Raw genomic sequence first — 226,058 nt, 5'->3', positions numbered from 1 at the left:
GATACTCCCAAAATCAAAGTGGGGGGGGGGGGGGGGGGAATAAAAAAAAAAAAAAATAGATGTGGCAGGCTAGTCCATTTTGCCAAAATTTTATTCACTCCTGATTGGTTAAGGACCTTCTACAGCCCTGTCCAGCTCTCAGAGTAACTGTCTGTCTCCTGGGATCTCCTCCGTTCTCTTGAGACTGCGCTAGGAGACATTCTAACCTTCTAGCAATGGTACGTTTTGATATGCAATCCCCATCCCATGCCATGGTAGGGTCCAGGTATCGCCTCATGCTACCTGTAGTGACCCAAGTCAAATGAAAAAACAAAACTAGTGAAAAACAACAACAAGCAGAACAGATGAGGGGAAAAATGTCAGTGGCCTCTACCTGTAAAACAGTGCCTATTTAAGAGGGTGTCTCATTGTTGCCCCTCTGCTGCACCTGCTGATAATTTCATTAACACCAAAGCAGCCGAAACCAATTAACAACCCCCCTCTGCTACTTAAATGTCCAGATCAATCTCCCACAGGTTCTACTGACATGATGCTATACTCTGATTAGCAGTGTACTTGGATTCATCACATAAAAATCCACAAGAAATGGCACAAGAAAAGTCTTGATTATGGGAGTTCCACAAGGTTCTGTGGTAGAACCCATAATTTTCACATTATACACACACACACACACACACACACACACACAAAATACGGACCACTATTTATAAACCATTACTGGACATTGGTAACCTTTCCCCCACCCTGTAGTTCGACATCTCTTCTTGCCTTGCACTGTTGTCAAAGTGCTTCCTCAAAGGTTACAATATTGGCGATGAATTTCAATATTAAACCTATAAAACTAAATAATATTGACCTTTGAATATAAAGTATCTTTTGATGTTTTTATTAGCTAATAAAAAAACAAAAAGAAAACGAGACCACATCACAATTTCAACAGTATCAGGAAATTTTATTCAATTGTATGTATATAACGTGTTTTTGTTAATCGTTTAATTCATAATACCCATAGAATATACAGACTATAACCCTCAACAACTCATATCTCTTTGACAGTCTACTTATATGTTCTTTTAAAATAATTCCTTATAAGATCTTGTAAGGGAAAAAAAAAAAAAAAAAAAAAAAAAAAAAAAAAAAAAACAAACAAAACAAACCAAACCAAGTTTCCTGACTGAAAACACTGTCAATAATAATCACGCCCATAAAAGAAATAAGAAAAATACAAATTAAAAACATACTAATTAAAAAACAAACAAACAAAAAAAAAAAACAAAAGAAAAAAAAACAACAACACCCAACTATAACTCCCTTTTATGTTAAAAAGAACAAAACAAAACAAACAAAAAAAAAAAAAAAAAAAACCTACCCCAAACAATATCTCACCAATATAACAACAATAGCAATAATAAGACGACCCATTTAAAATCAATATCTGGAAACAGGCCCTGTGACAGATGGGCCTTTAAACTTGTGTGAATGTAGATGGTGTGTTTAAGTGCAACTTTTCATAAACACACAGATACACCCCCTAAGATAGAGAGTGAGGGGGAGTGTCTGTGTGTGTCAGGAGGATAGCAAAACATGGACCTCTTGGGTTGTTCTCATGATTAACCAGTGAGATGTTTGATTTGATGGCTGAACCACAAAAAAAAGAAAAACAAAGCAACAACAACAAAACCAAAAAACAAAATAAAATAAGAGGGGCAGCCCAAATGTACATATGAAACAAAACATCTGCATGACAGTCATCTCAAAGATCTGAAACTACAGGTAACTGCAGGGAGACGGCCCAGGCGGCAAAGAAACAAGTTCCATCTCTCACACACGCACATGACGAGAGGAGTCTTGGCTTTACGTTACTGATGAGCAAATACACAAACACTTGTACATAGACGAATCACCGCAGACCATCCATGAGTCTGAAAACACGCAACACTTTAAACTTAAAGCTCAACAAGCAGGATGCTAGACAGGGCGGGGAAGGGAAAACAAAACGGGGGCAAGGCTGGAGAGACAAAGTGCAGACGTGCTGATTGAGTCGCGTGATTGGAGCGAGTTTCTCCCTCGTCCATGATGTGGGTGAGACGGACACATGGCTACCAGAGAAGGGAGGCGGAAAGCGGCAGCGGTGGCGCGCAGTGTTCACCAATTCAGCTGTGGGTAAGCAGAAAAGAGGCGGGTACATTTACAAAAAAAAAAAAAAGCAAGGAGTGGAAGGCAGCCCTTTGAGAAAAGCACGGTGAGAGTCGGGTGGCTGAACAACCAGAATGAGCATTACCACATGCACCAAAAAGCCTCACACTGATCCCAGAGTGCTGGCTATGGCTTCAGAGAGCGACACAAATCTGATGTTTGCTGCAAAAAACAAAAAAAAACAAAGCACAAAACACGAGGCGCAGGTGCATCTGTTAGCATCACTGCTCTGCATGAGAGGGATGACCCAGTGCATGGGTTGGTCTGTTTCTGGAGGGGGAGGGACATCCTATACTGTTCTCAGGTATGTGATCTACCAAACAACGGTTAATACAGTCACATCCAGAGCAAAGACAGGAGGGAGCAGACACCAAACAGATGCAAGGACATAGCTAAGGGAAAACACTCTGGAGAAACCAGAAAAGGAAGCTGGGAAAATTACACACAGGCCCCCCCAAAAAACACACACAAAAAACAACCCAGTAAGGAGTAACTGGAAATATAATATATACAGCACAACCATAGAGCGATGATGGGTGCTTGGCTGTGCGCTGAGCCGACAATTGGTTTCAACAGGAGTCGTAAAAAACAGAAACCCAAAAACAGGTAGTCATTGCCACGTGCAATCAGCTCTCACATTAACCAAAAGCAGGTTTTACTAGTTTCCTAGTAGGAATTTTAATGAGCTTGCTCTCGTCTCCCCGGTGGCTTAAGGTGAGGAGATCCCACTCTGTATTAACGGGTGGCTAGATTTGAGTCTTCGCTCGCAGTTAGGCCTCAATGACAGGCACCCCGGGTCAAACAAAACCAGACCCCATTTTCTAGGATGCATGTTCACCAAAATGGTTACAGAAAATAAGACTGAGAGCGTGTTCAGCGACCCCACCGTTTTACATTTAATAAAGGAAAACGTTTCAACTCAGTTAGGCTGATGGTTTACGTGCAGTTCTCCTAGAGTGGCGATAATTTGGGCGTTTTTGACCCAGCACAAAGCACCATGGGCGTTAGTATGAACGCTATGACTGCACAAACACATAATAAGAGAAACTATTTTTATGCTTTTAGCCCAAGTCATGCACGGCCTCCTGGATACAACCGACTGTCCACATATAAGAAGGAGGGAAAAGTCTGCCTGCTCTTTTATTATTCCCATGTTGCTCGCCAGCCAAGTCCCTTGCATGTCTCAGCCACTTTGGTAAGTTTTCAGGAATGCATGCATTCATATGAACATCATACACTTTTATAAGAAAAAGACCGATAACAAATGAAATCCTGCCAACATGCCAGTAAAAACATCGGTTTGTTTCAAAATCAAGTGTTCAGAAAAAAGAAAAAAAAACAACCCTTAAACAATGTTGTACAAACAAAAACTGCAACAAGCACAATTAAAAAAAGAAAAGAAAAAACAAGTTTTTTTTGTATGTACATACACACCCGATTTAACATACCCCGTTCTTTTAGCCCTCAGTTTTACAAGGTCGTAATTTACATGGATCATGACAAGAAAGTTATGGTGTTGGTTAATACAGTAGTACGTGTGTATACATGAGAGGAGGCTACACAAAGAGGAGAAACAGGAGAAGCTCAGACAGGTTAGCGACATGAAAGAAAAGGTTTGATGAGGAGGAAAGGGACAGCGTGTTGCTGTAGATGAGGCATAAAAATGGAGAAAGAAAGAAAAAAAGAACTAAAACAGTACGACAGACCCTACCATCCCACCCAAGCACAGAAATCAAATTTAAACTTAGCTCTCTCTTTGCAGTAGAAATGGAAAGATTAGCAATTTAATGCTTGTATTTCTTGGTTTTATCTTTTTGTTGGTTTCTTGATGATGCGTTTTTCTTTTATTTTTAGCAAGTTGTTCCGAGCCTCTGCGCTTCTTTGTCACTCCTCAGGACTAAAGAAAAAAAAGAAAAAGAAACAGAAGACTTTAATAATGACATCATTTAATCCTATTATTAGAATCCTGCCAAGTAACATTTGACCACCGATTCCATGCAGGACGTAGTGCAGCTGAAACCAAATGTGACCTAATATGTAGAATAAAACGGTCAAGGAAAGACGTTTTTCAGTGGACACTTGCACTCACCGGCCACTTTGTTGTTAGGTACATCTGCTTATTAACACAAATATCTACCCATCAAATCACATGACAGCAGGTAAGGGCTGAGCTACTGGGATTTTCCCACAAAACAATCTCTAAAGTTTACAGAGAATGGTCTGAAAGAGAGAAAATGTCTAATGAGCGGCAGTTTTCTGGGTGAATATCCCTTATTGATGTCGGAGGAGAATAGCCAGACTGCTTCAAATTGATTGGAAGGCAACAGTAACTCAAGTAACCACGCCTTACAAGACGGATATGCAGAAGAGCGTCTCTTTAATTTCCTGGTAAGAAGAGGAACCTGAGGCTTAAAAAACAAAAAAACAACAACAGTTTTCAGTTCAGCTGTGACATTTGGTAGGGTAAGAATTTAAGGTAAACTACATGAAAGCACAGATCCTTCTTGCCTCATATCATAGTTGAGGCTTGTGGTGATACTGTAACGCACAATGTCAAAAACCTCAAACTGTACTCAAAGTTAAATCTTCATCAAACGGGAGATTCACATCATGGATGTGCAGCCGACAAATCAGCAACTACTTTGTGAGGTCCTGTCAATGTATACCAAAATTCCCCAATCTGGAAGCAAACTGCTTCTGTACATTTACTGTAGTTTTTTAGATCTGTAACAAGTTTGCACTCTAGGCTGTGGCTTGTCTAAGTGTCTGCATGAGCAGCACTTGACTCCACTGACATCTAGTGGATGCACACCACAACTAAATCTATCCAGAGCTCTTACAGCTTGTTGACTAGATCTGAAAAATCTCACTTTCCTGATTTTCTTTGGCTTATCTCAGCCTGATCTGAAAGGATTTCTCAATGCAAGGCATGTTTGTAATCATCACTAAGATGGTGCGAGATTAGCTCAAGCAATACCAAAACCCCCACTGATTTTAGCCTCAAATAATGCAGAAAAGACTTCAAACTAGAAAGACTAGCTCAAGCTGTAGCTGTGTAGTCCAATGAGGTGAGGAAGAAAGATTTCCAAAAGAACTTAATGTAGAGGTGTTATGAAAAAGTACTAAATCTAGCTAATGTGGGGAAAAGTGTGTGTCTTCTTCCATAATATACTTTGTGTTTTTAACCTTGTGTTGCTGCTTTGAGTTTGGGTGCAAAGAAAGCAGCCTTTTTTGTGTACCTGTGTCTCAAGAGCGAACCGGCGGCTGGTAGTTGTCCTGGAAACGGGCCGTTTCCTCAAAGATCAGCTCCTTCAGCCTCTCTTTGGGAAGGTCGTCCAGTTCCATGGTGAAAGTGAAGGGCTCCTCTGCGACAGGCTGCACGTTTCACACACACGCACGCACAGACAGCAGCAGAATGTTACGAGTCATTTCGTGAAAACGCTGCTCTGCATTTGCAAAGTGAGAAGCGCAGTGTGGTGGTGGCTTGCATGAGTTTCACACTGTTGCGACACCACACACCATAACCACGATTATTACACTTACACAAAGCAGCAGTAATCTCACAGGTAAAATAAAGTCTACAGTACAATGAACATGTGTTTACTGCACTGAATCTCTTATAGTTACACAACCTGAGAGGAAACTTAATACTTAATCCAAACACTGCTAAGAGGCTTCACAGCACAGTCCAATATAGCTGCAAATCAAATCAAATCTTAGCTTACGGTAGAAAAATGGCTAAACCCAGCTTCCTTATGTAGCTTGTATGTTGTGTAAAACTCTTTACCACACAAATTTAACACTTTGTGCATTTTGCACATAACAAAGATTGTATTTTACCTCATCTGAAGGATCGTAGTACTGCTCCAGGTAAGGGTGAGCCAGGGCCTCCTCGACGGTGATGCGCTTGATGGGGTTAAAGGTCAACATGCGGCCCAGCAGATCGAGAGCTGCATTAAAGTCACAAGGAGCTTAGTTAGTTCACTCGCCAGGTTATGCAAAAATATAACCTACAGCTTTTCTTTAATTTTCACCCGATAACTGATGACCCGAGCAAACATCACGTGAAACATTTCCAGAAGTTTGATGCGTTTCAGTTTCCAACAGTTTCTTAAATCCTGCCACTCACTCAGAACACACAAACACACAAAATGAGCCATTTTTTAAATATTAGTTGAGACAAATGCATTATAATAATATGGCAATTTCTCTATCCAATATATCACAGCTTATTTAAAGGCGTTGGTGCAGGTTTTTATCATGTGAATCATTTCCTGATGCTGCTGTTTGCTAATTGGTCGCTAACAGGAAATCTCTGTTGCTCACAGCAATCCTGATTTACAGCTGATCTCATTTACATAGACATCTGTTGAAGTGAGGTCACACCCCTGTGCCCTAATAAAGTGTGTACCTTAGAGGCAACTTTCTCCTGACTGGCTGCAAACAATTAACTATTTTAGTGTTTTATGAGCATTAATATAGGATCCTAAAACAGAACACCTGTTTGTATTTGTATACGCCAAGACTGCAAATAAACCACATCAATCGCGTTGGAGTCTGCCTTGTTTTCGGACACTTAAACGTGACAGAATGTGCAGCTGAAACGATAATAACAAACAAAACCTTATTTTAAACATTAATTTATTTGTCGTGTCTTCAACCTCTTTTCCTATGGAACAGTTTTATCTCGGTTTGTAAAAATTCAGCACCACCCTCTTCATCTGAAGGTGCATGGAAAACTCCGGGGTTAACTTGGATACGCATGTCGGTTGAAACTGAAATTTTAGTTCAGTGGCGGCAGCAAGTTGGCAGTTCGCTGGTAGTGCGTGGGCTGCCCATCTACCTGTAGAGAACATCTGCTGTCAGTGGAGGCAGCATACAAAATATGTGGTAGAACAGGCCTGAGGGTTATTCTTACTGGTGCTGCTGGTACAACAGCCAGCCAAGGGGAAGAGAGAAGTTCTAACCCACAAAAAACTGAAGTGAAACAGTGTTACAAACAATGAAATGTTTCCACTGCACAGTGCTTTCCATGCTGCATTTTATGATTTTTGATGATTTCTCTACGCTTATCCCATGCCTCGACAACCCTCTTGTCAAACAATCAGCATTCGACTAACACATAGGTCTTCCCCGACCAGCTACGTGCAGCTGGGATGTTGGAGCACATTTATGGTGGGTGCAAACCCCCCCCCCCCCCTCCCCCCTCTCTCTCTCTCAATCCATACGCAAACAAAACAGTTTGCGCAAGATCATAAATTAGGCATCGACCTAGTAGCAGACATAAGTTAATCAGATAATAGAAAGACAACCTGGCTATGCTGAACTTGATTTGAAGTACAGGGCTCAGGAAATAGTCTGCCCTAGATGCACTCGCACCAATGAAAACACAGTTAGGTGAGGAAGCTGCCTGAGGCGGCATAAAAAACAACTGATTACTAGTTCAAGATTTTTTTTCTAGATCAGTAAAAACTGTGGGGAACCTTAGCTCATTTGATAATCAAAACTATATCCAGAGAAGAAAACTCAGCAGCTGTGAAATCATGGGGAAATTACCAGTTATATTCTCACATGGGCCTAATCGAGCATGACTTAGTGTCATAAAGAAAGTACGCTTTCTTGTACATTTCTGTTGGGTAACGTCTTGATAAAGTCAGTGAAACACTGCATCTTTAGCAATGCTGAAGTATATAAATGTCCACTCCTTGCTAGTATTCAGGACTGCAAATAAACCATGCCACAGTACCTTTAGGGTCTGCCTTGTAGAACAGCTTTTCCCACGGGATCTTGGGTTTTTCAGGCAGGGACTGCAAGTAGTTCCTCGCCTTCAAGTTAATGATGCAGTTCAGATCTTCTTGAGATGGAGAGCCAAGAATGCCTGTAAAAAACACAAGGAGACTCAAGACGGCTGCTCATTAACATCACTGATCTCTAATGTGGAAATAAGAGAGAAGTATGTCTCACCCAGTATGTGGTTGAGTTGGTCCAAGTAGTGTTTCCCAGGGAAGATGGGTTTGTTGGACAACATCTCAGCCAGGATGCAGCCCACCGACCAGATGTCAATGGACTTTGAGTAGCCCTGAGACACAAACACACGCACTTAGCCCAACTGTGATTTTTATCTTTTATTTATCGAAAACTAAATAAATTAAAAAGGAAAAAAAAAAACCCCTCATCAGTTACCCACAGTCTTACCTTGGAGTTGAGCATGATTTCTGGAGCCCTGTACCAACGAGTAGCCACATACTCAGTCAAAAAACCAGTGTGGTCGTGCTCTGGGTCGGCTATCCGCGCCAGGCCAAAGTCACAGATCTGACAACAACACAGAGGGTCAGAGGTCAAAAACAGCAGTCTGCCAGCTGGCCCAGAACAAAACTCCAGAGTGTCTGAAAGTAGTGAAGCATGTTCAGAAAGTTATTTTAGATTTAGATGTAGTTTTCTTCTCTGTTTAATATGCATGCAACACAGTTATTTTAAATGATTTTGGTCTTGTTATATGGAAACGTACAGTAAGTAACATTGTTGGGAAACAGATCCAGTATATAGCTGCAGGAACATTCGTTTAGATGCATTTATTCCTCTGGAAGGGAAGGCTTCAGAAAACCACAGCAACACGAGCTGCCTTTGTTCCTTACTCCTCCCACATGATCCAACTAATCCAGGGATTGATGGCTGAAGGTTCATAGTTCACCCGGACTACTCTAAGGCTGTGCAACATTGAAACAAATGGCTCAAAATAACAACAACAACAGAAAAAAAAGATTGGAGATGAGATTTTGTTTGCCTTGTATTCAAGTTTTACTGTTTTTTTAAAAAAATTATTTTTCATCACTTTTTATGCACTTTCTTACAAAATCTTTATGATTCCTTAAAAGATAAGATATTCCTATCATTTATCTGTAATTCCCAATACACTCGCAGAAACACCGTTTACACTGTGTGGTTGCATCCTTACTTTAGACACCATGAGAGGTGTTTTTAGGATCGTTTTCAGGATCGTTTTCTGTCATAAAATAAGAAGCATGAGCTAGAGAGCCTAGTCATTTCATACTAAAATTCATTGAAAGTGCAAAATTTGACTGAAGCCAGCTGAGGTGAACACTTGTCATTCTCATCAGATGTGCTGCGGTGCGTTTCAGAAGCTTCCAGGTAGATGTTCTCTGCTTAGTAGAGCTGGGCGATATGAGATTTTTTCATATCACGATATGTTTTTTTCATTTCAGGCGATAACGATATCTATCACGATATAAGCCAAATAACTATATTTGTAAGATTTAAATGTGCCGTTGCTCACAAGTAAAATGTGAAATAATCAGCAGCTTGTTTTTATTTAAATATTTATTTCCCATAATAAGTTCAACAGGGTAGATGTACTTAAGGAACATGAGACTTTTTCAGATAAATAAAGGCAAATATTGCAAACTACACAAAAGGCAGCCGCTAAAGCGTTTAAGTTTCAAAATAGAACAAACGAAACAGACTAAATTGTCAATTCCACTTAGAAACAAAATATTAATTCTAAAAATAAATCTTAGTTTGTTTTACAGAAGAACAGACAAAACTGACTAACTTTTGTCAGTATCAAATAAACTGAGAACTAAAAGGAAATTCTCAATCTCTCCTTGTTGTATAGCTGAGCTTTTCAAACAGTTACTTTAGTCTGACAAAAGCCGAATGACGAATTAGCGCTTCCAGTCAGAGACTGAGGCTACGTCCACACGTACACGGGTATTTTTGAAAACGGAGATTTTCCGTTTTCGTTTTAAAAAAAGAATCCCGTCCACACATAAAGGCAGAAATGAAGGAAAACGCTGCTATGAACATGCCAAAGCAGCAGGTGGCGCTAGATTCCTAACCGTGCAGAAATGTTGGCCAATCAGAAGTCTAGAAGCCTCGGTGGGAAAAAGTAAACAAAGCTGGGGCATAGAAGCAGAACCGAGTCGTCTGTGTGGAGGGACAGTAACTGTGTGTATATGTAAGCATTTAAACACTGCAGAGAGTAGAATTAACAGTATTGTAGAAATTCATTTCACCGAAACAATAACGTGGCGCACAGTGTGACGCATGCACCAGTTTATTGTATTTCCAGACTTGCTTTCGGCACAATTTACAGTGCACGCTACTCTGTTTTTTGTCAGACTTGAAATAGCCGAAATACCTTCACACTACAGAACTTCTTTGGCTCTTCTGTTCGACAATCTCTCCGGCATTGGAACCATCATCTGTTTTCTCTTCGGTCACGCTCGGTTGATTTTTCTACTCGGCACACTCATTTCCTCCATTACGCGCTGGCTCCATTACCCGCTGGCTGCTTCCCAAACAAACACACGTGCGGCTTGGCACTTGTGCTGTACGTAACAAGTCACGCGACGTGACGCTGCGGCTGTGATTGGTTCGGCTCTGCGCTACCTAATTTGGATTGGCTGACCTTTTTTTTTTTTTTTTTTGAGGACAAGAGCGGCGAGGTCTATCGCGATAGCTTAATTTCTCTATCGAGTAAAAGTTATATCGCGATACATATCGTTATCGTTCTATCGCCCAGCTCTACTGCTTAGCTAAAAATATGTGCCCGGTCTATTTCTGACAAGCGCCGCATCACACCGCACAGAGCCGATTGAGCAGGAAGGAAAGTAAGAGAGAAGAATGGCCTTGGGCATCTGGTCAGTTTTCAAAATAAAACACCCGGATGTGGTCCGAAGCCGTGGCCAGGATGGACCAAAACCACACTGCAGCTGGGAAGCGACACAGCCGTCAATTAAGCTCTAAATACAGCATACATTACAAGGCCCAAAGACTGTATCATTAAAACAGTAGCAACCTGGTTTTCCTGGCAGAGCCTTCAAACATTCCTTCGAAGTTTTTTTTTTAATCTTCTTGAGAGCTGGCTGATGTAACCGCTGTTGCCCACAATGCTACTTTTATGTTTAATTACATGGAAATAAATGGCCTAAATGCCACATAACACTGACTTTGCAGCACATAAATGTCAAATGACCAGATTTACACTCAGAGCCTTCATATGCTGTATCAAGTATGTAAAATCCACTATCCCACACCAAGGGGAGGGAAAAAATAAAATAAAAAATTGTTGTCGTTTTAAATGGTGATTGCGGCATGCACATGTGAGCTAACCTTGAGGTCGCAGGTGGTGTTGATGAGCAGGTTGGAGGGCTTGAGATCCCGGTGCAGCACGTTGGCGGAGTGAATGTACTTGAGGCCTCGCAGGATCTGGTAGAGGAAGTAGCAGACGTGGTCGTTGCTTAGCCTTTGGCTCTTCAGTAGCTTGTACAGGTCGGTCTCCATCAGGGTCTGCACAATGTAGCTAGAAGGATGCACGGGTCAAGGAGGACAACAACAGCTAGTATCTACTGATGCTGGAGGATAGGAACACTTCGTGGATGCTTTCTGCAGCTAAATATGGTTCAAATCCAGTGAAAATCGGCTGAAGCCTTTTTCGTAAACCTTTCAGGTCAGGAGTCATTTTGTTGTGCAAATCAAACAACAGAAAACCTAAATGACTACAGACTCTAGCAGGAGTGTACATAGCCCAAAAGAGCCTACAGGTGGCTTTACCAAATTTAGAATATCCATTATACTTCGGTATCCTTTTGCAGCACTGCATAAATACATATTTCAATCATTCAACTGTTCTAGATCCAGATCAGCAAGTATTGCAAGTATTAACAGTAGGTTTATAGAGGAAAGTCTGACAGGTAGATGTGCGCACAGTCCTGGTTGATTTAAAAAACGCTCCTAAATGATCACAACTGTTACAGTTTGTGATAAAGACAAAAATTGTTTTGGAAAGAAAAGAAGACGAGTTTTACAGCAATATTCGCTGCATCATTGTGACACAAACCATTTGCTATCTGAACACAGACAGAAAAATAGTTCAAACTAGATTTTTATGACAAGTGCTTAATATTACTGTGACTACATGACCATTTTAGAGAACATTTAAATGGTTCCTGAGTCCAAAATAAGTCCACTTAGGCTGAATGACACTTGTTAAAGGGTTAAGAGGCCCACAGTGCACGGTGCACTAACCAGCTGAGCTACACACAGAAAGTAACTAAATGATGATGCCATCAGCGGACAGATTTGATTATCCTTAGCAAACTCAGTCAAGTTTTCACGAGTTCATATAAACACTACGTGACTAAGTAAAGCAAACCAAGCAGATAAAACAACAGGATACACAAAAAATGCGACTCATGCATTTCCTTTCCGTTTCTCAGAAGACAATGCAACTGTTCTCAGTCAGTGCCGAGTTCCGAGGATGCTCGCTACTGCCCAATGTGGCTGAATAACAGAGATCTTAGCAATGATTCAGCAGCTCAAGCCGTTTGAGTAAAGTGGTCAAATGACTGACTCTCGAGGCCATTTGATGAAAATGTTTCGCTCTGTGAAGCAAATCTGATATTATAGATTTGATTGATCTCTACCAGCCACAGCATTAATGTTTCCAGGTTTCCTTTCTTAACCCATCCTACTGACTTTAACTCTATGCACACACAGAGCAAGTAAAAGATGGATTAATAATTTGTGTTTGCTCGTCTGGTCTAAATTCACCACAAGCCACACAATTTTAATAACTGTGCAGTCACAGCTGACTTATCCGAGCCACAAGCTTAGAGAGAAAAACCAGAGGTGGTTGAAGTTCTGCGAGAGTCACAAATGTTACAGGTGAGGGCTAAACCTGTACTTGAGCCCCACCCCCCAAAAACATCTGTAATCAAACAGCCCTACTTTGTCTTTTTAAACACACAAACCTGCAGTTGACTTCAGCATCTGTACCATCATGATGCTGCATGACTTCTTCATTGGCTAAATCCAGTAAAGAATAGTGTGCTACAGTGCGTTTGCATAATAAACTCGCAAATTTCATATTAGTCATTGTTCTCAGCATCTTAAAGATGGCTCACTTCCTTCACAGTAAAAATTTGATCTCACATATTCCCTGAAACAACAACAACCTCGCAGAACTTGCTTCAGGTATTAAACTCTGTTTAGAGTTTATGGACTCTTGAGACAGTTTTAATGTAACCATGTTCTTGTCTCTCCTTTAGTAACATCTCAATCTCAGTGTGACTGCCTGCTTGATTTTTTTAACCATAAATTAACACGTATGGAAAAAGCAGGATACACATCCTTCATGTTGTCGAGCTGCTGTGCCCTGATGATGTCGTTGATGCCGATGATGTTCTCATGGTGGAAACGCAGCAGGATCTTGATTTCCCTCAGCGTGCGCTGGCAGTACGTCTGGTGCTCGAATGGGCTGATTTTCTTGATGGCTACGCGCTGGTTTGTCAAGTTGTCCAGAGCAGAGCTGGGAAGAGGCACAGGACAGGGGTCAGATTACACACTGCATAGATACGGTATTACAAACTGGGCTGACACTGAGCTCCATAAGGGTGCTTCAAACTGTCACTACTAACAACAAGCAATGGGGCTTTTTTTTGGCTGTAATATGTTGAGAAGCACTGTAGCTGTAGGCCGGAGTGTGGGCGCAGTGTCAGCACGATGGAGATGTAGGATGCATGAGGAGCAGGCAGGGCTGGAAAAAAAGGTGAGGATGGTTTCTTTCTTGTGGTGAGTTTTGCATTAAAAAAAGACACTCATCTTTATCAGGAACACTAAGTGAAAGATCATTCTTGGGTTGCACAACACACTGAAATATTGCGAGGATGTATGTAAGTTTTGGAGCTTTCGCATGTTTAACAGACACTCCAAGACCACTTGGATCGCTGTCAGTGTGCCAAACAGTTATTGCTGTCAATGTTTACAAACAGGGAAAGCAGCAGCAGCAAAGTCACGTGACCACGATGGCACAAACAATATAGCACTATGCTATCAGAGCTGGCAGAGAGCCGCACGGTGTGTGCGCCCTGCTGAGGTGGGATGTGTGGGCCCAACATCCATCTCGCTGCTGTGCCATCTGATTGTTCATGAGGCCGAGCTGTGAACGCAGCGACATGACACTGATAATCAAACGCATCTAACATGGTTGGACACGTCCACACGAAAAGGTGCAGCTCTCATACGTCGATAACACGAGGGAGAGGCCTCGGCAAGGCTCACAAATGTCACTCGCATCCTCCGCAGCAGCTCTGTCAGAATTAAAACAGAGATCGGAGCGATTTTGAGGCTGGTTCCGGACGTGGCTACAGCGATAACCAACTTTCCTCTGCGGTCAAACGCCGCCTGCAGAAGAAGATCTGATTGCAGTAGCAAACTACGTCCTGCGCAAACACTCCCCAAATCTTGTTTCCTGTAAAGCTCATAGCCACGCCTGTGGCTGTTCGGCTAACCCGAGTCACCGTAAAGCTAGGCTGCTCAAGAGGTTCAACAGTGTCTTAAGTGCCAATCATCGTGACTGAACACACATTAACTCGACCCCGCTTGTAGAATACAGCCGCTAAAGCGAGCTGGCTCACAGTGTTTGCTAATAAACACATTATGTTAGCTAGCGCGTTCGCTTCGCGCTACGGTAGCCCGACAAGAGATGACAAGCGCTACTACTCACCACACCATTCCGTAAGCACCCTCCCCGATGTACGACAGGTTCGTGTAGCGGGGGCCCACGTCAAAAATCTGTCCTTTCACGGACTCGGCTGGAGTCCTGGGCACCGGAGCTACGGGCGGTGCATCGGGCGCAACAGGCGCAGCAGCAGCGACAGCAGCGCTGTCGGAGGCTTCGGCCGCGACCGCCGCAGTGCTGCTTGTATCCGCCATTCTTCCTCTCCAAACCGCTCCGAGACTGTCAGGGAGTGTCACTAGGCCCCGCCGCCGCTTTCAGCTGCTCTTTAACGGCCGTCTGAGGCTTTAATCGTGCGGACTGTGTGACTGACGGGGCGCAGCAACTGGGCCCTCTCTACTACTGGAGCGTAAATGGATTTCGTGCGCGAGCGGGGATTTGGTCTCAGCAGTCAGCGTAAATGCGCGTGCAAGAGTTGCGTTAGATTTAACTAAAAGGATGGTTCCGTTGGGCGGCAGCGTGTCATTTGGCTCCAAACGACAGGCACAGCCTACTCCGCTGCTGTAGTGAGACAAAACAAGCGGCCATACAAGAATTAAACTTGCAGCAGCCGCGAGTGGGCGTGCCGAAATATGTTGCATGCTGGCTGTTATGGAAAACAAATTAAATAGTTTCTGATGAATTTGAACTTTGGCTTGTTTTGTTTTTTTGTATATTAAATATTTTAGAACAATAAAAATAGTTTTAAATGGTGGTTTGAACACGCCGTGGCAGGATAATGTCACAGGAGAGGCTTTTTTGTTTACATGTACACAGACTTTATTGTATGTCAGGTTTATTACATAAGGCATCACATTATTATTTATACATTACAACAGCAATAATACTACCAGTATATAGCTGGCAACTACTGTTGGTAAATATCAAACATCATTTAAACATATACAAGTGTTAGTGTCAGGATGTTTCTTCTTCCATATACACCAGAATAATAATAATAATAATAATAATAATAATAATAATAATAATAATAATAATAATAATAATAAAATACAGCATAAAATAATCTATCTATCTATCTATCTATCTATCTATCTATCTATCTATCTATCTATCTATCTATCTATCTATCTATCTATCTATCTATCATAAACATATGTCTCTTTCAAGTACTGTTGCTGCAGTGAGAGTACTAACTGAGATGGGGAAAAGAGATCATATTTCTCCCATGGAGTTGCTGCTCTTCATTGGCCCCCGGTTAAATCCAGAATTGAATTTAAAACTCGTCTACTCACATACAACCACTTATATAGTCAGGCCCCATCATATCGTGCATAGGACCACATTATCCTAACAGAGCACTTTGCTTGCAGACTCTAGGCTTAATTGTGGTTCCAAGAGTATTTACAAGTAGAATAGGAGGCAGAGCCCCAGGATTCTCTCTTCTGTGGAACCAGGACCCAATTTGGATTTGGGAGACAGACACCATATCTACTTCCAAAATTAGACCTAAAAGCCTTCCTTTTTGTTAAAACTTATAGAGCTGGATCACGTGACCCTGAACCACCCCTTAGTTGCGCTAAGCTGCATTGTGCTATTGAATTTACTCATCAGTGATTATTAAACCTTGGCTGTGTTGGTTCTCTTCTCTTTCCCTTCACCACCCGGTCGATCTGGTCCTCCCCGAGCCTGACTCTACAGGTTTCTTTCTGTTGAAAGCGAATTTTCCCTACTCACTGTCACCAAGTGCTCACCCAGAGAAGGTCATCAGGTTGTTGTTTGGTCAAACTGACTCCCTTCTCTAATTTTTCTCTTTCCGCGTTTTTAACAATTTACCGACACTTACACGGAAATGTTTTCTAAAAGCTTACAAACGTTCGCACATTATGCAGATATCGATCAAAACATTAAAAAACAACAACACTATTTTCATTTATTTTTTTATGTTGCACTAAGCTATACATGTCAAATACAGGACATTCATTTACCTGTCGGTCATCTTTTTTTTTAAATCAACTTTAAACGGCCGATCACTATGGAAACGAGCACCACCGTCGTAGGCGCACCCCTTTGCGGACGTCACCTTGCAGGGCGTTGCACTTCCTGGTTTCCGTTGTGTTGTACTTTCTAGGCTACTGATTGATTGGAGGAATGATACATTTACCCCTGCGGCGACACTTGGTCGGACCGATTCGTTTAGCGTTTACTCTTCTCGGACTCCCGCATACCATCTGGACCTCCGGAGTAAGGTATGGACGGGAACATTACTTATAAGCCTTTACCTTGAAGCTATCAAGCTAATAAGCATAGGGAAATATAAAGTCTGACTGAATAGTGCTCACCAGGTAATTTTAGTACTGTACAGTGGCTTGGGTTATATGCACAATCCAATTTATTCACAATGGATATCAAAATAGATGTTAATATGCACGAGATTATAGACATGACCACTGAAGATCAGCTATACAGAATGATCACTGTACAGATTTCAACACGGCAGAAGCAGCTGTGTAACAGCAGCTGTAATCCCGCTGCCCTGCACTGATTAACGGCCTACTCCTTTAATCTATGTGCGTGTGACAGAAGATATTTCTTGTCATCATTGAGGGGCAATGGCATTTTCATAATTTGGAGAGAAAGGAGTGCATGTGGAGTACTTACATTATCTTCTCTCTCCTTTAGGCCTGCTATTTCCTGCCCTTCTTCTTACCCCTTCCCAACCAGTAAAACCATCAGCGCTGACAACACTAGTTACTGCCGCCGGCACTCGACCATGCCATCTTCAGTAGGGCCTCATGTAAAGTCCAGATGCCCACAGTATCCAGGGTCCAATATCAAGCGCTTGTCTGTGCCTGATGACAAGGTGGACTGGACTCAGAAGTGGCCCGAGTATAATCCAGTCAGCTACACGGCCCCTTCAGTTTTAAATAACCCAGCCTGGGCGGATCCTGATATTGGGTGAGCAACAAATAGCACCTTTAATGCTTATCAAGTACATTCTGGTAGCGCCATGCGAGTAATGTAATCTGATCTATGAAGCATTATAGATTTTTTTTCTACACTTGTTTTGTAGCTCCTCTCCAAAGTTTAACACTGTGGATGGTGCTGTGGACAGGACGAGCTTTGAGGGAAGCTATAAAGTGGAAAATGGAAAACCGCTGTAAGTTATACCTCTAAGATGGTTTTTCCGATATTTAATAAAACATCCAGTTTAGTAGAATTTGCCCTGGTAACTGCAGTGTTAGCAAACCTTTCACACTGCAGAGCTGTTTCATTAGCTGTTATTGTTAAAGGCATTGCTTACAAGTCTCAAAACTCCATATAAAAATTTTTACTCCCATAGAAATCCTTGTGGACGCACAGGGTTGGCAGGCAGAGGGTTGCTAGGACGATGGGGACCCAACCATGCAGCAGATCCAATAGTCACCAGGTACCTATTCTTTTGCTTTACACAGTGCAATTATCCACACTCACATACCGCGCATGAATAATTTAAAAGTGGAAATCTCAGTGCACATTAGTGCCAAGTAATTTGATATCCATCTGAAAGCTGACTTCAACTGAAACAGTTTCATATCATAGCTAAAAGTCGATGAATTCAAAGACAACCGGTTGCATTTATGCACATTTCACCATCTGACAGATGGAAGGTAGATGTCAAAGGGGCAAAGATTCACCACTCAGTCTCCCAAAAGCCTGTTCTGCAGTTTGTGTCTATCAAGAGGAAGGACTGTGGGGAGTGGGCCATTCCTGGGGTAAGTGTTTTTTATGTTTCTTCTGTCTATACAGGGGCGTCCCGCCATTCTTGCTTGCCATATGGTGTCTACAAAAATGCTGTAGGGCAGCAAAAACAAGATTTCATTGTCGTGGAAGGGAGGGGTTTGGAGATATGTAAGAAGTTATAGTCCTGTTGTTGTTTTTGCAGGGCATGGTAGATCCAGGCGAGCAGGTTTCTCTCACACTGCAGCGGGAGTTCTCAGAAGAAGCATTGAACTCGCTCTCGAGTTCCCCAGCAGAGAGAGCGGAAATCCATCAGCGCATCACCAATCTCTTCAAATCGTCAGGATTTATGGTTCGTAAAGTGGCTTATGTGTTTGCTGCCATATTTGAATCACCAGGTGGGTCTGTCAGGTCAACTATCAGGCTTTTTCTCTGAGGGCTGACAGCTTGTGATCTTTCTCCTTCAGGTCTATAAGGGCTATGTCGATGATCCCAGAAACACTGACAATTCCTGGATGGAGACGGTTGCTGTCAACTTTCACGATGACTTAGGTATCATTAATTATGAGGAATGCTATTCCTTCTTTTTTCTTTCACCTCTGCTTGTCAGCATTTTTCTAGCGTTTTAAAAAAGTTGATGAATGTATATGAATATAAAACACTGGACCGTAATACTGTATATAAAAGATGAATGTGGCCACTTTTAATGTCACACATTGGTTCGTTAAGTCGTGTTTTGAAGATTCATCCTCAAGATTTTGGCGGTCACTGTCTTGGTTTCCTGACCCTCACACACTGCATATTCAAAAAGTATCAACCTGTCAGTCACAATGTGGCGCAAAGACCTAAAACAACCTAAAACGTCTTTTTGAGTCGCCCCCTGCTGTATATTAGAAAAAAAGAAATGGAGGTTTTAAAGCACTTCCAGATTGGATTTAAGACTTGGTAGTTGGTGGCGCCCAGTGTTGGGTGTAATATGTTACTTAAAACTACAATGACATTAGATTTTTCAGTAATACAACAATTAAAGAACGTGTTACTCCATTAAATTCAGTAATTATATTTAATTTTCAATTATTATTACTCACATTATTTGAGGAGTGAAGTTATGGAGATTAGTTTTGTTTTTATTGCACAAAAGGACAAGAGGATGTTGGTAAAGTTGCAAGAATCTGCACATACATCATGCTGATGCTAAGCTAGTGAAAAAGCCAGAGTTATGTTAAAATTGAGTGAATGCTGACCCCAGCCCAGCAGTCAGACAGTCAGACCCTGAACTTCAACAGTGATGATCAGTCAGCACTGTAGCCTCCATTTCTATCTGTACATGTTTGTAAAGTAGGATCGCTGAAGTCTTCTTGAGGTGGTTTCCATCTTCGTTGTGTGTTACCAGCTTTGTGTTCATATGTAAACACAAGAAAAGATCATACCAAACAAATCTCTTTGTTTTTACATCAGGTAACAGCGTGAGCGAGCTGCCACTGGAAGCTGGTGATGACGCCGGACAGGTCCAGTGGGTTGACCTTGACTCATCTTTCCCCCTTTATGCGAACCACTCCCATTTCCTGGAGATTGTTGCCAAAGAGAGGAAAGCGCACTGGTAGCCAAAAACGAATGAATGCTTTAAGAGAGAAGGAAACTTAAAAGCCTTACAGCCCCTTGGTGTGGTGAGAGGGCTCATCAACTGAAGTAGCATGGCATTTTATGTGAGCCTACTTACACTGATTGATGTACAAAACCCTAACACATATTAATTTATATTAAAACTCCCAAAGATGTACTCTGCAGTTTAAAAGAGATAGCCTGCTAAGCATGCTGTTTGATATACTAAAAGAGAACTATTGTACATTTAGATTAAACCCTTTGACTGACTGCTTCCAAGATAGTAAAAATAAGCCTGTAAGAACAAGAGGAAGCACAGATTATGCTAATGTATTCAATGCTAACAAGTATCACATTAACCAAACACAATGATCTCCCGAACATAACAGTACTACTAAATTAATGGAAGGGGAGAAATCAGAATAAAGAAGTGGAATCTGGCTTTGATCTTTACATGTGAAAAGGATATGATGATGGTGATGCGCAGGAGCAGACATGGTTTCGAGTGGCAACAGACGGTGGATGTAAAACAGCATTTTGCAATCAGCAGGCTGCCTTTCCAAATGTACACATCAAAACGTGTCATCTCACAGGTCGGGATACTTATCAGGGAGGCAGTGATGAATTATGCATGAAAGATCTTGAAATCTGTGTGAGACAAACACTAACACCTCTGTTATTTAAAGGTACTGCAGAATGGAGGGTCCCAAAATGAATCGAATAAATACATAATTAATTATGTCAATAATGGGTTCAAATTGGAAATGCGTTAATTGTTTTTATTACGTTTTAAATGAAACTCTATTTTGAATGATTATTTTGTAATAAGTTTATTATTTTCAATTTCAAATAATTAATGACAAATGTCAATAATTATTTATTCATCTATTTAGCTCATTCTTTTTGGCACTCATGTCCTCTATTCTCAACAACCAAAAATAATTATTTATAAAATCCCGTTAGGAGTGGCAGCTGCTTTGTCTTCAGATTGATTTTCCAGATAAGATAAGATAAGATAAGACTTTATTGATCCCACAACGGGGAAATTTTTGCGTTACCTCAGCTCAGGTACAGATATATGAAGGAAATACAAAAATACAATTAAGTACAATCAATGAAAAAAAGTAAGATAATACACTATATACAATGGTAGCATACACAGTATGTGATTATGGATATAGTTGGAAATATGGAAGACATAAACTATATAGCTTGGAAGGTCATGGAAGGTCCATTATGCATGAAGTGGTGACCGTGGATGTTCACAGTGTCCAGTGACTTATGACATCGTGATTGAGGAGTTATAGAGTCTAACTGCTGTTGGGATGAATGATCTGCGAAAGCGCTCCTCCCTTATTTTACAAGGTATTGTCAGGCCTGACCGTGACTAAACTGGTGAGGACATCAGTTGGGCTTATCAAGCATTAACCTTAATCAAATTAGGGCCCCAAGAGTTCCAGGAGGCACCACAAATCCTATAAAACTTTTATTTGCTCTCCGACCACAATGTCACCCATGTAAGGGCCAATTCTGCTGTTTAAATTTCACTTCAGTAAGCATATGATGCACTATAGCCCTAAAATTATGGGCTGGATGACAGCTTTTTGGCAGTAAAATTCTGCACAAACACTTTAATTATTGGTATCATTAATTGCTCGTCTTAAAGCTTTACAGGTTCTGTAAAGTATTTTTTTAATATAAGGTGTAATGTGAAAATTAACAGGGGTTTACTTATGAAACTTGCACTGATTAAAATTATTATTATTTTTCAAATGTTTGTCTGCATAACTTAAAAATGTACATTGTTGTGAAATCGTGAGTTCAATTGTATGGGTTTCCTCATTAAATATGCACCATTATAAAGTAGTTACTGTGTGAGCAACGTCAGCTGGTTTCAGCTCACACAGTCACACCAGAAACAGTTTCCTTATATGTTTTTGTTTGTGCCATTGAGAGCTACACCAATGTTTCATGTGTACTTTGCATTCTATTCATGTGAAAATAAATTCCCACATATATTAAACAAGTTAAATGTGTTTGCCTCACACTGTGTTGCTGTGTGCACTCTATGTTGTATGCGCAGTGATCCCTTTTTCCACCAGCATAGTAGTGCAGGCCCTCACAGCTTCTAGTGGTTAGTACAAACTGATGTTCCAACCATTTTATTAAGCACGTATCCAATTCAGGGGTGGAGCTAGAGCTTAAACCTATAGCCAAATAATGACTCCAATTCTAAAAAACATGGGATGCTGTATAAAATGTAAATAATAACAGAATGCAATGATTTGCAAATCTTATAAACCTGTATTTCATTCACTGTAGAACAGAGAAAACATATCAACGCATCATTTTATTGTTTCATGTAAAATATTGGCTCATTTTGAATTTGATGGCAGCAACATGCCTCTAAAGAAGATAGGGCAACAAAAAGACTGGAAAAGTAAGAGGAACTAAAAAGAAGCAACTGGAGGAACATTTTGCATTTAGGTTGAGTGACAACAGGTTGTGATTGGATATAAAAAGACTGTATTAAGAAAAACATCTTAAAGTTTCACCAATCTATATAAAAACTGCATCTACAAAATTAAGGAGTAATTTAAGAAAAAATGTTCTTCAATGTAAAATTGTGCATTCTTTAATACTGTATCATTGACAGTACATGATATCATCGGAAGATTTTGAAAATCTGGAGAAATCTCTGTGTGCAAGGGACAAGGCCAAAAATCAATATTGGTTGCCTGTGATTTTCAGGCCCTCAGTGCACTAGATTTAAAACAGATATAATTCTTGAATAATTCTTGAATGAAACGGGCTCAGGAACTCGTTCAGAAAGAAATCATCGTCTGTGAACACGGTTCACCAGACTATCCAAAAATTTAGGTTAAAGCTAAAAAGAAGCCATATATGAACATGATCCAGAAATACTGCCTTTTTCTTTGGGCCAATTCTCACTTAAAATGGACTGGGCCAAAGTGGAAAACGTCTTCTGTGTTCGGACTAATTACAGTTTAAAATTCACTTTGAAAACATGGAAACTACATCATTTGGACTAAAAGTAGTAGCTGTACCATCTGGCTTGTAAACAGCACTCAGTTCAAGAGTATATAATTGCTTATGAAACTGACAGCTTTCACACTGGAAAGGTCGCATACAGTTTTTTAGAGTAACATGTACTCCCACTCCCACTCAGATGATATCCTTTTCAGAGAAGACCTTGCATAGTTCAGCAAGACAATGCTTTGATTTAATCCAAGGAACTTCTTGGTGTGAGTCGACAGTGTTTTTAAAAATCCAACCAAAATGTCTGGACCACAAATACACTAACATGTCTGCATTAATTTGCACAGAGCCCCACAAAATAGGGATCAGGTATCCTTAAAAGTCTTTTTCTGCTATTACTAACATGATGCTTACAAATTATTTTTACATTCAAGGTGCAGCATGTGTGAACGTAAATGTCCTTGGCTTTGAAATACTCGTTTACTTATGTTTTTAAAATTGCAGATATAACTTGCTGTGATTTTAAACACAAGGGAATCTAGTTTAATTATTAAAGTTTCCCTAATGAAATGTTGTGTTTATTAAAAAACAGCTCTACATATCCAATATGTCTGTCTAACCAGGAAATGTTTGGCGCTTCCCCTCAGACATATTCCAAACTTCATTACCCATAATCCCGTGCAACAAAAGCCGCCCAAGCTGACGACGTGGCCAAGGCACAGACCGGGGCGATTCAAACGAGGCAGACAGGCTTTGTTTGCAGCTAGCTCATTGAGGTGGAATTCATATGCTTGCTGAAGTTTGTGTGAATCTTTTAATTCATCACTGAGTGTAACGATGTCCGGGAAAATCAAGAGCCGAAGTGCTGCAAACTCAGACTCGATAACCGGCGGTGTGTCCTGCGATGAGCGCATCTTGCGGGATTGTCATGAACTGTACACGGATCCTGACAGCGGTGAGTTGGCTGACGTACAACTCGTGGAACTGACAGCATCTCACCTGACGCCTGCACCTTTCACCTGTTTGATATTAAAGTTGATAAAACAAACTCTTTGCTGCACCGCGGGGTAGCTAGCTAACTTTGTACATAACGTTAGCCTTTCCCAAAGCACGGGGAGCTAACCGTTAGCTGAGTTAGCTAGTGAGGATTTTATATTTGCTGACGATGCGACTGTCAACATTAATGCTGGTTAAATCAGTCACCCACTGATGTGACACTCTGTTTGTTATTAATAAGTCAGTTGCATAGTTGTAATGTAACTTCTAATATAGGTTTACAAGGCACACTTCTGGATCTGGATCTATCTCCAGTATTGGCAGCACAGGGTTATCCTGTATATTGAGAACGTGTGCAACATTTCAGCACCAGATCTGCCAGTTGACTCATACATCTCGCTGATATATCTCAAAGATAATGACGAGACAAAATGCCAAGTGAAAAAATGGGAATGATGAGAGAAAGAAGACTATCACCTAGCGAAATGGCTTCCTTTGAGTAGTTGAGAACTTTGATATTGTCCTTTACATGCCAAATGTCACTTATCATTTAGATCTGCTCATCCCAACACAGCACCATGATTTTTCTCCTTTCCTACAGAAGCTAATAAACCATCTGTGTCCTACTCTCTGTTATATTCAGGGTTGATCACAGTGGCCGAATCGGTTAGTGTGAAGTTGCTGCCGCCCAGAAAAAAGATCACAGTGCTGCTGATGGGGAACCACTCTGCTGGGAAAAGCTCCTTCATCAACTGGTAAATATATACTATGGATAAATATTTGCACAAGTGCAAATAGGTGGCAGATTATTAACCACTTATCCAACTGACAAAGTAATGGAAATCTGGTGTCTGGGATGAGGAGACTTCTGTGTTAAATCTATGCCGTAGGTACGCGTAACCGGAAAATCCTTCCGCAACCCTACACCTTCAGGACTCATAGATGTTAGCAATTTCCTGGAAGGAGATTGTCCCAACCATTAAAATAGATATTAGGGAATGTGAAAAAATGGAGGAACTTGACGGGCAAATATGTTTAAAACTGAAAATTGGAAGTAGGACTCAGGAGGGACAAAGTCTCAGGTGTTTCTGTTGTGGCATCCACTGCATATAAAACACCGGGACACAACCGCATAACCTAATATAAAGCATTGCAATCATTACCAATTGTAATGACAGCAATGGATTGCAGAAGTTTTAATCAGCTGTTAGAGGGAACCTGGTGTTCATCCTATTTCTTTCCTGATGGGGATGTTGTGCTTCATGATAACCATGTGCCCATGTACAGGGAATCGGTGCACAACTCAGAGTAAACTCAGTGCCAAGGAACAGGCACTGGAGGCCCTCATCAGACTAAAACCTGACCAAGGTGCCTGTTGGCTTTCCTTTAATTTGTTGCCCAGTTGCACAGCAGTCAGACTGAATAAAGCGCATGTGTGTATCCTCTGAAATTACCAGTATTTAAAGAGTTACAATTACTTCTAAATGTTCTCGGATCTTCATTTGACTCACGTCTGAATCTGAGTTGACTAAATTATCCTGTCCATCTTTATCAGTGTCTTTAGCATTCAGTTGCGCCCATCATTCTGGTTTTTATACACTATTCAGATTAGCAATAATCAAGATCTTTCTGTTCTTATTGTTCAGGTACGTGGAAGAGCACATCCAGCGCACTGGAGTAGCAATTGAGACCCAAGGCTTTAGCTTTGTTACAAGTGGACGCAAGAGAGAGTCTCTCACAGTAAGTGCTGCAGTCCATTTTCTGTTTTTGAGACAGGGCTATGGGTGTTTTCAAAAGGCACGTCTCATTCCCACCGTGAGCCATTGCATCTTTAAAATGTCAGCTGTCTGCTCCTCGTAACAGTGATTTATTACTGTGGACTAAAATGAGTTCGTCTTTTGTGGTTTCAATGTTCTTTGAGTACCTGATGTCCTTTTTTGCAAACTATCTGTGACAGATCTACTTCTGCTTTATTTATTTATTTATTTTAGGGAAACGCCACCCTTCATCTGTATCCACACTTCAAACCTCTGCAGGAGTTTAAAGGTGAGAGATTTAATATGCCCAGAGATTTGCTATGGACAGTGTTTTGGCAGTTTGCCGTTTTATTGGAATTCATTTAAAATGATTTGTATGTACCAACAAACAAACAAAAAATGATTAAAGCGCCCAGTTGAATAGGAAGAGAAAACCTTTTAGAGTAGTAGTTCTTATTAATGCTAGGCACTCACTGTAACTGTGTTTCTGAATTCTTCCCCAGGTGTCTCAGAGTACTTGAGCACAGAGATCTGCACGTCTCGACAGAAACGGTTCAGCTTGGTGACGTTTGTTGATTCGCCAGGCTTGGTGGACGGCGATATGAAGTATCCGTTTGACGTGGACGAGGTCATCCTGTGGCTGGGTGGGTTTCTGCTGTTGTCTTGTGGTAGTTTTAAGCAATCTTCTTTTGGTAATGCAGAAGGAAAGCGGTAGCTCTGTGAAACCAAAGATACCTGAAACAAACAAAACTAAAAGCACACTCAATTTGGAGTCATTTAGATGCTTGTGGGCCTCTCCATTATAATGAATGATCAGTCAAGTTTTTATCTCTTCATTAGTACTTTTAATTTACCCTAGTGAGCTTTGTGAGTCAGCTTTGCGTGCTTCGACACATCTTTAAGCAGTTTAAGTTCTTAGTTTGACTAAATAACAGGGAAATAGAAAGAAATTCCACACTTGTTGGGATTACGACCCAGTTTATAATGCGATGAGAATAAATCCACAGGGTTTCCTCAGTAGTAAATAATGCCCCTTTTCACTGTCGCTCTCAGGTGATCTTTGTGACCTAATTCTGGTCTTCTTTGACCCCATGGGTCAGGCTCTGTGCAAGCGCACCCTCAACATTGTGGAGAGCCTGAATGAAAAGCATGGAGACCGGCTGCGGTTTTACCTGAGCAAGGCTGACGAGGCCGGAGGAGAGTCGGACAGACAGGTACGTATACTAGCAGCAGCTTCTGTAGGAGAGTCAACGCTTTGAACAAACAAAGTTACATCATTCTCTTTGTATTAGATAATTCCTTCCCACACTCTGCAGTGCAGTTTCTAAGTATGCTGACCCGGTGTGTTTTGCCAGTCTAGTGAATAAAAAAAACAACAACAAAAAACCCCCAAAACCTGCACTGGGTATGGAAAAATGATTGAGTGATGCTTTTGCTCATTAATCTTGCATTGAAGAACACCCCTCTGATTACTTTCAGGTTATTTTCTGTGTCACAAAGGTGGCTCCCTGTTCTGGAGCCTGGTTTAAAACTGTCTGAAGTGCCACATTTTCTTTCACCAAGGGATTTCTGTGAGTGCGACACAGATTCCCTGCCAAAGGGAACTGTTGTATATACGCAGCCTGTTGAGCCGTATCTTACCAAAGTTTGTTAATATCCATCAATACATTCATCCATCCACAGAAAAGGAAACTGATAAATGTTTTTGTGGTTGATCCTCATATGCTGCAAAGTCTGTTTTACGCTGATGAAATTGTAGCTAATAGAGCACAGATTTCAGACTTGATGAGTATATTTGTAATTTCTAATTTCATTTCGATCTGTCCATAAACTAAAGGGATTTCCTAATTTGCAGTAAGATAATACTTGTTTAAACACGACATTGTGCAGTCACAGTATTCATGAGTAAGTGAATGGTGCATTTCTAACTTTGTTTGCATGACTAAATAACAGAAAAGCACCACATACAGTCGATAATCTCCCTATCAGTAGCAGAAAAATTGCATCTTTGTTCTGTCTCCTCCTGACTCCTGTGTCTTTTGTTACTGCTCTCTCAGAGGGTGATGATGCAGATTGTCCAGGAGCTCTGCAAGCGGCCCGGACTCAACAAGTGTGGGTTTGACATGCCCACCATCTACATTCCTAATCCAAATAAGGTAAAAGTGATTCTTTCATCTCATCTTTCTGCCTTCCTTACTCTTTCTACACACACACAATTCACCAGTTGTTATAGACTACTGTTTAGAAGAAAAACAATCCTCCTGTTTGTCTTCCTGCTGTCAGCCAAGCCGCTGCGTCAACCAGATTGAGGAGGTTTGTCGCACCATCGAGAAAACTATCAACCAGACGGTCCAAAACACGCTCAACTCTCTGGAGAGGGACTGTGAGCTCATTGTTGAGGCTATCGCAGACAAGCTCAGTAACGACAGGTAACACAGAGGAGACACTCACTTTGTAATTCACACTGCACTGACCACCTCCTCTGAAAGGCTACTTTCACCTGCTCCCTTATTCACAAGGTATTGCCACAGCAGGAGGTTCCTGACACTGTTTTTCTTGCACACGGTGCCCTTTTGGCCAATAATTTTAACATCGATTTAAGAGTTTGTGCGTTCACGCCTTTTAATAGCCATACATTGACCTTGAATTAAAGTGTAACCATAAAGATTGACGGGAATCCTTCAGTAGGAGTGCTCAGAGGAACGTGTGAGTCATATTTTTGTTTGGAATTGCCTTCGGAGAATAACCTGACCATCTGTTCACGCAGGCAGACCACTGTTGAGAACCGACGCGCACGCTGCAAGAGCTGCTTCCTGACTCTGCTGGGTTTCAGCGTCCCTCTGGCTCTGATGGCGTTTCTGCTGCTGGGCGCTCTGTCCCAGGACCTGCTGGAGGCGGCTCTGGGCCGAGAGGGTACAGAGGCGCTCTCCCTCTACCTGGTCAGTGGCCAAGCACGCTCGTCATTCATAGTTGAAACTGTTGCATATGGTCTTCACATAAGGCTGCTCTTGTGTCGTGCAGACGCCCGCGGTGAAAGTATTTGACTCCCTGTCTGTGGAGCAGCGGCTTTATGGCTGCGCTGGGCTGGTGCTTCTGTCCTTCCTCCTGCTCATTATTGCACGCTTCATCTTCAGGTAGGAAGTTTCGCAGTGTCATCACAGCCTTTTAGACGTTTTCATCCATCAGTACCCGAGGCACTTGCATGTCCTCATGTTATTTGTTCACTGCGAACCTCATCACACTTCTCCCTTTGATTCTTTGCAGAACTCAACCCACTCTATCGACCAAACAGAAAAGGCAGCTGCAGGAGAAGCTGGAGTACGTGCAGGAGGTGGTCAAGACCAAAAAGGTAGTGTGTATGTGTGCGGATAGGGATGCACTGATCAGATATCAGTTTGCTGACCGCTCCAACCACACTAAGCCTAAGCAAAGAAATCTGTATGGGTGCCAGAACTGAAAAAAGTTGGATCTTTGCATCCCTGTATGAGTGTGACTGCTTCTGCTGGCATGAAGTGGATTATTTTGGGATTTTAATGGTTGATTCTCTTCCTGTAGAAAAAGCTGTATGAAGACTACCTACGCCAGAGCGTCAGCGATCACGACATGGGCTTGTAGAGACGCATGCATGCAGATATCCCCACTGTCACGAAGGACTAGACGATCACTTTTCCAAGATTCCACACCAGCCGCCGTGCTCTGCAGACCTCTTGGTGGTGAACCATCCAAGTTCTGGTGCTGTGAACTGTAAAGCCACTTTACCCATTTAGATGATGTTATCTCTGTTATATTAAAAAAAGCTGTTAAACCACACACTACCTGCAGATGAAATGAGCTTTTGTTACTGATGACTTCTTTGTAAACATTTTATATACACATATCGGTGCCTCTTCTCTGAAATGATTTCAGGCTTATACCACTTTAAGATATTTAAACATTTCCAAACTATTTATAATATTTCTGTATGAGACCTAAAGCGCTGTTTTGTGTGAGTCACTTTCTATGAGCTACTGTTTCTGAGGACCTTTACCAGAGTTTTTTACAGTGCTTGTGACTCGTTAATGAATCCATTTCCCATCATGAATGTCTGCAGGTTGTGTAGGTTGGCTCATATGTAGAATATCCAGATGTCTGCACGCATCTTGATGCTGCAGTAAGAAGTGTTACCTGTGACCAATCAAACCTTTTGTATTTTCTTTCTACATTGTGAACATGTTTTAAACTTGAATAAATAAAAAAGCAATGTTCAATACATTAATGGATGATACTTTTTTTTTACTTTACTTTTCTTCTTAAGCGTAAGGTTTAAGGATTTTATGTAATATTGTGACATGTTAGTGTTTTAAAGCTTTTTTCCTTGTGAACTTGAAGTTTGGACACAGATGATCTCTGTTTACAGTCCCAGTTTCTATTGAATGGAAGTCAGGATATGATGTCGTGTCTCGGTTTTGAATGTTTTGTTTTTGTAAGAACCTGTGAACAACAGTGCCAGTTATAAAACATCATCGCAACAAAACCACATCAGGATTCCAGATAAATACACCATAGACTTGTGTGGTATCAGCATTTTAAGTGGTTTCCAGCTTGTTTTTCTAGTATTTCTTTTTTTTTTTTTTTTATTTGTTTTTTTTTTTTTTTTTTTTTTAATAAAAGCAAAAACAGGAAACTACCACGGGATATTTCCTGTTCAGTTATGCTTTTGGTACCCAAAGGAAACAGGTGCTAGGAGACCAGAGTGCAAAGTTTTGCTCAGAAAATGTAATTTCCTCTTTTTAAAAGGTTAACCATTGGTTTGACCTGTGAATGCCACTTCGTCAGTGTAAAATAGTTTCTTGCAATCGTATGAATGCCTCATGATCTAACGGTGAATATGTTTCTGTTGCTTCCTGACATAATGTATGTCAATAAGTACATTGTAAGCCTTTCAAAAGAAGTCTAGTGTTACCATTTTGGGTCGTAGTCTTATTCTTTCGGTTGTTCCCTTTAGGCCTGCCTCCTCATCCTACCCCTAGTATCTTCCTCCTCAGTTACGCCAACCCCCTGCATATTGCTTCTTTCCTTCTGTCAAAAATCACCCTGACACATCTCCACCCACTCCACCCTGGCTGCACTTCTTCACTTCTCTCCTGTACTGTCAGCTGCTTTGGATGGTTGACCCCACGTATTAAAAATCATCCACCATCACTACAGTATCTCTGCTCCTCACCGCTTCATCGCTACACCACGTTAAAAAAGTATTTGCTCCCCTTTCTGATTTTTTTCTTCATATTTGTGACATTTAAAGGTTTCAGATCATTAAAATCAGATCAATCAGAAAATAAAACAGCTGAGGAAGAAAATCGTTGATATCTGTCAGTCTGGAAAGACCCAAAGACTTCTGGGAAAATATTCTGTGGACTAACGAGTTGAAAGTTGAACTTTTCTAGGTTTGAGTCCTGATGGATTTGTGTAAAACTGACAGAGTATTTCATCGAAGCTGTGGCGTATTTGGTTATGGAGCAGGACTACAGTGTATTTACCAATACAGGTGTAAACCAAACGTATTCGATTTTTTTTTAATTCGCCTACAAAGATCAGCAATCACCTGTTTATTTTCATTTCACTCATTTGAGTCTTTTCTGTAAGCACACCTGGTTTTTTGGTTTGACTTTGGTTAACTAACATTACCAGTATCCCTCCAGCAGAGGGTATACTTATTTTGTATAAACTCTGATTCATGTTTACAGTCACACTTACTTTGTATTCTTTCCTATTTCTACATAAAATGAATCAGATACTCCCACGGTGGCTTTTGCAGCTAAAAAAATACATTTTTGTGAGATTAAAAGGAGCATTTAATCACCTCCAAATAAAGTTGTCTAAGTCAGTTTGTTAAGACAATAAAGAGATAATAATCTTAATTAATATAATAAGTAATCTGTGTTTGATGATATTCTTGCATATGGACTGAAATGTGGATCAAGCTATGGTTCACTGATCTCCAGGGTCATAAGCCCGGGCATATCAGGATGTACAGTAAAATCTCCAGGGAGGAAGCAGCAGTAATAAAACTCAAACCTGAGCACCACGACATCTTGATATTAATGCGCATTTAAAAAAACCATCCGAACTAACAGACTAAACACTGGAGGCAAACAGGGACAGGCATCTATGCACAGGAAGGAGGTTGACGTGTTTTCCGCAGGCTTAGACCGGGGAAAGTTGTTTCCTGAAGTTGACGCTGTGCTTATCATTTCCACACTCAAGTCCTGCTGCTTGCACAAAAATGATCAAGACGGATTTACCACTGTTTTGATTAGCTTTTCTTCCCCCCCTCCCCTGACATCCCTTCCTCTTCTGATGATGGAGCTGCCAGACGAGAAGATGAGCTCCAAGAATGAAGACACAGGTAATTAAAAAACAAACAAAACTTTAATTTGCTTCACAGCTAGCTACTATCACCACATTCACCATCAGGGTAAGCTACGAGGCGACACTGGCCGCTTTTCCGCTTTAAACGTAGTTAAGTATTCATTTTAACTTGTTGCTTGTCTTCAGCCGGAACCTGCTGTTGTTGAAGGGGCGCTGGGGAACGTAGCCGGGAGACGGCCTGTTAGCATTACTGCCCATAGAAATGAACGGACGATGCTAACCGCTGGCTAGCTCTGTATTAACGTTTACTTTTCTCCTCGAAAAAAGAGGGAAAGTGGGTTTTAATGTTGTTTAGTTGCCACTTCAATCATACACATTGGTGTTATTGCAGCATTAGGGCTAAAACCACTAGGTAATTTATGACAAATGGTAAATATAACAATGATTATAGCACTGAAAATGTAACTGAAAGTAAAAGAAGCCTTCATTAGCTGGCATTTTGTTAAAGTAGTCGTATTATCCAGTGCACACAATGTCACTGAAATATTATTACTTGCATTAAAGCATGAGTTTACCTTTCAGGTGATTTAATAAATAGTAGGAGGCAGCAGTGCACAGGCTGTTTTGCATTACAAAGTCACATAGATGTGGTGATGAACAGCGTGCGTGCCCTTGGAAAGGGCGTCGTGCGGAATGAAGTTCACATGAATGTACACCCATCTCCTGGTGTCCTTGAATGCAGCATTTGAGTAAGTTTACAAATCACCTTGTAGGTGTAGGGTAAGTAGTAAAGGTCAGTGCAACAAGTGCTTGCTGTAAATTTCTCAAGCAGCACAGGTGTCCTACAAATAACTGTAACCTGTATGAGATTGTCTAAAAGTAGCAAAGTATAAAGTTTCACTCGTCCCTTTTCCAATGGTGCTGTAAGTTACTGCAAATTTCGGTATCGATCCCAATACCAAGTAAGTACAGGGCCAGGAGTGATACTTTTAATTTATAAAGGAAGCTAATGTAGAGGGGAGGAATGTGTTGAGGTATATTTTTTTCATCCTCCCTCCTTTCAAATAAAAAATATACTGTAAACTGAAGCTGTCTTAGAGATTGTAGAGAAATGCTGCTCATTTTTTTTTAAAGTTATTAAATAAATACTTTTTAGGTTTGAGTTCCTGTGTGTGAAAGTGAGCAAGTTGTAGAAAGCAATTTAATACAAATAAAAGAATAAATGGTTAGACTGAAAGCTAAACTAATCAGTGATGTGGTCCAAGCCAGCCCCTTGGTCAAATCAGATGTTTTGTTGTTGATTTTATGTAAAAAGCCTGCAGCAAGACACTTTAAACATGTGTCTTCCTTCAGATGTTAATGCAAATATTTCATGAACTTAAATATACTGGTGTTTAGTACTGGAGTTTAGGTCTTTTACTGAGTACAACCACTTTGATTTCACAGATTTTACAGGTTACAGAAGGAGCCAAGTCCTGTAATTTTCAGACAATTTCAAGTTCTGAGATATTTTTAGGCTCAAACTATAGATTTCCAATAATGTGTAAGTCAGATATCTCTGCTGACTAGTTACTGTGGCCAGTTGGTTTTCACTTTCAGTTCCCTGATGGACTGAATGATTCGAATTCCAAATCTGTGCAGTGTTTCCTGTGTACTTCCACCCTATGCTGAACAGTTGTCAAAATACCCTTTTCATAAAATGCTTCTGCTTTTTTTTTTTTTGTTTGTTTCTTCAGACATTTGACCAAAGAGATAAGGTTTAACCCAATAGGTCCGGAGCAGCTGTGTCCAAATGACTCCAGCTTATGGAGATTTTTTGCATACTTCGGACATTGGCTTTTGTGACCGCGTCATAGATAAGGCTTCCTTTCCTCTTCCAGACCATGTTTTTCAGCTCTGTGTAGCAACAGTACAGCATAACCCACCCCTGTGTCAGCGAAACTTTCCTGGAAGTCATTATAGTCACGTCGAAGCTTTTCCTAATTAATAATAGTTGTCTGCATGAGATCGATCATCATTTACAGTTTTTTAAAATTTACAACAGCCAAAAAATGTCCATAAAATAACTAAGTGAAAACAAAGAATAGAACTTATTAGGGCTGTTGGCATTAACGCGTTAACGGTGACAGCGCTAGATCTTATCGATCAAATGATTGATTTTTGTGTGCTCGAGCTTTAGCTTATTACACCTGCGTTCATATAGCATTTTCTAAATGCCCATGCTTTTAGGACTAGATTCCAGAAAAACCAGAGAAACAAAAATAATTGAATAAATTCATAATTAAATTATGAAATTAAAAGATAAACAGCAGACCAAACAAATAGTGCATGAGCACACTCAGTTTTTGATTTGTTTACAACCTGATTTGTTTACAACAAGCAATCCTATTTGAGCTTTTGACCTAAATCAATTGAGCATGGATCAAGACATTATGAAACATGTAGTTTAAATGAATAGTCCATCAGCCGTTTCCTAACAAGGTTATTGTAGTTAATAAAGCTGAACAGAATACTCAAACTAGGAGGGGGAAAGCATTTTAGTCACTATAGATACGGAAATGTGGTCACATTTGTCTACACAAGCAAACTTGAAGGGTTAGGTACAGGGATGTTTATATTGTATGACTGTTTGTTTTGTGTGTGTATCCTCATGCACCTAGTAGCCCATGTTTGTTGAGTGTTAACACAAAGGTTAGAGCACACTTTATCAGTTCCTAATGACGCTACTTGACTTATTTTAATCTGTGGTGACTCAGCTGAAGGTTAATGAGCTCATGATTATCTGATATTATGTTAAAAAGCTGGTGTCTAAACTTTTGCACATCCTGTAAATTCTGCTTATTTTTCAGGATAATAAAAAAATGACTGAGTTAAGTTTATTATTTGCTAGCTGAAAGAGAAATATTCATTTCATTTCATTATTTTTTTTTTAACCTCAGGTTTTGATTCAGAAAAATCAAAATTTCTAACTTATCTCAAATCTTTGCGTAAAGGTGTATCTCCAAATTTGAGATTTGAGCCCTGACATCCAACTGCTAAAACAGATTTTCTTCTGTTCAGAAAAGCGAAAGTATATAACTGTAATTTGACATGTTGATAAAAAATAATTGTTTTTAAATTTTTGTGAAACGGTAAGCTTGAAATTATGATTGATAACAACAATAATTATACTTTCAGTTAAAAGCTCAAACATATAATCCATTTCATTGGACTAACCGTTACAGAAACATAAACTGTTTTAGGGCAGCTGTTGCACAGACCTTTCATTGGCTTAGCTCTAACTTAATAAAGGAAAAGCACAAAAATGTGATGTCCTGTCATTTTCAGAGACGAGCCTGCAGGCCCAGCTAGCAGACTACAGAGCACAGGTCGAACACTGGCAGGGTGTGGCGACGATCTGTGAGCTGAGCAAACAGGAGGAACTGGCAGAGCTGCAAAAACAATGCGATCAAGAGATCCAGTCACTGCAGGAGGCTCTCAGAGGTCAGTGATTGTTGTGCGTTGGCCTGGCCTGGATTTCTTTGTGTGCACGGTGCAAAATATTGCATAAGCACAAAAGCCCAGTTTTTCCTTCGTCTTTTTTTAATCAAATCTCCAAAAAACTAAAACTGGACATCGTGGGTTTCCCATATAAATTTTTGAACAAGTTTAAATGTAGTTTCTGGCACTAATATTTATTCAGTAATTTGCTCCAAGGTAGAGCCAATAGCTTTAAGAAATATTGGACAAAAGTAGCGCAAATGGATGTATTTTTATGAATTTCTTTTTTTGAGTGTGATGAAAAACAGATTTTGTAATCGTGTTAATGTCCCAATAGATGAAAGCTGAACTCGCAGATTATCATTATGTGTTGTCACTTGTGTTTTCAGAGACAGCAGCTCAGTACGAGGCCAGGATAGCTGTTCTGCAGTCTCAACCTGTAGAGTGGAAGAGATCCAGTGGACCCCACATGGTCAGTGTGTGCCCGTGTTGCTTTTCCTCCAGGTGTCTTGGGCTCCCTTCATGTGATTTTTATACTTGTTAGATCAGTGGAAGGAAGGGAAGGGTGGATGCCGAACACGCGTCAGTCGTCAACAGTCTGACTGAGGACGAATCGGCGCCATCGACGCACAGCCATCCACCAGAGCTGGAGGCGGTGCCGGAGGGAGAAGGTGCTGCACTTACAACAGAAGGATATTTTTCACTAAGGAACTGTGACTCAGCCTCGTTGTCCTCTTTCTCCTTGGACACGCCGTCGCTGCCCAGAAAACACCACGCTCAGGACGACACTGACTCGCTGGTCTCCACGGGTACTTTGGTGCCTGAAGCCATTTACCTGCCACCAGCTGGCCACCGGCTGGTCACACACAGTGACTGGGATGCGCTCAATGCTCAGGTTTGGATTTAACCGTTTTTTAAATTATTCTGCATATTTGTTGCGCTACTTCTTCAAAAAGCCCCCTAAAATGCTGTGTAACAGCTCCAATGTGAGCAGATTTAATGTCTAAGTAGCTTCCAGTCAGCACCTGTGGTCTAATGACTTTGCATTGTGGCTTTTTCGGTCAGTTGTCAGAGCTGCGAGGGGAAGTGAGTCGCCTGCAGGCAGAGAAGGAGGAGCTGGAGAGAGAACTGGATACCCAGAGCAACCACACGCACAAACAGGTACAGGAACACGCTCTGACTGTGTGTGTCTGTATGTATGTACATATCTATATGCAGTGTTGGGACTAACGCGTTATTAAGTAACGCGTTACAGTAACTACGTTATTATTGTGGTAACGAGCACGGTAACTAGTTATTATGCCAAAATCAGGAACGCGTTAGTCGTTACTGGGATTTAGATAGGCTTGTTACTTCGTGTGGTGGCTATCGCGGAGCTTCCACAGATTCAGTAACATTAGCAAGTGGTGGAAGCCAGCAGGTGGATGAAGGAAAGGGGAGGCAGAAGGAAAAGAGACCCGAGGCGGCCGCCGGTCCAAGTGTGAACTGAACTTCAGGTAAGAAGTTATGACCTGCAGTCTATCTGGGTCAGATATAAACCAAGTTTAGGTGGAGTTTATTTGTTGTGCTGACTTTTTCCGTACTGCGTGCTAGCTAGCATGACGGAGTTTCTATACAGCTGGGTGGTGCTATGAAGTTAATGATGTTGAACTTTATTTTGTTCATAAGTTATTAGAGTTGCCAACCGTCCCGTCTGGTATTCAGAGAAAATATTACGTGTTTCTTATTGAGGTGAAAAGGAACAGTGTGTCCCGTAATTCAGCTACAATGAAAAAGGCACAAAGCTGGAGTTATTCTGTGTTTACGCTGCACAGCTGCCTCTTCTTCTCTCATCCTCTGCCCCCTCCCTCTCCTGTTTCTACTTCAATCATGAAAACTGATCAGTGATCAGCTGATCGGCTCTCTTGTTTGTTTATCGCTCACTTTGCGCCGAAAGAGGAAACCAGCGGATGTCGCGCTAAACAACAGCAGCACTTTTAAGCTTGATCAGCTGTTGTTAGAATTTATTTAATATTAATTTCTAGTATCAGCTGATGTTTGCTGGAGCCACAGCTGTAAAAGCTGCTGGTCATGATATGGTTTGGTTATGTGATGAGAGGGAAACATGAAGATGAAACCAGGAGATGTCCTTACTGAATCATCAGAGCTGAACAGGTGACATGAATGAGTTGAAGGGAAGTTATGAACTGTTTCTGAGAGACAAATAACCCCAGGATCCTTTTTTAGGTAGCTGACAGCTGGTAACTGTGCAGGGGCGGGTCTAGCAAAGTGTTGCCAGGGGGACATGTAGGGCATTAACAGGGAAAGGGGGGCACAAAGAAATACTTTTCTTTCTTATTCTCATTTAAAATGTCTAGCTTTTAAAAAATAATTATCTGAATCTTACAACAAACGATTGATAGATTGATGCATATATACCATCAAAACAGTGTACATCACTGTCACAACAGCGTTTGTTTTCATTCAAAGGCTTTATGATTTTTCCTATAATGGTGGGCCGGTCTCTAGTCAAAATACCCGGGACGATTTTCTGTCCCAGTCCAGCTCTGTATGCAGCTCATCTGCAGTCTGGTGTTACCTACATCTTCCTATTCAGAAGGCAGAATTTCCGAGTTCTGAGTACAATCGAAAGCACCACGACTGCAGTTTTTGTGTTGGATGTAAAAGACGCACATGACGCTGTGACGTAGGCTAGAATCATGGCAGCAGTCAATGACGGTCCAGGCGTGGGATTTCTCTCGTGGAAATATGCACATTATCTTTTCCTTTCTATTGGTAGGTGGCACAGTGCACTTGTGGCAAGTAAGCAAGCTAGAAGACTGGCAAAGTTATGGAAGAAACACATTAACAAGAGAATTCTGAGTCAAACCAAAGTTACTTTCCCTAGTAACTAGTTACTTTGAAAGTAACGAGTAACTTGAAGTAACTGAGTTACTTTTGAGAGAAGTAACTAGTAATGTAACTAAGTTACTATTTTAAAGTAACTTACCCAACACTGTCTATATGTGCATTAACGAGTGTATGTATATGTGTGATCTTAGGTATCAACGCTCCAGTCTCAGGTCCAGGCTTCAGAGTCTCTCCTCCAGGATTTGCAGAAATCTTTCAGCCAGTCACAGAATGCAGTCCAGAGCCGGCTGGTGAGTAACATGAAACACTCAAACAACATATAGTGAGCTGTAGATTTGCTGTTAGGTTGGTTTGGTCAACTTTTAACAGACCCAGGCGAGTTTTTTCCCTTTGTTTACAGTATTACACACTCAGCTACATATTTACTAAACAGAAATTAACTGGCAGCGTTCATTTCCATAAACAACTCAAGTGTACGATGACTCAATCATCCATCACACTCTAGACTCCAGTGCTTGTTTGTACCATTATCCATGAAGCGATGTGAATGTTATTAGGATGGCAGGTTCCAACTTACATTTGTTTGTTTGCTTTGCTTTTGGTCCAGGCGGAGTTGTCCCTTTCTCAGAGGAAGATGTGCAATGAGCTTTCCAGACTGAAAGGAGAAGAGGTTGAGGAGGATGTACCAGACACTGGCTCATCCTTCTCAGCAGCACTACATGTACAGTCTTTGAGTTTTTATTGCTTAGTTTGCTGCAGCAAGCAACACTTGAAACTCGATGATGTTTTTATTTTTAAACGTGAAATTCAGCACAGACAGTGAAATATTTTTAGGACGTTTATGGCATTTTACACACTCTCGAGAAGCTTGTCTGTCTGTTTGGAGTTCCTCTTTGTGAAGTAGTGGCTTTCCTTATTTAGAGTAGTTGTGGCAGATCAGTGGAAATATTTCAGACCTCTCACTTTCACTTCCGGCATTTTAAGATTGTAGAGAGAAGTTTAATTTTCTGGCAGAATAATAACTGTGTTTTTTAATGTGTATAATTAGCAGAGGTGGTGGTCAGGTTGTATGTGTGCTAGCCCGTATGCATTAAGACGTTTAATGTTTGCTTTTTGATGGCGTCAGTGTGACTTCATTTTTTAAAACTCTAACCTGCAGGGGGCGCACTGTGAAGAGCGCCTTCGCATTGAGATCGTCAACCTGAGGGAGCAGCTGGACACACGGACAGAGGAGAGCGGTCTGTGGATTATTTTATTACCTGTTGAATCTGCTGTGTTGCCTTTCTTGTACTTAAAGTTTTTTTTCCATTCTCCATCTGCTTCCTTCTACTTGAAACTGATGTCATCAGAAGTTTTAGAGGGTGAGTGACCAGCTTATAGCTTTAGATTAGTAGGTATTTGTATTTGTATTTTATTATACGTATTTTTTTTAATGTGCAGTGCAGTTTTCCAGTCTGAAGACCGAGACAGAGAAGATCCACGCTCAGAGGGAGCAGTTGCAGGCTGAGCTGCTGGCGTGCCGCACTGAACTGGAAGCCCTCCGGGTGGCGCTCTCTCATGTGCAAAGCACCAACAAGATCCTCAGCAGTGAGAAAGTAATTGCAGCCTGCTTTTAGATCTATAAGCTTTGTTGTTCTTTTGGTGGTTTGTTTTCATTTTCAGCATTCACCATTAGGAGCTTCCTTTTTTTTTTTTAAGTTGAGAAATATTAAAGTCAAACAAACAGGGATTTCATGTAACTGTTATTTCTGTGTTTGTCAGGCAACTCTGAACCAGCAGTGTCTGGAACTGCGGAGCCAGGTGATCAGCCTGCGCTCTCAGGTCGACACCAGCCAGGCTGTGCAGCGAGACTTCGTTGAGCTCTCCCAGTCACTGCAGGTAAGAAACAACCATCAGTGGTCAGCTTAATCTGCCAGGATCAGTTGGGGAGGGAGACGGGACAAAAAAACCACACTGTGGCGGAGAACCAGAGATGAATAATGACTAATGATTACATGCAGAGATGTGTATAAACGGAGCGTGAAAAAGGTGAGTGAAGAAGAAACACTGTGCACAGTGCATCATGGGAAGCCCCCAGCAGCCTAGAAATTTTGCAGCAAAACTAAAAGAATGCTGAGAGTCACCTGATCCAGCCCTAACTGTATGTGGAGATGATTTAAAATCAATTCTGGATTTAACAGTGAGCCAATGAAGAGAAGCCAGTTTGGGCGAAGGACTCCCTTTCTAGTTCCTTTCAGTACTTTTGCTGCAGTGTTTTGGATCAGTCATAGCCTTTTCAGGATGTTTTTAAAGGACATCCTGATAATAATGAATTACAGTAGTCCAGCCTTGAAGTAATAAATGCATAAACTAGTTTTTCAGCGTCACTCTGGGACAAGATGTTTCTAGTTTTAGAGATATTGTACAGATGCACGAAAGCAGTGTTACATATTTGTTTAATAAGCGCACTGAAGGACATCCTGGTCAAAAAGTGCTTCGTCACAGTGTAACCGGAGGCTGATGAATTATCTGGTTAGACACCATGTTTCTGTGGTGATCTGTCTTATCTAAGAATAACAGGAAAACTGTTTACATCAGGATGCTGCACATCATCGACTTGCTGATTTTTATCTGCCTACTTATCTCCCCTTTAAGGTGAAGCTGGAGTTAATTCGGCAGGCAGAGAGTCTGGAGCAAGTCAAGGAAATCCTGGAAGAGGGACATGGTGAAGATAACTCCCCACCTGTGGATACCCCTTGAAATGCATTGGAACCAAAGAGATGAAACATCCCAAGAGTGACCAAGAAAGCTAACCATGGCTACATGAAACACAGAAGATCTGATGGAGTGACTGCTGGAACGATGCTGCTAGCACTCATGCTGCGACACTGGAAATACTCCTAAACGGAAACATTAGGTCTCGGGGAGGTTGGATTGGTGTCAATGAAGGAAAGTGGTGCTTAATGACCAAAGCAAAGTCTTCTCACACTCGCTCATGGTTTTTCTTTTTTTCCTTATGCCTAGTAACACATTTATTCCTGTACAAAGACATTTGTAAATATTCTGTGTTTGTATATCTGACACGACTCCAGTAAAACACTCAGGGGTCCAACACTATCAGTAATTAATATGCAACTTATCAATATTTTTGCATCTCTGTGAATAAGGACCTCTCTTGGCAGTGGATCGGGTGCAATAATGAACTGACGCCACTAAATCTGCAGCATTTAGATGTGACTTTTAATACTTATAAGGATGAATTTGCTCAGCGTTAACATTCCTGTTTTCACTAAAACCATATTAGCTTTTAGACTCAACATTCTGGGTTTTATGATTAGGAGAGTGTCAGTAAAGAAATATTAACGTGTAACTTTGACCATTTTATTTGGTGCGACTGCACATTAGAAACTGATGGCAGGTTGTCACATCTTTTACATTTAAGTTTATAATTAAATCATGTGGTTGAGTTTCTTAACCCTTGGCTTCAGAGCAAGTTTACTGGAAACTGAATGATGCATATCAGCTTGTTACACAGTGTAACTGCACACAATGCAGTAGGTTAGGATTTAAAATGTGATTTAATGTATTTGGAAGTTGTTGCTGCTCTTGAAATTGAAGCTAAACCTTCATCTCTACAGGAAAATCCCAGATACTCCAACAAAGATCAGATAATACTGTGACTTGTTTTATTGTATTAATGACAGCACAGCCAGAGTCACAGCCCAGTCTCTATCCTACACTTACACTTAATCAGATAACTATGTAAACCATCTGTGTATTTTAAAACTGTGGAGTATTACCTGACAATGATTACACTTCCTTGAACTGGATATTTGGTTACTCGAACATCCTGGCTGTGCCGGAAGCCCTTTGCTCCTAAATGTTAAGTCAGCAGGTTTCCCAGATTGATGCCACCCTGTTGTCTTTTAAACACTGACCACATTATTATTTCTGTTGTGCTTTATAACAACCTGTGCAAAAAATAAATGTCGCCACTGGGAAGCGAGGCATGTCCTAAAGCTACCAGAGTGCTTGGCTGTCTGTACCTTTTACATCGCGGGCCACATACAGCCCACTTAGATCTTACTGCAAGTGTGCCGGACCAGTGTGAAGACTTTTAACTACACATTTATTCCCTGAGATATCTTAAGATTCTTTTCAATTCTATTTTATTTATATAGCACTGAGTCACGACAACGTATTAAGTAAAGTGCAATTTTAAGAAATGCTGCTGTAGTCAAACAGATCTCTGAGCTTAGATTTTTAGAAATAAAAGTACAAAATTACAAGAAAACATTGATAGCTCATTGCTCAGACTGTCCTGTAATTATAAATCCGAAATCCATCCATCTTATTCTACTTATTCCGAACTGGGTCGTAGGAACGGCAGCCTAAGCAGAGAAGGCCAGACCTCCCTCTTCCCAGTGACCTCCAGGCTCATCCATTCATTCAGTCCCTATGAAGGGAACCAAATCGAGGACATCAATGTAGCCAGCCCAACATAGGGTTACCGGAGACCATTCTGAAGTGTACTTTGACGGTGGGAGGTCTTTACCAGCAGGAGAAGCTGTAAAACTTGTGAAAATACAGTTAAAAATCCAGAATTCACACCGTCTTTCACCTTCTCCAAAGCTGTGCTCTAGGCTGGATTGGAGTCATGTGGAACCTGAATTCTGCATATTTTGCAGGGGAATGAAGTGGCAGATCTCAGTAAATAATATAGAGGGAGTATTTTTGTAATGATCCAAAGTCTGCTCAAAATGGGTGAAATAGCCCTTTAAAGCCATAATCTTGTGTTGCTCGTCTACTAAGAGTAATATTTCAAAAAAGATGGTATTCAGAAAACTGACGGTTACTTTAATACACATCTTTATTCTTTAAGAATAAAATCAACACAATAGTTTTAATAATTCTTTCACTATATATTATTTTCAGTACATACACAGACAAAAATAGTTTTCAGCTTTTTTTCGGTGTATCATCAGATGGCTTATATGTTTGTATTCGTGCCACTCGGGGTTTTTGATCAAGTGACATGTTGCACGCTCTCATTCAGTTGGAGCGCTCAGCCTTTCTCTCCATCCTCTGTGTCTCGGTGCCTCTCTGCTTCAGCCACTCTCCGCTTCTCTTCACCTCTAGACTTTGCCTGGAGGGACCAAACAAAGGCTTGTTTGGTATAATGTAAAGGCATCGGGGATAAATGGGTGTATTTAAAGTTTTTAAAAAAAGGCCAATGGTTGAAGCTAGCTCGAGGTCAAAAGTTGGACATTGTGAGAAATAAGGCAATTTGCTTTGTTTCCTGGAGTAAACTAAAATCCAGCAGTTAACTCTTGCACATATATTCTGTGGATTAATGGAGACTGTTTACTGGTTTTAAAGGAAAGCTTGTAGCGGGGTCTTTTCTGCTTAAGGGCAAGAAAATTGCTGTCGTAGTTATGTTTAAGTTTGAGTGTAGATGAAATAGGATTGAGCCAGAATTGCTGTTTCTCACGCAAACCGTCTGCCTGTGATCTCTGATGCTGCACATATGTGCACTTAATTTTCTCACAGTGCATTGCTTTATTCCTCAAATATCCAACTTGCTTTTTAGCTTGTGTGTAAGCAATAGCCAAAAACTAACCTTTCTTTTTAAAAATCACAACAACGAGGACTGATCTGAGAAGTATTCAGTATAATGCTTTAATGTTCGCATTATGCTTTACCTTTTTAGCATAAATGCAAAAAACTCTGATTGCAGGAGAATGCACGGTCAGAGCATGCCACATGTGCTAATCTGAATTTTACTATTTTTTTTTTGTGTTAATCTAAAAACTACTTAAAGCCATACGTTTAGCTTGCAGCGACAGCTTCCAGCTGTAAACACAAATCATGCATTAAAATTTGATTTCATTGCAAATGCAGCTTCACTCTGGGTCCACAGACATTAGTCCAGAAAGTCTTTTAAGTCTTGCAAGATGCAGCGTGCTTAAACCTTTAGCTGGAGTCAGAGGGGAGTACCTTGTTTTGTTACAGGGGTATGGAGGAGGAGGGGGGAAGAGGTTTAGGCTGGATTGTCAGAAAGGGAACAGTGAAGAAGGGCATCCAAGGAGAAGAAGATTAGGTAAAAGTCATCAGAGGAAATAGAGATTAGAGGGAAAAGGGTGGGAGACATCGCCATGGATTAAAAAAAAAAAAAAAAAAGAGGGAACAGGTTAAATGTTAAAATACATTTAATTGGGAGGAAAATTATTCTGCAACCATCACTCCTAATTTCACTTTTGTTCATTAAAAAGGGAAAATACAGGAGAATGTAGCTATTCCCAGTTTCTGGCTACAGTGTGTTGCAGCATCATGTTTATGTTTCATTCATAGATTTAATCTGATCTGCAGTAATTAATGTGCAACATGATCATTTTTAAATTACAAACAGCTGTCCCGTGAGACTAATACTGGGCATTTCCTGGATCATGAATCATGAATATTTCCAAATATTTGTTACCCTGCGTGTAAAGGAGGCAGAAAAATGGAACAGCGTTTGTCAAGCAGGTCTTACCGTCCAGATATGTGCGAGCCACAAATTTAAGAAGCTCATCGAGAAGGATGACTGGGATGGAAAGCTTCAGCACGATCATCCACTGCTCCACGTTCAAGTGAGTGAGCTTGAAGATCATCTGTGAATCAGCAGTGGCATGTTAAAACTACTGAACGCCACTAAGCTGGAGCTTATTTATCTGTCAAACCTGAAATACATGTGTTTCTTCTTCAGTGCTGTAGTTTCTCTCAGTTATATGTGCAACTAGCATTTAAGGAATGAAACTGGGAGAGAGGAAATGTGTGTGTAGAGATATAAATGGAGATGTGTGCTGTGTTGCATGAGGCCAGACTCACGGGCAGGGGGTCGATGTAGATGATCATGAAGTGAAGGGACATGGAGAGGCTCATGGCAGCCACCAACCAGACGTTGCTCCAGGGGGGCATGCGCACCAGAGACTGGTTCTCAGACAAGCTGGTGTAGAGGGAGCAGGGACGTGGGGGAGGATAGGAGGAAGGCAGAGCGGATGGGGTACGTTAATGCAGACTGAAAATGTAAAAGGGCATGAAAAAGTGTATGTGTGGAGGCGACTGCATAGTAATGTGTTTGCAAAGTGCTTCATTGTCTCCTTATTATAACTATGGGAGCTACGACACAGCTTTCATGTTTGGAAAAGGTCAAAATGAATGAAGCCTTTATTTGTCACTTGCAGTTGCCTGCAGCGAAATTGGACCTTTTCCAAAATGAAAACGTCAGCTTCTATTTTTCCTTTTTAAAGTGGACCTCATTTGAATTTTACCTCTGTTCGTGACAGTTTAGTCAGTGCTCAATCCTTTAAGAGTAGCTGATGGAAATATTTTTATATACACTAAAAATGGAAAAGAGTTGACTGAAGATTTAATTTGACCTCACTGTCTTTTTTAAAATATTTGTTACAGTTACATGTTTCAGATCATCAAACAAATTTTAATATTATACAAAGATAACCTGAATAAATACTGCAGGACTCCCTTTCCCGCAGTTCTTTAGATGTTGTTCTGGGTCATTATTTCACTCTTGCAGTAATTTTAGTAGGCTGGTCACTCCGGAAAAGGTTCATAATAAATTTTCTTTATTTGTAGATAATGGCACTCACTACTACTCAGCTACCATAAATTATCGTAACTTATTCGGATAGCCACACTGTTTTTATCATTTGGATCAATTTGCACATAATCTGTGCACCACCACAGTGGGTTTAAGCCCAAACAAACAATCCTGACATTTAAAATGATGGTAGTTTGTCAGTTTAATTTTGAGCATCTGTAAATAGGAGATTATATATAATTCAAGAAGAAGAAGAAACTTTTAAGCGCCTTTATTTCCAAGGGGGTTGCCACAGCAGATAACTTATAGCTTATTTGATCAGTCAGATTTTTACGTCGGATACCCTCTGAGGGATTTGTATCTTCTCCTGGGATTGAACCGGGGATCTTTTGCTTGTTGGATGAATGAATAATTAATGCCACATTTTTGTGCTTGAATGAAAACTGAACATCTTCACTTCAATAACATCCAAACTATTTGGTTTGGAATCCACTGTTATGGTTACAAAGGCAAAACTACAAAATGTCCAAACATTTAATGAACTGGTGGCACATTTGACTACATTATAGTTTTCAGGTGGATGCACCCACAATGCCTTTTGGGTTCACAGTGTAGTCAAACCTGTTCAGAGCGTTGCACATCTCAATGGTGACCAGTACAGACAGAGCCATGGTCATTGGTGGAGCAGACTCAAATACCTCACAGTGGACACCATCAAAGTCTTCGTTGTCCTCACTGCACTGCATGAAGTGAGACTGATGGAGAGAAACAAACATAAATTGCCTTTTTTTAAATTTATTTCAGCAGCGCTTTTGAAAGAGGCTGAGATGGTTCTTTATGTTTGAAAAGTTTGAAATTTTACACAAGGAGTCCCAGGAGTATTTTAGAAGAAAAGTTCTCAAATAAGATGATTTGATACTAACCAGCTGGTGGAAGGTGACCATTGGACCATCATCACTGTACAAGAACCACCAGGCAGCTGCTGCCACTGTTGCAGCTCCAACATAGCCTGGAAGAAGTATTACAAAACATATGCCCATGAAAACTATGAGTCTACATTTAAAGTCTTGAAGATGATTGGTGTGTTATGCCATGTTGCGATAAATCCTTGAAAAACTCTACTGAAGGAAGCTGCTGGTCGTGTCTGCAGTATCAGTATGTACCTCCAATGGCCAGATATCTAAAGAAGAGCCAGCCAGAGATGAGGGGCTCTTTGGGGGAGCGGGGGGGTTTGCCCATGATGTCCAGGTCAGGCGGGTTGAAGCCCAGTGCGGTGGCAGGCAGACCGTCAGTCACGAGGTTGACCCAAAGAAGCTGGACGGGGATCAGAGCCTCAGGAAGACCGAGTGCAGCAGTCAGGAAGATACTGAAGAGGTGAAAAAAACAGAAGTCAATCTTTCGCCTAGTTTTAAGTTCTTTCTTATGCAGGACAAGAACTCACGTTGAACTTAAGTGTCAGTTAAGTGAAGCGTAATGTGCTCACCAGACGACCTCGCCCACATTCGAGGAGATGAGGTAGCGGATGAACTGCTTCATGTTGTTGTAAATGGCTCTGCCCTCCTCAACAGCAGACACAATGGAAGAGAAGTTGTCGTCAGCCAGGACCATCTCAGAGGCAGACTTGGCAACGGCAGTGCCAGAGCCCATGGCGATGCCAATCTCCGCCTTCTTCAAGGCGGGGGCATCGTTCACTCCATCACCAGTCTGGGTGATGGGTCGAGGTGAAATGGGAGGAACAGCATATTTAACCTGTCACATCAAGCACAATAAACTCATCAAAGGTTCATTTCTTTTCTCCTCACCATGGCTGTAATCTCATCAAAGCCTTGTAGGAACTCCACAATCTTAGACTTGTGTGCTGGTTCAACTCTGGCGAAGCAGCAAGCCTTTCGAACGGCCTTCTTCTGGTCATATGGAGCGAGGTCATCAAACTCACGGCCGGTGAAGGCCTTGCCTGTGACATCCTCATCCTCAGTGAAGATGCCAATGCGGCGGCAGATGGCCACAGCCGTACCTTTGTTGTCACCTGGAGTGGTCGGGTTGGGGGACAGAAAAGGTCAATCTTTGCTCGATTTCTTTTAAAATTAGACTGCTGATCTGCATCTGATATGTATACTGACCAGTGATCATGATGACACGGATACCGGCGGCCCTGCACAACTCAATGGAGCTCATGACTTCTTTCCGAGGAGGGTCAAGCATACCAACGCAGCCAACAAAGGTCAGGTCCGTCTGGGGATAAGAAAGAAAGGTTTGAGCTATGTCTGAGCTACAGCTGAGCAAGAAATGAAATGCTCAAGTCTTCCATTAGGGACTACAGTGACTTCATGTTTTTGTTTTCACTCTCCAACCTCGTAGTCTGCAAACTTTGTTGAGTCCTCCAAGTTCATCTCCTCCTTCCTCAGAGGTGTGTCACATGTGGCCAGGGCCAAACAGCGGAGGGTGTCGCGTCCGGTGCCCCATTCCTTGATGACTGACATGATGTGGTCTTTCACCGGGCCAGTCAGCGGTACACGGTTAGTACCCACACGAACATAAGTGCAGCGGTCAATAACTCCCTCTGGAGCACCCTGAAGACAGGAAATGCAATCATTCGTTTGTGATTCTTAAACATCAAATTGTCTCTTTTGGAGCTTTTTCAGAACAACTTTTTCAAGTATTATTTTCATCTTTGGCTGATGTTCCACGCTCACTTTGACAAACATCTTGTTTCCCACAGGTGCTTTGGCCGACTTAGCAGGACAGCAGTAGACTGACATAGACTTTCTGTCTCTGGAGAACTCCAGGGTGAACTCCTTTCTCATCAGATGCTTGATAACCTGTCAGAAAGTGAAGGGAGGAAGGTGAACTGGAGAAACCTCAAACCAGGCCCTGCATATTACACATAAACATTTTAAATATTGCACCTGCCATACAGTTGTTGCTTTTTTTCTTGGCTATCTGGGAGCTTTTATGTATCAGAATATAATAAAAAGTTAACTGGTCCCAATCCTAAAATGATTTAAGCTCAAAGTCAGATGAAAAACGACACAGCGCTTAGTGTCATTATCTGTGTCACTTTTACGTAGTGTCATTATAATAAAACCTAAGCCAAAAATAACTGTGGGTACTCTTTCATCCTTTCTGAGGTCTGGACTTCGAATAGATAACTGTAACACCTTGATTCTGTTCTCTTTAAGTCTTTCTCTTGTTGATTTGCTGCAGTGCTTGAGGTCATTGTCCCGTTGCACATCCCAGTCAATCTTTAGCTGTGACATTTGACTTTAGAATACTTTGGTACACAGAAAGTTCATGGTCAACTCAGTGACTACGAGGTGCCCAGGTGCTATGCCTGCAAAATGAGCCAAAATCATAACTCCTCCACCATGGTGCTGACAGTTGGTTTGAGGTCTTTGAGCTGATATGCTGTGTTTAGTTTTCAGCAGATGTGATGCTGTGAATTACAGCCAGACTTCTCCACAGTGGTCTCATATGTTCAGAGGACATTGTTCCAGAAGTCCAAATCCACTATTCTCAAGATCATTGCCGATGTGTTTCCTACTTGAAAATTTGTAAAGACACGCCTCAATGCTCCAAAACTGCCAAAACTGCTGCTTTTAAAGAGGTGCTCACATTTCCTGATGATCAGTTAATCAGGTGCATTTGATTAGCAGCACCTGGCTGTCCCTGACCATCTTGATTCCTATGGAAGCAGTAAGGGTATGCTTAGTTATTCACATACTGCTTCTGCATTTTGGCTGAATTTTTATTATCCTGCTAAGGCCCAGACATCATCATACTTTAAGTTGATATGGGAAACTTGTTAGCTCATTTATGTGTTCATATTTCATGCTGCAACATGGCAAACCAATATATTTAATTTCAATATTGACTCACTTTTTTTTTACTTTTAAAGCAAATGTCATGTAGGTTAGTAGGCTGACTCTATAAAGAGTAACTTGCTACATACTGTATCAGATATTTGACAGACTTACGGAACAGCAAGCGTTTGCCCTCTCCACCTTGGACAGGCTGCGCACTTCAGTGTTGAACACATTCATCTTCTCCACCAAACAGCACAGGGCCGTCTCAGTGGCCTCACCCACCTTCTCATAAATGCCCTTGGACTGCATCAACGAGACAAGGGGTTCATTAAAAATTGCTAAGTGCATTTTAATAAGGCTGTTAAGCGGAAGCATAAACTCCTCCTCCACAGACCTCGTTGTAGTCCAGAGAAGAATCATTGCACAGTGCGCAAATAGTTGCCAGCTCAACCAATCCGTCATACTGTCCGCACTTCACAAACGCACCATTCTTCGTTCTGGTCAAAAGAGACACAACTCGTTAGTTTTGTTTGGTTTTTAGGCCGTTTATGGCAGTCGCGTGCTGATTCTGTCTCTTACACTTCTCCCTCTGGGGTGTACTTTGAGCCCGAAATGTCAAACTGACAGAGGGAAACGCTGTCGCCTTCAACTTTATCGATGACGAACATCTGCGTGGAAACATGGCAAAAAACGACATTTTATCAGATCTCCTTTTATTTGAATGCAAACGTGCGAAGGCTTATTTGTGTGTACCCACCTTGGTCACACACATCTGGTTGGTGGTGAGGGTGCCGGTCTTATCGGAGCAGATGACCGAGGTGCAGCCCAGGGTCTCCACAGAAGGCAGGCTTCTGACGATGGCATTCTTCTTGGCCATACGACGTGTCCCCAGCGCGAGGCAAGTGGTGATGACAGCAGGCAGGCCTGTGACGAGAAGTGGGAGAGCTTAATCAGAGAAGCCCTGAACAAATTGAGCTGCTTTAAAACAAGAACGAGTTGAATGCTGGACAAAACTTGATTGAACTTTAGAGATGAGGACAAATGTTGGATTAAAAAACAGCTGGACTTCAGGGATTCTGCCACTTGGCAGGGTGACAACAGTGGGGGTCCCTGCACAGCCCTTAACACATCAGCTGGACCGCATCCAGAATACTGTGCTCTCCAATGCTACTCCTAAGGGAAGGGCTGGTATGAGTCATTCAGCACTCCGGCACATGGAGGGTGATCTGTGTTCACATTCTTGGCAAAAACAATGGTGTGGTCAAGGTCTGGAGATTGTCCAGTTTAGTGACATTATCGCAGCATCTATGTGTGCATATTATGTTGTTCTTTTGGCATCATCAGGTTGTGCTCTCCAGTTAACTTTGGCACAATTTACAGCTGACTGATGGGGAGAATGTCCCCATCATCAAAATGAGAATGTTCTTGCCTCACAAAGAAGATGGTATATGAAAGTTCAAATGTTTTACTAAGAGCTGAATTCAAGGAGGTTTTGTCTACACAAACTTTAATCTCACATTTTTATTTGCAGTTTAATAAAACTAGTGTGCAAATCAGAGATGTACTGGTCATCAGCTGCTTTCTGAGGAATACACCTGTTTCTGTCAGTTCTAATCTGGTCCTTAACTTTGAAAACTCAGCTTAAGAGGCTCATGGAGAGTCTCCAAAGCCTTCTGCACTGTCTGCTGGATAGGGAGTGGCAAGAACCGGCAATAGCCAAGGCAGCTTTATTTGGAAGGTTGTTAGTGTCTGATTCAGGGTCCTATTTCCAACCATTAAGATTGAACAACGCACTGGACTTTAAAGGGTTGGTAATTTGGAAATTTCCATACAATAAAAACTGAACTGAAATGAGCAAACTTGCTCTGAAAACTAATACATACTGATACATACATACGTTACGACGTCTTAATAAGAAGAACATGAATGAAGGTGTCTTATTTATTCCTTTTCACATGCAAAAAAGATTACTTAACAAAAACACTTTTGAACAGACTGGAAGCAGCATCGCAGATGAGCTACAGGACGTGAATGTTTCATGTGGTTGAGCAATCAAATAGAAGTTAATCCCGGGGGCTTACCTTCAGGAATAGCAGCCACAGCCAAAGCCACAGCAATCTTGAAATAATAGATAGCGCCGCGGATCCAGGAGCCTCCATGGACGGGGTCATTGAAATGACCGATGTTGATTATCCACACGGCCACACAAATCAGGGAGATGACCTGCAGGACAAGCAGCAATAGGGGGACGTGTATGACATTAGTTGTAATTTTCAGTCTCAAGCCAGCAATATTAAAATGTTTAAGACATGACATGAAATTAACTGTTGCAGACACTGCCCGTCTCACCCACCTTTGAGAGCTGCTCTCCAAACTCGTCCAGTTTCTGCTGCAGAGGGGTCTTCTCCTGCTCGGTGGCAGCCATCTGGTCGCGAATCTTGCCGATCTCGGTAGAGACACCAGTCGCAACAGCAATGCCAATGGCTTTACCGGCAGCAATGTTGGTGCCCTGAACAGAGATTCGAAAGAGAGTGACATGACTACTGGAAAGATGGATGGAAAATCTGGACCTGAAATACACAACTATGAGGCTGCCAGTGAACTCAGAAGTGATGACTGAAGGGTTAAACATAATGAGTGTGGTAACATTTTGTTTTGACACTACTCATCCTCATCATGAGGTCAAATATTTATTCTTTATTATAATTTGGTTTATTAATAACTTCAAAAGTGCAAATGATTTTTTTAACAACCTAAAATGAATTTTGTGTAGTGTTAATTACAAAGGGTACTTATCTTAACACAATCAGTTGGTGAATATATAAACAATACCATATAATTGCTAATGCTAATGCTAATGCAGAAATGCCTTAAACCTAGGGGGACTACTATGAGAAAACGGCGCTGCTGCTCACTTGATTGGTGACCTTTGTTAACATTTTCTTGATGAGTTAATGGTCTCAATCTGCGGGTTGCTTGTTCAGTATAATGTAGCAAAGAAAAGTACGGTCCCATTCATAATAAAATAGACAACTACGCAGGCTATGTTCTTTGTTCCCCACTCAATAACCCTTTGTTATTCTGCATTTAGTTTACCAGATATTCAGCAGAGTGTCCAGCTTTTCTGGTAACTAAATTTACTTTTACTTTTATTTTTATTTTTGCGGGGGTTTTTTTTCAGTTTGTAAAACTAGCATCCAAATAATTCTGAAAATGATTACCATATCCATGTTGCTAAACAAGCTAGCAGTACACCAGGGGTGGGCAATTCCAGGCCTCAAGGTCCGGTGTCCTGCAGGTTTTAGATCTCACCTTGAGTCAACACACCTGAATCACATGATTAGTTCGTTACCAGGCCTCTGGAGAACTTCAGGACATGTTGAGGAGCTAATTTAGCCATTTAAATCAGCTGTGTTGGTTCAAGGACACGTCTAAAACCTGCAGGGACACCGGCCCTCGAGGCCTGGAGTTGCCCACCCCTGCAGTACACTGTAGCAATGTGTATTTATTGGTTCTACAGTCTCTTATAGATGAGAGTACATCCAATATCGGTAGATAGATATCTATAGAAGCTTCATGACAGCAATTAACAAACCTGCACATGTTTTTTGATTGATGTTCTACATATAATTTTTGATACAACCACTGGCTATGAAGGAAAAATATGTATTTCCCCAGTGATTGCTAGGATTATGGTTGCGAGCAGATTGCAGTGATTACTTGTAGTTTGCATGGAAGACACCAACTTGTCTGCAAACACTTGCTAACTAGCTGAACGGTAGTGAAACTTGAGAAACTGCAATGCAAATCGGACTATCTGCATTCAAAGTAAATGTTGTACCTCAGTGCTGCAGCCAACATTTTTTGAAAAGGCGCAACTTTTACACTGAAAGCAAATGGTCTCCACTTCTAATTTGTGTTACACTTTTCAGTTTCACTGCCGCTCAGAGTAAAGTCAGTGCAAACTATGAGCCTCTGTAGAAATCTGCTAGTGACCAAGAAGGGAAGGAAGTTACAAGGAAGTTTTGTATGGAGTATTCTCTGACCAGTTTTCACCAATGGGTTTTTGTGACTTTTCTATACTTTTTCCCCATCAAAAAATCAAAATACATTGCACAATACCTTTCAAAGTAACAAAATGCAAACAATATGTTTTGATGTAGCAAATATTACGCAAATTAACCTCCTAGGACCTGGCGTCCGCATATGTGGACATCACATTTTGGGTTATTTAGACTAAAATACTTAATTTTGTTCTACATGGGCCTGATATCCACTTACGAGGACATTATACTGCTACTGTTCTATCAAAATTTGAAATGATATCCTCATATGTAGCTCTTATTATTCTTAAAAACAAAAATAAGGTAAAAAAAAAAAGGGATAATTCTTTGTTATTACATTCGTCAGGCCCCAATATGCCCAAATATCAAAGAGAAATTAAAAATGCATGTCGTGGAAGAGTTTGGGTCTTAGGAGGTTAAAATTAATATATACAAATTAATATTGCATTTAAAAAAATTGCCACAAAGTTAAATAAACACTCAGTTGTGCTGGAAATTTGAATTTTCTGACAATTATTTCAGGGTTCAGGCTTTAAAGGATTAACAATCAATTTCAAGGCAACTGGCCTCAACCTACACATTTTCCTTAGCGGCCAGGAGTTGCTCAGTTTCTAGAGTGGACTCAAGTGACTATGTCCATTTTTTATATATAGCCAGCATGCTACCAGACTGATATTAGCTTGGTATTTTCTACAATGGCTGTATTTGAACAATTGTTAAATATAGTCTCTGGTAAAGTGTGTTAGCTAAAGTATAGCAGTGTATCAGTTTCTGTCACTTATAGTCATGAACCATGTTAGTGAATAAAGGATCTAATGCTACTGTAGTGATGTAATAAAATAACATCTTTACAAAAAGAAAATCTAAAGAAAATGTTTATCTTCCATTTATGATAGAGCAATAGACAGTGATTGGAAATTACCTTAAGTTTGGGACAGTTTTTGATGCAGACTCAGTATCAAGACCCCTGCAGGTGTTGAATTAACTGAATCAGCAATTAATTTAATTACGTAGGTTCTTTTTTTTATTCTGAAATGTCAGAACTGGCTCACTAAGTAAGAGTTAATTGCTTAATACTTTTAAGCAGCACAGATCACGAAGTCAGCATGACGGTGATAATGAAGTGCCACCTGTGCTGACATCCAAAATGACGTCCAAAATTTCTCATCATTACACCTATGGTTTTCCCAACAATGACATGCAAAATGTCTGCTGTAATGGTTATTTTCATGGAATAATGAGGTCGAATTGGAAGTTAAATCAGTCAGCAGGTGGGTTTTGAGACGCCCGATGGAAATATAAAGGTCAAGGAGAGGAGAAAGCAGGAAAAAGACTCACAGAGAACAACATGTTCTTCTTGTCCTGGTTGACGGCTCGGGGGTCTGGAACTGGATCTGTGTGCTTGATCACGCTGACAGACTCACCTGCAGAGATGAGCGGTCAGGGAAGGCGACGGAAATTAGAAAAATTAATTAATTCATTTATTTATTCTTTGTCTGCGACAAAACACATACCAGTAAGAATGGACTGGTCCACACGCAGGGTTGTAGATTTGATGGAGATGATCCTGATATCAGCTGGCACTTTGTCACCAACTAGTGTTCACGTAACAAACACATACACAAAAGCAGGCCCTTCATTAACATTCGTTTCTTTAGTGATTTATTGGTTTGGCAGTATTACAGTGCAAAGACAATCTGACTGCAGTGTTACAGCTGGCTGGAGGAGGTGGGGAGGAAGGGGGGCTGGTTTTAGCACTCTGGATGGATAGTGTTGTTGTTGAAAACCGATACCACAGTAAGAGTCAGAGGGAGAGGGAGACCTTGGGGAGATCATGAAATGAAAAGAACAGGTGTACAGCAAACAGAGGGGAGAGACAGAGGAGTGAGTGCTTATACTCAAGCTTATTCCTTCACTCACCCCCCAACTCCTTTTTCTCTGTCACTGCCTTATAAGGGGCCATGTTGATTTTGAAGGACAGTCTTGTATTCACACACTTGCAAAGTTGAGAAGTTCAGATTTCAAACACTTGAATTTAAATGACACATTACAGACAAGGTTTTGGAATTCGACTAGAACAAGCTTATGTGTAGACTGCTTTGGGGAGTTAATCTCATCTTAATTCTGATCACATTTATGGATTTTCAGTGGCTAGATGGGCTTTGAATAAATGCAGCAGATAAAGCTTACCAGAGACCTCCACTACATCACCAGGAACGATCTCCCTGGCCTTGATTCTCTGCACGCTCTTCCTGTCTGCCCTATAAACTTTCCCCATTTCAGGCTCGTACTCCTTCAGGGCCTCGATGGCGCTCTCTGCATTGCGCTCCTGTTTCAAACGTGCACACAGAGCAAACACATAATCATTCCGGCTCCTTGATGTTCGAGTCCTTTGCATGATAGTTGTCACATGTGACATGTTAAAGGTCAGTTTTTAGATAGATAAAAAGGCTTTAATCAAAAGATCATTATTTTAAAAAGATGCTCAGTACATTTTTTTAAATGACCTGAATAGAAATGTATTTAAATATAATATATTTTGATAGGATAACAAAAAAAAGCTTAACAAAGTCTTCAGGCAAAGTGTCCTTGGCAAGTTGCCCCAATGCATGAATGAAACAGGGTAAGTGTTTGGGTGTGCGTTAGATAATGTGTCCAGAATGGGAAATTGTGGAGTTATTTAGTCAAAGAAGAGCTTGGTGTGCATGTGTCCACATCACCTTGTTGGTACAAAAATACTATTTTATGCCATTGAAACTGCGTTATCATATTTTTTACAGATAAAACTTAAGAAACGGGACCGTATGATGTGTGATGTGTCGGGCTGCTAGTAACAAAGTGACAGTTAAAAATTGGTTCACCTCTTGAGGTAGGTGCATAACAAAATAAAAAAAAATCATCCCTGAAAATGGTCACGTACAAGGACAGGACTGAAAATTATTGTAAAAGCAAAATAAATTTCAAAGAAAAAAACTTAAAAGACCTTCGAAAGCACAGAGAACTGTTGCTTTAAAACATTTTAAGAAAGTCTGGCATCTTAGAAGCAAAATATAAATGAGAGGTAGCTCTAAAGTTGGGTAAAAATAAGTGAATGAATTAAAAAAATATCCTGTATTTTCTGTATGTGTTTGATTTTATGTACATTCCTAAAGCAAAAGTTGTCTTTGTTGCCTTTGTTGTAGTCCCACATTTTCAGCCCTGGTTTTCCTGTTTCCTGTGCCTGTTATTAAAAGAAACTCACACAGGCGTCAGTGAATTCAAATCCCAAAACCTTTTGGTATGAGGTTACAGTGCTAACTACTGCACCACTGAGCCATAATAAATATTAATGAATGTCACTATATGTTGTAATGTTTGAGGGCAGAATGCACAGATTTTGTTTTATTCTAGGACAACATACTAATAAAAACAAGCGCTTTTAGCCTTTTTTTCATAGTTTTTTTGAGCACCCAAAGTTGCTGTGGCAGATAATCATCAGGCACTGGCATTAGTAATGAGGGATAAGGTTGCTGATACCAGTGACTGATTGATGGTTGAAGGCATTGTTGTCCATTATCATGAGGTTTTCCTGATGTTTGTATTTTATTAAAGTCCATCAGCTTAAATAATCAAATTTAAAGAGAGGTTGTGCAACCATAATTTTGCAGGACTTGTGCTGCAGCAGGTTGAAGTCCTTAAATTCAACATGACGAACAAGAAACGACTGTGAGCTTTTCGAAGTCGTTTCTTGTTCGTCATGTTGAATTATTTCCCAGTAAAAGCAGACGGCGCAGAGAAGTCAGACAGCCTGATGTCAGGCTGTGGTTTCTTCCAAGGTTGCCCCCGACTGCCTCAAAGTGTAAAGCCCAACTTATGCCAGCTGCCCTCCCTCTCTCCATTCTCCTCCTCATCCCCCATGTGTGAATCCTTGTGCATAGTTTCCAAATGACTGCTGCAGGGTTGATATGAACCTCTCAACCACACACGCACAAAACGCAAGCCTGCGGTAACGTGATCGTCCCTCTGTATTTTTACTGAGGATTGCAAAGTGTGGATTGTAACGCAGCAGTTTGGCCCTTCGAAGCAGGAACGGGACCCGGTCCGTGGCCTCCCTCCACGCGCCCTGTTGGCTTAACCTTTCACCTTTTCACCTCCTGTTTACGTCATGCCTCTCTTTCTGGCTTTGCTTGATCTTTGAGATCTAAGGAGTGTGTGTGCTCTCTGTAAAGGACACAAGGCCTGAGCAGGCCGCCGATGTGCGTGATTTATCGGGCGTGACTGTTTCTAAGTATAAGAGTCTATTTAGGTGTGTGTATGTGGGCAAAAGACAGTATTCAGGAGCAGGTATGTGGCCTTGGGATTGCAGTTGTTTCTGAATATGTGTGTGTGTGTGTGTGTGTGTGTGTGTGTGTGTGTGTGTGTGTGTGTGTGTGTGTGTGTGTGTGTGTGTGTGTGTGTGTGTGTGTGTGTGTGTGTATTTATGCGCGCTCACTGACCTGCCACACTCCAACAACAGCATTCGCGATGAGGATGAGGAGGATGACAAAGGGCTCGACAAAAGCAGTCACAGTTTCTTCTCCTTCCTCAAACCAAGCCAGCACCTGAGACAGTCACACACAGACAGAGTCCAAAGTTGAAGGAGTTGTTGTTTAAAATTAGATGATGAGACACTGAAGTTGTCAAAATGAAACCCTTAAAATTCTAATTATGATGAAACTTTATTTCTAAAAAAACAAAAAATCCCTAAAATTTCCTTGAGGAACAGTTGACTAGCAGATCTTACGCTCAAAATCCAGGGATCACAATGGCAGAATAGTAAACTCTCATAATTGACCCTTAAATTACAACAAATATTTAGCATTTGTACTTAATAAATTAGTTAATTGAATCTATTTTTTTTCTTTCTCAATCACTGTTCAAACATAAATTTTAAAGGAGTGTACAGTGAAGAAGTATCTCCCTTTTTTGCAAAATACATGGGACAATTAACCTACTTCATTATATGGCCCACGCCACAACAAATACAGTGTACTTACAATGTAAGATGGGGAAGTGAATTAATTCCAAAAAACAGTATAATTTCTCCCCACAACGTAGGTACTACTAAAAATTACTTATACATGACTTAAAGTTACTATCACCATAATAATTTGCAATAACCTGACTTTTTAACCCCCATTTTTAGTGTGCCTCTCATTTGTAGGTCAGTATAATTATACTGCAATTTCTAAGAAAATATTTAATTACAAGGGAATTACATGCTTAATCATTGGCCACATTATAATGTGTTACCAAAAATATACAATATCTGTAAAAAACAAACAAACTCTAAGACAGTTTTCTTTTTCTTTTACAGAGGTGCCCGTTCATCACGCCGACACTTTCCTCTCGAGTTAAAATGATACATTGTTACTATCGCTAAGCCCGTGATACAGAAGTGTCTTTACGTTTGTTGTGCACCTGTCGCTCAGGGTGAGAGTATTATCTTTTACTGCTGAGTAGCATAAACATAAACATATATTTGTCACGGCTCGGAGCTATTTCTGCACCGCTGTAGGATCAAATGACATTATTCTTTGTCACTGTTGCGCCGTACGCTATCCTATGTGTGAAGTTCTCCACATGTGACTCTTCTAAACCTATATTCGCGCACGTGTGCGCCCCTGTGAGCGGGAGCTACACGTTACTGATGCTGGTGTGTTTCGGAAAGGCCTCGTGTTGACACTGACACAGATTAGTTGCAGGCCACCGGAGCACGGACCCAAGCGGAGAGAAAAGAGTAAAGCCCTCCCATCCTTCCTTTGTAGCATTTAGCATTTAGCTCAGCATCACAGTCTTCCTTGTTTTCCATTCGCCTGCTTTTCAGCTCACATGTTTTCTCACCCCCCCCCCCCCCCCCTTTTTTTTAAAGTAGGCTTGATTGCTTGCTCTCTCCAGTCTGTCTTCACTGTGCTTCTCTTCAAAGACACAATCGATCTCCAGACTGAGCGTCAGGGCCTGTCAACACCTTGCAGTGGTCAAGCATTCCTGTGTGTATGAATAGGATGACCATGTATTTGCAGTATTTAGTGTTCTCTCTTTTAGAAACCATATATGACTCTGAATCTATTGCGCTCATTTGTCATTGTAACAGACAATGCCATTGTGCAATCCAATCCCCAGCCCCCCGCCCTCGTCTCTGTCTCTCACTCTCTCCTGCTCCAAGCAATCCCTCGTTCCTTCCATCCCTGACCTTTGTCTAAGGATATAGTTTCTCGTCCTGGCTTGAGACTTTCTTAAAATAAAGGTCCTGCCATGCACATGCACTGCCACTCTCTTTTCGTCTTTCTCTTGTTCTCTCGCTATTTCACACGCAGCATGTCAGGCCTTCTAAGGCTATAGTGACAGCTGTAGAGGGAGCCCTGAGGGGAGCAATCGAAGATTAAAACAATGTGAAGAACCTAGTCGCCTTCATAAAGCTGCACTGGCGAGAGCAACAAGGAGGGGAGAGGGATTCTTCGTGTCAGTGAGAATGGCACTAAAGGTAATCTAATAACGTGATGATACGAATGATGTTTTGTCAGCTGAAGTGTGTGTGTGTGTTTGGTAAAGAGTCAAAAGACATGCAGCCCCAGATCCCAGACAAGCCCCCAATTATGTAAGAACGACGTTCATAAACAGTAACATAAAATTAAGACCTGAAAGGCAACAAAACAGGGGTGTTTGACTTCAGTTGCCACATATTCTTAAGTTTAAATTAGAGGTGGAGTCATCCACATGAGCATGGTTAGCTCTAGCTGCAAAAAAATGTTAACATCTTGACATAACTCTGGGATATATTCAGCACTGGTAAACGAGAGAAAATGTACCCTAAGGATTGCTATACTGCTACACTCTGTTTCTCACAGTGTAAAGGAAATACGCCCACAAATCTGGCAGAGTTCAAGAATGTTTCAGGCCTTCTCAGGTGTGAGCACCAAACGGACACTCTTGGACTTTTAGTGTTCGGCTTCTGGGAACTGCAGAGCGTTGTAACACAACTCAACACTGACTACTGCTGCTGTAGGACAACGAATGCTAACTAGACTTTCTAACTGCTCAACCTCAGCTTAATGCTAAATAACCCATCAAACACGTGATCTGCCAGATATCTAAAACTTGAATTCCTGGGAGAAAATTTTCATATTTTGAGGCAAATTGGAAAATTATGCAAAAGAGTGAAAAGAAAACTAATTAAACACATGGTGTCTGAAGTATAGGAAGAGATTAGAGAATCTACTACATGTGGTGTCCATCACTGAAATTACAAACACAACTTTTACAAGTACTGCTGAGAATATATCCTGTTCATTAATTCATTGTGTTAGCTAGTCTTCCTCTGCTTTGTCCATTTCCTTTTGAATGGATCTGGTGTTAGTAAATGTAAGACAGGGATGGAAGGGGCACCTCTGCACAAATAGAAAAATACATCTTTTCACTACAAGATAATAAAGAATGATTTTTGAACTTGTGCAAGCTCCTTGCATTGAACACTTCATGAATATTACATAAGTAGGTGCTTTGCATTGGATGAATGGATGGTCGCACAGGGGGTTGCATCATGAAACTCACAAAAGAGATGCAGGCTGCCAGTAGAAGGATTCTGACCAACAGGTCCTCGAACTGCTCCACCACCAACTCCCAGATACTTTTGCCTGATAAACACATTCAAATAAATAGACATAGCCCATCTATTAAATCAAATTCAATGTTGATACAGTGTTAAGAATTCCTGTTATTATACATGTAAGTCTGATAAACAAACCGGATTAAATGGAAAAGGCAGTGACTGTGATTTAGGTGAAAACACATTTGATTAATGATGGCTGACTCTTTGTTTTAATATCCTCCCACCACTTTGGGCTGCTCCAAACCCAGCAGCAAAGACTGTTGCTGCTTTAGTTTGAGTTCATTGCACAACAGATGTGGATACAATCCATTAGTTTCTGTGGTGTATATACATCATTGCTAGACTGGAGTCAGTAACAAGTGATAAACACACACACAAGGGAGCAGTCATGACAGGAAGTGAAAGGAACAGCTGGGATGTTAAAGGAAGCATGCAGGTGTGTAATGTTTCGGGTTGGCTCACCTTCCTCTGCTGGCAGCTCTGTTGGTGATGAGAGACAGAGAACATTAGTAAAGCACAACACTTACTACATTCGTTCTGATATTTGCAGAGTGAAACATGCAGCCAGGTCAATCGATTTGACCATAAAACCATCAAGTACAAAATACACAGTATAAAGGAAGCATTACATTGCACAATTTACACTTTCTTCACCAAACTGAGGCCCTGCTCCAACAAACAATAACACTTTACTCCAAAATGCATTCTCAAAAAACATGATTCCTCTTCATTTTACTGAATGTAGGACTTTTCCCCCCCAGTGAATTAAATGTGAAGCAGAGGTAGGAATATTCATGATTTTCCAGTTCCTGTTATTTGAACCCTTAAGCCAAGCAGTAATGTGGGTACAGTTACATTCATGCCTATGCTTTCCCTGCTGTGATAAGCAAGAAAAAAAGGCCTCTGATGCTTTCTTTATAAAGCTCAATGAGACTGTAAAAACTCAGCGAACTCCATCTGCTGAGACAAAAGTAAATATCTTGACTTTGAGTCAAAAAGGGACTTTCGTGCGCTCAGTTTCAAAATACAAACAAATTACCCTCAATCTAAACTAAAACCAGTAGCAGTTGTCAGGAACTTGACACCCTGAGGCACCTGCTCCACAAACATAACTCCTGCTTTGTGTCAGTCGGATAGTTTCCCTTAATTAGACCAGCATCACAAAGTCACACACAGCTTTGAAACCGACACTGCCACTACTTGTCCTCCTTCACCTTCCCCTCCCATTTCCCTCAGTGTCTCTACTCCTGCCATTTTATCTTGTTAACCTCCAAGGTACTCCGTATGTATGCCGCCTCTCATTCAAGCTAAATCTGATGCATGTGCTCCTGGACCTTCCCATCATGTCATTCACCATCATTTTCTACTGCTCTTTATTTCCACTCTGTATCAAAGGCTTCATCTAAGTGCTCCATCCATCCATCCATCAAGCCACCCATCCATCTTTTTGTTTCCCTCACCGTTGTAGCCATACTTTTCCAGGCTCTTCTTAACCTGCTCAGGTGACAGCCCGGTGTCCTCAGTGACGCCAAAGTAGGCCAGAACGTCTTCCGACTCTTTGGTGTGTGCGTTCTCCATCCTCACTTAAACGGAGAGGCTTCGAGACAAAAGGGATAGAAAAAAAATGGAGAGAAATTACAGCTGGCCAAACACTGAAACGTAAAACAAATGATGCGGAATTCTACCCACCACTTTCTTGAAGAGTGGGATTAGGATTAAAAACTGGCAACCCCCTGTGCGTTCACACTTTCTCTCTCTTTGCCCCCTCTCTCTCTCTCTCTCTCTCTGGGCTGTTGCTCTCCTCTAGGAGCCCTGGACCGACAGAAAGTGCAACCCTGCAAACTGTCCTCAAAAGTTTTATAGCGATGAAAAAGTTGCCCCATTGGTGCTTGTCCACCATGCACCCCCCTCTCATTGGATGAGAACGTCACAAATAGGTGGGCATGGATGGCCCCCGTGGTAAAGAATAGGCAGGGGGGGAGGGGGGGAGGTGGAGGGGGTAGAGGGCAGCAACTGCAGAGGGGTCCCAGCATGCTGGAAATAAGATGTGCATAAGAGAACATGCATGGTTAGCATGGAGAGGCAACATAAAGACTGTCTGAATGGACACTGGTGGGCACGTGTATGTCCACATGTCTGTAGACACAGGTGGACACTTGTTCACTCAGTGAATGAACAAAGAAACGTAAAAGACACTGAGAGATGTCGACTGTTCAGCAGTGGAAACATATTTTGAGTACCTGATTTTTAAGCAGTTCCCAACTTTCAGATTTGGACTGCTTGGAGGCCCCTTGACTTGTTTCATTTGTGTTGAAAATTTTCATCTTCTTAAACTTCTCAGCTGAGAAATTATTAAGTGGAGGAGATGAGACTGAAAACTAAAACTGAATGGTCATGCATCCCACCCTTCAAATAAAGCTCACAGTGTGATCCAGGCATGTGTACGTCTTCTACCATCACGAGATCACCTAAAGCAAACTGATGCAAAGCGGTAAAATATCCAGTGGTTTGATGAATCAGAATCTTAGGTTGCTGATGGATATTTCAGAGTTCATGTTCTGTGTTAATACAGAGGCGCACCTGTTGATACATTTAATTAATTATTTAATCAATTGTGGCTTTTCAATATGCCTGCTCTGCACTATTTTAAATATAGGTTTCTACAGTTTGGTAATCAATATATTTTTATTGTCATTTTACACAGCCAACATTTTTTTTTAACTGGGCTAGATAATAAAGTTAAACCCATGTGTTTATGGAGAGTGTCACCTTTTCTTTTACTTTTACCTCTGTAAGGTAATCTAGGTGTGATTGAAGTGAAAACCTTCAACTTTAATTCAAGGGTTTTAACAAAATACGACATTTACTTAGGAGTTATGGCCACTTTGGTACACAGTACACAGTTTACTATTATCAGAGGCTCAAAGGAAACTGCTGCTGTACTGCTGTTACATGTAACATTTTAATGAATTAAAATGTTTTACATGAAATGAATTGATATTTTATTAACTGTGTATATATTTAACTATTATTTCCATTTGTAATTAACTGATGATATATTTAATTAATTATTTAATCAGATGTTTATTTCATTTCGCTGTTGTAATAATATGAATTTTAAAAATGTGGGACTAATGAAGGTTATCTTGTCTTGTCTTGAGCAGTTATGACAACTCAAGTGGAGCAATTTGAAGAAACACTCCTTGAATGCAGTGAAGATTAATTCTTTTTTAATAAAACAAATGTACTTGTGGACTGACTCAGAAAGCAGAGGAATGACTTTTATAGTTTTATGATGAATTTCCATCCATCCATCCATCCATCCATCCCTCCATCCCTCCATCCCTCCCTCCCTCCATCCATCCATCCATCCATCCATCCATTCCTCCATCCCTCCCTCCATCCATCCCTCCCTCCCTCCCTCCCTCCCTCCATCCATCCATCCATCCATCCATCCATCCATGCATCCATCCATGCATCCATCCATCCATCCCTCCTTCCCTCCCTCCCTCCCTCCCTCCATCCATCCATCCATCCATCCATCCATCCATCCCTCCATCCCTCCCTCCACCCATCCATCCATCCATCCATCCATCCATCCATCCCTCCCTCCATCCATCCATCCATCCATCCATCCATCCATCCATCCCTCCCTCCCTCCCTCCATCCATCCATCCATCCATCCATCCCTCCCTCCATCCCTCCCTCCCTCCCTCCATCCATGCATCCATCCATGCATCCATCCATCCATCCATGCATCCATCCATCCATCCATCCATCCATCCATCCATCCATCCATCCCTCCCTCCATCCATCCATCCATCCATCCATCCATCCCTCCCTCCATCCATCCATCCATCCATCCATGCATCCATCCATCCATGCATCCATGCATCCATCCATCCATCCATCCATCCATCCATCCATCCATCCATCCATCCATCCCTCCCTCCCTCCATCCATCCCTCCCTCCCTCCCTCCATCCATCCATCCATCCATCCATCCATCCCTCCATCCAGTGCTTTTCCAATTCAGAGTTGCAGTGGGTGCTGGAGCCTATCCCAGCTGTTATAGGGCGAGAGCTGGGATACACCCTAGGCAGCACGGCAGTCTATTACAGGTGACTCCACTTTATATTTTTAAATCTATTGTAATGTTTCACTATGAATCACCCCATTCTCCACCTTCCCTCCTGTCGTATTACAGCACTCCGAACCACAGAGCACGACACAGGGGCTTGTTTTTGGTTTATGTGTGAGGTCAGAAATGGTCATTCTAGGGGGGGCAGGTGCCATATTTGAGTCCAGTGCTCAGTTCTTATAATACATCCACGGTCCCAACTGGTCTGGTCTCGGTTACCTTGTCGTCACATATATCACATGACAAAGCAACAGGTGTGAAAATGCATGTGCATGCCCATGCTGAAAACATAATGCACGGCCAAGTGTAAACAGACGGGAACCCTGCTGGGACCTGTTATCAGCTGCAAATTGACTTACAAGTCTTTAAAACCAGCAATGGCAAAAAAAAAAATGTTTTGGCAATTAGAGGCTGCAGAAATAACCTGTTAACACACCACGGGCTTCATGTTTCTTTTTAGGCCGATACGACCAGGCTTTTAACAAAAAGGTTGCTTCTGTGTTTCAAGACACCTGATATGGTAGAAAATTCCTTAGATCCTGTACTATTACATATTATTACACCGCCTGCACATGAGTAATAAACACTTCATGAATGTCAGACTGAAAGATGCTCCGTGTTTGGTCTCAACCACCTGTAAAGGGAAAATTTTTTTCTCTTTCTTTGATAAATATGAATATTTGGCCCTATTTACGGCCTTGTGTTTGCATAAAGAAAAAGAACTACCAAACACAAACAAACACAGTGGGGATACATCAGTGTATAAGCTATGTTTCAGTGTGCTATGAATCCCATTTGTCCATTATGGTCTCCTGCACCGGCCGTATTCGCAGCTCTGTAAGAAAGAGCACTCCGTTTTCTAAGAAACATTTGTCCTCTGGTTCTTAGGCTGAAGGTCAATAACATCCATAGTTAAATAGAGGCACACTAGATTCAGTTTAGCTTTAATTCACAGTGTTTTTTATTTATTTATTTATTTATTTATTTTACTTTGGTAATGTTATATCATTTTGATTTTTTATTGCTGTGCAGCACTTTGGTTAATGTCTGCAGTGTTTAAATGTGCTATAGAAATAAACTGACTGGACCAAATTTGATCTATTTGGGCTCTTTGATGTTTTTAGGGGAGAATAACTGACCGATGCTTCTGAAAATGAAAGTGTACAGTTAAGTTGAACAGCTAAACAGTTCAACAATAAGATGAATGGTCATTTTTCCATTTTAAAGTCCAACATTCATAATTATGAAAATCCAAGAACTAAATAAAAATATCATTTAGGCTTAAGTTTTCAGATCATACTTTCATCTGAGTAGCAAGAGATGGTTTCGACATACGCAGAGGAGAGAGAGATGCTGAAGATGGAGCTGCCAAGCAGGAGGAAAAGAGGAAGATCACAGAGAAGATACACAGATGTAGTGAAGGAGGACAGGCAGAGAGTTGGTGTGCCTGAGGAGGATGCTAGGGATAGGGTGAGCTGGAGGCAGCGAAGGAACCCTTAAAGGAAGCAGCCAGAAGAAGAAGCAGAAGACATTCAGCGGACTATAATGAAATTACCTGCTTGTAATTTATATGGTCAGAAATGAAGGATTCACACATTAATGCTGTTTTAAACACTCTTGTAAAATGTTTCACAGGTTCTAAAAACATGTAGATACTTGTTGTTGTATAATAACTTCTTTGTAGTCTTAAGATAACAAAGGTCATTATTGTGAACTCAGATGTGGCCACCTACTCTCATAAGTCATACTTATGCAATACTCCCCTACTTCCTCTTAACTCCCATCTCTCTAATCTTTACCATCTTTTTTCTCTTTCTAACCCTACATTTACAATCAGTCTTGCATCTGTCTATTTCCATCTCCCCTGCAGGCTGCGGTCTGTGTTGGAAACCCTCCTTTGTGTGCTACACTTGTAACCCTCGATGCTGTTGTGGGCCCGGCTGTAGCAGTGCAAAGCTCAAGGTGGCTCACTGACATTTAGCTCAATCTCCCCCAGGGATCAGATTACTGCGCCTCGATCTAAACACTGTGCTCTAATACTAATAAAACACAGCGGTGATAATGCTGCACCGCCTGCGGAGAGGCACACACGCACACACTTGTGTGTGCTTGAACAATGAGAATGGGATTTCTAGAAGACACGTTTAAGATCATTACGTGGAAAGAATGATTAGGCGTGTTTCATGCGTGTAAAATCTTTTTACCCGGCTGTGTTTGTGATGAGATTTTAATTAGAAAGAACATTTTTACTGCAGAGACAGATTACGCAATTTGTTGAGCTATTTTTGGATAACGACTCAACTTGATTACACAAGCACAACTCAGTGGTGTAAATGTAAAATGCAAGCTTTTCTTCCTATTATTTTTTTAAAATAAGATTGAACAATAAGATTTACTTTGGTTGAGTTCACGCTTTCAAGGTGCAAGCACCTACGGGGTTTGAGTGGCACGACTGTTGACTTAAGGATATTTAAGTCCTGCAGCATCACGGACAAACAGGAGGGGCACAGTTCTTCTAAAACAGAATGTCCTTCACTGTCGACCCTTCAGTGCTCCATAGTCTGTTAAAAATCTCACCCCGAGACCTCTGCTGTTATCTCATTTAGCTAAAACAACATTTTAAATATGAAGGTAGTCAAAATGTAAGAGTATAATGATAAAATCAACATTGTATTCATTTAGCAAAAGTTTGCAAATCATGTTACGAGTGTCTGTGATAAAGAAATATAATCAAATCCTCGTGTTTGATGCGCTAGATGCAGTAAATTTGATTTGAGTGCTGTACACCCTGGTGCTAAAGTCATTGTTCAGTGATTCGCAGGTCATACAATATCACGAATATACTGCATTAATACACACTTTGATGCAGAAAACTTCAGAGTGGCTCAAATACCAATTGGTGGGTTGATGGTTCACCCCCCATCTCCTCGGGTCAGCATGTTAAAGTATCCTTGGGCAATATACAGTTGCCCCTGATTGTGTGTGTGTGAATGTTAGATAAGATGCTTTGGTATTGAAAATACTTGTATGAATGTGTGTGTGATTGAGTGTTTGAGGGCTTTGATAAAAAGTGCTTTGAATCCTCTTTAAAAAATTTCATTTTCCTCTCTTAAACATCTGTTTTATTAGCTTGTTTGTTTGTCCTTTCACCTGAAACAGTTACGTGCTTAATGATTTGTAGCTGGAACCGGTACAGTTTAGGTCGTGATGTAACAAGTGTGTGTGAGAGCTCGTTGGCAGGCGGCTCGGTGTGGGAGATGGGCACGTCAGGGCTGCCTGCCTGCATGTGGCTGCTCATCACCATGATACATACAGGAAGCACCAGGGAGGGAGGATGATGAGGGCCAAAAGTAGCAGCAGCAGCAGCAGCAGCAGAGTGTTGTACGTTTGTGTGTGTAGGTACTGCATCGTATTATTAGCTGAGGAAGGGCAGCTGTGGTTTGAAGTGCCTCACTGTAACTGTACCTATAGCAGCAGTTGTGCTGCTCTGGTATAAATAGTGCAGTGGGCATGTGGGCAGGCGGCTGTGACACAATGGCAGAAATTCGGTGTTCTTTCGAAGAGATTTGAGAATGTGACATCTTGCAAGCGAAAATCCCCCGCTCTAGATACTACACTGGAGCTTGAAGGTTGACTCAAGGTGGAGATGAGCGTGAAGCACTTTTTTATGCATTATGTTATTAAATTAATCTGGTAATATTCACTCTTACACCTGTGTAGAAATGGAGATGATGCGGAAAGAAACCAAGCAAATCAAATATTGCAGTGCTGCCTAAAGAACACAAAACGTAGCACCTTTTATAGCGCAGTAATTTGGGATTTTAATAGTTTTTCTTTACGCGTTACACACATAACGCGTCGTTCTCACACAGCTATGGAAGCTTTTTTCCACCACTGAAAAAAATCACCACATCCAATTTTGGGTTATTGTCTCAAAATTTGAAATTGCTAACAAAAACATCCGACAAAGAACCCAAATCTGAAATTGTGAGACATTAAGGAGAAATTTCGATATAATAACCAATAACATCTAAAATCAATTTTTACAACATTTTCAGCTCGTCGATCTCCAACGTTTGAACTTTAGCTTTATATATCAAATACTTTCCACACCTTGAAATCTGAGGCTGTTTGTTTCAAAATGACTCTCCCAAAAACTATTAAAGATAAAAGCCTAAAAAAATTAACTGGTCTTCCTTTACCATCAAAGTGAATCAGACTCTGTCACTTTCAGGCCTTTTGGTCACACAATGAGATCTGAGGCAATGTCTGTTTTGTATGTATCTGCCCCAAATGACAGACACTTGAAAACATCAGATAGTGTATATCAAACACTTTTGATATAGCTTCACATATCAAAGTGTTTGATATATGAAGCTATAATAACAGAAACCAGCCCACTGAGTGAACAATGGGCTGTGAGGTCAGTTCCTTGATCATTAATATGCCAATTGTCATGACCATTGAGCATGCATCAAGACACATGAAGTAAAAATTCCACAGCATTCATGATATATGTCTAAACTTTATCATTTTGGACCAAATTCTTATGTAAATTGGAAATGTTTGAGCAGGTACTTCATGCTGATTCGATTTTTTCTCCAGTGGCAGAAACAAGCATCCATGCACAGGATTTTAGGACTTTAACCCAACTTTCCCAGGTGTAAGGCCCTCTGTAATTCATTGCACTATTCCAAGTCTCAATTTTTGTATTTTCACTCATTTTACTTTTTTCTGCATGTGGAGCGAAGTGACCTGTAAGTGCGGGAGCCCTGTTTGCTTTATGATAAGAGTAACACTTTACGATCTCTGGACTGAGGCACAAAACTAGAGACATACCAATGCTATTGTAAAATTAAAATAAAGACAACAACAGACACAATGTTGATTTATTTTTTTAAGCTGCTTCAGCTAAATAAATCAATAACTTGCCCTTCCAAGGCATCGCTAATTTGGCCTAAAATGATAGTTTTTTAATAATTTTTTGGGCCAAACAGTAATCCCGGAGCAGCTGGTCAACGCTTTGTCCAAATTCAAACCAAACAGTGATATCACGTAGAAGACCGACCGCTGTATCCCAGTTCATGATTGTGAATTTGCTTCAAACTCCTGCCATCTCAATAATCTCCAGTCTGTGATTCCTTCCCTCTCCTGCATCCACTTCCTAACTCCTCTGCCACGTGCCCCGAAACCTGTCCCTGGAAGTAACTCAGCGTCAGGCGCTCTCTTAACTGAGTGTGTCCCTGAGAACGTAAAGTGTGGACGCTCTCCAGGCTCTCGTGTTGCTCTCTTATGTCACCAAATCTCCGAGTGAGCCCCTCGTCCTCCCACCTCTTTAGTCCAGGGAGAGAAGGAGCCACTTCCTTCTCAGAAGATCTGTTTGGACTTTGCAGTGAAGCCACATAAACACACACAACCAGACACACTCTCCACTGTGCCTCCAAGATCTGGTTGTGATTTGTTTACAGAGGCCACTCCACTCTTGCATTAGATTTATGGCATCAATTAATAGCTCGGTAGCAGCTACTGCTCTGCTTGTATTACACTTTCAAATCTCCATGACTTATGATTTGATACATCTTCTTACAGCTTGTTTACAACAAATGTAAATTTGATTAAGTCAGAACGGGCAGTGATGCTCTCAGATAACTACAGGATAGTCCATCAGCTCCTCAATCACACAGGGTGAGGCCTTCACTTTGAAGAGAAGCGCTGTTCACACTTACAGTCGTATTTTAAAATGTAATCAAGATGCCTGGGATTTTCAGCGTAACGCGGCTGTAACACTGAGGTGGCGTTTTTATTAAGCAGTTTTCCTTGTGAAAGTAAGAAAGTGCACTTTCCCCCCATGAAGATGACCTCTGTGATTTTAGTGGCCATTTTTGACGACTTTTAGCTGATTTAACCACAATTTGAATAGTTTCTGGGTTTTTCCAAGGGTGGCTGCATAGGCAGAGGCCGCCCTCACTAACCTGGCCTAAAATAAGACAAAAACCAATAAGAAAAGAGCTGAAAGGGCTATCCCCGAATGATCAATAGTATCTGAAAAGTGCATAATCAATTAATTACATCGTGATTTTGCCTTCATGTTAAAAAAAAAAAAGGAAAATATTATAATGAATAAGTGCAGTGAAGCAAAAACGTGGGGAAAAATAAATAAATAAATAATCTATAGAACTGCTTTCTACTTCTCAGTTAATAACAAAGAAATGTTTATCAAATTACTGCTGTTATTATTTTCTTTAATGAGTATGAAGACTTTAAATATTATATCTTAATTTGTGTTTTTTCTACCAGAAGAAGAGAAGAATTTTCTGAATGGGCCTCGGAGCTGTGACTTCAGCTCACGCTGCAACAAACAGAAAATGCTTATGCTAATGAGACAATGAGCACATGTGCCCATTGTGTGCCCCCGTGCTCGGCGGTGCATCACCCCGTTGGAGCAGTCTGACATTCTTGGAGCTTGGGAGTATATTTAACCCTGTGGCTCCCCGGCCAGGATGGCCCCTCCATATACGGCCCTGAGTGCGGGCAGGCCGAGAATGTCTGTGTGCAAAGGGTTGGAGGAACGGCGGCGGTGACAGGGTGACGGATGAGATTTGAGCAAAGATGGAGGGAGCCCGCTGTGAAGGAGCCGAGAAGGAGAGCGAGGACAACAGAGCACGGCGATGTACAGAGTTTAACACTCTCTGCTCATTTTTTATTGAATACCTGTGGCAGACTAATTGTTTCTGCAGAAACAGGGAGAAAGCCACTACGCTGAAGAGTCCTACTGTTTTTTTATTTAATAAAAAATAATAGAATGCACAGACCGCACATTACATGCACTCCCTTAACTATGAAACAAAGACAATCCTGAAAAATGTGTGAAAGAAGCTGTTTGAAGGATGGATGCAGACTGTGATACACATAATACCCCCCAAATGAAACAACAGGCGTGTGAGAGAAGGTATAAATGTGACCTTGCAGACACAAGTGTCAACTTTTCTGAGCATGTCACAGTATGTTCAAGTGTGAGTGAGGCAGGCAGGCAGACAGACAGACAGACAGACAGAGTGTATGGTATGCACTGGACAAGTGTGCGCACCAAGATGCAATTGCGAGTGCACAAACAAGCGTGTGTGTGTGACAGGTGTTTAGCTGGAATGGTGCTAAGCTTTAAGTACTCTCCCAACCCAAGCCCTATTCCTGGTGTACACAGACACACAGCCACAAAGACACAGGCACAGACACACACACTCTAATAAACTATTCATCAGTTGCACATTATTTTAACTATCCCTGGAAAACAGTCCAGTATGTATAGTATTTTTGTTGAGCTTTGTCTTGTTTATAATCCAACTAACACGATGAAGCTGATCTCTCTCAATCATCCAAGTGAGCTAACACAAATGGGACAATTTCAGTTTCAATATTTCTTGAATGTCTCACAGAAATTCTTTGAATTTGGCATAAAGGATGAACTTCTTAAGTCACCATCGTCTTATCAATCAGGTTTCGGAGATATTTCAATAATTCATACAGTAACAGTAATTACGAAAAAAGATCAGAGATGTGAAAAATTAAGAGCACCCTTACTGTTTCCATGGGAATTAAGAGGGTCAGGGACAGCCAGGTGCTGCTAATCAAATGCACCTGATTAACTGATCATCAGGAAACGCAAGCACCTCTATAAAAGCAGCAGTTTTGGAGAATTCAGGTGTGTTTTAACAAAATTTCAAGGAGGAAAAACATCAGCAATGATCTTGAGAACAGCAGATTTGGCTGCACGTTAATCTGGGATGATTATAAAGCCACTTGTAAATAAACTGAACAACAGTACAATTAGAAAAACACTGAACGAGTATGGCTTGTTAGGAAGCGTTGACAGAAGAAAGCCTCTTCTCTCTAAAAGGAACATAGGGGCTCAGTTTAGGTTAGGATTTGGGTTTGTTGTTTAGCCACAGGATCTTGCAGTCTTTGAGTCAACCGTGAACTTCTCTGTATCCCAAAGTATCCTAGAATCAAATGTGAGGATATCTGTCCGACAGCTAAACTTACTTGTTTATGCCTCACACCCCTCTTGGGATATAAGCAGTCGACAGAAGTCCTCCAAAGTGCTCAGTCTTGAGCCACGACCTTAATCTGAGGCCAAGTGTATCCCAATTTCTCGGTATCCTTTTGGTGGTCTCTCCACTGTGTATGCTTTGGCCTGCCTCCATGGCCTGCTTCCATGTCAGGGTTTGTCTGGTAATCTTGTTGCCTCATTCCTCAGCTTATGTCCTATCCTTTGCCATCTACTTCTTTCTATCTCATCCACCACAGGTACTTGTTTTGGTTTTCCCAGAGGTAGTGATTGCAGATCTTGTACATTTTTCTTAGGCAGCTATTGATGATCTTAGAGATTCTGCACCACAGAGCAACACTGATTTCACACTGGAGCTGAAGATGATCCTCTCGGTGTGTTGCCGACAGCTAAAGCTTGACTAAAATTGTGTTGCGCATCAGGACAATGACCCAAAGCACAGCAGCAAATTTATGGCAGAATGGCTGAAAAATAAAAGAATCAGGCTGTTGCAATGACCCGTCAAACTGACTGAAATGCTGCGGTACGACAATTAAAACCATTGACTGCAAACCTCACTGATATAAAGTAATGCTGTGAAGCAGAGTGGACCAACATTCCTCCACAATGATGTGAGAATTTATGCATGGGTTGGTGCTTTTCCACTTTTCTTTACTCTATTTGAGCTCTCAAAGCACTTCCTTGCTACAAGCTTCACTCACACACACATTTATACAAGAGCCTTTTTCTATGCCTAAGCACTTTTAACTTAACATTCACACGTGTGCATTGGTAACAAGGGGTTATGTATCTTCTCCAAGAAGAGGAGCTAGAGACTGAACCAGATTGGTAGATGACCTGCTCTACCTCCTGAGCTACATCCACATAGAAAAGTTTACCTCAAGGCAGTTCTTTTCTGTGATAGTCATCCCAGTTTCAGGAGGATACAGCGTCAAACATTAAAAGTAATCTGGACGTGGGCTTTTAAGCCTATCTGCATGTCACTTGTCTACTGCTCTCATACACCTCAAAGAAATTAAAAGACAGACGACAAATTAAATCAGAACTTTCTCACACGTGGTTTCTTGTCAGCGGTGAACTGCGGCTTATTTACTGTACATGCAGTCAGCACCGGGGAATAGCTGAATGCGGGATCACTGGATGTCGGTGCCGAGGCCTCTAAATCACCTGCAGTATGCGTGGAGCTCAATTACCGCACTGGTGATTGAATCAAAAGAGCCCAGTGATGAAAGATGAGCCAAGTAAATAATATGAGCGTCCCTCTGGAACAGCTCACGATGATGAACAAAATCATAATAATAATAAAACACGTGCCATATTTAAGCATTTTGCAAAATAACTTTTGTTTTTAAAAAAGTGAAACAGGTTATAGGGTCGTTAATAATCTGCATTATTAAGGATGTAATTGACAGTGCAAGGGGTCACCACTACAAAGGACTGCAAAAATAGTTAGCTGAACAGCAGGTCCCATTTCTCCAGAGCCAGTTGACAACACTTCCTATTAATAGTGAGGATTGTCCTTGGGTATTTTTATAAAAGGAGTGTGAGTGTGCGTGCATGAGGAAAGTAAGGCAGAAGGGGATGAGGCTTTCTCGGAGAAGACAGATAGGAAAAAGCTCGTATTACAGCAGCCTTACGCACCGCTCTGCTAATGCGTCAGACTTCGCTCATCCCAAAACCTCCTCCTCCTCCATCTTCCTCCACACAGCTAATGTCACTTATTCCATGTAGCTTACTTTTTATCTGTAATTTTCTCCACTGTACTCTCTCTTACACACACACTAAATCCGAGTCTATTTTTAGTGTGCTGTGGGGTTTGAAGGTAGAGTTGTGTTGACCCCTTGTCTCACCCCAGCTCCAGGCCTTACAAGGACCCTCTGGAGGACACGGTTGTCTAGCAACCAGCCTGTGTTTGCACCTAAGCTGTGAAGGTCCACCGCTCAACCCACACCTGCCCTTCATCATCTTAATTATCGCCACCCCCCATTCGTCTTCATATCATCGTCGTTATCTTTATCGCGGTGTGCTAATACAGGAAGAGCGGCGTAAAAGATGTGCTATTATTTCACCGGTTGTTGTGCGGAAATCGGAGAGTTTACAGCTGGCAGCTGGCTTGTAATGATCGCCCGAGGCGCTTGAACGTTTTATGCGCCAGCTGTAAAGATGCATGTAGTGCTCTCTAGTGAAATTAAAATGTGCATCTGGCTGTGAAAAAGGCAGCATCACGAGAAGAAGATAAATTCTTCCAAACACTCTGCTCAGCTCACACTCTGCCTGCAGTACTGCACAATAAACCTCCATGCTTGCATCAGATGTAAGATGCTGCAAATTTTCGTATTGACAAATATTGTCGATACTTTAACTTACAAAGGTTGCTAATGTAAAGGAGAGCAGTGCGTCATGATTTATGAGATGAATCATCATCACTTTGCAGTTTCTGAACACAATTAACCACTAAGTCAAGGTGCTTTTTATTTTCCATAATAATTTGTTAACACAATAAAACACACCTCTCAGCTTTTTTTTGGGAGGGATTTGTGAACTTTGCTTCTGTTGTTTAAATGTACTGTACAGTATAAATAAAATGGACCTGACAGTCAACACAAAAAGCTTCAGACATTTTTTATTGCATGTCTGAAGTATATTTTTTTCATTTCCACAAAAAACAACAAAAAACCCATAATTAACACAACTCACCGGGCAACATACTGAACTATGGGGACAGAAAAAAGTATCAATCCTGTTGCACAAGTACTGATCTGATACCAGGCTTGATATCAATACTATTGATATCTGGATCTATCCGCCCACCTCTAATGCCTGCACTAACCTCAAGACAACATGAACACCAACAGGTTACGCAGCCTTCAGATGCTGGCTTGTAAAATATAAAACATGGATTATAGGAGTGCGGTACACTCAGTTCTTTCCTAGTCCTCGGACTCAACCAGAAGTAACAAAAGACAAGTTATTTATCCGACTCTGCTATTTAGGAACTGAGCGTCTGCGTTTCAGTGCTTCTGGTGCATCTTTGGACAGAGGTGGCAAAACTACACACGGGTGTCAATTAGGTACAAATACAGATACTCTAGAAAGGGTGTCTGTACATTGATTCAGTACTCTATCAAATAAAGGTGAAATTCCTTTAAACAAATATCGTAGCAAAAGTTGAAGTCAAGATTTGACCTTCTTACTCAAGTAAAAATGAAAAAGTAAAACCTCTGAAATGTACTCAGAGTAAAAAGTAGCCGATTGGAGGAGATTCTTACCAGCTATTTTGTACAAAGCTCACTGAAACTCACTGTTAATGTAAATATAAAATGATACTAAAAGAATAGAAAATTTTTTTAAGTTCCATTCTGATTCTAATGAAAACACTCAGCTTCCAACATGGTTATTTAGAATACCAGCAGAGGAAAACAAAGGCAGCTAAAAAACAACAAAACAAATTAAAAACAGCTCTATTTGCTGTTGCATACATTATAGATGGGTGACTTACACTGGGTTTTTTCAGGTGGGGGTCCCACAGCAGCATTAACAGTCCTGAATGTTCATTTCGACTACAGCAGAAAGTTTCTGGTGCCAAAAATCCGTTTTATAACTATTATAAACTTAGCATTAGTAAGAAAAATCCACTGTTTTTGTTGAGAGTGCTATAAAAGATTTGTTTTAAGGTAAACTAGAAACTGCTTACACGTGTATCTGCTTACTGTTTAATATATTATCCTTTGTTTGTTTAATTGACACATACACCAGTCTACGTGCTAATGCTAAGTTAAGCACCTGCTGGCTGCAGTTTCATACAGCGCTATAACTGTCCTCCACTCTCAACACTCACAAATAAAGCGCTCTCTTATTACGATTAGTGTAAACTTTAGCATCAGAGTGGATATCAGATGTCCTTAAATTTAAATTCCTAATTTTTGTTTGCACAATAAAGCTATTTAGTTGCCCCCAAAGGTGAAAGAGTTCTTTAATAGAAAGTTTCACAAACATTATGTGGGTACTCAAAGTATTTCTAGTTAATACGAGCAGAATTCATACTGTCGCTGTAACAATCACCCTTCTGTTTAATCTTAATAGGCAATTATAACAAACATCATCATTATTATTATGTATCTTTACCGAGTCATCATTTTACCTAATTTCACCCTCCATCAGTGTCATGAAGTCCAATTAGGTTAATTGAACCCTAGAGACAGAAAGTGTACAGCTCGGGGTGTGACAGTGAGATGTGATAATGATGGTGGGGTTATAAAGGAAGAGCAGAAAGGTCGAGGCCATTAGTAAGAGACAGCTGCTGGAGACACAGTGACATGATGGAGGGTAGACGAGTGGCTCGGACACCACTCTGCTGTCCCGACTTGTAGGCTATAAAAATCTCAGAAAACTTTATCTGAGGAAATGAGGACACTGAAAGCGTCACACGTATATTTAAAATTGTGTTGTATTTTATTTATGTATTTTTAAAATAGGAGTCTTTCTGATTAAATGCCAAAGGCTTGTTTATTCACATTGTACACATGCAATTTTATCTCTACCAGAGTGTACATGTTTATTCAGATGACACTATTTTATATGTTGCTGACTCCTCCATTGATCTAGCTGCTGGGGTTTCAGTATTATATAAACAGTTTACCAGTTATAGATATTTTACACACAATTTTACAAACACTCTCTGGTTCCTAGAGTATTTAAAAATGGTATGCGAGGAACCAGCTTCCAGTTTGGATTCAGGAGACAGACGCTAGCTCTACTTTTAAGATTAGGCTTCAAACTTTTCTTGTTGCTAAAACATCTAGTTAGGGCTGGATCAGGTGACCCTGAATCCTCCCTTAGTAATGCTGCAATAGGTTCAGGCTGCGGGGGGATTCCCATGATGCATTGAGTGTTTCTTCTTCAGTCACCTTTCTCACTCACTATGTGTTAATAGACCCTCTGCACTGAATCATACTTGTTATTAAACGCTGTCTCTCTTCCACAGCATGTCTGTTGTCCTGTCTTCCTTCTCTTATCCCAAATGGTTTGCGGCAGATGGTCCCGCCCCTCCCTGAGCCTGGTTCTACTGGAGGTTTCTTCCTGTTAAAAGGGAGTTTTTCCTTCTCACCATCGCCAAAGTGCTTGCTCATAGGGTGTCATATGATTGTAGGGTTTACCTTACAATATAAAGTGCCTTGAGGTGACTGTTGTTGTTCATTCAAAGTGTTGAATTTGTTGAAATTCAACGCTCCTACTGATGAAGTAAGACTTCATCATTAGACTGAAACCCCCCCAAAATGAACCCTTAAATCAAGGAGAGAAAATTCTTTCAGCAAATGAAAACGAAACCAAGATGATCTTTTACCAGACGATGTGGAGGGGGAAGTAGGAGAGAAACGGCTGATTCAAAGTATACCATAACATGGTGGCGGCATCGTTGTGGCCTGCTGGAGGTCGAGGTCCCAGTCACCGGCGTTTATTCACTCACACACTCTCTCACACACACACAGTGTATAGTACTTTTATTTATTCTCAAAGACCAGGATAACGCTGAGATGATCGACGCATTACAGAATAGAAATCTCTTACTGCTTACACAAACTACAAAAACTCTTCATATAATTCAGTCATTAAAATGATAGCCTTTATCAATACTGGACAAATGCATATAGTTTAAAAGACACGCAGCCACTCCCCTCTTATGAACATCATCCAAATCCTACACAATTATAGCTCTTTACACAGAAATAAGTAAAAAAACAAAACAAAACAAAAAACCTCACAATTTCTAATTTCCAATAAAAATATTCAGTATGCTAAAAATGTGAACTGTGTGAGCAGCCATTCACAGTAACAATAATGGTTATACGGGCGGTATAAGTTACACTAATAATATGCTGCAGTTCACATTTTATAAAAGATAACGCGGGTATCGTTGAGTGGCAGGACGACACTGTAGCAAAGGGTTAAAGTTGAGTTCGTTACAGTGTGGATTTAAGTCATATGCGTAAAAAATATACATGATATATGATGTATGTACATATATTATAATAGAACACACTTCAAAATACAGCGATTTCCAGTTTTAAAAGGCATCAGTAAGCATTTCCCAAAATGTAAGAAATAATTAGAGAAGAAAGAGCTCTATGGTGATATCCGCTAAAAGAAAAGAAATCCAGTGAAATTAAGGACATGAAAAGCAGTTCAACTCTGTCTACTGCCAGAGGTTTGCTCCCGAAAACAGAGAGAAATGTATTGATTGTCGCGCTGTTTTATCAGAAGACACTTCAGTGTTTTAAACATTAGTATAAACTTTTAAAAGGCGGATAAGGAATCTTAGCGCTCCTTCTTGGATCCACACAAGCTCAGAAAAACCTACGCCCGCATACACACATGGCCATGGTTGCACATGCAGTTCTCTCTCATTGGCATATGCACTTTTCTTGGTAGTAGGACATTTTATAGCATAATATCTGGGTTATAATAGCATGAAGAGCATAATAAAAGGAATAATTTACCCAAAGGCTGGAACTTTTCTTTAAGATAATAATAATAATTTTTAAAAAATCTGTCTGATTGCTTTGTGTGTGTGTGTGTGTGTGTGTGTCTCAGGTGAGGCCCTATAGGTTGCTGAAGAGTTCGTTTTTCTTGGTCCAGTCCATGGGCGGGGCTCTCTTGTTGGAGCGTTTCTGGTGGGCGAGCTCTTTGACCTGCTGCAGCGTCAGGTTCAGAGCCGGGATGGTGTCTGTGATTGCTCCCTGTTGAAAGAAAAGCAAGCGAGTAAGAAAACCAGGGAAACTCTAACAAGAGTGAGTGCTGCACTCTGTGTTGTCTTGTGTGGCGTTACCTCAGGCGGGGTGTTCGCGGGCGGGGTTGTGAGCGAGGCGTTAGACGAGGCATTGGACGGGGAGGGGCTGACGGACACCTTCGAATCCCTCGTTGCTTCTTTCGCCACGTTGCCGTTCACCTGCAAACACAAATGCCAGTGAGCATCACTGATGAAGATTTGTAAAATTCCAACTTTTTCCCAACATTCCTGTCAATACCAAACCTCTCCACCAGGAGGCAGCATTGGATTAGTTATTTTTTCCCTTATTAAGAAAAAAGGTACTTTCCGCCTATGAATGACAAACAGGTTGCAGGTTTTTCCAAGACGATTTTCACACATCAAAAATGTTTCATAAAAACAACTAAATACACTTCACAGCTCTGAGGTCCCTTCTTACTGTTAAATGTGTTCAATTTAGTGACACACACACAAGATGCTTTTAATACTTCTGGAAATATCTGAGGGCAAAAAGTGTTATCTAATCAGTAAAATCTCAAAGTTAATCTTTGTTTTGATAAGAGTGGTGACAGGTGAAATCTGAGAAATTCTTCCTGGTTAAAGCTTTCAACGCTCCCTCATTTTTCCAGCAGCGTGCAGGAGTTTAAACCCTAACCTTTCCTGCAGTGTAACAGGAAGAATCAGCACTAAGCCTGTAAATCCTGACTGCATTTAGGTTTTTTAGGCCACTAAAAATATCTTTCACCTCCGTGACGATTTCTCTCTGACCTCTTGCTCCCACGCCCCCCCCTCCCTCTCAGCTCTTCGACCTTTTGTTACGCAACAATACGTGGAACATGCAACTTCACCGCAGCACATGTAGATCCTGACTGGCGGGAAGTCCGGGGTCAGGCTTCACTTTGAGCATTTTTGGACAAAGGCCCAAAGTGAAAGGCTGCCGCTTTTAAACACAGTAGCTTCTTTCAGTTTGTGCTCTTCATCCGAACCCGGCCATTATCTCAAGTCATCGCCTGATTTACATAAAAGTCTAAGGTATTCACACGGGAACGAAAGACTCGGTTACTTGAGAGGCCCTCAGAAAGCATTCCTGTGACGCAGCCCCCCCCCCACACACACACACACAAATTTGCTGGAATACTGAAACCACTCATTTATACAGCGGCAAGATCTTTTCTCCGTATTATTGTAGGATCTTTACCTTACAATGAGAAGCCCAACAATCAGACAACCCTTTGAGCAAACACCTGGCAACAGTAGGGAGGAAGAACTCCCTTTCTAAACAGGAAGAAACCAGAACCAGGCTCAGTGAGGGGCAGCCATCTGCCACGACCAGGTGGGGCAGATGGGATGTTTACATGACAAAAGAAATGATGTGAAAAGGAGCCAGAGATAGTAGTTCAGTAAAGCAAGTTGCTGATTAGCTTAGCTTAGCGTAAACACTGAAATCGGGGAAAAAACACCTATCCTGATCTACAGCTGGCAGATCTGGTTTCCTTTTGAGAAAGTCAGGTTAAATGTCTCAACCCAGCAGCAATAAAGCTAATGCCAGAGGTTGAAGCTGGTGCCACCACCCGCTGTAGCGTTTGCCCAGAGAGGTTTTCTATAAAGTGAGAGTAGTTGGTCTGTTTTCAGTGGCTGGAGCAGAAAGACTGGCTCCAAAGAGAATGATGATGCATCTCCAACAGGGTTTTTTAAGATTTTGCAGAGCTGGCTTGCAAAACCAGTCTTCATAGCGCATGCTCACTCAGATGACACGATGCCCAGCTATCTATGTTTAATAACGTCTTTAATTTCTGAACTTTTGAATATATATAAATATATATAGAATATTTAATATAACATATATACGTATATGTACACACACACACAGTATAAATGGCATTTAAGGTGTCTTGATTGCTTCTCATAACATGAAATGCCACAATCCACCTTAACAGTTGGTACCTGCTAGCTATGTTCAATGGCACCGTGACTTCAAATTTCCTTTATTATTCGTCACAACAGGATTTGAAATTTTTAAACAATAAAAGTTAAAAGACTAAGAACAATGTTCATATTTCCTGCTTCCCATTTCTTATTCCTTGTGGTGGCGCTTAATTACTTTTGATCCGAGGCCGCTCTGTTAAAGATACCATTTATAAAAGACTCAACATTTCCTGTTTCCACTTCAAATTAAAAGCTCTCCAGTGTTTCAGTGGACAGAAACTGTGCGCCTGTGAGGAGTTTGAAAGTTCTTCCTCCTCCTGTGTCATATGTGGGTGGTGTAGATGTTAGATAAATATAAGGCAGGTACAACAAAGAGCTGTGTGAGTAAGCAAACGTGGCTTTCGGTGTAAAGCATAACGTTTTTTCCTGCGGTAACAAAGTGAGTAACGGATTTCTCGTCTAACTGGGAGTGTGTTCGCTCGCCTCCTGCTGTAAACGTCGACTGTTGTGTCTCAGCGGCATTACACCCAAATCCTCCGGCGGGATTTGCAGGAAGCTGCGACATTCTCCACGCCTCAGCCCAAAGTGCGTAGGGAAAAATCCTATTGTCGGATTTTTCTTTTTTACATTACTCTGTCAAACTTTTGCAAATAATTTCAAGTTAATGGCTGACTGGGTGGAGTTTTCTACAGGAACTACACACACAATTACAGGAAAATGCGATTAATAACTCATTTCAGCAGCCTATCGATTCTCTCGTGTGGCGGAGCACTCCAAAACAAAAGCTGAATGCTGCTTTCCTTGCCTGGCCTTGGCCCGCTGGGTTAAGCAGCACATGAAGAGCAACAGAGCATTTAAAGCAGGAGCACTTCTTGTTTTTGAGTCTGAAAAAAAGACCTTTCCCTGCTAAAGCAAACCTCTAAGTGCTTCTGGTGGGTCTTACCTTCTCCTCCATCCCTCCGTTAACGATGGGCTCTGGCAGCGGACCTGTCAAAAACAAAATGAAGCAACTATTAGTCATCAGCATCAGCTCTCAGGCTCCCTGCCGTGGCACTGTCATGATACCTTCTGTCCTTCAGAGCTCCACTTTCCTAGATCAAGAGTTCCTCTTAAGCTCAACTTTCATCTCGCCAGCACCTGCTCTAGATCATCTATAATTCACCAGTGGGCCATCTCTTCGATGAGATGGTCCTCCTCCGATCAGCTATCTTTCAAAAAGCTCAAGTCAAAAATTTTCCCCATGTTTATTTATTTTTCCCACAAACAAACAAACACATTCCCATCTCTCACCGTTACCTTCCATCCCTCCCTCGGTTTCTCTGCACAGCCAAGAATTGCCTTTTTGTTATTGTAGCTTCTATCAGCTGCTCCTTCAGAGCTAATCTGAGATTTGAGCCCTCAGGTCTTTGCTGTGTGTGAGCGTGTTTGCACCCCTGAGTCTGAATGGAGCCTCTCCAAGTCCTAATACAGATCCAGCTCCAGGCTGAGAGGCCACTTGGAGCTGGCACCTTGGAAACCAAACAAAAGGTGCTGGCCAGCAGGGCTGCAGAGTGTGTGTGTGTGTGTGTGTGTGTGTGTGCGTGTGAGAAAGAGTGTGAGAGAGTGTGTGAGCGCTGACACGGAGAGTCGGTGTAGGCAGGTGCCCTCTGAGTGGGCAGCATGTGAAGAGAAGTGCAGGCAGTTACCTGGGAAACACCTCACTGGAATGTTTCTCCTGTAGAGCGCTATTATTTTAATCCTGCACTAGGTCTGACTGCAATAAACCAACTACGATTATTTAAGCATTGTGCTAATGTACAAATTTGCCCCTTTATGCTTTTACTCAAGTTCATTTTACAAAGAAACTCAAATAATCATGAGACGTTTAATACAAACATCAAGTACAAAATATATTTAAGTAATAAAATAATCATTTAGGTCATTTTTAGCATAAATATCAAAGACTTGTTTTGGTTTCTCCCTCTTAAATTAAAGTTTTCCTTTTTTGCTGTGATGCACGAAAGTAATCCGAGTATCGTTTGGATTTTGAATCTAGTCAGACTAAACAGAATCTGAAACAAGCTTTGCTTCTACTAAACTAGATGATGTACATTAATCTATAGCAGGTTTGTTGTATATACCAGCAGCTCAGGACCTGGCAACTCAGGACCTTGGCCCTGACAGCTGACCCCCTCCCCACTGAGCGTGCCCAGGCTTTTGCCATGCCAACAGCTGGTGGCATCATGTTAATATGGGGGGGAACTCCTGTGGCAGAGTGGCACTCAGACGCTGCACCACAGCCAGCCACACACCCACACAGAGGACCAGCTGTTGCACCATGGAGGGACCCCGAGTCACAGGCTATGCTAGTGCTCCCCCTGGGGGCTGTGGTGGGTACACCCAGTCCTGAGAAAAGTTAGAAAGTCTTCGAGCAAGGAATTAGAGGCATCTCTCGTGCCTGTAATTATATTTAAATATTATTGCTATTACTCCTCTGATTAAAGACAAAATGTGCTGACTTTTTTTTGGGTGGGGAGGGTCAAACTATCCACTTGTGGTTTATTTAAGTTGCTGTGTAATAATAAACTTTAGAAGAGAGACTTCAGCATTAAAGCCTTCAGTTTTTTTAGATAAGGGTGATGTTTTCAGATCAAAAACATGGGGGGGAGATATCAAGAAGTGGCTTAGCATCTCTGTCTCTCTGTGATCCTTGGCAAAAGAATAAAGACAGAAAGAAACGAGCGAAGAGAGGAAAAAAAAAAAGCGGGGTTTTAATGTGCTGCTTGTTTGGGAAGACGGAAGGAGAAGGCTTGTGTCCATAACATGTCTGATAAAGCAGCTAAATGCACTCATTTGCTCCACCCCTTCTGCACAACTTGTAAAGCCTCACAATGAGCATGAAATTGTGCTCTCACCAGTCAGGTGCTCAGAGGTGGGGGTGACCCGGCACCTCTTGAAGAAGGCGTCTGTTTCGGGGTCCACCACCAGCAGCCGGGTCTCGTGCCCGCCGGCTTTAATGGCAGCAACAACATCTGAATGCGTCTTACCCTCCACCGACATACTGTTCACCTGAAGAAGACAAAAAGAGGAAAAAAGACAGAGAGAGACATTAGACATGAATGAGATATTTAAACTTTGCAAAACCGTCTGCAAACCCTTCAAAACATGACCAAAAAAAGTCCTCATTGTTGCTTTTCGTGGTTGTCCATCTTCATTCCCACACAGAAGTGAACAAACTTCATCACTGTCAGGAATTTTTTTTTTTCCTGTATATTATCAGTTTGTTTGCCAAAGGCTCCAGGGCAGGAAATCCTGTGTGTCCACACACAATTGCACACGCACAGACTTAACAAAGAATCCTGAAACTTTCCATTATCTCTCATATATATGTCTGTATACATTTATAAACTCTGTTTCCTACGTCACTGTGACAGTTGCCCTTTAAGTCTGGTATAAGTGTCACGTGTCTCCCAGAAGACCAGCTGACTCCTCTGGTGTAAAATCTCTATGGGAGAGCATGTGAAATATGAAGGGTGTGTGTGTGTGTTTAGGTCACAGGGTGGATCTGCACGTCAAAGCCAGTCCTACAGAGGAAGCCGGACAATAGCTGCTCAGCCAGTAACAGCAGTAACAATGGCTGTCGGCTCCTCACAAAGCCCCGGACCTCAGTGGGTGGTGTGGCTGTCTGGGGCACCTCTCAGGGACTGGAAGCCCCTCTAAAGACTCCCAGCAGACCCTGTAGTCCTTTGAATCCTTCTCTCCTTTATAAATTCTATTCACTTTCAAAGGGAGAGGAGGCGTCCTTCACGTCAGAAGACGATTCTTTGCTCTGATTACGTTTTTAAGTACTGCACAGAAAGAGTCCGTTCACTCGGACCAGATGTTTGTTTGTTTTTCCTGCTTGTCATCAATTTTTTTTTATATATATATATATATATATATATATATATATATATATATATATATATATATATATATATATATATATATATATATATATATATATGGGGTGCAACGATACACAAAATTCATGGTTCGGTTCGATACTTTGGTGTCACGGTTCGATATTTTTTCGATACAAAAAAATGTTCATGCATTTTTAATTTGTCATTTATTAAAATTATAAATATATATTTTAACTCAAAAGTACAGTTTTTAAATTTAACCCTAACCCTTGTGCGCGTTTTTTATTTTGACAGCGAATGCGCACCTGCGGACCACTTATGTGCAGCCCTGGTTATATAGCTCATCATATTGCAGCCACAGAAATTCTTTTGTCCATGAAACCATAAAGCTGCACTTTCTTTTTGCCTTATAGTCTGATTTGTCATAACTTCTCCGTTTTGTGGTAAGCTTTTCTTTGGCTGTCACTTCTTCACCCTGACCTGTCTTATTTGGCTCAGCAGAACTGAAATATAAATCCTGCTGCTTTTACACACGCACTCACATAAGCTCAGCGATTCTCTGCGCGATCAACCTCTCACATGTGTAAGCTGCGGGAGATTTCACTTGTCATGTTTGCATAGTAAGCTAACGATTGATAAGACGATGTCAGAGGAATTGGTGCACAAATTATCATCACTCACAGATCAGTGCTGTCGCTCTCTATACACAGTTCGCACGATTGCAAAGTGAAAGCAAAAAAACAAGCGCAAATTCAAACGCGACTTCAATATGTCACATATTGACAGTGGCTCACCGATGCCAATGACATAATTACCCAGCTACATTTCTGAAAGAATGCAAAAGCATTGACATATATTTTTCCTACAATAGCCCAACGGGCAGGGAAGAGATAGATTTTGGTAGCCCGACTGAAAAAATCGCTAGCTCCAGGACGTCGGGCTAGCGATATTGCAAGCCCTGTATCTGATTGAGGAATCACTCATCTTTGGAAAAGAGAGTTTATTACAGAGAAATGTCTCTTTCCAAAATAAAAGCTATACTATCCGCTTCTTCTGGGCTATATTCTCAGCAGCCTAAGGAGAATCATGTGCTAACAGCTGTCTAAATGACTCGGCTAAAGTTAGTAGCATGCTTGTTGTTTTTGTCTTTGCACTAGGATGATGTCGGCGTAAATGTGCAGTCATATTCGTTGTGTTCCCACTAGTGCTTTCAGGTTAATCTCGTTGAAATAACCTTAACGCCACAACACGGCAAATCTCCGTTAACGAGCTACCCTATACAGAGGGGCTAGACGGCCAACACGTTAACGAGCTAACTGCGCTAACACACTAGCTCCCACCCATGTAATTGAGCATTGCATGGCACATCCAACATACTGTTTTACTTTAGTCCATGACTCGCTTACCTTCAGGGTCATACGTCACATGAAAACCAAAATAATTCCAAACGCCAGATCTGAATGAGGGTCAATTTGCCTGTTGCAAGGAGAGCTTAACTTCTGTCTTGCTAGCTTGCCCTGCGCTCTTCCTTCTGACTATGCTGTCTGTGTGGAGCGCTCAGTGGATCTGCGCTCGACAGTGCAGCCTAGGCGGAGTAGTCGAACACAGATTCACTGAGCGCTCCACACAGACAGCATCGTCAGAAGGAAAATTGATAAAATAAATTACAAATGTTGTATTGTTCGATACATATGCGTACCGAACCGAAAGCACTGTATCGAACGGTTCAATATCGATACGAATATCGTTGCACCCCTAATAAATAAATAAATAAATAAATAAATATATATATATATATATATATATATATATATATATATATATATATATATATATATATATATATATATATATATATATATATATATATGCGCGCTGTAGGCAATTCGTTTGTGAAATTTCTTCCCTCCTAGATATTTCGCGATAAGCTGTAAGTGGTAATACTGCATAGTGGATGTGTTTAGAAACCACAGCAGTGAGTAAAGGTCACATAGGCTCTGGTGGCTCAATAATTGCATAGTTTAAACCCTCCTGACATTAACATCAGCACAAAAAACTGTACTGGGAGCTTCATGGCAAGGGTTTCCACAGCTGAGCAGGCAAAGAGGAAAATGATACTTACAAAGATTGCAACACATATGACAAACATCTTAAATATAAATGAGATAACTTGAATTATTGAATGTGAACAAAGGTCTCCATCTCCAACCAGGCTTTAGGTGAGGCCTGATTACAAGCTACACAATTATTCTCTATTTTTATCCAACTACAAAGAAAAACAGTGGAGGCTGTATAGAGCGGAAGTATGGCAGACTAACCAGGATACAATGCAGGGATATTTTTAGGGAGCTTGAAAGGCTCATAATAAGCTGCTTCTCATGAATAATGAAGCACTTTGTAACTATTTGGCACCTCTTTCAAAAATTTTAAACTTTTCAAACTAGTCAGATAATGTTTTTTGTTCCTAGTAGATAAAAATGTTTTAGGTTACTGAGATCCAGCCCGCACGCTCTCACTTTACCTCTACGATCCTGTCTTTGGGCAGCAGGCCTGCCCTTTCTGCTGGAGAGTCTTCATCCACAGCTCTGATGTACTGTCCCGGCCGCGCCCGCTCACTGTGCAGGTTGAAGCCATATCCGCTGGTGCCTCGCTGGATCACGCAGAGACGTGGCCGCAGTTCAGCGCGCACCTCTTGCTCCTGCAGGGAGAGACATCGGATGTAAACAACATGTATGTGACATGCACAGGGTATAGCAACATGTTTATAAAAATACCTCCACCGTGGGTGTCTGTTCAGCAAGAACAAGAGGCACAAAGATCACAGAGAGCTCCAGTGAGTCGTTAACCATGAATATAGAGCCCAGGTTGAACATGCAGCTGCCTGCTGCATGCTGCTTTGTTGTCCGCTGTGTTTTTGATAATCGAGAGTAAACTACAGCCGCTGTTTCAGCCCACGTGACTCTGTTTGCTCAACAGGAAGGAAAAGGGTCTCGGAGGCATGTGATTGGAGGTCTGCTGGGAAGGTTTTTCGAGAAAAACCGAGAGAGGCAGGGGGGTGGCTCTAAGGAAGGGACCGGTTCCGGTCCACAACCTAACTCATTTCGGGGTCTGCAGGACAATGGAAGCTGGGTGTTGACCTCTGACCGCCTCCCCTCTCTCCCATGTCCTGTCCTGTTTCTGGGATGGCAGGAAGAGTTAGAGCCATATTGTCATTCAGGGGAAAAAAACAAAAACCTGGAGCTCGGTCCCAGAACCTCCCTTCCGCTGTATGGATGAAGCAGTTTCTTTATTTAGCAAAAAGAGAACTTTAAAGGCTTTGTCATCAAAGAGGTCAAAACAGCAACATACAGGAGCACTGGTCAGGGTAATCTTTGTCACCGTGACCAAATCTGACCCGACACTCCCTCCACATCAGAGCGGCTGTGCTGTGCTCCCCTGCCCTTGATCAACTGTACACTGGAAGACAATGAACCAGCTCCATAAATAAAAATCAGGTATGAATGACTCGCTTTTCTGCAGGAAGTTCTTGCAGAGGCCTTATTGATTAAAATCCCTTTTAAACATCGCTGAACAGTGGACATGATAATAACCGAGGCAGTCTGACTCAACAGTTCCTGTCGTAATAAAACTCCACAACAGAACCGAATGACTTCACTGCATTATATAAACCAATCCTCCGCCACCCCGGCATAAAGCGCCTGAAAAAAGATAAAATCGATTTTCCAGGTGGGAAACATGTTTCATGTCAAGAGACACATGTTTCCTATTAAAACCTAAAGGGAAAAAAAAAAAAAAAAAAGGAACTGAATGCATGTAAATTATATACAAAATAGAGGAATTAAAAAGGAAACTATGAACACTGGTGGCTCCAAAACAAGGAACTTCCACATCCTAGAAATCACGTGATCCGACAGCAAACCTCCTGCACCGCACTCGTGTTCATCAGCACAGGACCTTTGCCCACTTCAGGGAAACAGGCGACGAGTACAACAAAGACTTAATGCATCGTCTGAAAAATGAGTTTCATTTGAGGGGGGAGTAATGCATAAAGATGCTCTGCCTCCTGCGAGCTGTTTGTGTACTGAAGCAGAAAAAGGTTCATTTCTGCAGAATTATACCATTTATATTACAGCGCCACGTCTGCCTTGAAAGCACAGCTTAAACTATTAGGGGGAAATGTTCCCTTTTTATTTCCATCATAACATTAGATGAGAAGATTAAGAGAATCTTGTATGCATGTGAGCTGTAAGAGTTTACGATCATAAATAGAAACAACAATTGGAGCTCAAACTCAATATTTACCACCGGCGTTCCACGTTAAACTAATAGTCTGGCAGTTAGACCCAAACATACATATTTATCATTTCCTTTCCACTCCATTAGTAATCGTTTTGTATACACGTTAAAGGATAATGTTCACTTGAATAATGCAAGAAACTGTCCTCCACAGGATGTGTCTACACTGAGCAACCAAGATACAAGATAGTGCAACAAAAACAGGATACGTCACACCACGCACAGAGTTGCAGATACAGAACGATGTCTTGATTGTGAAGGCACTTCTGTAAACTGCGCTGTCTGTTCTCATCAGTGATGCAGACCGGCCATCTTTGTCTCTTTCGAGAGCCCCATCGTGCAGCAGAACGTGCACGCTACCGATCAAATGTGCTCCCGATAAGAGCAACAGTTTCATCACGCTGCGAACCAATTGCACAAAAAAATTTTCGCGCATTGCTTAACCTTTATCTTCTGGAGTTACACCCAAGCTAAAAGGAAAAGGGAGCCCTCCCTTGCAAGTCCTATAAATTTAACAGAGGCTTTTAAAAGTAGAGACTAAAGGGAAAATTGGAGACCGTGTCTGAATTGGTGGCTCGGCGTTTCTTATTACTGACCTTCCCTCATTCTGAAATCCTGAATAAGAACTCTATGCACTGTTCTTCTGTGCGGTGGTAGAGAGAGGCTTTATCTGTATAAAAAGGCTGGCTCTCACCACAAATGTGATTACAAGTTATCATCTACTGGATGTAAGAGCTCTGAGTCTGTGTGATCCACAGTCACTCAGTTCACCATGTGCCATTTAAAAGAAAAAACAAACAAACCCAAAAGTGGGTGAAAATATCGAGTGTCATTCAGACACATCGAAGCGTCAGATGGGCCTGAATCTCATCATCTGGTGCTCTGGCTGACATTAGCAGTTCCTGCTTAGGGAAGAGAGGGTGAGAGAGTCTCTGGCAGGAACAACAAGGGAGGATTTGTATCAGAGAGGAGTGGAGGGCCGAGGAATCTCCACGCGGGTCTGAAATCTGTGGAATCTGCTGAACACACACGAGCCAGGAGGACAACTGAAGATGCCAAGTGTGTGTGTGTGTGTGTGTGTGATTATGCTGCTGCTACGCTTTACTCATATTACTTGTTATCAGTTTCACTACTGATAAAAATCTGATGATCGGTTACAAAATGAGGTGCAGATACGTTGGGCCCACAGGACTTAACATTCATGGCATGTTGTGTAAACTCCCTCACTCTCTCATACCGCTGCTCTTCCTGGTATAACCAACTGAAACTCGTGGTTAAATCAGAGTGATATGCTGAACTGTGAAGTTGTGTCTTCCCCTTCCGGCAGACTCGCTCTTGGCCTGAGCTCAGCTTAGATTAGGAACATCTGTGTAAAACTTTACTCGGATTAGGGCACTTCCCAGTCCAAGCGCATAATATGTGGTAGGAAAAATAAATTAATCCAATCAAAGAGGTGTCAGACATAAAGCCTGCTGGCCAGAATTGGCCCTGTAAAGACTCCAATCTGGCCCACTGCACGGCTTTAGAAAAATGTGAAAGCCGGGATTAATTGAGGACTTTTAACTGTATTTTCACAACTTTAACAGCTTTGCCTACTGTTACAGACCTCCTCCATGACCATTCATACTAAACCAAAGTAAATAAGTAATAGATAAAGAATTAGATGACAGAGAAATTACTGTTTTCTTTTTTACCGTCTACTAGAAAAAGCTTCCAGTAGATGGTGGCATTTCTGTGAATTAACAAACAATTTGTGTTATACCGTAATTACAGGACAGTCTAGCTTTCAGATCTTTCTCTGTAATTTTACATTTGTTTCTTATAACTGAGCCCAAAGTGCTGTAAATGATAGTAGTAAGTGATTACTTTCATTTACTACAGCAGTTTTTCTTTATGAAGTACAGTTTCAAAGGTTCTGAGATGTACTGTTGAAATTGCATTTTTTCCTTATATCAAGATATCTCAGGTTCAAGTTCTTTACACTAAAGGAATGGAGAGTTTCACTATTACAGCCCATTTAAGTAACCTCCATGACAGGAAAATAATGCCTAAGTAAAACAGTCGCTCCAAAAACAAGTCAATCCCAATATACTGGAATGTTAAAACACCCAGTTTCACAGAAAAATCCTCATTTTCAGCTCAAGTGAATAAAAAAAGCAAAACAAAAAGCAAAAGTACTCAGCCTCCTAGTTTTCACAGCTGATGTCCCTGTCGTGACTTTTAAACCTGTTTACACTGAAGTATTAATGGGAGTGTGACAGGTTCATGTCCAGGGTTTGGTTGCACCATCACACAGTGGATGGTGTTTTCTTGTTCAGCATTTGATTAAATCTTTTTCACCTGTTACTTTACAGTCAAGTTTTTCTGTTGTGTAAACAACTTCTTTGGATAAAAAAAAAAAAAAGAAGAAAAAGTTTGTCTCAAGATGAACACACACTCTCCAAGTGACACACACTTTCCCTTCAAGGAGAGAAGTGCCGAACAGGAAATGTTGACACATCTTTCCTCAGTATGCTTCCCCCTGTGCTGCCTTTACTTCTCAGAATGAAACAGAAATGCTACCAGGATGTGCCGCCGTATGCTAATAAATGAAACCGCTTTCATTAAAATGCCCAGAAGAGCCAGTCTGACCTCGTGCTATCTGTGTAGAAGCAACTGGCTGCAGATCCAAACTCTTCAGTCTGCAGTCACGTGTTCCTATGTTCATGTATGATGGCTATGTGGCAATGCAGGCAACTGTGCTTATCCACTGCATCAGTTTGTCACCTGCAGTGTGCACACAGCATAGAAATCAGGAATCATGGAAAAGCTGCACACATATAGGAAGGCTGTGGAAACCATTTCAATAAAAGCCTAATTTTTCTTGTTTGTTTGTCTTTTACTTTATACTTTTACCTGTGCTGAAAAAAGAAGGAAGAAAGGAGGGCAAATAGGAAAACCTGACAAACATGCTAAGTTTGTACAACACAGAGGTGGGACTGATAAATCCCATGATACCAGGGTTATTCACAGCAGCTGTGACGTCGTATTGTGATTTCCAGCAATAAAACACTGACATAATTTCTGATAAGCGACCGAACTGACCATAAGCTGACTTTTAAACGTGATAAAATAACACGTTACTTCACAGAATCTAGTAGTTATTAAACCACTTGTAGCCGCTGTTACTGAAGCAGCATCAACACTCGGTTAAGTAACACTGGGCAGTCCGCACAAAGCCAAACCATTTTTTGTTAGTAGGAAGGTAGTTGAGTAATATTTGTTTGCATCTAGAGAAATCTCTATTGAAAAAAAAAGAAAAAAAAAGAAAAAAAGAAAGAAAAAATAAAACCTGCTTCCCAGCTGCTGCCGGCTGGTTTTCACTCTCACACACCTTCTTCCGGGCGACTCGTGTGTGCGAGTGAGCAGCTTCTATCTTGCTTTGAATACCAATAACTCCGAGACAATACGAGGTCCCATTTTAATATTCCAAAACCACACTTCTGAGTCACACGGCTGCCTCACAACGCAGCAGCTTTTAGAGGTTTCTTATTGAGCTTTTTTAACAGATCCCCCAACCCAGATTTGTGTGGCCCTGTTTAAGACTTGTTTCTGTCTTTCCTCAGGAAGCTGTGATAACCATGAGATAAGGCATGATGGCAAAGTTCAACTCACAGGCCTCTGAGTGAACAACAGGCAGCACTTAAAAAAAAAAAACCAACAAAAAAAAAAAAAGAAAATCACATGGGGAGGAGATGATGCTGAAAATGAAGCTCTCTTATCTATAAGTTTTATTTAGATATGAAGGAAACTTAAACTGGCACACGAGACAAGGGATGAAACTGCAAACTACCGCAGCAATCTTATGGTTTCGTGCTCATATTTCTGTAGAAGCAAACGTTATATTCGATGTTAGCTGACGTTAAGTAGGCAATAGTTACGTACTCAAGCAGCTTAAAAAAAAAAAAAAAAAAGACACAAACTGCAGTTCCTTTAATGGCCACTTAAATCCGGCTTAAAACCCCAAAGTTTAAGGTAGAAATAAAAAAAGTTTATAGCCACTGTTTTGCTATCTGAAAGTAATTTTTCACCATAATAATAAAAAAAAGTATATGAAAAGCGCACTTCACTCATATAAAATTAACTCTTTAAAGGTCACTCGCTGGAGCAGTGTGTTATTGGAGGACATTATAAGACTTTTGTTGGTCTTGTACAAACTCCTTGTTATGATTCAAATCGAGCCCTATAATGGGTTTAGGTAAGGGATGACTCACAGGATGACATATACAGTATCACTTTTTGCTGTAATTCTAGTCAGTGTGACAGTAGTGGCTTTAGAGCCCTTTCAATGCTACTATCTTACAAATATTATTGATTGTTGTGACGTTAATAGAGTGCTCACGAGAAGTGTGTGTGTTTTTATGAATGAGGTTTTCATGTTATATTATGCCCCAGTCACACAGGCCGACTAGTTAGTGCCTGGTAACCTTCAATCACTAGGAAAAAAAATTAGTATTCCCTGTCTGGCGTTTGCTAGAGTTTAGGTGAAACTTGTTGGAAAGGGGGTGCTGCACCACAAGATGATGATTGCTTATGGTCACCCGTAGCTTGCACGGATGTTGCCGACACTCAGCTAGCCACTGAGCGGTAGTCAAACTTGAAAAAGTGAAATGGAAACGGCACTTTTTCAAGCCAAGTTAGTATCTTCCATGGAAACTACAGGTGACCGCAGCATCCTGCTAGTGATCAAGCCAATCACGCTTACCAAGAGGCACTTTATACCTCTTCGCAACCAATTTCATGCCATGACTGCCAGCAACTTTCAGCAGCCACTCAACTAGTCAGGGAATAAATATTATTCCTTAGTAACCATTGGTTGCCAAGTAGTTGCCAATCAGTTTCTAGGACTGTCTAAGCAATGCACTCCTACAGTTCGTGGATGTTCCTTGCTAACCAAGCTTCTTAGCATTAGCCGACACCTTAGCATTCCACCCTCCAGTCCAAATATGGTCGACCTCTTGCTTCAAAACAACAAACAAATAAAAAAAAGCCTGTGAAGCTATAAATCTGCGGTTTGCCTCTGCTACGGTCAGCATATTGTAAAGATGAGTGCGATGGGAACGACATTAGTTTTACAGTGCGTAGCCATAAAAACAAAGCACTGGACAAACAGGAATGTTTACCTGATGATGACATTGGAATAAAAGTCAGGGGATCGTCAGAGTCATAACGATTCAACTACTCTTCTTTTTTTGTTTCACATACCCAGGACAACAAAAAAAAAACAAAAAACAAAAAAAAACAAAAAAAGAAACCCTTCATGTTGAAATTTCCTATTACATAAACTGTTCTCCTACCCAAGCAGCTGCTGTCGACTGCTGACGACATCCAATAAAACTCAAGTCCTGCAAATCATCAACTGCAACCTGTCACACTCAGATGGGCTCTGAATGCAGATGTCATTTAAAGCGGTCACTCTTTCATCTTTTTGCCGATTGCTTCATACCCCCTGTCGTTTTACTAAGAGTGGGGGAAGCTCTCCCATGAGTTTGGCCTCTTTGATCAGCATAACTAATAAGCACTAAAATGACACGCTGCCAGGCATCGTGGTTACACAGTGACGCGACAAACTGCTGACCTCCCGGCTCCTTGTGATTGCCATGTGTAGTTTCTAACAGATTAACAGCCTCAAGGGCAGACTTAATTAATGTTTGATGCAAACCTGGTTCCTTTTTAACCACGGCACAAGTTTTGCCCTCTTGAGTGTATGGAGCGCACCACTCTCTCAGGCGGGATAGGGGTGTTGGGTTTCAAGCTGGATCATTAAACCAGCTGGGAGGCAAGCGGAGAGCTGAACAAAGCACCCTACTGTCCCCCCCACTTCCATTTGAGGATGGGACAAACTAGCTGTACAAAAGATAGCAAAGAAAGGTTTTACAGAGGGTTCCCGTTACGATGAACTCTTTGGGGGAAGTCCTGAACACAGAACGGTAATGTCAGTCAACACAGCAGGGGTACACGCACTGATAAGATACCAGAGGGGCCTAGACTTCACTTCAGCGTCTTTGAAAATGTTAAAGTGAAGGTTCTGGCTTTGCTCGAGAGGTTTTTGTTGTTCGTCCACCCTTCAGTCCTCAGTTTTAAACTCACAGTTGCATCAAAACAGCCAGATGGTTTGTTCCATCGCAAATCAACACGGTTTTATCTCCTCAGCCAGTCTTCCTGTCCTTGACCCTCCACCCCTGCGGACCTGAGTGCCGCACGAGCCCAACAAACCAAGTCTGACCTCTCACGTACAAATACGCACACATACACAGCAGTTGATGTGGTTATAAGAAAATGCACCAAGAGGAAGGGAGGAGTAAATATAGAACATGAAAAAGGTGTCAGAGGGCTTTGCTTTTAAATTTGGCTCTCACAAAGCAGAACATGCAGATGTGAGTCGAAGCCATACGATGATGAAATCACCTTATATGGTACATATTGACGACAGCCTGCTAGGGAAAATATTTTGAACTTCATTCTCTCATCTCGTGTATTCAGTGTGTTGTACTTTTGCACACTACTATACAGTCTCACATACATAAGTCTCAAACCACCACTAATCTCTTTTTATTTTGCTGTAGGAAAATGGGAAATAGGTCCAGTGATTTATTGAAACATGCGCAAACACAACGAGTTTGAAGGTCAACATTTGGCATGACCACCTCTGTTCTCCAACACAAACTCTCTCGTGCAGTTTTGTCATTTTTTAAGCAGTCGTCAGAAATATTTCTCCAAGCTTTTTGAAGAACATTCAAGAAACAGGACATTTTTCCTTTTTCTTAAAGACATGACTTTTAGATGATGTTCTAGGTCTGCCAATTCTTTTTGTTTTGTTGTGTCCTTCTCCAGTGTCCACTTTCCTCAGATTTTTCAAGCACACAATGCACACCCTGCTGAGATATGCCAGGTTTGCAGCTAGGAGCTCTCTTGGAATCACCTCATTGGTGCTAAAATGCTATTTTAAGCCCGTGAAAGTGTGTTATCTTTGATATACATATCAATCGTAGATTGAGCTAAAGAAATGGGAACAAATGATGTGTTTGTGTTACACTTGAATAATGCACAGGTTGTTGTTAAGTGGCTTAATAAATAAATGAATAAATACAACAAAAAAAAAATAAAAAATATATATACACACACACACACACACACACACACACACACACATATATACACACATACATATACATATATATACACATACACATACACACACACACACACACACACTCATTAGTCTGAAAATGGTCAGGTACAAGGACTGGACTGAAAATGAGTGAAAAAGCATCCAATGTATGAAAAACAAAACAAAACAACAAAACCTTTGAAAGACCTTCAGAAAGCCTGCAGAGCTACTGCTCAAGGCCACATAAAAAAGTAAAGAAGAAATTCTGGCTCATTGTTATCACTCAAAACATGCCAAGGGGCTGCGTCACATTATTAAAGCCACACTTAGTTAAGAAAAGCAATCTTCTAAATGCATTTCTCTCCCCTCTTGTCTCTCCCTGACAAGTAAATGTAAGCAAACTTTAAAATTAGCCCAGGAAGGGCTGTCTCTCGTCAGAGCTGCACAGGAAAGGTCTATTGTATTTTTGTCATGTGTGCTAGCCACAGAAACACTATCACCATCATCATCACAAGTAACCAAAATTGACTTTGAGCCTAAAATGTGAAAAACGGTTCAGAAAATTGGAGCCAACTTCTTAAGATGACCTCACCAACAAGATATATTTAGGATTTTATTAATGAAAAAGACAGCGTGAGATTGTTTATATGGATATTTGTGCTGCTTAAGTGTATTAACGCTCTCTGAGGGTGGCGAGGGTGGAGAGGACCTTGTGCTTTGGGAAGGGGGGTTATTTCAGGGTGCACAACGAGTCATTTCCCCCCCGCCCCCGGCAGGGCGCGGCGCCTCGGCTCATTGTCCGGCCGGGGTGGTGAACCTTCGGCAGAATGGAGAGCGAAATGGAATGTGACATTGTAGAGTCTCCATCCAGTATCCCACGGGACCCAATCGCCAGGCAGCGACCAAACCACCCACACACCCGCGCAGTAAGGGTTCAGGTTCCACCCCTGACCTGGGCCACAGTGGCCTTGGCTGTCGGGGACAGTGGCGTCGTTGTTTGGCTGGTGTCACAAAGGTTTCAGTGAAACAGAGCGCCGTTAATTGCGTGATACACTGACGCCACTGATTATTTATTACCTCCACGATCAATACAACAGTGTGCTGCTGATCCAACTTGACTGCAGACGCTTACACCGGAGTGCTGCCTGACAGTTTTTTCCTTTTACCAGTTCATGATTATCTGACATTTAAACAATGGGGTATATGAACATGTGCTGGCATTAAGAAAGCTAATGCTCATTTACCCTGATGGCCTGTGCGTTAAAAAAACGAAACCGTGGCAATTTCCCAGGTTGAGGAGTACCGACGGGGCCTTTGTTGCACGCCCTCCAATCGCTGCTCTCTACCATCATTTCCTTTCCTTGGGCTGCTGTTTGCTTTCCTCGCCTCACTCTTAAACAGATATTGCAACAAACTGCAATGTGACTGCCTTGCAAAACATTCCTGATACTCTCGTCATCTTGGGCAGCATTATGTGATAAAATACTTTCGAGTTTAATACGATTCCCACCCTTAAATTACACAAAAACAGCGTCTCAAATGAAAGCTTCCTGATAATAGATGAGTGGGTAAAGTGTGCTCAGTGGTAGCGCCCAGCAGCGGTTACTAAAACACTAAATGGATCCATATTGCCATTTTTGGTTATTTGCTTTAACAGTTTTACTTAACATTATAGAGGCAATTAACCAAGATATTAATACTAGAGTGCAGAAATCTGCAGTTCCTTGAATGACCACTGGAGCTCAGCTGCGAAATAAGAGTCGGAAAACATAGAAAGTATGTTTGGTTTTTTTTGCTGTCTGTCTTAAATAAAAAGCTTAAAACGATCAGTTACTCAACTCCCTTAGTTATGCGCTGCAATAGGCTTAAACTGCTGGCGGCTTTCTTTTTAACTCCCTATGTGTTTATAAAGGACTCTGCATTTAATCATTACAGTGGAACCCTGACTTACGAAATTAATTCGTTCCCGAGCAGCAATCGCGCCTTTTGAGTGAATGATAGGCTATGGGCTAGTTGCTAACTGCAACAACAATACGTCGTTCAAGTGGAACAGCGAAGCGCAAGTACGAAAGCCAAGGGGGTTGTCACATGATTCGGAAGGCATTGTGGGTATTGTGGGCTCAGCCAATCAGAACCAGCGGATTTCGTTACGCGGGCATTTTGCCGTAACAGGGGCAGAAATATTGCCGTTAAGTGCCTTCGTAATTTGAATTTTTCGTTAAATGGGGTATTCGTAAGTTGGGGTTCCACTGTAGTTATTTCTATTAATTATTTATTATTACTGGCTCTCTTCCACAGTGTGTCTTTTTTCCTTTCTTCCTCCCATCACCTCAGATGGCCCCGCCCCTCCCTTAGCCTGGTTCTGCTGGAGGGTTCTTCCTGTTAAAAGGGAGTTTTTCCTTCCCACTGTCGCCAAAGTGCTTGGTCACAGGTGTTTATTGTTGGTGTTTTATCTGTATTATTCCAAGGTCTTTACCTTACAATATAAAGCAATATGAGGCGACTGTTGTTATGATTTGGAGCCATACAAATACAACTGAAGTGAACTGGATTGACTAGATTTGACTCAATGGCTCCTTGGCAACTGCCTGATACAATTCTGTGGAGTGTGGGTCATTTATCTTTATGTAGCTGCTACAGACGACCATAACAGGTCATGAATGTTTCTGCTGCTGTGTCCACATTATTAATGATTTGTTGATATTGCACTTCTAGTTTCGCATAAACAAACACGCAGCGGGAAAGTCGTTAGGCTCACAAATACAGAGATCTCCGAGATGAAACATGATGAAGCGCATGACATCCTCCGCCCCACATATCTAGCAAACAAAAGGGCAGAGAAGGGTGACTCCCGAACTTTCTCACACATGGGCGTGAAAAACCAGCTTGCGCACACACATGAAAGCACCCACACAGAACAAATAGAAACGCAAAGACATGCCCGGGCGCATGAGCAAACGTCAGTCGGTCAGAATGAATCACGGAGAATATCTGATCCTGTCAGACAAACACAATGACGCGCAATTCATTGGCCAAACACAGCCTTGAACAATACCTGGCTTTGTCACAATGATAATCAGACTGACTAACATACAACTTATCAGCTGGACGCACTGTTTACTTAGAACCACAACTCAGTGTCCACCCCTGGGAGATCCCTATTCATCTGGGCTGCATTAGCACTCGTAATGTTGCATGCATTTGCCCTTTTCACTGCCGAGCAATGGTGAGATTGCTTCCCCAGCATTTAGACCACAGTTTACTCTGCACTAAGCTGCTAAGAGTCTTCTTGCTGCCCACGAGGAGGGGGGGGGTTTGGGTGGACAGAGGATCACGATGACGAGGTGGTAGAATCTCTCACCAACAACAATGACAGGAAACCAGCACAAACTTCCCAGGAACTGAGCACAGGCCAAGACTCCACTAGACGCCCGCAAGCAGCCAGAATCACAGCCCTAACTACGCTGGCTCAAAGAGCCAGTGTAGGTGTGGCCGTTTCAGCCTCAACTGCATGACAAACGATCACAGCAAGCTGACTACTGATCTATTAAGAGGAAGTTAAATTTACCCAGCATCTGCCTCTGAAGGCGTTACATCACATGTCAGCGAATGAAAGACAAATCACGTCTTTTAAATGAGTATATACAAATCAAAAAACCCTTAGTGGAAGTTCTGCTGCTGAGGGCGGAAGCGAGAGTTTCGTGTCTTTGCTGAAAAAAATCTATTAAAAAAAAGAGCTATGCAAATCCAGCACTGCAGGCCACACAGATTAAGTCCTCCCACACAACATGTTATCCTGAGAACTGTGCTTTCTATGTACGGACTGCATTAAAAAACAACACGTATGTTCACGAAAGGTCTTTAATGAGCAGGTTTTATATGAAAGTTCAGATTAGAGGAGAGAGAAGTGACAAACAGCCAGCACATCAATAGACGAGTCCCTCAATTTAGGCTCCTGCAGTCTGCGTGGTTTCTGTCGGCTGTACTTACACACACACACACACACTTTCCTCTGTATACAATCTCAACTAGGTTCAGTCAATTACATCCGACACTAGCGGTCCTGCCTCTCCCTCTAATTAGTGTTTAAAGTCGGGCTTAAGCAAAGCAGCAAGCAGTCAAGTCCTCAAAATATCCCACTCCCGCGCTCTCTCTCCCTGCAGTCCACGTTAGATAAACGTCATCTTAAAACACATTCTTAAAAAAGAAAATCTCATTTTCCCACAGCTCATGATTGTATTCCAGTGAGTAGGAAAAATGACTAAGAACATCAAATTGTCAAAAATACAGCAGGTGCTAATAAATCTTTGTGTTGACTGAGCAAATAACTGGCTGATAGTTTCAGCTCCAGTTTTGATGGCATGTTATACAAACACCTCAATCGCTCAAACTCCGCCAGAAAAAATACACTCATCCCCACAAGTCTTGCAGCAAAAGCTCAGAGAAGAGCGTATCGGGCACACTTCACTGACCTCCACAATAGCAGGGTAAAAGTTTTACTGCCCGGTAAACAAAACGACGACCTTTGGAACGGCTGATGTGTTTTGCTCTCCCCCCCCCCCCCCCGTGTGTTTTGTTCGCCGCTGACGACAGCGGCAGAGCTGATCACTTCGACCTTCATCTCTGCTCATCCAGTTTTTCACACCTCGCTTTCTCACTCTCGCCTACCTCCATCCTCGCACATATATATACACACGCACCAACTTCACACAAACTGCACACAAGCACCATCAGTGTAACCATGGAAACCAGGGCTCCTCAGCTTCCGGGGAGGGCGTTGTTCTTCGAACCCTCTTTTGTGTCGCTTCAAAGATGAAGCCAGACAGGCGGAGTGTCCGTGTGGCCGCTAAACCAACACTGTGTTTTTCAAGGCTGTGTGTGTGTGTGTGTGTTTTATTGGCTTGGCAACGGGATTCGAGACAGGAATGCCGGACAGGATGTAGGAAGAAAATTCCAGAAACAGTAAAGTCAATGCCAAAAACACCCTGAGGGTGCCTGTGAATGCAACGTAGAAGCAAGCAGACTTTAAACAGCATCCCTCAAGTCCAATTTACACTCGCATACTCTCTACTGTGTCCCCAAGTTACTTCCTCAACCTGTGGTTTGTGCCTTTACACAAAAACAGAAATTCCCAGCTAGGCTCCCTACTCACTCCAGATCCTCCGTATGTTAAACTCTGGGAGACAGCTGGAATAAAAGAGCCGAGTGGTGAGAATGAATTTGTTAGGAGTGCTGTCGTTTGTTTCCCGCTGGTTTGCGTGCCAGCGTGCACCGCACTGCCACAGCTCCATTAGGCCATCTGTGGAGACTATCGAGAGTAAACACAGGAACAATCGCTGTATATTCCTAGGACAAACAACATAACTGAGCAGTGCTCGAGTGCTGTGCACAAGCGTAGGCTGTTGCTATTTTCATGTGAGGGAAAAAAAAAAAAAAGAAGCTTAAATAAATACCAGAAACATGTTTCCAGAAAAGTCCTGCATGCTCTGGGTATGTGAATGCTGTCATTATACTGCGGGTACAAGAGAAAAAGTTTATATACATACACATGCATTATGATAAATGCAACACTGTGTCAAATGAGCATGAGCGTCAGATTTTTGAGAACAGATGACTAATTTCACTGATTTCATCTAGACAACCGATCGCTTTATGCTCCACTTGGTTTTGTTGCTGCATCTCTTCGGGTTTACTAAGCAGTGTAACTGGACGGCTCTTCTCGTGAAGGCATTTTTACTCATTTACAGAAAAACATGAGCCATCTATAATCAAAATAACATGGTTACCAGATCAGGTTACATATTTTTCCTCTGGTTTTGAGTGCTGTTAATCAGTAAAACAGGTTTTTTTTTTTTTAATCACGTAAAAGAAGAAATCTGGCCTTGACGCAAAAGTTATCTTTTATAGCAAAACCTTTCCCGAAGACTAACAGTGCTCCATTCTCATAGCGCTTGAATTAAGTGTGGCATTTGATATAGCAGGCCATAAAGTTTGGTTTGTGAGGCTGCAGCATTGGGATGCAGTGATTTAGCTCATATCTGACCAACTGAATTGGTTTTTTGTTTACACTGGTGACTCTGGAGTCCTTACGGGTCTATTATAGGGCCCATCCTTCTTTCATCCCTTCATTACGTTGATGACAAACCGCTCTATCAACCAATCAAGTCCACAGACTCAACAAACCTCTCTGAACTGAACAACTGTCTAATAAACACCAAGAAATGGACATGAATGCAAATATTATTGACTTTCAACTCAGATAACAGAAATTCTTACTGTTGGTCCAGACAAGTTGTATCCAAGCATCACCATACTACATCAGGTTTAATGGCTCCACTTTAATTTTTGCATTTTAAGTTTATTCCAATTTATTCTTTACTCGAGATTCTTTGTTGAATTTTTCGTTTGTTTATTATGTGTTTTTTAGAAACTGTTTATCACTGGTTCTGATAAGTATTATACAAATAAAGTTTATCATCATCATAATCTACCAACAAAAGACGGGTGGAGCTAGCTAAACTTGCAGTCCACATGGAGTTGGCATCTTCTCACACTGTCACAGCTTCGTCCCTCTGCAGGGCAATATGGTTGGCAAGTGAAGTTTGTTAGCAAGAAACTAGTTCCTACATGAAACTGCTGACAACAGAGTCTGGATTTTTTGCTTTTTTGTTTTGTTTTTGAGTAACCAGGTCATGATTCCTGAAAACAAGCATTTTTGGTTAGTTTCTGAATTTGTTTTTGGTTCCATAAGGTGGAAAAAGAGGCAGACATCGGTACAGCTGTGGCCAACTCACAGCAAAACAACCTAATTTCAGTTTGCAGCGTCATCGCCTGTTTGTTTTATCTTTTAACACCTGTGAAGGAAAAAGAAAGAAGCCGTCTCGCAATTAAGTGTTAATGGAAACATCTTCCAATTAATCAGCACTTAACACTTCACCCGCAGAAGATGATGATTATTATATTAAGGAAAAAATGAAAGCTTAGCCGGTCCCTCTCTGTCTCTTTGCGACGGCTGCTGGCTATTATGACCCTTCTTTCCACCCACAGTTAAGTACGGAGGATGAGCACCGCACACAGACGCAAACAGCCTCAGGGATAAACATCCGAGACGCTGCAGCGAGGGACACAGATGTTCCAGACTGCAGGGACCCTCGTCCTCTTGAGTGCTTACACTCGGGAAACAACAAGTGGCTGACGCAGATTGAGAACATGTCCCTAATTTTTAAAAGAGAAAAAGATCAAAGGGTGAAAAAAAGGCACTTAGTGGGCTTCATTTTGTTTCATTTTTTTTTTTTTTAAAGGGGAGTGGGAACTAAACTATTTCCTGGTGATTGTTGTGGATGGCTCACAAATGTAAGTCATTTGTTTTTTGTGGTTTTCTACATTGAGGGTACATTTTTTCCTTTTTTTTAAACTGCTCAGCTTCAATGTGTCACTGTCCTCACATTTTCAAGTAAATTCTCTTTAACTCCAGAAAACAAAAAGATGATCAGATTGGTACGAATATCGATCGTTGGTATTGGTATCGTAGCAAAGCTGAAAGGTTTGTTTTTTTGTGTTAGATAACACAACAAAATGAATTGTAGAAAGTAAACATCACAGTGATTTAGTGGTCATGAAATGTCTTCAGACTGATGATGATTCATCTCATGACACACTGCTCTCCCCTACATAAGCTGCCTTTATAGCTTAAAAATATTGGCATTGGCAATATAAGTCCTGTATCTCTCAGCACTGTGAAAAACATTAGGAAATCAGTTATTTGGGAGAAGAAAGGCACAGTTTGAGGCCCTGTTTTCGTGATCTCAAGCCTTTCACCCACAGCAAATGCCCTGCCAGCAAAGCCTGCCCACAACCTGGCAACACGTGGATGCAGCTGACACAGAGCACCTATTATCTGCATGAAACAGTACCTGGGTAAAAGCAGGGAGCTTTGATGCAGTTATCAGCACTTATATCTAAGTGCCATCATTGGCATAGGCATAGATTGTGGGTGGGGATGCTTGGAATAAAACCACAGAAAGAGGGGCTTTTATTTTGAAAAGTTATGGGGGAAAGTTTTGATCTGTGGGAAACCTGGTGCCTGATTTTATAGTGAAACATTTGCACAACGCAGAAATGGCAAAACTTGGTGCACGAAAATTCTCGTGAAATGCGGGAATTTACCAGTTTCATGTGTCTCACCTTCTCAGAGCTGATGCTCAGCTTCTTCTCCACGTGTCCGTGGATTTGCCCGTTAGTCTCTGGGATCGGCGTGGACTCTCTGGGCGTCTCTTCAGGTGTCTCCTCTGGTGTCGTCTCCTCAGGCGTCTCCTCCTGCTTCACCTCCTCCACCACCTCTTCTTCTCGCGGCTCATCTCCGTTTTCTGTCCCGTTCACTTCTCCATCCTCCTGCTTCTCCTCCACCACTACCTCGTCCTCCTCAGTCTTCTCCTCCTCCTCCTCCTTTTCCACCACTACCACCTCCTCCACTTCTTCCTCCTCGAAGGGTAGGGGGACCCCGTCGGTGACAAAAGCTTTCAGGCACTTCAAGTTGTGCTTCTTCAGCAGCTGCTCCGTGTCCGGGTCCACCACTATGAGCTCCAGCCAGCCCACGGTGGCTCGTATCCGGGACACGACCTGCTGGTGGCTCTCGTTCTCCACGTCCTCCCCGTTCACGTACACCAGCCGGTCGCCGGCACGGAGCCCGGAGGTCTCTGCCGGGCTGTCGGGCTCCACTAACCGGATGAACTGGCCCGTCTTACCTTTCTCCCCGTGGAGGTGAAAACCGTAGCCGTTGTCCCCCTTCTCCAGCGTGCACAGCCGGGGGCGCAGATACTGGCTTTTGCTCGGCATGTTCGGCTTCACTCGCATTCACGCTGCTGCTGCTGCTGCTGCTGCTCAACCTGTTGCTGGTTCACTGTGGAAATAACTAGAAAGCCTCCTCAGGATGCTGCCGAGGAAGATTATGTGTGAATGAGAGGAACCCTCTTAAAAAATTAAAAAAACACCCACCCCCCGCCCTGCTGTGGAGACCAGTCCGTGAGAAACGCTGCTGCTTTGCTTCTTTCTAATGTGCTCTTTGCAGCGGAGGTGGTCTAAATCCTGAGCGAAGCCCCTGCTCCTGTGCGCACTGAAGGTCCTGACCCGGGGACTGGGCTGAGGCCGATTAAACTCAATCAGCAGACGCTCCCTTTCAGTGTTGCTGCACAAAACAAGTGGAAAAGCCACTCAGGAAGAGGGAGGTGCGTTCACTGAACGGCCCAGCTGGCAGCTTCATGCAAACTAGGGGCCAGTGGAGGAGCAAATACAAATCGAAGCGCGATGATTTCCGAAAAACAAGAAGAAGAAGAATTTGAGGAAAACAATACATATAAAAAACACACACAGAGTAATCCTGGGGATTTTAAAATCTGAATCAATTAATTCTTAGTTTTAGCTTTTACCTTTCTGAAGTCACAGGTAAAACATTTGTTTGTCATTAGCATATTCACTCCACACGCTGCTGTAGAAACAGTCATTCCACTAAGGTAGGGGTGGAGCCCATAAATTATGAACTTTTAACTGGATTTTCTTCAGTTTTACAGCTTTTGCTAAATTCATACTACATCAAAGTAATTAAGTAATAGAGGAACAATTAAATCACTGAAAAGTTCCTGTAGAAATTTGTTTGGTCATTGAGCAACTAAATTAATTTTTTCAACTTATTTTCTTTATTTTTTCCAAAGAATCATGCTGACACATTTAATTATTTTTAAATTTGCTTTTAAGTATTTCTATTTTTAATTATTTCTTTATTGTGTAGACAAATCAATACATACTGTTGAAATCACTTTTTTTTTTCTTATATTAGGATATTTCAGGTATTGAATGTTCAGTTAAACTTCTTTACATTGAAGTAGAGGGAGTTTTACTGGTCTGACCCACTTAACATCACATGGGCTGTGTGTGGCCCACACTGAGATGAGTTTGATGTCCCTGCAGGATACCGTATACTGTTTTTAATGAGAGTGTTTGGGGGGTTGATAAAGACTTGCGACCTCAAATTAGTAACCAGACAAGACCTAGTTATGACTTTCTGACTCACCAGATCGGACTTAAGGGGACTTTCCTTTGGCAGACTCAAATAATGAAGTCTGCATATGTGCAGATAGTCCTAGAGAGCAAAGATTGCTCTAAATGCTCAGCTTCAAATATTTTGTTTCCTGCTTTTGTCTCTGTATGACGTCAAAGAGAGTGAATGTACTCCGTATGGTCATCTCATGCACACTGCTCTGTCTGTGAGCACAGATGCCCCACCCACCTGCTGTTTGCGAGGGGCAACCAATCCAAAGAAAGTTAAGTCATGCTAAAGTACCCGAGTGGAATCCAGTAAAAACAGGTGAAGCTGGAGATGACCGTGATTTAAATGATCAATGTGAACAAACTGGGCATTTTAGGAGCCCTGCATCGACTTTCAAGTACTCCTAAAGTCCAACTTCTGGCTATGCGATCGTCTGTCAACAATAATCAGCATCAGTTTTCAACTCCACTGTCACCCCAAACTCATCTCAGAGATATAAGTGACATGGCAGTGAAAATAAATCCTGACAGGAAGCTGCTCAGCTAAAACCTCGGGCAGGATTTGACTTCTTAGCTGAGAATGCTGCCAGCCCTGATAAGAGGACAGACGCAGAAGCTCTCAGCAGTATGCTGACCACGTGCAGCAGTGGGTTCAAGTTGGTGATGGAAAGTCGCTCAAATAATGCACTTTTATTTCCACAAGAAAGGACCGAAAGCCTCAGTGGGTCTGCTAAGTGAGTCATACTGTAGATGGATGTGAGCCGCCTTCAGGTGTACAGTGAATCACGACTGTGTTCTTAAGTATTTCATGTCTTCTCGCATCACCCCAGTGCACTAGTCCATCTAACCTGTGCAACCACACAGATCCTGAGCATCCTTTCGCAAAAAGCTTGCCTACATACAGTAACATCATAAAACACACTCACAAATCCACAGTTATTAACATGTGTACAGTTATCTACCTGATTGATAAAACACTTTATTTTCTCTAGCTGTGCATGTTGGAGAATAAACAGGGCAGCTGCTGCCACACAGTGGCTCATTAACTGCAGCACATCTTGCCGTTTGTCAGCGACTCCCACTCAAGCACTCAAGCACACACACACACACACACACACACACACACACACACACACACACACACACAGACACAGAAACGCAGACGAGCCAGACTTCAATAAAGCAGCAGCACGTACATTACAAAATATATATATATTTTTATAGATCGCATGACAACAAAGCACTTTTTCATGGCACTTTGTGATCACCGTGACAACCTCTCAAGAGAGGACAAATGTGACACAGAGCAAGTCTGACGAGCAAACGTTCATAATGAGCAAAGAACAGCGTACAAAGAAAAGTGATGCACAAATACAGCTTCGCTACAGGCTACACACACCGACATCCACCACCGAAGGGGACACGACAATAGTTGTGTGAGGGGGAGTGCTGTTGCTGTGTGTGAGTGGTGCATGTGGAGGGAACAGTGGAAATAATCCCACTGTCTATAGTTACACATACAGTACTCGGGATGGCGTGTCACTGGCCCTGAATTGAATGTACAGACAGACACAGAGTGGGTAAACGCCCTCCAAACGTTGGCTTTATTCTATCTAACAGCAGTACAGATGTGAACAGATGGGATCATTTTAGCTACAATCTCATCGTGAGACTCAGACTCACTTAAAGATTTAAAAGACTGTAAGGCCAAAAAAGGATTCTGTTCACAGCCTGATATAACTGGGATTAAACAAGCTCAGAGTTGTGCAGCAATGAAATGCTATATCCACGCTGGCAATCGCCGGCACCAGCGGTTGTTTAACCTGTTCATTCGTCCCATCCCTGCAGATGGATATAGCGTTTCAGTCCGCAACTTCTGACTGGTAGCTTTGATACAACTGTCACCACAAAAAAACCCACAAATATCTCTACACGTGACATAAAAGGTAGAAATTCACATTTCAAATAGGGGATGGCAACCAATCCAGATTCACTTTCATTCAGCCGAAAGCTCGGTGGAGCGAAGACGAGGACGTCTGCTTCTCAGGTTTTGGTGCAGGGATTGGCTTTCATAAGAGAGACCAGCCTTTTTTTTTCTTTTCTTTTTTTTAAACTTTCCCTCCCTCCACATTTCTTTATCTGTATGTGTCTCTCGCTGCCAGATTATCAGCATCAGCTACGGGCCACAACAGCCAGTCTTGTGCTTCTGAGACTCGATGTAGTCGTGTATCTGGAACTTGGGCTCATTTGGCTGCTGCGTCGCTCTGTGCTTCAGCTCCCTGATAGAGAAAGAGAGAGATGCAGGAAGTTAGATGCAGAGGTGGCGGATGTGTGGGATGGAGCACAGACAGGCTGAGCAAATAAAGAATATGAGAAACGAAGAGAAACGTATCAGGATCTCCGTGTTCTGAGATTTTATCAGAATGCCTCAGGCGTGCTATCATTTAATCTGACATCCACTTAAGACTGCCATCACATCAGCATTACAAATCACTGGCATTAGTTTCATTTGCAGGTCTGGAAGCACACGTTATAAGCCGTCATTGCAGACTTCATGTGAACCTTTTGTAGATTTGCTTCCAGTCAGTAACTCATTAAAATACAGCAATCACACACTTATTATTTAGAGTCCAGAGGAAGCCTGACATGCAAAAAGTCTCATACTAATAATAATTATAGACAACAGGAGCAAACAACAAACTAAACAAAAACCAGTGGTTTGCAGTAGTTGAAGAGGAAGGCTTGATTGCATCAATTTAAAGTCTGAGACAGAGAAGAAAAAAACAACAACCACATAACCGAGAGGAGAACATCAGAGTAAACAACAGAGGTCAGGCGTATGCATGGAGCGGATAACAACCCTCACGTGAAATCTCACCGTTCATTATTCCACAAGCATGACCCGAGCTGAAGAGAATTCATTAGTTTGTTACCTTTGTGGACCGAGCACAAAAACATGCAGAATTTAGTGCAATTTATATTCAGTTCGTACTGCAAAGGGTTCTGTCTTTAAAAGGAGAATAGCTTTTGAAGTCTAACATACGAGATGTCATCAGCGATGATTTACCCTGCGACTTCATTTTTTATTCAGAAAAGAGAAGTAAGCCAAATGTTGATTGTGTTTGCAAGGCCAGCATTGGTCGTCCAGCTTTCATGGCCACTAATGATCCTCAACATCAAATCTGGGCCTGTTTTCTTTGTTTTCTTCTCTTTTCTTAGTTTTTGCAAGTTTGAGGTCGGTGGTGAAATTGACAAATAGGCTACTTCCAGGCAAGTGGTGGAAGTGGTGCAGAGGCACACAAGAAGGGGTATAGTTGCAAAATTTAAAGGTATGGTGTGTAAAATCTCACCACTAGATTTCAGTAAGTTCCAGATTGCAGTCAATTGAAGTCTGTTTTCTTACCCCTTCCAATTAAGTGCATATTCCTAGCTACGGTGGCCCCTGTGGGACAAACACCTCTGGCTGGTGTTTATCTGTAGTGAGTGTGTTTACCTCAGGTGTCAATATGCTGGGTGTCCACGTGCATTTACTCTGGTAGCTGTAAAACTTTGTGAAAGGGGTCTGATGCAAGCGAGTGAGTCACTAAAGCTCACTGCTGTCTGATGACAGCAAAACTGAGGTGAGTTTTTGAGGATATCCTGAACTTTTCTGTCTGTAGGCGTTTCTGTTAGCTGCTGTTAGCGAAACAGTCTTCGAAGTGGATCTAACAGTGTCGGCTTTGGACACCCTGACAGACGTTACACATTAATCAGTGTATATTTATGAATACAACATTCTCTTTGTTCCATTAAATAAGCTAAAAAATGACTCATTTTTTTATTTAGGTAATCAAAAGTGTTATCTACAGACTCCCCACATGGCAAAATGAATGAAACAGCTATGAGACCCAGAAATAAAATGTATGACTGATAAACTATAGCTACAAAAGTAAAAACTTTACAATAACTAGATCTACCTTTTTTGCTGATATGTATATTCTGTGCAGTGTCTTTTTAGTTTACTTTTTAGACTGAGTACAAGGTCGTTTTTTAAATAAACCTTTAGTCCATTCTGAGATCAGAATACAACACTAAATACACTAGAAGGCTAAAAGTGTATTGATGCTCAGATATCCTACCCATATGTGGCCATTAAAGATGTTATTCTAAAACTATGGACATTAATAAGCTATTACATGAGCATAGACTCTTCTGGGAATCGATCCCATTAGAGTTTATAAACTGGCTCAAAGGATTCAAATTCAGCCACAAATACCACTGTAGTCTATGATCCAGTTTATCCCAAAGCTACTGGATGAGGTTATGGTTAAACTCACCCCACAACGGCAGCATATTGTTTAAAAAATTAAATGTTGTGGGATTTCTTTTTCCCATATTGCAAATACCCTGTTCCAAAAAAGACAAAGAGCAGCAGACCAAAAGTATTCAAAACATGCATCTCATGCTCATAACTGCAACAGAACTCTGACTTGGTATGTCCAAAACTCCCCATCACCCATTTAATTTATTTGTTGGCTTTGCATTATTTTCTTCTTGGGTTAGGGTTAGTGATCAGTGATTATTTTAGTCAGATTATATTTTTCTTTTAACTGGAAATTAGGTGGAGTTTAGGCTTTTTTACGCATAGTGGGGGAAAATAAAACACAATTATAATATTAACATTAGCATTCGATCATACATCTCTTAAACCTGCATTATTTGCTCCTTTTAAGACTTGAGGATAGCCCAAAAAATTTAAAAAAGAATAACATAATTACCCTACTATGCTACCATGGCAACAAAACTGCCTGTTATCACATTAGGCAGACATATTGGTGCTTTACCTGGTAAGATGATGCTATGTGCATGCTGACAGCCAACTAAATCTTCAAAGCCACATTCTATAAAACCAAAAATTATCAGCTGACCTACACCGAAGTGGGTTCTTCGCTTCGGTCAACTAATTTCCATTACATAATGTAATCTCATCCATTGTGTACACATAGGTATTGATTACAGGAGGTTTAAAACTTACTTTCCTATAGCTTGAAAAGCCAGGTCCACATTGACTCCGGTCTTGGCACTGGTCTCCATGAATGGTACTCCATATTCCTGAGATGGAAAAAACATTAGAAGAGTAAAGACTCTCCTCTGCTGTGGAGAACATAACCACTTGAAAATGTCACGCATTACCTTGGCCAGCTTCTCCCCGTCCTCCGTCTTCACGACCCTCTCTGCAGCCATGTCTGACTGTAAGACAGCAAACGGAAAAACAAGTCATCACAGTGTAGGTGACGGGTCACAGATTCACCATGCCATCCGCTACATCTCGTCAGCCGGCACGTCCTGTCTCTTATCTGGCAGCCGGGCCGCCAGCTGGTGAGCCAGATCTCCTTCAGACTGGTGAAATGTCAGAATCTCCACCTCCAGCAGAAGACCGATGCCACCAGTCCCGCTGCTTTCACAGCAAACAATCTGAGCTGCTGCTACGTGACATCTAAGACCCTTGAGACGAGTGAGTTTTCTCTGAGCCACCAGAGGGAGCTTTTAGATATATTAGCAATGACTGCTGTTGCAGTGAGACAGGAAAATGTCTCTTTTCATCACCAGAAGCGCTTTGCAGGAAATATTCAATGCATCGGCCGCTTGAAGCAAAGCAACAGCAGTTTAGTGAGGCACTGTTTTTGGATGAATGTATCCTTAATAGTCATGATGATGGAATAACACCGGATGATGGATGAAAGCGACAAATTTGAAAACAGGCCGTCTCTGTGTGCACAGGTGTGCACATTAAAAGCACACAAATCAGAGGAGACACACAGCAACACGATCAGGACATCAATTTGTGCGCTTGTAAACGTTATGTTAAGAGATTAAGAGTTTGCATTCGTGCATGTGTGACAAAATGTGACAACGGCGTGTTAAAATTGTGCAAAGGACTTGTTATGCTCCTAATCTTTTATGTAACACTAAACGGAAGCTATGCTCACCTTGTTGCCGAGCAACATGATGACCACATCCTTCTGGGCATGCTCGTGTATTTCAGTCAGCCAAGCCTTCAAAAGTAGAAAAGATAGACAGTCAGAGGAGGAGGAGGATATTGGTCAATTAAAAAAAAAAAAGAAGCAAACACCACCAGATGAAGCAAGCGCTCTGCTGTTCCTCCTGAGCAGTGCGTTATTACCACCCTCCAATCAATCATGGCGTCACTGAGTCACTCTTGTCCTTGAATGTTTTTATTGCTTTTCATTATTGAAACTGTGTAACCAAGCAAATGATAACATCTTGTCATTCTAAAGAGAGAAGACGCTACGGGCCCCCGCAGTACTTTGCATGTAAATAGAGTTTAACGTTCAGCTTGAGGGGGCTTGGGAGCAGGAAGTGAAAATAAACACAGAGCAGAGAGGAGCAATGAGAGGCAGAGGCAGCGAAAGCACTAGGGGGAAAGTAATCTGAGAAAGTCTTACCCTGATGTTGTCAAATGATGGCTTGCTGGTGATATCATAAAGCAGGAGTAACGCTGTGAGAAAGGAAACATTTAAAAAAGGGCTACTCTTTCATAGGTGAACACACACACTGCTTTGCTTCATTACCTACTCTAGACCTTCCCCCACACGGAGAGCATGAGGAAGTAAAATACATAAAAATGCAAAGGTTACCTTGGGCATCTCTGTAGTAGGCGTGCGTTACACTGCGGAATCTCTCTTGGCCGGCTGTATCCCAGATCTGGGTAACAAAGCACACAGATACATGGTATGCAAACACTGGTGTGCATCCTGATCCACCCTCACGAAATACAAGACAGCTTGTTGTCAGCAGCACGCACTGCGAGCGATAATACCTCTCCACAAAGCTCTAACGCAGTAAAGCGTGAAGATTTGATTCAAATCCAGAATCTGAGTAGTTGAAGTTAGAAGTTAAAGCTTGCTGATAAAGCTAAACTTTGTATTTTTGTAGCTTTTTGCTCACTGGTCACTTCATTAGGTACACCTTGCTATTACCGGATTGGACCCTCAGATCTGCCTCAATTCATGAAGGTGCTGCAAATATTCCTCAGAAGTTTGGATTCATGTTGACATGATAGCATCACACAGTTGCTGCAGATTTGTCGGCTGCATGTCATTGATGTGAGTCTCCCCTTCCACCACATCCCAAAGGTGCTCGGTTGGATTGAGATCTGGTGATTGTGGAGGCCGCTGCACTACAGTCCAGCCCATCTGGCACCAACAAACATACCACGTTCAAAGTCACTTTTAAGCATCTATCTTCCACATTCTGATGCTCGATTTGAGCATGTCGCCCTAACCAACTCTACATGCCTAAATGTTGCTGCCATGTGATTGGATGATTACATATTTGCGTTACAAGAGCAGCTGAACAGGTGTACCTAATGAAGCGGCCCGGGAATATAATTATAATAAATGACCAGCTTGGCCATTTAGCTCATTGTCTTGCAAAATTACTGGCTCTAGTAGAGAAACTGCTAAATTAGTTGGCCTAGTGTAGCAGCTGTTTTCTTGAATACATCCTTAAATAAATCCTGCATTTTTACTATATTTGACTATATTCTAGGCATTTCTCAGCATTTAGTTCAATATCAAATGAAATTAATTTAGTTGTTTGTATATAGACGTGGTGTTTCTGTTAATTCAGCATGTTGGCAGGTTGTAGGGCTGCTTCTGAACTTCCTGAGCTACTATGTAGGTTAAAATATAATATTAAGCTATATGCTTTTTTTAAAAACCCCAGTGTTTCCAAAACACAAATCAAAGAGCGAAGCAAGTCACAAATGATTTGTAATGTCAAATAAATGGTATGAGGAAATGTTGAATACATCCTATCCACCTGCTGCAATTCATCCAGCCCCTTTGAAGTCTCTGAACCTTTCTGAGACTTTAGATTTTCTGCTGTAACTCATTACGTCTATTTTGGGATTAATCACAGGATTTTTTTCCCCTAATGTATAATGCTTGCAAAAGAAGAGAGGCTAAGATAGCAGAGGCGTCTAAATCTGTTGCCTCCCACTCAGTGTTGAATGAACAGGTCATAATGATAGACTGCCATGTTTTGGGGGACTGTGTGCCAACAGCATGCTGCCGGAATAAAACCCCAAATCCCTTTTTACTAACACAATATCTTTAACTGGATATCTTTAACAGTGGTTAAAATCACAGATTTCATTTAAATGGAGAAATCACTTTTTCTTTTCCAGGTAATTTTGGATTCTCTATCATCTCCCACCCTGGATGAACTGAGGTGAACCTAAAGCTGAGGCCATTAAAGCTGCTTGAGGGATGAAAGAGGAGCTGTCATGCGATGAGGTGAAATGCAGGCAGACATCGACAAGGTGCAACGCTCTCACCTGTAGCTTGACTTTCAGGTTGTCGACATCCACCACTTTATTCTAAGAAAACAAGGAGAGTCTGCGTGAGACAAGTCACCATATGTTTAGAGACTGGAGTGCTGCGGAAATGGCACAGAAATGAATGACGAACATCACAGCGGACCAAAAAAGCTCATGGACTCAGCGTGTGACAAAAAGAAACAAGGCGACTAAAAGTGGATTTGAATGCTGGCAGGGAAAGTAATTTGCAACACCCACACAACAGCGAGGTCTTTGGGATAAGAGACTTAATTACACAACAGTGAGAAAGAGGACTGGCAGCAGAACAACGGACTCCCCCGTTAATTTCCTGCCACCCTGTAGGGGTGCCCTCTGATTTCCTGTTTTTAAAAAAAGAAAAGAAAAGATCTGTCTAAAATAGTTTAGGCGACCCGGCTAAAAAAAATAGTGCTGTGATTAAGATGCTGCAAATTTTGGTACTGATCCGATAACGAGTAAATACAGGGCCATTATTGCAGATACCAGTTCCAGTATCGATACTTTTAACCCATAAAGACAGGAGGTGAGAGCAGCGTGTCATGATTTATGACATCAGTCTGGGAACACATTTTAATGAACGCTAATGAGTTTTGTTTTCCACAATAATAGATTGATACAACAAAACACACATTTTACACTTTCATCTATGTGAAATCTGTGAATATAGTGCATGCTTGAAGTTGGAGGTTTGTGTATATATATATATATATATATATATATATATATATATATATATATATATATATATATATATATATATATATTAATTAATTATTTAAATAAAATTCAGAGGTTTTAATACTGAACTGAGGCTAGAAACAAAATATGGATATATCGATCCTGTTGCACTAGTATCGATCCAATACCAGTACCAACATTCGTATCGATACTATCGATGTTTGGATGATCTGGCCACCTTCGCTAAAACAAACAACAACAAAAAAAGACTACAGATTTTTGAAATCTGTAGAAAATCTGTTGAAAACAGATTTTTGGGAAGGGTGCAAAAGAGGAGCAAACAACAAGAGTTCTGCAGTGCGTTGCATCATGGGGGTAAAGGGAGAGTTTGAGGGGGGTTTTCATGCCACCGTGACCTGCAGGACGAAACCAGGTCATATGCATATTTCAAGCATGTACTGCAAAAACCACCACGACACAAAGGAAGTATGACTCGCGAGTGCACTTCCTTAATCAGTCTGAAACTTCATATCAGTGACAGGTCATCTCAAACGCTCCCTGCCTTTCCTGCAAAAGCACGGAAGTACGCACGTCAAAAAGAAAAAGAAAAAAGACAGAAAAACATAACACAAACGCCGCACAGAAACACAAATAACGAAACCTCTATGACGTGTGCAAGGCTGTCACTGGCAGCAACGAGCTGCCACCTGCTGAATCGTCTGCTTTTGGCGGAATGGACATGGTTCAACCCCTGCATTAGTTGCCATGGGTTTCCATTTTCTCCCCCCCACAAAATTATGACGTGAGAGGAGCCCGCATGCTGAGTAACTGCTACAAGGAAGCATGCCGAAAATAGACCGGCCATGTTACAAGCTACAACAACACACTGCCTGTCTGCCTGTGCATGCGTATGAGACAACCTTTTCACCTTTCTCCCAAATGTGACAGCAAAAGGTGACTCTCTGCCAGGCCCTCAGTCTGACACTACAAACGAATGCAAGTGTTGATCGGTGTTGATGCATTTTATGAATTGGCTGCAGCACTTGTTGCTGAGCGAGGGGAGGCAGAGTGAGAGATGCTGATGCGTCGTGTACCTGTCAGACATCCATTACGCTCCTTCGTGTCTGCACCTCCATCCAGAGAAGACAATACATCACTTTGGCTAATGCAGCACAATTTCCTCCTCGAACCACCCCCACCCACCTACCCATCCAACCCCCTACTTGACTTGCCATTAATGAGAGTGCTTTGCTCTGATTGGAGGATAACTCGGATGCTGAGGGTGAGCCTGTCCACTCGGTCCGAGCAGCACATTTGCCCGTTTGGATCAAATCCAGCACTGTGTGGGTTGTGTGTGTGTGCGCGCACACGAGGTGTGTGTGAATAAGAGCTCGTCTGTCAGCATGGTGACTCCTCCAGGACTGAGCTGAGCTGCAGCCAATCTTTCCAGGAGACAGGGACGTGGGCAGGCATCTGCCAAGACATTTATGAAGCAGTCCGCAGCCTAACAGCACAAGTGGTCTGTGAACTCCACTGATATTTTTTTGTACATTTGGTGCTATCAACGCAGAATGACGAAGTGTTCCTCGCAGAAACTGCAGGGTGATAATTGGGTCGATGTCGCTCGTTAACAGACAGATTACTGTTGTTTTTGTTGCTTTGCGGATAGTATTAGGTTGTTTTTGCACACGTAAGTTATTGCTTCATATGATTAACAAGAATACTGACACACACACACACACACACACCCACACACACACACACGGAAAGGCTCATAGAGAAATTGAGCATCATTATGGTTTATTGGGTGACTTCTACAGAATCTCTCTCACCCTAAAGTCTATTCCAACGGTGGCTATAAAGTTGCCTCCCAGAAATGCCCCATCTTTGAAGCGCACCAAGAGGCATGTCTTCCCCACGGCCGAATCTCCCAGCAACATCACCTAGAGCAAACCCACCACCAAAGAAGAAGAGGGGACAACAGGTTACAGCTGATCAAAACAAACAAACAAAACAAAAACCCATTGACACAAAAATAAACCGACAGATGTGCGTTGCATTAAACACACTGCATGAACATTTCACAGCTGGAATCATACAGTTTGACACCCACGACCACGCTGTGCAGTATATCATGTATCAAGCCACAGTACACTACAGTGTTGACTTAGCCGCCACCAGGATGTGACACTTTGCAAGTACTGGGGGGGGTTAAGATGTGATCAGCCAACTCTGTAATTTTACTCTCGTCATTTTTTTTTTCATTTTCTTTCCAGCAGGCACCCCTTTCCAATCAATATAATTACAACAACGGGGGTGCGTAATTGTACAATCAATCCAGCAGCATGAAGGTGAAAATATTACGCATTGCTTACACCGAGTCATGGCTGCTTCAATAAAAGAAAAAGCACGCCATGCAAATGCGCACGGGCTAACAGAGTTGCACTTGAATGCAAGTTTTGCTGCCGTCTCTGTGAGTTGATGGAACAGTGTGAAAAACCTGGGCGGCTCTCATTCAGCAGAAGCTGTGAGGAGCAACAAGTACACCCTCTGCAAACATCTGGGCGGACGAGGATTTAGAGCCTCCTCAAAGAAAGGCTTATTCAGCACCAAACCGGGTGGATGACTTGTCTGCTATGCTGTCATTATGCAAACTGTAAAAAAAATAATGGCCTGCTAAAAGGCAGAGCCTTCAGATTGCATTTCTTTTCTCTCTCTCGCTTGTGATCACCAGTGAGCGCTGCACATGTGAAAAGTCAATAGTCGTGTCGCTGCTGCTGAAGGTACACCCAGCTGTCACAGTGCAATAAATGTACACACCTGTTCCAACTGTAGCACCACAAAAAAGGCAAAACAAGCCCCCCCGAACACAGACACAACAAGACGGAAATACACACCTTGAAGGCAATATCGTAATACTCGTTAATAGACGCGCATCTCTCCAAGACATATTTTGATGTGCCGTTTTTTGCCTGCTTCTCCGTCAACGATGCCTTTCTCGTGGACATCGCAGTGCCAAGGGAAAGAGCGCAGGCTAAAGAGCCTTCCCCCCTTCCAAAATTAAAAATTAAAAACCCCAAACAGTTCCGATCTCCGAAGGTGTCCAAGAAAACAAAACAAAAACAAAAAACAGGAAGAAAGACGCGCAAAGAGCCTCCAGCGAGATCTCCGCCAACTCAGTCCCAGTGTCCGCCAACCTCCACCTCTGCTCGCATACTGCGTGTGGCCACGAAAGGATCACCTTCCCAAGTGAAGAAAGGAGGAGAAAAAAATCACACCTCAACTCGCGCACTGTGAGAAGACGCGGAAGAAGACGGTCAAAACTTAAACATCAGCTGCAGCGGCGCCATCCAGCAGTCAAGGAGAAGGCAGTGATGACAAGCAGGCGGAAACATTAGTGTGATTGTTCAGAGCAGAGCGGTGCATCGTGGCGTGGGCAGATCATTAACTGAGCAGCTATGCGAGGACGTCGACGGCGGCTCCGCGGACGATGGTGTGTCTTTCACGCTGACATTGGAGCCGCGGGGGTCAGACGCGCTGACGGCTGACTCATCTGCCACAGGTGGTGGTGCTCGATCGAGAGGATCACCCCCCCCCCCCCCCGCCACACCCCACTCCATCCACACGCACACGCACAGGTGAGAGGTGGACGGACTACTAGTTTAAAGATCCACAAATCATACTTGGCTGTTCATTTACACCACCATCAACATCCCTGCGCACACACCAAAACCTAATATGTTCCCAATTTTTACAAACATCTTTTTTTGTTATCCTGGGACATTCTATCGAGTCTTGTTAAACTGGTTTGAGTCTTTTGTTATTCTTGCGCCTTCTTGATCGACCAGTTGTCCTCCCAGTTTCCAGCTACAGCAGCAGACAGTGTTTGTCTCCACCTGCCGTTCGGAGAGGAGACTCTCCGCGCTCAGACGGGACTAAAGGCGGCACGGTCACAGATCATTTATGTTACGTAACTGACATGCGATCTGCCGCTCACACATATGAGCTCATGAGTCCCCGTCAGCGGCAGCAGCGTCTCCCCCTCTTGCATTAACATAATGAGAAAACATGGAGCTGGGCATGTCGTGGTTTTGTGGTTGGCATCCTAGCCGTCTGTGTCCGCATTTGTTTCCTGTTTTACTTCCGAGTTTCTTTTTAAAATGGAGATTTAATTCATTTTTTGGGGGGGAAAGCGACCCCAATCTTCGTGGCTGCGTGTGATCCTTTGTTAAATCATGAGTTAACTGTGGTTAACCACATTGTTTTTTCTTGGAGAGCTGAAAGCCACACCCAGGCCTGATTACTGCCAGACATGTTGGATAAAGAAATCAATGAAACAGAAGCTGTCTGACAAACTGAAGCAGGCTAAAAGATTTCAAAACGCAATATGTCTGTCTGGTTTGTCAGTCATCCAGGTCACAGGACTCTAAGGAGCTTGGAAAGAAAAGCAAAAAGTCCAGTCACTTTCCTTTCCAGGCTCCTTAGATGATGCAACAGATTTCTAAAAGGAACAGCTGAAAAACAAAGTCACTGACATGTATCAGTCTGTAAAGGGTTACAAAGATATTTCTAAGGCTTTGGGACTCCAGTGAACCACAAAGGGGGAAAACTTATATTGAATCTTCCCATAAATTTCTTGCCAACAAAAACGGACTGCAGGAGCGCATCAGCGATTCATTCAGGTCACAAAGAACCCAGAACAACATCTAAAGAACTGCAGGCCTCATTTGCCTCAGTTAAATTCAGAGTTCATGATTCAACAATACAAAAGCGACTGGGATCTATGGAGAGAACCACTGCTGACCAAAAAAACACAAAGTTAAACAACTTGTTGCAAATGTTGGAACAATGAATTCTGCTCTCTACTAGAAAATCCTGAAGGATATTTTCTGACCATGAGTTTGTCCCCTGAAGCTGAAAGGCCCTTGAGTTCTGGAGCAAGACAATGATGTCTTAAATGTCTTAAAATGTCTTAAAAACATCAAAATTAAGCTTTTGGATTGGCCTAGTCAAAGTCATGATCTTAAATAGGCTGTTCGTGCTTGAAAACCCTCCAGTGTGGCTGAATTAAAACAAATCTGGGCCAAAATTCCTTCTATTGTGTGAAAGATTCACTGTCAGTTATCACAAACACTTGATTGCAGTTCTTGCTACTAAGAGTGGCACAGCCAGTTATTAGGTTTAGAGGGCAATTACTTTTTCACACAAGGCCAGGTAAGTTTGGATAACTTTTTTTTCCCCTCCACCAATTAAATCACCATTAAAAAAAAAACTTGTTTGATGATCTGAAACATTTAAGTTTGGCAAATGTACAAAAAAAGCTAAGAAATCAGGTAGGTGGCAAATACTTTCACAGCTCTGTGCAAGTCTTCTTTTTTTTTTTTTTTTACCTCGTGCCACTTTTGTCGTGTTGCTTTATTTGCTCAGTTATAGTAATTTAAATCAAACCTGCACAGTTCTCATCAAAGAACTCGCATCTCTCACTCTCAACAAATTACTCCACGTGGAAAAAACACTCACTAACTGACATGACGGAGCCGTGTCAGAGCAGCACGTTGGAGGTGCAGCTGAGGAAAATGAGTCAATTTAACATTTCAGATCGTATCAGATAAACTGTCAGTTACCAGTTCCTGCGTGCCCGTTTTTCCCCCCGGTTCACTGCTTTACGGCTTATGAAGAGAAGACATGTCTAAAATATCTGAACGCAGAGACTGAAAAAGCTTTAAATCCCAATTTGTTCCGGCCAGCTCAGCACAACTGCCTGAATTTCCACCTTGCTGATCATCTCAGCCAGGTCCTTTCAAAGTGTCGCCTGCAGACACCCAATGAAAGGCACTTTTTGCACACCCTGTCTCACCCCTGACTTTAATCCAGCACACTTACGCTTCCAGGAGATTTATTTATTTATCTATTTATTTTTGTAGTGCATCTTTCTGCAGGGCGTTTGAACCTTAGATCATACATTTCTGCAAACTTATGCAAATGTGCAATGCCAAAGCCAGTTTTCTACTTTCCCGCAGATTTTCCCCCTCCTTTGCGCTGCACTAATGGCAATGACACAAAGCCAAAGTTATCATCAGTGTGGCAACAAGGGGGAAAAAATCCACCAGACTAAGCCATGCATGCCTCCTGTTTGTCTCTTTTGGCCTTCACTTGTCACCCAGCCTGACCCTCAGCCACAAAAAAAAAAAAAAAAAAAAAAAAAAATGTCACAAAGCATCAAATCAGTCTTGTTGGAAGCATCTTTGCAACAAACATCCAGCAGCAAATAGCCTGCACGCCTCAGCATCCATCGCTTGTGCTCTCCTGATAGTAATTTCAATTGTAGCATTGGCATCATTGACTATAATCCTTAACCCCTGCAGTGTGGTAAGGATTATAATGAATGCAGTGATAAAATGCAACATTGGTGCACTGGAGAAGCGCCGCTGATTCACGTCGCACTTCACTGACACATACCGAAGGAGTCAAACACTCCCCAGAACCCAAACAGAGAAGATTTGCTTCGCAGCAAATGTCACGACTTTAGTGCAAACAGCCCATCACGGTGACATCTCCCTCAACACTCGGGTGAAGTCAGCGGCTTAATGAGGTGGGAGGAGGAGGGAGAGAAAGCATACACATATATACACACACACAGACACACGGGCGAGCAAGGCAGAAGTATGAGTGAGCCAGAACAAAGAGTGGGTGGGGTGAGCGGTGGACATGAAAAGTGGACTCACCGTGAAGCCGATGCCCACGGTGGAGGTGAAGGACCCTGCGATGAACTTGCCCTGGTCAAACTGAACCAGCAGGGAGGTCTTGCCCACTCCGCTGTCCCCCACCAGGATGGTCTGCAGACAGATTTACAGAGAAACAGAGGCAACATCATGCAGGCTTCAGCGCTGCAGCTTCTACTTGTCGCCCGAGGCCCTGCGCTGTGTGGGCACAGGCGGTGTAGGACAATGCGTGTGTTCATAGGCTGCTCAGTGTGGAGCTCTGTGCTCCATGATGCTGTGTGACAGCCGGAGCTGGGAGTCAATAACAGCAAAAAGAGGGACGCACAATGGGCACCGGTGAAGCGGGAATGTAATCGGGTTATGTGTGCGAGATCCGTGCTCACGTCTCAGACTGATGCCTCACATCTGCTCCTGTACCCTTATGGTGCCACTATCTCTCTGTTACTCCCATTTTTCTCTTAGACATCACAGATTCACTTCAGTTCTAACTGTTAACCTAAGTACAGCTCATCAAAGTAAAGAGCTTTGGATACAGAGGTGTTAACCAACAGGTAACACTTTATAATACAGCCCGTGACTAAAGGTGTAATTACCCTGTAATTACATGGTATTTTAGTGTATTTTATTTGAAACTACAATATAATTATATTTACCTACAAATACTTACAGGTAGCTACACTAGAATAAAGGGGTAAAAGGTCAGGTGTTTACATGAAATAAAGAAATGACTATGCTGTGAGTACATTTAAGTTGTGTATAACTCATTTTAAGTAGTGTGCAATGTGCCAAAATAATTTGATTAACTTTAAGTATTGCATACCTACGGAAATTTCACAGGAAACAAACTATTCTTTCAGTAAAGTGTTGAATAATATATTAATTTTGTGGAAAAATAAAGTGTATTTCCCCATCTTACATTGTAACTACACTGTACTTTTCAGGGTGCAGGTCATATTATGGAGTGGCTTAACTTTGGCTCTCTAATAGGTCACACACATTTATTTTCACTTTAAGCTGGTCAGGGAGAACAGTCTTCGTCACATTTGTAGTATACATAAAAGGACTGTTGAGTAATAAAACATCGATCACGTACATTAACCTAACGGATATTCAGGTGAGATGAATGCACTTCATAATACAGCCCGTGCCCTGAAAAGTACAGCATATTTAGGATGTAAGATGGGGAAATAATTTGGTTTTCTTGCAAAATTACCATGAAATTGCACTTAAATGTACTCACAGCATAGTAATATCTTTTTGTGTAAAAGCCAGACTTGTTATCCCCTTATTCTAGTTCATCTAACTTTAAGTATTTGTAGGTAAATATAATTACATCATAATTTCAAATAAAATACGTTGAAATTTCTTGTGTTCATGCGCCGCTTTATAAAGTGTCACCAACTAATTTTAGTTCAGGCAAGTTACAGTTTAGCAAAACAACTTCTTAGCATCAGGTTAGGATATCTTAAAAATAAGTGGAATCTATTAATTTTCTTCTGCTTTTCCAAATTAGAGTTTGGAGTCTATCCCAGCTAACCTGTCCATCACAGGGATTACACAAACAGACAACCATCCATTCAAACTGCATACAGAAAGGCCCCAGGCTGGATTTGAACCCAGGACTCAACATCAATTATCCCCCCCACTGCATCATGTTACATATGCATTACAGATTACAGTGGATCTATAGAAACACCACAAAAATGTCACATGTGGAGGTTTTAAATCTAAATATATTCTAAGGTTCTGGGCAGCAGAGTCATCATAGTTTTGTATTTTTTCATATTTTTGAACTTTTATTTCATATTGACCTGCTAGTTTTAGTTCGGTTTAGTTTCAGTTATTTTTTGATTGTTTGTTTTAGTTCATTGGTTCAAAATCTTTAGTTTTAGTTTAGTTTTTATTACCTTCAGTGTGAGTTCTAGTCTTTTTAGGTGTTGTTGTATATTGTAAATCATACTAGAGGTAAGATTTATTAAAATCAGTGCAGGTATTACAATAAAAACACATATTTTAAAAGCAGTGGACTCACAAGCTGTAATATAAATATGTTTTTATTTATAAAATCTTGTTTCCCATTTAGTTTCAGTTTAGTTTTAGTTAACTATAACAACCTTGATGTGTAATACTACCATCATCTCACCAGGAAGATACAGCAGGTAAAATAAGAACTGAACACGTCAGCGGTTTTCTAAGTAAATCTATTTCTAAAGCTGCCGTTGAAATGAAATTCTCACAGTCTTAACAACCCATCCAATCCACGCATGCAAAGAAATCAAACCACAGATGTCCATAAATTATGCGTAATAGTTTGCTCTTTTAAATTTTACTATTTCTTTGCAACATAATGTTGATTTAAAAAAAAATATGCTTCGGCAGCAGTTTCACCAGAAGCTCAGGTGGGAAGCACAACTCGTTAACACAGTAGTGATTCCCAAAGAGAGAGCCAGGGCCCCCTGATGGCCTTCCAAGGTACTGCAGGTGAGCCAACGTAATCTCTCTTGTAATTTGATTAGAGTGAAGATTTAATATTTGGGTGGAAGGATTTTCAGGGTGTTGGCTTTGAGAATAGCTAAATTACCACATTAGGGTCCTACAGGGGACACGTTTGGAACAAAAACATTTTGGTGGTAATACTGCAGTTTTACTTGATTTGTTATTTTACTGCCAGCTTAATTTAACTGAAAAGATCTCACACAAACATACTTTAAGATGTCATGCAGGTGTGAAATGTTCTTGTACACGTTTCAGACCGAGAATTTGACGCACGCACAAAAGCAAGACGCAGCGCCACAGAAACGGCCGCTGGCTCTGTTTGCTGAGGGTCATCCATCACCCCAGCTGCCATCTGACTTGCCACCGCAGCTCTGGCAACAACTGGCCTTGTCGCCATGGTTATTGTCTCCCTGGCTTCTTGAGTACCCAGCCTTGAGGTCCTTGGCAGCAGATGCTTGCCTTCTTTATTGACATTACTCACCCCACCGCCTCTCCATACACAGAAGTCCTCCTCACCCTCCTCCTCCTCCAGCAGGCCAGACTCCACCGCCTGCTTCTTATCTGCAGTGTCAAGGAGCTCAGATAGAGTGCAGCGTGACAGCAGGCAGCCTCTGTACTCCTCACTTTAAACACCGATATTCATGTTCTGCACATTCAATTTGCTTCCCACATTAAAAATCTAACAAGGTGACATGCAAGCCGAACATCTGAGGCTACGTGGCTCCCTCGCTCTCCAGCGTGCTTCCTTTTGATGGAAACTCCGGAGCAGGATGCTTTTAGTCTGCAATAGCAGATATAACATAAAGTTTTTGCTTGCATCCCTTTCAAAGAGAGAGCAGGTATGAGCACCTGAAGTAGAAACAATGCAGACCAGGTTAGATGTAGTGTGCGGCCCCCTCGGAAACCATCAGATTACTATTTCATACCACCTACATGAAATTTTGATGTCAGCATGCTGGCAGCATTTTCAGGACTGATGCTGGAGACGAGAGCAGCCATGAAACAGAAGTCAAAGCACAGGAGACTGGTGGTGTGGATGTTATAAAGCGGGAGGTGGGGGGGTAACTACAGCTTTTTCAGAGACCTGTCTGAACCCTGACACTGAGGAGACCCAGGACAGCTTTAGAGGCCAGCAGAATCCCACATACGTTTCGGCATATTTGGTGCTTTTGCCGGAGCCAAATTTGACATTTTGTCAAACTAGTTGTGACAGCGTTGCTACACTGCAGAGGTCTTTCCATGATGAGATTAAAATTCGAGCTCAAACTGAACATCCAAAAGAGAGAGCACATCACCCCACGTTCCTTCTGGTAAAACGCTGAAAAGACTGCAGGTTTTTGCTTTTACAGTGCATATTTTATTTTCTACTTTCTCGCCAAAGCAGTTTCTTGTCACACGTTTTCATGTAGGACTTCAACATTTACTGGCTCAGTGCAGCCTGCAAACAAAATTGGAACCATCAGTATGTAGTATGTGCTGGGGCTGCTGGCAGGCTAGAACTCGGCAAAACAGCAAATGCATCCATGAATTCAATTAGTGAGGAAGCAGGAGCTTGTTCTTGGCTTACCATAATAAATACTTGTTTCACACATATCCAGTAATGGAATTACGGAGCATTCAGAGCGATTAAACCATTAGACTATCTGCAAGAAATGCCCACAATCGGAGACAATAAACAGGATTTCACTTGCTTTGTCTTTAGTTAAAACTGTGCAGCTCCTGTGATTGTGACAAAGTCCAGAAGTTATCCTGCTGACTAACGCGAAATTGGTGGTGAACATTAAGTGATGTGCTCTTTACAGTTCTTAGACAGCGCTTTTAGTTTTTTAATTTTATCCAACATGTCGCATTCATCCATTCACACTCATAAATCATGACACACTGCACTCCCATAACCCCCTAGTACTACAGGGAGGTTATATTGGGTGGCATTAGATCACTGAGCTATTAGATTATTGTTGGGTACAGATGTTTCCAGAAAATGACACAGAAGGAGTCACTGTGGAAAGAATAGTTAATTATTTAAAAAAGCACATCCTTTTGAAAGTTAATTTAAAAGTAAATTAAGATTTTATATTTTTTTCTGTGGTAATCTGTAATTTCACTTTGTATATTGTTAGTTTCCCGCATCATTTTTAATATAGTTACATAAATACCTTGTGTGTTAGTTCTTCATTATAAGGGTAGGTGATGGCCGTGGGCGTCTGTCCATCCTCTGTGGATGACATGTACGCGCTGTCCGAGGAAACCATCTTCCCCCGCTCATTCATCCTGTGCGTATCCCAGCTGTCGTCCATCCACTTTCTATTAAATAGTAATTATCAGCTCCTAACCAAAAAGCAGGTGAAGTCCTAGAGGTGAACTAAACGTTTATGCTTCCTCTCCATCCTTTTTATCGCCCTGTCTTAATTCCTCCACCCCACCTTCTCTGCATGTCTCCTTCACCCCTGGATGGTTTATATCACCATGCTACGATGTATAATTATGTTGAAACTAAATATTTAAAAGAAGGAGTTTTGGTCAGAGATGATAACGGAAGTGTAGCTTATACAGTATTCATGATGCAAGTCATGTTGAGCTTTTTAACAAGGAAGGGAAAAGGAAGTGTTCAGCGCCCCGGAGAGAGAGCCTCATAAATATCTCCCATCGTGTTCTTGTAAGAGGGAAAACCCCTCGAAATGTAGCGGAAAGGTTCATTTAAGACTTTCAAATAAGAAGCATTTCCTCTCTATTTCCACCTGATTCAAAGGCATGTTAAGAATGAAAATAAGGAAACATCTTAATTTTTTTTTTTTTTTCGTTTTATTGAGTCAGTCAGATCTGTCCTATGAGCTTTTTCCAGATAAGAGCTCTGGATGACTCACCAGCCGGGCTGCTGCATATCACAGCGGCACGGAGGGAGACCTCAACTTCCCACCCACCAAAAACAATAAAGGTCTGTATCAAATGATGCTGAACAGCTGGACAAATGTAACACGATTGGAGAGCAGCTCTAATAGTTTAGAGTGCTGAGAGATAAACAGACAACAAACACAATTCCTCCCAAACAGGATAGAAAAATAACATCTGTCACACCCATTCATCTGCTCCCTTATCCCAATAAAACTGGGGCTTCACTGAAGCAACTGTACTGATCGAGGTAAACAAGGTCACTTAAAACTCACACGGTGGCCAACTGTTACTTAACAAACACGTAACGTTGGAGTAAAAAAGAAATCAAACAAACCAAATCACAGACATGGGTTTCACTATCATCTGAAAAGGCATTGATTGCACATCTGTGGAAGCTTTCATCCCGTAGTAAACAATTCAGCTTTGTGACATAAAGGCATCTTAGAGTCTCGATCACACTGAAACAAATGGACGATACACTCGTGACCACTCTGGGTCGGTGGACTCAAAAAGAAAAACAAAACAAACAAAGAAAACATACAAAATTCAAAAAGTTGAAATTAAATTCACCGTAACAAATTAAATGTGAACGTGTCGTGACAATACTGCATACAAACAGATACACGGCAGGTGTGTGATCTAAAAATCTTGCATTTAAGAGAACTTTGACATTTTGGAGAACTGTGTAAGCTTGCTTACTCTGCAGAGAGAAGACTGACAACACGTGACAGTCGTTAGTGTTATGGTGGGGTTATACGTCCTATACCTTGGTTGACACATGACACGGAGTAGCCAGGGTACAGACACGAGGGCCTTACAGGTCCCGACAGGTAAAACAGAATGAATTCTCTTCCACTGACATTGTTGTTTAAAAAAACAAACAAAAACAAACAAACAGCTGCGTTTCAGACGTAGAGTGTCTTGGCTTTTGCCCGCTTCTTCCTATTTCCAGCCTACATGCTGAGCTAACATATAAACAGAGTGGTTTCAATTCTCCCAGTGGGCCGAGAGTAATCTGAATAAACGTTATTTTTACCCACATTTCCTTCAGCTCAGTAGAGTCGCTTTAGCAGAGTGGATAAGAAACAGGTCAAACAGCGGAAGTAAAAGTCCTGACTTAAGGTCCACAGTCTGTTGTTCTGGAGCTTTCATGCACACTGCACATCCTTCCTTTTCAGTTAAAGACGTATTACAAAGATGATCTCAGGGAAACTGTGAATGCATCCTCGCTATCTGCACCAGCAGTCCAGGCACTTCCTTAGACCAGACGTTTAGCTCAGAGCCTTTTTTTGCAACAACAGAAAATTTAACTCAATTTAGCAGCTAGTTCTGCGAATTAACAAACAAAATGTGAAAAAATGACACAAATAATATATTAAAAAGAAAAAGCACAAGACTCCTAAGGATACACAAGAACCCCACTCTCTTTACTACTCTTCCTTCTCTGTGTTACAGTCCAAAAATTTTATGCGTCTGTGCAACAGGGAGTGGCAGTTTGTTCCTATTGTAAAAAAGAAAGAAAGAAATGACCTTAACCGTTACCTTCTAATCTTCACATTGTAACCTAGTGACCTCTGTGTAAAACCAAAGTCTTACAGTAAAGTGCACTTCATCTATCTGTTCCTTAATGCTTACATAATAATGCTTCAAAATAAGCACAATAACATGATTCACAGGTTTGATTCTCCCTCGAAAAGAAGACGGAGCACGGCACTGAGCCTGTTGATTCTACCGAAGTGCAGGAAAACTGTGCACCTGAACACTTCTTAAAGAAACTCCGGCACAGACGGATCATGACCGCAAACCTGTGCGACAGCTTAAATAACACGTTACACCCGGCATCCGTGTACCCATTCAGTAAGCGGTGCTACAAGACTAGGCGCTTGCAGTTTCCTATGTGCAAATTTCCAGCAGTCATGCTCTTGTCTTTCAAGCCTGTATTACTGTGGCGCTGAGAAAGACGCGGCTCCTCGGTGGAGGAAGATTCCTTATCGTTGCTTATGTGCCCTTGAGCTCTTAGCCGACCTCGGAGACGTCCTGGTTCACACAGGTCTCCTAGCAGTCTCCGGTTTTCTCCGCACGTCTGCAGTCTCTCTTCTCTGAGGGCTACCTGATCCGCCCATCGCTTTTCACTGGGCCCATATCAGATTTAGGGTCTGGGGACAATGGGCTCCAGGCAGTCTTGGAACAAGACCCCAAAGCTGGGCATGAGGAAGTCTGTGTTGCACACAAGTCGCCGATAACCCAGAAGGACTCAACAGAAGTGTCCACCCATGCATCAAGGGCCTGGCCCACCAACTGGGCATTACGCTGGGCCACCTGCATGGCAGGTTCTTGGGGAGGCAGTTTAAGCACTGAGCTCAGCTGCTGGAAGCTCTGCTCCAGGTACAAGTTCCCTGGAGGTCCTGCATGAAGCCAGCTGTCCTCTTCTAGAACAGAAGGAGAGAAAAAAATCAGAAGAAGATGACATGAGTGTCTGAAAAATCCACCAAAGTTTTCAGATTTGAATGATCAAGCACTAATGTACGCCCGGGGACATTCTGCATGTTTTTATTCCCAATAAATCCAAAGCAAAGATTAAGACTAACAATGAACACCATCAACTGTGCAGTCTGACATAGCCGATGCCATGTTTGCCCAGGTAGGCATGGTCATTGATTACAGCACACACCAGCATTGTAGTTTATTTACTGTAGCTGATGAAGCTTGTAGGCAACACCAAACTTCTGTGTGTGTGCGTGTGAGAGAGAGAGAGAGAGAGAGAGTAGTTTTGGGCACTTTAAGGGGTGCGTCTACTTCTTAAAACCTTTATATTGCCATTTGTTTTCCAAATAAAGCATGCTGGAAACAGAAATCAAAGGTGAAAATCATATTTTTTAAGTTGATGTAATAATATTGGTTTAAAATAGTGGAAAGTAGAGAATTTAATAGCCAACATTAGTTTCTTGCCGATATATCAGCATGGACTGGTATGATAAATGAGTTTTAAAAAATAAATTAAATAAATAAAGGGGCAGGAAAACACCCAATAAATAGCGTTATGAGTGCTGACATCGTTTACCTAAAAACACATATTTGAATATTAGGAAATTGGTTTTAATAATGTGAAAACAAAACAAAAATATAATGTCCTGAAAAATACTTTCAGCACAGCATGCTTTTTTGGTGACTGGCTTTATTCACCAATAGCAATCAGTATTAGAAAAGCTTCTGTCATTAAACCTGCATGCTCTCTTTTCCATAGAGTACTGATTGGGACAGCTATTTAAAAGTGGTACTGTAAAACTAGCAAGGCCTCCTTCTTCTCTACCATCTTCAGCTGCATCGTCTTCCAATTGGGCCTCAGGGATTCTTAAGATGTTTGCGGACATAAACAAAAACTTGCTGTTACTGTTAACCATTTGCATTCACAAAAATTGACCTGAAAGGGTCAGACAAACTATAAAGAAGCAAAAATAAATGCATTCACCTGATACCCATCCACTTACATTTACCAATTACAGCAGACTGAACAATAGTATGGCTTTAACTTCTGTGTGAACCAAATGTGTGAAAGCCTGAAATGGTGTGTCACAAAATGTTGGAATGACATGACTGAAAACATTTGAAGTTCAAGACTTTTAAAGGGCACAGAGACGCCCTGTGATCGCGACAGACAGGACTGAACAAGTATTTAGGGAAAATGTAGTGCTTGACTGATTTGGTGTTTCATCATGTGATTCTGTCACAGAAAGTGAAATAAAGAAAAACATCAGCCTTATCTTTTCAAATTAAAAATGAAAATAAAGAGCTATAAATACATGTCTCACCTTTGCGTAGCGGCTCCTTGTTATTAAAAGTTAACGGCATGACAAGAAAGTGAACTTCTGCCACACGCTCCCATTGTTTTAACACCCGTACCGTCCAGGTGCCCGGCCGCAGGGGGTGCTGCAGTGGCGGTTTGTAGTGTGTGTACTCTGCATCCAAATCCACTGTAATGTCATAAGATGCCGCCACCACCAAAGCCGGGTCGACCCACACAATAGTGGCGGTGAGATTCGGACCACGTGCCCACTTCTGGACTGCCAGAGGTTCATCCAAAGGGCCGATCACCCCACCGAAGTTACGGAAGATCCTCTCTTTGGGATCCCACTCTGTGCCAATCTTAGGATAACAAAAAAAGTCATTTTTAAAAAATATTTTTAAAAATTTATGTGACATATGTTACATCCCTCTGCAGCCCCTAATCATCTCAATGGTGCTAATTGGCCACACCTAGTCAGGTGTGGATAAACGCATACCTTAGGCAAGCTTCCTGGGGGAGCTCACTTGCCTTTGCGGCACTAGCCATTTTAGCCAACCTGCTGTGCATTTTAGGATTTAAAACCTCTTCTCACTAACACTCTGGTATTCATCTCCTTTTTTATGTTGCGGCTTTGAGCCAGGTTGTAACATAAGTGGGGGCTCATCCGGGATCTTCGGACATTTTTGTGGAGACTGAATATCAGTTTTTTGTATTGCTTTTAAGTGGGTGAGTGAAGGTGTTCACTGTGATTGAGCTACGTCCCTTTAGTAAGTGTGTTTCAGCTGGGTGGCTGTGCTGCCCTTCCATCGAAGCACTTGTTTGTTGTTTTAGTTTATTGTGTTTGGTGGTTATCCTGGGTGGGGGTACAGAGTTTGGTAGGAGACTATATCTTTGGTCTGCTGCCTGCTCTCGAGTTGGCGTTTAAAGTTGCCTCGAGTCCGGTACACCACTGAAGACTAGACAGGTAAACTTTTATTGTTTTTAGCATCTTAGGTTGGGAGTTGTGCATAGTAAATCAGTGGCAGCAAACTTGGCAGGAGGTTTGAGACCATTCAATAATTATGGTCTTGTGCCTGAGGCAGGTAGGCCGTTTTTAAGTTGGCATAATGTATACTGTGTGTGCATATGTCAGTGTTGATGGATGCTAATGAGATCCTTGTGAGGTGAGTGCTTTGTGCTGTGACCTTTAGTGTTGTGGTAAATATGGCTACTTTTGTTGGATCACTTGTGATTGTTGTTGGCCAAGTGATGGCAATAACACTGAGGGGTGCTGAGCAACCCTTGATGCGATCGTTGTGTGGCCATAGCTCTCCGTTTTGTGGGTGGTCACTAGTATGCTTGCTTTACTGAACCTTGTGGATTAAAGCCTTATGTTACGACCCGGCTCAAAGCCGCAACATAAAAAAGGAGATGAATACCAGAGTGTTAGTGAGAAGAGGTTTTAAATCCTAAAATGCACAGCAGGTTGGCTAAAACAGCTGGTGCCACCAAGGCAAAGGCAAGTGAGCTCCCCCAGGAAGCTTGCCTAAGGTATGCTTTTATCCACACCTGACTAGGTGTGGCCAATTAGCACCAGCTGAAAACATTGAGATGATTAGGGGCTGCAGAGGGATGTAACACATAATACAACAACACTGACAACACTACAAAAGAGACCCACTCCTTTCTGTCTGAAGAAGGTGAGTGAATATTCATTTCTTCCAGTATTAACATACTTTTTGTTAAACTAATTAAACTTCAGTTTAGCTTTTGTCAGATCACGCCTGATACAGCCACCCTAATTTTTAGATATCAGCTAGAAAATCTTCCTCATGTTGCAGTCGTCTTGATCTTGAAAGTTTGTACAAAAAAACCCTAAAGAGTGCTTACTTCCAGATTCTTGAGCCTTTCAAATTCTTTAAGGTTCTTCTCAAGGACGAGTGTAGCCTGAGGCACTGCCCACATCTCCAAAGTCTCCCTGGCCTTTGACTCCACTGCCTGGACTTCTTGGCGAACCAGGTACCCTTGGAAACGGTCATCATAAAAGTATACATGCACAGATAGAGGGACGCCTACTGGTTCAAACCTGGGAGAAAAAAAATAGATAAATTAAACATGACAAAGAAAATAGCTTATGTGCTGTGTTAGTGACAATAACAAAGCAAAGCAGAACAGACTCTCCACCTGCAGGCCTTCACGTTGCTCTGAGCAGTCACCAAACTCTTCAGGCCCAGGCGAAAGAATGACAAGTACGCCGTGAGAGCCACGTCACTGAGAGAGCCCACGCCATCCAGCTGCTCAAACAGGCTCTCCCAATATGCTTTGATAGCAACAGTTCCTGGAGCATACTGGCCATACAGGTGAGTGTCCAGGATGTCTATGGCCTCCTGGTTCACCGAGGACTCAAACTTGCGGGCAAAGAATGTTGGACGGGTCAGTTGCTGTGGATGAGGAAGAGAAAATAGCAAAAACATATTTGACAAAGAATTAGAATTTAGTTAAAGTCAGTTTGATTTAGCATTAAATAAAGCCCTTCTTCTGGAAAGTATCTGCAGTTCTGCCCTTGTGCTTATTCAAAACCACCGGACTCTGTTGACAAAAACAGTGATTTCCCATCTTACAGAAACAGGGCTCATTAGTCTACTTTGTGTGCCTTTCCTTGCTTGCAGTCAGAACTAACCCCAAAGAACTCCAGGAGCCAGATAATAATACAAACTAATTGATTGAGGAAAGAAATATTTAAAATGTTTTTAAATATAACCTAGTGCTAGCAAAGTGTACCTAACAAAGTGGCCACTGAGTGTATATGGCTTCTGTCTATATCACCCAGCCCTGTTTTTTGTTTTAAAGTGGCATCCTCTGTTGAACTCACCTGGATTCGAACGAGGTCTTGTGGTTTAAAATCATTGGGAGAGCAGCCACACCAGTCAACAATGTGCTTGTACTGACATTTACAGCCCAGCTTACGGTTCCAGTTGGTGACGCGCAGGTTATTGTCCACCAGGGTGTCACACATGAGACTGTTCCCGAGCACTGTGTGGAAGAAAGACTGGGAAGAAAGGATAGGAGTAGGTACGTTATTTCTTCACTGTGTGAGAAAACAGTGTGGCCAAGTGTTGTGTCCAAATTAAGCTTGTGTAAACCATCAAATATACCTATGAACTGTTTCTAACCACACTCTAAATTACAAAAAGGTCACAGCTCTATAGCGGTGAACAGACAACTCTTCTGAGACCAAACTACACAGATAAAATATAGCGAAGCCTCCTCATCTTGCACTTCTGCTGCACGCTGTGCCAGAAAGCTTAAAGTATTACATTATCTCTGCTGCTAGGCTCTTCTGACTTGGCAGGGGACGATGAGCCTGAGACAGGCTTCTATATGAAACTGTCTCAACAACGGGAGATAAACAGACTGCCTACAGCTCGCTTACCTCAGCAGGAAGCAGAGCGTAGGAATAGAACTGCTTCAGCCCCGACACAAGCTCGTCCTGGGAGTTGATGACGTACTCCACAAAACGGCGGGTGAGTGCAAACCAATCGGAGCCGCCTGAGACCTCCAGGCCTTCGGGGATGTTGCGCTCGCCTAGACGCCACATGTGGTTGTCACACTCGTGGAAGAGACGGTCAAGGCCCTGCTTCTTAATAAACCTGGAACACAGGACACAGCTGAAAATGATGGGTGGAAGAGACACGGGTGAAGGTATTTGCACCATTCATCGCAGTAAATGATAAAGAACTGTAACACTGCATTAAATAATGGATCTGACAGAGCTCTCTGCTCCCCAGCTCATCTGTATCTGCAGCAATATTTAAATACACTTCTATTTGCTGAGAATTTATAGAGCAACTTTTTGTGATTTCATTCATTAACATTGTTCAGTTACAGTTTTTCTGTAGTATTAAAAGGTGTGTCAAATGTAATTTATTATAAGTCAAAATGCCATCCCGATGTCAGTATTTGCAGACTGTGCTGCCTTTATGTAGCAAACTCACCGGGCATTCTCTCTCCCATGGGACTTGAGAAAGTTCTTATCTCTGTGCAGCGACAGGAAAGCCACCAGTTCATCATTGGTCCTGCAGGAGGGCATTATGGTGAGAATTGAAAGGAGGAAAGGTTATGTTGAAGCAGGAGACCAAAAAAAGGGCCATCTACAGGGTTCTTTGGACTGTGTTATGAGTATTGTGCTAGCTGAAATAAACTACTCTGGACACCACACAGAAAACATTGTCTTTCTGTGCTGTGTCCAAGCAAGCCTTTTCCCCTTGAGATGGTTCAGGTGGACTAACAGCTGCTTTGTTAGGGGTTCAAAGCTGCCCCAGAAACAAGCCAGCCAAAACTGATTCATGCCCAAAATAATTCATTTGAAGCTGCCACTAGATTCTCTTATCTGCCAACTGTTAAGTTTCTTTGTAATGTTGCTGTAAAAAGCGCCGTAATTGTAGGTGCAGTTTTGCAAAAGGGAAAGAGGCATTCAAAAATAATGAAAAATGGCTCAAGATACAAACTTTGAGGGAATACAACAAACACAAAGTAGGTTAAAGAGGTAGTGCACACTAAAATGCTTTTTTTAATTTTTAGCTCTAAAATAAACTTCACTGTGACAGAGTGAAAATGGCTCAAGACACCCTTTTCTGTTTGGGATTATGAAAGATAAGTGGTGTAACCAGCTGTTAAGTTTCTTTTGTTTTAACATGGCGGTTCAATGATTTTGACAGGAGCAGAAGCAACACCATGCTGCAATGTTTCACTACACACCCACACGTCTCAGCACTGCTTTTGATGGCAGGACACTGAACTGATAGCAAGAGGGCGAGAGAGAGTCAAAGACAGCTTTGGGCATTACTAGGGCTTCAGGTAAAAGCTTGAATTTATACAGTTTATGACCATCCTGATCTCCCATGACCCTCTGTGGCAGATGTTCATTGACAATCTGTCTAATCCTCTTTTTTTCACTTGGCCTGAGATTCACTGAGCAACTCCTGCCTCACATATCTATGTCCCCTCTTCAGTAACCCATCTAAACTCAAAGCATTTTTTTTAATCTTGCACTGCATGGATTTAGGCTCAAATGTGGGAGTGAATGTACACCTTAGGTAAAGTGCAACAAAGATTAGCTGTTGAGTTTATTTCTATGTATATATGTGTGTGTGACCAACCTAGTTGGAAAGTCTGTGGCACTAAGATTGATGAAAAAATCCCACTTCCAGTCCAGCATGGAGAGCAGATCCTGCATGCTGCGTAGGTAGGCTTTGAGAAGGCTGGCTCCTCCCCAGATGGTGACCATGCGCCATGGCGTGGCTCTCACATTTGGGTACTGCTGGGCTATCTGCAGGACCTCCCGATGCATGTAGCCAGACCGCTGTCAGAGTTTTAAAACCAAAAGTCAGTTAAAGAGTTAAATGAGGAGAGGCTGCTTCTGAAACAAAAGCATAATCTACTTTTAGCTTTGTTCTCACAGAGCTGCAGCTGCCACTGTGCCAAGACCATCACACAAAACTGGCTCCTGTTGAAAGAGAATTTGATCTGAGAAGAACAACAGCCACATGGTGCTCTGTGCTGTGGGTCATAATGACGATAGAGGAAGAATCAAAATTAGTTTCTGTTGCTGGCTGTTCCTCCTTTAGGTGACTGCAGGTGAGACAAAAATAAATGAACTGAGCTTAAAAGATAGTCTGGAACAAACCACAGTGCGGGGATTAAAGGAAGAAATAGAGGCTGCTGAGCTGCCAAGCTTTATGCAGCGGTATTAAAAATTGAGTGAGTGAACATGTGACCACTGCAAGTGTCTAAAATATGCAAGAAACCAACAACTGAAGGTTCAACAATTCTTTTTATTATTTCTACTTGGAACTTAAACTGATTAATTATAACCTAATTAACAAGGGGCCTGTTCACAAATAAGGAGAGCTAATAAACGTTGTGAAGCAATAAATGGGCAGTTTAGGGAGACACAGACACTTCGAAAGTGACTGTTTGGGGACACAAAGTCCAATTGTGTTTAGCAAAGCATGAATAAAGGGTATCGATTCTGTCTTGTATATTTAAAAGAGGACAAAGATTGTATGAAAAGGGTATACAGTTTTTTTGCAGAAATTAGAAAATAGGAGAACGAATGGTCAAAGAGTAGTCTGAACTCAGTACTCGCCTTTAAACAGGAGAAGAAGAGGACAGGATAAGAGAGAGCAGAGCAGTTGGCAGACATTTTCTAGGACAAACCTGACCTGTTTTACAGCCTCATCTCTCAAACAGGCTTTTGCCTCTGAGATGGATGAGGTTAGGCAAGCAAAGTATCTAAGACTGTCTGTGGTGTGATTGTCCTACTGACGTCTTATCCATCATTGCCTCCGGTGAGCTGCTCTGCCGTCCCTTGGCAGCAGAACAGAGCAACTCCCTACGTCTCCACAACCTTTCCGGCAACACAGGTGCACTGAGAACAGGCACCTGTTTCTCTGCTGTCTCTGCTGAACGCACCTGAGGTCCCTGCCTCAGTACCAGCCGTGCATTTGTCTTTTGCCTTCCGGCTGCACATGACAGCAGACCTTTCCTCCACTAAATCCAGCCCCTAAGAATAACCACACTTTGCTCTATCCAGGCTAATCCCCTTTACTACACTGTGAGACCCGTGGGATAACTTTAACCTTCATAATGCAAATAAGATCTAACTGGGAAAAGCATCTGTGAGTGCACCAAACACATACTGTTTAATATAATATTTAAGCACCAAAAATAATACTGTCTAAAGAGACTGCATGGCAGTTGAAGCTCTGTAATTACCTTATCCACATGGATGTAGTAATAGTGGTCACGGTGATAAATGGCTTTGATGAGACGTTTGAGCTGCCGTACAGCACGGCCGTGGACCATCAGAACGAAAGCCACTCTGACGGGGTTCTCCACTTCGGATAGGCTGTCTTCCAGCTCACCAACAGCCTGAACTGGGTGTGACACACCTGTCCCAATAGGACAGACAAATATGACTCAGTAGGCTTGGGGGCACCTCTAAGCTAGCTGTTTAACAGGCACTATTAATGGATTGAAAGAGATTTAATTTTACCATGTTACATATCTGAAGTATTCAAAATCTAAAAGGGTTTTCTATTACTTTCCTTTTTGACAAAGCGTCCAACTCAGCAACACTGCAAGCTGCATTTACAGTAATGGCACAACTGAGCCAGAGGCGTGGGTTGAGTCTTTTGGCCCTGTGCAACCCCTGCATTATACTGCAGTTGCAAACAAGTTCCCTAAATGTGGCTATACAATCAGAGACATTTGACGATCTATAATGTATAACCCTAAAACTAAGCATAGCAATGGGCAAAAGATGGAAAGATTCTTCTGAGTTAAGGACATGAAACAGCTATTTGTTGCTGTTTATCATAGTGGGTCAAATCTTTTTGTTTTTAGTATTTGAATTTAGTACATTTTTAATTATGTACCAAAGAAAACTGTAACAGCTACAACATTGTTAGACTGAAAAATAACAAAATCTATAAAACAAAATTATCCTATAACTGTCAAGGAAATTTGGCAACAAAGAATGTCTAGACTGAAAATGCACTGGTGAGTAAAAATTACAGTAAATGTCAAAAAGTGTCATTTTGTTCATTTTTTACATTCATCTCCTTTCACGTTGAAGTTTGTAGACTACACGTGATTATAAATACTCATGCAAACTTTAGCGGGTTCTCACCAAGCTGAGGGCAGAACTGAGGGAGTGACTCTGGCATGAGCTGCCCGGCCTGATGCTGGCACACGATGTTGGCGATCTCCTGTCTGCACTGCTGTGACGCGGCGCGGTGCAGAGCAGACAGCGCATCCTTTCCTATGATATCACATTTAGGCACAAAGTCACTGTTGGGGGCTTGGTGCGCCCCGTCCACGCTGCCTGGCTCTCCTGGTATGGCAGCAGCAGGTAACTTGCCTGCCCCGTCTGGGCGGATCTCGCTAAGGTTACGGCTGCTGGAGAGATCGTGGGGGACTACACCATCTACTCCAACCCCTGTCATTCCCCGTTCCTGGGGGGTCTTCAGCCTGATGTTGGGCTTCCCTCCACGGCGGCTGCTCCCTCTCCTCAGTGCACTGGCACCATTGCTTCCCTTGTTTCTCCCCGACAATGAATTCTGTGCGTTGTCTTTCTTGGGGTCCTGGTTGTCGTGGTCAGGCAGCTTAGACTGTCTTAGTTTTCTCTGAGGAAAGAGAGAGAGCAGAGACATATTTTAAATCCTGCTCTGTTGCCAGTCATTCCATAAGGTTATCTTGGACAACCACTACTGAGAGGAGGCGTTATTTCTTTGGAGTCATAATGAATCATAATGAATCCACAGAAATGACACATAAGGTAAACAAGGACCTCGACTAGGGCAGCAGTAGACAGATCCCCAGAGGGAAGGATGTGTTTACTTGCTTTTGTTTTTTTCATTCTGCCAATCTGGGTTATTTTTAGCTGAGCCTCTGCCTTTTTATGGAGCTAATCTGCAAAAAGTGGACAGTCACACATGATTCCAGTGATTCACTGTACCGACCTGAGTTTCCTCCCTCTGGCCGAAATCACAGGCAGGAAAAATGCACACACATGCAAGTAGGTCACATGTTTACAGCCCCTTCATACACACATTAAGAAGTGACAATGTGGCAAATTTACTTGCACTTTAGTGCTAAAATTATCTCAAAGAGCTCAGGGGGATTTTGTGACAAATTAACAACAATATTCTATCATTTTAGTTTATTATAATAATAAAAAATCAGTAAAGCACTAACTTTGATAGTGTTTGACTGTAACCTCTTAAAAATCAAACCAGGGCTTGAGAGCTTCCTTAAAATGTCAAGATAAGACCTTCTTATAAATGCTTTGACATAATAAAATCAGTGAAGTGTCCCACTGCTGCAGTCTCTGGCCGTAAAATCTCTAAATGTTAAGTCCACCCAGTGTTTGTCATATAGTTATACTTTTGTGAAAATGTCAACATAAAAGGGAAAGATCAGCTTTGGGGCAGGTGCAGAGCTGCCCGTTTTCCCCAGCAGGAAAATTATGTAAACACTAATGAAAGCTAGAAAGGTCTCTTTCCTCAAGTGCAAAAAACAAAACAAAAGAATGCATCATAGAGAATAGTGTGTTATCATCTAAACTGATGTTGTATCAAAATGAAAGAGGACCCAGTTTAAGTTTTACATCTAAGGCTCAGTTTCAAAGCAAAAGCTTTGAGTGAATCAGTCTCACTAGAGTAGAAATCACACCTCAAAAAATAAAGGCAGAGGACTTTTTTGGAGGGAAAGACACTCACACGCACACAGTTTAAGCCATTTTAAATCTTCTAGCCAAATAACATCATAGTTTTGGCACACTAAATTACTGGTTCATATAAAAAGTCCCTTCAAAATATTCATTTGGAGAAGAGAAAGAAGAGCGAGTGGGTGAGAGTGTTCTGCCTCTGTCAGAAGTTATGGTAAAACGTGGGCCCGCTCATTCGCCTCACACCGCTGGCACCCCGACAGCCCAGAGATTGTGGGAACAGAAGATGGACCGGGTCTGTGCGGTGGGACGAGGAGCCAGATAATACATGGCCAACACACCAGCTGCCAACCAATAAAGCAAAGTCAGCTACTGGCTGCCAACTGCAGTCTCAAATCCAATACAGTAAGAGGGATTGTGAAGTAAACTTACACAGCAGTCAGTGCAGTGCAAACCTACTGGAAGATGCTTATATACATTTAAGGAACCTTGCCATCTTTCTGAGAAATTATGACACCATACATGTCAACTCATCAAGAAAGCTTTGCTTCCTTTAATCGGTGTAAGAGCGGGTGCTTTAGTTACATCTTTATGTCAATTTCACAACACTCAAAGGCCAAACTAAACACAACCTCAGCTTCTGTGGAAGTGCTGGGAGGAAATCTGTGGTCTGACCAGCTGCACGATACTAACTCAGAATAGGCCTTAGAGAGTGACTACCCATGTTGCCTTACTTAACAAAGATTTATCCTTTTTTGTTGCCATTTCTGACCTTTTCATAAACCAAATTGTATTTGATGCAAAACGCCACAGCTGCAAAATGTGGCATTAATACGGCATAAATATGTAAAAATGCCAACAAAAACTTTTTGTTCTGAAAATCAAATTCCTGTAAAATTCAATTAAATAAAAAAAGAATAATAATAAAAACATTAATGGCATGATAACAACAAGCATGATTGCCAGCAAACATTCATAAGAAAGCTTAGTTTTCAGCTGCCAGCTGACATGTTTTTTGTGCAGAAAGCCAAGCACGCAGCACGGGCTAACATTTCAATTTTCCTTATCACTTGTGTTCACAGCTTTTAATTAACACCATCATGTCAAAAAAAAATGTATTGATTCAAAGGCAAGCCAGTCAGCCTCTTTACTTTCCAATTAAAGTCGAGTGAAACCATATCAGCGTTGCCATCTGCTGAAGCGTGAAGCTGCAGCAGCAGCGAGCACTCAGCTCTGCAGGAGAACCCGGGCGTGCAGAGGGTGATACGAGGATGACAAGCGTCATGTCTTCTTCTGTCCTCGCAATCCTTTCGCTCTTCTGCCCAAGGGATTTAATATAACGCATGTGACCGTGTTCACACATGCACTGCCAGACGCTGATTAGAGCAGATGCAAGATAAGGCAGAGATCGCTGAGCACGGGGAGACCGTTCAGAGGTGAAGTGATGATTAATGTGCACGCTCAAGTCAGAAATTTGATTCTGCATCTGCGAGAGTGCAAACATGCAGAGACCAAATGCTGACATTTGCATAGATGTCTGCCAACATAGCTGCATATAGAGCTGACATTTGTGCTGAGTGGTAGTGCCACAACTTCAGGGCCCAAAGATTAAAAACAGTCAATAAATAAATCTGATTAACAGTGAAGCAAACAACCAGTGCAGCTCTTTTCCCATCCACCTGCACACCTTTTAACTTTAAGACCATTATGCTTTCACCTGAGACACTCAACAGCAACCCCCGAGGTGCAGTTGAGCTTCTATAAAGCAGTGTGCACTTCTGCTCATTTAGAAACACAGAAGAGCTGCATTTAAACACAGAAACCACAGCCCTGCACACATTTCTCTTATCTTTGCTGAGGCATGTTTAAGCATGAATACAACTGGTGAAACAGCAAACAGAAACAGGTGATGAAAGCCGGAGCCTCTCTCAAAATCACTTCAGCAAGAAAAGTTGACTCACTTGCTGCATTTAAAGGAAATGATTTATTTATTTAGTCTAACATCACCATCTGACCGATTAGCTCATGGTTTAAACTGAAGTGGTCAGCAGCAAATCATTTCCTTGGCAAACAGAGGCTACTGTCCGCAGAGTAATGACCCATCTTTTTCCCTTTCTCTGAAGGAACAGCCAAACATCTTTCCCTCCCCTCCCACTCGGCCACTGTTACATCTGTTGCCTGCCTTAAACCTTGCCAGGCACAGAACTTCAATCTATCCACATTGGAAAAAATTACACCACCACATTGCTTGATACATCACAATAGTGAGCTGGCAGGGCTCCCACCTCAGTTTTCAGTGTGCATTCCTGTGGCTCCATCATCACTGGTGTGTCTCAAAAAATGAGTCCTGTACACGCATGGTTCACCTATCTATGTTAACAGCTCAGGTTACCTGACTTAGAGGGAGAACTGGAACAGAAACTGCCTCAAGGTAGCGCACTCCAGGTGTGCCAGGGAGACCCAGGGAAAGAAATTCCCACACAAGACTTGGCTACTGTCGAAGAAACGGTTTCAGTGGTATGTAGGAGAGGCAGCTCTCTGCTGAACTTTTTGGTATGACTCAAAGCTAATTGAAAGTCACAGAACAGCCACAAGCACATCACAATCCACAGGTTGATATAAATAAGTAGGAAACATAAAACAAAAGAGATCCAAGTCATCCTGGAACTACTACATGAAGGCGGTCCTGCTCACACTGATGAAGTGTTTGGGATCAATGAATCACCAGTCTGTTCTCATGCTCCCTCAAACTTACATTACTTCATAGCATACTATTCGTCTTAGATATTCCCCTCAGTCTGTTTTTCATCACATTTTAACAACGCCATGGTTTCCAAAAGAAATAAACATGAGCGGTGGTACCCAAGCTCACCGCTGTTCCTTAAACAAGTTAACTACCACTTAACTACTCCTCTGGTTTCATGGCTGTGACAGTCTAGCAACGAATACTTTCTCACCAGGTAGTGTGGTCAATGAGAGACTGAGGAACAGACAAACACGCAGGCAAGTAGGTAGGTAGGAGGGCTGGACAGGGCTGGTCCGTTGTGCTGAAATGTTTGGGAGCAGCGCTCTTCCCCAACTGCTAACAGCTAACATCAGCTATAACTCACAGGGGGCTAAGTGCTAACGACTAGCTCTACAATTAAACCAAAGCGAATAGCTGTCACGCCAAATACACCCGGAGGATCGGTTCCTCACCTCTGCCTCGCCTTCTTCCAGACTTCTCAGACTCCATACCACAAGCCCTTGAATCAGGAGGATAGTTAATGCGGCGGCAATCGCTAGTTTATATCGTCGGAGCAGCTTCTGCACTCGAACGCTGGCCACCATTTTTCCGACTCCGGTTGACTGGGAGCGCGTGCAGGGCTCATTCTGAGCGGCGCGCCCACGCGGGGTCGCTCAACATCCCGGTTTGCTGGAAAAAGTTATAAAGACGATTAGAACTGCTTATAATAATAATTAGTATTTATTTATTTGACTGTATTTTATAGCGTTCACTCACATTAGTTTTTTATATTTCCAATGACCTGAAATAAAAATAAATAAGTAAACGTTCTTTTTTAATTCATTTTCTATTTTCTTATTTCTTCAACATCAGTGTAATGGTATCAGAAACAAAATAAAAGAATAAATAAAAATATGCATTATATTTTCCTTCAACTTCCAGGTACAGACATAACATGACACTGACAGGTGACATATTAAAGGAAAATCTAACATACACTACACTTCATAGCATCTTCAGTTAGCATTGAGATTCAAGTTTCAGGAGGTCAGCCTTTACATTGGAGCTCAGTTTCCCCCCAAAACATGGTCCCTCATTTGGTGCTTTGATTCAGAACTGAATCCACCGTAGGTGTTCATTTGGGTTGAGTTACTGCAAAACCATAAGTCAGACATTTACATCCCCAACAGGTCCCAGAGCTCATATGACCCCCCCCCCCCCCCTTTTTTTTTAAACTTTGTTACATAAGTGCGTTGTAAAAATGTTATATTTAATTAAATCTGGCAAATCTGATGAGGTGCACGGTGATATTTTCTTGAAAGTGTGATATAAACAACATTTTACTTTACTTTTATAAGTAAAAGTAAGCCAAGTCAGTCAGGATGAGGGCATTGTTCTCCTGAAAGAGAGACCGCTCCCTTAAGGATAGCAGTGTTTCATCATAGAACAAAGGTAATTAGGCAGAAAAGCTGTGTATTGATTTGCAGTCACCCTTCCCTCCAAGGTGGCGACGAGACCCGCAGCATAACAAAGGCATCAGATCACCTTCAGCGTTATGGGTCAGGATTTTACTTGAATTAGGCATTTTTTAATTTTCTGTACTGATTAGGCCTGCCTATCAACACCCATTCATATGCATTTACATAAATAGTAAAATTCAATACGTGGTATAACACCCCCCACCCCCCACCCACCCCCCCCAAGAAAAACACACAACAACAACAACAGACAAACAAACAAACAACACAAAATGCCACAAAATATCAGTTAAGAAAACGAATTCAGAAAATTACTTCATTATAAAATGATACACTAAACTGTATGTTTACGGATTTGTTATTTATGTATTTATTACTGTGTAAAATACGCTGACTCGAATGAATACTTATTACTTAAAAAGCTTGCTGGAGTTTGGCTTTTCCAAGTTTTAGTTACTTCCCTCTCCCTGTAAGGATGGCCAGTATGCAAAACTAATTTCTCCTCGCTGTCTCGAGGGCAAAGTATAATATACTGATTCAATTCAGCAAGCTTGGGCCACAGCCAGATATGTGAAGTGCATATTAAGAGATCTGTTTTATCCTGTCTACGGGATGTCAGTGCCTCTCTCCACCTTTAAGATATAAAATAATGAAAGTATCTGGGGTGACATACTTTATGAAGTTTATCTAGTAAAAAAGGAGAAAAAGGGCGGGGGCGCATGTTTTCATAGTTTCCATCTATGAATACTAATGGTACATTTTGGGTCTTTGTTTGTGTAGAAAGCCTCTAAGGATGGGACACCCGCGGTTGCCAGGGTAACGGGACTCCAGCTCAGGAATCCGGGGTGTTAACTAACTTATACTGGTCTGGATGCCATTAGTTAAACAGCGGAGGAAGCAGCAATAGCAACCTGCTGTAATATTTATTCAGCAGCACAGACGCTGCTGTTTTCCGTGTCCGTGGCCTGGTGTCCTCCGCACATAGAGAGGGGTCCAGCTTAAAAATGCCTATTAGCCTAAGTAATGAGTCTGTGTGCCCGTGCGCTGCTGCTGCTTCCAGTCAGTGTCAGTCAGACCATAAACAAAACCAATGCTGCTGTCCGGCTCCAAGCCACAGCGACGTCACGCGCGCTTCGGGGAGGGCGTCAGTGCGCCGTCACGGGCTCTTAAACGCTGTGTGGCGTGTTTGACCGAGTGGAGAGAGTTTGAGATCCCCACTTTGCAGAGCGCATGTGGACTGCCAGCCTGTCCGGGACTGAGCGCACGATGAAGACGAGCGACAGGAGGACAGTTTCCTTTTCTGATCTGTAAGATGAGAGCCCCGGCGCTGAGGCCGAAGAGTTCAGGAGGATTTGTAAACGGAAGATTAACAGTTCACGAAGGAGAAATGTCCACAACTGCAACTCCAACCATCCCCTCCTTCCAGCTGACATCTGATCAACTCACAGTGGTCGCTGCGTCCTGTAAGTAAAGCTTTAAGGATGTAATTCGAGTAAAAATCGTTTCTTTAGAGGGAGACATTTGGATACAGCATTTGGATTTAATCTAGCCACACATGCAGATAGCTATATATATATACAGGCTTTTAATGTCTCAGCTTTGGCTCTTATGTTTACCAAGCTCATTAAAAACAAGCTTAGACACTTGAGTTTGTCATTTTAAACACACCAGAGAAACTCTGGACTGACATTTAAAAACAGTGAATAAGCACATTTTTATTTTAAAAAAAACTCATCACAGGCTTCAAATGTGCAAAGTGAGTGGAAAGAAAATGCACAGTGTCTGACTCAGTGTGATTAAGTGACTTCTCATTCTCTCCGGCTTCAAGCAGTTTCCTCTCTGGTGTTCTTCGTGGTTATCGTGGTGCTGCTGTCCATCATCTACCGCAAGGATCCTCAGTGCTGCAGACTGTTTTCCTATCAGGGGCCACATGCAGATATGGTAAGGAAAAACAAACCACATGGCAGAGAGTGTATGTGTGTGTGGGTGGGGGTGAGGGTGAGGGGGGACAAAAAAAACGCCCTGATGCTGAGTTTTGTGGGGGGTTTTCTTTGTAAGGTGATCTGTATGTTCAGTTTCTCAGCACAAACTGTTGAGATTACACTCAAAGACAGGCCGGCACGCAGACATTAAGGCGTGTCAGATTGAATTTGCATAGCGGCACAAACATGGCCTACAATAAACTTGATATGATCAGTGTCAGTCAGTGAATTTGCTCCGGTGGAAATAGCGCGCTGCCAGAAATATCTCTTGAGTGCTGCACTATCTCTCCAATAGAATTGGACAGAATTAGCACTGATGCTACTTCAGCACCATAGTGGCCTAATTAAATCACTGCAAATCAAATTTATTTTTTTTCTGTCCCAGCATTGGCAGGGTGAAGCAAGTCCTTGGGTCTGTTTTTAGCTTGTGTGTTAAAAATCATACCTACAAAATAACATAACTGTTTGCTCACTAAAGAGAAACACTTGACTATCCTCAGTGCTGCAGGTGCTGGTGCAGGATAAACTAAAGAGGAAATGCAAATACTCCCAAAGAATTATACTGTTTATTAGTCGTCTGTTTCCTTTTCCTGACCCGTCTCTCCCCTCCATTAGTCCCCAGGGGTGAGGTTTGAGTGTTATCTTTAGATTGCAGAGACACAACTCATGCCTCCCTCCTTCAACTGACAGGAAGCTGTCTGTTCAGCTGTGTCTTTAATGGAGAGGCTCTGTTGTGCCTGAGTTTAAGGAACTAACAGACTGTTTCACTTGTACAAAGTGGCCATGCTGACCTCTGCTTACAGCTGTACCGTGTTGCTGATAAGAGAAGCACATGATGGTTTCTATTTACCCACAGGTCACGTACAGTGAACTGCACGTGACAGATTAGAGAGTGATGAGTGTCGTTACAATTCCTGCGATTAATTGTGGTGAAAAAGAGGCTTTCACTCTTTTGACCACAAGCGAGAGAAAGTGAAGATTGAGCAACACACACACACAGGCGCTCTTTCATTGTGTTTCATGTCTTCGACTTCATAGTCACATACCTTTCCCTGCTTCAGTTTGCTCCATGAATAGTGGACCGACCCCACGGTGGGTGTTGGAGGTGGGGGGGAGACAAGAGGGACAATGGGAGCTCCTTTAGGCTGCGGCGGAGGAGAAAAAAAGCACACTGCTGCTGGGGTCCTCCCCCGACTTCGACACTGATTTTACACGGTTGTGCTTTTTTCTTCACGCTGGCTGATTCAATGGCAGGCGACAAAAGCTCCTCTCCTTTTTTTTTCCTTTTCTCTTCGACGTGGTGACGTTTCTTTCTTTTTTTTTATCCTCCCTCTCAAAAGTACAAACCAGTGAGGGGAAAATGACCTTTGACATCACCTTTTCTTGGTGCCATCTCTGTGTGTCTGTGAAACGTAATGAGGGTTATGGCAAAGGTCGACAGATCGCGTCACTTTGATGGTGAGTGATGTCATCGTTTAAAAAGGCCTGGGAAAATAATAAATCTGATAAACTGATGATATGTTGATGTGACCCCGTGTTAGTGCAATCTGAGCTGCCTTTGTTGCTTCTGTGTGAGAAGAATCTCTATAGTATTCGCAGCAACTGCTGTTTAGCTCATATCTCTTGTCCTCATGCTGGATCTAAATCTCAGTCAGGCAACAAATTGACTTTGTGGTAAAGGCGGCTCAAATGACATAAAAAGGCCATAATGTGTATTGGAGTGTGCTCCTTAACAGGTACCCGCCGGGGCTACACGGGCAATAGAGGGACGCTGAAAAGACCACACGGTGTGGTTTGTTGCCTAGGGACCTTGATGACACAGTAGGACATCACATTGTTCTCCACACAAAGGAGACTCATTTATTACCTCGTTTTACTAACGGCCTTTTTTCAGGATTTCTGCACCTCATACAGTGAGACACTGACGGGTCTTGTTTTATAGGAGGAGGAGGCACGGAAATCTGAGGGTGGTCGTCTTATTGATTAGATAATTTATGGTACTGCTGAACCAGCCGGTGCACCAAAGTGACTAAACAAGGCATGAAAATTGGTCAATTGGGCTGAAGTTAGTGGTTCTCAGCAACAAGAACCAGAAAAATGCTTCACCTAGTTAAACTCTAAAGGTGAAATTCCAGTCCCGTGTTTAATTAATAACTAAGGGGTTTTTTTTTCCTGTCCCGCAACTTCTTGAATTTATTACTGTTTGTTTTACAGGGTGCTCCCTCTCAGTACTACAGCAGCAGGCAGACGCTGGTGCCATCTCCTTTTCTCGAGCAGACACAGATCACTGATGACAGCAGCACTCAGGTGAGAGAGCCCATCATCTGCTATTAAGCCAAACAAAGCACCTCTCTTCCCCTCTGTGTATGCTAATGGTTAAGGCAGGGCCTTCATTCACATGCACACACTCTATAATACACATAGGCCGGAAAGTCCTCGTCTCTGAAGTGAATGTTTCTGATGAGATTTATCCTTTAACGTGGGTATCTGGGAATAATACCCATCTGGGGTATATGATGGGGGAAATAATTATTTGATACCTGCTGAATTTGTAAGTTTTCACACTTACAAAGAAATGTGCAGTCTCTGATTTCTATATAACATTGTATATTATAATATATATATAATATACATATATTATATACAGAATATCCATCAGAAATCCAGTATTTAACACATTACATAAAAATAATAAACTGATTTGCATGTCACTGAGTGAGATAAATATTTGATCCACAAGCAAAACATGACGTAGTACTTGGTCGAATAACCTTTGTTGGCAAAAGCACAGCAGCAAAACGTTTTTTGTAGTTGGTTTTTGCCCACTCCTCTTTACAGAACCTCTTTAAACTCATCCTTTGGGTTCTCGTCTAAGATTTTACATCCATTGGCCTCTCAATGTGCTGAAGCCATCCTGCACCCTTAGCAGAAACAGCCCCAAAGCATAATGTTCCCACCTCCTTGCTTAACTCTGGGGATGGTGTTTTCTGGGTCATACTCAGCATTTGTCTTCCTCCAAACATGGCAGGTCAAGTTGATGACAAAGACCTTTTGGTGTCATTTGACCACAGCCTTCTCTGAATTATTTAACCTATAGGTGTCTTCGGACGGGCCTGTACATGTGTCTTCTTGTGCAGATCCGTGTGGGCTCAGCAAGATTTCAATCCACTAGTGTAGTGCGTTACCAATGGTGCTCTTGGTGACTGTGGTCCCAACTGCCTGCCTCCTCCGGTATAGTTTTGGGATGATCCATCACAATTCTCATGAGAATGAGGGTAATTGTTAGTCATTTTATAAATTTTGCTTCTTGCTGACAGTGTTGTGGCTCCTCCTAATGTCCTCTGACAACTTTTTGGTCATGCCCGTGGTGGTGGAGAGGTTAGAATGGTAGAAAGTGATTATGTGGACAGGTTTGCTTTATACATGTAAAGAGCTGAGATGGTGAATGTCTGCAACTGACTGACTGATTGTAATTTGTATGTCACATGGCCACACAGAATTCTGGCTGGTTCAAATGCCTACTTCACTCATGCAAATCAGTTTATGTCTTTTATGTCATGTGTTTGGGGTTTTTTGTCTGGATTTTTGGTTGGTATTCTGTCTTTCTCCATTAAAATGAACCTAACATAAAAATCTATTTCATTTAATTTCTTTTCTTTTCTTTCATTTCTTTTTAAGTGAGCAAATCTATAAATTTAGCAGGGCTCAAACACTTATTTCCCCCACTAAACTTCAGACCACTTTTCACAAATAACATAAAGACACCTGCTTCTTGTCCCACTGTGGTCTGTTTACGTCTCAGCAGGCAGGTCAGCTGTTCTACGTCGGCCTGCCCTCCAGCTACAGCCTGCCTGTGCTGGAAGGCCCCCTGCCGAGGCTCCCCTCCTATGAGAGCGTCCGAAAGAAGGACCGCCAGAGGCAGATCCACATGATGATCGCAGACCGTTTTGGTCTCAATGGACCCATTGTGACTGAGGTGGGGTACACTAGAGACTAAAACTGCATTACACAGTTTGGTATTGTTGTAAAGCCTTTGGAAATGTAGCCCTTCAGGTGGTTTTGTTAAGCATGGGATTGTGGGAGAACATTAAATCTCCAAAAAAAGTCGGCTTTTTATTGAAAGCCCTCATTTCTATTGACACAGTGGGTGGAGATAACAGAATGAGACTCTCTTTATTATTGTTAATAGAAAGATGTTGGCACACAATGTTGTAACAAGACCTTAGACTGCATTCAGAGCGCAGTAAACAGGATGCAGTATCAGCTCATCTAATGCCTGCTGCCGAATTGTGCTGGCAGCTGCGTTTCGAGGTTTTACCGTGTTGATCTTTCGCTTAGCTTCTAGTTCGCACAACGCTTGCGCAAACAAGGTAATGAGAAAAAGGAACATCAAACATAATTAAAGCCTGCGTTCTGAGTGCAAACAGTGCCCAAGAATGCAGCTTTGTGCTCCCATCTTCCACCGTTTTTTTCTACTTTGACCTCCTCTCCGTTTCTTTAATTAAACACCCCCTAGCATGACTGCTCATCACCAAAGCACATTCACACACAATACTCTTCTGTCATCCCATCACTAGTCACTGACAAACATTCCTCTACACAATCTGAACTCTATCTTGCAAGAGTTCAGATGATGGACCCCTTTATTTCCCCGCCTGCCCTGCGTGGCCCGAGGCAGGACGGCAGTAAAACTTTGCAGCCTGGTATGCGTGCACGTGTGGTGCGGGTATCAAACGGGGGGCAGGGTTGTGGGGTTGCACTTGTCGCCTGAGGGTCCCCAAGCAATTAAAAGATAAGAGGACTCAGTCAGGAAGCGTGAATCTGCTAGATGTGATGAGAAAGATAATATATTTGGGGGGAAAAAGTAACATGTTCCAGACAGCCAGGATGGGGATGGATTAATTGGTAATGTAAATACAAACACGTTCTGCTTTACCACAGGGTCAGATTTCAGTTCTTTCAGGCCTGTGGATGCTCTCAGATTAACTCAGTCCTTCCGGATTGTTCGAGGACTTTTAATTTTCCTGAAGAATTTTGTGGTCTGCAACCTCGGTGGCATTACTGTGTGCTCTCAGACAGCTATGGAGAACAGTGCCCTTTGGCAACTTGGGAAATGTTTCCCAAAAGTCTTCAGAAGTCTCATCACTGCATACAAAGGCAGCAGTATGACAGTAACATGTATACACGTGCATCTCATTACTGAATGATATTCCATGTCTTTCCTTAAATCTGTATTAAGATAGCAGCTGTAAACATAATATTACCACTTGATTAATGCTATATTATAATGACCATGGAGTTTGCATGTTCTCCCTGTGCCCATGTGGGTTTCTTCTGGGTTTTCCAGCTTCCCCATCCACAGTCCAAAGACATACAAATTAGGTTAACTGGTTATTAGGACATAGATGTGAATGTGAGTGCAAATGGTGGTCAGTTGTATTTAATTCATGCTACTCCAGTTGTATTTGTTTGTGAAAGTATTTGCCTACAGAAAGCTGACAAAGCAGGGTTTTCAACCACTGCAAACTTTTCTCTGAGCAGTCGACCAAACTATCAACTATGTGGTTGACAAGTGGGCCAGAATAGGGAAGGAGTGACAGCAGAGTTAACCAGGAGTGAGAGAAGTGCGATCAAAAAAATACAGCAAGAAAAGTACCAAAAGTGGCCATTTCAGCTCCCTGTGTGTTATAATGGTGTGAAACCAGCCCAGTGAAGGAACAATGGGCTGGTTTCAGTCATTATGCAAATGTACTGTTTATAAGATTTGGGGAAACCTGCAGTCAGCCGAGACTGAAGAAGTCACTTGGATGAGTGACGAAACGTTTCTCCCACAAAACGCTATGTCCAGATGAACAGAATCAACTTTTGGAGATTTACTTACCTGGATGATTGAACATGCATCAAGACGAAAGCAAAATTATGAATTCCTGAAGTCCTGAATAAGTCGGAAATCTGAATTTCTGACTTCCCAGTCAGAATTTGAATCTAGAATGTTCCTTCAACTTGGATTTCTTACTTGGAAAGAGAATAAAAAACAAACAAACAAAGTATTATGCTGTATTGCCAGTGATACAAGAGTTAGCTAACTTAGCTAACAAATCCTGTTTTTACTTGCTTTTGTTCCGATATCTGAGTTCGAAGGTATCTAGAACACGGTGGAACACCAACGACAGCACAATCTAGAGTAGGGCACAGATTAGTTGTACCACATGTTTCTGACATTGCCGCCATCTGACTGCAGGCAGCTGGGCAGTCTGAGCTGCCCTAAGCTGCCCAACGACTCCCAATATGCCACAGGTGTCGAACTCCAGGCCTCGAGTGTCCTGCAGGTTTTAGATGTGTCCTTCATCCACAGCTGATTTAAATGGCTAAATTACCTCTTCAACATGTCTTGAAGTTCTCCAGAAGCCTGGTAATGAACTAATCATTTGATTCAGGCTTGTTGACCCAGGGTGATATCTAAAGCTTGCAGGACACCGGCCCTCGAGATCTGGAGTTCGACACCCCTGCAATATGCTGTCACCATTGAACTGTCATTTCCCATTAGCCCTACGACAGACTCATGATCTGTCCAATCACAGCTAAAATAGGCTCCAGCTCCACCCCACACATCCCGCAAACCTGAATTGGATAAGCAGAAATAATGAATAGATGTCAGCAGCCTATTTTTTCACTCTGCAGAGATTATGTTACATTAGCATTTTGAGTCTGAAGAGCTGATTAAGTTTATTTTTCCATTAAGTTCTGTTAAATGCTTATCTTGGTCCACCTGCTGGCTGCTAACTTTATCTGAATCAGAGCAGTTAACCTGTGGATCTGAACACTCCACAGACCCTTCAGTTACTTGCTAATTTTAAACAATTAGCTATTCTGACCGACAGTTCAGCTCATAGATGTTCGTGTAATATTTAGTGTAAAATCTCTTCTATCTTTTTCCCCCATCTCCTACAGCCTCCTCCAACATACGAAGAGAGCATCCGTCAGTCGGTGGAGCTGCCGTACGACATCCTCTCATCCAGCCTGGACGTCCCCTCTGCTCAGAGTTTCTACACCAACACTAGAGCCGTCGTTCAGACTGACACAGCGCCTCCAGCTAACTTTGAGGCCGCCGACAACACCGTCCTACCCATGTGACGCCGATCAAGCCATCAAGCTTTCTGGTGAATGTGAAGCAGAATTGCGATATTTAACGTAACGCAGATGCAGTTACTAAATCGACTGGATCCTTAACACTTGTGTACAAGATGATTCTGATACCTCAAAACTGACAGAGCTAATGTTGATCATGAGCTGGAAGGCAACCATACGAGGAGCCGCACACCCTGCAGGGAAGGACACGTTTGAATGTTAAAAATACTTTGTGACATTTACTGTGCTCTACCGTGCCCGTGAGTTTGAAAACAGAAACACTGAATACTCATAAAACTAAGGTGGCTGGCACATCTCGAACAGGAGAGGGCAGAACTGAAACATACCAAAAAAAGGGAACGACTATTTACTTTGTTGGTTACAGTGACGTGTATTAAATTCTGTTAATGGACTTATGTTTTCACAGTTAGCTCTTCTCATTTATTCTAATGTCCCCGAACTGGAAACCTCATTGTGTGGTTTTTAAAGAGGTCTGTTTGTTTAGTAGCTGCCGCAAAGCGGGCTTCTTTACCCCGCTGAGGCGATGCAACGCTGCTCTAGCTTGAGAGGGAGAATAAAAAAGGTGCTAATGAGAGTGCCTTTCATGGAATCGAAACTAGACATTCATTACAAAACCTTTGTCTTTACCCCATCTTTTGATTTTTTTCTATTTACACACCAGATTTTATGTCTTAATGTTCTGTGCGTTATTTTCTCTTACTTTCCATGTGCACGAGTTGTATGTTTGCCCTGCATATGTCTCGTACTGTATTTATTGAAGAAAGATAACTGACATCTTGTTATTTCTCTGTGGAAACAAATGTAATAAATACTTTTATTGCTTTGTTCGTGAATGTTTTTCATTACACAGCCGCAGTTTATGTATGTGGACCACATCCAAACCACTCACAGTGAGGTAAGATTTTATATGCGCGTTTCTGAGTGCATGTTGTTTTGAAAACAAAGGACAAATCAGGAAAATTTCATGGGAGATTGTTGTCTAATTAGTATTTCCCAAACTAATTTCCATGAATTTTATTGAATTCTGGAGTTCAATAAAAACTGGAATATTTTCAGTTTTTAGGTCCTAATATTCAAAAACAACTTCCTATGGCGAAACATTCCCATTATGGAAAAATAATGACCAGTCTTTCGTTTTTATTGTAGCTTCACAGAGTGGAAAATCCTGAAAAAAATTACATAAAAGTTATAAACTGACTTTTTGTCATTGACTTCAATAAGGATTTGATACTCTATGAAGCTTGGTGAGAAGGCGACAACTGTTGGTGTCATTATTCAGAAATGGAAGAAATATAAAATGAATTCAGGCTCTATGCAAGATCTTGCCTCAACAGTGATCAGCCCAAAAAGTAAACAGGTGGAGCTTGTTAATGATCTGAAGGCAGTTGGACCAAAGTACACCACTAGTAAAACACGACGCTTTATTAAATTGAAATCTTGCTGTGCCACAAGGTCTACCTGCTCAACAAGACACGTATACGGCCCCGTCTTAGCTTTGCTAGTGAACATCTAAATAATTCAGAGAAGGCTTGGGAGAAAGTGCTGTGGTCAGAAAATCGACCTCTTTGCCATCAACCTGACCCAATACGTTTGGTGGAAGAGGAATCCTGAGTGTGTCCCAGAAAACACCATTTTTCCAAACCTGGTGACCAACTACGAGAAACGTCTTACCGCTGTGTTTGCCCACAACGATTTATCTACCAATACTAGATCATGTTTTGCTTGGGAATCAAATTATTATTTCCACTCAGTGACATGAAAATCAATCTATAACTTTTATGTAATGTGCTTTTTTCTAGCTTTCTGGTTGTAGTAATATGAACCGCTACTGAGTTCCACCATATCAGTGAATTACTGTTTTCTTTATATCACTTGTTTTCACCTTTGGCAATATAAAACTCCTTTCTGCTGCAGATCGTGTTCAATGATTATGTCGACTGAACTGTGTTTCATTCCATATAATGCATGCAGTAATCTTGTCTCTAGGATATTTAATTTAGATCTCATTGATATTAGTTCTGTAAAAGCACTGCAATAAAGAACCGGCAGCTTTATTTTGCACTACCTGCAAGGTTTTATTTCTATTGCTGAAGCACTTGAGGGGCTCACACAAGAACAATAAAGCTGAGGCAGAACTAATGCAACCAAAGCATCAAGTCTGAAACTCTTCTGACCACTGACAAACCTTTAGCAGTTTACTTGCAATATCTCCTGCACTTCACCTGGAGTACTATTAACACTCAGTCTATGCATTTGTGACTTAGCAACATCTAATACCTGTTTATTAACCTTTTACAACCTTCAACTACTTATTTAGTATTTCATTTATCAATCGATGGTTCAGCTGCATTGTTTAGTCATCAGGAAACACTGATGACTTCCATTTGTATTAACAATCCGAGCCATTGTTAATACAAATGGAAGGTCTTAATAAAGACTGAAAATTACACAAAATATCTAGCTTGAGGTATTCCATACCTTACATTCACTATACTGACAAAGGTATTCAGTCACCCATCCAAATCATTGAATTCAGGTGTTCCAATCACTTCTGTGGCCACAGGTGTATAAAATCAAGCATCCAGACATGCAGACTGCTTCTACAAACATTTATTAAAGGATACATCGCTTTCAGGAGCTCAGTGAGCTTTAGCGGTGTACGGTCATTGGATGTCACCTGTGGAACAAATCCACTCGTGAAATTTCCTCACTAATAAATATTCCACAGTCAGCTGTTAGTGGTATTATAACAAAGTGGAAACAACTGGGAACGACACCAACTCAGTCACAGAGTGGTAGCCCATGTTAAACCACAGAGCGGGGTCAGCAGATGCTGAGGATCATAGTACGTTGAGGTCGCCAACTTTCTACAGAGTCAGTCACAGACATCCAAACTTCACGTGGCCTTCAGGTTAGCTCAAGATCGGTGTGCAGAGAGCTTCATGGAATGGGTTTCCATGGCTGAGCAGCTGCAACAAAGCCTTACATTACCAAACACAATGCAAAGTGTCAGGTGCAGTGGTGTAAAGCATGCCGTCACTGGACTCTAGAGCGGTGGAGGTGTGTTCTCTGGAGTGACGAATCATGCTTCCCCATTTGGCATTCTGATGGACAAGTCTGGGTTTGAAAGGACAACACTATTTGTCCGGCTTCATTGTACTAAATGTAAAGTATCAATCAATCAACTGATTTCACTTGCAGACTTCAAAAGACATGCAAATGTTTTTGTGAAATCATCACTGGGAACTTGTTGTTGTATTTGATATGACTGTGTGAATTAGATAAATTTAGCTATTTTATTATTTCTTGTATTGTTGTAATTTTAATGTTTGTCCGGAACAGATCTGCCTTGTAAATGAGACATTGAGTTTCAATGGGACAACCTGTATAAATAAGGGTTAAATAAATTTTTTTTTAAAAAAAGGTTTGGTGGAGTGGGGATTATGTTCTGGGATTGTTTTTCAGCAGTTGGGCTTCAGGCCCTTAGTTCCAGTGAAACATGACTGCACACCAGTGCACAAAGTAACATCTATAAAGACATGGATGAGCGAATTTGGTGTGGAAGAACTTGGTCTGCGCAGTCCTGACCCCAACCTGAGAGAAAACCTTTGGGGGAAATTAGAGTGGAGACTGCGAGCCAGGCCCATCTCGTCCAACATCAGTGTCTTACCTCACAAATGTTCTTCTGGGAGAATGTTCAAAAATTCCCATAAACACTTCTAAACCTTGTGGAAAGTCTTCCCAGAAGAGTTGAGGCTGTAAATCCATATTAAACTTTATGGATTAGGAACGGGATGTCACTCAAGTTCATTTGCGTGTGAGGGCAGACGAGGCAAACTTTTGACAATATAATGTGCCTTTTTAACAATAGACAGCCGTTACACAGTAAATCAAATGTTACGGTGATACATGTATAATCAGAGGCAGCAGTTTAAGCTGATGCTGAGATGACAGTGAACTTCCAGTATGCAAGGATTAAATCTAATATATCTGCGCTTCAAGTCTTGCAAGTGTGCCCTTAATAGCAGAAATGATATCAGGTTTATCAGATTTAGTTAGTCTGTGTGCGCTGAATGAACCTGTGCATGTAAAATAAATCCAGTGGCATAAACTGATTTGCTGCAGTGCAAGCCATATAGAAGAAAATGTAAATACACAAGTGAAACAGTCGCATTTTTAAAACTTGAATCCAAACTACAGATTTGCCTCTTTAAGACAGCATAAAATACTGTTACCTTACCAAGATGGTCGCGAGCTCTGCCCATTAATGAGCCGCTTTCGTCACTCACGGAAAAAAACGAAACTGCACGAGCAGCCGACTGTCAGTCTGGTATGTAAACAAGGTCAGACACAGACTGCAGAACAGAGACCAGACACTTTTAGACCCGGCAGCTTCTCGCTTAAAGAAAGAGGCAAGAGGAAAACCGAAGAGCTTCAACAAAACTCCGCGGATCCCGGTAAGCTGCAGGTCAGCTGGCGCCTTATTACTAACCGCGCTGTTTCGCAGGACGCACTGCAGGGGACGAATTATAGGACAACAACGCTATAAATGCATGAACCTGTCATGTTGTTGTGTGGACATTGGTGGTAAAAATCAGTCTGCAACGTCTGCAAAGAGGCATCTTTGCACATGTGATGCAAATCTGCCGCAAAGTCACTCAGCAGATTTGTGTTTACCTCCTGCGCAGTCATCAGCTGCCTGCGAACTGGGCCGCTCTCACTCTGCAAAAGCTGCATGGTCATGCTTTCCCACAGCATTAATACAAAGCGAGCACTTCCCCATTGTTAGACGTGTCGTCTAAAAAAATTGAGTCTTTCATTTGATTTTATGTGTTGTGATTTCTGTTGTTGTTTTCCTGTGTGACGCAGCATTGACGTGTATGTACAGGTGCGTGTTGTTGGTAGATTCCTGAGTGGTGCAGCTTAGTTTTGTATATGAAAGTGGGCCTAACCAGCGCTATTTCGAGCCGTCTTCAAGCTGCACAGAAACACAGTTTATTCACATGAAACAAGGGGTGATATTGCATGCAAATACAGGCTTTATTAATTGCATTGTGTTGTGTTTTGTTGTGGGGGGGTTTTTGTACGTCCTGCTCAGCCTGAGAACCAGTTTTGTCTGGTCATGATAATTGATGCAGTGCCAACCAGACACAGACTGAGCTCACACTGTATTCTTCTGCAGATGATGAGGGAGAGAAAAAGGCCAGAGTGAGTGACATACAGAGTAAATAAGGCAGGGAGACAGAAAATCTGGGCCTTTCCTGCCTCAGACTGCTTGTTTTTATCGCGTTACTGCTGCTCAAGTTAATAATCACTGCTGTTCTCTGCTTCTGCTCGATGACCTTCTTAAAGACTTTGTGCTCTGCATGCGTGTGGCATCTATGACTTCATTAACTTTGTTGATCCTTTATATAACTTGCCAAAACTCCACCGCTGCATCCCTCACCTTTTACTGTTATTGTTATGTTCTGATCTCCAAAAGGCCGTGTGATGTTTCCATCATCATCATGTATTTACTGATTTACTTGACCTCCCAGTGTTTTGGAACTAAACATTGCCCATTTTCCACTTCAGCATTCACCTCCTAGAAGACACCAAGGACAATAACAAGTCCTTAGGGGTTTGAGGAGCAGCAGTGAGATAACTCACTGCTGTTTTTACCGCCATGGAGTTGCCATCAGATTTCTGAGATGTAGCAGATTGTGCTTAAATGCTTCATTACCGCGTAATGCTGCTTGTCAGGATGACACATGGTCTGGACAGGAATGAATGAATGGGTAGTTTGCTAAAGCTAAATTTTTTGTGTGTTTTGTGTGTCATGTTAGGACAGGCCAGCCAAAATGATGCAGTGTTTTCACTTCATGGTGGAGCCGGCCAAAAACCTGACGGCCAAGATCAAGGTAACCCATTTCTGTACACTCTAATAAAAATATTGTGTGTTTAATGTTCAAACGTGGCCCCTGGCAGGAGGTCACGTTTATACTCAGGTAGACAGCTGACATAATAAATTTTTTTTATAATCTTACCTGTTTGGTGTTGGTGTTTGGCTTAATGTAAGTAAAAAGGGGGGTTACTCTATGCAGGGAGTTGATGAGATGAAATGAGACAGAGGCTTTTTTTTTTTCTGCTGACAGGATCAGAGCCCCGATGTGCATTTTGATTAGGCTAAGTGACCGCCCCCTTTCCCAGTTGGCCTTATTACTTTCTAAAGCCCTTGTGAACCAGCACTAATGCTGTCTAAATGTCTTTCTTTGTGGCTCGAACACTCGTCTTTACTCCAGCATTTTCTCACGGAAAATCCTTTACTTGTATTTTCCTCGCAGGATTCGCACAAGAGGGCAAAGAAAGAGAAGAGGGAGCCCCTGGATGAGGACCAGTTGTTCGTCGTGGAGCTGGCTAGAGACATCGGCCGAGTGTGTCAGGTAAAAACGTCTTGTGAACCTGAACTGATGCTTGCATTCCCTCACTGTCTTAGTGTGCGCTTTCAGGATGAATGGGATAGTGTCATTGTAACAGTTTTCTCTTAATGCCAAAAGTGACGCTGATCATCACTGTTGTTTACAGCCTAATGAAGGAATTATTAAACTCTGAAATAATTAGCAGTCTTCATCAATCCACTGTTTTTCTCTCCATTTTACCCTTGCAGAGATCAGCAATGCTGGAGCACATCTGGAACCAAAATGACATCTGGCCAACTCCTCTCTGCAGGGCCTTCATCCTACAGTGGGCCTCCATGCTGGAAAGCAAGGTGTTTAACTGAAAAGTACCAAAGCATCATTTGTGTGGGAAGTGATATACTATTGTTTTGCCATTGATTGGCTGTATTGCACAAGCCAATGATAATTCAAATACACTGTGGAGTCAAGGATGGTCGCAAACAGTCATATGCAGGACAAATTATTCTAGTTCAACCACAGACAGTAAAGATGAATGTAGCTTCTGAAAAAATAAAGTCAATGTGGAAGTGGAACTTGCATTCTAAGTGAAGGCCACCAGATGGCGATAGCTGTGTTTGCAAAGAGACTGAGTCCTATTGAAGTCTCCCACTTGACACCATGTGCCAGCCATGTGCATATTGTGTGAGACTTGTCCAACATATTGGACCTGATACAATCATGCAAAGAAGAGACTTCCCCAAAACCTTGCAGTGATTGCTTGAGCTAGCAGACTAGAGTTGCCTGCGGTTTTACATGCTTGTCTACAAATATTTGCTAACCACTAGCTTAGTGATAGTAAGGCTGACACTTCTGGTTTGTGTCACACTTTTACAGTTTCCCTACAGCCTTACTGTAGCCTTACTTAAGTCCCTTACTTTCATCCAAACTACCACTGCAGCAGTCACAAGGAGGTTTTGCCAACCAGTTGAGGAATACACATTTTCCCCAAAGTAACACGTGGTTGCTAGGGGGTCACTGATTAGTCTGTAAGACTTTGTTAATGAGGCTTTAGCAGTCATTTTCATGTAATAATTTCCCCCTCATGACCAGGTCTCTAGTACTGTGTTACTGGGACTTTAGTGGTCCTACACTGTCACCATGATTTTTGCACATCCATAATGATTGCAAAACCTCAATAGAAGTCTATGGGAAGATTTCTGTCTTGAAAGTCTTGGTTAAATCATGTTTTAGGAAGCAGGATTGTCTGCGGTATTATCAGCTCATTCACTGGCAGTGAGTTGTCAGTTGCAAGCAATTAGCCAGCAAGCAAGTGGTGTCACAGGTTGATCTGTCTTTACATTCAGTTTTTTGATACCAAGATGGTGCCGGTGAAATCGCTCACCACTTCAGAAAGTCGCCGTAGCTATGTCCACCTTTTGTACTTTCTACAAGTTCTCTACAAACAGCAAATGAGAAATTTGAGCTCAGAAGTATCATGACTACATACAGTAACCAGCAGTAATCATTGCCTTAAAAAGCTTGAAAATATATTTACATGTCAGTATGTCATAGCATTGACCATACTACTGATGTTAGCCTCAACTATGCCTTTCTAATAGATCTGGACAGGAATGAATGAATGGGTAGTTGATAGAGTTGGATGTCTCGAGACCACTTTTATGTGGTCTTGGTCTCGGATCCCTCGGTCTCGTCTTGGTCTTGCTGTCTCGGTCTTGCTCTCTCAGATCGACATAGTGGTCGGGAGATTTGGAGTCAACAGTATCCATGACACACAACGTAACGTTCGATAATGTTTCATACGCAAAAGCATCAGCTCTAAGAGCTGTGCTTACAGAGTGCTTTGTAGTGAATCAGAAGAGTCGACTCCCATTGAGCGAGAGCCGGCTCCTCACTTAATTTCCTTAATTTCCTTTCGCTGGTCAGCCTTCACACAGTGGCCCAGCTATGCTCCAATCCCTCCATATTGTGGCCAATCACATGCAAGGATATAGGATAATATCATTATGTGACAAACAGAGAGGGTGAGAGACGCGGCAGTCAAGTGGAGCGTGCGTCTGTCCTCTCAGTAAGTGAGTGAGACAGTAGACAGCGGTGAGGAGGGCTGTGCGAGTGCATCGCAAAAACACATAAATATGCCTGACACCTGTAAACGAACCAGCATCTGGCTGCAGTTTAAAGACTTTTTAGTCTCGGTCTTGGACTCGTCTCGACTTTGTCTTGGTCTTGACTCTGTCTGACTTGGTCTTGGTCTTGTCTTGGTCTCGATGCCCTCTGGTCTTGGTATTGCCTTGGTCTTGGTTTAGGCGGTCTTGACTACAAGTCTAGTAGTTGAATGGCCAGCTAATAGGATGATCAGTAAGATCATGGTCGTTACAATCTAAAAAGATACAACGTGTGACAGAGCGATAGTTCAAGCTATCACATGATTTGGCATTCCAGGAAGTTCTCACTTTATTATTGTATGCATGCACTGGGAACCTTGTGTTAATGACTTTGCTGAAAGGGTTGAATTGAATATTGGTGAGAGTGTAAGTAGTGTGCATGAAGGTTATGCTGAGAAAATGGAAATGTGCCCATAAAATGACAAATGTGACCTTGAGCAGACTTTGGAAGAAGTAAGCTGAATTAAAACCTGACCAAATCTGATCAAATCTTATGAATTGTGAACATGTGGACAGTCAGATGACCTAAAAGGAAACATCAGATTCCTGCAGAAAATTAATAGTCACAGTAGAACTACACGTCTTTTAGGTATAGAGGTATATTTAATAAATGTGTGTTTTTCTCTGTGCAGATGAGACCCATGCAGACTGATGGCTGGCCAGAGATGAATGAGGGCAAACAGCCCGATGTGACGAGTGAGAAGGACCTGCAGCAGGCCAAAGCTGTTATTCTCGAATGGATCAAGGATATAAGAGCCCAGCCTGAGGTGGGAGGTTCAGACATACAACTAATATTTCCTTCAAAACAAAAAATAAGTTTGCTCATTGTTTTTTATTGACATTGATCATTCTGCAGCAAAGTGTGTGGCCCGGAGAACCAGTGGTGAAGAATCTGGAGGACGTGCAGTCCGCCTGGCGCTGGGGCCGTGCTCCCAATCTGCTGACCGCCATGGAGCTGCTTATGTGGACTTTAATGTTACAGCGGCCTGACAAGGTAGAAGTTCTTTCTGTAATCCACAGGTCAAACTTTACAGCTTGCATGACTCGCTGCAGTTAATCAATGAGGCCTCTTTGTTGTTTGTTCCTACAGGACACCATCCCACAGCAGTGGCTTCTGTGGAAACAGAAGACTCAGAAGATCGGTTTGTAAATCGTAACTCAAGCTGACTTTGGTTGTTTCTTTGGAAATATTTACCCTCTTATGAGTTTATCATTCTCTTTTTCCAGGTGCCATATCCTACATCCCTCAACCAGGTGAGATACTGTAGACCACGAATCACACATTACTATTCCCATGCTGGTGCATTTACACTATTAGATCCACTTACTTTTATTTTCCCTTTTTTTTGGCAGTGTGGGATTGGATTGCAGATGCTGCAGGTACAAAATTAAATATTTAATCAGCTTTTTTTCCCCATATAATCTTTGCTCAACCTGTTTTGTAATTTAAACCTCTTCACATTTCCCCTCTAGTGGAGGTGACCCTGGATCTGGACACGGCCAACCCTGATCTGCTCATCTCTACTGATGAGAAAAGGATGCGCTGTGGCTTTGAGAGAAAAGATATTCCCAACTACCACCAGCGTTTTGACGGTTGGTGGTGTGCCGTTGGAACGGAGGGCTACGGCACTGGTCGCCACTACTGGGAGGTGGAAGTGGGAGAGCGCGACTGGCGGCTGGGCGTTGCTAAAGAGTCGGCCCTGAGGAAAGGTTTTAAGTCGCTGAACACAGATACGGGGTACCTGACCTTGCGGCTGGAGAGGGGCACTGAGCTTAAGGCGCTGACGGTGCCATTCACCGCGCTGCCACCCGGCCTCATCCCCCGCAAGGTGGGCGTCTACCTCGACTATGACAACAACCAGCTGTCCTTCTATGATGTGGACAAACATTTCCACATTTACACCTACAACGAGAGCTTCGATGAGAAGCTTTTCCCACTGTTTGGCACAGTGGAGATCATCAAGGATCTGGTTATCAGGTCTCCAGCAGCCAAAACCCAGTGTCTGTGCTCCACATCTTGCATGTGGGGTTGAGTTTCCCTCCGTGGGCATTTCCTTTAAAAAAAAACATCAGTAGACATCATAGTGAAGTATAACAATCCCAAATCACAGGGAGGTTGCAAAAGACCTTAAATGTGCTACTGAATAGCTTCACTCTGTGACCACTCTCTATGCTGCTGCTTTAATGTGATTGTTGCTTCCATTTTCTCACTACAGAGTTATAGTGCAACCCTTTTGCTCACATACGTGATGAAATGCCATCTAATGAAATGCCGTCATCTTCTTTCAAGAGAAACCTATAGTGTTAATGTGATGTATTGTGCATTATTAATCCAGCAATAAAATGCACTCGTGTGAATAATAAATAAACCAAATCTATGTCTTGATGCTTCATGTCTTTATTGATACTGCTGATATTCTGTTTGGTAATGTATTTAAAATATATACAGTTATATACAATTTATACACTCATCATTGGCATGAATGTCGTGTTAATTTTGGATTTCTTATTATTTCTTTGAACTGTCCTTTTTCCAGAGTGCAATGATTGTACGGCATATGTTTTGAATGACTGTAAAAAACAAGAATTGAGTGCACAAGTTTGAATTTATTATCCTTTCTTTTATTTGACGGGCATGGATTAGTATTTTTTCACCAACAAGGAGGTTCCCAAAAAGCTATTAGCAGAAAACTTAGCACATCTAAGTTAAGGGAAAAGGCTGAGCCATTCCAAATGACAAAAGAACTGGATTGAAAGTCTGTGACAACAGGTCTTATAGAGTGATGAATGTGAGTTTGAAGTATTTGGTTGAAATTGTTGTCAATATGTATGGGAGAAGTCAGGAGAGAAATACAATAGTGAGTGTCTACAGCCATCTGCAAAATGGTGGAGGCCCTGTCATGTTTTGGGGCTCTATTTTAGCTAGCAGTGTTGGGGATCTAATCAAGATTGATAAAATTAAAAGCAGAAAGAAAAAAAAACTGAAAAAAAGAACTAGATTACATTATAATCTATGATGCAACAAAACCTTGAAAACATTTGATTGGTAGTGGCTTCATTTTTCAACATGACGATGATCCTAAACAATGTAAATGTACGGAAGAGGATTAGGGCCACCAGAAAAAATTGGCACGTCTTTTTTCTTCTATTCCAGAGTTCTGAGGAAAAAGTCAGAATTCTGAAAATAGTTCTTTTCTTTTTCCCTCATTTTTGACTGACTTTCTTTTCTCAGAATTCTGACCTTAATCTCAGAACTCTGACTTTTTCATCAGAATTATTTTCAGAATTCTGAGGGGGAAAAAAAAGAAAATTCTGAGAAAAAAGTCAGAATTCTGAGATTACAGTCAGAATTTTGAAAATAATTCAGAGGGAAAAAAAGTCAGAATTCTGAGGGAAAAAAAAGAAAATTCTGAGAAAAAAGTTTGAATTCTGACCTTTAATTTTCCATAGAATTCAGACTTTTTTTCTCAGAATTCTGGAAAAGAAGAAGAAAAACAAAAAAACATGTGCCCACTTTTTCCCCCCAGTGGCCATAATCCTCTTCCATACTAATCCTCTTCAGTACAACTACAGAATTTTTCCATAATTTGCATGTGACGTTTGTATGGTTTAAAGGTCCTTATTTATTTATTTATTTATTTATTTATTTATTTTTAGGAAATTCAGGACTTATTTGTTATCGATAGAAGCTGAAAGGCGTATCAGCGGGACCAATCACAGAACTCTAACTCTTTCACCATGACAAAATGCAGATACAAAATAACGCATACAATTTTAATCAAAAAAATTAAATCAAATAATTCTATAACAAATATATTCAAACTGAATTTAACGCCGTTAAAAGAAGCAAACAAACAAAATATTTCTTTACATTTTTTTTGTGTTTTACGCGCCCGTGATGACGCAATCACTGCGCGACGATGCCTAAGAAGATTTATATGAGTTCCCAGCAGGTAGTCAAACGATGACAGCAAATTTAAAACAGGCCTTAAAAACCCACTTTGGGTTCGACACCTTCAGGTCTAAACTGCAGGAAGATGTTGTTAAAGCAGTCCAAAGAGGTAAGTCGGCTCATTTTTCCTGTCTGCCTCTCTGTTAGATGAACGTTAGCAAGCTAACATAACTGCTGTTTGTCTTTAGTTTTGAATGTGAGGTTCAGTTGGTTTTCACAGACAGTGAGAGACAGAATAATGTGTAACACGGTGGTCTCTGTGGTCTTCCTGCAGGTGACAGGGATGTGTTTGTGTGCATGCCTACTGGAGCAGGAAAGTCGCTCTGCTACCAGCTGCCTGCAGTGCTTGCTGAGGGCATTACTCTGGTTATATCCCCGTTAATCGCTCTCATTCAGGTTAGCGTCTGTCTCTAGCTCCTGAGCTCCAATCCAAAACCTTCGAATAAGTTTTGCAGTATCAGGTTTGCTTTAACCCCTGTTCGTGTTTCTATCCAGGACCAAGTGGATCACTTGAAGGAGTTAAACATCCCTGCCTGCTCCATCAACTCTAAGCTCCCAGTGAGTGAGCGCCGGTTGATCCTGGCCGACCTGGGGAGCAGCAACCCGAAGCTAAAGCTTCTCTACATCACTCCAGAGATGGTGGCCTCGCCCGCGTTCCAGCCCTGCCTGATGGACCTGTGCTCCCGTGGCTTGCTGTCTTACCTGGCTGTGGATGAGGCTCACTGCGTCTCGCAGTGGGGCCATGATTTCCGACCAGACTACCTCAAGCTGGGTGAACTGCGGGCTCGATTGCAAGGAGTTCCCTGTTTGGCCTTAACAGCAACAGCACCCAAGAATGTACAGGAGGACATCATTCAGTCCCTGAGGCTGTCCTCGCCGCTTTCTTTTCTTACACCCGTCTTCCGGAGTAACTTGCACTATGATGTGATTTTCAGGGAGCTGCTGCCAAACCCATACGTCCACCTTTGTGCCTTCATTAAGAAAACATTATCACTTGGAGGTGGATCTAACGGACAGGTTTGTAGACTGTAGGCTGTCATGTGTTATCCTTTTTACAAACAGAAATATTCAGATAGAGTAGCGACAGTTTGCCTAAGGGGTTTACATTTTTGGCCACAAGTTTAAAAATACTCATCATGGGCATGAATGTCATGCAAATTCTGAGCTTTTAATTACTTTTTTTTAAACTGTTCTTTTTGCATTGGGGAATGATTGTATGTGACTTTAAAAAACAAGAATTGGGTGCAAAATAATTGACTTGGGATTTTCTCTGATCCACACAGTGTCGAAAGTGTAGATACAGGCTCCATAAATAGATACAACCCCTATAATTAGATTAGATTAAATGTCCCTTAGCAAGTTGCATGTTGACCAGATGCTTTTGGTACCCAACAGTTAGCTTCTAGTTTAATTCTGGATGGATATTTGAATACTTATTGTGGCAGAATTGGTAGAGTTCTTTAAAGTGGTTGATTTCCTATCAATTCCCATCCTTAAGCATCACTTATAAAAAGGTTTAAACGACTTTGCCATTTACATTAAAAAAATAATAATAATAAAATAAAAAAATAAAATAAAAAAAATAAAAAAACAGAACAAGTTTTTAATTATTGAAGCATTTTAGCAGCTGTATGTTTTACTTCTAGAATGACTTTTTGTTAAATTTTATTTCAGGATTGTTTGTGTGCCTTTTCTCTGTTTTATAACATTTCTGTTGTTATTAACGGCTTGATTGAGCTCACACAGCATTTTCTTGTGTGAATACAACTGATTTTGTTGCCTAGAGTGGAGGAATAACACTCTTTGCCATTTTCTTTCATGCAAACTCTGGCTTAATCAAACTGTCTGATGTTCGTAAACAGGGATGTGGGATTGTGTACTGTCGGACCAGGGAAGGTTGTGAGACGGTAGCTCACCAGCTGACGAAGCTTGGAGTCGTAGCTAAGCCGTATCATGCAGGTAAAATTATTTTACTTTATTTTATTTTTTACCTCCTTTTTTTTTTTTACCTCCTTTTTTTTTTTGTTTTGTTTTTTTACATCTATATAAACTGATCAGGCATAAGATTATGAGCACAGACAGGTAAAGGGAATAACACTCATTAATCCTTCATTGTGGCACCTCATAGTGGGTGGGAAATATTAGAGAGCATTTTGTCCTCAAAGTTCATGTGTTAGCAGGAAAGGACTGGATCAGAGCATCACCAAAACTACATCTCTTGTGCGGCGTTCCTAGATGCAGTTGTCAGTATCTATGAAAAGTGTTCCAAGAAAGGAGCAGTGGTGAACCGGGGGTAATGAAGGCTGGCTATCCAAGAGATTAGCTACTGTAGCTCAAATTGCTGGACCAGAGAGCAATGGAAGAAGGTGGCCTGGTCTGAATCACATTTTTTGTGGATGGTCAGATGCTTAGTTACCTGGGGAACAGGATACCAGGATGCACTATAGGAAGAAGGTGAGCTGGCAGAGGCAGTGTTGTGCTTTGGTCAATGTTCTGCTGGGATCCCTTGGGTGACTTTGGGTTACTTTGACTTGTACCAACTACCTAAGCATTGCTTCAGACTATGTTAACCCCTTCATGGGACTTGTATTCTCTGATGGCTGTGGCCTGTTTGAATGGTAAATGGCCTGTATTTGTATAGCGCTTTACATGTTCAGTCATCCACCCATTCACACACACATTCACACACTAGTGATGGCAAGCTACAGCCGCCACAGCTGCCCTGGGGCGCACTGACAGAGGCGAGGCTGCCTCCCACCGGGCCCTCTGACCACCACAAGTAGGTAACGGGTGAAGTGTCTTGCCCAAGGATGTGCTGGACAAACAAGTCCAATCCACGGAGGCCCAACCTCGCAACTTACAGGACTTAAAATATCTGCTGCTAACATCTTGGTGCCCAACACCACAGCACACCTTTCTGGGTCTAACGGAGTCCCATACCTCGATGGGTCAGGGCTGTTTTTTGGCAGCAAAAGCAGAATGAGCACAATATTAGGCAGCTGGTCATGATGTTATGCCTGATCTGTGTATAGGATGTGTAAAATTGAGTGTTTGAGCTCTACTTTTGTAGGCTTGAAGGCAACAGATCGGACAGGGGTACAGAATGAGTGGATGCAGGGGAAAGTGCTGGTTATTGTGGCTACCATCAGCTTTGGCATGGGAGTAGATAAGGCCAATGTCAGGTGAGGCTGCAAATGCACAGTTATCACTCGCATTCTTCTTGTATCTAGTTTTTTTTTTTTTTTTCCCCTGCCATTGTGTATTCAAATGTTTCTGCAGATTTGTAGCTCACTGGAACCTCGCTAAGTCTCTGGCCAGCTACTACCAAGAGTCTGGGCGAGCGGGGAGAGATGGCCTGCCCTCCGCCTGTCGCACATACTACTCCCCGAGAGATAAGGAGCAAATTAATTTCCTCATTCGGCAGGAAGTGGCAAGAAAGCAGGTCAGATTAGCAGCAGAGCAGGATGGAAAGCTCTTTGCTGCACAGTTTTTATATGTGTTTAAATGTGTCTGCAGGAAAAACGGGGCTTTGCAAAGGACACTGACAAAACCGCAATGACTGACTTTGAAGCCATGGTGTCTTTTTGTGAACAAGAAGGGTAAGTAAAGGATTCACACATGCGGTGACAGGTTATAATTATTGTTATTTTTATTATTATTTACATACAGATCAAAGCATAACTGACAATAAGTGCAGGCTTAAAGCATTACATCATAACATAACGCCTTCACCTGTTCCACAGTATGTAACGTGCAGTTTTAGATAAAGAGTGCATTTCTGTTTCTGGACAGCAGAGGGCAGATTTCCTCTCTTACCATCCTTTGAAAGCTGCTTCCTGCTTGAGGCTCTTGACTAACTCAGAAGTCTGACTGCCAGTTCTCATTACTTTAGAGTGACACATCATTATGTTTAGAAAGCTCTGAGAAAAAACAATCCAATCGGGCATTCCCAGTCATTTCTCACCGTTTGCCTAAAGTTAGTTTCATACACGTGTTCAGTCCTGTATGGTCCAAGAAGTTACTGCCTGATTCACACACAGCTGGAGTTGGCCCTGCCCTGTCCTCAGGGATCGCTGTTGGGAGTGCAGTGATGCTCCAAGGAATGTGGACTCTCCTGAAAGCCTGTTGACTCGAGCAGGTGTGTTTGGCAGCGTTGCAGGACATCCTTTACGGTGTTTGGCAGGTGTTTTGTTGTCCAAGGGTTGAGGTTCTTTAGTGCTGCACAGCATGCACCCTGTACAATTCTTGTGTGTGTGTGTGTGTGTGTTTCTAAAACACGATCAGGACTCGCTGTGTGGAGAGCTTGCAGTTGTGTCTGTTTTTGCTCAAAGGTCGGGACCCTTTAGCTTCCTCTTGCGACAGCAGCAGCTGCAGCAGCCGCAGCAGAAGCTCGCGCAGGTCACCACTGTGATGAGCAGGACTACAACTGTGGGAGAGCAGCAAATAAACAATGTCATGACCAGCTTATTGATGAACAAGCAATGTGGGGGAAAAAAACATATCGACCAAAAACTCACGAATAAAAGTTAGCAGGACGAAGAAAGCTCCCAGCTCTATGGGGTTGGCGTTGGGCAGACCTTGAAGCTTGACCCAGATTCTGCCAAGGAGGTTCAGCGTCTGTTCTCTGGCATCCATCCTAGTGAAGACAGGTATACAGCACCTCTTTTATTTCCCTTGCAATCTAGGTATTTCTCCTGTTGCTCACTGGTGACACTGTGAGTGGGGCGAGGTGGAATTGCTATTTACATGTCAGAGCTAAGCAGTTTTTCAGCCTGTGGTTTAGTGGGCGGGTTGTCATGAGAAGGCAGGAATCTCACTGCCCGAGAAGAAACGTGTGTCTGATAGAAAGCGGTAAATGCACTGGTGCTTTTTCTGTGCCTGAACAATTTTAATCCAACCGGGTTTAAAAGTGTTCTGGAGGAACAATATTCTGCTCTGTCATGCAGGCTGTAAGAGGTGGGGATCGAACCGCCGACCTTCGATTAATAGAGAAGCTGCTCTGTTTACGAGAGTATGGTAAACAGACGGGCTGATTCACATATGGGTTGAGTTAACAAGAGGAACAGAACGAGGCCCTTCTCTGTGATAAATGTGTTAATCAGACGGCTCTGCAGACACTTCAGTGTGTGCAATGGGCGGTGGTAGGGTGGCAAGTCATTGAGCTGGTGCTGAATTGCTGGAATGGGTGTGACAGCGTGTGGCATTTCTAGTTTTGAGAGTTCTTTGTAACTAACACTTGCAGTACGAAGCATAAAAGGATAAAAACTATTGAAAATAACTACAATATGAGTTATTACACTGGCACTGAGGACAAAGCCTGGAAACTTGGGGGTCAACATGACGTCTTGATAATTCAGAGGAGTTATGGTAGTGTATCCTCCTTCTGATCACATGCTTTTGAGTATTCTGGATGTAAACATCCTGGTTCCAGAAGTGTGGATAAGGTGGTAATACTATCCAAAGTACACTGTTAGAAATCAGGATACTGTGGCATACCTTAGCCAGGTTTCACAGCTTTCTTTGTTCTCAGTGGCCGAGCTGGTGACAGATCAGATCAGGGATCAACTCCACCCACAGGATCTGTAAACCTGCACTGTGTAATTTATGCAAGTGTATGTGTCTCGTGTTCCTTGTCAGAAACCTGTATCACATATACTCAAAACCAGGATGAGATCGGGGGAAGATTTGCATGATCACAAGCTAACTTGTCCTTCCTGGCTTCGAAAATTTAAATGTGGGGAAAGGTTGTGCTGCATTGCTTTAACTGTGTATAAGTGTAATGTGTTGTTTCCAGTAAAATCCAGTAATACATATCTGCTCTGCTCACTGGAAAAAAGCCACAGAGCTAACTCAGTACTTTTATAAAAACAGCTTAAATGGGCCACATGTATTATAGCTATGCTACACACAGTGATGTGGGAAATTAATGCTACAAAATATTTTCATGCTATTTTTTAAAAATCCTAGTATGAAAGTGTAAGTCAGGAGAAAAGGAAGGATTGATTTTCCAACCATGCGGGCTGTTCCTACCTGAGACTAGGGCTGCCACAAACGATTATTTTGATAGTCGACTAGTCAGCGATTACTTTTGCGATTAGTCGACTAATCAGATCATCATCCATTGAACATACAGCATACAGCTTATTGCACCAGCAGCATCTGCTCTTATATAACTATCATTAGCTTTCAGCTTTAAGTGTTTAAGGTATGTGCTAACTAAAAATAAAGACAAGATGATAGTTTATTAAATTTTAATGACATTTGCAGAGTGTTTCGGTGGAGTTTAATAAACTCCTTGCTATCTAAAATATAACAGGACACCGGAGTAAATTCTCCAGCATCTCACACTTCTGATGATCAGCTGTCTGCTTGACGTTTATTCAGCTGTGTAAAAACTATAACTTTAATCTCATCCAAACCGATTTACTCAGGAACAAATAAAACACTGAAAAAAGCCAAACAACATTTTGAAGTTATCTAAGTGACTTATATATCATGTTTAACCTGAGTAGTGAAAGACGGCGGTGGGTTTGAAAACGATCTGCCGGGAGTCCGGTGTTCTCACGGCTCTAGTTAGCCTAGCCCCCGGCTAGCTATCGAGCTAGTGGGTAACAGATGCCTCCGAAAACGTCGGAGCGCTTTTGAAAATATGTGGTGTCTTGATAAACTGAGCAGATATTTGAGGTTTACACAGCTACATTCTCGCCTGAAAATATGTTAAACGTTTATTTTGTGACCCAGAAAGAATAATATTAAAACTAACCAGCTGCCGCCATTGTTGGAAACTAAGCAGGGCCGCGATGGGCCGCGCTATGAATTCTGGGACACAGTTTCTTCTTCTTCGGGGTTTAACGGCAGCTGGCATCCTTGGACATGCAGTGCTGCCATCTTCTGTTTCAGTCCGTTATTACACTCTTAAATCCTACTACTGATTCCTGCGTCTTTTGTGATCTTACAAAGCTTCAAACGACGCGTCGACTATTAAATTAGTCGTCGACGATTTTGATAGTCGACGTAATCGTGACTAGTCGACTAATCGTGGCAGCCCTACCTGAGACCGTGAGCTTGTGTGGAACGCGATGCTGATTAATAACAGATTTTGGAGCTGACTGTATGTTCGTTAAAACGATGAACAGTATTTACAGATCACATGCATGTGACTCTGAGAAATTCTCTATTTTTAAACACATTTTACACATTCGTCTGCTTGAATTGTTTTTCTCACGCTGCGCTCGCACAGAAACATTTAAAAGCACTTACCTGCTGATCGGAAACTTCTTGTCGTTTCTTTGTTTGTTTGTTTAGTTTGGGTTTTTTTTTGGTTTTTTTGTGAAACTTGGCCGAGCCTAAACTGTCAGAAATCGCAAAACCAGTTGGCAATTAGGAGTCGGTCGGAAACGTGTCATTCTCTTCTTTCCCCTGACGGAGCTGCCAGCTGAGTGCCTTTGCTTTAGGCTGCGTGCTAATTTGTTTGTGGGGACGTCATCCGGAGGAGGAGTGGTGCTCGGGCGAGCCTGAGATTAGCGGTGGAGGTTGAGATATAGTTAAGAGGGTTAATTCCACTGTCACTGATGACAAACTGCACGTGAGGGGGGGAAAGTAGACGATAACAAATTTCATCCGGCGCTCTTCTGCCCTCTTTCACGCTGCTCTGACTCCTCAGTCGCTTTGAGTCTTCTCATCTCTTCCCCTCTTCCAGGCTTCTTGTTGCTCCCTTTGTTTGTTTTCTTTGGTTTTTTGATTTGTGGCTGTCTCATACGCGCACATACAGAGTAGTTACTGCTGTGTCTTACTTTTCTTTGTCTGCCTCAAAGGCTGTTTTCTCTTTGATAGTCCTGCTTCACAGAGCTTTGTTTGCCTCTCTGTCGTTCCCCACCTCTTCTAGTGCTTCTCTTTGTTTCATGAAAGGGAAGGTGGCAGCATTTCCACTTCTAGCAAGGTAGCTGGTATGTTGCTGAAATGACTCGTCTAATGGGCTGTTTCCCAAGTGCTGGTGTGTGTGAGAGAATACTGGCCGTTGCGTAATGCTGGATATGATAGTGTGATACAAGAGACCTTTTTTCTGAAAAGAAAATCCCGTCTAAAGCAGGGATTGTGAACAGAAACATGCTGCAGAGGAAGCGGGTGACCTGCTGTCAGACATTAATAGTATTTATTTATTTTTTTCAAAAACCTTGAAATTGTAAGAAAACAACGCTGAACGACTGTTTCCAAATCCAGACTTTGTGCCTCTGCATCCATCCTTCATATCCGTCGATAACAGTTAGTTAGGGTTAGTGTTGATGCAACTGCGTTGTGTTTTTCATGGGACAAAGAGTGGCGCTTGACCTATTTCATAACAAAAGTATTGATTATGGGGATTGATGTGGTGGTTACACAACAACTAAAAGATCAATATTGTTTCTAAAACATTATCAGAAAGATGAGATGATGCCTTTTTGCAACTGCAAACTGCAGAGTGTGTTTTCTTTAACTCGTCTGTTCAACGGTAGCTCTTTTCTCGTCCTGCCACCAGTTGCCGCCATGCCACCATCTCAAAGTTTTTCGGCAACACGGCGCCGAACTGCGCGGGGGCCTGCGACTACTGCCGTAACCCCAAGTTGGTGCGAGCGCAGCTGGAGAGAGCGGCCACGCTCAGCACCAAGATCGGTGCGGCTCAGAGCAGCGAGCCCAAGGGAGCGTTCGGGTTCCAGTCGGACACTTATGGAGGAGGAAAGAAGGGTTACGGCTTTGAAAGGCAGGACGATTTTTAGTGATGTTGTGTGAAATGTCCCGCTTGCATTTATGACTTGATGGTTGATCCTGTAGGTTAACACCGATGTTTTGCTTCGCAGGTATGATGAAGGGGAAGGTTATAGTGAAGATGATCCTTTTAAGAGGAAGAAGGAGTTTTCTGAGCTTTTCAAGAAGCAGATGAGCATGCGCAAGGTGATTACCACAAAAAAAGAAATAGAGAAAATCAGCTCATACTCTTTGGGTAAAATATATACGTTATTTCTAAATGTAAGGACAGCATCTCCAGAGTGTTTGTGTTGTGCCTCTGCACATCTGTAAGCCATCTGGGGCTATCAGGCCCTGTAAATGCTGCTTTTGCTAAATGGCTCCCACATGTTCAGTGGAATTTTTACAACATTTGAACTAAAGTATTCCTCATCAGGTCCAAGAGGAGGTTGGCCAAACTGTTTATAACATAGCATAAAAAGCAGGAATGCCATGATTATTTAAAAAAAGTAGAAACTGAGCAGGAAGAACAAACAAGTCATTATAGTGTGTGGAGAGTTATGGAGGTTATTGATGCCTCAGGGCTTCGTTGCTCAGAGCTTCATTTAAATGTTGCTAGCTTAAAACTATGGTTCTTTTATCTTTCTTTCTTTACACATTAAAGAGACATTTTGCACTTCAACTACAGATGCACAGGCTTTTGGACGATGATAAAATGTTGTTAATTGTGGTGGATATTAAATCAAGCCATCATGATGCGATTGAAGTGCCAACTTTCAGCTTTAACTCTGAAAGTTTTTACAAAACTGTCGCATTAGCTGTTTGGAAGCTACAGACATTTGTACACACAGTCCCCCGTTATCCGTCTTTGTGTTATTTTCATGAAATGTTAAGCAGAAGAATATCAGAGGTGGATTCCAAGTGTTCACGGGAACTGTGAATGTGAGCTCCAAAGACACGCTGGAGCAAGTGAGGGAGGCATCATTAGACTGAAAAAACAAAGTAACTATCAGAGAGAGAGAGTGGCCAATCACACAGTCATGTTCTTTCTTAAAAATGCTGAATGCACTGACCAGCTCAGCAACATCAAAACGCCTGAAAAACGTGGATGATGACAGAATTATTTCTATGGTTATGAAAAACATCCTTAAAATGTCTAAAAAAAAAAAAAAAAGTCCTTAACAGTCATCATTAACAACGTCTAAAATGGAGATTGCTCGATGAATGGAAACAGAAAGGCTAGATCACAAAATATCCAAAAGAGCCTGAAAACAGTTCAGCGCTGAGAGAAATCTGGAGATGGAGAGAAACGGCTCGTGATTAGAAGCATACCACATCACCTGTCAAACATGGCGGAGGCAGTGATATAGATGGGCATGTGTGGCTGCCAGCGGATATAGATCACTAGCTTTTATTGATGATGGTGACTGCTGATGGATGTGCACAGGCCTATACTCTCTGCTCAGATTCAGAAAAATGCTGCAAAACTGATCAGAGCTTCACAGCACAAATGGAAAATGACACAAAGCAACTCAAGAGTTTCTGAAGGAGAAGAAATGGAAGATTCTTCAATTGCCAAGCCAGTCAGCTGATCTCTAACCAACAGAGCATGCTTTAAAGTTATTAAATACAAAGCTAAATGCAAAGAGACTCACAAAGGCCTTTCATACAGTCAATGTGAACAAGAGCCAGGGTCCTGATAATATTAGTGGCCGCCTAATTAAATCTTGTGCTGATGAACTCAGTCCTATATTTCAGGTTATTTTTAACAAATCCTTGCAAACACAACATGTGCCCTCTCTTTGGAAAGAAGCAGTCGTGGTTCCTGTCCCCAAATCTAGTCGTCCAAAAATTCTAAACGACTTCAGGCCTGTTGCCCTCACTTCAGTTGTCATGAAAGTCTTTGAAAAAATCATCAGAAATGTGATTATGAAAGAGACTGAAGGTCAGCTAGATCCAATGCAGTTTGCATACAGGCCCAACAGAGGAGTGGAGGACGCACTTTTGACTTTACTAAATCTAATTCTTAAACATGTAGAGAGTAAAGGGACTTTTGCAAGACTTCTTTTCATTGATTTTTCTTCGGCTTTTAATACAATACAGCCCCATATTTTAATTAAAAGACTTTTAGAACAGTTTGAAATCAGGAAAAACCTGGTGGGCTGGATTTTAGATTTTTTAACTGACAGGTCACAAAGAGTGAGAATAAATGGGGTTCTGTCTGACCCAGTGTTCTCCTCCACAGGTTCTCCTCAAGGGTGCGCCCTATCACCCTTATTATTCACTCTCTATACAAATATGTGTCAGAGCAGACATGAAAACAGGGCCATCATTAAATATGCAGATGACTCTGTTATTGTCAGCTTACTGAAAGAGGGTGAAACTAACCACGGTCCAGTCATTGATGACTTTGTTCAGTGGTGTGAGGAGTCTTATCTCCAGCTGAACATATCTAAAACAAAAGACATGGTTGTTGATTTTAGGAAACAACAAAATGGGCAAGCAGTCACTTTAATTAAAGGTCAGAAAATAGAGCAAGTACAATCATATAAATATCTTGGGACCATAATAAATGAAAAACTGAACTTTGATCAAAATTGCAAATCAGTTTGTAAAAAGGGTCACCAGCACCTTTATTGCCTTAGGAAACTTGTTCATTTCCACATTGACCAAAAAATTTTAACTTTGTTTTATCGTTCTTTTATTGAGTCTGTTTTATCCTTTTGTTTGGTGGCATGGTTTGGTCAGACCTCTGTCACAGAGAAAAACTCTCTAAATCAGATAGTGAGATGGTCCAGTCGTCTGATAGGTGAGCCACAGTCTTGTTTAGCCTCCCTGTACTCTAAGCAGGTACAGAGGATGGCTTTATCAATCCTTAATAATGGTTCCCATCCTCTAAGGGGTGAATTTCAGCTTCTTCCCTCAGGACGGAGGTTTCTATTTCCGAGATGCAGGACAAAGCGTTATAAAAATAGCTTTGTCCCCGTTGCTGTCACTGAGTTAAATAAGAACTGTTTTTGATTCGAAATATTAAAGTATGTGTCACAGTGAGTTTTATATATTTACTAGGTATGTGTGTTTTTAAAGGGATGTCAAATGCTGTCATTTTTCTGTAAAGCAAATTTACCTTGCCTTTAGGTATAAATAAAGTTACCTTACCTTACCTTACCTAAACAAGAAGCAACTGAAGGTGGATGAAGTCCAGGCCAAGCAGCTCAAGGGGGGGAAACGGCAGTCTACGCTTCATCCAAGTATTAAAAACAATCTACACTCAACAAAAATATAAACGCAACACCTTTGTTACTGCTCCCATTCCCCATGGGATGGACGTAGAGACCTAAAATTCATTCCAGATACACAATATAACCATCCCTCCCAAACAGTGGTCACAAATCAGTCCAAATGTGTGGTAGTGGGCACATCTGCTATATTGAGATAATCCATCCCACCTCACAGGTGTGCCACATCAGGATGCTGATCTGACATCATGAGTAGTGCACAAGTGTACCTCAAACTGCCCACAACAAAAGGCCACCCTGGAATGTGCAGTTTTGTCTCACAGCAAAATGCCACAGATGCCACAAGCAATGAGGGAGCGTGCAATTGGCATGCTGACAGCAGGAATGTCAACCAGATCTGTCGCCCGTGCATTGAATGTTCATTTCTCAACCATAAGCCGTCTCCACAGGCGTTTCAGAGAATATGGCAGCACATCCAACCGGCCTCACAACCGCAGACCTCGTGTAACCACACCAGCCCAGGACCTCCACATCCAGCAGGTTCACCTCCAAGATCGTCTGAGACCAGCCACCCAGACAGCTGCTGGAACAATTGGTTTGCACAACCAAACAATTTCTGCACAAACTGTCAGAAACCGTCTCAGGGACGCTCAACTGCATGCCCGTCGTCCTCATCGGGGTCTTGACCTGACTCCAGCTCGTCGCCGTAACAGACTTGTGTGGGCAAATGCTCACATTCGATGGCGTCTGGCACGTTGGAGAGGTGTGCGCTTCACGGATGAATCATGGTTCACATTGTTCAGGGCAGATGGCAGCTGAGAATGTCCCAGTTCTTGCATGGCCAGCATACTCACCGGACATGTCACCCATTGAGCATGTTCGGGATGTGCTTGACCGGCGTATACGACAGCGTGTACCAGTTCCCACGAATATCCAACAACCTCGCACAGCCATTGAAGTGGAGTGGACCAACATTCCACAGGCCACAATTGACAATCTGATAGACTCCATGCGACGATGTGTTGCACTGCATGAGGCAAATGGTGGTCACACCAGATACTGACCGGTTCTGGGACCCCAGACCCCCAATAGTGCAAAAAACTGCACATTCCAGGGTGGCCTTTTGTTGTGGGCAGTCTGAGGTACACCTGTGCACTACTCATGATGTCAGATCAGCATCCTGATGTGGCACACCTGTGAGGTGGGATGGATCATCTCAATATAGCAGATGTGCCCACTACCACACATTTGGACTGATTTGTGACCACTGTTTGGGAGGGATGGTTATATTGTGTATCTGGAATGAATTTTAGGTCTCTACGTCCATCCCATGGGGAATGGGAGCAGTAACAAAGGTGTTGCGTTTATATTTTTGTTGAGTGTATATTAGTTTCTCCAGTTCATTTTAATAAACAGTTAATGCAGAATTATTTGATAACCCCTTGAATTAAATGAGAAAGTCTGCACATTCAGTGATGTGATGTGTACAGAGGCAAAACAACAAAAAATTGCGTCGTGGTCCCAAAGCCGTATATAATAAATGCTCACTGTTGTCTTCTATGTTCTGGCTTTAATACACGTGTGAATACTGAAGGCTTCCCTTCTGCCTGTGCTCGTGTTTATTTAGGGTAACGACAGCAGTCAGAGGGAAGAGTTTGTTCCTCCAGGTAACGTGTAACACGAACAGTAAAAATGATTGTGAATAACTCTCTCTGTCCTGTTTTGTAACCGGTGTTATTCTGCTGTGTAGATATCGACTGCCCGCTTAGAGAGGCCAGCAGCCAGAGAATTCCCAAGCTCAGTGTAAAGGTACAAGACAAAACTTGAACACTACGCACACATTCCTCATATCTGCTGCATTTATGAACACGTCCTTCAGCGACTCAGGCCATGTGATGAGAAAAGCAGCGTTAAAAAACCCAAAACGCAGCAGCTTAAAAGGCTGTGGCTCGTTGGTGTTTGACATTTTGTACAGTAAAAGCAGAAAGTGAGCGTTTTCCAAGGCGTTAATAAGATTCATATTGTATTTCAGGCCAGAGAGCACTGCCTGTACCTCCTGCAGGAGGCACTTCAAGGCCAGCAGGGGGCAGAAGATGCACTCAAGTACTTATCTAGATTCATTCAGATTTTTTTTTTTAAACATTTTTCCTCAAACATAAAAATACTGCAAAAAAAAAATAAAAAAAAATACATATAACTAACTTTTCTCAAAGTGTCGGCATTTGTCTCTCAGCTCTGACAGTCTGTCCTTGGCGGTGGATATTGAACACGAGGTCTTCAGAAACAGCAAGTCCTCTAACTTGTACAAAGCTGTGGTGCTAAAGAAGGTAAGTGCAGGCTTTTTGTTAATGTCTCATTGCCATATAGAGGGAAATGTTTATGCTTAGCTCTATTATTCTGTCAAGGTAACAGAGATGAAGAAAGCGGCACCTGCTTCAGCAGGTCGAGATAAAGCAGAAGGTGCTAGGAGCAGCAGCGGCAGCGATTCCAGAGAAACAGAACTCAAAGAGGCTGGATCCTCCTCTTCATCCTCGTTTTCTGATGAGCCGCAGGGGTTCACGCTGGCATCTGAGGTGTACTCGGTAACATTGCTTTTCTACTTTCCCAGATTTTTTTTTTTTTTTTTTTTTTTTTTTTAAAGGAAAACTGGAGGTTTTTGTGGCTGCAGAGTATTCAGAGGAAAACATGTTTTCTTTCCCCCCCAGCTGAAGCGTAAGAGGGTAGGGGCAGGCCAACGGGGCTCTTCTAACCCCTTCATAACTGCTAAGGATTTAATAAACCCCTCCATGTTGGAAACAGGGGCTAACAAAGGTAGGACAAGCGGCGGATTTTTCAATGGCTACTCAGGAGAAACCATTATGCAGGGAAAAGAAGCCAACACAGATGCATCATCGCCCATCAAAGCCAAAGCAAATGCCGTCACGACCTCCCTGAGCAGCCCGACTAAAGGAGGCAGAGCCATGAGCAAGAAGCAGCAGAAGCTGGCGGAAGCAGCAAAGAGTTTCCACAACATTTCTCATTTTTTCATGAAGAAACATACTCCAGAGAAAAGCCAGGATGAGGAGGAGATGCCGAGGGAGCCCGAAGCCACTTTATCTCCCGCTCCAGCTTCCATCTCCCAGGAATACATCAACCAGGAACCACACTCACCTGCTGCGTCAGAAGGAGAGAGCAGTGCTGCACAGTCAGAGACTGAGGATGTGATCCTCGTAGAAAGCAAATCTGAGATAATTGTTATACCTGATGATGACGAGGAGGACGGAGCTGATATTGCAGAACCAGTTCAAGAGACATCTGAGCAGGACCTGACGTCCATCACAGAGTATTTGATTCTTAATTTGATCAGAAATAGCGGGAAAAAGCCTTTTATTGACTTTTAACTGCTTTTTCTTCCCCCTGTTCTCCCACAGACAAAACAAAGACGAAGAAGAACTTAAACCAAGTGAAGAAGAGGTTAACACAAGTGAAATTCCCGGGGTAGGTGTCTGTACACCCACAAAAGTCCTTCTTGAAACAAGTCTTTCCGCTCAGCAGTTTGAAGCTAGATGAAGTGCTCCAAAGGCTTTATAAGTTTGTCCAAAAATAAGACTTTTGGACAAATGTATAAAGACAAAACAAGACAAAGTAAAGTTTTAAGAGATTAGAGTTTGAGCATGATAATCTGTCTTACACTCAGATTGGGGTTTTTCCACAGGAAGTCAGTTGGCATACAATTTTAGCATTCACTGTATGGACAAAAGAACTGGGCCACCTACACATTCAGCAACTGCTCGAGCAACTCATGGAAACTCATGACATGAAGCTCCTGGCGCACAGTTTCTGTGCTGATGTTAATGCCAGAGGTTTTGAGCTTGTCAGTTATTCAATCAGTGGAGCTTTAGCAACTTTTACGAAATACCAAATAGCGTGTTCGACAAAGCACCTGAAGTATGCAGGAGTGGGTCGAAATCTGTCACTCTTCAGTTTTCCTTATAATTTCCTGCATAGCTTCAGACAATATTGAATTATCAGTATAGAAAAACACATTTAGCCTCTTTCCACAATCCACACAATCTAAATCCAAAGTCTCGTTTTTGTTCAGCATAATTTCTCTTTTCTATAACAGACTGAGCATCAGCATGATGGGGATAGATATTAGTTTTAATAGAAAACTCCTCATTAAAGTCCATGTTGTAAAGAAGGGATGTCAAACTCATTTTACATCGTGGGCCACGTACAGATCACTTTGATCTTAAGTGGGCGGCCCAGTGAAACTCCTTTCTGATAGTGTAAAGATGTTTAGCCACACATTTAATCCCCTATATTTTTAAATATATCTGTTCTGTGAACCATCTGTAAAAATCATAAATTTCTCTAGTATGTTGTGAAGGAACAGTAACACTCTGTTATTTAATGGTTTATCTCTTACTTAGAGATATCTCTTAGGACCATGGGGGGAAAGCCATTAAACATATGAAAATACAGTTAAAATTCTAAAATTTATACCATCCTGTACATTTTCCAAAGATATCCAGATTGGAGTCTTTGGCAGGCCAAACCATAGATTTCAGTTCTGCCTGGAGTCCTGAATCTGACTTTATGCTTGTGAACAATCATGACATGTGTGTCCAGGTGACAGATGACATGAAAACCATGACGGAGTCTCCCCCTCCGGCGAAGCGCAGCCGGCCCGGGAATGAGAGCAGCAGGAGAGTAACCTTCAACCCCAACGTGCAGGAGAGAGCCCTGCACCCAGCCACTGACTCGCCCAAGCCTGTAACACTTAAGGAAGCAGCTGATATCGTGGTCCGCTACCTGGACCCTTTTTACACTCAGGGAAAGTTTGCCACAAAGGTGAGCGAGTGCTGTGTTTGTAAAAAAAAAAAAGTAGGTTTGCGATTAAAAGCAGAATGATTAAAATTCTTTCTTTATTTTGCAGGAGCTGTTTAAGTCTTTCGCTCGCTACCTGTCTCACCTTCTTACAGAGGGAAGGAGCAGGGGGAAAGGCCAAGGTAAAGGGTGCATGGGAAATTTCTAACTTGCAGTTTGCTTTGTGTGCTGGTCCTCTTTAACTCCAGCCTCTGGGTCCACAGTGAAAGCAGAGGCCAAGGCTCTCATCAAGAAGTTCTTCAGCAGCGTCCAGCGCTGTGAGAGCGAGGCAGACTGGAAGCACCTTAAGAGACCTCACAGCTGTAAAACCACAGCCAAAAGTGAATGAATGGGGGGAGGAAATATGTAGCCCTTCCTCTTTGACAGTGCCTAAACTTCTCCGGTTACGATGACCTCAGGCTTTGTCACAGATGCCTGCTGACGAGGTTTATGGTCCACTTGCTGCTATTTTGTTATTCTTTTAAAATGTTTTCCAGGATGGTTGCTGATACTGTAACTTGGGTTAATAAATAGTAAGCAATAAAACAGGGACAGTTTTGCAGCCTGAGAGATCAGACAGATGCATGTGTGAGACTTCTTTTTAAACTGCAAACTGTGTGTAATTCACATGGTCTTATTACATCACAGTGCAGAGTTATGCAGACCCAGTGGTGCTTGGAGCAGGAAGCCAGCTGAGGTTTTTCACAGGCTTCTCATAGCAGGAAAAGCAGAGGTGTAATTATTGGCATTCAAACAACAGCGTGCGATTTTGAGCAAGCTGGTTTGGGGATCTTCCAATGTTGCCATACTGGAACATTTAATCCCTTCTCTTTTTGTCTGGTTTTTTTTTTTTTTTTTGTGTGTGTGACAAGTAAAGGTGTGTCAGAAAGCTAAAATACTAGTTTGTTGTACAGTGTCTGCAGCTCTCTGTTCAGGAAACATTAAAAATGCTGTCACAGTTGTCCTCTGATAGCCGTCTGTCACGTTTAAGATGACATTCGTGGTTGGGTGGTGTTTAAAGATGGGGTCGTGAAGAGCAAAAAGACTTTGAAGCTGTTATTATTTTCTTTTTAATAAATTTTTTGTGCTATTAAAAAGGGAATAAATAAGCCATGATTTCCTTGTTGTTTCTCTGACATTAGAAAGTTCAAAGTAAGTCATTGAGATTTATTCTCTGGGGACGGGGGAGGACGGGGGGTGCGTGTGTAAGTCAATGGGGGAATAAAATGCACAAAACACATGTTTTAATGCTTCTGTTTCTGGCAGACTATCTTACTTGCTCTTAAATTTTATGTTTTTGTTTATTCGTCTTAAATACTGGAACCAGTTTTGTTTTTTTTTTTATTCATGCAATCTACTGTGAAACTGTCCAGCTTGAATTTTCCTGTATTTAAAAATATTCTGTCTCTCAGCAGGGGGAGAATCTGTGATGCAGGGCTTTTTCTTTTTCTTTTCATTTCCTAAAACATGGTTTCCAATGATGAAAGCATATAAAAGGCGACTGTATCAGTCCCCACAGTCGGGAAGAAACCAAAAGCAAAGATGGCCACTGAGGCCCAGCTGTGGGGAGTCCTGGTGGCCACAGTGGAGCCAATCTGTGCTGCAGATTGTTCACAATAAAGTCTGTGTCGAATACAAAGTACCAAACAGTGTGAGACGTCTCTTATTATTGTTGTTATTATTAACTGTACAGGAGACGTCCCTGGTGGGGACGCTGTCAAGTAAACGATGATGTCATCTTTAGTAGTGCTGCTTTCAGGAACTCCTGCTAACGTAGGACTCAAGAGCCTCCCACACTTTTTATGAGTAATGTCATTGCTTATGTTGGTAAATACACAGTAGTCAACATCATTTACGAAAAGGGTGTGTATATATTTTAATCTTCATGATTATGTGTTAATTTACCTACATTATAAAGAATCCGGCCCTTTTTGGCCACTTAAAATGTGTTTATAGTACCATTATGTTTTACTTGTTTCAATTTCCGCTGGCCCTTTTGGCCAGATCTCTCTTTTGTAAGCTTTGGATAGTGGCCGGATCAATCCAAATATCAATAGTATTGATACGAACGCTGATATTGGTATCGGCTCAATATCAATATTTGCAGTACTGCACAGTAAAATGGTCTGTTAAAAAAAGTCTATTAACCTCACTGATAGGGTAAAAACAGCACTGAATTCTTTAAGGGAACAGTAGAAGAAGAATCTCAAAAGACTAACGTTGCAAACAGCACTTTTCTCCCACAGCACATAAACGCAGCACCAGCAGCGCTCGGTTACTCGGTTGCCGCCAGGCTGCCAGTCTGCGTCCGCTGCTGCTGCTGCACATCAAAGCCTGATGAGACACCGAGGAGACGCTGTCAGCCTCCTCCAACCTGCTTCACGTCGAGGCCGCTCGGATGCGGGGTGCTTCATATCTGCGGACGCTTCGAGAAGAAAAAGGAGAAGGAGCAGGTGCACCGAAGTCCCCGCCGCCGAGGTTTCCTCTCTCTGAGTGATTTGGGGGGGCTGTTGTTCGTTGTCACTTCCGGGCGAGCAGTCGGTACCACCGGCAGCTCACATCGCCGGCGGAGGAGGAGAAGAAGAGGAAGTTCGGCAGCATCGATGCTTCGCGCGGGGAGGATGGAGGAGTTTGTCACGGAGGAAGAGGAGCCGTGGTACGACCAGCGGGACCTGGAGCAAGGTGAGCCCACTCCTCCCAACCCCACCCCTTTTCTATTAGCAACCGCTGGCCCCCGGGTGTTCATGCATTTAGAGGTGGGTGGAAAACCGGGAGGAGGTTGCACCTCTTAAAGGCAACTCATGCACGAGTTGGAGCTGCCTGCCCTTCATCTCATCAATTACTCCGATCCTGTCAGCGGTGGTTCGGACAGCAGTCCTCCTGTCAGACTGACTGAATGTCTTCCTCTCATCTCAAGCTGTTTTTCTCTCTCAAATCCATCAGCCCACTTGCTGTGGAGCTGCATGACGTTATTTTGAGTGTATGTTCCTAACAAAAAGGTCAGCACAGTGTGTGCAACAAATCCCCAGAACTTTGTAGATTTTTGAATAAAATGAAAGAAGCAAAGAGCAGCAAAGGCAGCTCAGACTGTTTATTGTTGCTCCTCCTTGCTGCTGTGTGACCAGCCCTGCCAGAAAAATGGCTTTAAAAGGCTGCAGTTTCACTGAGAGTGCGTCTGAGGAGAGCTGTGCTCTGGAAAGCCTGCGTCCTCCTGCAGCAGCATCACCCCATCTCCTGATTACCTGCTGACCCAGAGAGCTAAAGCAGCTTTGTAGCGTCATTGTGCAGCATGCATGGAGAGGCAGGTGGATTTGACTCCCTGTGTGTGTGTCCATCATCAGAATTTCATCTCAGCATTATTCAGCATACAGACTAAAGTCATTAGCCCCCCCAACCCCACTCTGTCCCCATCCCGCAGGCTGATCTGATTAGGGAGCCCCAGACGAAGCCTCCTTAGTGGAGATCAGAGATTTGAGGCTTTTCGGGGTCAGACTGGAAGCGTAATTACCGTCAAGCTCTCACTGTGCCACACAAATACACTGTGTGCACTTTAGAGCCTGGCATCATTTTGCCCCAGAAATGATGCTGCGTTATGCAACTTTTCTGCTGCCGGATCTACTATTTGGTGACACCACCCCCCTCGCCTACCCACCCCCTACCTCTGTGTGGTTATTAGAATCAGGCAAACATGGAAAATGAGTCCTGGCAGATGGTGTGGTTAGTCCTGCAGCTTCATCTGACCTGTGAGGGGGGGCCTGTTGCATGAGGAGTTAGAGTTCAGTCCCTGTGATAAGGATGACTTTCTCAGCAAGGCCTCCTGCACAGAACTCAGAAGTTATATAACAGAAGACTCTCGGCACGTGCCCGCCACAGGGACAGAAGCGGCGCCGTGACTGTGAGGTGCCGTGCGAACTCTCCTCCAACGCCTCTTCCTCAGCTCATTAGCGCTCTCCGGTTCAGGCTGGAGTTTTGCTATCTCTTCTGTCTTGTTGAAGCATGTCCTTGCCTCCCCTCGCTGCGTTTTAGGCGACAGAGAGGATGCACAGCGTGCACAAATGGAGCTTGTTAAATATGTTAGATAAGGCAGAGGTGTTACATGCAAATGAGCCCAATCGGATCTAATCTTTTGGGTTTTACACCTGCAGAACTGCATGCATGCAGGCTTGTGTTTTTATCCTCTGCGTTGGGTTGAAAAAACACTCCATTCACTGCTCAGTAATGGATGTCAGTGCCTCTCTGTCTCCTCCCGTCCCTCCACTCCCCCATGTTTGTTATGAGCTCCAAGTATACAGAGCCAGCAGGATTCTCCTCCTCCTCCTCCTCCTCCTCCTCTTCAGTCCAGCTTGTTTTTATCCACCAGAGGAGAATGAATAATGGATGCTTCACGCTGTGTCAGAAAATATCAGCAACTGTTAAGGTGTTGTCAGAGCTCAGGCTCCTGCTGTGCGCACAACTGCAGGCTTTTATCAGCATGATGTGAAGAGAAACCAATCTGCAAGACAACTATTGTGATCTTTAAAATAAATGCACGGTAATATTTGGTGCCTGTTCTCTTTATCTTGGTTTTCATTAAGTCATCCACAAACAAGCCTGAACAACTGGTTTTAGCCGTAAAGCCCTGAGAGCGAACTCTGCTTATGTCTGTCCTTCTCTCCCATCTCTCGTCAGACCTGCATTTGGCAGCGGAGCTCGGCAAGACCCTCCTGGAACGCAACAAAGAGCTGGAGGACTCTCTGCAGCAGATGTACATCAACAACGAGGAGCAAGTGCAAGAGATTGAGGTGTGCTACTCCTGGGCTGCTGCCTGTCTGTGTTCCTTTCCTACTCAGTTATGGTATAAAGTGAGGGGAAGAAATGGCAGAAAGCAGCACGAGTGTGTGAGAAGAAAAAAACACGTGCAGAATGCGTCAGCCTCTTCACAGCTCAAAATCTGCATGTGGTGTTAGCGACGAGGCTCACCGAGGGTAAAGTAAACACCTGATGAGAGCCTCTGAAAATGTATTCTCAGTCTTAGAGATAGACACACAAAGTCAACGTATCGAACAGGCGAAACCTGTATATAAACTCGCTAGCCACTATATTAGGAACACCTTACTAGTACTGAGTTGGACCCCATTTTCCTTCTGCGCTGTCCTAATTTTTTGTGGTACAAATTTCAAGTCAAGTCAAGTGGCTCTATTGTTATTGCAACCATGTGCAGTGATACAGTACACAGTGAAACGTTCCTCCGAGGTCATGGTGCTACATATGACATATAACAGACAATCTACACAGCGCTGCATAAAGTGCAATGTGCAAAAAAACAAAACAAAGACAGTGCAACACCAACCTGAACAGAACGATACAGACACAACACAGTGCATGCACAACAGGGCAATAGAAATGTGCAAAAGACTGAGCATTGTGCAAAAAGCCACTTGGTATATGAGGGTGTGTGTGTGTGTGTGTGTGTGTGTGTGTGTGTGTGTGTGTGTGTGTGTGTGTGTGTGTGTGTGTGTGTGTGTGTGTGTGTGTGTGTGTGTGTGTGTGTGTGTTAATCCAGTCACTGAGTGTTCGGGAGTCTGACAGCTCGGGATAAGAAACTGTTTCGCAGTCTAGCAGCGAGGGCCTGATTACTCCGGTATCTCTTGCCCGAAGGCAGCAGGGTGAAGAGTGTGTGTGGGGTCCTCCACAATGCTGTTGGCTTTGCAAATGTACCAAAGTGAGGTGACTGTGGAGCCCATTTAAGTACACTGAACTCAGTGTCATGTTCAAGAAACCAGTTTGAAATGATTAGTTTTGTGACATGGTGTGCTGTCCTGCAGAAGGTGGATACACTGTGGTCATAAAGGGACAGGCATGGGCAACAACAATACTCTGGTGTCTGTGGTGTTTAAACTATACTCAGTGGGAACTTATTAGTGCAGTGTGCAATTTTGTGACCTTGTGTAATTTGTAGCCTCAATTTCTTGTTCTTAGTTGGCAGGAGTGACAGCTGGTGTGCTCTTCTGCTGCTGCAGTGTTCAGAGATGCTCTTCTGCTTACCTTGGTTTTAATAAGTTGCTGTGGACTTTCTATCAGCTTGAAGCTCTATGGCCATTCACCTCTGACCTCTGACATCAACAAGGCATTTTCTCCCAGAGAACTGCCGCTCTTTGTTCTGACCATTCTCTGTAAACCTTTAAGTTAGATTATTAGATGTAGATTTTCCAGTGTTCTGGCTTAGATGTCTCACAGTTTTGACTGACACTACCCACGAGATGAACTTTTAACCCATATGAACCCCTGTGAACTGTAATTGTATAAACGTGTGTATTTGGGTTAGTTTGCATTCTTTAAAGTACTTCTACCCTGTGCTCCCAGGACCAGTCTGTTCTCCAGATGTAAACCATTAAGATCCTCTCATTTTAATTGCAAACATGCGTCTCTTGCAGTACCTGTCCAAGCAGCTGGAAATGTTGCGGGAGATGAACGAGCAGCACGCAAAGGTGTACGAACAGCTGGATGTGACGGCCAGAGAGCTGGAAATCACCAATGAGAAGCTGGTGCTGGAGAGCAAGGCGTCGCAGCAGAAAATAGACAGGTGACCCACAGCTGCTTTGAGCCCACGCTTTCACTATACGTGGTTGGCCTCTGTGGGAAAAGCAGCGAGCCTGATGTAACAGTCACTTCGTAATCAGCTGAAGAATGTGAGCCTTGCTGCGCTGACAGACCACTCCCTCCACCTGAGCAGCTGGTTTTAAAATAATCGGATTTAAATAATCAGGGATTACATTATGTTATGTTGGTTTGTAATGCTGAGTCATTCCAGCATTGAGATAAAGGTATGGTGTAATCAAAATGGAAAAAATCAGTGATCTGTGTGTGTGCATGCCTGCAGGTTAACCAGCACCATGGAGACCCTACAGAGCCAGGTGGACAGTCTCACAGCTCGGGTTGAGGAGCTGCGAACTTTGGAGGAGCTGAGAGTCCGCAGGGAGAAGAAGGAGCGTCGCAAGACCATCCACTCTTTCCCCTGCCTCAAGGAGCTCTGCACTGCTCCGAGGTCACTGAGCGTCAGGAAATGATTGGTGTCTTTGCTGTCTGTAACATAGAGCTAACAGTAACTGTAACATGTCCTTTGTATGCAAAAAAGTATTTCATTTCTTAGTTTTTTTGCATATTTGTCACTTTTTTCCAGATCATCAAACAAATACTAGACAAACATAACCTGAGTAAATGCAAAACATAGTGTTTAAATCATGATTTCATTTATTAAGCGAAAAAGGTATCCAAACCTACACGGCCCTGTGTGAAAAAGTAATTGTTCCTTAAAGCTAATAATCAGTCATTGTCAATGAGTCTTTCACATCTTTGTGAAGGAATTTGGACCCACTTTTCCTTTTTTTAAATTCAGCCACATTAGAGGTTTTTTAGCATAAGCGGCCTGTTTAAGCATATAAATCTGATTGAAGTCCAGGCTTGGCTCCAAAACTTTCACTGCTTGTTTCTTAGCCATTCAGAAGTGGACTTGTTGGTGTGCTTCAGGTCATCGTCCTACTAGATAACCAACCCAGTGAGGCCTTGGTATGGCGAGTGAAACCGAACTTTTTTTCTTTCCAAAAGATGTTGTTAATCACAGTTAATTCCTGACTTAACAAGAGAGGCAGTTACTTTTCCACACAGTGCCAGATAGGCTTCAGTAGCTGTTTCCTTATAAATGATGAAGTCATCATCTAAAAACTGAATTCTGTATTTGTTCAGGTTATCTTGGTCTAGTATTAAAATTAGTTTGATGTAAAACAAAAAAACCAGAAGGACTTGAATGCTTTATCACTGGACTGTATTTATAGTGTGACTGTGCAGTGTTTGTACATGAAATTTGAATGAGATTGGCCACAAACGCAGCTCACTGAGTGTTTTTTTCCTGTAAGGTATGAGGATGGTTTCCTGCTGGCCAATCCGGGTAGCGTGGACCTGGCCGAGCGACAGCCGCTGGATGAGGAGAACGACCGTCTGAGAGACATCGTGTCGTCGCTGCACTCGGCCATGGCTGCAGAGCGGTCCAAGCGGGAGGGTGCAGAGAGGGAGTGTGCTGCTGTGCTGCAGGAGTTTGAGCGCCTGGAGCAGCGTCTCCTAGGAGCAGAAGGATGCCAGCTGCGGGTTCAGGAGTTGGAAGCTGAGCTCCAGGAGATGCAGCAGCTCAGGAAGTCCAGGGTGTGTCTGATTGGTGACATGGAAGACGGCCTAGAGAATCTGCTCAATAACGGCCCTGAGACTGACACTCCAGAGGAGAGCCCAGGGCAGGAGGACGGAGGCGAGGGAGGTGCTGGAGAGGCTGGGCAGCAAGGAGGACCGGTGAGAAAAAGCTGCAGCGACACAGCCCTGAACGCCATCTCAGCTCGTGACGCAACCGGTAGACGGCAGGGGAGCTACGCCCTCCACGCCAATGGCGTGCGCAAACGGGGCATGTCCATCCTGCGGGAGGTGGACGAACAGTACCACGCGCTGCTGGAGAAGTACGAGGAGCTGCTGGGGAAGTGCAGGCGTCACGAAGAGAGCCTGTGCCACGCAGGGGTGCAGACCTCGCGCCCCGTCTCCAGGGATCCCTCCATGAAGGAGTACAACATGGCCGCCGCGGGGCCTTCCACCTCCGGAGACGTCGTGATCGCCGCCGCCCCTCCTACACCCCCTCAGACTCCCTCCACCCCTGAAGCCCTGGAGGGGATCAGCAGGCAGGTGGAGCAGGTGGACAAACGGCTGAGCCAGAACACGCCAGAGTACAAGGCGCTGTTCAAGGAGATCTTCTCCCGACTGCAGAAGACAAAGAGCGACATGAACACGAGGAAGAGCAGAAAGACTAACAAGTGAGGCAGAAGCATTTCACTACATATCGTACTGTGTATGACTGTGTACGTGACAAATAAAATTTGAATTTGAATTTGATGAGATACTACAAACATCTCAGTTTACCAAACTGTTTAAAGGCTTCCCATTTAACCGTTTGGACACCCTTCACTGCTGTATCCTGTTTCACATGAAACTGCCAAAGGGATGGAATGCTTCTCCTGACTGTAACTGACAAACTATCTGAACGGAGGGTTTTGTTGTGACGTCATTTGTAACTGATGCTAAAAAAAAAAAAAAAGATAAACACTGAAGCCAAATAACAGGCCAACTTTCAGAAGCTTTAAAACTTGCAGCATTTACAGCATGCATCTGGCTGATAACACAAAAAAAGCTAAATCTGTCTTTGAGAAACAGGAATCGCAAGCTTTTGAATGGCTCAATGAGCTTAAAGCTTTTTGAACTCACCGGATAGCACAAAAGTGTACCTCCTGAACAGGCAGCGATGCTTCTGCATCTTTTTCAGGGATTTATTTCATCATTTCCACACTGTGCTGTCACATGATCCAACTTGTTCCTGTAATAGGCTGTTTTAATGTTTCCTGTTGATTAAAATAACTACTGCATCAACCATGTTCTCCTTTTTTGTTTTTGTTTAAACCTCTGCCAAGGTGGTTTAAATACATGTTTTTGTTACTGCTTGCATGTGTGCTGCCAGTCTGTCTGTAAATGCAACAGCTCGGAAAGTTTTGAATGAATTCTGATAAAACAGATCCATCAAGCTCAACTTTATGATTTATTAAAAATCAACAAAAAGCCTTGTAACTTAGAAACTACGATTCTTAACATGTACAAAGTAGCCTGTAAAGATTTCTAACGTGTCACATTTGACCTCTGACCTCTCCTTCAAGGGCAGTAGATGATCCAAAAGTCAAAGTGATAATACTATTAGCCGATTTTTTTCTTACTGCCATTATTTGCATCGACAACATATCCCCAATGATATATGAGGATTGTAAATATCATGGTACTTTGGACCTCTGACCTCTTCTTCGAGGTCAAACTTTTAAAAATAAGACATGTTAAGAAACCCTGCTTAAAACTCTGCTGCCTTTGTTTGTACAGTGGGGCAAAAAAGTATTTAGTCAGCCACCGATTGTGCAAGTTCCCCCACCTAAAATGATGACAGAGGTCAGTAATTTGCACCAGAGGTACACTTCAACTGTGAGAGACAGAATGTGAAAAAGAAAAATCCATGAATCCACATGGTAGGATTTGTAAAGAATTTATTCGTAAATCAGGGTGGAAAATAAGTATTTGGTCAATAACAAAAATACAACTCAATACTTTGTAACATAACCTTTGTTGGCAATAACAGAGGTCAAACGTTTACTATCGGTCTTTACCAGGTTTGCACACACAGTAGCTGGTATTTTGGCCCATTCCTCCATGCAGATCTTCTCGAGAGCAGTGATGTTTTGGGGCTGTCGCCGAGCAACACGGACTTTCAACTCCCGCCACAGATTTTCTATGGGGTTGAGGTCTGGAGACTGGCTAGGCCACTCCAGGACTTTCAAATGCTTCTTACGGAGCCACTCCTTTGTTGCCCGGGTGGTGTGTTTTGGATCATTGTCATGTTGGAAGACCCAGCCTCGTTTCATCTTCAAGGTTCTCACTGATGGAAGGAGGTTTTGGCTCAAAATCTCACGATACATGGCCCCATTCATTCTGTCCTTAACACGGATCAGTCGTCCTGTCCCCTTGGCAGAAAAACAGCCCCATAGCATGATGTTTCCACCCCCATGCTTCACAGTAGGTATGGTGTTCTTGGGATGCAACTCAGTATTCTTCTTCCTCCAAACACGACGAGTTGAGTTTATACCAAAAAGTTCTACTTTGGTTTCATCTGACCACATGACATTCTCCCAATCCTCTGCTGTATCATCCATGTGCTCTCTGGCAAACTTCAGACGGGCCTGGACATGCACTGGCTTCAGCAGCGGAACACGTCTGGCACCGGAGTTTGGAGTCTGACTGTTTGAGGCTGTGGACAGGTGTCTTTTATACAGATGATGAGTTCAAACAGGTGCCATTCATACAGGTAACGAGTGGGGGACAGAAGTGGGGGACCTGTAACGTCTTACAGAAGACGTTACAGGTCTGTGAGAGCCAGAGATTTTCCTTGTTTGAGGTGACCAAATACTTATTTTCCACCCTGATTTACGAATAAATTCTTTACAAATCCTACCATGTGGATTCATGGATTTTTTTTTCACATTCTGTCTCTCACAGTTGAAGTGTACCTCTGGTGCAAATTACTGACCTCTGTCATCATTTTAAGTGGGGGAACTTGCACAATCGGTGGCTGACTAAATACTTTTTTGCCCCACTGTACTGCTAACATTTAGGAATGATACTGGTAAACAGGGACTCTAAATAACACAATTTGTATACAAATATGTCTCGTTTGACCTATGACCTCACTTTGGCATTTTACATCTGCCTCTCTTTCAGCTTGAGCCCAACATCTGTTAGATTCTTAAAGAAAGTACTGTCAAGACAAATAATGAATCCACATAAATAATTAGTAATTATTCTCAGGATGATGTCAGTAATTACAAAAGCCTGCCCTAGGCACTTGTTTTTACTGCACTACAAACCTCTTAAAGTACATTTACAAAGAACAAAGACAACAAAGTGAATATATACAAAATGCAGCACTATTACCTTTCAAGTAAATACTGCCCAGAGAGCGAGTTTCTTGGCAGAGGTTTGAGCTCTGAGTGCTTCTTTGTTTTGCTAATAGTTGCAAAAGTGCTCATGAAGGAAGTTTGTTTGGTAATAACCCTGAATAAAACACGACACACACACACACACACACACACACACACCCAGTCTGAACACTTTAATGTGAACACAGATCAGTAAACTGTAGGGTAATACAAATAGCACACATCGAGTCTCACTCAACCCACAGAGGAAAAACATCAGTCCACGGCACGAGAGCTGAACGAAGCTTGACGGGCTTCACTCGGATACTTATGGAGTGTATTTAAAAAAAAAAAAAAAAAAAAAAAAAAAAAAAAGGAAAAACACTTTCATATGGCAGGATGTGTTAACCATCAGTGTCTGGTTAAAGGACTCGCGTCTCTATTCTGGTTCATAAGTCAATTATAGACGATTCTGAGCTCTGTCGAGTCAGCAGAGGCGGCGCGTGGCCGGTCGGGAGAGTCTGGAGGCACAGTCAGCAGTGGTAATCTTTAACTTGAGCAATACGAGGTGAGCGGTTTAACAGTTTTCTGCGGTGTTCGGTTCAATAGGGAACTGAGGTAACGCGCTAGAATTGATGTCCTCAGGAACATAAGAGGAGACTGGGTGATATAAAGCCATTAGTACAACCCGGACTCTTAGATTTAGAGTTCATTTATTAGATTTGAAGAAACCTACAAAGTACTGAAATGAAGGTGTTGGCGAATAAAGCTGATATGATTGACACCCTGAAACAAGGAGACTAGCATGTCCTCAGTCCTGATTCCCTGTCAATGTAATACAAAATCTGTTAAAACAGGCTCACACGATGGTCTGGCAAATATAATATTTAATAGTAAGAAGGCAACTGGCTCAACTAGGCTGTCTATTTTTTTTTTTTTTTTTTATTTACTTGTTAAGGCCACGCGGCTGCTAAAAAACTAAATAAAACCTGCCAAAATACCCTGATCAGGAAAAAAATAAAAAAAAGAACAAACAGCCACAGCTAAAGCGAGGGAATGCAAGGGGGTTAGAGGTAACTGCTTTCCCTCTTCTCTCAGCAGAATTTGCTGGCTGTTCGACTATCTGGAAAAAAGAAGTGGCCTGAATTCCAAATAATTTAACAAGACCCAACTACAAATAATCTGCTCAAAGGCTTTAGGCGGGCTGTGTCCAAGATTTGTGTCCAGCAATTACTGCTCAGTGACCGTACAGCGATCGTGTGCACGCAGCACTTTAGCTTCCTGTACAATTCTTTCCAAGGCAGATCGTGGTAATCGTACAAAACAATGTGAAAAAGAGAGAAAAGAAAGGAAGGAAAAAAGTGATAGGAATCAAATTTGCTTGTTAACAGATGCTTTTTTTTTTTTTTTTTTTCCTTTTTTATAAACAAACTGTAACCAAAAATCTGGATAATGAACACCATTTACTTTCTCCGGTTTTTTTTTTTAAGATGTCATTCTTGTAATAAAGGCTGGTGCAAACAAAAATCAATCAGCGTTGCTATGGGAGGAATGATGAAGTGATTGGAATTTAGAAGAAAAGGAAAATAGATGGAACCGCAGGAGAGGAGTGAGCAAGCTGATGGACGGAGAGAGCAAAAGACTGAAACAATCCAATATCCAGGGGGAGGTGGGAATGATGGCAAGAAAAAAAAGAAAAGCGGAAACAAAGCAGAGGAAGACATTGGTGGACCAGCGAGCGAGTGTGGGAAGGGGGGAAAAAAAATCAAAAAAATCAGTCCTTCCAATCCTTCTTGATAGCGAGGCTCCATTCCCAAGACAGGTGATCGTTTTTGTCGTCATCGGTGAACTTGGACTTGATATGGTAGGTGCCGCGGGCCAGCATCCCTTTTGGGGCTTCCTCCATTGTGGTGAGGAACTCGTACTCCTCGCTTGGTCTGGGGCCGTAGCTGCCCACCATGTAATCAGACTTGTCAACTGCACATCACAGAGGGAAAGAAAAAGGAGAACTTTAGGATCAAGAGGCAGACTCACTAGTTTTTATTTTGTTTTGCCTTTTGTTTTTAAGTCAGTTTAGCTCCAGCATGGATTTTTATCATATGAAAATGGTTATAGTTTTAGTTTCATTGTTTTTTAATAATTACTGTATGGTGACCATGTATGAGAGGCAAGGTTTAGGAAAATCAGTACAGCTTTATAAAAAAAAAACAAAAAAAAACAGCAGAGTGAGATGATTTGAGCAGGCTCACCTTTAACTCCTTTCCTGAAAGTTTGCTGCATGTACTTCAGGCCTGACACGATCTCTTTGTTGACCTGCAGAAGGCAACAAGAGTTAAATTCCTCTGAAAAGCCTCTGACGATAATGATAGTGCTCTGCAGACTGCAGTTACATCTCCAGCAGTGCTGTAACAACAACACTGCGACGTAAACAGAGCGCAGTGGCGAGTGTGACAAACACCAGACTCTCACCTTGAAGCAGATCTTTATTCTGTACTCAACTCCCTCCTTCATCGGAAACGGGTTCTTCCTGAAGCCTTCCAGGTCCCCTGGCAGAAAGCAACACAGCAGGGACAGAAGAGTCAGATTCTTTCCACTTTGACAATAAATAAATAAATAAATAAATAAATAAATATAGCAGGCTGATAAACAGTTCCCGTGGATTTTGGGGTTTCAACACCCTGTAGTAAGAATAATGACCACCAGGGGGAACAATGTCACAAGTGAGCCTCTGCTCTGCTGGAGGGGGCTGAAGTTTCAGGAAATGGCTCATTAACGCGGACACATAGGAATCAAGTCGACACCGATTAGTGAACTAATGACCCAGCAGGCCTATGACCCCCACCACACACACACACACACACACACACACACACACAACAATGAGACTTGTATGCCAGCCTCACTTCTGCTCACTTATTTTAGATTTCTAGTTTCTAAACTAAAATCGGCACGGACACACCTGCTCTACTTACCAGTCAGATCGAGGACCAGATTGTTTGGAGCCGTATCGCACACCAGAACCATCTTCGTCACCTGGACGTTGGGGACAGTGGGATCTAAGACAAGAAGAAGTCACGCAATTAAAAACATCGTCACAGTATAGCAGGAGATAGAAAATCTCATTAGTTTGAATAAAACAACAGAAAAATGCTCAGGGGAGGTGTTACGTACACACACATCCATTTGTGTGTATATAACTACTCGAACACTCACTCTACGTTGCATTTAATTTCAGTGAAATTTGTCTAAAACATTAAACGCTCGTATCTGGAGAGTTAGAAACGCCATAACAATCTCTGCTTTTCAAGCTCTTGAACTGAAATTGTACTCCGGAAAGGATTTGCTTTACTTTGCACACGTGGAGTTGCTCTACTTTCATGAATACTGTGCTAAAATTAGTAATTTAAAGCCTTTTAACTAACAAAGATTTCAGATCAACAGTACCAGCATGCTGTATGACAGTAAATCTGTATATTTTTAAACAGATTTCTTTGCTGAGAATATAACTCAATGGCAAAAATACAGGAAAGAGTCTGTCTGAGCTGTTAATGACTAGTTTCTGACTCATAAGCTCAGTTTTCAATATTCTAACTGTTTCTACAACAAATTCCTGGCCTTGTGATACGCCGTGCTATTGGTAGGACAAACATGTTGAGCAACAACGTTGGCAGGTTTATTAAAGAATGACTTTAACATACTTTTGTCATGTCGTCACTACACAGGTTTTAATCATAAATTTAAAAAAGGCACAAGCTAAATCCACAAGAAAAAACACTCCAACTCTTCTTGAAATCAACGCGTATTTAAGCTTATTGACGTATGTTAATTAACATCAACACACCAACGACTACAGCAGCCGCGTTTCCCAGCAGCGCCTCCTTGTACTTGCGCAGGCTCTCGTCATCTTGGTCCAGCTCCTGGATCTCCTTCAAGCTCTTCTGGGCGGGGGGTTTGTAGTTGACAGAAGAGTCGCTCTCATCATTGGCTGCTGCGATCGCTGCCAGCTCCTCTGGTGTGGGCTCGTGCTCTGCCATGGTGTGCTAATTGCAGCAGGAAACATTGACAGAAGAGAGAGGAAGGGTTAGATGACAGGAAAGTAGAGTAATACACTTTGACCAACAGAGGTTCGCACCACAGACTGCTTCTCCTTTTCACTCTTGCTACGAAGCAAAGTAGCGACGGGCTGTTTAAGACTTCCAGCTGCTGGGATTCATTATCCTGAGGGATAACAAACTTTGACCTGGGCGCAGCACTCTAAAGCTGCAGGTCATGTAGGAAGAAACAGCCTATTCTACTGCTTTAATAGTTCACATGCTGAAAGACAAAGTAATGGCATCTGCTCTGCAAAAACTTTCACTTCAGAGCAACTTCCCTGTTCAAACAGAGTGACAAAAGGAACAATCCACAGAGCTCGTGTGCACTATTTTCTTCATTAACAGGCAGCTGGCAACAGGTCAGCTATATTGAAATAAACCAAAGATGAGTCAGTTTTGTGCCTTGCGGGCAACTTTCACATTATTTTGACAAGAGCCCAGCCACTTCCAAAGCCCCTTTGTTTATTCAACACCTCAACACAGACTTGCACATATGCACACACCCTAGCAGACACGAGCCAAGACACATGACACTCTAACCCTCGCAGTCTACTTGGCGGACCAGCCAGTTTCCCTGATGTCGCAGCGATGACATACAGCAGAGGTTGGTGGTCTAAGAAGCTGATGGTTATCTGAGCTCCATGCTGTCCTAGTCTCTCCGGCTCAACAGCAAGTAAAAAACAGCAATGCGCGCGTGGCCGTTTACACCCAGCTGTGCTCTCACAACCACTCTTACTGCTAATTGCCAGTGATTCTGAGCAGGCAACAGCACAGTAACACAATGAGACCTTGGACAACAAACCTGCTCTAGTTATGCAATTTATAACATCTGGTGCACAAATGCTGGGCAAAGCCTGCACAGTGCTGTTCAACACATGCAGCTGGATGATGGTACTGTGTAACACTTGCGTGAGGTCTGTTCTGCAAGCACAACAAGATGAGAACAGAACCTGCAGTCATCAACAAACTGATAGCACTTTTCTACTCTTATCGACCACTGAAGCCTCACGTACAGTGCAAACCACAGTCGCAGTCATACAGTGCTTTATCGACTTGAAGCAGTTGATTTATCACACATAGAAAGCAAGAAGGCAGAGACCTGCAACGGAAACACAAAGACCAGCTTTCATGCACTTTGCCCTTTGAGGCGAATCTCAAAGCAACTCTAAACTTCTAACAAAATTAGAAGAAGTGACACTACTTACTGTCAAATAATGAGGCAACACAGCAGAAAGCTCTTTCTGGTCAGCGACAATTATTTATTAATCTGCAGGTGTTGCCCTGTCTTGCCATGAACAGAACATTCCTCCTAGCTAGCGAGCAGCTACACCCTCAAATGTCTCATCCTGCGTGTTTGCATGTTGAAAGAACTTCCTGTACTGCGCTGAATTTAACCATGCATCAACACGGGCCACACGTATCACTGTTTTAAACTGTGCAAAAATGTGCAGTATTGCATTAAACTGAAAGAGGAAGATTAGAGCACCAACTTCTTCTCCTTTAAACTCTTAGTTACACATGCTACAAAGATGCAGGCAGTGACTAACACCTCAGCTTCTTTTTCTTTTGTACTGTTGCAAATCAGGTTAACCCGGGAGGTAATGACACAATGAACGGGTACAGGCAAGCTAACAAATGCGGATAAAGCAAACGCACAAGAACCCACCAGACAAACAACCCTTAAGTGGCGACAGCTTACGAGGCCAGTTTCACCTGCTCAGTACAGGTTGTTACCCTCGGCAGCAGAATACAGCTGACACAACCTCACCCATTGCAGCAAATCACACTCAGCAAATGAACAGTGTTGAAAAAAAACAAAACTGGTTTGTTGATCCGCCTAACCCTCTGCTCTGCTCTATTTTGCCTCCATATACAGTTGGGCATTAGCCAAGCAGGAACTGAGAATGCAGCACAGTTTGTTTTTTTTGTTTTCCCCAAATTGGGCCTCTATGCTCCCATAAAAGCACAAATTCCTCTTATCCCAATAGCTTGCTGGTTTGGCCTGTCAGCTGTGTGAGTGTTTCCTGGTCAAAAAGACAGGGAGAAAGAGACGGAGAAGAAAATCAGACCAGATATCACAGTGATGTGTCATATCATTCTTCAAGGCACAGGTTGTTTTTCTCGCTTCCTCTTCTCGACTTTCAATGCACTCCTTGTGACGGCTGTGCAGCGAGCAGCATTGTGACTGCAGCATACCAAACTGTCACACAGCAGGAAGTGCTCAGTCACAGAGAACTGGCATGTTTCTCTACTGGAAACTATTCTGAAAATCTCAAGTCAAAACTTCTCTGTCCTAAATCTCAGCTGTTAGTGTATAAAAATTATTATTTTTTGACTGGATCAGTACCTCACCTCCAAGATGAAAGTATGGCTGAATCTAATAACTATATACTATTCAGTTAGTGATTCTAAACCACTAGGTAAGTCACAAAGCAAACCTTGAACTGAGCTTCTACACCGTTGGCATTTTGAAACCGCAAATTTTTACATCGCAACGGAGACGCGCCAAGCTTTACTCTCCTTTTTTGACTCCAATGGGGGCCGAAATACAACAAAATGATTCTATTCTATTCAACCAGAGCTAAAACTAGACTGAGATCATAAAATCATCAAGACAGGTCATAAAATCAGAACATGGTTTAATTGCTTTAATTGTTGTACAGCGCTTTGTGAGCTCTATATAAAGAAGCTTTACTAAGAACACATGAAAAGCAGGTTTGCATTATGGCATTGCTGGCACAAGTAAGCATGCAGGGTTAAGACACTTCCTGCTTCCATTTTCATGCTTGGAAAACGGAAGCCAGTGTGTCCATCTTTTGTATACAGTGTACGATTGGATAACATTTTCCCAGAAAAACATGATTATGGTGCACAAAGAAACAGTTTCCAAATTTGTCTCTAATGATACTAAGCCTGGTAATGACTAGACTGACGTGAAATACAATCACCATAATAAATGCAGGCAGTCATTTCTGAACTGTAAAACTGCAGGGCATCTGATGAAGTTATTCCAGTGCATCGAGCCACATTTACCAACATAAGCACCAAGAAATTATAGATACGGCTGTTCTAAGTGTGGCAGACAGCCACATCACTTCAAGTTACCATCTTAATCAAGTGTGAAATTGTTGATTCAGCATATTTTTAAAGAGAGCCCTTCCCCCCTCGCTCAATCCATGTGGCTTGTGGCTAAGCAGCTACATACTGAGCTGACAGGAAAAGGCCCCGTCATTGTTCTGCCTGCTGGGAATCAACACAGAGGTCATGAGATCGTGTAAACCCACACTGGGATGTGCTGCTGTCCCAACCTTCACCTGTGCTACTTTCTCCTTACAGGTGATAATCTCGCCGCTTGGCTGGACTAAGCAGCACAAATTTACAAACATACCAGGCTTGGCAGGAGTTGAGGCTTGAGATTAGTCTTGCTCCCTAGCAACACTGCTGAGCAATAAGAAAAGGTGGGATTATGGATCACAAGGCATTCGGGGCCAGGAGAGGAAAGTGTTTGTGTGGAAGTGTCGCTGGTGACGCACCACGAAGCTCTCCTGCTGAAACATTAGTGACTGTGGCAAGTTATTGAGGTTAAGGAGGCACCAGGTAATCCCTGTGGGATGACACAAGAGCTACAGGTGTCATTAATATATGTGTGTGAGTGTTCATAAGGGTAATGAACTAGATATTATATTACTGAAACATCCATACAATGAAAGCAAACTTGTGGTTCTTGTGTTTGTCCTCATCTTTCAGGTTGCATATTGTTGTTATTGAATATCTACTTTTAACCATTAATGAGGTGAATAAAAAAAGTTATTCTTTCATATGCCACATCCCCTGGACAGAAATACTAGAAAACAAATTTTATAGAGTTTTTAAATCAAAGTTAAAGTCAACTTTTTATTCTCTACTAAAATACTGAGCATTATTTCGATAGTAAATAGAGATTAGAAGTGATGTATTCTGTATTTCCCTGGTTTACTTTCATTAAGCACCATGAACGGCATTATTTAAAAATTAAAATGTAACATTTATTATATATTTATAGAATATCTAATATATATATAAAAAAATAATAAAACATGGTTATGAGTTTAATCTACTAAAATTACTTAGATTTAACCTGGGTTTTTAGATCATGGAAAGTCAGGGTTCACAAAGCATTTTCTTTAGTTGTTGTTGGCATTTATTTTGATTTGCTGTTTGAGCATATTGGCATAATGTGGTTGGTGCTGGCATCACCTAACCAATCCTAAATATGGGATTAGAGCTACAGACTTCTAACAACAAACTGTAATCCTGAGAAAACATGAGGAAGTAAAAGACAAAACCCAAATGAATCCCAGCAACTGCAACAACAAAGTCTCAATAGATGCGACTCTAAATACAATCACGTATTCTATTCAATTTGTAGGCTGTGTAGGTATATCATTTTGATGTCCAAGACAGTTTTAGCCTTATTTAGTCTCAGGAGTGAGCACTTCAAAGGTATGCCTATAGATATAAAAGGTCAACAAGTGTGCTACAAGCCTTTGGAGCATCTGTTAAAAGGACTGTGACTACACAAAGCATATGTAGCAATAAAATTGCTTAGAAATAATTTGCAGAAAGCAGGAACAAAAAAAAGAAAAAAAAAAAAGAGGACATAATAGTTTCCTCTGTAGAGAATCAAACATTTACTGATGCCGTTCAAAGAAAGCCAAAGGGCTTACACACACATTTTAGGGTCCATCTCACTGTCTGCACTCAAAGGTTGATCGCTCATTTATTATCTGCTTTAAGGTGTCTGAAGATCCAGCATAAACTATCACGACAACAACAGGTTAATGTAGAGGTTTACCCCTGAGGCTACCTGGATAAGCCAGTTACCATCCCTCACAGTCCAGCCCTCTGGCCGTGGAAGATTTGATGTAATCTTATGAGCTCCGTTTAGAGCCACTGGTAATGCAATAGATGCTGCTGTTCAGGTTCTTCACTGCAGGCAAAGGGCAATGGAGCGGAGGGGGGAGGGGGACAACAAACAGCATATCACAGGCTGGAGTAAAGGCAAAAGAGAGCTGCAAACTGGAAAACCCTGAATGCACGCAGGTTCAGCAACAACTCATATTTGTTAAGAATACTTTTTATTAGCCAGGTTTTCCAGTGATTAGGCACATACAGCAGCCAGGTGCAGGACAAAGTAAACCAATATGGGAAGCCTGCTTTACTGATAAATCAAAAAGTGGAAGTATTATCGCTGATAACTTACAGTCTGAATTTGTTTCATGGAATAAAGCACACGTTTACCTCAGAGACAAGAACAGGACATGAACAGCGCTTTACTAGACCTTTATGAGGTGACATTTAGCTCCTGGCCTTAACTCTATTCTAGAAAGTGATGCTTTGATCCTCTCAGCTCTCTGTGTTCTTGCTCTTTCATGCAGCTCTCAGTGCACATAAGCCCTTTGGAGTCGTTCAATTTTACCTACACAATCTCTCTACAGTTGCACTTTGCTTTAGCGGCGACTTCTCTGATTTGGGTGCGCCACAAAAATCCTAATCATCAAATCAGCAGATTGGGATTTGATTCGAAATGAACTACCCTGCAATGACTGTAATGGAAAGGGGTGCTGCTGTAAGACCACATCCTGTATCCACCGTCTCTGTAGTTCAACATTTTTTTTTTCATGCATACAGATCGAGAATATTTCACATGTATCAGATAATGTAACTATTATATCGTTCCGCTGTTATCTTGCTGTCATTTTAAGCTTTTTTTTATTTTATTTATCTCAGTAGAAAATTGTGCACTTAGCACAATGACTGCAAAGAGCAGCGCTTTGGTGGCATGAATTAAGACCTGCACCACACACCACATGAAAATACCTTTCTGCTGTGCATCTGAGTAATGCAGAGCCCCCATGTTTGATGAAACTGATTAAGCCCGCAGCACATGTCTTCAAATAAGGAAGCCTTGCACCTCAGGCAGCAACTGAACCATTTTGTCTGTCAAGAAATTACTGCAAGCTTCCTTTTTCAGGCGGGCTTGATGATTCATATCCTTTAACGCGCTAACCACAGCACTGCACAACTCATCTTCTTCAAGCTAACCTGGGGGCCTAACTTAATCCAAGCTAAGCATTTTTTTAATGATAGAAATGCTAGAAGGCCTGCTCCTGAAGCCTCTAAAAAAAGAAGAAAAAAAACATGATAGGTTCAATCAAGTTGTAGGGGCAGTGCTAACATGCCAAATCTTTGAGGAAGTGCTGTAGAGCTGATGCAATCCAGAGGAACCCAACCCTAACAAATATAGACAAGTGGGTAGGATAAAAACAGAAATGCAATGAGATAAGGAGTGGAGGAGTATGCAGGGACACTGGTAAATCGGTTTAACATGTACTAATGAATAAAAGACTAAAATGTCACAGAAAGGGTTTAAATCCATGGTCAATGAGCAGCAGAAAGAACAGGAGTGGCTGTGAGAGAACAGAAAAGCAAAACATGTCTTCATCCCCAAGAAGGCCCAGGATAAATAGGAAGCTTTAAAAATAGCCGGTGAGAAATCCCTTCGAACAGCAGCAGGAAGCTAAGCGTGAATGGGAGAGCCAAGGCGCCAGCCACGCTGAAAGGTCAGGGCTTTGCGCTGCTACGCTGGCTAAGAAAGTCCACTAGAAAAGTGTGGCACATGGAGAAAAACAATGATTTGGTTAAAATCTCTTTTGTTATGTAAACTGAGAAGGGCAAATGCATCATCAACTTTACTTTGTCAGTTCATAGAAATATGCTCCAGCCATTTTTGCAGTTCAGGCCTGTGGTTTTGACCCTTGCACTCTTCACTGTGAGTTGCTGGAACATGTTTGAAGATTATAGCAGTGTCAGGAAAGCACACCAAAAATGTTAAGTACCGACCCTAAATGGGTCTTTCTCCTTTCTTTTCTAAACCTCTGTAGGCCTCTCCTCACACCAGAGGAAATAAACTGCTGCAAGACACATCCGCCCGCCACTGGAAGCTCGCAACATTTTAAATATGAGGTGAAGCAAGTGAACAATTCACGGCAGAAGTTGATTAAACAGAAGGTTCTCGACCTTCTATAAGAAAAGAAGGGGCCAAAAAATCCTCTACTTATCATGCACACACATATACAGGAAGGAAAGGGAGGCTTCACGGTTTGTGTGATCACGCTGAGAAATCACTTGCCAGCCATTCAGCCAAAAGCACACAGCTTAACTATCACACCCAAAGTGCTCAAGAAGTTACTCGATCTTGGCAGATTTGATCGACGTGCTCTGATTAATTGTTTGCAAGTAAAAAACAAAAAAAGCCAAAATGGTGGCTGCTTCAAGTGTAAGCTAATTCAAATTAAAAGACAGATGAGTTCCAGGAAGTGGCTGAAAAATGTTCCTCATATAAAGGACATGATCATGAAGAATGTGTTAAAGCAGACTAAACTACTAATTTGAACAAATCCCCTACTTTACTGGTCAGTGCAATCACTTTATGTGTGTGCTTTTAACAGCAACGGGTGACATTTCGTTACTTAATAGCCCCAACCCTCTCAGCTCAGATCGGGTTCAACACCCGGAAATTCACAACTAACCGACGGCTTCGAACAACCTTACAGTGACTTCGCTGTAATTTTAAGAAAACGACATTAGTGCAACTACGGGAGTATAACATGCTATTAAAAAGTAGTTCCTTAACTACAGTAAGCGATTATTTGGTAAACATTTTTTCTAGAATTCAGGTTCAAGCGGTAAGTTAGCCGTTTTTTTTTCCTTTTTTCTTAGCAAGTAATCGATAGAAATTTGCCGGAGCAGCTTAAGGACGTATATTAACGCACATTTAACAGAATAAAATACATTATAAGAAGACTTAAGTGGGTGTTTTATCTACTCTTACCGTTTTACTTGTGGTTGGCTGGAAACGTCTCCTGTGAATGGGAGTGCAGTGAAGCGGCAGAGGAAAATCTGAGCCCGGTGCCGCTGACGGGCACAATGTCCGGTATGCCACCTTCAAAATAAAGGGCGACAAAAAACACATTTTTAAAAACGTAGCCCCAGCTGCACGCAGTATAGATACAATACATTTTAAAAATAGAAAATATCCACAACAAAGTATTTTTTAAGCTCGACTATGAATTTTCTTTGTATGTGGTTCAAATAACTTAATGTTAAGTACAATTTAGAATAGTATTTTTACTGAGTGGGGACTTCTAGTTTTAGTATCTTTATACTTGTGTGACAGTGCATTTTAATTAATCGTGTATGAATTGCTATTGTTTATTTTTTTATATGAGTTCAAATAAACTGCAAAACTACATTTCAGTCCATCAGTAACTCATAAACTATATATGTAACGTTCTTATTTGTATTATGGGTAGACTATTTATGTTTTCTGAATGCATAACCTATACTTCACACTGAAGTGTGAAGCTAGCATCGAATTGTCACTTTTACCTATAAATCGTACTACGCTGCTATATGAGAACAATAATAATAATAATGATAATAGAACAGGATAAAACGTTTATGTAAAAGTCGCGCAGATAAGATCAGATGATTTCCACGTATTACCTTGAAAGCCAACCGGAAACTGTTCTTCTGAACGTTTCACACTTTTTGCCCCGCAACGCTTCCGGGAAATATGCGCTTCGACACGCGTGGGCATGCAGATGTAGTTACCTTTTGTGGCTGTTTTTACACTACGTTCACTTCACGCCCTCTTTGGTTTTTAGTCACTTGATCACATCTGTAGCACAGCACATAAGCCTCTTTACAGACTTGAGATTTAATACACGCCTGTGTGCTTGCAAAAGGCGTGGTGACGAGCACATACTGAAAACTTAAAGGTATATAGCAGAGCAGGGTGCCATCTAGTGGCTGTACTTCAACAGTATCATTTTCTGCAGCAAATAGAGCACGTTGGGCCTACAACTAATGCGTGCATTACAATTAATCCAGTCCTCCATCTGCTAGTTAGCAAAGGTTTTCGAAACCCAAGTTCTAGGCCACTCCTTTTATTTTTCCATTTAAATGGCAAATCTGTATTTTACAGTTGTTGCAAGTTTCCAAAACAATGCAAATGTTTATTCCAAAATACAGAAACGTCAGCAAATACAGGTCTTTAATCCTGATACGCTACAGGTGAAATAATACATTTTATAGTGAACTATAGTGCACAAGTAGACATATGACCAGAAAAAACAAAAAAACAAAGAAAAACAAAACCCAAACAAAGGGACATTTAATGTGGTTAATATGCACTGCAGGTTTTTATTACAATTGTTTAACTACAGGGTAGAAGAACAAACTGGGGAAACCCAGTTCCATAACCTACAGTTGAAACCATTTTTTTCCACCAGAAGAGAGAGGAGGAGGAGGAAAAAAAAAAAAAAAAAAAAAAAAAAAAATCACAAACAAAACTGGTAAAAAACACTTTGGAGCATTTAAAACAAGAGGTGGGGCAATATTTTCAATCACATTAGAAGACAACCAAGTGTAAAATAATCTGCACATTTGTAACAGCCACCCTTCTGTGCAGACAGGAAGGGACGACGACCCTCAGGAGCTTGTTTTTACGTTCTTAGCTGGTGTCCATCTGAGAAAACAAACCAAGAGTTAATTAGACATGTGAGAAAATGGACAATCCGTTACTCAGAAGAAATCATATTTAAAAGTTTCAGGTAGACATACCCTGGCATTGTAGGCATCTAACTGGGCATCGAGCTCCTCTGCTGACAGCTGCTGCTTGCTACTACCGCCACGGCCGCCTCGTCCTCGTCCTCTAGGGCCACCTGCACCACGCCCTCCACGGCCTCTCTGCATGCCTCCAAAGCCGCCACCACCACGACTTCTGTTCATCATGCCTCCTCCGCCGCCTCTGTTCAGACTGAAGATAAAGGAGCCTTTACACATCGAGTCATCAAATGCATTTGCTGCCCCCTCCCAAACAAAAAGAAATATTAACGTACCCCTGCATTGGCCGTCTCTGTGTGTCGATCTGTGATGTGACGAGCTGAATGTTCATAGGCCGCCCTAAAAACACAAACACCATGAACCTCAAAATCTTTACAGAAGCAGCGAACTTTAAGAAACTGTTTATACTGGCAGGTCAAAGAACGTAAGACTTACCATCCAGTGGGATGCCGTTGTATTGCTTCATGGCCTTGAGCGCATCTGCCCTCCTTTCAAAGTGGACATCGGCAGTTCCCAGGCTTCTTCCTGATCGGTCGTAATGAACTGCGGCCTTTTTCAGAGTTCCAAACTCAGCAAAAAGTTCCTAAAAAACACACGCCCAAAACAATTGGTCCCTCTTGATCCAGACTGTTAAACACACCAACCCAGGCCAAGAATCACAAACAACTTAGAATACCTGAATATCTGCATCTGAGACCCCAAAGTCGAGATTGGACACGAGGAGCTTCCCTCCAGTTTCCACGCCAGCTCCTCCTCCACCTCCAGCAGCACCATTGAAGCCGCTGAAGCCGTTGTCGAACATGTCGTGCTGCCACTTATCTGGAAGCTGTTTAGGCTGCAACAGACGAAAGAGAACGCACCTGCTGACTTCAGGATCCCCTTGCCTCTGCTATTCACAGAGTCCACACGGCTGGGTGTTGGGGCAAGCAGGGGCTCCACTTCCAAAATGGCCAGGGTGCTCAGGTCCCCCAAGAGGATCCCCACTATTCCCTGCCCACCCCAATCACTACAAGCAAGTGAATCACTTCAGACATATAAGGACATACACAAGACAACTTAATATATATAGAATAATTAAAAGGCAAGGGGATGTCTTGTATACAACCTGTACATGCATACACTTTGGATACATTTTCTTTCTTTTTTTTTTTAAAGTACATGTCTTTTCAATGACCAAGTTCAAATGGAGCCAACTGATTTTATTATAGCCCACTCCCACCCATAATCTCTATGTTTAAACCCAAACAACCTCCCATGCTAGCTACAAAAATTGCCCACTGTTTTCTTGCCAGCTGCACCTCCACCAGAGGCCCTCCAGACATGATCCTCAGGGACACAGGGGGTCGCCGTCTGAAGCAGCGTTGCCTCCAGCGTTGCACCATGTTTTCCAGGCCCGCCCAAGAGTTCTTTACCAAGCCACGAAAAGGGCTTTCATGAAGGGGGAAATGTCCATAGGATGAGTGGGGAAGGGGATGTAAACAAACTGAAAGGGGGCCCAGCTATCCCCCCATCAATGAGCGTGGATTATCTGAGCGTCCATTTTGAGACACGCCATTTTGACTGGGGCTTTGTTTAGATATTCATTCACAATTAAGGAGTGATGATTTGCCTTAACATGAAAACTATCAGAGAGGAGGTTTAAAGTCCACTGATCCATCCAAACAGCAACAGCCACACCGGTTGAATAGCCACCAAAATGGGCCTTGCTGAGAAGAGCGTCAGCCACTCCCGAACAAAAGGCCGTCTGGTCGCTGCGCTGGGACTTGACCAAAAAAAAAAAAAAAAGGAGGAAGGATTTTGCTCCCACGATAGTAGCGTGCGGGTAGACTTTGTCGTTGATGAGATTTCCTTTCACCATCAATTTGACACAAGAGGTGGAAAAGCACCGATATGGACCTTGGACGACTAGCTCTAAATTAAGGTGCTTGATTCAAAATGGCGCCGCTTCGGCCTTTACGATCCAACTTTAGCTAGTTAGCCAACACGGCTAACACAACTGCTCTCTCCAAAAAGGGCTCCTCTTGAAAAAGGATGTAACACATACGGATTGTGGGAGAGGGGACACAATATGCATACAACTTCCATTAATGCTTAGCCGCCAATTATAGAGCTCTCCTCCGAAGGGAAAACTCGGCGGCTAGCAATCATTTTATTCGCTTGACTAGCAAGCTGGCTAGGGGATTAGCTACAGAACGACGTTAACCAGGCATTTTCAGCTTTGTCGAAGGCTTTTCCTTTAACTTTCTCATACCCTGCTGTAAGGCGTTGGTCTGCCTCTAGCGCGTTTCGGGATCTGTCGATTCCTCATCGGGCCGGATCCGCCGCCTCGGCCTCCAAATCCTCCACCGCTGATTCCGAGACGCCCGGGGCCTCCTCCTCCACGGCCGCCTGCGCCTCCGCGGCCTCGACCTCTGCCGCCCCGGACTCCACCTCTCTGCTGCCTGTTCTGCTTGATAATGTCGTCTAGAGACATATCCATTTTATCGGTCATTATGCTGCCCCAATAATGCTAAACTGTTAATGAAATAGTTAAAAAAAAGTAAAGCCCTAGACTTCAATGGTCCCTCTGCCTGCTCTTTCCTCTCTCTCCCCGACGACAAAACACAATGAGCAGACCTTTGCTCAATAAAGAAAAACAGTTTCGTCGCGTATCATACGTAGATATACGTCAACGCGTAGTAACAGCTTTCTGTCCAATCAGACTTTAGTACAAAGTTACCAACAGGGAATTGCTATTGTTTTGCTCCCCAGATGAGTATCGGTAAACAATTAACAGTATCATCCGAAACACTAAATCTACAATTATTCAAATAATCTAAATATTAAATAAATTTACCGTTTTCACTGTAAATTTCATTATTTTGAGTTGTAGTTGAAAGTCTTCAGTACACAAACTACTACAGCTATGTGTGTATAAAATAACTGAAATAAAAACAAACGAAAAATAAAGAAAATGTACCACTGTTAGTCAGTTTGAATAAATATGTACATATTTGTGGCCATAACCGATCGTCATGGTAATTTTTTGGCTTTTAATGATTTCTGTGAACTGACGTTTTCCAGTGTGGAATGATCGTAAAGCACTGGCTAAACTATAGATATACACCCCACAATTGTCCAAACTGCACCTAAACCAGACACTGCCTGCTGACAGTTACATTGCACAAAGTGTTTGGAATAACGAAGAAGTAGGACCACCTCCAAATCACCTCACTTCACATAAAGTCAGTGGCTAAGTGGTTGAAACCTGGACACATTTGGTGTTTCAACAACTGGTTTTGGCATGGATAAACATAAAGCTGCTTCAATGGCCTTCCCAAAGCCCCACTTCAACCCTACTGAAAATCTGTGGACTACACTTAAACGTAAGTGCCAGGAAATCAAGCGATTTAAGTGACCTTTGCAAATTCTGCCCATAAGACTGGTCAAATGTCCACTTAGAATTATGCCAAAAATGTTTATGGCTAACAAAAGTGTGTTATCAAGGTGCAACTTGCTAAATTGTGGGGTGAGCCTGCATGTATACTTCTGCATACATAAATTCAAACTTGTGCGCCCAAATGGTGTTTTTTTTTTCTCAAGTCATCAAATCAAATCAAATCAAATCAAATCACTTTTTATTGTCACATCACATGTGCAGGCACACTGGCACAGCACATGCGAGTGAAATTCTTGTGTGCGAGCCCCACAAGCAACAGAGATGTGCAAACACAACAACACAAACGAGCAAAATACAAGAATGGCCAACCTGAAACTAATAAATATATGTACAATATATAATAGTGTATGCATTTCTGGATGTGTATACTAAATATTTTCCTACGTGTGTGTGTGTGTGTGTGTGTATACACATTTTTACAAATTAAATAGTAAAAAAATAAAATAAAATAATAATAATAATAATAATAATAAAATATATAAAATATACAGAGTTGAATATGTGCAAAACAAGTGGCATTTATATACAGTGTGGAGTGCATAATGTTGAAGTTCCAGTAGTGAAGCTGAGGTGTCTATGACGTGTTCAGCAGTCTGATGGCCTGGTGGAAAAAGCTGTCTCTCAGTCTGCTGGTACGGGACCGGATGCTGCAGAACCTCCTTCCTGATGGAAGCAGTCTGAACAGTTTATGGCTGGGGTGACTGGAGTCCTTGATGATTCTCCCCGCTTTCCTCAGGCACTGCTTCCTGTAGATGTCTTGGAGGGAGGGAAGCTCACCTCCAATTATCCGTTCAGAGCACCGCACTACTCGCTGGAGAGCTTTGCAGTTGTAGGCGGTGCTGTTGCAATACCAGGTGGTGATGCATCCAGTGAGGATGCTCTCAATGGCACAGTGATAGAAGGTCCTGAGGATGCGGGGGCTCATGCCGAATCTTTTCAGTCTCCTGAGAAAGAAGAGGCGCTGCTGCGCCTTCTTCACTGTTTTGTTTGTGTGTACTGACCACGTAAGATCCTCAGCCAGGTGTACGCCAAGGAACCGGAAGCTGCTCACTCTCTCCACAGCAGCGCCGTTGATGGTGATGGGGGTGTGTACTTCTCTGCACCTCCGGAAGTCCACTATCAACTCCTTTGTCTTTGCGACGTTGAGGGTGAGATGGTTGTCTTGACACCAGTGGGTCAGGGCGCTGACCTCCTCCCTGTAAGCCGTCTCATCACCGTTGGTGATAAGACCCACCACTGTAGTGTCGTCCGCAAACTTCACAATGATGTTGGAGCTGTTAGTGGCTGTGCAGTCGTAGGTGTAGAGTGAGTACAGGAGAGGGCTCAGTACACACCCCTGTGGAGCACCAGTGTTCAGTGTGATGGGGGATGAGGTGATGCTGCCCAGTCTGACCACCTGGCGTCTGTCAGACAGGAAGCTAAGGATTCAGCTGCAGAGGGAGCTGCTCAGTCCTAGATCCTGCAGTTTCCTGTCCAGCTTCGAGGGAACGATGGTATTGAATGCTGAGCTGTAATCTACAAACAGCATTCTCACATACGTGTCTCTCTTCTCCAGGTGTGACAGGGCAGTGTGTAGTGTCAGGGCTATGGCATCATCAGTGGACCTGTTGTGGCGGTATGCAAACTGTAGAGGGTCCAGTGAGTCGGGTAGTGCAGAGCAGATGAAGTCCCTGACCAGCTTCTCGAAGCATTTGCTTACGATGGGGGTCAGGGCTACAGGTCGCCAGTCGTTCAATGAGGAGATGGTGGAGGATTTGGGTACAGGGACGATGGTGGCCATTTTGAAGCAGGCTGGGACTACAGACAGAGAGAGGGAAAGGTTGAAGATGTGCGTGAACACTCCAGCCAGCTGAGCCGCGCATGACCTGAGGACGCGGCCGGGAATCCCGTCCGGACCAGTAGCTTTGCGTGCGTTCACCTTCCTGAAGCACTTCCGCACATCCTCCTCAGACACAGTGTGCGTCATTAATGATGTATGGTGTACAATCATTCCACTGTGGAAAAAGAACAGTTCAAAGAAATAATTCATCAAAGTCCAACTGTGTGGATAACAATCTTTAATACAGCGCTTTGAATAAAAGCATAATTTTCCAAGATTGCTTTTTTAGAGCTTAGTAAACAGCTTTTTTACCCTCTGGATCAATTTCAGATTTTTTCCGCATTTAGAAATAGAAAATGCATTGAGTCATATGGTATCCAATTTTTAGGCACTGATGGTGTGATAACAGCTGCAGCTACACAGAGCTGTGCAGGTTGAGATTACCACACTCACAACTAGGTTTGGATATTTTAACAATGCCTGCATTCATCCAGTCCAATTCAATAAATTATTAAAGACATTTTTACCCTTGGCTTAGTTATCCCTTGCTGGCACAATCTGTCAGTTCAGACACAGTTATCTATCACCTATATATCCATCGATATTTTTAACCACACATCCAGTTCACGGTCAGGCAGAGCTGAAAGTGGGCAAGGGGTGGGGTACACCATGCACAGGGTAACACAGAAACACAAATAACCATTTACACCCTTTTGACTACAGCCAGTTTAGAATCACCATTTGATCCAACCTGTATGTTTGGAGATTTAAAGCAGTTAGCTAAGTTAAATTAATCAACAAGATCGAATTGCACTAAATTAAACAAACAGCTGCAAATAATTAAGCTGCAAAATGGATCAGTATATAATGAGATGTTAAAAAAGCTCCTGTAGGTGTTATATAAATGATAATGGACTGGTTCTTATATAGTGCTTTTCTACCCTAGTTGAGCACTCAAAGCACTTTGTACAACATCCCTCATTCACCCATTCATTTCTATGCTTTATCTAACTCCTAAGGGCTTTCTATCAAACACTGACACACATTTACACTTCAATGGATGTATCAGAAAACAACTCTGGGTTCAGACTGGAGCACCCAGGAATCAAGCCAACAATCTTCTGATCCACATCCTGAGCTACAGCCACCCCAGTACTATTATATATACACTATATTGCTCGTCTGTCTTAACACACATGTGAACTTGAGTGACATCCCAATTTTAATTCAGAGGGTTTAATATGATGTCTGCCCACCCGTTGCAGCTAGAACAGCTCCAACTCTTCTGGGAAGACTTTCCACAAGGTTTAGGAGTGTTTATGGGAATTTTGGACCATTCTTCCCAAAGCACATTTGTCAGGTTGGATGAGAAGTCCTGTCTTGCAGTCTAATCTAATTCATGCCAAAGATGTTCTGTTGGGTTGAGGTCAGGACTCTGTGCAGGATAGTCAAGCTCTCACTCATCCATGCCTTTATGGATTTTTCTTTGTGGTCAAGTTGAAACGGGAAGGGGCCATCTCCGAATTGTTGCCCAAAATGTCTTGGTATGCTGAAGCAACAGTTCTTTCACTGGAACTAAGGGGCCGAGCCCAGCTACTGAAAATCAGCTCCACACCTTAATCCCCCGTCTACCAAACTTCACATCTGGTACAATGCAGCAGATAAGTACTGTTGTCCTGGCAACTCCCAAACCCAGACTTGCCAATTGGATTACCAGATAGTAAAGCGTGGCTCATCACTCCAGAGAACACGTCTCGACTGCTCTAGAGTCCAGTGGTGGCGAGCTTTGCACCACTGAATCTGACGCTTTGCATTGCACTTGGTGATGTAAGGATTCAGCGATCTGGAAGGTTGAGTGAATACTTTTGTCATTAAAGTGTATAAGACTGCCTTAAAAAGGAGGTTTTGAGAAATATCAGACCTCTAAAATGGTCATATATGTATGATTTCATAGTAAGATCACCCAACAAGGTCAAGCCTGGTTGTCTTTACCTTTGGAGTATCATCTGCTCCACCCTACACGTTGACTGTGCGTAAAGTGCCTTGCAAAGGGATACATCTAAATTGCTGACTTTTTAAATATTGGATCTGAAAAATAATAAAATACTATAATAATTAAAAAGAAAAACAATTAAAATAATACCAATACTGGTGAAAACAAAGGCTATCTGAACATTTTTGAGCAACAACTCTGGAAACTAGCTGAAAATAAACTGGATCAAAAACTAAATTACAACTCATGACCAATACATAACTAGAATTCTAATGTGATAAAAATACAGTGATGTATTTATGTAGAGTAAGTAAAACTACAAGTACTGTAAAAGTCTTTTTATTCAACATTTTGTTTCAAGGCTTTGGGAAAGAAGAGGGGAATGGGGGGGATTTATCAATACTTGGGGAGGCCCTCTACTTAATAAAGTCCGACCAAGGGCAAGAAAATGTATAATAAAAATGTTGGCTTTGTTTACACTCTGTTTTGGCTTTCAAAACTCGCCCATAAAGTGTGTGTGTGAATGTTCAATTACTTCTACACTTGCTTAATTAATGATAAACAAAATAAAACTACAAATAAGAAGTCAGCCCTTTCATATTTTCCTCCCATGTCATATTAGTAGTAGTTGTAGCGTCGCGTTTAAGACTGAAGTCTTTTGCGTCCTGTGGAGACAAAGAAAAGCTGAGGTACAAAGTCGGCAAATTTTGGATGAATCTTTGCATCGGTCTCGTCCACATATCGAATGCGACTGGAAAAAAAAACAGGAACTGAGAGAAATCCAACTTTTTCTTTTTAGTCAGTCTTGAGGGCGAAGGAAGAGAAGCTTTTCTATGGTCCAGAGTTTAGAAATTAGATTTGCATTCTGTGTTAGACTGACCAACAACGATAACTTTCTGGCTGACAAGAGGGCTGACGGAGGAAAAGTTCTCAAGGATAATGTATGGGAGAAAAAAAAAAAGCAATGGGATCATTAAGAGAAAGACTAGGACTTCTTGGAGTCTTGTGTGTTGCGTTTTTTGAGGTCACTCAGGTCCACTGGCGTGAAAGCTGCAAGAACGAAAAGGAAACGAGTAGTTAACCGGCACGTCCTTTACCGATTTCATCTTTTAGTGTGACAGAAAAATAAATATTTGCTGGAACTTACAATGTAAGTTAGGATTTGGGTTCTTCTCGACATACTCCTGTGGTCCACGGTCATTCCGGTCACTATTTTGCGTTGATCTTATGTCTCTGAGCACGCACTGCCAGGCTGCGAAATAAGCAAAGACGAATACGTTTTACTTAACGATGCATCTGAGCTGTGTGCTGGCATTTTCTAACTTGCAAAGCATTATTTCCAGACCTTTTAAAGTGCTTCAGTGTCGGAGCGTGGAAAATGAATTTTTGCCATCTTAAACCATCATCACTAAAGTCCTTTTAACAATGTTTTGGAAGTAATCACTGAATTTCAACTGTGGTCTGTGTTCACTAACAAAGGATGAGGAGCTACATTCCTGTTGTCTTACCATTTTATTTTACTCCTGTACAGTTGGCGTGGAGCACCTATAATTTCATTGTACATGTACAATGATAATAATGTACAGTGACATAAAATATGCTGGCAGGTGCCTGCAGATGAATAGTAAACAAATCCTCCAAACACTGATTTTGTATTATTGCATAAATTGTGGCAATCTTGCGTTGTCATCTGGTGCAAACACAAATACCAAGGGCTCAACCATTCAGCCCCTGCACCATGATTGGCATGACTGTGACTGGACAGCTGGGTAAAAAGCACACTGCAAGAATTTCTTTAGTGTGTGCACAACCTTAAGAGTGTCCGTTTAATGGTACAATACAGCTTATAAGTGTCATGTAGGCATTTATTGTTATGTCCAAGGGCATGCATGCTAATCTTGGTCACAGATCTGTCAGAGATCTGGTGCACAGCAAACAGGTCACAATAGACGAAGAATTCCTTTCAAGCAGAATAAAAATTTCCACTGTTTGTGTTTCTCCTCTATGCTTTTTGATCTGTTTTCTTTGTGTGTTTTGTGTGTGTCTCTCTTTTTGGAGAAGTCTTCAGTGGTTCCTTATCCCGATCAGCATGCACAGTGTGTGTTTTGAGGACTACACTCAAGTGTGTCTTTGTAGCATATGCATTGGCTTAACTCTCATAGTCCTTCTCTTTGTGTAGCCACAGAAATAGTGGACAGGCTGCCAGCTGGATCCCGTTTTGTTTATTGCATGTGGATAGGCAGATCAAGACTTAAAAATGGCTGTCATTCCACATTACTGTGCTGATCTATAGGTGGCAGTGGCACACAAAGATACTGATGTTCTGCAAGACAGACGATGGGTTTGTAGGCCTCAAAGAGACCTGGCAACTTCTGATGAATAATACTAAACCATGGAATTTAAATGACCAGCTTTGACAACAATGAATACAGACTAACCAGTTACAAATACTGCTCGTAATAAGTGTCCTTTGCTTTGTAGAGACAAACATTTAACAAAAAATGATCAAAATGCTGTTTCATTTTTAATATAATCAGCTTTCATGATTTAGAGGCTGTTTAATTTAATGTCTTGTGTAACCAACTTGCTATTTGTTACCCTATTAAGTATATGATAAATAATAATCTACTGTTATAGTTGCACAGTTTATAGTTAACTGAAAAGTAACCATTTTAACTCAACCTGAATGTGTCTTAGGTTCTGAAAGAATCTTCCTTTTCAGAATTAAATTCATTTGACAGGCAATTCAGTTTTAGTTTTCAAGGAGCTGCATTTAAAATCCTGAATGTTTTCATGAAGAGAGTTTGGCACATCATTGTTAGACAGGCATACTTACTGTCGTGTATAAAGCGCACATTTTCTTCATGTGCCGGGGTGAAGAGCTCCCCACTGTTAGTAGGGGATCTGGGGCTTGAAGTTCTCTTGTAACTGTTCACCATCCTGGGAGCTGATGAGCTTCAAAAAACATGGAAACGTTCAAATTAGCACCACAGCACACAGTCAATTCATCTTTTACTCTAAACTAAAGCTACCGCAAAAGCACTAATTAAATGTGATCACGGGTGTTTAAGTGCTTGTCTTTGGTCAAACCTGGTCATTCTGTTTGGAGTCTGTACTTGCTCCTCGCTCCTCTGTGGTGAGTGGAATATAAGTATAAACAAACGTCCAGAAGTCCTCAGCTCAGTCCTGCCAGTAAATAACAGCGACTGGGTAATTAATTCCCACATGACCTCAGAAATACTTTTTTCAGCATTGGTTACTTTTAAGCTAACTGTGTAGATGGTAGTAATTCTGGTTAGTGGTGTTAGCTAGCTTAACGCTCTTAAAACATAGTCAGTCATCCGATGAGTTCCGGTGACATTAGAGATATAACGAGTAAATCATTGTTGCTGAGATTAACTAGTTGTAGTAAAGCTAATGTCAGGCAGGAGTTTGAAAATGAGAAATATTGACGTTAGCTAAACAAGGAGCCATTGTTTACGTTTTGAGTCCAGTAGCTTCAGCAGTGTTAGCATCGGCTTACAAACCGAAACCCAGCGTTTTAGCCTTCCACTGCCATTAAAAACCATTGTATCTAAACCAGTTTGTATTTTAGAGATACGCGTGCCCCAGCAGTTATGTCTGTGGGGGCAAATAACAACATATTTTTCGACACGAGAATTTAGCATGTAGTTAGCTGACTGCTGAGTTTCATTGTCTTGTCGTAACGTTAGCTCGTAACAGCTACAATTTCATTCATTTCACTAGCGCAGGATAGGTATTAGAAAAAACAAACATCAGCGCAATAGTGTATTTCCAGATGCACACTGAACGAGAGATAGGATATTCAACAAACCCGTGTATAAACACTCCTCCGGACGTGGCTGTATGGCGTTAGAGCTGGCTAAAACGTTGCCAATGCCAACCAAACATTTCCGGGAAAACAAACGGAAGTGATCCGTCCAAACCAGGTGACTCAGGCAAATAAAAAAACAGGAAAAGCAAGCAAACAACAAACAAACAAACAAACAAACAAACAAAAACGATGTTGGTTTGTTGCAGGTAATTATTACTATTAATATTATTATAGGCTATTTTATTTATTTATTTTTAGCACTCATTATCCACAGCACAGAGCAGAGAGAGCGGAGAAATAAAACACAAGTGCTGGTCCAGGCCCCTGCAGCCTTTCAACAGATGGATTGCCCGGTCAACCAAGTGGTTGCTCTTCATTTAAGAAACCAAGTGTTCCTCTGAGTCACTGTAAAAGTGTAAACAAACAAACAAACAAACAAACAAACAAACAAACAAACAAACAAACAAACAAATCCTCAAGCGTATTTTAACCCTTGCGTCACAAGGTTGTGAGTTAGTTAAATACCAGATAGTAGCTTTCTAGAAAATGCCAGTGATTGAAGTACTTTACTAGTGATGGCACGAATAACTCTATGAACTTTGTAGTTCTTGAAATGTAGTTTCATTTTCCTTAGAGAGACCACAACAGAAAGTCAGTCAAATTAATAAAAGGCTTCTTTATTTATGAAAATATACAAAAATAATAACTGAGCAAAAACATAATAAGATTTACACTGCTGGCATTTATATTCTTATACCTAAATAAATGAAAGTAATGCATTAGGGGAAACACTGCAGGGTTACAAAGCTTGTACAAGCTTGCGATTTGGTGATTTTTTTTCTTTTTGATTGATGATTGACTGATACTAAAGTATCAGTATCCATTTTTATGATCCTCTTACTGCCCAGCAGTAAAGAAACTCTTTCTATGAGACACAATTTTCAGAGTTCATCCAGCAATGTAAAAACTGCCTAACACTAACACATCAGATAAATAACCCAAACTGAAATAATCCTGAAAGTCAAACATTTCTCCAGACAGTTAGACTATACGTGACAAAAAACATGTTTTGCTTCCACGTTCCATGTTACGCCATAGTGCTGAAACTGGTAGTATGACAAATATACACATAAAAATAAAGTCAAATATAATGAAATTAAATAAAAATAACCACCAGGGGGAAAAAAAGCTTACTGGAGTATCACTTTGAGGCAATAATTTACAATAATACACCTGCAGGTGTTTGTACTACAGTTTTGAAACTAGCAAACACAATCTTGCTTTACGGGATCGGTCGTGAAGTGAGCTGTGGTGGATATGTTCTGCTCCGGCTCCTCATCTTCTTCTTTCTGTAATCTTTGTTTGCTTTCCTTTGGACCCGCCCGGTATCCAATCAGACGCAGCCAGTCTCAAACAGTTTGGCGAGGTCTTTGCACTCTGGGTCGATGAGGTCTGCGGGTTTCTCTCCATTTTCATTCTCTGCCTCTGTGCTGGCGCCCATTGATAGCAGATATCTGAGTAGAAAATGAAGTACATATTGATATTTAAACATATTACAAAAGTGCATGAATACATGCCATCATTAATCATTAGTGCATCTAATTTTTTAAATAGATTTTAGATTTGTAACATTTGAATATAGAGTCAAGTTTCAAAGTTGTAGTGGTGAATCTCTGTTAATTCCCTTCCCAGAAATGTTCTCCACTTCAGCTAATCTGATGCTTCTTTCATGCTGAATGGTGTGCACTGTGATGATGATGGTATGATGGTGATGTCACTTTTTCATGTGGGTGCTGCTTGTTTATGCCAGCATCAGCTGTCACATGCAAACTACATGGGTCATGTAAAAATAGGTTTTGTCTGCAGAGTTTATTTTTGTAGCACATTTGTATATACTACAGGTGCAATGGTTAACACATTTCCTTGGCAAGCGAAAGGTTGCTGGTTCGATTCCAGCTGGAGAGACAAGTCCCCTTTGTGCTTGCATCAGAAAGGGGATCTAAAGCTCTGTCGAATCAAACATGCTGAGCTATGGGCTGTGGCGTCCCCTAGTGGCAAGAGAGTAACCGCTTCTTTTTTTCCCTTCTAATAACCCTCCAGCTTCTCTATATTTACATCAGTGTACACTTTTGGTTAAAAAGTCACACGTTACCTGGCAATTTCTGGGTAGCCGTCACTGCAGGCCATGTGGAGCGGCGTCCAGCCGTCCTCGTCTCTCTGATGGACATCGGCGCCATATTTGACCAGCAGCTTCACCACCTCCAGGTTCCCCGTTAGCACAGCTTCATGCAGTGCTGCCATACCTGCACAGTGCAGTAATAATCAGTTCCCTTACAGCCAATGCGGTTAGCACAATGTTTAACATCAAAGCTCTCAGTCATTAGTGAAGCTAGTACTGCTTTTACCAACAACAATAATATATATATATATATATGTGTATATATATATATATATATATATATATATATATATATATATATATATATATATATATATATATATATATATATACATATGTTTTAAGAAACTTTGGATGTGAGTACCTGCAGATAAAAAACAGAAAATCAAAGCTGTGGAGATATTGCTCACCTGAGTGGAAAACTGTATCCACACGAACTTTCCTTGCTCTCATGAACCGACCAATCTGCTCCAGATCTCCCCGTCTAACAATATCCTGGAAGATGATGTCATTGGGGAAGTGCACTGTCCTCTTGGCAGGTGTGACAGGAATTACAGGTGCAGGCTTTTCCTGTGCTTGTGTGCCACATGTTGAGCTGTACCGTGACCCTTTGCTGTATGAAGGGACGTATGCTGACGCAGGCTTGTAAGTGGACGTGTGGTGTGACGGGGTGTAATATGTGGTGCTGTACTGTGTCGGTTTGTACTTTGATGCGGACGTGTATGAAGATGTGTACGGTGGCGGTGTGTAATATGAGGGGGTGTACTGGGTGGTAGTGTGGTAAGTTGGTGTGTACTGTGAGCTGCGTGCGTACGTAGACGCCGGCACACGGTAGCTGTACTTCATGCCTGCAATGGTTGCAGCTTGTCTCCCTCTAGTCTTTTAGATCAGGAGGAGGGAAGTGAGAAATCCAAGGGAATGCAACAATCCAGTAAAAAGACCAGTATCCTTTGCTCTATGTCCTATTTGTCCCCAAATGTCCTTTATCCTTTTACTTTATAGCCAGAGTAGCTCCTGCGAGCACTTGTCAAATCCTTTACTTCGTTCTGCTCTGTCCACATCCACTTCTTTTCGCTTGTGTGGTCATCCTTTTTCTCACCAGATGCTCATTTCTCTTGCCCAAATTACAATTTAGCCGTTGCACAGTATTATTTGCTGTTGCACAAGGCTGCGCTCTTTTGGGAGCAAGCAGGAGAGGATCCTTTTATATCCTCTGTAGTGCTATTTCAAGGTCCAATATCCAGTGACTTCAGCTTACAAATGAGTGGCCCTTGCGCGCCTCCTCCCACTGTGTGGTCACATGGCCACTGACACTGCACTCACCAAGGGATCATAAAAAATGTTGACAACCAAAATGTTCTCCTCACCCGAGACTTAAATGTTCCCTCGTAAACATCGAAACTATGGTAAACATGATTGGTAAATATTGCCCCGAGGAAGAAGACTGGACCTCAGTGGGACGTGTGATTTCCCAATCATGCAGTCGATCTGTCTGCTTAAATTATATCTTATGGTGCAGTGTAATTGTAGGTATACTAGAGTCATTAAAAATAGTGTTTTTACTTTGTGTGCCCTTGTTCTTTCTCATATTACCCATTGACCTAAAGGACACCTCGTGCTTGCCCTTTGCACCCAGACTAGATAAACCATCTTCTGAAGAGGTCGCATGTGGGCGTGTAGCCATGACCAGCTGAGGAGGCAAATGATATGTAACCTCTTCCCGCAAATGTCACTAAAAAGTCACAAGGTTAAAAGAAATGCAGCTATTTACAACAAAACATCTGCTAAAAAGTGTCAACCAGAAAAGCTCCCTCAACTGGAAGCACGTAAAAACCGACGAATTCAGACTGTAAGCAGGATGTTTAAATGTGGACCAGCAGGCTCACACCGTGGAGTCAAATGCATACTGTATGTGTAAAATGGTGGTGGAATGCTGTGGTAGTGGGCCCAGCTGTCCAGATTTCTAAGTGGGGCAGAGCTGGTTATAACTGGTTCACAAAACCTTTGGAAGTGAGACTTGGGCATTTCACAGATGCTGCCAGTGTAACAGAGGAACGAGCTGATGGATGCCATCCTCAGGATTTTGATTTTCCAAGGTCGGCCATTCAAGTTGCACACGCTTGAATGTTTGGGCTTCATATTTTTGCCATTTTTACACTGTGTATAATTCAGTTTTTCATTTTCACACACCATCAGAAATGCTTTAAAGTGGCTAAATATAGAAAACATGTTATTAGAACATCACACAATATTTAGGAACAGTCTTTAAAAAATCTTTCCATTGAGGTTGTACACAACTGGAGGAGGTAATAATCAGTTGTGTAATAATCATGTTATTCGTCACTTCTTTCTTCTTCCTACTGATATCTAAAGTGTGCGTGTGTGTGTGCACACAAAAACAAAGAAACTTCAAACACCCGTTAGTATCTGAATGTGCCAGCTGCCAGGTTTCACCGTCTCTTATGGCACTAGGGGGGCGGGGGGGTTCAAGGGTGTCCCTGAACAATAATGATGCCCCTTCCAGCTTCTCCTGCTCTTGCTATGCGGCAGTGTTCTCACCAGAAAAAACAGGCACCAAATGTCAGAGTGAGGTTTCACACTTTATGACTTCTTGCTATACATAGAGTCAGGCCGCCTTTCCATCGCCTACCTGCTCTTTAGAGTTCATGTTATGATCTGTCAAATTACCAACAAGTCAGAGCTGAAAACATTCAGGAGAATGGAAAGTGGTAAACACTTTCCACAAGACTGATGGGAAACAGACTATTCTTATCTTCTTGTCTTTTTAGTTCGGTGGCAAAATTTATATGAGGTTGCCCCCTCCCTAGTAGAACCTCTTAGTCCCTATAAATAATATGCAGTAAAATAAAATAAGTGACGTTCCCTTGGTTCAGGGAGGTTGTGCAGGAATTGTGACCTAAAATGATCTACTAAAAGAAATCAGACCTCT

At 42.1% G+C, this 226,058-nt stretch overlaps 16 protein-coding genes and 1 long non-coding RNA gene across 24 annotated transcripts; 7 read left to right on the top strand and 10 right to left on the bottom strand.

Annotated features, from left to right (window-relative positions):
- Positions 1–2,419: 2,419 nt before the first annotated feature.
- Positions 2,420–15,230, bottom strand: mapk3 (mitogen-activated protein kinase 3). The gene is made up of 9 exons (XM_085403534.1): positions 14,723–15,230; positions 13,343–13,525; positions 11,329–11,518; positions 8,392–8,508; positions 8,161–8,275; positions 7,943–8,074; positions 6,037–6,146; positions 5,436–5,571; positions 2,420–4,093 (listed from the first exon to the last, which is right to left on the bottom strand). The coding sequence occupies exons 1-8, from the start codon at positions 14,929–14,931 to the stop codon at positions 5,443–5,445; spliced, it is 1,185 nt and encodes a 394-aa protein (XP_085259660.1). The 5' UTR covers positions 14,932–15,230; the 3' UTR covers positions 2,420–4,093; positions 5,436–5,442.
- Positions 15,231–16,768: 1,538 nt separating this feature from the next.
- On the top strand, positions 16,769–22,022 carry nudt9 (nudix (nucleoside diphosphate linked moiety X)-type motif 9). Its single transcript, XM_085403535.1, has 8 exons — positions 16,769–16,923; positions 17,357–17,632; positions 17,748–17,834; positions 18,018–18,104; positions 18,318–18,429; positions 18,600–18,746; positions 18,862–18,946; positions 19,853–22,022. The coding sequence occupies exons 1-8, from the start codon at positions 16,826–16,828 to the stop codon at positions 19,996–19,998; spliced, it is 1,038 nt and encodes a 345-aa protein (XP_085259661.1). The 5' UTR covers positions 16,769–16,825; the 3' UTR covers positions 19,999–22,022.
- A 1,663-nt stretch (positions 22,023–23,685) lies between these two features.
- LOC146671328 (uncharacterized) lies at positions 23,686–30,000 on the top strand. Its single transcript, XM_085403533.1, has 12 exons — positions 23,686–23,951; positions 24,636–24,747; positions 25,639–25,732; positions 25,984–26,038; positions 26,253–26,393; positions 26,803–26,963; positions 27,807–27,905; positions 28,033–28,178; positions 28,517–28,688; positions 28,771–28,883; positions 29,014–29,098; positions 29,305–30,000. The coding sequence occupies exons 1-12, from the start codon at positions 23,834–23,836 to the stop codon at positions 29,362–29,364; spliced, it is 1,356 nt and encodes a 451-aa protein (XP_085259659.1). The 5' UTR covers positions 23,686–23,833; the 3' UTR covers positions 29,365–30,000.
- A 1,918-nt stretch (positions 30,001–31,918) lies between these two features.
- Positions 31,919–42,429, top strand: rabep2 (rabaptin, RAB GTPase binding effector protein 2). Its single transcript, XM_085403532.1, has 11 exons — positions 31,919–32,134; positions 35,425–35,580; positions 35,967–36,049; positions 36,122–36,472; positions 36,643–36,738; positions 38,619–38,717; positions 39,035–39,148; positions 39,587–39,788; positions 39,868–40,022; positions 40,189–40,305; positions 41,062–42,429. Exons 1-11 carry the CDS (start codon positions 32,086–32,088, stop codon positions 41,164–41,166), a joined length of 1,527 nt encoding a protein of 508 aa, XP_085259658.1. The 5' UTR covers positions 31,919–32,085; the 3' UTR covers positions 41,167–42,429.
- Positions 42,430–43,243: 814 nt separating this feature from the next.
- Positions 43,244–63,348, bottom strand: atp2a1 (ATPase sarcoplasmic/endoplasmic reticulum Ca2+ transporting 1). Of its 2 annotated transcripts, none has more exons than XM_085403530.1 (25): positions 63,187–63,348; positions 62,958–63,094; positions 61,960–61,977; positions 61,440–61,522; positions 58,346–58,450; positions 56,061–56,199; positions 55,385–55,465; positions 55,209–55,294; positions 52,160–52,315; positions 51,888–52,029; positions 50,564–50,730; positions 50,386–50,474; positions 50,201–50,303; positions 49,978–50,109; positions 48,697–48,822; positions 48,355–48,573; positions 48,124–48,235; positions 47,806–48,029; positions 47,487–47,707; positions 47,167–47,369; positions 46,927–47,012; positions 46,625–46,758; positions 45,274–45,391; positions 44,939–45,056; positions 43,244–43,552 (listed from the first exon to the last, which is right to left on the bottom strand). In XM_085403530.1, the coding sequence occupies exons 2-25, from the start codon at positions 63,073–63,075 to the stop codon at positions 43,542–43,544; spliced, it is 2,991 nt and encodes a 996-aa protein (XP_085259656.1). In that variant the 5' UTR covers positions 63,076–63,094; positions 63,187–63,348; the 3' UTR covers positions 43,244–43,541. The 2 variants fall into 2 exon arrangements, with proteins under 2 accessions (XP_085259656.1, XP_085259657.1); XM_085403531.1 differs by lacking the exon at positions 43,244–43,552 and adding an exon at positions 44,417–44,451.
- Positions 63,349–79,190: 15,842 nt separating this feature from the next.
- nherf1b (NHERF family PDZ scaffold protein 1b) lies at positions 79,191–106,932 on the bottom strand. Its single transcript, XM_085403529.1, has 6 exons — positions 105,909–106,932; positions 88,800–88,976; positions 85,289–85,442; positions 83,338–83,381; positions 80,529–80,648; positions 79,191–80,439 (listed from the first exon to the last, which is right to left on the bottom strand). Exons 1-6 carry the CDS (start codon positions 106,575–106,577, stop codon positions 80,302–80,304), a joined length of 1,302 nt encoding a protein of 433 aa, XP_085259655.1. The 5' UTR covers positions 106,578–106,932; the 3' UTR covers positions 79,191–80,301.
- A 1,769-nt stretch (positions 106,933–108,701) lies between these two features.
- Positions 108,702–128,320, bottom strand: LOC146671324 (ras-related protein Rab-37). Of its 2 annotated transcripts, none has more exons than XM_085403528.1 (9): positions 128,180–128,320; positions 123,531–123,641; positions 116,107–116,148; positions 114,404–114,470; positions 114,212–114,264; positions 113,735–113,800; positions 112,938–112,994; positions 112,780–112,856; positions 108,702–110,044 (listed from the first exon to the last, which is right to left on the bottom strand). In XM_085403528.1, exons 1-9 carry the CDS (start codon positions 128,318–128,320, stop codon positions 109,942–109,944), a joined length of 717 nt encoding a protein of 238 aa, XP_085259654.1. In that variant the 3' UTR covers positions 108,702–109,941. The 2 variants fall into 2 exon arrangements, with proteins under 2 accessions (XP_085259654.1, XP_085259653.1); XM_085403527.1 differs by lacking the exons at positions 123,531–123,641; positions 128,180–128,320 and adding exons at positions 118,638–118,748; positions 119,703–120,469.
- A 482-nt stretch (positions 128,321–128,802) lies between these two features.
- xylt2 (xylosyltransferase II) lies at positions 128,803–145,269 on the bottom strand. Of its 2 annotated transcripts, none has more exons than XM_085403524.1 (11): positions 145,109–145,269; positions 140,372–140,867; positions 139,456–139,631; positions 137,838–138,040; positions 136,674–136,754; positions 136,112–136,328; positions 135,551–135,727; positions 134,863–135,119; positions 134,569–134,764; positions 132,725–133,058; positions 128,803–131,344 (listed from the first exon to the last, which is right to left on the bottom strand). In XM_085403524.1, exons 1-11 carry the CDS (start codon positions 145,238–145,240, stop codon positions 131,022–131,024), a joined length of 2,592 nt encoding a protein of 863 aa, XP_085259650.1. In that variant the 5' UTR covers positions 145,241–145,269; the 3' UTR covers positions 128,803–131,021. The 2 variants fall into 2 exon arrangements, with proteins under 2 accessions (XP_085259650.1, XP_085259651.1); XM_085403525.1 differs by having other exon boundaries at positions 128,803–131,341.
- Positions 145,270–147,054: 1,785 nt separating this feature from the next.
- On the top strand, positions 147,055–156,069 carry LOC146671322 (uncharacterized). 3 transcript variants are annotated; one of them, XM_085403521.1, is made up of 5 exons: positions 147,055–147,576; positions 147,942–148,054; positions 150,310–150,402; positions 151,898–152,071; positions 155,047–156,069. In XM_085403521.1, the coding sequence occupies exons 1-5, from the start codon at positions 147,426–147,428 to the stop codon at positions 155,227–155,229; spliced, it is 714 nt and encodes a 237-aa protein (XP_085259647.1). In that variant the 5' UTR covers positions 147,055–147,425; the 3' UTR covers positions 155,230–156,069. The 3 variants fall into 3 exon arrangements, with proteins under 3 accessions (XP_085259647.1, XP_085259649.1, XP_085259648.1); XM_085403523.1 differs by having other exon boundaries at positions 147,057–147,576; positions 151,901–152,071; XM_085403522.1 differs by having other exon boundaries at positions 147,077–147,576; positions 147,945–148,054.
- A 3,503-nt stretch (positions 156,070–159,572) lies between these two features.
- Positions 159,573–166,178, top strand: LOC146671321 (uncharacterized). Of its 2 annotated transcripts, none has more exons than XM_085405155.1 (10): positions 159,573–159,712; positions 161,070–161,144; positions 161,568–161,666; positions 161,891–161,992; positions 164,437–164,571; positions 164,661–164,798; positions 164,895–164,946; positions 165,032–165,058; positions 165,158–165,184; positions 165,278–166,178. In XM_085405155.1, the coding sequence occupies exons 2-10, from the start codon at positions 161,085–161,087 to the stop codon at positions 165,835–165,837; spliced, it is 1,200 nt and encodes a 399-aa protein (XP_085261281.1). In that variant the 5' UTR covers positions 159,573–159,712; positions 161,070–161,084; the 3' UTR covers positions 165,838–166,178. The 2 variants fall into 2 exon arrangements, with proteins under 2 accessions (XP_085261281.1, XP_085261282.1); XM_085405156.1 differs by having other exon boundaries at positions 159,581–159,701.
- Positions 166,179–167,723: 1,545 nt separating this feature from the next.
- recql5 (RecQ helicase-like 5) lies at positions 167,724–186,017 on the top strand. Its single transcript, XM_085403519.1, has 19 exons — positions 167,724–167,865; positions 168,031–168,152; positions 168,252–168,773; positions 169,619–169,715; positions 170,827–170,938; positions 171,036–171,198; positions 171,273–171,355; positions 176,272–176,493; positions 176,591–176,684; positions 181,344–181,383; positions 181,467–181,525; positions 181,749–181,819; positions 181,950–182,043; positions 182,122–182,298; positions 182,422–183,038; positions 183,127–183,193; positions 184,328–184,549; positions 184,635–184,707; positions 184,789–186,017. Exons 1-19 carry the CDS (start codon positions 167,769–167,771, stop codon positions 184,911–184,913), a joined length of 3,057 nt encoding a protein of 1,018 aa, XP_085259645.1. The 5' UTR covers positions 167,724–167,768; the 3' UTR covers positions 184,914–186,017.
- LOC146671320 (uncharacterized) lies at positions 171,388–175,749 on the bottom strand. Of its 2 annotated transcripts, XR_014911435.1 has the most exons (3): positions 175,017–175,749; positions 172,274–172,392; positions 171,388–172,182 (listed from the first exon to the last, which is right to left on the bottom strand). It is a non-coding gene; the product is annotated as an uncharacterized LOC146671320 (long non-coding RNA). The 2 variants fall into 2 exon arrangements; XR_014911434.1 differs by lacking the exon at positions 175,017–175,749 and having other exon boundaries at positions 172,274–172,824.
- A 463-nt stretch (positions 186,018–186,480) lies between the features above and the next one.
- cdr2l (cerebellar degeneration-related protein 2-like) lies at positions 186,481–194,019 on the top strand. Its single transcript, XM_085403520.1, has 5 exons — positions 186,481–187,246; positions 189,233–189,345; positions 190,978–191,126; positions 191,424–191,588; positions 192,457–194,019. The coding sequence occupies exons 1-5, from the start codon at positions 187,168–187,170 to the stop codon at positions 193,391–193,393; spliced, it is 1,443 nt and encodes a 480-aa protein (XP_085259646.1). The 5' UTR covers positions 186,481–187,167; the 3' UTR covers positions 193,394–194,019.
- Positions 194,020–196,433: 2,414 nt separating this feature from the next.
- On the bottom strand, positions 196,434–208,158 carry arhgdia (Rho GDP dissociation inhibitor (GDI) alpha). The gene is made up of 6 exons (XM_085403518.1): positions 208,048–208,158; positions 199,922–200,120; positions 199,053–199,136; positions 198,550–198,626; positions 198,330–198,393; positions 196,434–198,057 (listed from the first exon to the last, which is right to left on the bottom strand). Exons 2-6 carry the CDS (start codon positions 200,112–200,114, stop codon positions 197,855–197,857), a joined length of 621 nt encoding a protein of 206 aa, XP_085259644.1. The 5' UTR covers positions 200,115–200,120; positions 208,048–208,158; the 3' UTR covers positions 196,434–197,854.
- Positions 208,159–209,528: 1,370 nt separating this feature from the next.
- Positions 209,529–212,455, bottom strand: alyref (Aly/REF export factor). Its single transcript, XM_085403517.1, has 6 exons — positions 212,095–212,455; positions 210,520–210,678; positions 210,279–210,426; positions 210,119–210,182; positions 209,841–210,036; positions 209,529–209,745 (listed from the first exon to the last, which is right to left on the bottom strand). The coding sequence occupies exons 1-6, from the start codon at positions 212,332–212,334 to the stop codon at positions 209,731–209,733; spliced, it is 822 nt and encodes a 273-aa protein (XP_085259643.1). The 5' UTR covers positions 212,335–212,455; the 3' UTR covers positions 209,529–209,730.
- Positions 212,456–217,417: 4,962 nt separating this feature from the next.
- mcrip1 (MAPK regulated corepressor interacting protein 1) lies at positions 217,418–221,013 on the bottom strand. The gene is made up of 5 exons (XM_085403516.1): positions 220,930–221,013; positions 220,185–220,280; positions 219,931–220,049; positions 218,242–218,346; positions 217,418–218,144 (listed from the first exon to the last, which is right to left on the bottom strand). Exons 2-5 carry the CDS (start codon positions 220,190–220,192, stop codon positions 218,080–218,082), a joined length of 297 nt encoding a protein of 98 aa, XP_085259642.1. The 5' UTR covers positions 220,193–220,280; positions 220,930–221,013; the 3' UTR covers positions 217,418–218,079.
- A 1,034-nt stretch (positions 221,014–222,047) lies between these two features.
- Positions 222,048–224,307, bottom strand: ppp1r27a (protein phosphatase 1, regulatory subunit 27a). Its single transcript, XM_085403514.1, has 3 exons — positions 223,519–224,307; positions 223,082–223,232; positions 222,048–222,443 (listed from the first exon to the last, which is right to left on the bottom strand). Exons 1-3 carry the CDS (start codon positions 223,952–223,954, stop codon positions 222,323–222,325), a joined length of 708 nt encoding a protein of 235 aa, XP_085259640.1. The 5' UTR covers positions 223,955–224,307; the 3' UTR covers positions 222,048–222,322.
- Positions 224,308–226,058: the final 1,751 nt, after the last annotated feature.

The sequence above is a fragment of the Rhamphochromis longiceps genome, linkage group LG4 (genome assembly GCF_057381845.1).
Source record: "Rhamphochromis longiceps isolate RC_006_pf linkage group LG4, R_longiceps_female_GT1.1, whole genome shotgun sequence".
NCBI classification, from domain to species: domain Eukaryota; kingdom Metazoa; phylum Chordata; class Actinopteri; order Cichliformes; family Cichlidae; genus Rhamphochromis; species Rhamphochromis longiceps.
Note: the sequence above shows the minus strand (reverse complement) of the source record. Positions and strands in the feature narration are given on the sequence as shown.

Excerpts from the sequence above, each read along its gene's own strand:
- mapk3 (XM_085403534.1), bottom strand. The coding sequence starts at position 14,931 with ATGGCGGATACAAGCAGCACTGCGGCGGTCGCGGCCGAAGCCTCCGAC. Across the intron at positions 13,526-14,722 it reads GGTGCTTACGGAATGGTGTG|CTCTGCTCTGGACAACTTGA; the intron begins GTGAGTAGTAGC and ends GCCTCTTCCCAG. Across the intron at positions 8,509-11,328 it reads ACACCACCTGCGACCTCAAG|ATCTGTGACTTTGGCCTGGC; the intron begins GTTAGCTCACAT and ends TGTTGTTGTCAG.
- nudt9 (XM_085403535.1), top strand. The coding sequence starts at position 16,826 with ATGATACATTTACCCCTGCGGCGACACTTGGTCGGACCGATTCGTTTA. Across the intron at positions 18,747-18,861 it reads TCAAATCGTCAGGATTTATG|GTCTATAAGGGCTATGTCGA; the intron begins GTTCGTAAAGTG and ends TTTCTCCTTCAG. Across the intron at positions 18,947-19,852 it reads CAACTTTCACGATGACTTAG|GTAACAGCGTGAGCGAGCTG; the intron begins GTATCATTAATT and ends TTTTTACATCAG.
- LOC146671328 (XM_085403533.1), top strand. The coding sequence starts at position 23,834 with ATGTCCGGGAAAATCAAGAGCCGAAGTGCTGCAAACTCAGACTCGATA. Across the intron at positions 24,748-25,638 it reads AAAAGCTCCTTCATCAACTG|GTACGTGGAAGAGCACATCC; the intron begins GTAAATATATAC and ends CTTATTGTTCAG. Across the intron at positions 26,394-26,802 it reads CGAGGTCATCCTGTGGCTGG|GTGATCTTTGTGACCTAATT; the intron begins GTGGGTTTCTGC and ends TGTCGCTCTCAG.
- rabep2 (XM_085403532.1), top strand. The coding sequence starts at position 32,086 with ATGATGGAGCTGCCAGACGAGAAGATGAGCTCCAAGAATGAAGACACA. Across the intron at positions 35,581-35,966 it reads ACTGCAGGAGGCTCTCAGAG|AGACAGCAGCTCAGTACGAG; the intron begins GTCAGTGATTGT and ends TTGTGTTTTCAG. Across the intron at positions 39,789-39,867 it reads GTCATCAGAAGTTTTAGAGG|TGCAGTTTTCCAGTCTGAAG; the intron begins GTGAGTGACCAG and ends TTTAATGTGCAG.
- atp2a1 (XM_085403530.1), bottom strand. The coding sequence starts at position 63,075 with ATGGAGAACGCACACACCAAAGAGTCGGAAGACGTTCTGGCCTACTTT. Across the intron at positions 50,731-51,887 it reads TGTGGCTGCTATTCCTGAAG|GCCTGCCTGCTGTCATCACC; the intron begins GTAAGCCCCCGG and ends TTCTCGTCACAG. Across the intron at positions 48,574-48,696 it reads GAAACAAGATGTTTGTCAAA|GGTGCTCCAGAGGGAGTTAT; the intron begins GTGAGCGTGGAA and ends TCCTGTCTTCAG.
- nherf1b (XM_085403529.1), bottom strand. The coding sequence starts at position 106,577 with ATGCGAGTGAAGCCGAACATGCCGAGCAAAAGCCAGTATCTGCGCCCC. Across the intron at positions 85,443-88,799 it reads CCAAAGACAGGATCGTAGAG|GTGAACAGTATGTCGGTGGA; the intron begins GTAAAGTGAGAG and ends TGTCTTCTTCAG. Across the intron at positions 80,649-83,337 it reads ACGGAGGGATGGAGGAGAAG|GTGAACGGCAACGTGGCGAA; the intron begins GTAAGACCCACC and ends TTGTGTTTGCAG.
- LOC146671324 (XM_085403528.1), bottom strand. The coding sequence starts at position 128,320 with ATGGACGACAGCTGGGATACGCACAGGATGAATGAGCGGGGGAAGATG. Across the intron at positions 123,642-128,179 it reads ATGAAGAACTAACACACAAG|ACCATCCTGGTGGGGGACAG; the intron begins GTATTTATGTAA and ends ATCTGTCTGCAG. Across the intron at positions 112,857-112,937 it reads ACGGGGAGAAGCTGGCCAAG|GAATATGGAGTACCATTCAT; the intron begins GTAATGCGTGAC and ends TTTCCATCTCAG.
- xylt2 (XM_085403524.1), bottom strand. The coding sequence starts at position 145,240 with ATGGTGGCCAGCGTTCGAGTGCAGAAGCTGCTCCGACGATATAAACTA. Across the intron at positions 136,329-136,673 it reads CATGGGAGAGAGAATGCCCG|GTTTATTAAGAAGCAGGGCC; the intron begins GTGAGTTTGCTA and ends CCTGTGTTCCAG. Across the intron at positions 131,345-132,724 it reads CAAGGAGCCGCTACGCAAAG|AAGAGGACAGCTGGCTTCAT; the intron begins GTGAGACATGTA and ends CTTCTGTTCTAG.
- LOC146671322 (XM_085403521.1), top strand. The coding sequence starts at position 147,426 with ATGAGAGCCCCGGCGCTGAGGCCGAAGAGTTCAGGAGGATTTGTAAAC. Across the intron at positions 147,577-147,941 it reads CACAGTGGTCGCTGCGTCCT|CAGTTTCCTCTCTGGTGTTC; the intron begins GTAAGTAAAGCT and ends TCCGGCTTCAAG. Across the intron at positions 148,055-150,309 it reads AGGGGCCACATGCAGATATG|GGTGCTCCCTCTCAGTACTA; the intron begins GTAAGGAAAAAC and ends TTTGTTTTACAG.
- LOC146671321 (XM_085405155.1), top strand. The coding sequence starts at position 161,085 with ATGATGCAGTGTTTTCACTTCATGGTGGAGCCGGCCAAAAACCTGACG. Across the intron at positions 161,145-161,567 it reads ACCTGACGGCCAAGATCAAG|GATTCGCACAAGAGGGCAAA; the intron begins GTAACCCATTTC and ends TTTTCCTCGCAG. Across the intron at positions 164,799-164,894 it reads TGTTACAGCGGCCTGACAAG|GACACCATCCCACAGCAGTG; the intron begins GTAGAAGTTCTT and ends TTGTTCCTACAG.
- recql5 (XM_085403519.1), top strand. The coding sequence starts at position 167,769 with ATGACAGCAAATTTAAAACAGGCCTTAAAAACCCACTTTGGGTTCGAC. Across the intron at positions 181,526-181,748 it reads TTCCCAAGCTCAGTGTAAAG|GCCAGAGAGCACTGCCTGTA; the intron begins GTACAAGACAAA and ends ATTGTATTTCAG. Across the intron at positions 183,194-184,327 it reads ACACAAGTGAAATTCCCGGG|GTGACAGATGACATGAAAAC; the intron begins GTAGGTGTCTGT and ends ATGTGTGTCCAG.
- cdr2l (XM_085403520.1), top strand. The coding sequence starts at position 187,168 with ATGCTTCGCGCGGGGAGGATGGAGGAGTTTGTCACGGAGGAAGAGGAG. Across the intron at positions 187,247-189,232 it reads CCAGCGGGACCTGGAGCAAG|ACCTGCATTTGGCAGCGGAG; the intron begins GTGAGCCCACTC and ends ATCTCTCGTCAG. Across the intron at positions 191,589-192,456 it reads GAGCTCTGCACTGCTCCGAG|GTATGAGGATGGTTTCCTGC; the intron begins GTCACTGAGCGT and ends TTTTCCTGTAAG.
- arhgdia (XM_085403518.1), bottom strand. The coding sequence starts at position 200,114 with ATGGCAGAGCACGAGCCCACACCAGAGGAGCTGGCAGCGATCGCAGCA. Across the intron at positions 198,627-199,052 it reads TCTGGTCCTCGATCTGACTG|GGGACCTGGAAGGCTTCAGG; the intron begins GTAAGTAGAGCA and ends GCTTTCTGCCAG. Across the intron at positions 198,058-198,329 it reads TTTCAGGAAAGGAGTTAAAG|TTGACAAGTCTGATTACATG; the intron begins GTGAGCCTGCTC and ends TGTGATGTGCAG.
- alyref (XM_085403517.1), bottom strand. The coding sequence starts at position 212,334 with ATGACCGATAAAATGGATATGTCTCTAGACGACATTATCAAGCAGAAC. Across the intron at positions 210,427-210,519 it reads TCTCAGATGCAGATATTCAG|GAACTTTTTGCTGAGTTTGG; the intron begins GTATTCTAAGTT and ends TGTGTTTTTTAG. Across the intron at positions 210,037-210,118 it reads CAGAGACGGCCAATGCAGGG|TCTGAACAGAGGCGGCGGAG; the intron begins GTACGTTAATAT and ends CTTTATCTTCAG.
- mcrip1 (XM_085403516.1), bottom strand. Across the intron at positions 218,347-219,930 it reads TGTGCGCTTTATACACGACA|CCTGGCAGTGCGTGCTCAGA; the intron begins GTAAGTATGCCT and ends CTTATTTCGCAG. Across the intron at positions 218,145-218,241 it reads CCCAAATCCTAACTTACATT|CTTTCACGCCAGTGGACCTG; the intron begins GTAAGTTCCAGC and ends TCGTTCTTGCAG.
- ppp1r27a (XM_085403514.1), bottom strand. The coding sequence starts at position 223,954 with ATGAAGTACAGCTACCGTGTGCCGGCGTCTACGTACGCACGCAGCTCA. Across the intron at positions 223,233-223,518 it reads GGATACAGTTTTCCACTCAG|GTATGGCAGCACTGCATGAA; the intron begins GTGAGCAATATC and ends TGCACTGTGCAG. Across the intron at positions 222,444-223,081 it reads GGCTACCCAGAAATTGCCAG|ATATCTGCTATCAATGGGCG; the intron begins GTAACGTGTGAC and ends TTTTCTACTCAG.